Source organism: Phasianus colchicus, chromosome 8, assembly GCF_987193195.1.
Source record: "Phasianus colchicus chromosome 8, bPhaCol1.hap1.1, whole genome shotgun sequence".
NCBI classification, from domain to species: domain Eukaryota; kingdom Metazoa; phylum Chordata; class Aves; order Galliformes; family Phasianidae; genus Phasianus; species Phasianus colchicus.
In genome coordinates, this window is record NC_143443.1 from 1,286,563 (window position 1) to 1,552,560 (window position 265,998).

General features: G+C 44.7%; 6 protein-coding genes across 23 annotated transcripts; 2 read left to right on the forward strand and 4 right to left on the reverse strand.

Annotated features, from left to right (window-relative positions):
• Nucleotides 1-37,227: 37,227 nt before the first annotated feature.
• PTEN (phosphatase and tensin homolog) lies at nt 37,228-83,044 on the reverse strand. The gene is made up of 9 exons (XM_031602541.2): nt 82,890-83,044; nt 69,033-69,117; nt 66,970-67,014; nt 61,472-61,515; nt 57,830-58,068; nt 53,268-53,409; nt 51,063-51,229; nt 41,699-41,923; nt 37,228-40,732 (listed from the first exon to the last, which is right to left on the reverse strand). Exons 1-9 carry the CDS (start codon nt 82,966-82,968, stop codon nt 40,547-40,549), a joined length of 1,212 nt encoding a protein of 403 aa, XP_031458401.1. The 5' UTR covers nt 82,969-83,044; the 3' UTR covers nt 37,228-40,546.
• A 6,068-nt stretch (nt 83,045-89,112) lies between these two features.
• On the forward strand, nt 89,113-105,200 carry ATAD1 (ATPase family AAA domain containing 1). 6 transcript variants are annotated; one of them, XM_031602537.2, is made up of 11 exons: nt 89,303-89,425; nt 89,742-89,957; nt 90,382-90,557; nt 91,874-91,972; nt 92,251-92,371; nt 93,905-94,105; nt 95,100-95,206; nt 98,009-98,098; nt 99,668-99,718; nt 103,314-103,453; nt 103,995-105,200. In XM_031602537.2, exons 3-11 carry the CDS (start codon nt 90,396-90,398, stop codon nt 104,113-104,115), a joined length of 1,092 nt encoding a protein of 363 aa, XP_031458397.1. In that variant the 5' UTR covers nt 89,303-89,425; nt 89,742-89,957; nt 90,382-90,395; the 3' UTR covers nt 104,116-105,200. The 6 variants fall into 6 exon arrangements, with proteins under 6 accessions (XP_031458400.1, XP_031458398.1, XP_031458397.1 ...); XM_031602539.2 differs by having other exon boundaries at nt 89,742-89,948; XM_090144705.1 differs by having other exon boundaries at nt 89,384-89,403.
• A 1,024-nt stretch (nt 105,201-106,224) lies between these two features.
• Nucleotides 106,225-147,703, reverse strand: PAPSS2 (3'-phosphoadenosine 5'-phosphosulfate synthase 2). Of its 3 annotated transcripts, XM_090144703.1 has the most exons (14): nt 147,051-147,703; nt 133,179-133,293; nt 117,903-118,008; nt 116,505-116,740; nt 115,499-115,637; nt 115,112-115,230; nt 114,887-115,000; nt 114,325-114,436; nt 113,599-113,619; nt 112,140-112,345; nt 110,343-110,478; nt 108,838-109,106; nt 108,283-108,512; nt 106,225-108,036 (listed from the first exon to the last, which is right to left on the reverse strand). In XM_090144703.1, exons 2-14 carry the CDS (start codon nt 133,212-133,214, stop codon nt 107,895-107,897), a joined length of 1,866 nt encoding a protein of 621 aa, XP_090000829.1. In that variant the 5' UTR covers nt 133,215-133,293; nt 147,051-147,703; the 3' UTR covers nt 106,225-107,894. The 3 variants fall into 3 exon arrangements, with proteins under 3 accessions (XP_090000829.1, XP_090000828.1, XP_031458396.2); XM_090144702.1 differs by lacking the exons at nt 133,179-133,293; nt 147,051-147,703 and adding an exon at nt 128,008-128,162; XM_031602536.2 differs by lacking the exons at nt 113,599-113,619; nt 133,179-133,293; nt 147,051-147,703 and adding an exon at nt 128,008-128,161.
• Nucleotides 147,704-147,723: 20 nt separating this feature from the next.
• On the reverse strand, nt 147,724-164,422 carry MINPP1 (multiple inositol-polyphosphate phosphatase 1). The gene is made up of 5 exons (XM_031602535.2): nt 163,751-164,422; nt 163,421-163,609; nt 162,487-162,584; nt 161,329-161,462; nt 147,724-148,126 (listed from the first exon to the last, which is right to left on the reverse strand). The coding sequence occupies exons 1-5, from the start codon at nt 164,280-164,282 to the stop codon at nt 147,727-147,729; spliced, it is 1,353 nt and encodes a 450-aa protein (XP_031458395.2). The 5' UTR covers nt 164,283-164,422; the 3' UTR covers nt 147,724-147,726.
• Nucleotides 164,423-173,467: 9,045 nt separating this feature from the next.
• On the reverse strand, nt 173,468-175,742 carry LOC149916976 (uncharacterized; the record flags this gene model as incomplete). Its single annotated transcript, XM_090144640.1, has 7 exons — nt 173,468-173,896; nt 174,138-174,184; nt 174,348-174,389; nt 174,432-174,743; nt 174,849-174,908; nt 175,162-175,379; nt 175,493-175,742. Coding segments are annotated over 7 exons (1,071 nt in total), but the record flags the coding sequence as incomplete, so codon positions are not given.
• Nucleotides 175,743-187,977: 12,235 nt separating this feature from the next.
• On the forward strand, nt 187,978-263,915 carry SGMS1 (sphingomyelin synthase 1). 11 transcript variants are annotated; one of them, XM_090144709.1, is made up of 9 exons: nt 188,470-188,749; nt 204,846-204,963; nt 207,741-207,982; nt 208,500-208,723; nt 246,887-247,729; nt 255,171-255,288; nt 258,184-258,337; nt 259,464-259,630; nt 261,348-263,915. In XM_090144709.1, the coding sequence occupies exons 5-9, from the start codon at nt 247,107-247,109 to the stop codon at nt 261,525-261,527; spliced, it is 1,242 nt and encodes a 413-aa protein (XP_090000835.1). In that variant the 5' UTR covers nt 188,470-188,749; nt 204,846-204,963; nt 207,741-207,982; nt 208,500-208,723; nt 246,887-247,106; the 3' UTR covers nt 261,528-263,915. The 11 variants fall into 11 exon arrangements, with proteins under 11 accessions (XP_090000836.1, XP_031458393.1, XP_090000835.1 ...); XM_090144710.1 differs by lacking the exons at nt 188,470-188,749; nt 208,500-208,723 and adding an exon at nt 187,978-188,304; XM_090144707.1 differs by lacking the exon at nt 208,500-208,723.
• Nucleotides 263,916-265,998: the final 2,083 nt, after the last annotated feature.

The following is a 265,998-nucleotide window of genomic DNA, read 5'->3' on the forward strand; positions in this document are numbered from 1 at the left end:
ATTAGCGTTTTGGCATGTGGCAAGAAGAGGCAAAACATTTCTTGCTGTCACCTCCTCCTGCCAGTGCCAACGCTGATGATCTTTTCTGTGGGGCTGCTGGCTGGGATGGGGCTAGGCACAGGTTTAATTGGGCAATTTGGAAACTCATGCCTGCTGGTGCACCTCATGGACTCAGTTCTTGCATGCTCCTGCTGCAATGGGATCATCCATCTGGGAGCTGCTGGCTTTCCTGGGAATTTGGCCACGGAGATGCACTGGAAGGCAACTGAAAAGCAGGATGCAGCAGGACCTGACTCTTCTGCAGGCTACAGACTGGACTTCAGGACACTTCAATTTTTAAATACTATCACATACTCTGGTGCTTACGTCGTTTATAGGTGATTTTTTAAGTAAATGATAAGAATAAATTCCTTTATAGAATGATTTAGAGAAAAGAGAACATGGTCTGAAACATTGTCCTAAGTAAACAAAAGTTACATAAATGCAAAATAATAGAATAATAGAATATAATAATAATAGAATATGATAATGTTAGAGAAGTTGGATTTTTCTGTCCAGGAATTCCTGTAGATGTGGAATGAGTTGTGTGACAAGAGCTTACCGTTGCACGTACCTTCCCATCAGGTCTTCAGTGGAAGACAGACAATGCTTTGCCCACTTGCTCACCTTCTACATATCAACACAATCCAGCATGGCCATGGCCCATCTCAAGGTTTAAAAACTTCACGCAGGGACCAACACTAGACATAATAAACTTTCTAATTTTAAAATTTATTTAATCGATGTTTAAAAATGAAAAACAAAATGTATCCTTTCCATTTGCTACTGGATATTTGAAGCTGCAGGCGAGACCTGGCCCAATCCTCCTGCTGTGGGCAGAAAGAAAGATTCTGTGAGCAGGGTCCAAAGGGCAAGATCCAATTCTGTGACCTTATCAAAGAACAAACGATTTGGCTTATAAATTGCAATTAAAAAGGGGGATCTTTCCAAGATGTCAGAAGGTTTAAAGAATCAACAGGAATGCATTATTCTTATACCTTGTAAATTCTGGTCTTCTACTCTTTAAATTAAGTATGTTTTTTAAAAGAAAAGCAAGTGTATTGAAGAACAGAGGAATTTTTTTCCGCCCTGGGCCCAAACAGACATAGAGGATGTTCCTTTTGCAGTGATCAGATATCTACACCCTGGGAAGCCCATCACTCATGAGAAATGGAAACAGTGGCAGCCCTCAGGAATGAGGGCAAAACCCTCTCCAAAGTCAAAACCAGACAACACCAACGAGATGGAAAACCATGAAGGCAATACTATATTCACTCCCAGCTTTTGGTGTCCACCAGTCAGCAGGGAGGGCTTTTTGCAGTAAAATAATGGCCTGCGGTGAGACTCCACAGCGAGCCCTGCAGACTCTGGCCTTAGAGCACCAAATGTACCAAGGGAAGCTTTGAGGTGATCTCCAACGTGCAGCCACACCAGAAGTCACAAGAGCTGTTTGTTTTCTGTTCTTTCAATATGATTTTCTGTACAGCATGAAAACAGAATTGGATCCACAGTATTTAAATATCAACAGCGGGACTTCAGTCTCTACCTCCATGCAAATAAACAACTTTTAATGTTTGCTTTAATGTCAAGAATCCCCTTGGCGTGTAGATGTTTCTTCCAGGGCAGCCCTGGAGAAGGTAGTCATTTACAAATGAATATTTTTGCTTCTATCATGTTATTGTTCTGCCACTACATTCTCACATTCATTGGCTGAAGGCTCTGCATCATACCTCAGGTTGCCTGCAGGGCTTTGCATATTGTGGTTTATTTGGTTCCTGCTCTAACAAGGCTGAAAACTGGTAGCTGCCTGCTTTGCTATATGGAAACTGTTTCTTTAATCAAACAGATCATTAACATTGAGGTCATGACGTAGGTATCTTTGAGAACTATCTTGTATGATCGAGGTGGGTTAGTATTAAAATCAGGGCTTGCTAGATCAGCAAGCTGTGACCTTTCTTCCAAGGTCAGCATGTCACAGAAAGAAATCATGTGTATCACACGACACTACACAGAATACTGCTCCATTTAGGCAAGAAAATGGACTATGTAAAACTAAAACAATGAGTAATGGAAACTAAGCTTGAGATTGTTGTGTGCATTCTCACACTAATGATTGGCATGCTAATGATTGGCGAGAATGAAGAAGTTCTTTCCATTGTCTGCTACAGATGATTGAGGATTTACACTATCAGTTAAGAACACACCCTCAAGTCAGCAGACGGAAGCTGCAAACAGGATAATATTCAACATTTCACCAGCTCATCTAAGCAGTGTGAAAAAAAAGTATTCCAAGGACATCCATTTCAGGAACACTGAAATGTGCAAATGGACCACTTCTAACAACAAAGGTCACAGGATGGTCCTGTAGGCAAAACAAGGCCATTCACCTGTACACCAGACAGCCAAGGGAGTTCAGCATTAGTAAGACAGCCAGCAGAGCAGATATTGATGTTGACAACACATATCTGGCTGTTGGTCTGTTTTTATTCTTCTATCAACATCACTTTTAATAAGAAGCTGAGCCTTCTTTATCTCTTACTGAAGTTCTGAATGCCTCATATGGTCAAGAAACTGAGATTCTTCATAACCATAGACACTGCATTTCTGCTTGCTATAACTCTGTCCAGATGCTAGTACTCTGCTTACCCATAGAAATTAGGCACTCTCCTCTTTCCAGTCTCTCTAAGAAATGCAGCACTTTGACTTGCAATCTTAAAAATAAATAAATAAATGGAAGAATGTAAAAAATACATGCAGCTCATAGTATCTTATATGTCCTAAATCTAGTCAAAGGGAAGCAGAGCTCTGATACTGAAAACAATAAAGGTCTACTAATGTTGCTGGAGTGTTATTTTATCTTGAGCAATGTCAGGATTTTTCTGCTCCTCATTCTCTGAGCAAACAATAGACACTGCATTTGGTCCATACAACAGTTGTCTAGTGTGGGAGAAGTCCTAAAAGTGAAACAAGTGAAGGCAGAAATAAGGGCCAAAGACAAAGAAATCTTTCTCCAGATTTCAGATATGAAATTCCTGCAAGAGCTAAAGCTAAAGCTAAAGAGGTAGTGGATTTTAGCAAATGGGGTGACCACAAGTAGTCTGAACATACATTTTTGAAAGTATATATTCCCATCTGCATTTCTCCATTGATGTAACAAGCTAATGATCCTATCTTACACAAAGAAAAAGGCTCCCAAGGTTTAGCTCTAACAGATAGCTTGTATTCTCAGAAAATCTCTGACATCCAGCCATTTCCTGCAACCGAGAGCTAACTTCAAGTTTGACATCACAAATACATTGGAGAAGAGCTCCAGACATAATCCCACATCCCCAGGTTCATGTGTGTGATTGAACTCCAAGGGAATTGCCTGATTTATTGTGGTTACACAACCTATATGATAAATGTCAATCTTGATGATGGACAGAAGCGCTTATCTGGTCTTCCCTTGAGTTCAGTGACAGTTGACCATGGCTATATAGACCACAGGAAGGTAGGAAGTTCCAGTCTTCATGCCCCAAAGACCAAACACACATGGCAAGGAAGAGAAGGATCCCTACTGGGAAAAGGCAGTTGGAAGATGAGAGGATGTTGCCAACATCCAGAGGACAAGATGATATACAGAGGTCCCATCCAACCTCAAGAATTTTGTGAAATTTCTGTGAAATTTTCTCATTTTTCCTCAACTGAAAATGTCTTCTTGTTTCTTTCTCAAGTTGAGCATCTCCTTCCTACTAACCCCTCCACCAAATCTTCTGCAAGTTGGATGTTTGGCGGGACAAACATGCAGTAAATGTAGTTTACCAGGGAATAAGAATATGATTGATGCAAAGAGAATCAAACCTCAGCTGGCTCATTTCTGTCATGGAAAGCAAGTGGGTCAAAGACACCCCAAAGTCTGTTTCTCTTTTGAACAGGCTCTCATATAAGGTACATATTCACCAGGGAACTCTCTGAGACTAAGTCTATAGTATAACAAAAGCAACTGCCTGAACTGATAACACGGTGTCCATTGCTTCTGGAAAAAGAGAAGACAATGACTGCTTGGTTGAAGCACAATTCATCATCTCCTCTGTTCTTTACAAGAAGGAAAAAATTGTGAACTACAAACACACTGAGCATGGTGTGGAAACAAAAACGCAGCCCCAAGGGGTCATACCAGTGTCACTGTCTTGAAGGCATCTTTTGACACCATGAATTCCTAAGCTAGCAACAGGCCCTAAAAGAACTGTCAACTTTCTTGGGTGTTTGGGGTGTGTTGAGTTTTTTTTTAACTGCTTGGGCAGCAAAGAATCAGGAAGAGTTAGGAATATGGCTGCAGGTCAGCCAAGTGTGTGTATATGACTCCTTCAAAACCAGCTTAAGACTTGAGAAGAAAAATGGGTGAACACCAGGGAGCCACAAGGAAAGGAGAGCAGTCACAAGTTGGTCAGAGATAAGTGAAGCATCTATAAGTATATGCTTAAGCAGGCTACAGGGAAAATAAAGAGAAAAATTCAGAATAGAAACAGGACACTTCAACTCCAGCAGCAATCAATTGCAACTCATGAAGCACAGCAGCTAGCACTACATCTGTTAGGCAGGGCAAGGGAAGTGATCAAAAGGGATTTCTGAGAACCGCAATTGAGAAGACAAGTGAGAAAGTTTCAAAATATAGTGTCTTTCTCTGCAATGCATTTGGCTGAAACACCACCTAGACTGGTAGAAACCACAATTATCTGGAAGTACTTGAAATCTTACTTGTGATAAACGGTAAATTAGAGAGAACACTGAGCTTCTCTGCAGCTAACCACACTGAGCATGGCTGGCAAACAGCAAAGCACAACTGAGATATCACCCTGAGCTCTGATCACTGCTTGTGCACTTGCTGAAGTGGCACAGAGAGATTTGCATGACTATAACCAGAAGCAACCGGGTGCATGAGGTGAAAGCCCTGCAAACAGCAACTGGGGTGAGACAGCTCCGTTGATGGTATGGTGAATTCTCCTTTGCTTCCAAGAAAAACCAAGCAATCAGAAGCACATTTCTTGGGCAGCTCCTCGTGGATGTCCTTTTGATGTCCTTTTGCTGCCTGGAGTTCAGAAGGGGTATCACAATGAAATGAGTATCTTTGCATTAGATGAGTCCTTTATTGACCCCGTGGAGCAGAAATAGAGGTGGCAGAAAGGAATTTTTTTAATTCTCTCTGCTATTGTAAATATTAGCAGCAGGTGCTATGGTGGATACATGATCTGGATTTCCAGACTTCTTTGCCTCTAACACTAAAGGCCTGAAATGCAATTCCCTTACTCAGACCTTGCTGTATGCAGTGACAAGCTAAGCTAAATTGCATTTTAATTTTTATATTACAGCACAGTTCCTTGAAACAAAGCAGGAGAAATGCCCTTAGGTTTCAGGAAAACAGTATCATTGACACAGAGATCTCTTTGCAGAGCTTTTCTCAACAATAGAGTGTGTTTTTCAAGATTCTGATTTTCTGTAGTTTCTATGGTCTTTTATATCTGCATCATTCATACCTAGGGTCTTCCCCATTTTTCTCAGGTATTATATATGCTCATTCTTAGGTGTGCTTGCAGTGAGAAACCTGGCTTCTAAAGGGAATTTGGAGAATTACACCTGTGCATGCTGTCAGTGGCTGGATATGAACTACAAAAGAGAGCTTCTTCTCTATGTTCTACACACAGGGAAGAACTGTGCACACCAGAGGGCTAAGGGATGTTAGGATAGGGACATATGCTTTGTCTCTTGACCTAGGCTACCTTCTTTCCAGCCACTCAAAAATGACATGCACAGGTATTCAGGAAACATGCTCAAAAAAACCACACATGCCATGATTCGCAAACAACAGAATCTCTTATCGTGGTATCCTTTGGCTTCATGCAAAAGGCCATGATGCTGTGGAAATCCATAGGAAAACACGTTTATGATGGGCTGTGCCAGAAAAGAGGGATGCCAGGTTGGCAAGCTGGAAGAAGTTCATCACCAAAATTCACAGCCCATGTGATCCTTCCCAGTAGACGAGTGTTTCCTCTATTAGTACTGCTTAAATTCAAGGCAAAGGTGTGTTTTCATTCCCTGTAAAGAGTCACTTCCTTGGAAGCAAACAGATGTTGTGTGGTCTTTATTCCAGGCATTCCAAACCACAAGCTACAAAACTGTTATTACAGATGTAGCTTACATTTGGCACAGATCCCTAATGCAGGTATGCCACCAACTCATCAACACCATCAACATTCTCAAGCATCAGTACTCTGTTGATAGGCATTTTTGGATCAGAGTTTAATTCTAGAAGTAAAATAGGGGTTGAAAAAAGCTAGTGCAGAAGTTTGACCACACTGCCAAGCTACTGAACGCCTTGCATGTGGATTCATTTGTCAAGATGTGGTTGCTAATAGAAGCATGTGGATTCAGACCTTACTATCAGACTCCAAACTTCCGAATATTTGATAACACAGGCATTTGAAAGGAAGTATTTGTGGTTTGCTTCTTTCTCCCATTCCTTTGCTTTTTTTTTTTTTTTTTTTCAAAAACAAGAATTCACTAAATAAATAAGCTGGTATCTCTGAGAACTATCACTCACCACTAAAAAAAGGGTTGATGGACGTGGAAGCAACCAGTGCTCCTCCACTATGACCTCCATCCACGACCTGCAGACAGAATTCTCTGCTCCTTGTTCTTTCACCTCTGGTCACAAGATCGTCTTGCAGAGATACAGCTCACATCTCCAAAGCAAATTCTTGTATTCACACAGCTGAAAGATCTGCACAGCAAGACTGCAATAGTGGAGACTTCCCAGGAAAATCATCATGCGCTTCTCTTGCGGATTGCAGCCAATCTGAGACCTCTCCTAGAAACTTTCCTCCAACCACACTAATTCAAGGGGCATTGGTGCTCTCATGCTAAGCTTAGGAAGCAAATTTTGTAGAATAATGGATCCATTTTGGGAAAAAGAAAAATCAGCTCTATGTGTAGATCAACCCCTCCAATAGATGTACTGTATCACCACGGCCAAGTCTTGCTTGACTGTTCTCAGGACATCTGAAATGACTGTGAAAGCAAAATGAATTCACCCAGAAAAGAGCTGTGTGGTACTGCAGGGAATATCATCCCTCTAAATAAGGTTTCCCTGCTTTGCCTGCTCATGGGGCTATCATCTTGGAGCTTCACTTCCCATCTCGTTTTGCAGGACTTGCTAGGACCACTTGTCCTAGCCAAGGAAGCTGATTAGACATCTCGTCCTGTTGAAGTGGGACAAAGTGCAGAAAAGAAACACAAGACATGAGTGGGTGCTGTGCAAGAGCCTGATGGAAATGGATTTCCCAGAAAGATGTTGGTGCTCCAGGAAGGCTGCTGGGGCATTTTGCACACATGTACCTTTGTGGGAAGAGAACAAAAGGCAGTGAGTTTAACAAAGGGCTATGAGTAAGCAACAAAGCCAGCTCAAGGACACAGACAGAAGGGTGACACAGCCATAGCCACCAAGTTAGAGTCCTCTCTTTGGAGAGACTCCAAAGGGAGGGATTTTCAAAGCAACTATTTTCACAGCCCTGTCGATTGTGAAATCAGGGCACAGGGCAAAACTCTATCCTGTATTTTTCCTGTGAACTATCCAAAGCCTTCATTTCCAATTGAGTTTTCTCCAAACTTGCAGGCTTCCATACATCTTCTACCCTCATCACTCATGTTGAGCTTCCCAGGCAGATGCTGAAGAGAAAGGAAATTGTTACAGATCAAATCTGCATCCTTATCATGACTTCAGCAAGGGCTACTAATGCATGCTTATTACTGAAGAACAAACCTGTAGATCTGCCACCCCAGAAAGCTCTAACAGGCAATTTGCAGCTCAAGTCTATCACACAATTAGGGGGTGTATCAGTATAAATTTGCATGAATGTATTTTTCTGGGAATGTATTCCCAGCAGATCTGTTTTCCATGATTTCATTCCAGCTCTCTTTGAGCCCATGGAAACGGTTAGCGCCTTCAGCATCTTGTGGCAGAATGTGCCACAGATCTACGCCAAGCACCATCATGTCCTCTGTGGTGATGCACACCTACAGGTGTCCTGCCATGACCTGAGCAGAGGAGATGACAAACTCCTTTGGTCTATGCTGCTCCCAAGTAGTCCCAGATGGGATGTTCTGCACAGTGACAGCACATGTTGGCTGACAATGAACACAGCACCCACCATACCTGCATCCCTTCCATCAGGGCCAGCAGAGCTGCGCGTGAGGATTTCCTGCTCCCCATGAAGGATGTTGCACGTCTAACTGCTGAACTTCAGGAAGTTTCTGTTGGCTGAATCTCCATGTTTCTCAAGGTCCCTCTGGACTGGCATTGCTGATCAGCGTGTCAGCCACTCCTCCCAGGTTTGCACTGTGCGCAAAAATTGGGTGCATTTCGTCCAAGGGCATGTGCGGGACTAGGGGGAAAGGCTCAGAGAATGGGGCAGGGTGAGGGAACATTCAACACAAATTGTGGCAGAAAACTATGATGGCTGTCTCTGAGCTTTGCCCCAGTTTTGCCAAGTCTGCTGGGTGATGTCTGCTGTACGTCGTGTACAGGGCTGTCAGCTGCAACAATCAGACATAGTGTACTCAAGAAAACCTTCTGAATAACCGCCAAGCAGGATTTATTCCAAACTCCTTGTGCACCACTTGCAACCCTTCGATACACATTGCTGTGAGGAAAAGCAGCTCCCTCCCCCTGAATCAAAAAATGGAAATAACACGTTTTTATCCTACAAAGGAAACATGAGACTCGGAACACGGGCTGTTGTCACCAGCTTCTTCCCAAGAGTTTGCATGGTGTGCCTTGCCCAGTTTCAAGATGAAGCCAGCGCAGCAGTCCTGCACCAGCAGCTCTCAAGGCAGAGCAGACAACTTTGTGGGTTAGCAAGCCCTAAGGAAAAAGCAAAGAGTCCTCAAAGGACTGAAATAGCAAGCCTACTACAAGCAGACCTGGGTTATGCTTAGGTGCTGCTGTGCCCAGCAGCTCCCGTGGCTGTGCAAGCCAGGAGCCTGGGCCATGTCCTGCTACAGGAGTGACCTTTGCAAACAGAACTGTGGCTGTGAGTCCAGCAGCAAAAACAGGAATAGGTCTGGCAGGGGGGTATTTTCCCTTTCTTTCGCTTGCTCTCTGTCCCACAGCTTTTGTGTTTTATTTTGTTTTGTTTTGAAAACCAGTTCCAGAGCACAACGCAGAGGAATTCTCCCTCTGTTTAAAAGCTATCTCCAGTCCCACTTTGAGTTTGGAAAGTCAAAATCTGGCAGGGGAAGTGAGAGAAGTTCCTTGGATTTGCTTTCTGTGAAAGGTTCGGGACTTTAAAGTTACATACCTGGGACTCATAGCACATTTTGTACTTATTTTGTTATAATATGTCCATAACAAACCACTCAGGAGGACTTTTCAGCACATATCAGGCCAAATCAGGGGTGTGCTGGGAGACCTAGGAGCTGTGCACACAGGTGCTGCTTGGGCAGTGAGCATGGGGCTTGCCAAATCTCACTGGAAAGTATTGTGGCCATACATGAAGCACCAATTTTGCACCAATGTTCTAAGTCCCTCAGTCATTCCGTTGGGAGCAGCTATAAATTATAACTCTTTTGGCAGAAAATACTCAAACCAGAAGCTCTAGCCAACAGTCCACAGAGATCATGCAGTTGGCAACGCTGCCTGTGGTACAGGGGTTGGAGTTTGGTGATCCTCGAGGTCCCTTCCAACCCAAGCCATTCTATGATTCGACGATTCTGTGATCACAGTGCTTCTCTGCAACGTCAGCTGGAAAGAAGAGGTCTTTCCTCCCTTCAGTTTAGGAGGAGTTTCCTTTTCTGCTTCTATGTTTGCGTGTGGATCTTGCTTCATTAAATAGAGAGCTGTAGAGTTATTGGCTGCTTTGTTCTGTGCAACTAATTCACTCTTTGCAGCTCTACCTCTTCCTGCAGTTAAACTCACGTGCTCTGGTTTGTCATGCCAGCATGGTCTAATTCCACAGATCACAAAAATAATATTCCAAGTCTAATCCCAAAGAAAGGATTACTGGGGATCAAATCCATCAGTTCACAGTAAATCCCTTTTATGTCCTTTTTTTTTTAATCAGTGATCAAAGCAAGTGGATTTCAGTTCTAAAAGCACTGCTGTCACACAACAAAGGAGATTCTTGCCCTTGTGTAAGTCTCAACATTTACTTTCATTTTTTTTTTGCACAGTAGTGAAGGAGATTTATTTTTTCCCTCTTGCCAAAAATAGTCTGGTCCAGATATTCAGCTGCAGCTGAGGGCTCTGGGAGAGAAAGAACTGCCACTCGTTTTGCAGCTTCCTAGTCTTTAGGGCCGTTTCTAACTTTCTTTGTCGTCTGCAGTCCCACCTCCACTCTTCCTACACTCAGGAGTCTGAACCAAATATCCAAACTCCTTTTCAGCAAAGGGCAGTTCAGAGTCCACCCTAGCATTTTCGCTTCTGAACATGAGGCTGGATCCTGCTCACCCATTCCAATTTCATTGCTATTTCCGTCGCTTGCTGTATAAAGCTAAGCTCACAATGCTAGTGACTTGTGTTTCCTTTGCCCAGGGCTGGGACAGTGCAGGTCCAATTCCTTACATGTATGGGCACGTTGGAGAGTTACTACAACAGGGACAGGGCCATCATCTGCAATCTTGGACCCAGTGGCCTTGCTAGAGGGAGTGATAAGATGGGAATGTCCCCAAACATGGGAATTTGAGTGCTCTTCAGCACAGGACTGCCACTACCCCATGTATTGTGACTTCTGGAAGGCAGACAAGGCACCAGCCTTGACAGTGTGCTACATATAAATAGTATGAGCCTCTCTGGGTAAAACAGATTGCTTGTCATCATTACTGTGAAGTCGCGCTCTTTATGGTTCCTCCGCTAACCAGACCATATTTTTAGTCCTAATCTCAATCTGCTTGAATTAGCTCTGCTAAAATGAACAGAATGATACAGGTCAGATCAATTATTAAGAAAAATTCAATTATGATAGTGCCATATGCAGCACTATAAAAAGAACGCAGCTGTACATATGGCTGGTGAAAGCAACAGCAGTTAGTGGCACGAATGTCCATGACATTGTGATGTCCTTTAGTCCTTCATTGCTTTCCAGATTGGCCACGCTGAGAGGAGACAAAGTGCCTACACTTGTCCTTTTCAGAAGACTCACCACCTCACAAACATCCCACCTCAGCCCAAATCCCCCCAAAAAAGACAAGAGTCATCCCTTGGAGGCTGCACGAAGCACTGAGAGCTCCTTTTAGGAGGTGGAGTTGATCTTGCTTATTTCACAAGTTTTCACCAAAAAAAAAAAAAAAAAAAAAAAAAAAAGGAATTGTCCAACATTCTTTAAAGAAAAGAGTGGTTTAGTTTCCCTGCAGAAGCCTGTAACTACAAGGCTCTAATTCTTTATACCTGAGCAGTCTATTAATGGGAGCACAATGTGCATAGGCTGTCAGATGTGTAGGTTGAGCCAAAAGGGCACCAGTATCTGCAGGGATGGGACTTGAACATCTGAGAACATAAGCTCGGAGAAACGCTGTATGGACTGGGGGTGAGCCCCTTATCCCAGGACCAGGGGTGAATTTCTCCTCATCTCAGATGCAGCACTGAAGCAAAGCACATCAGGAAAAGTCCTGAACAACAAGAAAAAAACCCAACAAACACCACCACAACAACAAAACAGAGAAGTTTCTGCTCACAAGAACCAAAGAGATCCCAGGCATCCCAGAAAAACCTGCGAAGAGGAGGAAGTTCTTGTTGTGCTCTGGAAAGAGCAGATCTGGCCAAGGTCGTGCAACCAGCCCCCTGGTCCTTTTGTGTTGTGATCTCCTGCAGATCTCAAAAGTGCTTCTAGAGAGAAACACCGCTTCCCAACTTTCCTTTAAGGACAAAAGAAGTAATCAGCATTACCAAATGAAGAAAAATCTTCTGAGACGTTCCCATCAGCTCAACGCGCACACAAAAAAATGCAGTGTGCAAAAATGTGTCCAAAGGATGCTCTTCCACTACAAACAGCACTGGCATGCTCCTGCACGGGCTTCCAGATGGTCCATCTTTCCAGCCTTTCCTTTCTGTTAAGCGATAGCCTGAGGCACAACAGGACCATATCACTGCTTTATTTAGAGCACAGAAAATAAAAAGTTCTCCTTAGCGAAAAGAAATTAGTTTTCTAAAAATAAAAATCAGTTTTCTCAGATTTCCTTCTTATTCTTCTTCCCCACACAAACACACACTTTTTAAAGAGCACAGCTCTGCTGAGGTTTAAAGAGTCTCTTGGTGGTTGATAGCCCCTGTACTGCAGTCCCTGATTCACAGATTCTTTTTTTTTCAAGTCTAAACTATGGACTCCATGCTGGACAACTTCAACTGCACCAGAATGGGATAGTTTTTGAGCCCATGCACTGTAAATCTGTTTCTTAAGCAGCCTTCAAGGTTTTCAAAAAGGAGCCATTAAAATGACATCACACTCCATTTCAGCAAAACAAAAATACTTATTTGTTGGGGTCTACTATGAAACCAATTGACTTCAGGAGGAAAATCTTAAATCTTGATAACTACAAAATGCTTAAATGTGACGGGCTTACCAGAGAGGCTGTGGAGTCTCCTTCTTTGGATCTGGATGCTGTTCTATGCAACCTCCTCTATGGAGCCTGCTTTAGCAGGGGCTGAATCTCAATGATCCCCAGGGGTCCCTTCCAACTCCTACAGTTCTGTGATCTTGTAATATTAGAACAGGTCATAATATCACAGAAAATCAAGGAAAAAACCTAGCCATGCATATCCAGAGGTTTCAGGGCTGTAAACTGAGCAAGTTGTTTTCCCCAGCTCCATGTACTGAATGACCAAACAAGCACTTGGTGTTTCTGCAGGCTTTGTACAAAATGGGCCTTTGTCTCCACTGATAACACCACGCTTCATCACAAGCTGATATAGGGCAGTAGAACCCAACATTACTACACCTGTGCAGTCCAAGAATGCGAGACCTACTCATTAAATCTGCCTAGAACATGCACTGCTAAGAGTATAGTTGTGCTGTCTCACTCATGCCCAGCTTCAGACTGACTATTTGAGTGTGTTGTCCTAGCTCTAATCAGACGAGGAAGAAGAAAGGCATGAACCTCACTTTGATACTGGTTATTTCCAATGTGGTCTCTGCGTCCTACAGGAAAAATGACCAAGGAAAGAGGGGGTAATAAAGAAGAGCACACGTGAGGTAGAAATCAAAACACTTTACTGTTTCGCTATCCTTCCTTCAAATATTTGCTTTACCCACAGAATCATCTGCAGAATGGAGGGATGGATCCATCAAAGATGACCAGGGTCTGGATGGGCATATCCCAGCCATGCCACAAATCATGGCCATAGCTTCAGTGAAGTATGCTGATCTGCTGGGGCTCCAAGGCACATCTCCTCCCAAAAACATACAGCTAAAGCAGAGACCTGGGAAGACCTTCAAGAAGATGTTGGTTTAGGAAGCTTTCTCACATGCAATCATCTCTCATGCTTGGATTTCCTTGAGAGATCACTGCTGGAGGATGCTTTGACGAGCAACATGAGTCAATCAGAAATACAAAGGCACTCAGTCTCAACAAAATGCTTGGTTGTGAGTCAAACAATACAAGTTTTGAAAATTATTTCAGACTAAATTCTTCCTCGGGACATGGCCTCCAAGGGTGAAAGCTTGGCCCCACTGAGGCCAAGAGCAAAATTCCTGCAGACCTCAGCAGGACCTGGCTCCTACCCAAAGCAAACTTTTCAAGTCCCAGCCAAACTTTTCAGCTGCAGACGTTCATTTCTATTATTTTTCTAGCCTTTTTGTCTTGCAAAAGGGATCCTTCTGCACTGGCCATCCAACAGCCAATAACAAGACGGAAGAAATATAATTTGCTGTTGAAAAATGTCTATAAGTTATTTTTTTCAATTAGAAACAATATGCCCATAACATGGTCTCCAAGTGTGTCAGTGGCAATCTGGTCAGTGGAAGAGTCCTGCATAGCTCAAACCCTTCGGGTACTGGGATTATGCTCTGTTCTATTTCACCTAACTCCACAGGATTCTGCATCTGAAACAGGGGCTTTCCAGGAACTTCGTAAAAGCAATTATAAATACAAGTATTTTGATTTTAGCCCTGTTGACTTTCCTTCTGCCATTATTGTTTGTCATTCCCAGCAGACTGAAGGCATTTTGCCTCATGGGGAACTGTAACAATGATTTTAAAGCACTCCAATTTTACATTTGGAACAACATTAACAAGTAAAACATGAACTGTCAGTTTTACAAGTTTTTTAACTTCTGATGATTTGTTTTAAAGCTTGCACTCCTGAAAACAGCAGTAGTTACATCAGGAGTCTCAATTCTCCTTGATGTCAGAAGAAATGTCTAGGACATGCCTATAGGATATGGATCAAAATGCTGACCCCAAGCATGTCATCAAAACTAGAAAACAGATAGACCATGTTCTTTGAGATCACCAATGGTCTGACTGTGTCATCACATGCTGGCAGTGCTTCATGTGTTAAAATGTCAAGAAATTGTGCCACAAGATTTACCTACTGTACAGCCACAGGAATATAGTCTAGACCAGACCTGAGTTCAGATCTCAACTCTCTACCGATACCCAGACATTTTCACCATATGCTTGTAATTATGAAATCATTCTCATCAGCAAGAAACACAATACACTTTAAAGCAAAGAAAATAAACTGGGCCTTAATTTTACCTTCATCTACTCCCCACACACTCTGACATTTTTATGCAACTGGAACAGAGACTCGCCCTTCTCATTTCTATATGCCAAATTGGTTTGCTGCCACATTATTAGAGCCCACAAATCTCTGGCTTCGTCCAGGAAAGGAAGTCAGGCTCCAGCAAAAGCAAGCTGCATTGAACTTGCTCAAACATGCATATTTCAAGCACAGTCTTCTCCCACAACCCAAAGGAGGTTGCGACACCATCCAGATAAAATTTTAGTGCAACATGCCAAAGCAGTTGCTTACATTAAAGTTTGGTCCAAGCCACTAAAAGTAGATGTGAATGTAGATCTCGAGAAAGGCACGGCTATTTTACCCTCTGGGTTTTCCAAAGCTTTTGCCCTTGGACACAGGAACTTTCAGCTTTCACGTCACGGGACTGCCCATTGCCATTGACCTCAGGTCAAATGATTCCACTAGTAATTGGCTCCAGCTTTTTTCTCTTCTAATGCATTCATGAATATGGTTACAACTCTGCTTATGGTGACAAGCAGTGAGGGCTGAAAATTGTAGTGACACCAAATGTGCATAATTTTGGCACATCTTGAGTCCACTCAACCTTCCTAATTGTAGCACGGAAGGAGAATGGGCAAGCTGCATCTCTGAAACAAGCTGGAAGTACTGCTGATGACTATAAGAACCACGGCTGTTTCTTTTGAAGCCCTTCTAGTTCTCCAAAAGAGATACAAGCAACAGAGGACAGGGCAAGCTTGAAAGTAAGGCCACGATAAACCCAAACACATTCCTGTAGAAGCAGCTGCAGGATGGCCCAGATGCATGAACTTAATTCTGATTCAGATGTGCTTTCAGAGCAATTTGGCACATTAGAAAGCATTTGGTTGTGTTCTAGTTTGCCAGATACACTGGCCATCTTGTATTGCTTTCAGGCAGCCTCCCTCCTCTGGCTTTCACAATTTAACAGAATTCCTGAGAATATTTTGCTGTAAAACTAAGCTTTGCCAGAGGGAGAACTTCACATACAAATGACTTCTGCATCACCCTTGAAGAACCAGTCCACAGAGATACGTAAAATGTCTCCTTCCTCAATCCGTTCACCTCTGATCAACCTCTTGTAAGAAATTGTAAGTATTGCAGTCACCTGTGAGTCATTCATGGCATCTATGCCACGCGTGTAGCCACCTGAAGTGAGCACCACAGCCAGGCTTCATGCTCTGGAAGAACATGCTGTTCCCTCTGCCACACATCTTAGTCCACTGGTGGCTGCCACAAAGGCCCTTCCTCCTGCTAAAGAGAAAAGGATGGGAGACATTTTATATATATACTTACATTCACAGTACGTGTACATGTGTAGTTGAAAACAAATGAATGTACCAAATAAATGGGGAGTTTTTGTATAGCTGATTATCTCAAAGTTGATTTTCCCTGGGATCAAAGTCCAACATCTACCACAGCCCAACCACATTCTGACCAAATTCTGAAAATTCCTGTTCTTCACCCAAAAAGGAAATCAGGCAGCTCCCACTGCTTTCTAAGCAGTGCGTTTTCCTCTGTAGCAGAGACCCTTTGTATTTTTGACAACTTTCTCAATCTAGTGGCGTGTGAGAAGTAGATGATGTCTGTGGTATACCAAAACCCCAAAGCCCTGACGCACACTTGCCCTGGATCATGAAATGAGTTGCAAAGTGATGACACTGTGAAAATGCTAGATAGCATCAGCAAAAGCCGGGATTTCTTTGAGGGAAGCAGTCATTTTCCCCTCCCAAAACAAGCTAATGTGTGAGAACGAGGAGAGCACATGTCTTACTTATGCAACTCCCATGGTGAGCAGGTTGTAAATCTCCACTCTAAGCAGGACACCAGCTTATATGCAGGAAGAAGGGCTCAGAGTACTCGAGCAGTTGGTACGTGGCCATGGGCACACAAACTCTCGCACCTTTACAAGTCACCATATGCTTGTTTCCTCCACAGTGGAAATAATAAAGACATTTTCTTTTCTCTTTTATTTCAGGAGGGTTTTTCTCAACAAAATGTTGTTCCTGGAAAAAAAAAAAGGATTATAGTTTTCAAACCTTCAGCTTTTCATAAAAGCCTGTGGGAATAAACAGCAGCCTGAATCTCAAAGGCTGAGGAAAGGACAAACATATTTAAATTCCTAGTATAATTAATTCATCTCACACACTCAGATTTTTCACTTCTATTTAATGCCTGATCTGAGATACAACTCTCTTCTCCCTTCCCAGCCCAAAGTCTGCCTTCCTGAGGCTTGTGGTTGCATCTGGTTTATTGAGTTTGGCAAGGTAATGTGACCCAGTGGGTAAGACATTCCCTCTGAGGGATTGACATGTTATGAGAGCTCTGACCCCCCACCATGGGCCAAAGAACAGGGGTTTCTCAGCCCTTTTCCCTGATGATCCCACCTCCAGTCGCTTATTTGCAAAGTATCATCAATCCCACCAGGCTTTGAATCTTGTGCTTGGGAAACCACTTGCAGCAAGTTGTCTTCTAGCTGGCCAGCTTGCTGTTCAGAGAGGTTTTTCTTTTTTCCCCAGGGATGCAGAAGGTTTAACCACCATCTCAGTCATTTGTTCTCACCCAACCCTGACCCAACCAGCAAAATACTGAGTGTAGCTTCACCCAATATTACGTGTTATTGATTCCATTTTTCAACCTTTGTAGTGTTTCACGTTGTGGTATTTGTCTACCATGTAGCCAGTGCAGTACTGCAACCTTAACACCTCTAGGTCCAATGAGCTCGTTTCCATATATTTGGCCAGGATGAATTTTGTTTCAGCAGCTGTTTTTTGTGATTTCAGATAAAGTCTTCAGTATCTTACATATACCAACAGTGCTCAAGCTGTTCACTATGTAAAAAAAATTATCTTGACCCATCATGAAAGTATTATAGGAAATTAAGGAACACCGATTTTCACAATTTTTCATTCTAGGACGTCACAGGTTTTCTAAGTGTGAAGCAATGGCAGCATGTGGTAGGTGCAAGCCTGCTCATTGCATTGCAGGGTTTTGGTACAGGAACATTTCTTGCTGAAAAGCACATCAGATCTCTTCTTTGAGGAAAGCTTTATCCGTACCGCTATTGAACACAGAAGTCAGTAGAGCCCACATTACTCTCATCATTGCACATGTTTCAGCACCTGGCTAGACAGCAATTTAACCCATCCCACCTCATATCTTTGTATGTATCTTTTTGTTTGAGATTGCAATCAAATGAAAAGCAAAGAAACACAGGCTGTAGATAACACTTCAGACACGTATGTTTAATCGGGAAATAGCTTAGTTCTTATGCTGTACAACAGCTGTAATTGCCTCAAAATGTTAGGTCCATAGCGGAGCCTCTGTGCTCCCCCTGGATTAGAGAGGTCAGGTAGGAAGCCACGTGCTCTGTCTTGTAGCAGACACTGACAGCATCATTCAGATGCTCTCTCCGCCCCAAATAATTTATCATCAGTTATCCATATGAAGATGTGCTGATGCACCTCATGCTAACTCTGATGCTGGAGCAGGTGCTATTTTGCCTGGCACTCTCCATAGCTCCCGTGCTAGCTTCATATGGGGCATTTCTTCTTTCTCTTTTGCTTACTAATCCCACTCAGGCAGCTAACATCAGATTCCAGCCTGGGAACACTGAGATGCCCTAGTCCAACCTTCCCATCTGCAGGAGTCCTTGGCCTCACTGAAGGCCAAGAACAGCTTTGGCATTTGTCAGCCCAACACTGAAGAGGCAAGCAAAGCCCATCTTGCTCGCTGTCCCATGGCTGTGAGGTCTGTGCCACCTTGCTCCCTTCTCCACAGGCAGCCCAAAGGCTCAGCAGGGTGTTATGGCTCTGTGGTTCTTTTCCCACTTCAGCGAGAAGTGGGAGAAGAGCAGCTGTACCCTCTAGTGTACAGAGCTTGCACTAAAAATGCTCATTTGATAGCTCAAAATTAGATTTTCGCCATTTCTGCACAATTACAAGTAATTGTTGCATTAAGGCAAGATGCTCAGACAAGACCCTTCACGTCCTGGTGTCTGAATAAGCAATACTTAGGGTTCTCCCTTGGTGCTTGGTTATGATATACTCCAACAAATCCAAAATAAGAAGCAGTGCAGCAGTGTGGTCATCATCTCCCAAGCCCCAGAAGCTGGGTCTGGCTGCATGGAGGACACTGTTTCTCTTTACCCAAGGTTTCCAAAGGATCCGGATGACCATGCTAGCAGAACACAAATGCATAACTTGACCCTGTTGCAGAGCCTGGGCTTGAGATCTCACAGCATGAGAGTATGGAGCAGTGCTGGAAGCAGGGGAACAGAGGGCTGGATCCATGCTCCTGCACACGGGGGCTCTGCATCCAAGATCAAAGCCAGCAGTGCCTTTACAGGATGTGATGTTCATCTCTGCTTTACTTGTATGTGAAACCCTAAATCTGAAATTATCAGTAAACAGCAAGATTATTTCCCATGTATTAATTAAAACATAGTGTCAATCATATTTCTGTAACATGACATCCAATAAATGATCTTAAGATTAACACTTGGCTATCAGTCTGTGATACGTAGGCAATGCCAACCGCTCAAATGAAACAAGTGAATTCAAGAATCAGCATGGAGGCAGATCTGGCTCCTATCTGAGTGGCCTGGCTGCCTGCCATTGCTTCACATTTTCACCCAGTGTACTTTGTTTGCCCCCAACACACAGAAAACAGCCACTTCCCATGCTACACATAGCTGTTGTTCAGAGCTCTGATCACCTTTCAGAGGAAGAGAGCAAGTCTGTTTTACTTAGCTTAGGAATTAGCTATTGCACGCACCAGAGAGGCAGCAAAGCACAGTTTAGAAAAAACTAGAAGCTGAAGTTACCACTGAACATTCAAGTTGCAAAAGTTTCAGTTATGCAAGCAGACATTTCCTGGGTGTGAGCATCTGACACACTGTAAATTAGGTGAAGGAAGTTAATAATTGAGCACAACAAGCACAGCTGGAAAGTAAGTGGATTTGAAACTTTCTAAATAAAATCAGTCATTCAGACCTCTGTATTTTGAGTCAGTCTGTGGAATCTCAGCTGAGCAGCTGTGCATAGATGCTTGCAACCATCTCTGGAAGACTTCTTTTTGTCTTGGTTATATGGGTATATATGTTCCCTGTATTTTGTTGAAATGTGTATTGCAGGGAGGATTTCCTTACACCCATTTCAAAATATCCTCAAAAAGAAAACCCACCACTTTCAATTTCCTTGAAAAGAAGCCTGGGCTCCTGCCCTAGCTCCATGGGGCCCAGGGCCCAGTGTGATCCATTTGCAGATCTCTCTCTTGTATCCCTCCTGAGGACCCAGGTGTGACCTCCCCAGTGTCAGTACAGAGAGTTATTCCCATCCCTGAGCTGCTGCTTACACTTTGACTCTGGGTCAGCTCCAATGTCACCCATATGGATTCCATACCTCACAGACTATTCAGATCATCGTGACGTGTTTATAAAGTTGCACTGGTGTCACCTCTAAAGACAAATTGTTGGAAGCTACTCAGGTTTAGACCTTAGTTGGCCTCCTGAAGACCAAACCCAGTCTGCACTCTTGGTGGCATAGTCAATAACATGACTGAGTCACTCTTGACATTAGCAAGAAAGAGAATAATTCTGCTTCCAGATAAGCGTTCAGTATGAATTTTATGCATAGTTTTCTTTATGTTCATTGCTCTTCACTCTTTTTTGTCCCCTGTCATAACTACATTTGAAAGGCAAGCTCCTATTTCACTGAAATTTCCACTGTGAGAAAATTTTTCAGAAGTCTGTTGAATCAAGCAGCAAGTCGTGATGAGGTTTCAAGTGTCCCTCAATTTTGTCCCTGTTATCAAATCCAGAAAAGAAACCACAGATCTCCATAGCCAGAGTCACTCAAGAAAAACTGAAAACAAACCAAGTAACAGGAACTCAGCATCCAAAAATAACCGCACATCTGTCATTAGCGGTTTGGTTGCTCTTAGGGAATCACAGTTCAACAAGGTCATAATCTGTTCCTGTGTGAAAACCATTTGGTTTTCAAAGGGAGAGCAGATTTTAGTAAGAATTCAAGATGTAAGCCAAAGACTTAGGAGTTGAGAGTTGTGATGGTTTACTACCTGGGTACATTAAGCACTGCACTGGACAGCACGATGTTCCCCACAAGTGGGACATCCCTATGGTGGGAACCATCCTTGGGTTCAGACCCAACTCACCTGGCCACGGGCCCTAAGCACGTCAAGGCATCTGCCCATCTAGGACTTCCCATCACATCATGTTATATTCTGCACTTTTTCTCAGAATACATGCAGTTGTGCAAGGCTTGCACAGCTCAAAAATGCCTGCTCGGTGCCCATTTAAAGTCAGTGTAGCAGTCGGACCTTGGTCCCAACATCTGTCATTAGAAAGCTCAGTTCTGTTCCACCATACACATAATTTTTGTGTTAATTACCCATAATGAGTGCTAATTTACAGCACTCTCCTGCCATCTCCTCCCTCTGCTGGTGGCTGGATATGGTCAGACCCTGAACGTTGATGCTCGGGAGATTTCTTAGGGGGCTTCCAGCATTTGGTGGGACTTGGAGCTCCTGCTGTAATGTCAGCCTGCAGTGCAAAGGTCATGAACAGGTGTTGAGTCCTTGCATGCCTGGGTATTTTTCTTTTGACTTTAAGAATAGCATCTTGTCTTGCTCCCAGGGCCGTTATTCAGCTTTGCAGCTGGCCACAGTGGGGGCAGCAGACAAAAGAGGAGGCTTTGTATGATCTACCCGAATTCTGTACTTGGTCTTTCTGAGCTCTACCTTAATTTTATTAGTGTGACTTCTTATTTACAAGAAAGCTTCTATTTTTTTCCAGAATAACCCTTTACTCATATGTTGGGACCAGGAGCCTGAGCAGCGGACGGGACCCACTGTCATTGTGAAACACAGAGCTGGACACTATTTGGCAAGCACCAGCACCAGCACAAAATGATATCTGTGCAGTGGGATCAAGGCCAAGATCTGAGAAAGCTCATTAGCACAGAAGTTCATAAAAACACAAAAACACCACTGGGAATGAAGTGCAATGCAAATATCCACTGTATGATATGGAAGCACTTGAAGCTGGGAGGGCTTGCTCTGCTTCAGGACCTGGTCTCACGTAACTTGTTGGCTTGTGCAGGCAAGATAAAGCATGATGGTCACTTCCATGAGAGCAGTTCTCTTGGCCTCTTCTACCCGCAAACCTTTAACACAGGCTTTGTATTTTATATTAAAATGTTGAAGAAAATTTTTATTTTTGTATAAAAAATAACACATGGCCAAGGACCGATCTAAGCCAGATCCTCACTTTGGGAATCACAGCCTGGAATTTCACCTAGAGGCTTGTCCAGTCCCACCAGACTCATGCTTCATACACGTTTTTATATGCTTCCCATACAGGTTGTCCTACATGATCAAATAAAATGCTTTTACGGGCTTCATCTGCACAGAATTCCACATTTAAGTCTCACCTATCATGAGCAGAAAGAGCTGGAATAGGTGTTTTCCTGTGACTGCCCACTGAGCAGAGTTAATTACACACACACCTGGTCAACCTGCACATTTGCAACAGCTTGTGTTGTCTTCCTGCATTCTCTCTGGGTGATACGATATCTCAACAGTGGGGTTTGGTAGTTCTCAGCAGCCCTCAGAGCTCCTCAGATTTCTTCAAAGCTCTCAGGAGCTCCTTATCCAAAAGCAGAAATCTTTCTTATGGTTGTTTTTCATTGAGGTAGTGATGTGGCAGTGTTAGTGGCTGCCCATCCACCTTTCCCATCCACCTTTCCCATACCAGCTGCACTGGCAGAAGGTCTCAAATGAGATTTTTTCTGATTTTTATGAACTACTGTTGCCTTCCTGGTCTATTTATACCAATGTAATTTATTTTCTAAGGTCTAACACTCTTTGTCTGAAGACAACCTGAAGACTCAGGTTTTCAGATGGTGACAATGGAGGACTGGAAGCAACAGGGGGAACAGTGGCTTTTATCTTCACTTTTGAATGCCACTGGCCAAAAATTTCTTGTTGTTTCCTTTAGCTTCCTTGTTATTAACAACTTCTAACATCTCATTCACATCCATGGCTCTCCACTTGTTTTTTACATCTCCTGCAGACTGTTTTGCGGCTTCATCTCATTTAAGTGGTGAGTTTGACTTCCCTTCTATGTTCACTTGTCTTTTTCACCAGTGAAGCCTTCCATACTGGATTATAGAGTTAGGAGCAACTGGTAAATCATCCTTGAGCAAGTCCTGGGAAACTGAGCTAATTCCCACATCAATGCCATTTCATTTTGTTGATGTTCAATAGATTTCATCTGCTCCAGGATACTTTCCAAAGTGGAATTAGCATCTATAATATTTAGCGGTTCCAAGAATATATATATAACTATATATATATTCTATAATATTATATTCTATAATATTATATTATAATTCTATAATTATATTATATTCTATAATATTATATTATAATTCTGACAGAACTGCATCACCTTCAATCCTGCCATGGTAAACAAGCTTTACCCTTTCTCTCTATTGCAGATGGCAATTTAGACACTCAGGGAGATGTTGTGTTTGCTCTCTTGTTTGAGCCAAACACTACTATTTCCATTTTTTTTTTTCCTGGAAGGACACTGACCCACAGACATTCAAGAGCATTTTTCCCTTCCTCATCACAAGCTTTCCACAGCTTTGCGATAGATATATCTGTAACAAGGATGATCCTGGACATCACATGCCTTTCTAAGCATGTCTTCAAAATCAGCATTGTAATGTACCAGAAGAGCCATCCCACCCAACTTCAATTTGCAGGCAGAATCTAGTGGCATTGGTACCATACAGCTTCACAGGTGGCCTGGTATTGAGCAAAGGCTGGTCTAGAGGCCTCCAGACAGCTCTTCTGACCTAAATTATTTTCTGATCCTAAGCCCCATCCTCCCTCCTTTGCCTTACACTTCTTCATGTTCTCAAGTGCTTCAGTTAGCTTCCATGTCACACTGCTCTGCTAAAAGGAGGTATGGCTTCTGAGTCACCTCCTTTGGAAACACTGTGCTACATCCACACACTGTGCTAGACAAACCCAGTGTGTCCGTTCAGCACAAGAGCTGAACTTCGCATCCTACCAAGCAGCTTAGTACCGCAAATCTTGACAACCAGGGGAAGAGGAGGAAATGATACAATAGAGCCAGCTTGGGCCACCGCAGCCTCAGATGCAGTTTCACATCACTGCTCTTCATCTTGGGGCTGGATAGGAAAATTGGTTCAGTCAGATAACCTGCAAAGGAGAAATCAAGCCAGAGAAGAATTCATCCAGGATTGTCCATTTGCTTTTCTGGAAATTGTCCCAATTACCACATCTTGGCCATTCAGAGTGGGTATAGCCTTAATGGTGAAGAGGTTTGGCATTGGCTTAATGATATAGGAAATAATTAGCAATCTTCTAATTAAAAAAAAAAAAAAGTTTTTAATATGATGAGTTTTCTAGAGCTTTAAAGGATCACAGATCTAGGTCACTGGGTGAGAAAATTTTTTAAGGGTGCAAGAGATCATCTATTTAAGAAAGCATTTAAAAACCTCCCTTTCTTTCCAAGGAGACAATAAGCATTTCATAAACACAGGCATTAGCTTTCCAGTGCAGGAGAAACCAGTGATGTTTCCTGTGAAACACAAAGAGCATGATAAATAGAATTAATAATTAGTAATATTAATAAACAATAAATACAAATATTGCAGATGCAGCAGCAGTAACTTTTACCAGGTGATCAGGTACAAGTTATTTCATGTTTTTGCCCCTTCCATACCCTGTAACATGTTGGCTCGGCTCACTCACAGCAACTTAGCTTGTAGTAGTCTCTATTGACTCTTGAAAGAAAAGCTTCAATTTTCACCCCAAAATGAAACATTAGCTCTGAATATAGCCCTGTATTGGACAGCATCGAATTATAGCACACTCTTCCTCAAAGGCTCACCAAATCATCTATTTGGTTTCTAACCACGGATTTAGTTTCTAACCAAATAGATGGCTCACAAGCGCTTCATCTGCAAAATGTAATTAACAGCAGCCCCATGCCCTGGCTTCAGTTTGCAGTAATTAGGTGCAATATTTTTGGCTTTGGGAATAGCTGAGCTCTGCATCCAGCAACCAGACAGGGAGCTTTGCAAGGGGGGCTTTGCAAAATGATGGGATGGTGACAGGGGAGCAAACAGAGATGCTGAAAGGTACCTACCTGGTGCTAAGGCTGCTGAACAGGAAAACACACAAGCATGAGGACGTGGTTTAGGAGTCAAAACTGGTGAGGCATGAAATAAGTTTATACTCATGAGCTCAAAGGGAAGATATCTGAAGGCAATCCGAACTTCAGCGAGAGCAGAAGAGTTCCTGAAACGTCTAGGAGGGCAACAAGTCAGTGCTATTTATACGCCTGTGCACGCACACCCACACTGTGGCTTTGTGACGGCAGGCAGATTGCAATCCAATCTGGCGTCCGGCAAACATTCGGGTTTGGGAAGGAAATTGCTGCTAATCAATGGCAGCAAAGGCGCAGGCCGGAGGCCAGGAGAGGAGTGCAGTGCTAATGGGTGAAGCAGATGTTGCTGAGTCCATCGCTGAAGCCAGTGGGCCCCTGGCCAGGGGTTAGCGGGAGCAGCACGGCCCAGCCTCCTGCTCAGCAGGCACGGTGATGCGAGCGGGCTCCGGTAGGCCTTGGCCTCCAGCTCTGCCCCAGGACATCTCCAAAGACAAATAAGTGGAGATTGCTCATCCTCCACAGGGCTGGATGCAGGCTTCAGTCCTACCTGTCACGGATTTGGAAAGCTCGATCCTCCTGCTGCTGTTAATTGGTCCGATTCGAGCCCCTTCAGCAGAGCACCACAGATTTGCAGTCGCGGCTGACTGTGTTTACAGCTCATCCCCTGCTGGACTTTTTTCCCAAAAAGCTCACACAAAGCCAAATAAGGAGGAGCAAAGGGCAATGCAAAACCCCAGATATCTCCCCACTCCTGTGACAAAGCTAGTCGTTGCTCACAGCCCTGTTCTGTGGCCAATATAAGCACTTTTTGCCCATTTTAGGTACATGTGCATTAAGCTAAGAGATCCAAGTCGTAAGTACGTAAGTCAGACAACCTCCTACACAACCTCCCACTAGCCTTTTCGTTTTATTTTAACACAAACACAAAAATTGTGAATAGTTTAAAGATCAATCAAAACCAAACCAAACCAAAACAAAAAAAAAACAAACAAGAGAACAAAACAAAAAAAAAAAAAAAAAAAAAAAGAAAGAAAAAGAAAGGATAAAAGTTACAGGTACAAGAAGGCAAACCTTCAGTAGGTGAGTCTTTTTTTCCTACGACTGAGCACATTGCCCACATCCAACCACTGATCATCACAGTAAGGCAAACATGAGAGCTTTCCTCAAAGTGAGCAGATCAGAGGGGCAAATCTTTGCTTCTGGGCTATATAAGTGTTCTCCACCGAGAAGAGACGGCTCATGTTTCTTCACTGCCATGATTTTATTTTAAAAATATCCAGGAAAGTCATTTAACTGCAAACAAGCCATGGAAAATGTTAGCCTGTTGGAGAGCTTGAGAAAATGACAACTGAAAACAGACATGAGAAACAGGGAGATTTTCTAACATGGCTGCAGCACCACAGCATTAATTTTTTTATTATTATTATTACTTAAAAAAGACAAAAAGCAGCAGTACAGTGAGGTTTGGTTATTTTGTTTTCCCAAGTCCCCATGCACGCAAACTCTCAGAAAAGAAAACAACCAGCCTCAGCAGTGGCACACAGAGACATTTTGGTGGAGGCAGTGCAGACTTTCAGGAGCATGCACTAAACCACGTTAGCTCTTGCTGTCTGAGCGGCCTCTGAAGCAGCTGTTAAAACATGCTGTAAGATATCAAAGCAGCCCTAATTAACTTCCTGCTCTAGCACTACTTCAAAGTGTTTCAGAGAGATCTCAACCCAGAATTTTTGTAGAGCGGTTGCTAGAGGAAAGCAGTTTGAGGGTCATTCATCTCAGACTCCAAACACACTTAAGATTCCCCAGTTGATGTTCTTATTTATAAAGGAGACAAAAAGGCTATATCCATGGAACATTTCTAGCACACAGCATCACCTCTGACAGCAAAAAGTGGAGTCAATCCCATCTTCCTCAAACCATCACCTAGAACCAGATTAGACAGTTTGAGCCTTCTGACTAAAATTGTCTTGGAGTCTAACTCCAGTTCTCCCAAAAAGGTTAAAGCTGTGTAAATGCACATGCAATTTTGGGTTTGAAATACACTCACCCACAGCTGGATTTTTTGTTCACACTGCAGACAGTGCGCAACCCACTGTCCAGGGCTAGAATTTACATACATACTGCCTCACCACTCATGATGTCAGATCCGGGTTACCTTTCCAGATACATTCCCAGTTCAAGAGGGATGTGAAGACCTTGGTAAGGCTCTGTGTCAAGGCCTGGAGCAACCAGCCCAAAAGAAGATGAAAGGGAGCTGGGCTTGAGGGGGATGAGGAATAGTTCTCGGTCACAACATGGGCAGCAGTGGATGCAGTCAAGCTCTTCTTGGAAGTGAAAGGTGAGCAGCAAGGGGTCATGGCCATGGTTCGTTTGGATGTTAGGAAACAACTCATCACTCAAGGAACATCACACATGGAAGTAACCACTGCCAGCCCCTAAGAACAAATTGTTGCTCTTTGTAGAAGAAGGCAACATCCTTCTGCATCATCCTCAGAGAAGATCACCTCTTCCCACAGGCTGGGTGGGAAGGCATGAGAAGCCTCACTGCTGGCTGATTCTCCACCAGGAACCAGAGCGATGGCTGGAGCCTTGAGCTCCAAACAGCTTTTTGGGTGTTTGCCACATTGTTGGCTCTTTGCTCATCCAGGGCTTCCCAAAGCTCCTGAATGACGCTGGTTTTTTGATCCACCACCGCTCTCTCTCATTCTTGAGACATGTGCTTCTATGTTTATTTACCCATTTGTTTTGATCTTCTTTGGTCAAAGAGATATTTTCACATATACCCAAGTCTGCCTCCACTCCAACAAACCAGGGTCTCCAGATAATCCACTTAATGATGCATTTTCTTAGCCTTCAGTTGCAAGAAGAGCATTAATAGCTTCCTCATGTGTCTGTCTGAATTTTATTTGCTAAGCCTCTCTCCATTCCCATTACACATTATGAAGACCTACACACATGAACCCTTGCCATGCTTTGTTTAATATTTTTTTTTTCCCAGAAAAGTTGTCATGGCCAAAAATAGAACATTTTTCCATTCTGAAGAGCAAGCAGCATTCCTGGGAATTAAGACAAATAGTGTTGGTCAGAAAATTTCTAACAGACACCAGCACGGTCTGCGACAACCCAAATCTGCTCTGATCTCTGATGCGGGAAAGTTCAGCATCCTTCTTCCACAACTGTGTAGAATAAGATCAAAAGCAACACGTCACTTTCTATGCCTTTCTCCATGAGAAAGTCTTGCTACTCTCCAGAGAGATAGCGTGGTGTTTTATTATTTTTGTTGTTGTTGTTGTTGTTTTTTTAAAGAGGAAACGTCTCTTGAATAAATCTAATGCACAAGCCTTATCCTGCCATCACTATGCATAGTACTCAACACTGATATTTTTAGCAAGGCTTACATTTTTTAATGTATTTTTTTACACAAAACTGTGTAGATTAAAGTTATGTGTGATAGTGATTATATTTTATTTCATATATACAATAGGAAATAAAACTATGTCATAGTGAAACTGTGCACTGCTGAGGAAAGGTTTGTACAGCAAGAAAGTTCCGATGATTTTTAGTTTGTTCAGGAAAATTTTCAGTGAGTCTAATACCTAATTAATCACAAACCTCTGAATCTGAATTTCCCTGGGAGATGATCTTGGTTTAATTGAATCTGTTTAGAAACGTGGGTTTTGGTTACATCCATGCAAACAGGGAGCTCCACTTTCAAAGGCATCTTGGGTACTTTAGGAGCCTCCAGGCTCTTTTTTTAAGAGTGAAGGGCAGGGCAAATCCTGAGTTCCATTGACCTTCAGCTATGCTTTAATCCCTGATTGCCTTGAAGCAGACTTGGACACTTGGAAATTTTACTGACTTTCATTAATCAAATGCTGGCAACCAAGCCTGAGCCAGCAGCAAGTTACACACTGACAACGAAATGATTTGCATCTGAAGCTAAAAGCTCAAGTCTTCTGACAGCATTGTGAACAAATAGCAGACATAATGCAACTTCAAGAGAACAAAAGCTTTCCTGAGGATCACAAGGAGAAACGAATAAACCCTTCTAACCCAAGCTGGGCAGGGCACATCTGGGAGGTCCTTGATGCCCAGTTTTGGTCACTGTCACATCTCCAGAGAGCAAGAAGTTACTGCAAACCAGTACCTTTAACTCAATGCAAGACTCCAGCACAGCTCAAGCAGATGTGCCCTTGCAATTTCAAGCAGCATCAACTTCCGTCTGGCTGCTGCATTCATCTTAACTCCAGGCTGATCTCCTATCACATCAGCTTCCAGCTTATTGGCAGTAGAGACCTTGTTCTACCAGTTTCTGCACACGTGGGCAGAGTTGGGTGTTTGTAGACTTCCACAGTGCTTTTTCAGAGGTTAAATATCCTAACTCCACTTACACATAGTTTCCTATTCTATTAGACGAATTTGTGGCCACATTTTACAGTCTAGAAGATCACTGCTATTAAATTGAACTTGTGAGAAATATTTGTAGCTCATGATTTTATTGTTGTCAGAAAAATTCACCCATTTGGCAAAAGTTTTCATGCAAAAACATCCATCTGAATGGAGGATTCGCTGTGTAAGTTGTGGGGCCCCCAGCAGCATTTGGTGGAGGAGAGGATGAGCTCTGCCCCAGGCTACAGAGGAAAACAACATGCTTGAGTCTCAGTGGCACCTAACAGCAGGCCAATAGCTGAACCTGCATCCCAAGTGCCACTGAATGCAAGATGCTCCACTGGCAGGGTCTGTCATGGACACAGGGATGTTAAAATCTGAAAATCACTTGTTTTCTTTCTTTGTTTCAAAATAATAGAAAGAGTAGGAATCCTTAATATTCAAAGTATCCATGGGTTTGGAAAACCACCAGCATCCCAGCACAATGGACAACTCTGGTAGCCTGGAGGAGGGAGAGAAGCTGGAAAGTCCCTAGATGAGGTTGCAGATCTCTTGCTGATTTGACCCATGCCTATCACCTAATGGACTCGTGAAAAACGTATTTCTTCTGCATGGCATATACAGGTTAATATATTTGCTTAATTTATTCCAAGTTTAATCCAAACAGCCAAGAGATTCCTGTGCAAGAACTGGCAAAGTCCAAGCACACACCAGCCCCATGAAAACCTGGTGGGTTTATGCTTTGTCAGGCCTCAGAGATTTGGTGAGAATCAGAGACGTGTTGGCAGAGAGACTTGTTGGACAAAGAAAAAGAAATAAAAATCAGTTTGGGCTTCTTTTTTAGTGTCTAACTCAATAAAATATAAAATCCACGGAATTAAGTGCGGAGCTGGTCCCACATCCGAGTAATCTTTCCTTCCACTTCACTTACAAGCTTTGATGTGAAGAAACAGTTGTTGCAAAAATACAGAACAGAGACCCAGATCGAAACAGTGCATTTAACTTTGTTATATGGAGTAGAGTTAGCACATACTCGTGAAGAAGGAATGAACTGCAGGCTTCAGGTTTGGCCACATTACCAGGATTCCAGAAAAATAAAAGAAAACCAGATGGATACAAGGAAAAGCTACAAGGAGAGAGCACAGAGGGAAGTACACGATGGGCAAGGAAAGATGGACACTGCAAAATATCAGGAGATGGAACGGGCCATTATTTGGCCTCCACTGTCACGTCAAGAAGAGCAAAGCCTGTACTGATTGGCCGTGGGCAATGGAGGAGACAGCCATCTGATAGTATCTACCATGGATTTACTATTTGATGGACCAGCACACAGCTGACACCTGAGGTCCATGGGTGCTGGATATGGCCTTGTGGTTGGTTAGAGGCTTCTACAATAAAAGGTCGTAGATCAAAGCCAGATGTCTGCCACCTCCAGGCTGAAATGGTCCACCATCAGCATATTTAGGATCAGAAATCCTTAAAAGGGTGCTTTGGCTCAAGCTGATGTTGCATACAGAAGTGGCTCTGAATGAGGAAACCTGAGGAAGTTGGACTGAAGGATTACAGCTGCTTTTTACCAGCCCTGAAGAGGCAGGTACCAATTCAAAGAAAGAGAGAGCAGCAGCCAATAGAGCAGATTATTTCTGCATGGAAGAAGGGAAAAGGGCTCAAACAAACCAGATTTTTCTCAGGCCCCAGCTGTTCTGCAGCAGCCCCAAAAACCTTTGCCAGTTGCAGTGAGTCTGACGCATTGCACCAGAAATCAGAGTGGGGACCACATCAGCTCACAGTGAACAACCACAAATAAGATAAAGATCAGCTTTCGGCAGCAAGTGGAACAAAAGCCAAGCTGCAGCTACAGAGAGATCAACAAGCCTGGAGGCTGCAGATGGGCAGTGCTCCTGCATGGGGCATTCCAGACTTGAAGCAGAAGCCGATAGCCTTTAGCAAGGAATACAGGCCTGGGGTATCTCATAAACATGGTGAAGAGACAGAGCACCAACTCCAACATGAGATTAAAAAAAAGTATTATTAGGCAGAAGCACCGCTAGACTGTCTCATTATTCAAAACATTTATCCAAGAGCAAGTCTCCCAATTAATCTACTCAATGGGCTTCAATAAAAGAGAAGCAAACACGTGCTTGAGATTGAAAATGATGATTACACTCTTATGATGTGAGATTCAACACACAGTCCAAAGAGAAATAGCATTTTTACCAATAATACTGCATCATCTACATCGACAGCCTATCTGCCTATACTATGCATGCAGCATACTATATGCAGACACTGCCACAGAACTGCACTGCTGGCACGTGCAATGGCCTGTTGCACATGCTGGACTCCTGATATATAAATCCCCTGGGGAAACTCATCTACACCTCACCAAGCTGTCACTGACGTGCCACTAGCTACATCCTTCACACAGAGGATGACCCAAAACTGAACAACCTCATGGGAAATGAAAACTTTGTACAGGACCAAAAGTCACAGCTGCATGTTAAGTACCAAGGCACAGTGTAGTGGCCATGCAAGTCACTTTGGTATAAAACATCAGATTTTTTTTTTCATCTTTTGGTCCCAAAGTATTGTTTTGCCAAATGAAATTCAAACAAGAAGTCTTCAGCCTGGGGAAGAGATGCCTTTCCCAGAGAACCCCAAAATCACAAGTTGAAGAGAAGGGAAGAGCAGAGTGCTTGGCTTCCCACCGTCCCTTCCAATGCAATAACCAGAAGTGATTAACTGCATTTTGTAGTAAAGCTCATTAAGGAGATGCTGCTTCTCACCCTAGAGCTTTAGAATCTAAAGGTCCCTTACCCAAAGAGGCAGTGGTTGCAAAGAATTAATGCATGAGTTTGAAGGGACGCTGGATCTGTGCTTTGAAGAAAAATACATTGAAAATTACTAAATAGTGAAGCAGGCTCAGGAAGTCCCGAGCCACCAACTGGTTTTGGGTGCAGGTTGATCTCTTACATGTGCACCCTGCTCTTAATCATCTCTGAACAGCCACCTTCAGCCACAGAGGCAGGACACCACTTTCAGTAATCAGAAACTCAAACAGTTGTACTGCTGCACAGATGCGTACTCAAAACTGTTATTCTTACACCTTAAGGCTCTGCAGCAAGATACCAAGATGAAAAAAAAACCACCACTGTATCAGGTTGTCAAATCACTGTCAAATTTCAAGTCTGCGTTTGGATACTCAGTTATTTGGACACATGGCATTCTTTATCTCCCTTCAATCTCACTTTGCCTCACCCCCACCTTCCCAACTCTCCCTGCTGCTTTGCCAGGCTCGCTTCGTCCAAACTTCTGGAAGAGTGAAGTCAGAAGGTATTGACCAAATACACCACGGTGTAACTGCTCCCATCATCAGGTTGCATCTCATCCCTAGGGTCTCTTAACTCTTCATTAAGAAAGCAGAAAGGAACCAGGTGCTCCACACGGAAGTGAATGGACTTCTCAAGCTTTGCTGCACACGAATGCACACAATTTTAAATAAATCACTCTAGCCCAACAAGCAGATGTGCAAACATGCTGAACACCAATGGCTTTTGCCAGAAGGAAGTGACAAGCAGCAACAGGCCCACTTCTGCCATGAGTCACCATCGCGAGCAGTTTTTTGGAGAGAAATTGCCCAGAGCAGCAGGCATCAGACTGGGAGCACCAAAGAAGCAGTCGCAGTTTTGATCACCAATCTGTGGGCTTGGAATTGTGCAAGACCAAATGAGCTCACAGAACTGCTGCAGGAAGCAGGCTACTAGATAAAAAGTTCAGCTGCAGGCACATATCAGATGAACTGGGTATGTTGTTTCATCTGAAGAAAAGGCCATGAACCTGATTAGAAAAACACACTCTTCAGAAGTTCGATGAGTATCAAAGCAGGAACATCAGGTTGGTGCCACCAGCAAAATCACGCCCTGGGCATCTTACCATTAGCAGGTGAATGGATTTTGGTTTGCTCAGGCTGCTTCCTCACCCTGCTGATGTGGCCAGCATGTTTCATACCACGATTTTGAGAACCATTATGGTCAGCTCTTTTCTCTTAGTAACCACTTACGTTGCACCTTCTGTAAGCACTCCTCTTCAAACTTGTTTGACACATGGACTCCTTTTAACAAGTCACTCCTTCCTCCTGTCACAAATCCTCTTGCAGCCACAGCAGCACAACTGCCTCTCAAAGAAAGCGTAACAGCAATTGCCAGCCTGGTCCCAAGCTCTCCCTTCTTGCCTCCTCTCCACTTATAAAACAGGGCTGGCTTTGAGATCCCAAACCAATCTTCTTTCTCTGGCACACTGCTCTATACAGTCCCTCTATGGCCATCAAAGCAGCTCCAGGGCACACACACCTCCCCGTGCTGCCTCTTCCCACTTCCCTGGCAGGACTGGACTATGAGCACCAAGCAGAATAAGCAGCACAATGAATGCATCTGCACAAGACAGCATTCACCCATCCATCCCCCGGTATTGCAGTATGTGCCAAAGCTCTAACAGACAAGTCCCATCCTCCTGGAGGAGCCTGGAGTTGTGCTCCTGCATTGCTCTGAACCTAAATAATCCAAATTTCTTGCTCCAGAATTTATTTAGGGAGGAAAGAATACCCAACATATGACCCTGACCACTGTGGTTTTCACACGGATGTGCTACACTCCAGGTTTTTTCCTCCTTTGCTTGGGAGCTTGGCTTTCTCCATCCAAGCTAACCTTATAACAGATGTAACAGCTCAGAAGAGGTTCCTCAATCCTCAAATCCATTTCCATTGCAGGCAATTGTGAAAGAAGACAGGGAAGACAAGATGAGAAGGAGGAAAAGTGGGTCCCCAGAGTTATCACAACTCAACCAGACAAAGCCAGATCGAGGAAGGACACTCGTTCTGTTCCAAGCAGGAGGCTGAACTACAGACCCCGCAGAGCGTAAGCAACATTTCCATGATGCTGCAAAATAGGCATCTGCAGGAATGCAGTATTCTCCTGAGAGCACTGCTTATCCTGCTTCTAGCTGTCACTGACCTTAGTGTTTCACAAGACCAAAAATACCCTCCACAGGCTGACAGTTTAAAATGGTGGGGATTTGCTTCTACCTGCTTGATCAGTGCAGCAACTGGACACTGTGGGGCAATGCAAACTACAGGCTGGCATGAAGAAATCCATCATTCCACCAGCTTTAACAAATCTTCCAGATGTTGGTCAAGAAAAACTCTGCCAAAGTTATGATTTTTATCAAATAAGTAGGTTTTTCATCCTATTTAAACGAAAGTTGCCCAGTCCCATCTTATTGCCCTATAATATGATCTCCAAACCTTATCTCCCAGACCAAAACTTTGCCAGATAGGGACTGACTCCAGCACTGCTCATAGGATGTTTCTCTGCAAACTCAAGCAATGAGATTAAGAGCTTAAAGTCTCATTTTGTAGAAACTTTGGGAAGTGGCCTTAATTCTGTGGTGCAGAGGAGCCTCCAGGCTTATGAGACACTGAAGAGAGGACAAAACCCTCAAGAAGGGAACAGTTCAAAAGGAGGTCTTTAAGAAGGTATCAGATGCAATGAAGACTTCAGAAACGATGAAGCAAAGCACTTCCACTAGACCTGCAGAAATCAGTCTGTTTTGCAGCAGGTGTTGTAATTCACATACTGTGTGCTAATGTAGGACATCATCCTGGAGATACACCGTAAGCAGCAAATTCCCTGGTTCATTAAGCAGGGCACAGTGTACAAGCTGTGATCTCAAGTTCTCACACCAAACCTTTCATCAATTTCTACACAGAAGAGCTAAGCCGAGAGCCAGTAGAACAGACAGCCCTCTGGAGTTCACATAATCCCAGCCTGGCAGAAGCACCTCCCTTCTCTTCTACTCTTCTGTATTACTCAGTATTTTCCAACTCAGTGCTTCCCACATTTCCAGCCCATCACTCCTGCAATGACTAAAATCAATGATGTTCAAGCCAACATCTCTCCAATCTATCTCCCTTTTGAACTCAGCCCTCCAGATGTCTCTCAGATCTTTCTCAACAGCTGTTTTACACTGTTTTTGCAAAACCTCATCACATGTCTCTGAACACGCTCCATCACTCTTTTCCTTTCACGAGTTCCATGTCTCCACCCATCTATTTTCAGTATCACCTCTTCCCACCACAGAGCTATCTGTGTGACACAAGGCAAGTTACCAGGCACAAGAAGAGCCCTCAAAAAAGCAAGCAGCACAACTCACCATTCCCATTTGGCTGCATAAAGGTGTGCAGGATCCCACTGCACATCAGCAGCTGAGCCAAACATGCTTGCTGCTCTTGCACAATCCTTAAACTTTTCCAGATCTATTCCTTGAGGAAAGTAGCCTGAAAGTCTTTTCTCCTTGCCATGCCTTCAGAGTAAAGCTGAATATAAAGCTGAAAAGAAGCTTAAGAGGACAAAAAGGAATCACCTGCCCTATGCTGCAACAAAGACACCAGTGCCTAAAATGTTTGGAGTCACAAAGAAAAACAAGCAGAGAACAAGAAACGCACAAAAGAAACAAAACACCATAAAAAGCCTCAAAACACAAGGAAAAGATGCCAAGAGGGGAAAAAAATTGTGCGTTTTTATTATAGCAGTGTACATCACCACTCATTTCATCACCAAAATGCCAACCAACTGAAGAAAAAGGAGAAAAATCCTACCAACCTAACTCCTCCCAAAAGAGGTGATTTGAAACTCAGTCTGCAGTTTTTAAAAAAAGAACCAGTTAATTATTAACAACCACATTATGGCAGTCTTTTAAAAAGAGATCTGCACAAAGCACGCTGCTGTCTGCTGCCCCGTAGGGACAATGAAGGCCCAGCAAGCACCAGCAGCACAGCTGGGCAGGTGCTACCAGGAACAGCAGGTGCAGGGATGGGCTAAGCACTAGGTCACACACCTCCAGCAGCAACAGGGTGGGAATAAATGAGATGTTTTACCCACATCTCAACAGCACTTTCCACCAGTCCTCATACGAGGACGCCCTCGCAGACATTTATGTACTTCAGGAAGCCACTCAACAGACTAAACGCCATCCAGATTGCTCGCCTTAAAGCTTCCCATCCTTCCTTTCTACATCGCCCTACTCTATTTCCATTTCCTGGCTGAAAACTAAGCTCACCCGAGAAAGTAATGTGTACTTACAAACTACATACCGCAATGGTGTGAAGTCCTAAACTGTGCCACTCACAAGGAAGGGCCAGGGCACCAAACATCTCATGGATTTTGATGCTTAGCCAAACTTAAGACAGGGCTGACATTAAAACCAGTGGGAAGGAAGGAAGAATAACAAGTTTCTTCCCAGAAGCTCAAAGGGCGACCCTAAAACCAAAGGAAAAGAGCAGGTACTCCTTAATTTAAGGGCAGAGAACAAGTCTAGCTTGAAAGTAGTCAAGCAACAAGAATAGGAAAACACAAACTTGTGCTTAGTACATGTAGAACAGGGCTATTCCACTGGGGAAATGCAGCTTGTTGCCAACTTAGAGCTGGAGATGCACCAGTTAATGTTAAAAATAAGGTCACATGCATTCTGGAAAATGTTCTCTTGAAGAAGGATTTAGTTCCCCTGGAAGGCAGTCCTGCACCTCATCACAACCGTGTTGGAGGAAAGAAACAGGTTGGGGAGGTCAGTACACACCGCTTGTTCTTCCAGGACTCCTTTAAAGGTCCTGAATAGAAAATAGAAAAGAGTTCCGAGCTGCCTCAAAACCCCTGTAAGACACAGAGCTCCTTCCAGAAGCATCTGTGGCTCTAAGAAACATGCTGAAAACCATTTGCTTAGCAGCAGAACATTATCTGACCATTCTGTACTCAGAATACTTCAATAAAACACCCACACAGTGACAAGAATGAGACTTTAATCAGTTTTAAGTGGAGTTTTAACACTAAGAGATAAAGGGTTGTTAAACACAATAACAAACGGACATCTGATTTGTATGAGGCATTATCCTGTACATGTCATACTTTGTTTTGTGTATTCTCAGTGCATAGCATTACACACAGAGCCACTGTTGCACAGCACAATAGTATTTGAAGAGGCTGAATCAGAGTAAGGCTGCTTAACAGACTGATTTTTTTTTCTTTTAGTATCTATATATATATATGCTATATGAAAACAGACTGAAAATTAGAACTGGCAGAGAAAGGCAGCTCTGCCAAACGCTGCAGTCGGAGCCCCTTTTAGTGCACAGTTCCACCCCATCCATCTGCATGCATGATGCTTCTTAATGGTATCGAAAAGGTAAACGAGGCACTTCGTGGCAACCACAGGCATCGTCAGCATATTGCACACATTCGCTACGACTAAACACGGAACTTGCACGCTAGCATCCGATTTTAGTTTTGCTTTCCAAGCCGAAACATCTGATGCTGCATGTGAACTCCAGTTCCCAACGTGTGCCTCAAATCCAGATGCTATTTGTACAGCTGCCCTTAAGAGCTGCAGCAAATATTTTGAGTGGGGCTACCAATGACCAAGGATGCTTAGGGCCTAACAGTAAGCTCTTACAGAAGTGATGCCTTCAAGTAGTTTCAGACATGTAAGCTGCTGCACATCCAGAAGTTTAAGCATACAGTCCAGAAACTCAAGGAGAGATTACCTACAGAATGCGTTTCAAGCTAATTATGAATACTGTCATAAATAAAGTTTTAATAAGGACTCAAAAACCTTTCAGTCGTAGTAATTCTTGTCAACTTCTATGGGGGTGGTAACTGAAATAAACTATAGGAGAGTATGTATAATATATATTTATATATATAATATATATATAATGCCATTTTTTCCATTTCCAATGACTACACCATAAAATGTAAGCAAGGCTTCTCAGAAACATCGAAACATTCAAAATCAAAACCCTCATTCCAACCTTTCACATTCCAAAGGAAAAATAACAGTGCAAAAGCCCATCACGTCATTTCCAATCCAGCCCTCGGCGTTACGCACTGGAAGCACACCCATCATTTTGTTATCACAACTCCAAAGCAGGACACAGAACGGTGTCGATATCTCAGTACTTTTAAAGCACGAACAGGTTTGTTTATTAGCCAACACAATCTTTTTGCCAACTGTTAAAATCAGACAGGGTGAAACATGATTAAAAGGGTAAGAGTTAACGTCATGTCCCCAGGTAACCACTTCCTGCTTGTCAACACCACCGGGAGCAGCGAGCACTGGAAGCAGCCTCCTGCTCCACTGAGACACTACAGCTTGATCAGATCTCTATGCCAGAAAACATTTACCAGCTCTGTCAGAAGTCAGAATCGTGAATGCGATGAGCAAAGTTGACCAACAGATCCCAAAAAAGCACTTGATACCTTCCTTCGCCAAGAGTGAGTCCTGCCTCGTCTCCTTCAAATTCTTACCATTAATGCTGTTGTACAGGGCCCTCACGGATTCCATACACTGCTGTTATCTAGGCGAGAACACAGCTAATGAACTTCTATGTCAGCCCTATTAAGTTAATTGAGGAAGCAGAAATTTTAATGGAACAAGTGTAAGTCTGGGGACAGCAATCCTTGGTGTACTTCAGAGTGAGCCATCTTTGTCAGCTTCTTCACATGTCCATACAACAGTAGTTGTACTCTCAAGTCATCTGCAGTCTGGGCACAGCAATTATATGCTGAAAGTGAATCTCAAGCCCTACTCCTGGCTCTAGCCCTATGAACAAACACAACACTGCCAGGTGAGAAATCTAATTTGTTTTGATTTGTGGTTTTTGTTGGTGTTTTTTTTTTTTTTTTTTTAAATAGCAAGCAATACAGCTGGGACAAGTTCTGCTTTTGAAAAGTACACATCTTCATTCAGACACAGCGCTGAGAATTCAACACTGTCTCCTCTGCAGTGTCTCTTTTTAAAATATCGTAGGTACTGAGTATTCAAGTAAAATTCCCTAACAGTTAATGACATTTTTAGAAAAGTGTGCAAAACTGCAAAACTCATTGTAATACAATGTGTAAGGTCAAAGGGGTGGAATGGCTGACAGAGGTTTGATTGAATAAATGCATCATAAATCTTCAAAATAAACACTAACCTGGAGAATCTCCAATTGAAATTTCCTGTGCACCGCTACAAAATATTTTCATATTAATGAGGAAAAAAAGCTTGCAAGGCAGCACATGAAGTATTCTCAGCAGGAATATGATTGAAGACCTAATAAGAAATGTTAAGATGTTGCCTGACGTATGTACTAATAGCAACTGACTTTTAGCACTGGTCTTGATTACACAGGAGATGGAGCAGCCGTTACAATTCAGAAAAACAATTAATGAATCACCGACAATTTTTATAACAATTTGTTTCAAGCCCATGTTTTAAGATGATAGCCTCCACATTTGTATGGTTAAGTCATTGTTGCTGTGTTTCCTTTCTGTGACCCCAATAGTTTTTCTCCCTTCATTTTGTAGGTCTTTAGGATGTTGCGAAGGTTCATTCCTGTACCCCTATACAGAATCACTCCCTCTAGCTGCCTTTTCTAGCACCATTACACTTAAAAAAAATAAAATGCACAAACAACAAGCAGTGACAGCGGCGACTCTTCAATTGTCCAGGATGAATTACGGCAGCATGCTAAAGAAAGGTGCAAGTAAATAGCCGGATATGGTACACAGGCCAAGCTCCAGCAGACTATATTCCTTTCTGAGCATTACTTTCCATCCCCCATCCAAAATACATGCATTAGAATGTAGTAAAACCTTCTAGAGACATCTCTTAGCCAACTGCAGACTTTTCTGTTGCCACATAAGTGCAAAAAAAAGGGGCAGGATGTGAACCTGTATATTTGCATTTTTTCAAAACTTTGTTTGGTGACAGAACACAAAAGGAAAAATTCCTACGTATACACATTAAGTCTGTCTCCACTTTTATAAAACTGGAATAAAATGGGAAAGTGCCATATTTATAGTTCCTAATTGAAGTTTTAATGTCCTTTTGACACAAAAAGGTATATACATATCAGAACTACGTAACCATTTTTATTCAACCGGACAAGTGTCAAACCTGTAGATTTATAGGGCAAAACAAGATTGGTCAGGAAAGAATTGTTCCTATAATTGGTAATCTGACACTATGTCCTATTGCCATTTAAAAAGGTCCTTTTTTCAGTTTATTCAAGTTTGTCATTCTTCGTGGTTTTTTTTTTTTATCTCCGATAAAAAAAAATATTCAGACTTTTGTAATCTGCGTATGCTGATCTTCATCAAAAGGTTCATTCTCTGGATCAGAGTCAGTGGTGTCAGAGTATCTGTAATGATCAGGTTCATTGTCACTAACATCTGGTGTTACAGAAGTTGAACTGCTAGCCTCTGGATTTGATGGCTCTTCTACTGTTTTTGTGAAAAATAGCTTCACCTGGGGAAGGAAAAAACAACAATTTAAAAAGGGAACCTGAACTTCAGCATAGCACAGGTAACAACTGCTATCTGCAACAGCACAGCTCCTTTCACTATCCTGAATGACAGAACCGCTCCCCCCACTAGTCTGGAAAGAAAAGAAAAAACTCTTAGAGTAGCCAGACTCTCAGTACCACTCCTGAGAGAAGAGAGATCCACCAGCAAGCTCTGCTGAAGTTCTGGGCACCTGCACCAGCCATTTCTGCTCTGGAGCTACAGCAGCTGGACATAACACTGCAGCCATGTCAGCTTTTCAACCATCCTACCTCTAAATCTCTGACAACACAAAGACTGTAATAATTCAGAAAGGAACAAAGTACTTTTTCAGTACCGTAATCAGTGACTCGTGTTTGTGCATTAAGGTCTGATCCATGCAACAATCAGGTAACTATAACTGTTACATTCAAATATGTACAGTTGTGGATTACTGTCATTTATCAGCATGCTCAAAAACTTCCTTTCCATTTTGAGAACAGTGCTGACAATGGTTCACACTCCTCAAAGCTAAAACTCAGGTTATAAGCTGTTCCCATGAAGTGTGTACCTCTGCAAATCAACTCAGAAATTATGCATAAAGCTCAGCACTAACAGTAATGCAGCAGGTACCAGAAAAACTGCCATTAGAGCCTCTGGAATTCTTACAAATCATCTCTATTGGCTTTGATAAATACCTAAAAAAAAAAACCAAAAACACTTTTCTCCCCTAATCTCTCACCAGTTTTACACAGAAAAACTCTCACACCGTTTACTGACTTCCTGGAAAAGTCAATACACTTAGGAAGTTGGAACTTTTGCTAAATGGTAGGAAACACATACATGAGTTAGATTTCTACACAGTTTCAAACAGTTCCTCTGTGAAGCAAGACAAACAATCAGATAACTTCATGCAGCTTTTCAGCTTTGTTTACATGAAATGTATACTGACCTTGAAGTTTGGAGAAAAATATCTGTTGGCTTTGTCTTTATTTGCTTTGTCTAGATCATTTTTTGTTAATGTAAGGATTAAATATTCCTTGTCATTATCTGAGCGCTCTGTACTGAAAATACCATCAAGTTCCTGATCTGCAACTAGACTTCCATTTTCTACTTTGTCTGAATTTTCATCCAGTCCTATGAAGAACGTATTTACCCAAAAGTGAAACATTTTGTCCTAGGGAGGAAAAACACAAAAAACAAGCTTGCTTTAGTATTCTCTAGCAGCATATTAAACTGACTAATATCAACTCATCAAAAACAAATCAATAATATCAAATGAAACTAGTTCAGACAACAGTACATCATCGGTTATGTTGTATGCAAAGACATTTCCACCAATTTGCCCAGGCAATACACAAAACTCTGCATCAATCAAAATAAATTTTATCCAATTTAGCTTTCAGAAGTTGCTTCTTATTAAAAAGTAGTAACAAAAACAATTATCTATGGAAAAAAGTAGATGACAAGTTAAACAAGTGATAAGCCTGCAATCACAAGGCATAAAATCATTTTCTTGCCAAGGGTTAGTCAGACCTAACAACCTGTGCAAAGCATTATAGGTGACTAACATTTATCAACATAGAACTTCATCCTCTACAGCTTCCTATGCTAACAGAACATTTTTATTTTTATATAGAAATAGTTGTGACTGAGCAAACACACCCTACAAAAGAGTTCCCATCACAGTAGATTCACTACAGCTTCATAGAGATGGTTCTTAGCAGATAAATGCTTGCTGACCATTACTAAGAGAAGTTGGACTCTGAAAGTGATCCTACACAAAAGGGCAACTTAAAAGACTGTTTACGTATATTGTTCTTAAGCAGAACTTGACAGATGTCCATCACCAACTATCTGGAAAGGTACAAGTTAGATTATCCACTGTAACACCACAACAGGCATCCAGATACAAAGAGACAAAGTAAAATGTACTAGTAATTTTGAAAGAACTAGGTGATATCAGCCAGTATATTATGTCTGTCACTAGGATCAAGAGGGGTGATACAAGTGTCCATCTCCATACCGACACTCTTTAATATCTTCATCAATGACTTCAAGAGTGGAGTTGAGTGCACCCTCAGCACGTTTGCCAATGACACCAAGCTGTGGGGTGCAGTGACACACCAGAGGGATGGGATGCCATCCAGAGGAACCTAGACAGGCTGAGCAGTGGGCCCAAGTGAACCTCACAAGGTTCAACAAATCCAAATCACAGAATGGCCTGAGTTGAAAAGGACCACAATGCTCATCCAGTTCCAACCCCCTACTACGTGCAGGGTTGCCAGGCAGCAGACCAGAGACACATCCAGCCTGGCCTTGAATGCCTGCAGGGATGGGGCATCCACAGCCTCCTTAGGCATCCTGTGAACAGTACATCACCACCCTCTGTGAAAAACTTCCTCTTAATATCTAACCTAACTTCCCGTTTCAGTTTAAAACCATTCTTCCTTGTCCTATCACTGTCCACCCCCGTGAACAGCCATTCCCCCTCCTGTTTATATGCTCCCTTCAAATATTGGAAGGCCACAATGAGGTCACCCTGGAGCCTTCTCTTCTCTGAGCTGAACAAGCCCAGTTCTCTCAACCTTTCCTCATAGGAGAGGTGCTCCAGCCCTCTGACCATCTCAGTGCCCTCCTCTGGACCCACTCCAAGAGCTCCACATCCTTCCCATGCTGGGGGCCCCAGACCTGGACTGGCCTCACAAGAGCCGAGTAGAGGGGGACAATCATCTCCCTCTCCCTGCTGGCCACCCCTTTTTTCATGCAGCCCAGAACACAGTTGGCCTTCTGGGCTGCAAGCACACACTGCTGGCTCATGTCCAGCTTCTCACCCACAAGGACCCCCAAGTCCTTCTCCACAGGGCTAATGCAAGGTCTGCACCTGAGACAAGGCAATCCTCACTACCAATACAAGCTGGGGGTGAAAGGATTGAGCACAGCCCTGCCAAAAGAGACTTGAGAGTGCTGACGGATGGCAAGCTGGACATGAGGCAGCACTGTGCCCTCACAGTTCAGAAAGCCAATCATATCCTGGGCTGCATCCACAGGAGCGTGACAAGCAGAACGAGGGAGGTGATCCCGCCCCTCTGCTCTGTGCTGGAGAGGCCTCACCTGGAACGTTGCATGCAGATGTGGAGTCCTCAGTGCAGGAGAGACATAGACCTGTTGGAGTCCATCCAAAGCATCCAGAGAAGGGCCACAAAAATGCTCCAAGGGATGGAACACCTCCCCTATCAGGACAGGCTGAGAGTCTAGAGAAGAGAAGGCTACGAAGTGACCTAAGAGTGGCCTGTCAGTAGCTAAAGGGGAGCCACAGCAGAGAAGGGGACAGACTTTTTAGTAGGGTCTGTGTGACAGAACAAGGGGAAATGGTTACAAGCTCAGAGAGAGAAAATTTAGCAAAGCTATAAAGAAAAAAAATCTTTTACAGTGAAAGTGGTGAGGCACTGTAACAGGTTGCCTAGCCATGTGGTTGATGTCCTGTCCCTGGAGACTTTCAAGGCCACACTAGATAAGGCCTTGGGCAATGTGATCTAGCTGTATAGCCCTGTTCATTGTAAGGGAGTTGCAACAGATGCCTACAGATGTTCCTTGCAGTTCTAAGGATTCTATGACTCTATTCTATGACCAGCAGCAATGTTTTGCTCTGGGATAGGCAGTCTCTGAAAAAGACATGCCGAGAAAATTCACCTCTACAGTTTCAGCTAAACAGCTTGATAAAATACACTAAATGTTCCTGTACTACTTCTCCACTATTTGCTACACCTTCGCCAGTCAAGAGTAGACATTTCAAAGATTAGCTACCATTAATAAGCTGGTCTTGACTAGCACATTAAGCACTCATTTATAGGAAACTCTAAGCTGTGTTTACTTCCTTTGTAAAAAGGAAACTCTTATTTCACTCTGCTTTCAGCCCTAAGGCAAAAGATCCAAAATGCAAATGGCCAGTCTTCCCACAAGAGCAAAAGTTCTTGCATTTCTGTTAAAAGTGGGTGGTTCTACTGCACATCATGTGAGCATGCCTCCCTATGGAAGGCCACTTGGCACCAGCAAGTCATCATTGTTTTATGGGAATTGGTAATGGGACAGAGAAGATTTTGACTGCTTAGAAAATACTCTTATCTACAAATTAATATAACCATGTAAGTACAAAAACACTGAGAATTCAAAAGTATATAAAACAAGCAGCATCTGCCTTCCCTATCCAAAGCTCATTAGCCCCACTTTCAGTGTTTTAGGTAAGGCACACAGAAAAAGTTTCCAGCTTGTGTGCATTTTCTTTAAGTACCTGAGACATCAGAACTATTAAGGAAATGCAAGGGGAAAGGCAAAAGTGAAACATCTCAGCCAGAAACGCTTCTGGCACTTAAACAATTATCCGCTTCAACACATGCCTCACCAGCATCTAATCTACCAGACTAACATGCTATAATTACAGTTGTCTTGGGAGGCTGACAGATGCTTGTCACTGCTACCAAGTCCCTTCAAGTTATCTCATGGTATCTCGTTGGAGCTCATCCATTCCACTCAGCCATCAGTAGACTCCTGCAAGGCCCAGCCTATTCAGATGTTTAGCATCCTCTTCTTCACTAATGCTAACTCAAAGTCTTAGAAAATGTCCACCTCAGAATGTGGAAGTACAGGATGAACGTCCTGGAAAGGAAAGCTTTACTTTTCCATACTACTCATGGAGCCTCATATGGCAGCAGACAAAATCATCATGAAGAATTCTTCACGATAACTTGGTCCATGCTCCTCCACCATGAAGATGGAGTGCCCAAAAAAAAAAAATTCACCAAAGAAATGATCACTCCTGATCAAACCCAAAGACTAACTAGTTCAGATCAAACCAGAACCAACCAAGGGCATCAGCCCTTCAGATTCAGAATAGGAAGGTTTGGAGTGCAGCTGCTGTGATGACAGTGGGAGAGAGCAAGCCTGAGGGTATTACAGGTATTACTCTGTAAGAGATTGGAAATATCACTTGTAGGCCCACTGCTGGTATAAAGGTCAAGTGAAGGGAGATCCCATTTCTTGTAAGCACATGACAGTACCACTGACACCATTCTTCAGAATCACACTGTAAAAGCAGTCACGTACTTTGGTGCTGGTCCTCAGAGCCACACCATGGCTCCAGTGAGGTCAACAGAGGAAAGGACTAAGCTAACGAACACAAATTGCAGCAACTGAATGGAAAGAACTGGAAAATGGCTTATATCAATAGTGCTGAAGCAGCTTTGGAGGAAAACAGTGCCAAAGCAAACAAGGTCACTGAATGCAAACAAACACTGGCAGAGGCAGAAGGCATGGACTTGTGAAGTTTAAAGCTTGGTTAGGTGGAGCAAAACCAGGAAGGATTTATTTGGCACATCAGAGCCAGCCTGAACAAGCAATCATGAGATTCAGACAAGACAAATGACAAAATTCTCAGCAGACATCTCTTCATTTGCCTCCTTGGGATAAATTTGAAGAAGTCTTCAGAGGCTGAAACTAAACATTATCGCCTGGCTGAGCAGGTCATTTATCTTATCTCCCTGCAGTTTTTTTAAAGCATCAGGTTATTTTCTTTCCTTTCCTGCTACATAAATTAAATTAGTTTAATAAACTAAGTTGATGGGTAGTGAAACATGGCACACCCACTCAAACTAAGGGAAGATTTGGTCATGTTTCTGGGAACCACCTTTTGAGGCTGATAACTTTGTCACTGCTCTCAATGAGAAACAAGAACCATTACTCCAAGTGAGGACTGAGTCAGCTTCAAGTAGCAGACTCAAAAGATATTCCACAGGAGGCAATGAAAAAAGTGATGTAGTCTGGGTCAAAGAGAGAGAGAACGTAAAAAATTAAAGCATGACCAGAACTTGGGCTTTATTTATCAAATTTGAGTATCAGAGCAAGAAAAACTATTTAATGAACAGGCTTCTGAAAAAGATTAGATAGGGTTTTTCAGTGTTTTTTTTTTTTAATGTATGTTGCTTCACTTCTAATTACATCACAGGAATCCACTTAAAAAAAAAATCAGACATTTCTTGCCACAAGCAAGTCAGAATCATAAAATTTACAGTGCAGTATCTGACATTGGAGACAAAAGCTGAATTATTCAGTGTATATCAGTACCACAAGTAACTTCAGTTCTCAGGCTGACAGGAAAACACACCTCACTCTACAGCTGATATCTGCCTCTAACTGCAGAGTGATATCCAAACCTAATATCATTTAAGCCATCAGCTAGGAGTTCCCATATCCTCCAGAGTTTCAATTTGCAGAGGGACCTACAGGCACTTAATCACTTTGCAGTAACAGCTAAGGGTTATTACAGATGCTATCCAGCAATCAAAAGACGGAGGACACGTTTCAAGCTGTTCCAGGCCAGTATTATAGTCTTCCCATAAGCATGACTGATGCAACTTGCCCTATTTTCAGATTTGCAGTTGAAGTCTTCTGAGATTTGAAGAGCTTGTTCTTCAACATTTGATAAAAAGCCAAGACCCAAAGTGTTCTTTAACCATGTAGCAGAACTTTTCATCTCAACAAAGAAACACAGTGGCACAGACAACAGCTCAAAACAATCCTGTCAGCACCACCTACGCTAGATTCTGGGTATCAACCAGCAATGACTTACACAATGACCACTGCTTCATCAAACAGTGGTCCTAAAAGGTCTCCTTTACCTCCAGGCTCTGCAGGCAGGAAGACTACCAGATCCCTTGCGTTATTTTTAAGCAGGTTTTCATTTAATCAAGTGACATAAGGATACTTTGAAACCCTTTAACATTATCAGGTCAACATCAATAAGTGAAGAAAACTGTTTCAAATAGGAACACAGAAGCAAACCTAGAGAGACTACAGACTACAACTGGAGATGGTAAAAGAGCAAGCTATAGGTCAGAAGAGGGAAACAAAACAAATGTGCTCAAAGAACTCCAAAATGTTGACTTCCACTGGTCAAAAATTCTTATATAAAAACTGTACTAAAATATTGTGCCATTTTGTTCTCATATGAGCAAGCATACAGAAGGAAAGGAAGTAACCACATGACACTGAAAAAATGGCTAAGAATACAGAAAGCATCTTAATTAGACAAGAAAGAATCCAAAGTTTTGGAATCCCTAGCTGGTGCTAGATTGCACACACCGCGAAAAAAAATTGTGAAACATGGCCACTCTTCCAAGGCAGTCTTACCAGCTCCTTCTCAGAAGCACCAAATGACCCTTTGGCAGACGCTAGTTGAATTTGCTTAAATTAAAGTTTTGCCATTAAAATAAAAGGGCACAACAGATTTAAATTTTACATTAAGAACTTAGCATTGCACGCTCAAAACCACTTGCATTCGTATCATAATGAATAATTTTATCGAGGAGATTTATCAAAGTTGAGGACTCTCCACACTAGAGCACCCTGCAGATAATACTGCTGTTAGGAAGACTATGAAGTCTGAAAGCAGGTGCACATAGGCTTATCCAGAATGCTCAAGCTGAGATCAGTGGTATTGAATACCAAGACAAACTCAGCAGGAGGGCAGAGAATATTCTTTCATTTCCAGAGATGAGATGTAGTCTTTCTCCAATCCAAGCCCCAGGATGGACCAAGAACTACTGTTCAAATTATGTCATTAGTTTGTTGATTAGGATTCTTAGGGGAAGTTAAAATGCTCAGAGTGATGTGATGTCTTCAAACATGCACAAAAAACTTGTTTGGCAGCTATGAATAAGTCTGTTAACAGAAAACCTTGGGAGAAGAGGAATCAGTGCTGGGTTCCAGAAGCACACACCTAAGCTAGAATCTCTGAAGGATGATACTGTCACTCCTATTAAGCTGCACCTCATAGCTCAAGGGATCCCTCCAGAGATGTGGCAAGCTCTGTAATTTGCAAAGTTCCTGCACTGGAAGACCTTCGCTTCTTGGGTTTTGAGTAAAAAACTGTAGAGTCAAATTACCTGGAAAAAAAAGGACTCCACTAAGTGCAAATCAAAGAGGACTTCATAGATGTGAAACACCTGTACACAGAAACGTGTTCAGAGTTCTTCCAGGACAGGTTTTATGCCACCAATATTCATTCACCTTTGGCCTACTCTCATCTCAGACACTTTATGTAACTTCACAGAGACCACGTGGAAGGACCATCCTTGGTGCCAAGGCAAATATCAGAGATGGAATATTTCACTAATTCTCAAGAAGAATTGCTCAGCAGTGGTTTCATAAATCAGACTAGGGTGTTCATACCTCACATACGCCTTCAATTTGTGTTTGCATTTATGTTAGAACTAATAGAGGTGGTATTATCAGAGCTATGTAACAGCATACAATTTTCCTTTGGCCTCAATTTCTATGCTGAGGGAATTTAAGCATTAGATTCAATAGATTTTTGAAGCAGATTATCAAGGTTGTTTCTTTACAAAAGACCTCTGTCTGGAAAAGAGGGGTTCATCCTCTCAGGGAAGTTTGCAGATGAAGAAAGAACAGCTTTCACCAACTCCTCACTTCTCAACTCTAGCTGTTAAAAAAAAAAAATAAAAAGCAGTATGAAGTTGCTCTTCTGTCTTGATCTTGTGATCCACAGAACTAGAATAGTTAGGGAACTTTATGTGGGAAAAAAAAAACTGAAGAACTAGTTACTCAAACTACAAGACTCCTAAGAACTGAACTGCAGCTGACATGACACTGAAATGAAACTACAGCACAGCAACACACTTGCTACACTTCCACAGACAATCCAAAACAAACATTTCTAGCCTGAATTTATACTAGAGAAATCATATGTGACAACAAAGACGTCTAGTTCATGCTACCACTGGATCTCAGTGCTCTCTTTAGAGGTAAAATAAACAGGAAAGATCAATCTGGACACTGGAGACCCAAGATCTTTCATCAGAGCCATGTACAGATGTTATGAGAACTTGCTTGGCGAGGAGAAGAACAGCACAATGCCTCCTAGGAAGTATGTTCACAATCCATCTGTTACCCAAAACAGTAAAGAAACTCAACTCCCAGGTTGGATAGGACAAAGACTGGTTAAAACAGGACCTTGTCTCAAATGTTTGGTTGTTTTTTGTTTTGTTGTTTTTTTTTCCCCATCTCCTCCCTGCATCCCTCATGTCTAGAACACAGAACTTACCTGGCTGCTCCTATAACGCCCTTAAAATTGGCTCTTGTGTACTGAAGTTTTAAATATTGATAATACCTAAAAACCAGTCATTTCTGTTTGCCAAACGTTTTACAGTTCTCAATCAGGGCAACTGGGCAATACAAACTACACTTGATTAAACAAACAGAAGAAAGCATTCTCATTAAGCATCAGCTTAAACTTATGCAGGCACTAGCACATGCCAGACATGTGCTAGAACAGGACAGGACATTTCCAGCTACTGAAAAATTTACCATTAAACTAGCTAACAATAACTTGAACAAGGTCCATAAATAAAAAAGCATGCACATGTATACACAGCTAACAACTAGCATCTTAAAACTTACGTTCATCTCCCAGTTCACTCTTGTATTCTCATTATTATGGTTTGAGTGCAATATTTACTCAAAGAATGTTCTTAACTTTTATTCCATTGAACAGTAAACAATTATTCATTAAGACTGGAACTTTAAACAGTAAATACAAAGGTACCCTTTAAAGCAACAAGGTTTTCATCCTCATGCTTCACTTTAGTAGATGCAAACTATTGCTATAAGCACAAACACAAATTAAACATTCATCTTTAATAACTCACTCATTGGTGTCAAATTAAGTTCCAGATTAATTTTTCCCCCTACAAGTGAGACACTAATAAATTCTCAGTCTATATGCCTAAAGTCAAGGTAATGCAGATGACACTGCAATACAAACTAACGCGATGGCTGAACAGATTGCAGAGATTTTCGGACAGTGCACAGGAACTAAATTACCTTGGAATTTCAACCAGATTTGACAGATGGGTAGAAATCAACCAACAGCACACACACAAGATCATCCATGCCTGCTAAAACCTCAAGAAAATTTAGTGAAGAAAACAGCTGGAGTTAACTTGCTCAGTATGCAGGTCTATTTTTAGACTGAGAACGTTTCTTCCTCAATTAGATTCTCCACTACTACCCAAACTACTCCAATACGTATCCGTATCCAGCATAATTTTTAAACAACCTTCGTACTTAGTCTCACTGATTCAAAACATCCAGCCTTCATTTTGTGAAAGATTCTCTACTTGGGAAAACTAGACATGAAAGAATTAAACAATGTGACGGCACGTCACTGAAGAATAACCAGTGTCCCGGTTCTGCATCAGGGCTGAGTTGATAACATTTTCCAAAGAGACAAGAAAACCAACCTTTTTCAACATCTTGTTCTGTTTGTGGAAGAACTCCACTTTGATATCACCGCATACCGGCAAAGGTTGAGGGAATTCAAAGTACATATACTTGTCTTCACGTCTTGAGGGTCCTGAAGGGGAGGTGAATATCTTTACTTTTAGCTGGTACACCACAAACTGAGGATCTGCATGGCAAAAACAGAGTGTCACTTTGCAAGAAATGCCCTTTAAGTGTCAAAAAATGCAATCAGAATCACAACCATAACCTATAGCATTTTGAAAGTTCAGTATGTATCATGAGTCAAGCACTGCAAAGCAAAGAAAAAAGCTTCACAGGACATCACTTGAAATAACCTCACAGAAAATACAGACAACCTCTGTATTTTGTAGCCATTTGTTCATACAACTAAAGAATCCCTAGAAAGTTGCACGTCCTTTATAGTGGAGTACAAAACAACTATATATAGTAAATTCTTGATTTTTCCTCACACATTTCCTCTCATCTCTGTGTTAGATAGAAATTCTTTTCTGTCTTTTCTCCATGCTGCAGAGCAGGCACTAATGTCAGAACAAACTGATTTCTACTCTTACACAATCAGAGCTGTTAGACAAACAAGAACAAGGATAAAATTTAACAGTAATACATAAATCAATCTGCATTGACAGCACGCTATACAGTCAAAGCCCGTAAGTCTGTCCTGTAAACCACCAGACTGCCAGCCACAGTGTAGTTTTCTAAATTAAAGTAACAGCTGAAGCTGTGAGGGTTTTGCTGCAGCCTGAGCAGATGTAACTTTGAAACTGCCAAGGGAAGCAAGCACGAAAGCCAGAAATATTAAATGAAATTTATTCCAAGAAATCTTCCTGCGTTTACTCTTAGCATTTGCTGCATTTAATTGTTTCTCCTGGTTTCTCTGTTAGTATCAGATGTAGACTGCTCTCTAGACAACACATGGTGAACCGTATCTGCCATGCAGAAACCGCCACTGAGGAGCTGTGGGAATCTCAACTGAGATTACCCACACTATCTTGCTGAGCAGCCTGTCTTTAACATCATACTTAACTCTCTCAAATCATGTGAAATCTGGTATCCTTTCTTTTCTGCCTGACAGACACAACTCTGCTCTGTGACTTTAAAACAGAAGGAAGATGACAAAGATAAAGATCAAGAAATACCATTTGTTGCTAAAATTAATACTAATCAGAGTTACACAGATGAAGAGCAACACATCGCTTTCACTTCTGAAAAAACAGATCAATGAAAAACTGCACAGAAACATAAATGGCAGCGCTACCCAAAGATACCGAAATTGGTAGGTACTCTGCCTTCCCATGTGCTTAGCAATGACTTGTTTATCCCAACAACCTCCTGGAAAAGTAACACACTGGAAGTCTGGTAGGGCAAAACAGTTAATAATGCAATAATCTATACTTCATGTAGCTTGATTTCACAGGTTTATCCACAACACTGCACACAACCTCCACACCTCTAACTCAGAGAAAGGTTTTCTGGCAGAGGCTTCCCTCTTCATCTTCCTCCTGTAAATACAGCTGGCCTGACAAGCTGCTATGTTGTTTCTTTTGTGCATTGTGTTCAGGTACCATCTTACAACACCACCAATACTGCAATTTTAATCAAAACCACAGTAGGCACTGGAATTAATTACACATTGCAGTAATCAGCACAGCAAAACCATTAGAAAAAAAAAAATTTCCACTACAACAAAGAGAAAGAACATGCAAAACCAGGCAGTTCCTGCTCTGTAACAGCCCACAGAAGAGTAGAAGAGAATATGCAGTCACACTAGGAATTTCCAAGGAATCCGCTGTTCCTTATTAACACATTGCACACCAGCAGATCACACTACTTGGTCATTGGGACACATAATACTTTATAAGCCTTTGTCTAAAGAAAAAAATTATTCCATAGATAAAAAAAACTCACTGCGTACATACTTTCTCAAACCATCATGGGAAAAATAACCTTGCCACATTTGAAACCAACGTGCAAACAAACATTATTCAGCAATTCCCATTTCCCAAAAGTTGCTGTATTTTTAAAAACAGCTTTTTAAAAAGGTGAAGAGCAAATACCCAAATATGTTTACATTTAGTACAATCTAAGATTGTAGTAAAACAACAATACAAGTCAGTCACCCAAGAATTCACATAACCAGCTCCAAGCCAGAGCTAATGAAGAACAAGGGAGTGCTGAGTACTTACTGCAAGTTCCGCCACTGAACATGGGAATTGTTTCAAACATCATCTTGTGAAACAGCAGTGCCACTGGTCTGTAATCAAGGTGATTCTTTAACAGGTAGCTATAGTAGTACACGTAGCGTCTCTGACTGGGAATTGTGACTCCCTAAACAAAAGGAAACAAATGTCAAAAGCACCCAGAGCATTTCCCGGCAATCACTGATGGACTCCTGCCCAATATCTGAGAATCTAACTAAAGGTGAATAAATCAAGTACGAAAAGACATCTAAAGTACCCCGGTGCTCTCTGCAGCACCCTTTCACCTGTCCTGCAGTGCTTAAGAAGATGTCACACATGTTAACCGCCGTGCAGGGGGTATGTGGAACCCTGGTTCTCCAGGCACTTCTGTGGGCATTTCTTACATCCAGCTCAAACAGAGAAGCAAAGAACGCAGGCTTCTCTGTATCACAAAGAGAAAGACCTCGGAGACAGACTTTTCCAGCAGCACTTTGAGCAGGAGGCCCCTGTAATTTTTAAGCACTGATACTGGAATTTCTATGGAAATGCAAGTCAAAGGAGTCTACTTTTGTTTGCTAATATCACTGTACTGACACTACCTGCTGTTACAAAACGTGTTTCTGAAATGTCTTCACAAAAACCCAGAGTGGAAAGTTTCATTAATATGAGCTTGATGGCCCAACTGTTGAACGAAGGACTTCAAGTGAATTACAGCTCTGAAAGTAAACGCTTGCTTTGAGAACATATAACCAAAGAACATTTTTATTATCAATTTTGTAATTATTTTAAACTTCGATAATTAGTTTTAGAGCTCTTATAGCTGGTACTTTCAAGAGAAAGTGATAAAAGATAAATGTAATTCCTTACAAAATAGGTTGTATGTTTTATATCAACCCACACAATGTATTTGTGGCAGCATAATTGAGTATACTTTCATACTAAAGCTAAATGTGAAATTGCAATAATCTGAAGATAACAGAAGTTTCTCATACATGAATCTTTTGTCACAAAGCCTAGACACAATATCCTTATGTTACCTCCATAAGCATTTAGTTCTAATATCTGCATTCCCTTGTACCAGACAGAAGTGAAGGATGGCTGGAATACTTAGGCATCTTTCTGCCTTTATTTAGAAAATGTTGAGTAATGTCTCCTTACCACCTCAGCTACTTAAAAATTAGAATTAAGCAAAACACTTCTCCAGGTATCACTTGTACAATGGAATTCTTAAGTAGCCTTATATGTGGACAATATTTGTGGTTCAGATGTCATCTCGGTAGCACATAAGAGATTCATGTCTTAAGGGAGCTTCAAAGTTTTCTTTATTGGAATCTGAGCCTTGTGCCAAAGCAAGAGCACAGGAAAGCAGTTTAAGTACTTTCTCTTGAGAAGCTTATATTTCACATCTACACTCACTGACATTTTCTGAATGGGTATCCAATGAGTTCTTCTAGTCCCTGTGCCAGAGTTTCACAATACGTTGCTGTGTGGACATCACAAAAATTGCCAGCTGCTGCTCCTGGTGCTCCTCTTATTATAGCAAGGGCAGTAGTATGAAGAACAAGCACTTTTGGAAGTAGTTCTCCCTGCTAAATCTGGAGCTTCATACTAAGCAATTGGCACTGGGTTTAGCAGAGGTTGTCACCTGGGTCTGTTGAACAAACAGCCATTGTAACGGATCAGCTCTGACACATCTGACACTGGTTATCTACCCCGCTGAAAGAGTCATTCTGAGACTTCCTTGCAGAAAATAATTGGTTTCTGTTTCCTGTTCAGTTACATGTAACTGCTGCTACAGTCACTACTGGGAGCCATTCCTAAAATGCAACAACGTGGAGGTCAAAGAACACTCTTGAATGAATCATCTCCAGCTTCAGCACTTGAATAAGTTCTTCCTACCTGATAACTACTCATGGAGTAGCCAGTCCTTTCTTCTGGGACTACACTTCACCACAGAGCCCTCCACAGAAGCGGGAAGAAATAAAAACCTCATCCAGCTGCAGGAAGGCAAACTGTCAGCCTTCATCATTACAGCAGGATTTTGGTGTCCATCTTAGGGAATACGCTAACCAGTTCAAAATGCGGATGCAGTAGCAGCTGTTTTAGAAAACTTATTTGGGGGCTTACTTCTTCCCCAGTTCTGAAAACAGGAAGGACAACCACAATTCTTAATCAAGTTTCAGAAAATCATGTCTTCATACCGTTCAAAGGAGAAATGAAAATTAGTGCTATTCTGCTACAGTGGTGGGGACTGATAGATAAAAATCTTTTAGACAATGCTTTTAATCTTTCCCATTCCCTCTGTCTGAAAAAGAAACCCTTCCCTGAGGAGCTGCAGAAGTTGAAAGAGGCAGCTTAGAGGAAAAAAAATCACTTTTTATTTGGAGACAGCTTTTTAGGCTCAGTTCTGCAACATCCACCACCCTCCCCAGGATGAGGCTGCATTAGTAGACTATCTACTATCTAGGAATTGTCCATTTGTTCTGCATGTCCTCCAGATGTCACAAAGGCTTCTGGTGGAGCTCTTTATCCCACCAGACACCAGGGAAAAGCTTGCTACAGAAGTACTCACGGTTGTTCTCTTGATTAATCAGTCATACTTCCTCTTGTAATTAGTAGCCAGCATAGGTTACAAACCCTCTCAAAAATCTATCTGCCATGCACATTAATGGCAACAGTGATTGGAGCTGTGATCTTTTCAGTTGCTATACAAAAGCTTTGTGCTTGCTTTTAAAGAAAGAATATCTAGTACCTGATTAAAGCCAATTTTCTTTCATCATGTTTTGGCCCAGCAAAAATAAGAAAAAATAGTATTTTCTTGCACCTGGGCACAAGCAGCTCTTTTGATGGTCCAACTACTTTGAGTTCAGGAAGTCAGTTTATAGAGGTGTGGCAAAGCATCAAATCAGAGAGCAACACTTTGTATGCAATACCAAAACACAGCCCAAAAGGGAAGAAAAAGCTCTCAGAATCTACATCGGAATACCTGTTTATAAACACAACTTTTACAGTCATGTGAATCACATACTGCCCATTTGCCAAATGAAGTTAACCAAGCTCAAGAGCTGGGGAAAAAAAAAAAAAAGCTCTTCCAGAAGAGACATCAAAACCAAAACAAAGTTGCTTGTTACAGATAATGTTTACAGCAAAGCTAAACAAGGCTCTCATAATTCCTGTTTAATAAATCCTCTGCTACCTCAAACATGCTGGAAGTACCACTGAGGTACTAATGAACAACTGACTCCTTATCCTCAAGACACCAATGCACAGAAATATTACACTCTTTATAGAAAGGTAAACTGAGGTACAGCATGCTTCACCATGTACTTGTTGCATTTTGAGCTGAATGATTTCCACAGCACTTTTATCTTCAGATAACCTTTAAGAGCAGCCTACACTGTTCACTGTCACTCACTCCTATCAAAACCTGCAAGTTTTGATGGGAAATCTTAACACTGTCTCCTTCCAAATATGACACCACAATCATATTCTAAGCTGGAATACCAGCTCCATCTCATAAAAACAGCAAACTAACTATTCACTTGCTCCTTCTAATGAATCAGCATCCAAATCCTGAAATTCCTTATCCAATACTTCCACTCTCAAATGTCTTCAAACACGAAACTCAACTTGTTAAAAGGCCCACACGCTATGAAATGAATACCTAATGCAAACATTGCAGGAACACAGAGAGCTCTGTACTTGAACAGGCTAAAACTGCCTCACAGAGATGATTCCCCAGGGCTCTTACCAACATTTAGAAGGAAACAAGGAAGATGAGCAGAGAGGCTTGCTGAAATTACCCTGCAAGGCACACCTTACTATAGCTGGGGAAGATTTCACAAAAAAAAAAAAAGGTGCAAGTTTCCATTAATGATACATAACCATGCCAAAAAGGTCCAATCTACAGTTACCCCTAAGTCAGCCTGCACAGCACTGACAAGGTCATAAAGCTCTTGCAGCCACAAACATCATTTCTCTTAGATTCTCCCACACCCCACAAACACAAGAAATTAAATATCATGAAGAAGACTGAGGTGGCCAGTGCCTAGCCTCCCTTCTAATAAAAAGGGGTATTCTGCCACAGATATGCTCTTCCAGTAGGGACATTCAGCTGTAAAAAGCACTTTAATGACTATGCATCTCAAAACATCACAGAAGTTGAGAGAACCTGAGGATCTGAATAGCTCATCTATTCAGACAAAACAAGCTAGAATAATCCTCTTATTTGGACTGAAAATGCTGAATGAGAAAGTTCACTCATCAACCACCCATTTGATGCAACACAGAGCAGAATGCTATTTAAAAGGGTATTTAAAATAAACTGTCCAGATCATCTTGAACAGGAGATGGAAAAAACAGACCATTTCAGTGTTGTGAATAATTGCTTTTACTACTTAAGAAAGCTTTTTCATTGAGAAGGACTGCACTGACCCAGTAATATTACAGCTAAACCAAACCAGATATCACAGTTGACAGAGAACATTTCTCAAAGGATTTGACTATTCAGACCGACTAGGAAAAGCTTAAAGATGCATGCAGCAAAAGAGAAGAACAAACTAACTCACCTTCTTGTCTCTGGTCCTTACTTCCCCATAGAAATCTAGGGCTTCTTGAGCCTTTAAAAACTTGCCTCGATGCAACAAATATGCACATATCATTACACCAGTTCGTCCCTTTCCAGCTTTACAGTGGATTGCTGCAACATGATTGTCATCTTCACTTAGCCATTGGTCAAGATCTTCACAAAAAGGTTTGATAAGCTCTAACTGTGGTGGGTTATGGTCTTCAAAAGGGTACTGTGCAACTGCAATGAGAAGGAGTAACTTATCAAAATCTAAAAAGGAAATCACCAAAAGCTCAACTAGACAGGTCAAATTTGTGACAAGCATGAAAAAACTAACATTCTAAATAAAAAACAGTCTTGCATACAGATTTGTATACACACATAGCTTTGATTCTGCTGTTATTCAGCAACATATTGCACAATAAATGCATCACATACATTTCTCTAGTAATATGTAAGCATCTTGAAGCATGAAGAGACTATTCTGTAGTGCTTCTGAGGTTAGTACTACAGACTCTGCACCTCACATCATGATTTTACTGGAATTTGAGAGAGCACCGGCACAAAAAATAACATTGTGAAAACCCATTAGACAACAATTACACTGCCTGCTGAAAGAAAACAAGGCCAGACCTCACTCACTGATCAGGTGAGGAATTCTGCAGCAAAGATTCAGAGCATGGTGTGGTCTACATTGGGAACAAATAGTCAATTTGCTTAAAGGGATTTGGGAAAAAAAAAAAAAAAAAAGGAATGGTTATTTCCATACTAAAAATGGTAATCAAAAAGATATCTCACACAAGGCACCTGCAATGTGTTTTAAGGTCAACCCATCAAATGCAGTTGTCTATTTGTTTTTTTATTTTTTTTAGTTTTTATTTTATATCCAGAGACACTCACACACAGTTTTTCCATCTAGAGATGGAAAGAATTTCAAGAAAGCATTCGGAGGAGAAAAAAAAAATCTCAGAAGAGAACAAAAATAAGCAACTGGGAGAAGGACCCAAAACCAAACCTCTGTATGACCTGCCAAATCAGATGATAGACAGTGCCAGGCTGGCTGGCAGAATTACATGGAATTGTACTACTTTGGCCAGGAGGATTATAGTTCACAAAGCACACTCCAATTCTTAATCAACAGACTTGGGATCTTAAAAATATAAGCCTGGTTCATTTAAAAATTCTCAGCTAGAAACACAATTTTCTTTTCTGGTGTAAAAAAAAAAAAATACATTCCACATTTTGGCATGTGTTTGTAATTGTTTTGTAAAGGCTACTCTTTTGCCACAGACACAAGGCTCCTTTGATGAATCCACAAGGACTTCAAGTGCAGAAGTACAGGATAAAGCTATGGAACTGCTAAATCACCATGGCCTAAGTTTGAAGTCTTTCAGAGGGATCTACAAGAACAGTTTATTCTTTCGCAGTACAGACTGTCCACTTAATCTCTCCTAGGAGAACAGAAGCCTGATAAAGTGAATAATCTGTTAAAAAAGCTTAATGAACATGAACATCTACTAATAAATTCTTGCACACTAAAGATCTAAATACTCTGCAAATGATCACTGCATGCAAAGTTACTTAGATGTTACTTTCTGCTGCAAATATAAGTGAATGATATTAAGAAACCCCTAAAAGAGGAAATCACTCAGGAGATAGAGTCAAAGATCTGCAGTATCTAAACTACATCCAATAATGTTCCTCTGAAGAGGAGAGACAACATAATGCTAAAAGAGCTGCATGAAAAATCAAAAACAGTAACAGCTTGTTGAGAGACCTGAAATAACAGACAAACCTTGCAGGATTTTCTGCAAAGGCTGAATGAAAAAGTGCTGAAATGGGTATATTGAAATGGTTTAAAAAGCAACCTTAGAAAAAATCAAATTGCAGAGCCTTGATCTGTTTTGAGGAGGGTGCAGGTGCTCCATGGATGAAGGCTGCTAGTACTGAAAAGAAGAGAGGGTGGAAAACAGCTAGCTCCTCTCTTCAAGTTCCCAGACATTGCACATAAGGAGGGAAAACCAAACCACAAAACATGGCAAAGCCAAAGGCCACTTCAAGCACTGGGGTACTTCAGAAACTACACAAGCTCTAGACAGAAAGTTAGCGTCCATGGATGAAGTGCTTTCAACATTTGTTTCTACACCTGATGCAAGAACATTCCAGCTGAAAATTACTCTGCTGTTCCACATTCAGTATAGGAATGACAACTTCCTTTTGAAATTACTTCACTCCCAAAGATTTTAAAATACAACCATACTTCTGCTGCTGCTAAAAGTAAGCCCTGAGTCACAAATTTGATCACTTACGTTAAATAATTTGGCAATGAAAGTAATAAAAAATATGAAGCTCTCTAAAACAGTGTTGTCTTATACAGAGAAATGTAAGAAGTGGTCACACAAACATTGCAGGTCACAATTGACTGCAAAGGGATCTAAGCACCTCCACCCTTAGTAGAAAGCATAAGTTAATGCAAGCACATGTACCAGACATGACATTAGAAGCATGTCCTTTCCATTTACATCCTTTCTCGTCTTACCCAAAGAAGTGCTGCTCAAGCAGATATCATAAGATACCCTTTTTTTCTCCCTTTTATTTCCCATTTATTTATGTTTATTTAGCAAGGTTTCAGAACATTGCTATTCAACATAATTAGAGGAAAGCAAGAGTGACGATTACTTCAAAAAGGAAGGTTTCAATCTTTCTGTATATTCAGACATTAAAGCAGCCAACTGGTCATGTATTAAACAACCTGTTCACAACTAGAAGGATGTATAAATTCAATAATAAAGTCAAGCCCTTGCTAAGGACTTAGTATCAGCCAGTTGGAGTAAAACTCATTCATCCCCAGTTTCATATGCACAAATAGCCTTTTCTCTACCCAGCCATTCTGAAGCACAACATGAAGAGGAATTACAAGTCTCATCACAGTGCACAGAGATGTTTCTCCACAGAAGAACAAAGGTAGATCTGTATTTATTTATTACCTGGGGCATTAATAGTGACAAGACAAGAACATCGGTTTCCACTTATTACAAAGGGCCTGATCAAAAGGAGTCTCTGAAAGCTTCCCCACAGGCTCTGCAAAGTGTCCAAGAGCCATCTTATCTCAAACAGGCATCTCATGGAAATTTAATTTTGTTTTTATTAAAGAAACAGAAGGTATGTTTGAGATCTTCAAAAAGCTGTTGCATATGAACACTGACAATAGCTTGGTAGTGTCCTCCATTTTTATTGTACTTGACGCTTCTACATAAAATAATAGATCTCCTTAAGCTTCACAGCTAAATTTTACAGTAAGTTTGCTGACAGAATTGAATAGAAATCTCTATACAACTCATTCTGCAACAGTTTTTCAAACAGTAGATTTCTGATTGCCCCATTAGGTCTTGTTTTAGTTAGGAACGCTGGTTTTTGAAAACATAAGGAATACACCAGGTTTCTCCAACGATTCAAACGCTATTTGACATGATTCTTTGCTACCAAATCTCCTACATTACTATACATTTAGAATAGTACTAAAAATAGTACTAAAGAATAGTAATGTTCTATATTACTATACATTACTATCAGCTCTACTTTACACCATCATCCAGAAAAAGTGAAATATAAAAAGAACATATACTAGAATGTGAATACATACCTCTGCAGTTAAATTTGGCGGTGTCATAATGTCTTTCAGCACATCTAAAAAGAAAAATAAGACATAAGTTCAAGACATTCTCTAAGGTACTCCTAACATCTGCCACACCTCAGAGCATACAGATCAGCATATCTGAAAATCATGTAGACACATAATCATTACAATCTAAAACCATAGCTAGGGACTACATACAAAAAATATATATTTTATTGCAGATATACAAGTTGGCCAATAAAGAATCAGCTATTTTAGTGAAAAGCAATTACTTACCCTAAAGTAACCGGTCCATCAGTGATTTAGTCACTGTGACTCTCAATGGAGACACTCATGCAAGTAATGTAAGATATGCTTATTTTTAACGCAGTAGGTTTAACTATTCCAGCCACTCAACCAGCTTTAAAGCTCCCAAATGAGCAAACAGAGGATGGCTATAACCTTCATCCAATTTTCTCTGAACTCAAAATACACGTCAAGAAACCTTCGCAGCAACAAGCAAGCTAGAGCTTATGGTAGTCACAAGGACATTCAGAAGACACTCAGCTAGAGCAACCTACATAAGGACTCTTCCATCAATTACAGAATCATGATACAACCACCAATAGTATCGGAAGCACCACTGAACGGTAATACACATTAATTATACTAAATAGATTGCAATACAGCTCTCCAACGTGTTATTTTTTCTTGGATTTGCACTAACATCTGCTTTACTATGCCATATGAGATCCAGGCTAGCTAGCTACCAGCAAAGCAAACCACATAATCTCAGTTGTGCATGATGACACATCTGGGGATGAGCATCACCAATTGGATATAAAGGAACTAGCCAAAATGGAAATGAGCTAGAGCTGATGTTGGGGGTAAGGGGAAAGAAAGTAAGAACAGCATGCCCTCCGCAATCTTCCTTAGAGATAGCTTTCTGCAGGAAAAGTGTTGTGTCCCTACACAATGCAAGTGAAAATGAACTTCAGGAGGAAAGGCAAGAACAACTCTTTCACAAAACAACAGGACTCTAGCTTGAAACAATGACTGGAAGTCATTTCAGTAGAGAAAACACATCTAGGTCTTCCATTCTGATTATAACCTGTATTTTTCATAGGGTTCAAACATCCCCCGCAGCTTCAGGACTAGTATGACCTTATCTTTCCTTTGGTAACTACATTATGAGTGCAGCCTTTGAAGCTGTATAGAGCTTGACACTTTCAGACATGAAAATGCAGACTTTTAGGCTCTTGCTGTAGGACTATTTCACTTAGCCTGAGTCTTACAGGCACTGAAATGAGCTTGGTCCACAAAACTCAGACAACCAGGCATAGAGACACATCTGCTGGGATTGCACTCAGCGAATTGCAGCATCACCCTCAGTGGAAGGGACCCACAAGGATCATTGAGACTAACTCCCAGCTCTACCACAGCATCACCCAAATCCAAACCCTGCCTCTGAGAGCAGTGCTCAAACACTCCCTGAGCTCCAGCACTCAGGCTGTGCCCACTGCCCTGCACAGCCCATTCCATGCCCACCGCCCTCTGGGGCAGAGCCTTTCCCTCACCCCCAGCTGCCCTCCCCTGACACAGCTCCATGCCGTTCCTTCGGCCATCGCTGTCACACAGAGCAGAGCTCAGCGCTGCCCCTGCGCTCCCTGTGAGGAGCTGCAGCTGCCACAAGGCCTCCCTTCAGCTCCTCTGCTCTGGGCCAGACAGACCTCAGCTGCCTCTCACACCTCCAGATCCTTCCCCATCTCTGTAGCTCTCCTCTCGATGCTTTCCAATAGCCTTACGTCCATCTGATATTGTGAAGCCCAAACCCGCGCCCAGTGCTCAAGGTGCAGCTGCACCAGCACAAGGCAGAGCAGGACAAGCCCTCCCCTCACCCGCTGGCAGTGCTGGGCCCGATGCACCCCAGGTATGGCCGCCAGGGCACACTGCTGGCTCAGATCCAACTTGCCTCAGCCACAACCCCCAGATTCCTTTCCACGAGACTGCTCTTCAGCCTCTCATCCCCCAGTCCATACATACAGCCAGGGTCATCGTGCCCCAGGGACAGTGATTTCCTTTTTCTGCACTGCTGAGCCTTCCTGGGTCCAGCCTTTGCTAGGCAAAAAGCCAGGTGGTTTCTACAGTTCTGATCATATTGCTGACACTTTCCCTGGGTCAGAAGTGACATGAAGCAGACTGAGTGGCAGGTGTGTCTCAAAGAACTATTATCTGCAGTCGAGCCTTCAAGAAAGGTCAGACCCTGGATGTATGCCCAAGATGTAGTCAGCATGCCTGGAGCAGCCATCAGCCACGCTGGGCAAAGGACTGGTACAAGTTAGTCAGTATTTGAACTTTGGAAGCAGAGCCCGCTAGGAAGCAAAGCAGTTAACACAAAGCATCTCATCCAACTGTGCTCTTCATTAATCTTCCTTTTAAAGAAGCACCCAGTTCAAAGGAATAGTATGAGAGGAAAGTTCAAAACATAAAAAGAATCCACATATGGGCAAAAAAGCCTTCAAACTGCAAAGTTTGAAAGACTAGCAAGTAGAATACCATAAGGGATAAAAAAGTTTTGTTGATACCAAGGATAGAAACTGAGCACAGAACATAGCCATGTTACTCTCTATGCCCTCATATGGGAGCTGTACACAACACAGGAGAAATGCAGAGCTCCAGGCACAGCCCTATAAAACATACTCCCCTTTCCTCACACGAAACACATGCTATCCATGTTTGAGATCCCACTGGCACGTGTTTTTGAGATGTTTCCATTACTTAGCACTTTAAAAGCATCCATCTTCTAAATATGATGAGACCTGTGATACAGTCAGATCTCCATCTGAAACCTGCTGAGAGGGCTACAGACTACAGAAAAGACAGCAGCCTATGCCAGCGTCTAACTCTCTGTACATGGAGACACAGAAATAAGCACAAAAATGTACCCTGTTCCTTCAAGTATCTGCGTCTATTAAAGAAATACAATGGAGAAGGTGAAGAAGCATAGAACAATTTGGCGAGATGCAAAGCATGAAAGCAAAAGTAAATGAACATGTTAAGGTAAAGAAAAATAAAGGAAAAAATAGCAGAACGTTAAAAGCTTACATGAGAAAACACAAGGAACAAAATGAAACAAACTGCTCAAATATTCACTAGAAGTCAAAAGGTAGAATGTGAGCATAAGGAATAAATTACGTCAGTTAAGCATCCATTCAGAAAAGTTTTAAATAAAACTGCTCAATATACGCAGCATTTTCAACTCCATGAAACAGCTACCATAAGAGATCTCAAATGTCATGAAGTCACTCTGAATAACTTCCACGTAACTTCTTAAAATCCTACTTCCTTATTGAAAAAAAAAAGTCTATTATTTACAAAAGATAGGACAAATCTACAGAGATGCTTTCCGAAATACCTGAAGGCTGTAATTTCTTCTCATTTCATGACCAAACATTCCAACACCTGATAGCATTTATTTACTTGATGTGCACAGATTTTGTGTGCACACAGATAACCTGTCTCTGTAGCCACAGAAATTTTAAAAGTTGAGTTTTCCAAACAGCATTAAAAACTTTGATCTTGCAAGAAATTGGTGTTTCCAGGACAAAGAGAATCCATACATTTTAAAAAGATTTTTTCCTCTGTGAAAATTTTGATCTCATGGGAAATATTTCTATTTTTGGAAGGTTCATTAGAGATTATTTTGAATTTAGCAGCAAGGGAAATTGATCACAGCTTGGAGGATTCTTGCAATTGAAAAGAATAAGAAGTTTTTATACAAAAAATTTGAAGACAAAACCTTCTGACACACCTGGACAAGCTCTCTGTACAGCTGAAAATATCAGCAATGTAAATATCAGAAGTATCTGTCTCATCAGTTAACTCCAAAGCATGCAAAAGATGGAATTTTTTGTCCCCTTTTCCCCTTTTAAAGTAAAATGAGGTTGCTAGCACACAGTTAAATGGAAACACCTCAAGCACTATCCTTGCCCAGAATTTTTTAATGAACTCCTAGCCTAGAAGCCAACACACAACCTACTGTTTTAACCTGTCCCCTCTTGAGCCAGTCTGAAGCAACAAGTTCAGCACTATGTGGTTCAGCAAACCCTGGTCCTCTAGGAGACCCCAGAAACTTACCTACAGAACTCCAGCCCTTGGAAGCTGGAGGGAGTTAAGTCACACCCAGGGTAGGGTGCTGTAGCAAAACCACTGCAGGTACATTTTACACATAGATATTCAACACAGATCAGCAAAGAAAGATACTCAGAAAGTCATCTCCCGAAACAGCTGCACCAACTCACAGCAGAAGCTGTCAACTATCCTGGAAGCAGGGTCCTTTCTATCCATGAATGTCACTAAGACATTTATTAAAAGATTAACAAAAACTTTCTGGATAGCTATGATGGAGAAAATAATTTTGTCACCGAATTGCATGAATGGTGTCCAATTAATTTATTTGAATGCATATTCTAGTTAAAAATCTGTCCCATTCTACCCTGGGCTTCACAGAGAACTTCAAACATCATTATTCCACATCTCAGGTTCCAGTATTGCTTCATTCCAACATCAGAAGTCAGAAATCATGCTTGATGCATGAATGATCCTTCAACTAATACACAGACATATTTAAATACTTATTTTAATGATTTTCAGATTGCAGTGGAATGTATTGCCTGTGTTTACATACAACTACCCTGAGCTGTTAGGAATTGTTTTTTTTTCTTTTTAAATAAATATTTCTAAATAACTGTGATTAGTGGAAAAATTACAGACATTTAGAAAGATTTATTTAGAAAAAAGAAGCAGCAGCAGCTCTAGAAGTTCAGAGAATCAATAAATCTAAACTCAGATTTTTGGGAAAAAAATACAGGGTAAGAAAACCACGACCTGTTCTTCAACATCCGCTGACATTACAAAATCACTTATACAAACAAAATTAGGCTAAATTAGCATATAAAATGATCAGGGAACAACAACAGCAGCAGCATTTGTTATGTAACAAGAACAGCTTTCAGAATAACTGACTTTCCTGAGGAAAATATTCTTCCCTCTAAAGCAATCATCGCGCCCTGATTGTGAAATAGTTGAATCAAAACAATGAGCAGGAACTGCGAGGAATACATGCAGAACCTGGGTACCAATACAGCTCAGTACCCCTCAGAAACACAAAACAAAAAAGACAGTATTCATCTGGCAACTCCTTCACTCAGACATACGTACGTACACAAACGGAAAGCCTGCAGTGAATTACTTTTCACTTTTTAATCATGCAGTACAAGCTCTAGATGGGCTGGGTGCCAAGTCATTTAAAAGTGTTCAAGTAATATGAATACACACCAGCATTTCATTTAACCTCACTCAGCTTCACTAAATGAAGTAACAGTGCTCTCAATCAGGCTTAATTGTTTTAAGAAATGTGCAAAACATCTCTAGCTCTGCTTCAGTACAGCAGCAAGACACTCTCACTTTCAAGCTATTTTTAGAATTCATCGTTTCGGAAAACAAATCTTTATGAACATACTTACAGATTGTATATCTTGTAATGGTTTTTATGCTTTGAATCCAAAAACCTTGAACAGGGAAAAAGAAAAAGGCATGCATTAATACACAGCGCAGTCATGGTGATCTCAGCTTACAGTATCATCAGGATACCAGCAGCACGCGCAGTGCTGTGCTCCCAATCCAGCTGGCCTTGCACCATCCCAAGGCAGGCAGGCAGCATGCTGCAGACCTCTCCCCTCCAAATAATCCATCAGCCTGAGTAAGGCTACTCATGCAACCAATGGGCCTAGATCTGACCTGCAGCCCAACGATTACTGTACACACCCATCCATGGTGATTTCCACCTACACATCAACAGATTATGTGGGTGAAGGGCTGATTCTTATTAAAGCAGAAAGTATACTGCCCAGTAACATTACGGGTACAGAAAGCAGAAAGACCACCCTACTTCTTTGTTTTGCATTCATTTCATTTTCGTGCTAATTTTGTATTGAAAACTTCCCCTTCAAGACTCAGAGAGTCAAACTGCAAACATGATTCATCAAAATTGCCATGATTATATATGATGTGTCACCCAGTAATGTTCAAGAAGAAATAACATACAAATGTTTACACTTAACATCGTCAACAGTGTGTATCTGCACATCAGCCAGAAGGAATTTAATTAGCCATGACAGAACATGCTGTTCAAATTGAAAGAAACACTAACTGCTAAAATCCTGGAAAGCTCAAGCAAAAATGAGCTCTGGTTATCACTTGTAATATTCCAGAAGAGCCTAGAACTCTGTGGTTAAACTGATGCGTTTAAGTAAGAACAGATGTGAGAGTGCTCCTTGGGCAGCACTGAATATGGGACTTTAACTTCACTGGCAGAAATCCTTCACAGTGCCCATGCTGGCAGACTTTGGGAGATTAAGGACACAGCAATTTATTCCAGGAGATGTTCCCGCAGGTCTGAAACAGCTGGAGGGAGAAGAGAGCTGGCTCCACTTCTGCCAGTAACATCTGCAGGACTAAGGGTAAATGTCCACACAAGTGTTTTTCTAAGGACAAAATTCCATCCAACGTGGAAGCCTCAGAAGACAGCCAGCAGCCCAGTCATGCTCCTCATACAGTATCACTGTTAAATTGGTCAGGATACCAGCCATACAGAAAAAGTCCACTGGCATATCCCCTCGTGGCTCAAAGCCCATTTCCATGGAGCTCAAGCAGTGAATTTTGACATACAAAGCTCTTGAAAAAAAATATTCCAAGTATAATGCTACTTCAGCATCCAGTTCCCTACAGACATTTCATTTGCATCTCTCCATATCTTAATTTGGCTCATCACACTTGGAGGTCATCATTAGTCCTTTTGAACAGTGTTTATATGGACAACTTAGATGTCAGTAAATCCCTTATTTGTTCTGTGATCAGCATTAATAGAATCCTTCCTATTAAGAAATGTTGACTTCACGCATCTCAACAAATTGAGCAGAGACATGGGATTTAAAGGAAATAAGTTACAGTGATGCTCCCAAATTGCTAAGAAGATCTCTTACAGTTGTATCCAGCAGCTGAGAACGTATAAATTTCATGTTAAAAACAAAACTTTCACAAAACATACTATCAGTGTGACCAGGAGTAATGAATTTTGCCTGTTTTTTCTTCTTCAGAAGTTAAAACACAGCCATTACCTAGAGCCATTTGTTACTTACTGCTATCAATCAGAATTCACTTATCAAGCACTTCATTTATCAAGTAGAGAAAGGCTACATGCAAACACTCTGAAATGCCATCAGCTATCTGAGGAAATTCTCAATACCACATGGATGCACATCTTTCTAAAAGCAAAGAATCTCATTTTACTGCAACACAATTTGCCAAGTTCATTTTTTCACATGAAAAGCAAATCTGGGCTCAGCACAAAACAGCAGCCTGGAGAACACTGTTCTCAGTGTTTCCAACATTTGCTCAGAAATACTAATAAAAGCAACTGCCATTTTTACAAGTCAGGTCATACATCCTTTCCTAAGCAGAACATAAGTGCCCTTTTCTGCACCCATTTAAGACGAGAATAACTTAAAGAAGAAAAACAAAGCCTTACCTTACTACATCATCAATATTGTTCCGGTATACTCCTTCAAGCCTCTCCGCAGGAAACCCCATAGCAATTATGTTTGGATAAATATCTGAATATCTGAGTTACGGAAACACTTGTAAAATATGTAAAACATGTATAACAATATTAAATGGACATTGTGAAATATTTCTTTGCTCCTGTAGCAGCTGGAGAAACAGTCCAGAGCAACTTCCATATTCAAAGAATTCAACATTGTATATACAGTAATAGGGGGTTCCTTCCAGAAAAAAAAAAAAAGGAAGATCAGGGGAAGAAGAATCAGTACAGAATTTTTTCCATAAACAGTATTGTGCCACATCCAATATAACAGAAGTCTGCTTAAAGTTCACAGATAACTTGACAGAAATTTGTACTACTGAATAGCTGATGTTAACATCAAGTAGAAAAGCCGAACCGTGTTACCTGCACCCACCATGCCTCACCTCACTAAATCTGCATGTACACTACACAGTGGTCTCCCTCCACAGTTTGAGTGGTGTATTAAATCCAGCAGGAAATTATTTTACAGTCTTGGATGACTAAATTGCAAGATGCTCCAAGTCAGTGCCATGGTAAAGTCCCCAGTGATCCCCAAATCCTTCCATCATGCAACACAAACACCAAAAAGCAGTCATGCAAACCTTGCCATGGAACATTTTATTGCTTTCCATGATTTCCATAGAACGGACCAACAGAATAGCTACTAAAGGTGAGATACTGCAAAAGACTGGAATACAGAATCAAAGAGAAGTTATAGAACTTGTTTAATTAAAAAACCCACTAATAACAACAATCCTCACTTCTGGTAAAAAAATATCTGATTTCGTATACTGTACTACCTACAATTCACTTATCAAAAATCAATACAATCCCAGATAAAGATCTCCAGAAAAGAAGAAAACCAAACTGCTAAGAAAAAAAAGTAAAAAAAAAAAAGTAAACTTACATCCAGAGCAGATGTGTAAAGAATTCACAATAGTTTGCCAGAAAATGACCAGCACTTAGTATCCTGGTGGTGCAGTGACATATGTTGTCATTGTTTTTTTAAATGCAACACAAGAAAACACTCCTTAGTTCTAAACATCAGAAAAGTTAAGGCAGTGAAGAAGTTTCACTGAAAAGCAAAACAGAAATGAAACCAGCAGCTCAAAAGCAGCCCGTACCTTGCCACATTAACATACTCCTCCTCAGACTAATTTTAGAAGGAATAAGAACAATATGTTTGCAGTTGGCCCCACTTTAAACAAGGGAGCTGGAGCAGGTGATTTCCAGAGGTGCCCTTCAACTTATATTATTCTAAAACTACAAGAATGATTGTCCTTGTTAAAACACCAACAATACAACAAAACTGCCAAGAGCAGGCAGCAGGATGAAGGCACTGCAGCCCCTTCCAAGGTATTCATGTTCCAGTTACCTGCACACAACAAAAAGCCTGAAATATGCTGCAAGCCATCTCACCCTGCCCTAATGGAGATCCCACCAGTACTTGCAGTAAAGCAGCAAGGACTGAGTTCTGCAGTTTGCTAAACAGTTGGCCAGCTGGAGAGCAAATTTTTATAACAGTACACAGAAGTTATGTATTCTCCGAAAAAGAAAAAAAAAGAATTTAGCATTTACTGTGTGGTATCCAAATATAAATAAGCATCAGTCTGCCTAGACTGTTCTAAATGAGTTATGCAGACAACAATCAAAAAAAAAAAAAAAAGAAAGCTTCTGAGGGATCCAAACAAGTATCTGTAGCCACCTCCTCAAACACTGACACACAAAAGAGATTTATGCCTGGTTTCCAATTCACTCTGCACTTCCCCAAACCTCAAAAAAAGCTTATCTTGGAGAAATTAAATTGCTCAGCATTCAGATCCCATGATAATTTCTGATACTATCATATCACATCAATCTTCAACTTTGAACTTTGCTCTGAATGGATTTTACTCTGCAAGCAGACCACACCTCTTAGCTCAAGTAGCAAAAGTGCAATAAATTCGCGATGCATTTACTATTTTATCAGTTGTTACTTGCTGTAAGATTAAGAAAGCAGCTGTAAGCCATGTGCACCTGCTCCATGCCTATCACACCCTAGTGCATTACCTGACATCCAGCTATCACATTCCATTGCTTCCTCCTTGCTACTGATTTGCAGAACAGAGCACACATCTATTTGCTGCAGCTCTACCATTTTTGCTCAAAGCACCTCCACCTATACACTGCTCTGAGCAGGAGGGCCCTATAAATTACTGTAACAAAATAATCCAGTGTATTAGTCTGGTTTTCACAGCACTTCTGCATGGAAGACAAGACTTACGCTTGCAGTGGGGTTAAAATCAATTCATTTTGACACACCACGTGAAAACCATTTGAAGTTCTGCATAAAAAACAACCTGTTTCAACTACAATATCACCCAGGACACAGACGTTAGGGCTTGCCAGAATTACTGTACAACTTACTCAAATGTCTATTTACAACCACAAGACTTACTACGCAGCTTTGTCACATATTCAGTTCAGTAGCTTTTCTTCTTGCTGTCTCTGGGACGCTAAAGGAGGAGATACGTTCCAGTATTCCCAGATGGTAGAAGATGGAAAGGAGGCAGAGAGCAGAACATCTTAGCAGTGTTTCCACTTCACAGGCTCACAGGTATCCAGGCAGATGGAAATAAAAGGTTCTAAATTAACCAGGCAGTCTCACACTCTGGATATTACAATCCCTCTTGGCCCTGGACTCTCAGGTGGCTCCTCAAGGGTGCTACACATGCAGCATGTGCACAGATCATTTGCACTTCCTCTTTCTAAATCACAGCAAACCAGCAAGAATTGAGGATACTCAAGCTTAATCACGTATCAGAACTACAGGTGAAAATTTAGCAATACTAGCTCTGGGATTAAAGATGTTCCAGAAAATGCCAGCTAATGGAAAAAGGGGAGGAAGGGGGAAAAAAGTGCCAATCAGGTTACTGATGCCAATTCAATAAAAGTGTTGCGTGCTGTAAGGTTTTGGAACAGGACAAGACAAACACTGAAGCACTAGTGAAAAACAAATATCCAACAGTGAGCTCAGCAGGTGTTCTGATTTTAGGCAAGCATGACTGTCATTAAACAGGCACGCAAGCCTCTCCTTCCTAAATATAAGTGTCCTGAACTACCTTCCATATTATCTCCACACATCAGGCTGGAATGCAATTCCCACACCACTGCTGACTCACTGCTGTCTGTGAGGGATCAGGCGGCGCAGAACAGCGGGTGCAGCAAGCCAGCATCGCGATTCCATGGCATTCATTGAGCCACAGGATTCCTCTGCACCGAACAAAAGGAAGCGACAACTCTAGCAAGTGTATTCATATTGCTGGGGAAGAACATTTGGTGGGGTCTACACAGGCTTCTGACAAGCACGCTGAAGAAGAGCACTGCTCTAAAAACCTCCTGTTGGTTCCAATGGCCAAAAAACATCCTTTGTCTTGCAAAAAGAAAGAGTGAAGAAGGAACACTACTGCTTTTACTGCCTGCACTGATGTCCTAAAAAACTGCTATGTTAACTGAGTTGTTCTACCCTTTCCTGATAAATCTGCACTGAGAGGGCGATTATCCCTACTGCACCAGTACCAGCATGCTGTTTTCCTGATGCTGGGCTCCTCCCCAGACACAGCTATGGATTTACCATCCCAAAGCGTGCAGAGCTGAAATCATTAAGATACCACACAGAGCATCATCTTCAAGGAATCGCTTTCACCATCACCATGCTGCAAAGCACAGGGACACTGCTTTCCATACGTGAGTAAATTAACAGAGATTTCTGAAGACCAAATTATAAGAGTCACTAGCAAGATGACGTTTCTCATGGGAGCTTGGAAGCCGGGCTTCCATTCAAAGCAAGAATTCCAAGCCATAGTGAAATTAATAACGATACCAATCATTTTAGAAAGCTGGATGATCTAGCACATACAAGAAGTTCGTCATCAATTCCAGCCTCACTTTAAAGAGACAAATGGAAACGGTTAAAACCTCAGCCAGTTACTGAGGCAGTTCTACAACGCTTCCAGTTTGCATGCAGAAGCAAAGTTAACCTAAACAACATAAACTACCACAAAACTGAAGCAGGCTTACTGAAAAGAAAAAAAATCTGCTGCCTTTTGCCACAGCAACTCATTCCTAAGGAACTCATTTCTGAAAATGGTTTCAATACCTTTTAAAGAACTTCTTTCTTTCTTTCTCAACTTGGGAATCATATAAGTTGATATTTTACGGTTAAAAAAAGATAATAAAACAACAATCAAGACAGACTGAATGCATTGACACGATGCAGAACAGCAAAACATTAGAACGCAGCTCCCTACTCAAGATTTATACTTCTTACTAATCACAAAACTTAGTTTTACCCAAGACTTAAAACTGAAGTACCCAGCAGTTTGCTAAATGCCCAACACCACCAAGCAATGCCATTTCAGTACAAGACAAACCAGAGGAAAAATTCCATATGCTACTTCAAAAACATTTTTGCTCTAATGCAAAATATTGCTTAAAGCCTGAAATAATTCCCACGTGCTAAAGATGACAGTCCCCCAGGTGCTATGAGAAAACCTCTGTGTCGTTATGCAAATCAGTAGTTATAATTGTTTCAAAAATAGTTGCCCATGTATCCACATTCTGCAGAGATCAAATTAAAGAACATGCAGTACACACTTATATCTTAACTTTTATGTATATGCATAGGCAAATGACTCACGTTGGTCTTTTAATTAAAAAAAATGCAATTTTTCTCACAGATTGAGTTTTTCCTAATCATGGAAGCAGACAAAAAAAAGCACACTGAAATATTTCCCAGCTCTTAAACAGACACAAAAAGTAGCAAAAATACACAGCCACAGCCCCTCCTGCAATGATCAATCTTCTCCATTAACATCCAGAACTTTATGCATTAGCATTTCTAAGCAATGTATGAAGTTCTATTTCAAACAAAGTAAGCATTTAATCCCTTGTCCTTGCCCTCCTCTAGGAGAAAACCAGAAAGCTAACGACCTAATCTTCCTATTTTGTAAGCATGCTCGAGCATGCAGTGCAGAATTTACATACGGCTTTACTTTCTAAACCAACACTGACAGGCTTTAAATCAAAGCCCAAATAAAAGACAACTTTAAAACTATTAGCCCAATGCAACCAAAGGTTGCAGGAGGATCTACTAGTCATTAGACTTCACTGTTCTTTAAAAAGGAAATTTAAAGTAAGTTGAAGATTCCCGAAAGCTGGGAATAATGCTCAGTGTTCAAGCCAAGCTTTGGAGCTAAAAGCTGCGAAGTTCCATTTGATAACACTCCGAAGAGCAGAGGAACAACATGACTTTGAAGTCTCCCAAAACTGCTTTGTTGCGTCAATTTTTCTGCAATTTTCAGGAACTCAGCCTTTAGCAGCCACACAAAGTAGTCTAGCAGCACATCTGTCTTCACCAGCTTTGCAACATTAGTGTACTAACCTCAACTCTTTTAACTCCAGCTTAAACCCATCCATGTAGCAACAGAGAAATTAAATCAAAAGAACTGAACTGCTCTGTAGCTGTTCAACAGCTTGGCAGCCTGAAGCTACAGAGGGAGTGTTACAAGAAGTGTCCACGCTCCATCCTCTAACAGATTTAAGTGTCCTGACAAATGGCCAAACTCTTTATTAGCATGAGTTTCTTGACAGCATCCCTACAAAAAAAAGACACAGGAAAATATGCCCAGCCAAATCGAGAAGAGTTTCCCAGCATATATGCTGTTTAGCCCATATGCATGCATACCCTCATTGTAAAAAGGCTGCCAGCCCTAAACACAAAATAAGTTTACTGTTTTTCTCCTAGGCTGGGTAATCAGGAAGTAGAGAGGAAATGAACAGGAAGAATGTTCTTGAGAGCAAAGGAGGATTCCTTGTAGCCAGCCAGCTGCACTTGCCAACTCTACCATCTGTGCCTTAAAGAACAAGAGAAGAGACCAACTCAGATGTTGCTGAGAGAAACATTTTATGATTTCGGAGAAAGGCATTTAACCCCTTAACTCTCAACATTTCAATGACAACTCTTTGTTCCTCTCTCTAAACCTCAAGCTTGTAATTCAAATGTAGTGATCTACACAAGAAATAACAAACTGTGGCTCCTTCATTCCCAGATTCCAATAGTGGGAAGGAGTAGATCAGAAGCAGCTCTGAAGATGCTACCACCAGTTGCATCGCCACCTCTACCCATCGTGGGGCTTTCTGGACCCACACATGCTCATGATGCTGCATTTCCAGAACCATTCTCAGAGCAAGAACCTTCTCACAGGCTCTGTGAGTTGTATGAAATACAACCTGGAGCTCCCAACCCCAATGGGGCTTTGCTGAACAGTTAAGAGGAACAAGATGACTGAAAAAGTACTGAATTTACAGAATAACCAGGCACTTTTTTTTTTTCCAAAACAGTCTCAACCTCATAAACCTCACAACAAAAATACAAAAAAAACCACTAAGAGAAGCATGAAAAAGGATGTTTACTCTGCAGAACTTGTTCTGACAAGAAGCAAGAAGAATTCCTGCTCAACTCCCATTTCAACACGGCCTGGGATTGCAGACCAAGTAAGCCATGCAGATGGTGGCAGAGGACAACGCCAGCTGTATGACTTTCTCAGCAAAGGAAACCTGTAAAGGAAGCTTGGCTCTCACACTGCGCTTTAAGATTTACCTGGTTTACCTACGTATCAAATTCAACACAAACTCCACCAAGGCAGAACATGGTATGTCCCTAGCAATGCTCTCAGAACACGGCTGTGCCTTGCACAGTGTCCTCTGGAAGAAGCACCACTGCATGCTTAAGCATATCCTAGCCTCAAACACCCACAGAAAAATACAAGAATTTTATTCAGAAGAACGCAGCAAAGAGTCACTACTTTGATATTTACTGACAGGAAGTGAAAAATGGCTCAGACTCAACTTTTTGCAAGGCTGAAAGAACATCCAAAACTTTCAGAGACAAGGGAATTCAAAATAGAATTCGAGCTGGAGAACAAATACGTCGCTTTACAAAACCTAAGCTACAAAAATTAGGATTTAGCCTAACTTCAGGGGGTGGCTACAAGAGAATATAAAGACAAGCAGAAAACAAGGCTTCGGGCCAGCCTAATAAACCATTTCTCAGTCATTCAGCTCCAAGTAGATACTACTGAATTCTAACGGGATGCAGTGTTTGCCTCCTCCTTGTGTTAGTAAAAAAAAAAAAAAAAAAAAAAAGGGAGTTACTTCTCTCACAAAAAAAAAAAAAAACAGAACAGAAAATAGACAACCACTTCAAATCTAGTCCAATACGTACCCAGCGAAAGCAAGGAATTAAGCACAGGCCTCTAAAAAAAATTAACTATGTGATTAAAAGCTATTATACCACACACCCACAAAAGCAGAATTAAGTTTATGAAGACATCTCGTAAGCACTTTGCTGCAAAGAACTGGATATGGAGCAGTTTTTATGCACTGCCGCATGCCGGGGCTGCAGAGCTGGGGCTTCATCTTTGCAGAGAACAATGCCAACTTTTGCTGCAGTCATCATCCCAAACACAGAGCAGGCAAGTTTCATTTTTTAGCTGCACAATCAATTACCACCTGAAATCACAGAGCACACTACTTCAGCTACAGTGCTGAAAAATCATTATTAAGATAACTCAGATTTATGCAATATGATACAGGGCCTAATTGCACAATTATTATACTTATGCTCTACAAAACTCCCTTTTCATGGCTTCACAGGCAAGATGACAAGGCAGAAGACTACTGGAGAGATGAAGATGCTAGCCTGAAATGGGAGCTGGAACAAGGCTTTGTTTACATCTGGACTAAGACCTATTTAAAAACCAAGAGCAAGCTGAACCCAAAGCACAGTCAACTGCCTAGAATGCATTCTGATTTCGCAAGAGAACACGCTCTACTGGGCCATGTATGCACATTCCCAAATTTTAAGATAAATTCCATTCTTACAACCTAGAAGGCATCATCCCAGCAGCTCACAGGAATGCACCAACTTGCACAGCTAATGCCCAAAACCATGTCAGAAGTGCCAAATCACAGGGACCCACAACTCTCCTAGGACTTATGAGGTGACACACATAGCTCCATCCTACATTCAATTTACTCCCTTGAAAAAGTTTGAAAACATCAAATAAAACCCAATACACATATCAAACGGGCACAAATCATGAATAGCTCTGAGATCCACATTGCTAGCTGCGTGTTCAAATAAGAAAGGAGGTGGGCTTTAAAGTGCTGTTACTTATGACTAACGACAGCAAGTTGGGCCTCCTAGTAAAGGGGCCTGAAGACTCAACCGTCTATTCTTTCCCTTTTCTTTGGGTTTTGAACACAACTGCTGTCCCATAAATCATTTTCTTGGTTAAATACATTTTAACAGAGCATTCTAGGCCAAGGTACCATAGATATAATTTGGCAGCTTATGCAGCATTCATATGGCAACAACAAATTCTCTAAAAATATTTTTTCCTTTAAGAAACTACAAGAAGCTACTCAAATCCACAATTGGCAGAAGCAACTTGGTAGACAGAGACTTAATACATAAAATATCAATTTCACAGTCGCTAAATTCTTTAGTCTAGCTTCTGCACAGCCATTTTTTTTTTTTAGCATGGGGATTTTTCACATAATTTGATAATAAAACATAATTTCAGTGAGGTTATTATAGCACAAGTTAAACCAACTGCTTCTGCTACAACAACAAAAGATCTAGCGACCACATAATCCTGCGAAGAGTTAAACAGAAAATACAATCACTTCTCTTCTGTAAGAAAACTAGGAAATTCTATACTCCTCCTCACGTTGCTTTAACGCAACATTTAGCACATACCAGCTTTCCGCACAGCGCTCACTGTACTTCACAGCCTTTTGGTAGTTGAAGAAAAAAAAGAACGAGATGTAATAAGCGTAGCACTGGACAGCACAGGAAAAACTCTTTTCTGTCCCAAAGAAACGTGCTCACTGTCAGTCTAGCAGCCGCCAAGAGCTAATGCTTCCACATGTATCAGACTGTGGAAATCACAGGGCTGCACAAGCACCACTCTGGGGACTGTATCCTTTCCCTAAAAATACTGTAACCACCTCAAGAAGTCAGTGGAAATCCTGTAATATCTTGAGGACAGAAGAGCCTTCCTGGTTAGCACAAGATCTCCAAAAAGTCATTCTCAGAATTCAACAACCTTCTTCACAAGTGAAGTTTTACCCAGTGCTAATGGGGGACCAACGAATTACTTGAAGAGCTTAACAAATGATCTTCAGAAGCACAATGCCAACCAACACACCCTTGCCGAAACCTCTGAGCTCTGACATGATTACTTCTCCACAGCCCAAAGTGGCAGCATCTCATCATCAGTGGGTGTCAGATGGTGAAAATCCACCTGGATTTCTACTTTAAAAAAATCACAGTGCTTAAACCACATCCATTTCCAGTAAAGTTTGCACTTCATTCAGCATGACCCAAACAAGGTTTTAAGGGAAAGCTTCGGTTGTTCTGAAAATGATACACATTTCATGAAGTTTGAAAACAGATTTCAGTGGTACTGTTGTTTTTTTTTTTTCCCTCCTGTATCAAATTTTCTTAGTGATCCTTAATGTGTTCTCATCATCCACACTCATTTCTTTCCCCAACTTGAAAAGCACATTTAGTCATCGCTCCAACAGCAGCGCTACGTGAAGCAGAGAATTAGTTTGCAGCTCTTGTTGGTTTAAAAACGTGCACAAGCAGTTATTTTTTAACTTCATATTTAGCTTGTGCAAACAGTCTCCAGCAACGCTGCACAACGATTAAAGTTTCTGATGATGCAAGACCAAGTAGTGTATTGGGAAGCCTGCACAATGTTTAAGAAGCACAATGAGATGAGCTTTAAATTTGCCAAGCACCTTAAATTCCTGTCCTGGGCAACCACAGCAGAAAAGCTGCTCCGCAGTGATGCAGTGAGGGATGCACAACCCAGCACTTGCTGGAATGGGGTTTTTTGTGCGTAGGCTTCAGCTGTCAAACAACGCTATCAACAAAGATGCAAATACTAGAGCAAGCTGTTACAGTTTTTTCTTAGGTTGTAGGGAAAACTACAGGATCACCTGGGAAGCAAATCTAACCTCAGAAGAGAAAATGATGGTAACACTTGCACCTATTGACACGTTGCTTTCTCAGCCTGGACAACTCAAAAATCTTTCATAAGCACAGAAAGACTGGTTCAGTATCAAATACCCTTCCCACAAGCAGCTAACAAGTGAATCAAGCTCTGAGAAGCCTCCAGCTAGTCCCATTTTACCACTCTCTGCTCAGACAGACTTTTTAGATGAATTCAAAGCAAAACTGACACTAATCTCCCTTGTTTAAAACCTAAACCTATCCAGGTTCCACAAGCAAAATGAGTCTGTCAAGCTCTTAACACTACTAAGTAACACGGTTTACTCCTGAACAAAGAAATACTTTTCCACCAGTAAAAGCTTTGCCACTCTGTTTCTTCCAAGCCCTCACCAAATCTTACTACAAAAACAACTTGTTACAAAGCATCTAACCAACTTCAGTTTTAAACAGAAAGCCAATATTTTGAAGGAGTAGCATTTCCAACTGCAGTTCTATTTTAAACTCAGCATGCACCTCATGCCACCAACTCACCTCTTTTCTGGGAGGTTGAGCCATTTTGACTCAAGTCACATAATTTAAAATTTCATTAAAAATGCAAAAAGCCTTTGGGCTGCAGATAGCATAAAGCAGCTTCCCCACTCAATTTTAGCATTCTCTACCTTTCATCACGAGACAAATGCAATACTTGGAAATTAACAGCATCCAATGTCTAATCTTTACTGAATATTACTGCAGTTTATACAACTATGTGGGTCATGAAATGCACACGCCTCAGTTAAGCGCTGTTCTGTGCTAAGACTGCCATGCTCCATGCATAGCAGAAGGCCTATAAACCTGAAGCAAGTTCACCCAATTCCATTGGTGAACCTTTAAACTTGTCCACAGGTACAAGTAGCTGATTTTTCACTTGTGTCTCGTGTAGTTAAGCCTCCTGTCAAACTTGGTTACACACACACACGATAAATGCAAGCACTGCAATGTAGAAGTCTTACATACAAGTGTCCTCCACTCTTCCTGGCTGTAAAGTGGTCAACAACTGAGCTGCATCACTACAGAAATCCTAAAGATTATAATACTTCAGAAAATATAACTGCTGCTGCATCATAAAGAAATGCAGCCATCTTAGAAGAAAGCTATTAATCCTTTCCTTCTCACTCATTTGCAACAAAAGGTATCTGGCATTACAGAAATGGAGTAGAAACCCAAATTAATCAGAATTGAAGTATGAAAAAAAACCATTTCCTCTTCCAATTTCAGAAATATTTTTTTTCAAAAACAGTACCTAAAAAGGCTATTCAGGGAAAAGCAAGTTTGATCAGATGAAAAGTTGTGTCACTATGTTCTTAAAACACATTTCATGACCAGCACATAGGACTATTTTCATCTGGTATAAACAAAGCTACTGATTTTGAGAAGTCATCATTTTCTTTTCCTTAAATCCTGTACTACCAGTATAGAAACAACTGCTAACTGAACTGCCCGGACCCACAAGTCCCAAGCACAGTGGATGGACATCTGTGCTCATTTCACAAGGATGTAACGCAGCCCATAAGAAGAAACACCAGTGATGTTCCAGCCCAGTTCCTCAAAAGGTATGTAAACAGTCCAGCAACAAAATCTGCCTGTTTTGGCACTTGGGTATTCCCTGCAACTCCTTGGAGAATCAGCGTGTCAGAAATATAAAAACTGCAGGCCATTGTCCACCTGGGATGCTGAGACGTGATGAGAAAAGCAAAAAAGAGCAAAAAATGGACACCTCACCTGGGTTCCAGTCCACGCTCCGGCTGGCTCACTGGCGAATTTCACACAGCATCTCCCTTGGCCTGTGCTGCAGCACCCAGCTGTTGCATGTTTTGGAACTTCCACTGAACATCTGCAGAAGGGGTTCACACCTCAGTTCCCCTCATCCCATTCAGTGCCCAAATCACAGGACTATGTACGCCCTCTCAGTCCTTTAGGCTGGGGGAAACAGCTCCCCCAAGATGACTGTTAGCCACAGGATGCTCCTACAGACATGGGAAGGCTGGGAAGCACAGCCAAATGCAGGTGGTCGCCTGTTTCAGCCTCAACATTTTGAGCTCTGCCATACAGTGAGAAGTGCCTTTGAGATCCCAGTCCTCCTATCACACACCACATGCCTACCGAATACCTCACTGAGGTTTCAGGTTTTCTTCAATACCAATTCCCAGCCCAGTCCTCTGCCTCGGCACATAAGTAATAAGCAGGTTGCTTTCCAAGTGTCACAACCAACAATTTCACCAAAACTCAGCGAAAAGAACATCTCCAGAAAGCCTGGACAGCGATAAAATAGTCAACTTTCACCTCTGCAGTGTCAGCCTTCAAGCAAAGCCATTATATTGCACACACAGCAGTCATTATTCATTAATTATCTATTAAATGTGAAGCTATGAAAAACGAGGACCGCATATAAGCTTATTTCAAAGACACCTTCACAACTGTTAAAAAAAATGAACACTTTTTCATGCATTCTATTACAGAATTGCAGCCAGCTACTGCTTTTGAAAACACTAGTTTAAAGTCTAGTCTTTAGAGGCCTAGCTGTAATTCTAAAAAATAATAATAAATAGAAAAAAATAATCAATAAACTCAAATTGGCACATCCTAAGCAACCTTGAGAAAGAAAATCCCGATTCAAAATTCGCTCATTTTCTTGCTTAGAGCACATTACTCATTGAAAATATGTGTTTGGGTCAAAAAACCCCACCTACCAGCAGCACATTTGGTGTGTACACAGTGGTACCTTAAACACCAAACCTGCAAGGACAAAGCCAAGAGATCACACCACTTCGCCACCACTTACCTGTTTCCCAGAAGTTCCCATCCGACACATTACTCCCAGAATCACAAACCTCGCTGAGACTCCTTAAGTGAGCACCAAACACTGCTGTGTCAGCCCAGCAGCAGGCCAACAAAACCACGGCCAAACATCACAAACGCCAGTCTAACACCGGGCTTTATCAACACCACAGACAGAGCGTGGAAACCACACAGCACAGAAGGATTTGGGCTCCTTAACTGAAAGCTCAGCGTCCCTGCTGAAGTCAAGCACCTTTCAGGCCATCACCGCTTTAGGCCAAGCGTCAAAGTAACATCACGAGCACCGTACTGCTCCCGCCCAGAACCAGGCTGCCTCTGGAGCATCTGCTACAACGCGAGCTCTCAAAACCGCAATTTTTGCCCTGACCCCGTTGTAAAGCAGCGAGCTCTCTTTCTACGCAAATAAGGCTGGAACCGAGCATCAGTACGAGACCGGAACCACAGCAACACAGAACGCGCCCGGCCGGCAGGGCGCACAGGGATCACCGAGCGCAACTCCTGCCGCCGTGCGGGGCCCTTCCAGGACGGCTGAAACGTTCGGGCCCGCTCCGCACTTTCCCCACACCGCAGCACGGACCAGGCCAGCCCGCACCGCAGCCCCGCGGCACTCGGCACGCAGCCCCGCGGGCCGCCACAGTCGCGGCCCGGCAGCCGCGCTCGCCACGCTCCGGCTCGTTATCCAGAACCGCGCACCGACCTCAGGCGATCCCCAAGCGCCACGCTCCCCCCGGCTCGCCGCGCTCCCGTTCGCCGGTCTTCACACGGGAAAAGCCGCGGCGCCGCTCCGTGCCGGGCCCGCTCCGTTAGCCGCCCGGCGGCGCTTAGGTAACGCGGCGCGGGTCTGATGCAATCGCCGGGCGCGCAGCGCTGCGCCGGGCTCGGCGGCGCCGGGAGGATACAGGTCAGGTCCAGGTCGAAGCCATCCTCCTGGTAGCGCCTTTTGTTCCTGCTGACGATCTCTTTGATGATGGCGGTCATGTCTGGCAGGCGGGGGCCGCTCCGGGGCGGGCCGCGGGGCCGGGCGGCGGGCGGCGGGGCCCGCTGCTCCCGGGGCTCAGCCCCGGCCGGGCCCGGCTCCCGCTCCTCCCGCGGCGGCGGCGGCGGCTCCCGGCGGCCGCCCCCCCCTCCTCCTCCGCCTCCTCCTCCTCCGCCTCCTCCTCCTCCTCCTGCCGCTGCCGGGGCGGCCGAGCGGGGGGGCTCCGCAGCCGGGCCGAGTCCCTGAGGGAGCCGCCGCCGCCGCCGTCTTTGAGGCGAGCGAGGCGGAGAGAGCGGCTCTCCGGCGCTCCGGGCCCCGGCAATGGTGACAGCGGCGCGGGCCCCCCCCCGGCCCGGCCCCGCTCCCCGCCCCGCTCCCCGCCCGGGGCGGCGGCGGCGGCGGCGGGCCCGGAGCCGCGCGGTGGGGCCGCGCTGCTACCGGGCGGGCGCTGGGCGGCGGCGGGGCGGCGGCTCCTCAGGGCGTGCGGGCGGGCGGCGCGGCCTGGCTCATACCCCCGCTCCCCGCGCCCAGCAGCGCCGCGCGAGCGCTACGCTCCCATCATGGCTGCAGCTTCCGAGAGGGGAGGCCGCGCCGCTCCGCCCCCTCCGCCACCCCGGAAAAGTAGTCCCCGCCACATCGCCGCCCCGCCGCCTCCCGCCGCCGCGCCGCCCGGCCCGAGCGCCCCCCGCCCCGCCACGCGCCGCTCCCCCGCCGCGCCGCTCCCCGGCCGCCGGCGCCGTTCCTCCCGCCGGCGGGGGCGAGGCGGAGGGCGGGCGGAGGGATACGGACGGAGAGCGGCTCGGCGCGGCGGTGCTGCGACCGTCACGTGGGCGGCCCGCTGCGCTCGCGGCGGCCCCTCCCCCGCGGCGGAAGTGGCCGGGCCGGCCTGGGCGCCGAGCCGCGCCGAGGGGCGGGCGGAGGTGCCGGGCGCTCCGCTGTCCGTCCGGGCCGGCCCTGCCCTGCCGCGCCGCTCGGCCCGAGCCCTCCGCGCGCCGCCTTTTCGTCTTCGGTAGTTTCCCGCGGGGCGGCGAGAAGCGGCTCCGAGGCGCCCTCCCCGCCTCCGGGCAGCGCTCGCGCAGCCGGGCCGGCCCCGGCTCGTTCCGGGCCGAGCGGCGCTGAGCGGGCGCCTGCTGCCCCCTGCTGCCCCCTGCAGCCGCCCCGGGGCCCGGATGTCGGCGGTAGCGTTGCGTCGGAGGAAGCCTGTCGAGAAGGCAGGTCTTTATTAAGAGAGGGGTGAGGGATATCTGCCGGAATCCGAGCGGTAACAGAGCGGAGCGCTGCTGCGTGGGGAAGGGATCCGTCTTCTATGCAGACAGAAGAAACGCATCGTAGCGAGGAGCGGCCTGGTGGGAGGGGAGAACCCGTGAGCCCCTTTCCCTTCAGGAATGACAGGATGTGCCAAGGCAGATGGCCTCGGTCGGGCAGGTGTCTCCCTAGGGATTAGATCCCAGCTCTAACGCATACACCTACCGCCAGTGTTTCTGAGGCACCCTTACCGAGAAACTGTGTTTTTGGCTAGACCTGTTGGCACGGGGAATGCAGCCCTCACAGAAACGCCAGCAGAGAATGTCTGGTTTGCTCAGTAATTGCATTACCTGGGGAATGGCTGTCAGTCTGAGCAACGAAATGCTGGCTTACACGTTGGAATTTTCTTGATAAGCAGCACTTTGGCAAGGTGGAATAAAACATAGTATCCCAGAAAAGACATACTAAATAGCAATTTTTACGTATGCACGCTAGGCAGTACTTTACAAAATCTCCCTAAGGAACAGCAAGATCCAATTCAAATGTATAAGATAAATTCGGTGTCTTGTTCAGTCTTAAAAGAGCTTTTAAGAGAGGTCCAGCTGCAGCTGGTTGGAGCAGCGGAGGAAAGGAAGGATGAAATGTTATGCTTTGCCTTTAAGGACTCAAAATAAACTGGAACATAAGGTGGAGGGATTTCCTGGGTTGCTGTAGCTTTCAGCCTTTGCAAATGCTATATTATATAATTCTGTCATAAATGTATCAAGTTAAGATCTTTTGCCACCATTATTCCCACTGGGAAGCTGTTCCCAGAACCTCCTTCAGATTTTCATGCTAAATATATTTGTGACTGGTTTGTATCCACATGTTCTTGCACCAGCCTTGGCCTTAAATAGCTCCTACTCCATAGCATTTACCCTTTTTACCCTTTGTGTGTTTACAGTTCCTCCTGGCCTTCATCTGACTGGTCTCAGAAGTGACCTTCTGCTCCTGCTTCAGTATTCTTTCTTTTCCATACACACTACCGGAACAGAGCATGTTGTTCTTGACAGTATCTTGCCCGGACACAAGGACAGTGGTATTCATCCCATCTAAACTCTGTTAGGAATGTCGCTCCCAAGACCTTGTTTTCTCTGTCATGTTGGCAGCTATTTTGGGGCTAGCTACTGTGTGCAGTGAGACCATAATTTTCCTTTCCCAAACTTCAGAGAGGTTGGTCAGGGTCTACCTTTCTTTGCCGTCTCTTCTGTATAAAATGTAGGGACTGCAGACGAAACTAGCTGGTGATAAATTCAGAAAAACAAAGAGAGGTAATTAGTGTCATGACGTAGAAATACGGAATGGCTTGGGTTGGAAGGGACCTTAAAGATTACCAGGCTCCAACCCCGCTGCTGTGGGTTCGTTGCTTCCAATTAGATCAGGCTACCCAGAGCCTCATTCAGCCTGACCTTGAATATCTCCAGGGATGGGGCATCCACAACTTCTCTGGGCAGTCTGTTCCAGGGCCTCACCACTGAGTACGTAATTTCCTCCTAATGTTTTACATAAATCTCCCCTCTCTTAGTTTGAAACCATCCCATCTTGTCCTATCCCTACATCCCCTGACAAAGAATCTGTCCTCAGCTTTCCGCTAGCCCATTTTCTAGGTACTAGAAGGCTGCCATGAGGTCTCCCTGAAGCCTCCTCAAGGCTGAACAACCCCAACTCTCTCAGCCTGTCTTCAAAGAAGAGGTGCGCCAGCGCTCTGGGCATCTTCACTGATGCTCCTCTGGACCTGCTCTAACAAATCCATGAAGTTAAATTGGAGAACTTTGGCACAAAATGTTATGGGTGCCAAAAGTTTACATGGGTTTAAGGGGAAAGAGGAGAAATTCTTGAAAGAACTCGCTGCAAATGTAATCTCTGACGCCTGAAGTCTTTGGTACACAAGTTGCTGAAGCCCAGCAGAGCTTTTCATGGAAAAAAACTTTGTAGTTATCAAAACTGTTTCCAAGCATCCCCTTTTTGCCAGTTTTTGTTTTGTTTTGTTTTGTTTCCACATCACTCACTTTGGTCTTTCCGTGTACTTTGCCTTGCTTTCCACTGATCTCCTTTCATACCTACACCATTTTGATGTTTTGTTGTTCACAACCAACAATAACCCCTTCCTACTTCTAGCCACCACAGACCCTTTTGCTTTTAGCACACCAGTCCTTTCCCATCTTGCTCCTGTTCACATCACTGAAGGACACCTGATTGCCTGCAGCTACCGGACACTGAAGTTCACAAAAAATAATATTTATTGGCAAAACACTCAGCAGTCAAAGGAAAACAACCACTATGTGGCCTTTATCATAACCCCTCTGAGTTTTCAAACCATGCTAGGTCCCCGTAGGTCCCACTAGGACCTTCTACTGCCATATTGAGGAGCCACAATCTTCTGGAGACGAACCACGTCATCCATGCTTTGGATATGAAATGTTAGAATTTGAGCTCACATGTCCTCAGAGATGGCAAAGCAACACTTGCAGCGATCAGTTCTGTGTAAACAGGGAAAAGTCCAGTGATGTAAGAGGTACAGAGGCATTTGTCAGGTTAGGTTTGAGAGCAAGTCCTAGTGTTGAGCCTTCAGCTCAAAACATAAAGGCTTTGAAAGTGTATTTAGTAGAGCAGAATGAATTCAGTATATCCCACTGCTTTTAAGAAATATTTGTTCAAGAAATAGTAATCTCTCCCTACTGTGAGAAATTAGGGCCCAATGGATTCCATACAATATAAACCAGAAGCACCAACCTCACTTTCAACCTGACCCTGCTTGACTTCTGTAAAAAAAAATTGCATCTCTCATTAAAAAAATTTAATGTGCTTTTCAGCAGAGGATTTCCTTCAAGGGTGCATGCTACAGCTGTCGAATAGCAGTGAGAAATGTAGGTTTCAAGTTTTTATTACTTGTGTGTGTGTTTGCGTTTCTCCTTAATTGCAACAAAACAGATGTCATTTTTTAAGAGTGGGAGAAAAAACAGAAGGGTCCTAAATATTTTCCTACAGCACCAGTGACTCAAACACAACAGCATTTTCCTAGTACATGAAATGCAGACAGTGAAACAATTGTTCTTTTCCTATTCAAGAGGGGCAATTACAAGAACCTCTGTAAGCCTCAAGTTAATAATAACAGCTGTCATCATCACTGATTATATCTAGCTCACTTTTAAACAATCAAAGGGAAATTGCTCTCACATTCTACATAGAATTAAGTATATATATATGTGTATATATAATTTATATAATATATATATAAATGGTAAATAAGATGATTATATAAGTAAATCAAATTATATATATATATATATATATACCCATCATCTTATTTACCATCTATATATATAATATATATACATCTTATTTACCATTAAAGACTGGAGAAGCAGCAGAAGAAAGAGGGCTTTCTGTAAATCAATTTATATATGAACACATTTGTTTTCTGATTAGATACATTTCTTATTTGGGAGAGGTATTGCACACAGGACAACAGAACCTCCTCTGCAACTCCTGAAGAACCTAAAGTTATTTCAAAACTTTTTTTTTTTTTTTTTTCAGTGTAAACTATACTAAGCCCAGTAAGTGGAACCAAGCAAAAACTGCTGGTCCAGTACTCTGGTAAAATCACAATCATTTTGAGAACTGGAGTATTTTTTTTTTTGTGCATTGATTTAATGAGGAAAGTACTGTGCATCACCGATATGATGATGGATGGTTTCTATGGGGAAGGTCTGTCCCACCTGGCTCACTGCAGTGTGCCCAGGTATCAGCACTAAACGGATCCACTGCAGGAAGGAAATTTTCTATCACATTCTTTATCTGAGAGGAGTTAAATGAGTAGCTGCAGTGGCCATAAGAAAGCTCAGTAGAGTTGTTTGTTGCGTGCAAGTGAAGGAACTCCTGCATTTTTGTACAAGGGATGATGATTAAAAATGCCCTGTAGTGAAGTTAATGTCGTATGAAATGCTAACTGCTCTTGAAAACCCAAGCAGGTTCCAGGTGCGCTGGTGAAGTTTTGTTAGTGAGCCCTTGAACAATTCATGAATCACAGGTAAGAATAAAAGTCATCAGGCTCTATCTCAGAAAAAGCCAGACTAGAAGGCTTTACACATTCAGTAGCATTGCTGCAAGAGCAGAAGGGTTGAAGACAACAAAAGGCAAGTTGCTGAAACATCCAAGCGATTGTGTTCATTAGAAAGATCAATTGTTTTGACCTTTGTATGGACATTTTCCCAAAACATATTGTTCTAAGTTATTATTTCAATACATTGCAAGTCGAAAGTGGGAGTACTTTCTTGCTCTTAATAAAAGTACTGGTTAATTCTTAAATGTAGATCATTTTTGTCCTGGTGAGTCCCAGCAGCACCCACAGTCAGCCAGCTACAGCAAGCTTTGGGCTGCTGGGCTCGTGTGCCACCTCTGAGCGAAAGCACAGCTGTAGTCGGGCTCTGCACTCCCTAACTGCACCCTGGATGCGGGACCTCCCCCGGTCCCCTCCGAACATCTCTCCAACATACAAAGACGTATCTTTGCTGTGGAAATGTTAGGAGTTCCACAGGGACCGCTCCGGACTCTGAGTGCCCGAGAACAGTCTGGAAGCTGAACCACTCGTTAAACACGCGTTCTTCGTTAAATATCTTTTGGGCATTTCTTGCTCTTTTACACGCCCGCATCCATCTGTGGAGATTTACGTGTGGAGATTTCAGCACAGCAGGGCCACAGACGGCCTCGCTGCGCTGCCTCGGGGACGCGCCACCCGCCAGGCCCCGCGGCGCGGGACAGAGCAATGAACAGCTATCGGGAGTTGTGAACGGCTGTAAAAAGCTAAGAGCGCGGGGAGGACGGGGGCCGGGAAGAGCAGGAAGAGCGGCCAATTCTCCGACGTGCGGCTGCGGTGCGCTTCCGCCTCAGGGCCCGGAGAGCAGAGCCGCCCGCCTCAGCCGGCACCGCTACGTACCGCCGTCCGCCCGCGGCAGCCGGCCGTCCCAGCGTGCGGCACGAGGCCCGCCCCGCCAGGAGAAGCCGGGCGGCCGGAACCTTGGTGCGCGGCGGCGGCAGCCGGCCGGAGCGGGAAGCGGGCTCTCAGCGCGCCGGGCCGGGCCGCGCCGCCGCCTCCTTCCGAGCCGCTCCCAGCGTGCTGCGGCTGCGCGGCGCTCGGAGCGGCTCCGGGCCGGGTGAGCGAGCCGTCGGTACTCGGTACGCTCGGCGCTGCGGGAAGCCGGCGCTTCGGGAACCCTGAAGGCCGGGCCCAGCGCGCTGCCTCGGGGCGGGAGCAGCCGGGCTGCGGGGAAGGGAAGCCGGGCGTGGTGCTGCGCGCGTCCCTGTGCGAGAGCGGGCCGGCAGCCCGGAGCGGGGATGGACGGGTGTGCGGGGTGAGCCGTGCCCTGCGGGTCAGCCGGGGCGGCCTCGCAGCGAGCTTCGGGGTAGGAAACCCACGGCTGGGTGGAAAGTAGATGAAGGACGGGGGACCCCGATTTTCAAGGTTGTTTTTTTTTTCCTTCTGTGTTTTAAGGGGAATTTTCCCTCTCCGTTGCCCTCGCTTGAAGGCGCTGTACTTTCTGGCTTCGGCTCTGGCAGAAGCCGGCCCTTCCCCTGCGAGCTGTGTGCCAGCCCAGCCTGTTCCCTTGCCCAGGGGTATTAATGCAAGCTGTGGATCTCTGGAGCGTGGCGTTTGGGTGACTTTCCCCGCAGCTTCCTCTTAGGAAACGGAGCTGTCCGTGTAAGTGAGGTAATCACCACGTCTCCGTGACATAGCATTCTTAGGTCAACACGACATAACGTTCCAGTCTTAGAGGGAATGTGCACCTGGCTGAGGTAGTCTTTCTTCGGAGGTATTGTACAGCCAAAAGGAAGACAGATGTCTTAAGACTGAAGCCGGGACCATTTTGCTTGCCATCAGTCCAGCTAGGCCTCAGCTCACGGTTGCCCTTTGTTCTCTCCTTACCGAAAGTGGAAGTGAAACCATGCTGTCACTGCCTGCAGCCCCGCGTGGCTCAGCTTCTCCATTACCTTTTTTGTGCTGCTGTCGAGTTACTTCCTGGTAACTCCATGAACTTTGCGCTCAACGTCTGCATGGAAACAAAAAGGTGTTTAAAGTAGGTGTTTTCTTAGCTTTAACTTTTTTCCTCTCCCTCTCTTTTGTTTGCATTTAGCATTGAGAGGCAGGATGGTCCACGCTGAAACGTTTTCACGCCCCCTGAGCCGGAATGAAGTGGTCGGATTGATCTTCCGTTTGACAATATTTGGTGCTGTAACATACTTCACCATTAAGTGGATGGTTGATGCCATCGACCCCACCAGAAAGCAAAAAGTAGAAGCTCAGAAACAGGTAGGATTTTATTCACAAATATTTTTGCAGAACACTGTTTCATTCATTACTGTTCAGGCAGAGAAATCTGAAAACTGGGCTAGGAATAGCCAATGAAGTAATTAAAGAGAGCTTTGGGAGTGGAATAATAAAAAAACAAGTGTATTTTAGTACAGGGTCCGAGCTGTTAGGATTCTCAGTACTTACGTCTTGTAACACGTTAAAATCTCTAGCTCATAGTGGTGAAAGAACTATTTGAACTGTGGTGTGATGTTGTCTTTAATTATCTGCAAGTGTGTGGTCCCAGTATCTCTTCTGCTTCTGGCAGCTTTGCTAAGCAGCAGTCACATTAAATAATGCTCTCGGTTGCTTGTTAAAAACCTTGACCAAAAATAACTTAGTTCTCTACTGCTTTTTGGCAACTTGATTGCAGAGGCAGGGCTGGAGTAGCTCATGGCAGAGAGGAATGCTGCTGTCCAAGTGCTTTTTCAAGAACAACTGCAGCTTGTCTCTTCCCCTGGTTGCAGTCAAAATGCCCTGGAAAGGGGAGGAAAAAGGAGAAACCTTGTTCCTTATGATGGAAGTGTCAATGCTTTTAGAAAAGGCGTAGGAGCTTTGTGTACCAGATGTTAACGGTTTCCTTTGGAAAGTATTGAAGCAAATATTGCAATATTTATTTATCTATTTATTTATCTGTCTATTTATTTATTTATTTATTTATTAGGCCTGACTCCAATTCATGAATTCAAACTATTCAAATTCAAATCAGGTTTTGAGCAACCTAATTCTGTTTTGGTTTTTTTTTTTTTTCCCCTCTTTCTTTTTTTAAATGAAATCTTCAGTAAAAAAAAAAATTGGTCCACTTTAAAAATCAGCTTTCACAATCTGTGCTGGTGCCAACTGTTATATAAGAGGTTGCAGTATCCCAAAAGCATGTCAGATCTAACCACAAGTTTGAGCGTAAAGAGAAAACGAATTGCGAAAGTATGTTGCCACAACACATGACTTTTCTTTTTAAAGTGGGAAAAAGAAAACAGTGAATGCTTAGAAAAAATATCTGGCTTTGGTGCATTGTTTGTTTGTTTGTTTGTTTTCCCCTTTTCCTTGAAAATACATTGATTCCTCATTGATGCAGTAGTATTGTTTCACTGAAGTGACAGCATGTAATTTGGAAACAACATCCCTTTGGAAGAAGGATTTGGGCTCTTTTCAGATATGAATTACTGAGAAGCTTGTATTTCTAACTTTCAGACTCCAAGTAGCAGTCCTTTAAAAATTAATTTTTGAATTAAGTTATCTACTTCCCTCTCTAATTTTCTTGGTGTTTTATTCCTTAGGCTGAAAAGCTAATGAAACAAATTGGAGTGAAAAATGTCAAGCTTTCTGAATATGAAATGAGTATTGCTGCACATCTTGTCGACCCACTAAGCATGCATGTAAGAAATAGTTTTCCATTTTATTCCTAGTAAAGCACTTCAGACTTGGAAGATATTAATTTTTTTCTTTGGATGGCATTATTTTGCATAGATATGTGTCTATGGAAATACACAGAAGGCGATGCTGCAATTTGAAACTATGGTGACATCATTAGGAATAGAACTTTTAATCTCTTGTTGGTTTTTTGTTTTTTGGAAGGCCCAACAGTACTTAAGTTTGTGGGTATGTTTTGTTGGTGGGGACTAAAATCACTTCTAATACTGTTTTTCCACACCAGGTAACTTGGAATGATATTGCAGGCTTAGATGATGTCATTACAGATTTGAAAGACACTGTCATCTTGCCCATCAAGAAGAAATACTTGTTTGAGAACTCCAGGCTCTTACAGCCACCAAAAGGTAGGAAGGATATGTTATGAATTTCTGTATTGGTATTAAAAAACAAAAACCACAAAAAAACCCACATTAGAATTAAAAAGGAAGGAGGAATTGGGCTGATAATTATCCAAACTATAACTATGCCAGGGAAAATGCTTCAGTTTTCCCTCTTCTATTGCCATGAAAGTAAATTCTAGTGAATGGTTCGTATTAATTATGAAGTGATAATTCTTAGATATTGATGTTGCATCTTAATGCATTAATCTATACAATTTGCATTTTTAACCATCTAAATTATGGAAGCTTTGTCCTTTTTAGACCTCATCTTGTCCTTTGCTGTACAACTTTGTACACTTTATTAGTTTTTTTATAGTATCATGAAAACACAAGTCACAAATGTGAATACTGCTTTAAGCTGTATTGTATATCTTGTAGACAGCTCTGTTCTAATCCTAGAAATTGCAGTCATTAAAGACATCATTTTTATTTTGGAGATTCCTCAGTTCTCTCTCAAGTTGAACTGGACAATATTGAGGCAGTTGGGTAGACCAGAACTATCTGTGCTAGAATTTGCTGTATGCTTCTTGAAAACGCACAGAATTTGAACATGTAGCATTGGACAAAATACCAAATTTTGTTGTTAATACTCTGATCCCCAGGATTTTGTCTTCCCATAATTCTCTGGAAACCAATTGCTTCCTGTATCTGTGGCCATCTCTTCTCAGTGTTATATACCAAGAGATAGAAAATGAAACAGTTTTGTAACTAGTTCAGTTTTTTCAAGGCAACACTCTCTTAAATCACAAATTGAAACTGTCTGGAAAATTGTCCTAATGATCTAGTAAGCAGAAGGAGAATTATTTTTCTTTCTTAAGCATACTTTCTGTATAGGGCAAGCTCCCTGTTTTCTTAGTGGCTTGTAGCAAGTGTTAATAGGAAGTCATTTTTTCAGAGTAGTTATTTTTCTGATCATCAATTGCATAAACAGAAAAAAAATAAATAGTATTTCTCTGTTTCAGCCTATAGTGATTTTTTTTCTTATTTTCTTTACAACTGTGTTAGGAAAACATTGCTGTGATTTCTGTCAACACAGCGAGTTTAAAAATAATGAGAGGCATCACACTTCATTTGTGCATGATATGTTTAAAATGTTTGTGGGTTCCTTTTTGTTTTTAACCCCTCTGTACTAAGCTTTCTTAGTGAACTTGAATCTACTAATAAGGCCTACCATAATGCTTATAAGAAATAGATTTTTAATCTTGTAACAGTCTATGTATTTGCTAGCCTATGTAACATTTGCAGTCACGATAATAAAACACTCATCTTTCAGACTAATGTCTTCTTTCAGTTTCACTGTATATTTTTGTGTGTGTTCTTGGTTTTAATCTTATAATAAGGATATCTTAAATGTGTTTGATTTGATGGAACACTGTGCAACTTGGCTTCCTCTCTTAAAAGTTGGATGAAATACAAGCCCAGGCATTCTCATGTCTGTTGTGCCAAGCGTGTTTTCTGCATTGCAACCAGGGAACATTAGCACCATGACTTTTTCAGGAGTACTTCTCTATGGCCCTCCGGGTTGTGGCAAAACCTTGATTGCCAAAGCTACAGCAAAGGAAGCAGGTTGTCGATTTATTAACCTCCAGCCTTCAACACTGACTGACAAATGGTACGGAGAGTCTCAGAAACTGGCTGCTGCTGTGTTCTCCCTTGCTATAAAGCTCCAACCGTCCATCATTTTTATCGACGAAATAGGTAAAAATCTGTGCTCTTTGTAAGTAGCAGTAGCAGCGTGCCGTTGAACTGTAGGTTCAAGTTGAAGGTTATATTGATCTACTGTCAGCCTTTCCTTAAGAAGAATGGTAATGATGTAAGATTTAGCAATACAAATGGTATTGAAAAGTAATCCTGGCAAAGCAGGAAAAATCGCGTTTCTGTTTGTGTTAGTGCAGGAAATTAGAACAAGTTGCTGCTTATTTTTTGCTGGGCTAATTAGGAAAGCCTTATGGGCAATAAAACATGGGATTAGAAAGGTTTGGGAATAATAATTGAATAAGACTGTGAAATAGGAGGGGAACACCGGATAGGAAAGCAGAAAAAGTGCAGTTGTTCCATGCAGCTGGGCTTGCCACTATTGTGCTTAAGTTACTGTGAGCGGCTTTGATGAAACTGCTTTTTGTCATAGCACCGGCACTTCACAGAGTGAATTGTGCAGTTTGTAGAAACTGCATGACAAAGCTTTGTCCAGTTCATGTTTATGAAGGGACTGCTTTCTTCGGATTTGTTTATTTCCTTCCTGTAAGTAGGAAAAATGTGCCTTTTCCTACCTGGTGGAAGTTCTTTAGGCGGCTCCTAAAAAAATTAGAGCTCTGCATAGCCTGCTTCACACCAGTCCTGCAACTTGCTGTTCTCATGTGCTTTGTGCTTTTCCTAATTATTCCATTTCTACATAAGAAATTAAGGTGAAATTTAAATTTCCATGAACTGGGGAGAGTGAAAACCAGGAGCTAAGATCTGGGACAGTCTGATGTGATAGTTACGTACTTGGGTGATGTAACATAAAAGATACGCTTAAAAATGTGCTAGGACTCCTCTGCTGTATTCTTCATTGTAAGAAATATTCTTCATTTGTTGACAGCATTTATTTTAGAAATAGGATAGAGTATACCATCCGCACACAAGAAATCAAACAATGTAGTTTCAACAGCAGGATTGTAAGTCTACTACTTTACTGAATCCTTTAATACAGATTCCTTCTTGCGAAGTCGTTCAAGCTCTGACCACGAAGCAACAGCTATGATGAAAGCTCAATTCATGAGTCTGTGGGATGGCCTGGACACAGATTACAATTGCCAGGTAAGCAGAGAGAAAAGCAGTGGGATTCTGTCATCCCAGCTGTGGTGTGCTGGATCATTTGGGAAGGGGTAACAGATTGCGTGTATTAACTGCAACAAGAATTTCACTATCTGTTCGTGAACGCCCACGTATTATGGGAATGAGATGAATTATATTAAGGAATTACTTTTTCAGAATACTGTTTTTGTAGGTGCTTTGTTTTTAATTTAGAGCTGCTACTTTCAGAAGTGTCGTAAGTTTCAATAATGCAACTTTAAAACTCAGGCTGCCAAAATTTGGAATTTTGAACTGTTTGGAAAAACAGGTTGTCAACAGAATTTTCATCAGGCAAACAGAATCTTTGATTTCAGGAAAGATAATAAAAATGTGAGTATTCACCTCAGTTGCAGGTAGGTTATTTTGTTTCCAGAAGAGCATCAGACTAGCTTTAGGTAAGTACTAGACTGAAATTCTTGATCTTTGAGACATCAATTTCTCTAAATTTTTTGCGGTGAAAATAAATTCTGCTAAATGGAGCCGTGCTTCCACCCCATATTCCTGTGTGCTTTCCCCCCTTCCCATAACCTTTATAAAAACATTCTGCTTTAGAGGGGGGGAAAAAGTATAAAGCATCAGCAGGTTTTGTAAAGAACATGACTTGGATGCCACATAGAGGAAAGCCTGCTCCCAAGGTGTCACCTGAAGCAATGATTTTAAGGTTTTAGAAAAGGATGGTTATTCTTTAAATAGCTGATTTTCAGCCTCTTAAATTTGTTTTTTTTTACTTTGTTTTCATTTTACTGTGAATGAATTCTGATTCTCTGCTCCCCATCAGTTTTTTCTTTATAAAATTGGCTCTTCCTGCTCTGGCTTGTGCATACTGAAACCTGCTTTTCAGTGGATTTTTAAAACAGATTCAGAGATGGTGAATGTAGGTGTGCAGAGGCTTTAAGCAGTGTTTGTTTATCGCTAGTGGTACGATCACCTAAGTGTAAGCTATGATCTTGCAAGCACTTTCTGTGGAGTGTGTGAATGTTACCTGGTTTCTAATCTAGTGGCAACTTCCTGTAGCAAGTCAGGTTGTTCTGTGCAGTAAGACAATGTGTGGCCTTATGCATCTCAAGTTCAGCATGCTGAATCTGAGCAAGTTACTGTTGTCCCTTACTTGCTATGCCTCTGCATGGCAGAGAGCCATAGGGATAAAAATGCAGTGCAAACAGTTGATTGGTGACACTGGGATTGATTCAGGTTTCTGGGGAGTTTTTTAGCAGGAGTGTTTTCTTTTGGTACAGTATTTCAGGCTCCTCCCTTTGACATTCCTGGAGCAGTAGTTTTGACATGTGGATCATCTCTTTTCTGACAGCCAGCTCATGGGGCTCTTTTGTTCCATACCAGTGTTTACTTGGGAGGTTTGGGTTGCTTGTCTGATTCTTGTCAAACAAATTTCCTTTAAACAAGGATGAAATTTGGCTTTTATTACCATACAAAAAATTTCCAGTATTAGGAGGAAATTGTAAAATCACTATAATGAGCATTACTTGTTCCTTTGCTGATTGCAGCTGAAAAGTATCTTCGGCTTTGGCCTGAACCTGCTGTCATCTTGAGTCTGGCAGGGACTGAAGGCTCAGTGCCTGGGAAACGGGGCTGCTCTGCTCAAAGCTGTAAGCCCTGGCTGCTGCATTCATGCTTGGAGAAGCTTGTGTTTGACAAAGCCAGTTCTGGGAAGGCTCCTAGCCCTGGTGCAGAGAGAAAACCACCTTGAGAGTTATGCTGGGCCCTGATAGACCCTCGGGAAGCACAGCAGGGATGCAGTGATGCCTCTTGCATCAGCAAGCATTGGACATGCAAACAAGACCGCGGAATTTGCATGCACAACCCTTTGTAGACAGACTTGTGGTTAAGACTGCCTGAGCCCCAGCTAAAAATGAGCCTTTTGGCTTTTTCTGTGAAGCAGTTTGCCACAGTATTGTTAAGCCTCTAGGTGGCAGGGTGGCTCTGATGCAGAAGATGCAAGCAGGAGGTGCCAGGGCTCGTTTCAGAACAGTGACCCCAGACAAAGGAGCAGGAGGGTATCAGGAAGTATCTATTGATAGGAAATTTATATTCTGGACATTTTTCACTGTTGTGACTGGGCGTTTACAATGTACATAACTTAAAATAATGAATGAGAATACAAGATTGATGTCAATGGGAAGTAAATTTGTCCTTAAGCTAACAACTGAAGTCCAGTTAAATGAGGTAATGCTTTCCTTGTGTGGAACTTGGCTTATACACATCTACTGCACTGCTCCTTTAGTATGCTATAGGTATACCACAGGTATACCTAAAGGTATATAGGTTCTGCTTGATTTTTAATGCTTTCTAAATGTAAAAAAAAGGAAACAACATTTTAGCAATTTGTAAAAACTGCCCATTTGGTCTTTCTAGGGAACTCTTTTTTTTTTTTTTTTTAAACATTGCATAAGAATGAAAAGATTTTTCATACCTGATCAACGTATCTTCTTTCAAGTCCCTTCCAGACCACTTCCTATAGTCAAAAGCTCTGAGTTACTGCTCGGTGTTTGAACTTTCAATTCAGGATCAAAGGGTGTCAGACTCGCATAAAAATCTCCGTCCAGGTGGTGCTGTGTGGTACCAATGCTCTCGTGAGCTGCATGGTTAAATCCTGTTGCTTAAATCAGTACCAAGAAGCCTTATGTAATTTATTTAAATGTTGATGCTCTTAATAAAGAGTGGAAGAGTCACATTTTTTGTTCTGAAATTGCAGTGTGATAATGTTTTTAAAATAGGGTATCAGGCTGAGTTGTTGTTTTGTGTATGCAGGTCATTGTGATGGGAGCCACCAACCGTCCTCAGGACCTTGACTCTGCAATCATGAGAAGGATGCCGACCCGCTTTCATATCAACCAACCTGTAAGTCCTGCCAGCTTTGCTGAAACAGTGCCTGGGGACTAGCAACAGGCAGGTGCTTTATCAGCCACAAAAGACACGTATCTGGTTGATTTTTTTTCAAAGAGATAGAGATGGAGTACTGTTTTGGTCCACTTTTAGTGTTTTTAGAAGCATATAGAACTCTGCTTTTGGGGCAGAGTTTGCCAGAAAAACTAGTTCCTTGGTTCTTTTACCTGAAAGAACTCCATCTGTCTGTCCTGAGAGCTTCCAACCCATTTTTTCATCTAGATGCTATACTCAGTCGTTCTTTCCTTGCTGTGGGATAAATAAATACAAAATAAACTGATTTTGTGCATTTTTATGTAGCTTGAGGAAGTCCTTGGCGTAAGACCTGAGCACATCCCATCTCTGCTCACAGCAGTTGGCACTGGACACTCTTCATGCTAGTAGTACTGTGCTGTTTTCCGGTGCAGCTTTGCTATTGATGCTTTGCCTTCTTTCTGAGTACATTAGCTGTCTTCTCTGCAGTGCAAGGTAACACAGCTACTGAATTCCGTGAGGCAGTATCAGGCAGCTGCAGGCAGGGCAGGATGAGCTAGAAGGCCTGTACCAGGAGCAGCATCTTTGAAGTTCTTTGTTTAATAAGTTGTTTTCTAAGCAGTGGCGCTGAGGTGAGAGGCAGCTCACTTCACAGGCTGCCTTTTGGGGAGAGCTTAGTTCTAACTTGTAAACAACCACAAAAGGTACAACATTGTCTGCACGCACTGCTTTATGGGACAGAGTGACAACCAGACTGGGGGTACATCAGTTTCTGGATACGTGATGCTTAGACTTCAAGGAGAGAAGAGGGTATCAAAACCTACATTCTGCTTAAGCATTTCCGTATTTGAGCACAGCAAGCAATGTTGAAAACTTTTACTTTTTATTCTCCACAATTTACTCCAAGTGGGCAGTAAATTAAGGTCTGTATCAAGAAGGCCAGCAGTCACAATGTTACCCTCACTGTATGTTTTGCTATTGTCATCCCTTCCAAGGTATTTCAGTAGCCTTTGAGCACTTCATGATGTCAATACAAAAATGTCTTGTGTTATTGTAAAAAGCTAGTTGCGGTTGTCAGCATTCCTTTCTAACTATGGTAATGTGCTTAATTTTCATTTTGTGCAGAAACTAAGAGACTGAAGGATTAAAACTGTCGTCGACTGTGCAATTGAACAGTCCTATTCCCAGACCTATCTTATTTGAACTGGCCTTCTGTTAAAGATGATAGGAAATCCTTGGGGACAGCTGATTGTACTTAGGGCAAAGTAAGACTAAACAGCAGTGCATTTCTCTTTCTCTATACTTAGTGTAAATGTGTTCTCAAGTGTTCAGCTGCATGTGCTCCTGGAGTCAGAGCGCCCTAGATTTTGCTGAGCGATTTCCCTAATTGCTGTCAGATAGGTTTCCTTACTGTGTTTCATGTCTCCCATTTGAGGGATCAGATTTTGTCACTGAAATTGACCCAAAAGCCCACTTAGTGCAAGATTGATGTGGATGTTGCTTATGTTTATTTTTGTTTTCCAAAACTTTAACAAATCTCTTCTGTTTAAGGCTCTGAAACAAAGAGAAGCAATCTTGAAGCTAATTCTGAAAAATGAAAATGTAAGTAGACTCCTCTTAATGGTTAATTTACTATAATACTGTTGCCATGAGCACATGCTCTGGAGTTGTTGCAAATGTTTTGTAATTGATTTTCTTGAGAGAAGGTAGCAATGAGCTACCAGAGTATTCCTGATTATAACTTAGGAATCTTTTGTGCTCTTAAGTGTGGTGTCAGTTTGAAGCAGTAGAGTTCCCTCTACTGCTTAAGTGCGAGCCATTGAGGAAAATAACTTTTCTTGTCCCCATTTTCTTTTCTTAAAACAAGATATGTTCATCTCACTAAAGATGCAGCTAAAGGTGAACCTTGATTGGAAATAGCTTTGATCAGTGAAAGAAATATTGTGAAGAATCATTCACTGAGGAAGAAGACATTCCGATTTTCTTTAACTCAGTGGTTTGTTGGCTCACATTCAGAATGGAGGAATGACTTTTTCTGACTTTCCGTTCTGCTTTTCCACTTTGATTCATAGTTCATACTTCCTTTTGGGAAAACTACAATGGATGTTTTTAGAAATTATACTATATATATTTAATATATTATTACTGTCACATCTGGGTTGCAAGATGAAAAGAAAAGTAGCAGTGAGTGCATCTAGAAATCTTACAGAATTTAGGCTGCAGCACTAATTCTCATCAAGTTAATGTTGCAAGGAGTCTGTTGATGCATATTCTAAAAAAAAAATCAGTTGGTTTTACTAACAAATGATATTTTTAAGAGGCTTCAGAGTTGCAGCTCATCATCATGAATGGCAGATATTGAAGAGGCTGTTTTTCAGGTGGTCATTTGGGATCATTTGTGTTGGATTGGAATGCAGGTTGACAATAAATGCAAAAACTGAACTGATGCTAAAAGCCAAGGGAGTTGTGGAAGAAAATCTGACCTATTTGCAGCAAGCATCAGACAAAATAAACCTCTTGCAAACTGTGGTTCCAAATCATTACTCCTTTCAAGAGTTGTTAGGAAGGTGTGCCAAATAACAGACCTTCTAGCAGGCTTCCCCAGTAACTGCAGCCAGCCTTTGCATGCAATCAGACTTGTGCAGATCCTTTGCCTGGGCTGCTGGGCCTGTGAGTTCAAGCACCTTGCTCTTATGTCATTGAAGGGAAACCTCAATCAGCTTCTGAATGTGGCCTTGAAAGAGCGTAAGGTATATCAAGCACCTGGCAGGGAATCCCAGCTATGCAAATGACGCTTGCTGGGGGCAGGGGGTGAAAATCAGCCTGTGCTGGAGGAGGGGGATCTCTCAAGCCTAGTTTCTTTCCATCTAGGGAACAAGCTTTGGACAGCCCCTTCAAATGGCGGCTGTAGGCATGCCTGCTATTTTCCCTTCCTGTCCCAAAGTACTGCTTCATCTTCCTGACTTGAAGGGATATCCTTGTCAGTAACTGCAGCACAGCATCCCCATTTTCAGTTTCTTCTTAGCCAGCTACACTGCTGCATCCAGTTGTTGATGGCCAAACTGGGTGGCTCCACAGCTGACCCATGTGGGCTTCCATATTTGTTTGCAGGACCATGCTTAAAGCAAAGCGCTGAGAGACAGCTAGGCTTTGCCTTTACTACCATCCAGCCAGTTCTGTGGAATTATCTCCCTCTTACAAATCACTCCTTAATCTCAGCCTTTCGGTTAGATTGCTTTGGCCTTAACACCTTAGAATCATAGAATGGCTTGGGTTGGAAGGGACCTCAAAGATCATCCAGTTCCAATCTCCCTGCCATAGACACCAGATCAGGTGCTGGTTCAGGTTGCCTAGGGCCCCATCCAATCTGGCCTTAAACACCTCCAGGTACAGGGCACCTGCAGCCTCTCTGGGCAGCCTGTTCCAGCACCTCACCACTGTGTCTGTGAAGAACTTCCCCCTGACATCTAATGTGAATCTCCTTTTCTTTAAAACCATTCCCCCTCATCCTATCACTATATACCTGTGTAAAAACCTTTCCCTCATGTTTCTAAATTCCTTCTAAATTTTGAGAGTCTGCAATAAAGTCTCTCTGCAGTCTTTTCCATGCTGAACAAGCCATTTCTTATAGCCTGTCTTCATAGGAGAGATGCTCCAGCCCTCTGATCATCTTCGTGGCCCTCCTTTAGACCCTCTCCAAAAGCTCCATCTCTCCTGTATTGGGGGTCCCACACCTGGATGCAGTACTCCAGGTGGGACCTTATGAGGGCAGAGTAGAGAGGGACAATCACCTCCCTGTCCCTGCTGGCCCCCCCTCTTCTGATGGAGCCCAGGATATCATTGGCCTTCTGAGCTGTAAGGGCACACTGCTGGCTCATGGTCAGTTTGTCATCAACCGGAACCCCTAAGTCCTTGTTCCCAGGAGTTCTTTTCCCAATCTGTGTACATATCTGGGATTGTCTTGAAACCAAGTGCAAAACGTTGCACTTTGTTCTATTGAACCTCATTAGTTTCACAAGGGTCCACCTTTTGAGTTGATCGGAGTGCCTCTGGATGGCATTCATTCCTTCTGCTGTATCAACAGCACCACTCATCTCAATGTTATCAGCAACCTTGCTGAGGCTTCACTCAATCCCATCATCTATGTCACTGATAAAGATGTTAAAGAATACTGATCCCAAGCCAGATCCCTGGAGGGTCACTACTTGTTACCAGCCTCCACCTGGACATAGAACCATTGATCACAGCCCTCTGGCTGCAACCTTCCAACTAATTCCTTATCTACAGAATAGTGCACCCTTCAAAGCCATACCTCTCCAATTTAGAGATAAGGATGGGTGGGAGACCAAGTCAAAGGCCTTGCACAGGTCCAGGTAGATGACATCAGTTGCCCTTCCTTTGTCCACTGATGCCATCAGTCCATCACTCCAGCTTCTTGAAAGGAAAATGTGGGTACGTGGAAAATCTGCTGGAAGGAGCTGTAAACTGGATGAATAAATACGAGGACTCAACCAGAATGAGCCCAGACTGATCCAGTGCATGGGATTGGAGATGTTCTTTTGCCTCTAAGTTCTCTCTTTCATGGTTGTGTAAAATAGGATTAGTTGTTCAGTAACTCAACCAACAGCTTTTGAAGTTCTTACTCTGCACTGAGAGGTGGCAACAACAAAAGGTAAACTTTTTCCTGCCTTGCTGTATTACTGGTCAAAGCAAGTGTTTATGCAAATAAAATGCTGTCTCTCAAATAATGTTAAAAACAAACTAAAAAAGGCTGTGGCTAAGAAGGGGGATCCATTGGGTGGTGTTCGTTGTGAGTTGCAAGGAACTTGTGAGGGTGTTGGGGAAACTGAGTTGTTATTTCTGCTATCCTGTTTTCCAGCCATTAGGCTTCCGAAACTGCTGCCCAGGAACTTTGTCAGAAACAGGTGGCACCTGTGTGATGATTCACATGTGGTTGCTTGTTCATGCTTAAGAGATTTATCGGATGAAACATCACTTTCATTTAATGAAATTGGTTACCTGGGAGAGTTCAGAGCATAACTTTATCAAATAATTTTCTTTTTAGCTCTCAAAAAGGCAAGATGGAAAAAACCCCACCTTAGGGCAGGTAAAAATACTTGGAGGTGACCATTATTGTACTTGTAAACAAAGTGACGACTTCAGGGTTTCCATGCTCTTTTCTCTTGTTTTTGGACAGGTGGACAGGCATGTAGATCTTCTCCAAGTTGCCAAAGAGACTGATGGATTCTCAGGAAGTGATCTGAAAGAAATGTGCCGGGACGCAGCGCTCCTCTGTGTCAGGGAATATGTTAATAATTCTGCCTGTGAAGAAGAGAAGTACGTGCCTTTATTCTGTTACAATAGCTAAGCAGCAGGTGGGAAGGCTCTTGGTGCTACGTATTGTGCAGTTATTAGGTTTTGTTTTCTGATATGAGTGGCAAATTTTAGCAATTTTGTCAAACCTCTCTCTGATTAACAGAAAACAGAAGGTGCTCTCCTTGACAAACTGCCACTATACAACCAAGAAAACCCAATAAGTTATCTTATTCATTTTGATAATCAAAATAAGACTATTTGTTCCAAGGCCTCAAGCTTGAGCTGGCAAAAACCAGCAAGAGTAACGTTACTGCACTGTGCTACCAGCTTAAAACTCTGGTAACACAATGCTCTTGTACACATGGAACTGTACTCTGTTATGTTCCTCTGATTATCTCCCATGCTTGCAGGTAGACAGCATGCAGGGATAGAAGCACAGTCTAAGGGTAATGCTGGGTCAGAGTCAGAGCTGCTGTTCTCAGAGGTTACTTCTCTTTGTTTGAATTGGTGCCACGCGTCACCCAAATGACTCTCGATTTTCTTTTCTTTCTTTATCCTGAAGCCGTGATGAAGATGAAATTCGGCCTGTGCAGCAGCAGGATCTCCACAGGGCAATTGAGAAGATGAGGAAGTCAAAGAATGCCACGCTGCACGATGACCTGATGCATGTCATTATAGATTAAGGCTAAGGAGTGCGCTTGCTGTTTCTGATGTGACGTGATTTGTATTCTGTAATCAGTGAAAGCAGCGTGAGGGGCTGGGAGTGGGGACACTCCTTGAATGAGGGAGTTCTGTTTCTGGAATTGTTTTTATACAGCAAATGCTAAGTTATTGAAATTTTTGTCATGCACAACTAGAAATGTAACAGTAGATCACGAAGTGGAACAATTACAGCTCAGACCAAGAGCAACTGCCTGTGTCTTGTCCCTTATGGATGCACTGTGTAGCCTTAAAGCAGGTTCTGGTGTGGTGTGAGGGCAGCAGCCGCCTGCTGCCGGGCTGTGTGCATACATACAAGTGTGTGTGTATGTATTACATGTATATATCCACGCATTGTTTTTATATGTAGACATAAGATGTAGATAACTTGAGTATGGGAAATCTTTTCTACTTCTTGAATGAAACCAAATCAGAAGATGTATAGATTCATCGATACTCAGCTCACATTTACTTCTTCCTTCGAGCAGCAAGTAGAAATTCTGCTTCTAGAATAACTTTGAGGAAAAGTTGGAAATGTTACTGATATTTTTTTTTTTTCACATCACCACTTGAAATCTGGTGCCATTGAGTAAAGATAGTAACTACTGTAAAAATGTTTGAATGCCTTTTCTTTTGTATGAATTCTGCATTTGGAGGCATTTTAATGCTGTTCTTATTTTTATTTTTCCCCTCCACTGTGATGTAGTTAAGGGTAGAGTCTACTTAACTGCTTTTTCCTTAAGCCCCACCTTTTAGAGGTTTTTGAAGCTGTGCTTTCTGATGTGTTATGTGTCACAATGGGGGCCTACTGCTGTTTCATCTCCTCTGGAAGAGGCGCTGCTGCACTGCACCACTGTGCCATGGCAAGGGGAGGTGTTGTATGGTGCTTTGCTGCGTCACCTGCTCTGCCACGCAAAACTGAAGGCAATGAGGAGGCAACTTCAGGTTTATAAATATGATTTAGCACTGTTCTGCTGTACTTGTTGGTAACAGTTTGGTAAATTCATGTAATGCTATGTAGTGATAAAGGCAAAGGGTTAAAATGTAAGTTGCAAAGTCTTTTGGTAAAGTTATTGTCAGTAGTTTAATTTTTCCTAATAATTGTGAATTGTGCACTGATTTGACACAGAAACATCATCACAGTTGTGCGACCCAAGGGGCAGTGCACTGTCACAGCTCTGCTGGCCGCAGAGAGGTAAGCAGCAAAAGCAGGGTGACAGTGGAAAACGAAACAACCTGCAATGAGAGAGCCAGGGTGAGGTGTTGTCTGGTGCCAGGCACTGCTGACAGTGTGAGTTCAGCTTGTGGGCTGAAAAAGCAGTGTGAGCACCTGGAAGCCCCTGGAGGACAGGGAGCCACCCTCCACACTGCAGGGGGGTGAGCTGCAAAATCTGACTTTTGTAATCAATCCTGGTGGTTTCTCTGGGGGCTGGGATTATGCATGCACCAGCAGCAGAGCTCGAGCTGCTCCGTCCGCGTTCAGCTGCATTCCTTCCTTCTTCAGAGCGTGTGCTACTTGGGGGGAGCGGTTTAATCCTGGTTTATAAACAGACCGAGTGCGAGGTTAAACATCAAACCTGCACACAGGAATGCCTGCAGGAGCACCCCGGACCCCAGCTGAACGCTGCGGTCCTGTCCGTGTGTCCCCAGCAATGGGGCTGTTGGCATGCTGCCTCATCTTGCCTTCACCATGCGCCCATAATGCATCCTGCAGGTCTACGAGAAGGGAGGGTGGGGGGCACATGGGGTGATCTGCAGTTGCCCAAGGGATAGTTCCTGCAGCTGAGCTGTTCCCACTTCTCCAAGGACTCCTCCACACCTTGGAGGCCCTTCCCAGCAGTTTGCCAGGGAGTCTGGGGATACTGCAGGATTTATGCAAGAATATAATCTTTACAAGTGTATCTGAATGCTGCAAATGCTGCTTCTTTACAGCCTTATTTGAGCGAGGTTTGGAGATGGGAAACCCCCTCTGATGTGTGGGAAGCTCATCTTGAGGGGTGCTTGGGGTCTGGGAGCAGCAGGCAGCACAGCGCTCAGTGCTGCTGAATGCGCCTCGTCCGACTCGAAATAAGCCAACAACCACAATGTAAGCATTGGTTTACACGTATAAATATTTATTTGTACTAAAAGTGAGTGTCTCAGAGTATCAAGGTCAGAATATATTAAATCAGGAGATGCATCAGTTGAGGTACAAATTCCAGTCTCATGTCTTTAATAAATACACACAAAAAAAACCTAGTCCACATTATTTTAATCAGAGGTAATCTGTATACTAAGCTATTTTAAAAGAACAATTCAACAATTGCGTTTTGCTGTGACCGTCTGGATTAAGTACATTGTCTTGCACTGCTTGATTCTTTTGGGATGAGAGGCGACAGCTAACTGCTGCTTCAAAATGGCCAATATTGCAATTAAAAATCAGCATCTTGCTTTTGTCTTCCAGGTCCCTGCCAGAGGGCCTGCGTGTGGAAGGCACTGGTGCTAGCATGCTCTCGGCTACAGCCGGGGTGGTTGCAGCACGACGTGAGGTATAACACGGCTTTTTGTTCTTCCCTTTGAATACATAAAAAGATTACAAAAAGGAAACCAGCATCAGGTGACAAATGAAAAATAGAACGCTTCTTACAAAAATAATCCCAATTGCATACGTAGTCTTGGATACCGCACCGTGGCCACAGCAAAACAGGTCTGAGCTTGTGGCGTTGCTTGATGTGCAGTCCCCAGCAGAACCAGGGCTGTTCTTGTTGAGCCTGGACCCATTTGTAATTAAAAGGCGGCACGGTTCCTGTGAAACCCGTGCTGAACAGCCCTGGGGAACTGACTGAAGTGGATGTGTGCAAAGGCCACAAAACCTGGTGGTAATGCGCTGCCTTCCCTCTGCTGTCCCATAAAACTTCCCATCTGAGCACAGCTGTCAGGGAAGGTGCTGCTCACCTCTCCTAATGCCACGGCAGCACAAATCAGAGGGAAGGCACGAGGTGTGATGGCAAAGTCCATGGTGGGGAAAAACCAGAGTAGTGCTGCAAGAGCTCTCCACCAGGTAAAGGCAGCCCCAGTTCGGCCCTTCGCGCTGTCCTGTGTGACCAGCATCTTCTCAGTGATCTCCCAGGCTGCGTGATGCCCCACACGGCCGCCATGGTGCCCACTGGGATATGAGCACAGGGAGTCCCAGTGTCCCCATGGGAAGCGAGCTTAGAGCACCAGGATCACAGCCAGTTATTTTTTTTTTACCAGAGGGGGCAAGCAGGAGGAAGAACAGAACGGTGAGGCACTGACTCGGCAATGAGGCTGTTTATAAAAAGGCACTAAAAAGTCTCACTGTTAGCAAACGTCTAAGGCACAACCTCGAGAGCAGCAACTGGATCCAAGCACTGAGGGCCAGCAGCAACCACTCCTTGCTCCCTCTCTTGGGGCAGCGCTGGGCAAGGGGTAAAGGAAGGACACTTCATTGCTTCCGTTCCATGCAGGCGCACAGATTTGCCCAGCAGCACCAAATGAGCCAGCTGGCCCCATCCAACGCTGCACCAGACATCCTGGAGCTGCACCAGGCTGGAAGCAAAGGGCTGACTGCCCTCCTCCTCCAGCTCCGAGGGGAGGAGGACTCGGTTCAAAGTATTTCTGATTATTAAAAACTACTCTGATCCAGGCAGGAAAGTTCCACTAGTCAGAATAGTGAAAATGCCATGTAGCTGATCTCTATCATAGGGAATCAATCAATCATCGCTCACTCTTAATACAAGTATTGCTAGGAGGAGAAGTAGCGTTAATTCTTTTTTTCCAGCGATTGGTAGTACTCAGTTAGCACTTTCCAAGCTTTGGGGGCCATGAAGCCATCCGGTGGGTTTTCCCCTTCGCGAGCGAGCTTTCTCATGCGTGTTCCTGAGATGAAGTCAAAGTCATCGTGCCTAAAGCAAAACAGAGAAGGGGTGAGGTCAGCCAAGTGGCCCAAGCTGTCCCAGTGCAGCTGTTCAGCCCTGCCAGGAATGCAGCTGCAAACCCCTGGTACCACCTCCCCGCCAGTGGCGTCCCATGCCGAGGTTCCTATCAGCAGCAGCACAGTCTCCTGAGGGAGATGCTTTCTCCAAACGAGCTGCAGTTGTGGTGAAACGCCTCCCCGGCAGCTGTGTAGGCTAAAGAAAAGAAGACGTTACCTTTCTGGTTCATAAAAATCCATAGCTCGCTTCACTTTGTTGTAAGCCGCTACACGGAACGGGATGATCTCCACTGACGTCAGGCCCGGCGCCATGCTGAGCACCTTCCCTCCCTGTGTGGGCTCATACAGGTCCTTCTTGGTCTCGGGGTGAGGCATGCCTGCAGGATCGCGCCCCACAATGTAGAAATTGGCGCCAGCGATCATGCGAGCCCGGCAGTGCCACTGCACCTGGGAAGGAGAGACGGGGAGCGCTGAGCCCAACAGCCCTGACTGCAAGGAGCTCCTGGCCAGCCAGAGCTTGCGTGCAGCAGGGAAGGACTGGAGTGGAGATGTGAGCAGCCACACCACTTCTCATGTCAGCACACACACAGATTCATCTCTGACTGGGGGGACCTGGGGCAACATCTCAGCTTTTCTGTGGACACGTATGGCAGTGGAAAACACCAGGACTGGAACCAATTTTGTTCCAGTGTGGCGGTGAACAGAGGAAGCTATTTGCTATTTGAATGCATAAGGACAGGGCCTATCAGCAAGCATCCAGCAGCTACCTTACCTCTGTGGGGCCAGCATAGAGCATGGGAGAGGGGAAGATGGCAACAACAGTGGATTTGGGGTCCAGGACGTGCTCCTCAAGCACTGCTGCATGCTGCTTCATCCGCCACTCCAGTGGAACGTCGTCATCCTTGGTCCACCCACCCAGGGGGTGCAGGAGAAGCACGGGGTTTTTGTAGCCCCTCTGCAGGAGCTGGCGCCGCGTGTCCTGCATGAGCAGGGCATGCCCGTTGTGCACAGGGTTGCGCAGCTGGAATGCAAAGACAGCATCTGAAACAGAAAAGTGAGAGGGTCATGGGCCTGTGCTGATCTTCACTCTGCTCTGCCTCGTTTAAATGCTCTGTACAGTCTGACACAGTCAGGAGACAGGCACAGATCTGCTGTCCTATCTTCACATGAAACAGACCTTAAATACGCACGTACAGCACCTCTGGATTGCTCTGTCAAATTTATTTTCATTGCACATCCTTCCTTTGGGGCTGATATTAGTCTGATCAGCAAATCTGCCTTGTTTCTGGTTGGCACTGGACACAAATCCAAATCCCTGAGGAGATTCCTGGCTCTTTAAGCAATCTGTCATCTCCACAACTTCACAATGTCATCTTCACAAAGGCCAATACACTCTTCCCCTCTGAACACAGCAGTGAAACAAGTGTCTAGGGGATTAGCATCTGCTGCTCGGATGCCACTGCTGTGGCAAGAGAGGGTAGAAAGAGTCAACATCATATTCAACCTAATTAGCCCTAATGTGTTGATACTGCAGGAATACTACAAAAGCCATTTTGGGGTGGCAGAGATGAGAAAGAGCCTGAGCTGTCAGGTATAACAGAAGATTTAACTGGTGATAGGACTAGAGGGAATGGTTTTAAGCTGCACCAGGGAAGATTCAGGCTGGATATTAGGAAATACTACTCTGAAAGGGTGGTCAGGCACTGGAATGGGCTGCCCAGGGAGGTGGTGGAGTCCCATTCCCTGGAGGTGTTCAAGGAACGTTTGGATGTTGTGTTGAGGGATATGGTTTAACAAGAACCATTGGTGATAGGTGGATGGTTGGACTGGATGATCTTATAGGTCTTTTCCAACCTTAGTGATTCTGTGATTCTGTGATTTATGGCTCTAATTACAATGCCAGAGCTACAGAATGGAGCTCCCAGACTTGGCTGCTCCACGTACAACTGCAGAAGCGCTCCTTAGCCAGGGCTGTTCACACAAACACCTCTGGTGCTCAGAAACAGGAATTCACAAGGAAGCAGCTGACCTTAGGGTGTACAACACTTCCTACCTCTCAGCCTGCTGCCTTAGGCAGAACCCCCTTAGAAACACTTCCCTGAAATATTCCAGTCTGAAATGACACAGCTGCAGGCCATAAAACGTCTGTGCTCTATTGTGGGGTTCTGATGACACAGTGTGAAGTATGACCCAGTGGCACATGCAAAATAACAGAACTGATGGGGAGAATCCCTGGCAAGAGAAGTGGTGTCACTGGCACTAACCCAAGGTGCTCACCAGCGTTCATTTCTCTGAACTTCTGCTTGAGTTCGAGCGGTGTCAGGCGGTATTGGTCCAGGCCATCATTCCAACAGATCTTTTCCAGCACAACGAGGTCTCCCCCCACCAGCCAGTCTCCACTCTCCATCACCATCTGTGAATTACACGTGTATTTTCAGGATGGCAAAAAGCCCCCTCTCTCATTTCCCAGTCTCCTCCAAAACACGTTATGCACGGTTCTGCTTGTGGAGTGATCCTCCTTTCTCTCTCTGTGTACTGTAGGTCAAAAATGGCAAGGCACCAGTGACTGCACCACCACACTCAGCTGTGCGCTCTGCTCCCCCCTGCAGCCCAGGGCCAAGAAGTTACAGCACAGCCCTTCTTCCACCCCAACTTTTGCTCCTGCAAAGCCCTCCCTCTGCGAGCAGCACTCTGGTAATGGCAACACCATTCTATCGTCCACCCTCCATTCCATCCAGCACTGGAAATGCTATTTCCCAGCTGGGGCACTGCTTTGGGAGTGCATAGCCCCACGACCTTAAGGAAATCTCCCTCAGCTGCAATAATGAAGCTACTGACCTCATTACCCTGTGCTGACCCACTTAGGATTGCACAAGGCTTTGTATGAAATCCTCAAATTTGCCTTAATGTACTGTCACAGCTGTTTTTCTCACCATCAATGGCATCATTAAACTTTCACAACTAAGATAAAAAGATGCCTGTTTCAAGAGAGCAACTGCTGCTAAATAATTAACGGAGGTATTTTAAGTTAGAGGAACAGAATTAGCATTGCTTTGACCTTTGAAGTTCAAGTCACTTGGCGTAACCCGGAACAGTCCCTCGCTATGTGACAGTGGGAAAGAACTCATGAACTATAAGAACAACTCCTTTGCTGACTGCCAGTACGACACAGGCAAATTGAGGAGTAGCCTGTAGATAAAAAGAGCACAGCCAGGGGTCTGCAGTGTCAGTGTTTGAGAGCATCCATCCCTGGAGGCTCTCAAAGCAAGAGCAGATGTGGCACTGAGTGACACGGCTTCTTTAGTGGTATATGGGGACTTTGAATCATGGCCTGAACCTCTGATTGACCACCTGAGGCAAGCACTGAGTCAGCCACAGGAACACAGGTGAAGGCAATTCAGCTGCATGACCAGAAGGGCTGGAGCCTGGCTGCACCTCTCCCAGACCCCATTTAAGGGCTGACTAACACTGAGGAAGGATCTCTTCCTGGAGATTGCTCCCTTGGGAGTTTTTCTTTGAGCCTAGGACACAGGTGAGGATTTTTATTTATTTTTAATGATCCCTTTCCACCCTGATAATCCTTCTAGTTATAAGACCTGTAGATAGCAGCCTAACCACACTGCTCTGCTGATTGTATATTTGTTGATCGTACAAGAGTGGTGTGGGTGGTGGCGATGGGCTGTTGGTGGACTAGATGATCTTTTCCAACCTTACTGATCCTATGATTCTAGGAAACTTTCACACCCCCAGGTTCAGGAAGTCTTTGAGCTGCTGGCTGTGCTAAAAACATTTGGATGTTGGTATACTGGTAAAGAGGAGGAAATGAAAGTAGCAACTCCTTAGCAGTGTGATCACAGTCCCTCTGAATCACTTATTACCTGACTGATGCTCTTGTTAAGCAGTATGTAAGCCTAAATATTCAGTCCTCCTGCACGCTTAAGATGCATTGGCCCTCCAAGAGGAGCTAGGCCAGGTGGGCTAACAGCGTGGAAACCCTGGAAAGGTTTTGCTCTCCTGTGCACAACTCGGACCCTGCCCAGGTTTCCAGCAGCAGGAGGGATGGCACCGACCCACCTTGATGTGTGGGTGCTTGGCACAGGTGGTGCCCCAGATGCGGGCACAGCGCTCCTCCTTCCTGTGCTCAAAGTACTCGGGGTCCCTGAGGATGGCCACCCTGCGCCCCGCGTAGCTGAGCGCCAGCGCCCTGCAGCCCTCCAGCCGCTGCTTGTCCTGTGCTGAGACTGGCAGCACAATGGGGATGCTCAGGTTGACGACACCGTCTGCAAAGAGAAGGGTGGATGTCAGCGTCCTCTAAAGACCTAAAGCAGCATCCTCTTGGCATTAGGGATGGACTACAGGGGGTTGGTGGGAGAGGCTGGAGTGCACTGAGATATTCACAGTTTAGTGGCTTGTGGTAGCAATGGTAATGGTTGGACTAGATGATCTTGTAGGTCCTTTCCAACCTCCTGATTCTATAATTCAGAGGCACAAATTCTCTTGTTGAAGAGGAAGGCCAAGTTTTCTACTGATATCTCAGGCACTCACCATCAGTGACATGAACTTATTCACTGCCCAATTTTTGTTTTGTGCTGTAAACAAATGCTCACATTAGTGGGCAAAGAAAGCTCTTTATCTCGGTGTCAGAGATGTCCTAAGGGCACCTGGAGTATCTCATTGTTCTCTTTCTCTCCCAGAAAGATTTGTTCTTTTCCAGTTAGTTGTTTTAAAGTTTCTGGAGAGTTTAAGAGTTCTTGGTGATCGCAGCCCTGGCTATAGCCCATGTATCCTCTTTCAGAACAACAACCTCCGCTCACACCTCTTCTACTTGGCCACACCAGCATTAACACACTGAGATCATGGGTTTTTTTCATGGGTTGCCATTCATGAACAAGAACAAACAGATCACAAATCACCGATTGACTTTGCTTGGATCTGACAGAAATCACGTTGGATGCCTGAGACTCTTAATTGGAAGATTTTGGTTATTTTGTTTAATTTTTTTAAAAAGCTTTCATTTGCTTCAATTCATGACCAGACATCATTCATTTGACAGGCAGCAATTTTCAAGCACCTCGATGAGTAATTGGGTACCCATAACTATTGTCACATATGAACCAATCAACCAATTAAATATACGAAGTCATCTGAGTAATCTTTCTAAATATGTTAATATTTAAATATTAATTAAATATAATCATTATATCTATTTTATGCATAACTAACCAGTTGTCAGTCAATAAAGTCAGCGTGGAAAAAGCTGGATTATGAAACCCACAAACAATGCTGAAGCTGAGGATCTCTATACTCCACTTCCAAATGCAAGATGGTAATAAAAATCACTCCAGTGGAGGTGAATAATTACAAAATTACTGGGATTTTTGTGAGGACTGGTCAGTAGGATGCAGGGTAAACAGCTGAATCATAAACAAGCTGTGCTTGTGTCCAGTCTTAATAATTTAAATAGCAAAAAAGTAATAGCAGAAACCCTAATTGTCGTGATTTCCATATAACCTAAGGATAGTTACATACATACCAGTTACAGAGAAATTCTTTCCTGGGAGAACACAAACATAATTAAGATAATTAACACTCACAGGCACCTGTTACAGTTTGCGGAATCAAAGCAACTCAATGAAAACTTCAGTGTAGGTTTGCTCCTCCAAGTGTGAAAAAAGCTACAAAAACATGTGAGAACTGTTCCAGCTGCCCACCTGCAGACCCTGCTCTGTCAGACTGTCCTGAGTTAAGCACTGCCTTTGTTGAACCCAGCACCAAGCTGCTGCCCTGCATGACTGTGGCAATATCAGGGTCCTTGAGGAGGAGGGCAAGATTCCCCACAGGGCATCCTGCACCAAGATCCTGAACCCCTGAGACTGGAGATCTCTGCTGGGTCCAAAACCCACTGTGTGCATGGCAATCACATCTATACCTGAGACCTGGGACACAAAAATCTACCACTGAGGAACTGACCTGCACTGCCTGAATTTATTTGCCTCTTCCAGAAACAAAAAGGCCCCTGGCTAATTAACAGCTAAATCTGATTTATTTTAGGGTAAGGTAATAGGGAAATATGAAAATAAGAACTAGAAAAGCAAAATCAGACTCTGGCCTTGTTTCCAATGAGCAGCTGCTCCCACTTGAAATTCAGCCTGACATCCTCCCCTGGTCTGTCTTTACCCCAGCAGAACTAAGCACGGTGTGAGTCACACAGCTGTGTTATGTCCATACATACAGAGTGAACACGAAGGCGGGCCCGTACCGTTCAGCAGCGTGCCGAAATGGATGACCTGCAGGTACTCTGCCTCACGCATGAAGCCCTTCAGTGGCGTGGCCCAGCCTTCACTCAGCACTTGCACCCACTGCAGATCCAGCTACAAAACAAACCCAGACGGCTCGCTGTCACCAAGTCGTGCTGCTTTTCCCTCCCTTCTGCTGCGAAAGCAGTCTCAGTGTGTTAAATAAAGGATGTTCCTAAAGGGGAAAAAGTGGTGCTGCGTGTCGGTGTGATGGTTTAGATCAGATGTTAGGAGGAAAGTCTGTACTCAGACAGTGGTGAGGCACTGGGACAGGTGGTGATGCCCAGAGAAGCTGTGGATGCCTTATCCGTGGAGGTGCTCAAGGCCAGGCTGGAAGGGGCCCTGAGCAGCCTGATGTAGTGGAAGGTGTCCTTGCTCACGGCAGCAGTTGGATCTAGATGAGATTTAAGGTCCTTTCCAACCCTAACCATGCCATGATTCTATGAACAAGGCACTGAACAAAGCTTCTGCCCTTCAAACAGCAAAAGGACTGAGTTACAGCACAGCATTCAGATGAGACGATACCTTTGTGATCTCCACGGATGGCAGTGCATTTGCTTCAGCTCGGGCAGCATCAAGTTTATTTTTGGGTACAAAGAGCTCAAAAACGTCCTTAATTGAGGCACAGGGCACAATGTTCTGAAAGAGAGAGAGCAATGGTAATGCTGGTTTTAAGCGCACACCAAGAACCCAGAATGTGAGGTCAGATTTACAAGCTGACAGTGGTGGTGGTAAAAATAAGTGACCTACTTGTGTCTGCAGGAGCTCCACGACCTGCTGGATGCATTCAGACACCGACGCAATGTTCGTCTTCAGCACCAGTTCAGGAGATTCGGGCTTCTCGTAGTCTGAGTCAATCCCTGTGAATCCTGTTGACAATTAAACCCAAACCAAACACGTTTAATGTAATACTCCGTGCCCTAGAGTCCACACCACACAAACAACCAACGAGCATTCAGCCATAGTCAGTACTACAAGTACACTTGTGACAGTAAGATTAGGGAAACAGGATACCCTTGTGTGCCACAAAGAGCCTTTATTAACCCACCTCGAGATTTTCCACGTGCAGAGCTGCAAAGATTAGCTATCTGAAGCTTTGGAAAGCAAAAGGCAAATTAAGAGCTCATTCTTCCATACCTTTGATCTCTCCAGCTCTTGCCTTTTTGTACAAGCCCTTCACATCTCTGCTTTCACAAATATTTAGTGGAGCATCAACAAAGATTTCAAAGAAAGGCAACCCAGCAGCCTCATGAATTTTCCGTGCATTCTGACGATCCTGTGAGAAGAAAGGTGGGAAAATGGTACGTGCTGCATTGCAATAAGCACCCTCCTACTCTCTGACGTTTCCTGAAATTTGACAGAGGTAAATGACTTTCTGGTATAGATTTATTAAATTTAAACCAATTTTAATAAGGGCTTTTATTCCCGTTACCCCCTTTTCTTTGAAGCGACTTTAGAAGACCACTTCATTAAGTAGGACAGCCAAAATTGGGATGTGAATAATTATCTGCTCTGTGTTAAAAAGGCAACTGTTTGTGTTGGCTTGATGCCGTCAGACATTCGGTATTCTCAGGAAGCACAAAAATACAATAACTCCTTCAAATAGAATATTGATGGCACTGTGACAGGCTATTGATTTTATGCTTATTCTCCTTCAAAGTAATAGTAGGAGCCTACACAATGAGATTTCAAATGTCACTGAGCCTTTAACCAATTCTGAGTACAATTGAAAGCAAAAACATTGTCAAACTATTATGAGAGTGGTGAGGTGCTGGAACAGCTGCCCAGAGAGGCTGTGGATGCCCCATCCTTAGAGGTGTTCAAGGCCAGGTTGGATGGGGCCCTGGGCAGCCTGGTCTGGTATTAAATGAGGAGGTTGGTGGCCCTGCATGTGGCATGGGGTTGGAGATTCGTGATCCTTGAGGTCCCTTCCAACCCTGGCCATTCTGTGATTCTGTGAAATGGCACTCCACAAAACTCTACTGATGGTGTTTAATTCTGTACACCTGTTGCACTGCACAGAATAGAGAAGAAGATCTGGTGGCACATATAGAAGGTCCTCTACACGAGCTCATCTTTCCCAGGAGCATTCATGAGATCAAAGCAGCTCAGGAAAGAGCAGAATATGACGCAGGCAGTTTACCTTTGAAAAAGGAGAGATGAAGCTAGTTATGCAGACAAGCCCAGCGTCAGCAAACAGCCTGGCCACCTCTGCGATGCGGCGGATATTCTCCTCGCGGTCCCCGGCTGAGAAGCCCAGGTTTTTATTCAAGCCGTGCCGAACATTATCGCCATCCAGGGAATAGCAGGGGATGCCATGAGAGACCAAGTACTCTTCCAGAGCAAAGCCAATGGTTGTCTTACCAGCTCCAGAAAGGCCTGTTGGAGACAGCAAAGTGCGGTTCCGGTTTGAAAGTGAGGCTAAGGGAACAGGATGGCGGGGGGTCACCAGCAGAAGGTCATCAATCCTAAGTGAGGTGGATGCATCCCAACCCAGCTCTGTCCACTCGCACACTTAATCTATAGCAGTGTCCTCCCACGTGGTCTCTTAAAAGCCAGTGGACAGGAAGATTGCAGACCACCGTACACTTCAAAGAATAATCATCAGTCAAAGAAGTTCAAATTTTTCACATACAGGGTCCTTAATTGATACTAGAAAGAAGGGGATTGCCTTGGATAGGATACTTTGGCTTCAGAAATGGTGTTAAAACAGATCAGATGCGGGCCTTCTTTCCAAGATGAAAGAGAGAACAAAACAGAGATGTGCTTTATTCCAGCATTCAGCACACACAGTGATGTGGTGAATCAGAATGGCTTCACAAATCCTTCCATTCATGTCTTGCAACATCTTCTGTCAGTCAAAGAGAATGGCAATACTTAACAAGTAAAGAAACATCTGGACAAGTGTCAAAAAAGAGAGTTGTGTAAACGTCAGCAGAGAAAAATAAATGCTCCCTGCACCCCAGATCTTGAGTTTGTTTTTCAAAGCAAAAGAGAAAGGCAACGCATCAGAAAGCACATGAAATGCTGTGCAAGAAATCACTTTTGGCACTGTCTCTGTATTTCCTTTTCAGACAAGAAGACCAACTTGTTCTGCTGCTCACAAGGTTTCTGAAACACAGGAAACCTGGGTGCCCCCATGAACTTTCCTCTGACCCAGGATGAAAATCTCTGAATGCTGTTCTGGACAATCTTGAGCGCATTTTGCTGCCAGGGACTGGGTGAGTTTGAGCCGAGGGTTCCTCAGCGTGGAACACCAAGAGCAACCTGCAGGGCTTTCCATGTGTTCAGTCAAGGGAGCCAGCACATGGAAACCCCAAGAGCAGCTGCAAAATTTCTAAAAGCCTCACTTAGGGGCAGGCACTGCAGGGAGATCATCTTACTTTGCCAACACCTCGTTTCTGTACAAATCACTTTGCAAATTCACACCAGCTCACAAGGAGTGCTGGCGTTGCCTGCAGATCCCAAATCACCGCCTCCAAGCCATCCTCCTCATCTGTCCACGCAGCTCTCATGTGCACAGTGATGCGGATGAAAATACCTGTTAGCCAAACCGTGCAGCCACGGAATCCGCCCCTGGTCCCAACAACTTGTCCTCGCTTACTCCTGCTGACGTGATGGGCTTGGTAAACCACATTGGTGGATCCCTAAAGAAAACAGAATGAAACAAAACGCTTTTGTTACCCTGCTGCACTCCACACACCACAAAATCTCAGCCAGGACAGAAGAGACACGTACGTTCATTGAAAATCAGCACAAGCCGTTGCAGCAAACGCTGAGAACATTGTTGTACAGGAAAATGCTACGACCAACATGTAAAATGTAAAAAGGGAAGCAAACTGGCAAAACAGTGATAAAATATTTGTTTTTGGTGTCAGTTACGGGAAAGGAAAAGTCCCAGCAGGAGCAAATACAGACATATTTTCTCTCCAAGCCACGTTCTGCTTGATGCAGTTTCATCCTTCTCAAATCAATGATGCAGGGCGGGGGGGAGGCTGGGCTGGGCTTTCCCACAGTTTGTGTCATGCTAGGTAAATATTTCTCCATCTGAAGTCACAGCAGGGAAGTGATCGTATTTTATGTGTCACAGAAGGCTTTTTGTGACAAAATACCAAAAAAAAAAAAAAAAAAAGGAATGGGAGACAAGTTCACTTTTAAATGTGTTTGCAGAATAGCCTTTTTTTTCCTCTGCTTTCTGAGCCATTACCATTTTACCCTGATTTAGCAGAAGGACTCACTGGAGAGTTGGTGATTTGCAGGCAACAGAGGGCTCTGTCTGCTTAAAAATCTAAGTGAAAACCATTCCATAATAGAAGTAACACCCTTCTTTCCTCTTCTCTCTCTCAGAGGCCAGCATCCCAGCTGAGATCAAACTCCCACCACAGAGATATCAATCAGCTAGACTCAGAACCTCTCACCCAATTTATATTCCACTTTAGCTAAAACCATCAGAATCAGCCTCTTTTTATGCTTGCAAACCAGAGGTGAAATTTTCCACTTGCAATTGCTTGTGGGCACACAAGACCAATACACAGACCTTCCACAGGCACTGCAGCACACTGCCAGTTCTTCAAAGGCTCCACTTCCCAAACCAGGTGGGATTGTTTTGGGTTTTGTTTTTGTGTGTGTGCGTGCTAGTTTTTAGTTTGTTTTGCAGGGGGGATGTCTTTTTGGACATTTGGAGCTTGCAAGCTGAGACATCACCATTATGGTTTAATTTGTGCTTGTCCCAGCAGTCTGGGCTCCTGAAGCAGGACTAAATGAACACATGTAGAAGGTAACAGCCACCAAGATAACCCCTGCTCACAAAACACGAAAGCAAATTTTGCAGCTTTACCCCTCACAGAAGTCTGGCACCATAGTGTGAGTGCCCAAACCGGCCCCTGTGCCAGCCCACCATGGCTCAGCCCTGCAGAGAAGCTGCTCAGTGCAGCATGATGCCTGAGCAGTAACTGTACAGCCCTCCAGTGCTCCAGCAGATGGAACAGCAGTTTTGCAATTTATCTGCAAGTGACAACAGAAGAGGCAGGTACTTCAGCACAGAGAAATGAAAGCCACACACTCAAAATATCCTTTCTACATCCCTTTGCTGCCTGTGTCAGCAGGAACTCTGGCAGCACGCTGATTTCCTTGCAATGTGGTTCTGCAAGGCATTGATCTACTCCGACGGGGACTACGATAACGTCTGTGCTAACACGTTCCTGCCTGGCTGACATCATGAGGTTATTATCTTTAAAGCAGACGCTGCTGCAAATCCACACCATGCACATCTTGGAGCAGGTTTTTTTGTTCACACTAGCATCTTCTGGAGCTTGGGAAAGCAACCCAGCAGCAATTCCAGATGTGGGTGGCATTCCTGCTCACGGCAGGGGTTGGAACTGAGTGGGCTTCAAGGTCCCTTCCATCCCGAGCCAGTCTGTGACTCTAACTCCAGACCCCTCCTACCTGCTGGGTACCAGATCCCTCCTATTTTGCTCCTATGTTATGGGCAGTTTCGCTGCCAAAGAGGCGAGACATCCCCAGCACCACACGCCTGAAACAGTGGGACTCACACCAACCCCAGTCCTTGCCATCCATCAGCTGCACGGGACACCATCTGAAATCAAACACTTTTAAGCCTCCAGAGACAGACCTTAGTTTTAAAACCCTCTCCTACATCTTGCCATCTTAATAAAAAAATGATTTTGTGTTAGCTGAACTTGGTGCATAAAAATTGTGTTTCTGAGTCTCTTACTTAAGTAGAAAAATTCTTCTCCCAGGGCAATTCCCATGGCTGCCCTTGAGAATGGGTGCATTGACATCAAGAGTCCATCACCATCACAGGGGGAAATCTTTCTGTATGAGAGTCATTTGCTGCAGAAGAGAAAACCTATCATATGCAAAAGGAGGAAGAACATGCAGAGGGGGGTTTTGCTTGTCAATGGCTCACCTTTACAATCAGAATCAAGGAAGATGGAGAAACCTCAGAGTTTCCAAAGTCCTGATTTAATTCCCACAACCCAAAACCTACTGACTTTTCCCAAATATCAGTGTAACTTGCTGAAAAGCGTTATGATGGTAAGTGTTTCAAAATTAGCTCTATCCTTCCCCAGGAAAAGCCCCCCAAGAGCCAGCATTACCTTGGAAATTTCTGCCTGCTACAGGTCCCAGGATCCCACTGCCACGGCTGGACTTGGAGGATGGAGCATTAGCTTCAGGCAGTGATAAAGATATTACAAAATAATAAGATTTAGTTGAGGAACACAGCACTGGGTCACTAAATGTCCTGCTGGGGGTGCCAGCGTTTGCTCACACCAGGCAGGCTGCTGAACTGGGTTTCCCTCCTCCTTCACAGGATCACAGAATGGCCTGGGTTGAAAAGGACCTCAAAGATCACCTTGTTTCAACCCCCTGCCAAGATAGCAGGGTCGCCAACCACCAGACCAGGATCTTCAGCGCTCTCACAGACCCAAGCAGTCCAGGCGTGGTCCTTGGCAAGCTCTCCTGCTGCTGCTTGCTTGTCCTGGCACTGCTGAGACAGCACTTTGTCCCTGCCAGGAACGTCAGGGGCCCAGCTGAGAGCTCCCAGCTACCTGAAACAAGCAGGCTTTCAGCTTGCAGACAGACGCTTTGCAATGCCAAACTTTGCTAACAAACATAGTTTTCAAGGTGAGGCTAGCCAAAGTACTCTTTTCTTAACACATAGGAATTCCTGAGCTCTTAGCAAGACTCTAATTTTGAATGCTGCTATAACACTCTTCTTCTAGTATGTCTGTGCATTTGAGGTGGACACAGTCAGGTTTTGTACCATCTTCCAAAAAATCAGGCTCGATACACAAGCTCACATGCCCGTCACCTCGCAATCATGCTCTGATTTCATGACAATACGACTTCAAAGCAATGGGTTGGGCATTACAGCTATCTCTCTGAAGCCACCCAGATCAGATCTTTGGTTTTTAATATCTCTGGACAGGTGATGTCACTAATCTAATTTCCTCGACCCACTAAAACCAGTGAGTCACTCTGTGCTCACACATTTCCATGATTAATTTGGAAGGCCAGGACCGACGTTATAAAATAAAAATGATTCCCAACTTCTTTCCAAAAATTACAAGGGACATCTGCATGGCGAGCAAGTATTTCACAGCCAGAGCAGCCTGACATCTGCTGGCAAAAATAACATGTTGAACAGGAAACCCTTCCACGAATTCCCTATTTTTTATACATATGTGTTCTGCTAAATTACCTCTATAAACAAACCCATTTCAGCAGTTTGGCTCATGTGCATGTTGCAAATACTACGTTTTACAAAGCAAGAGGAGACCTGCTTTCTTTTTACGCCTAAGTGTGCTACGAGGCTGCTCTGGGTGATGCTGAGGTCTCTGACAGACCCGTGGGATCACAGCCAATACAAAACACAGTCCTCTTGCAAAACAAGGGAACATAAGTCATGTTCATGCTGTTGTTTTGGGGCTGGACACCCGCAGATATTGAGTGAGCATGTCCATTCAGTTGTAGAGAAAACTGAAAAGAAAGGAATTGTGCAGTCACAGGGTAGGTGACAGTCAGGATTCCCACATCGAATAATGATAATTCCTACAAGCAAAGAACCCACAGTACAGCATCAGGCAATCATCCCTTGAGCTCTATTGGGCTACAAGCTGCAAGATCAAAAATACGGCTCTGCTGCTCAGAGCTGAGGCTTGTGACCAGCTTGCACTGGGCAGAGCAATGTGCCTCTTCATCAAGCTCATTTCTGTTCGAGAGCTCAAGAAATAACTCTGACACGTCACTGTTTAAAAGCTCAACTTGTGGCACTGCTCTGAAACAAAACTGCAGCTCTGTGCCCCTGCTCACTCAGTTTGCAATGGGGTTTTACTCCAGAGGCCAAGAGCACACAGGTAAGACACCAACACCATCCTCCTTGAGGAAAGCAGGATCTCCTCCAGCCCCAACCAGCACAGCCTGAACTGAGCCATCAGAGTTCAGCCACACTGCCACAGACAGCAGCTGTATTCCTGCAGGAAAGGAGCCCTGTGACTTTTGAGAAGCTTTAGTTATTTTGTAAGCACTGGGAGCTGCAGAACATCTGCAGGCATGTCAAGCTTCACCAGGCTTTAAAATACTTACTGTCATAAAGGAACCAAACCTCTTGCACCATTTCTCTACAGGATCCCGAGGCAGTGGGCTGAAAATATAAAACCTGGGGACCCAAGGCCACTTGTCCCCAGAGCAGTGGCACTGGGCTGCATCTGAAAGAGGCCTGAGCATTCCCACCATTTTAGCAGCACCTGCCACCAGTCCCGGATGTGCAAAATGACATAAAACACATCAGGCTTATGATTTTCTCCACAAAGGCTCCGTTCCCAGACACGAGTTGGGGGCACTGGGGCTCGGTGTCACCTCGAACGCTACCTCTCCCCACCTCATTTGGGGCCCGGTCCCCAACCTGCTGTCGCACAGTCTGCACGTCCTTGACTTCAGAGTGGCATTTTCTATTTCAAAACTGAACATTTGCAAAGTGCAAACAGTTAGAGACGCTCAGACAGAACTGCAACATAGGACACGGTTCAATGGAACTTAATGCCAGACAGGCCAAGAGTTCACTTGGCTCAAAAAATAAAATCATTAGATAAACTCAAGGAAAGAATCGAGGATTATTAGGTCTACAAAGCACTGTTAGGCTGCAAGTTACCAACTGGTACCTCAGGTCACAGGTGGGAGCTGTGATGACACACCAGGACATGGATCTCAGCTGTAAACTCTCCCATGGGCCCCACACCTGGCTGCTGTTGGAGATGTGTCCAAACCAGTCTTTCCCTTGCTCAGCATCTCTAAATCCCCGCCGCACTGCTGCCAGCCAGGTGACAGCTTGTGTTCACTGGGACACCGTTTACCACGCCACCTACACCACCAGCTGCATGAACCAGGCTCAAAAACTGTATTCTCCAGTTTGGAGATTCTGGGATCGAGGCTTCCTGCCCTGCCTGCATACCCAGTCCATACAGCTGCTACAGAAAGCATGGGATCACAGAACACCCCGAGCTGGGAGGGATCCGCAAGGATCACCGAGTCGCACCCCTGGCTCTACCACTCCAAATCCAAACCCTGTGTGTCTGAGAGCAGTGTCCCAGTGCACTCTGAGCTCCGGCACTCAGGCTGTGCCCACGGCCCTGCACAGCCCATTCCATGCCCACCGCCCTCTGGGGCAGAGCCTTTCCCTCACCCCCAGCTGCCCTCCCCTGACACAGCTCCATGCTGTTCCCTCGGGTGCAATACTGACCCCCCAAGCCACATTCACCTCCTTTAAAATCAAGTTTGTGTCTCTTTCCACCCCCTGGGATGATCTGCCCATCAGTAGGGCTGGATAGGACTGAAAAATGACCTCCTACCCACAACACGTTTTTGCGCTATGTTGGAAAGTTGAAAAATGGAAACACTGTTTTGCCAGAGATTCTGTGAAGACCTCGAAGTCAGAAATGCAAGTTCAAATGGTCATTTTCCATAGGTGAGCAATCTAGCAAGCGGGTGGCAAAATAACCTCAACAAACTCCAAAGCACTGTGTCTAAAGAAAAGCCACACTAAGAAAAAGAGAGTGCTTGTGCTGCCTTCCCTCCCAAGCTCTGCTCTCCAAACAGGCCGGTACGCTTTGGCACTCGCTCAGCAGATAAAACTCTTGACACCAACAGCTGTAGCCCTGCCAAGGTGTAAGCAAACAAAACCGGGCCGTGCCACGAGGATGGGAGGCTGCACAACTGGCAGCGAGACTAGCCTGATGGGCAAACCCTAATTTTCTAGCATCCTGTTTCATGACACACATCCAAACAGAGTTTCTTTGGCCCTCCTTTTTGCCTCCCTCCTTTTGCTAATGATACACTCCGAGTAAATTTTCACTTAAAAATGACTAAGCTGCGAGGCCATTAAGGAGCTATTTCTCACTTCCCACAGCTGTGATTCAGAGCTAAATCTGAGATTAACTGTTAGTCACCACACTCACGCTAACAGTCAAGTAATAACTAATAACCCAAATCACATGACATTGCTCTGAAAGGCCTTTTAAAGTACCAAAGCCTACAAGCACTGCAATCAAAGTACAAGTTCAAGGCAGAGGATATCTCTAGAGAAGTATTAACACAGGCCCTAAACCCCTTATCTTTCGTGGGCATGTACAGCTGCAAGTTTATCTAAAATACCTGATTTCAGATAGAAAAGGTCTTTTCATTTTTAAAGACTACTTAAAAACACCCTCCAGGATCAACATCAGCCCAGTAAAAAATGCAAGTATGCCAATATTCTCCTGAAAATCCTGAGGAAAAACAAAATCCTTGTGACCTAAATCTAACTCGCAGCTGCAATGCACATGTCTGGATAGCTTGGGGTCTCCAAAATTGTTCCCTGTATGGCCTGAAATCTCTTGCAGGAGCTGCCCAAGATGCATACAGCTGAAAACCTGTGCCTGAGTGATGGATTTTGGCACAGGCTGTAACTGGCTGGCAGCTTCTCTATGACTTCACTGGTGTTGCCCAAAGAACAGATGAGGCCGGATGCTATTGATCCAGGGGTCAGGCAGCAGGAGAACAAATGAGCCACTTGTCCTACGAGAAGGAAAACGACGAAGCTCGTAGGGCCGTCCAGGCAGGGACCACTTGCCCTGCAGAAAAGCACAGCCGCCCTTTCCAGCACACAGCTCCTGGGGCCGGACCACACTGATCACTTTGTTCCCCATCCCCTGGGTGACTCAACCTCCCATGGAAAGAAAGAGCCATTCATATTTGGGAGCCTGCAACTTTTTCTGTCCTTTCTTGAATGAAATTCCCCCAAATGAACAGTGCTGCTTTCACAGGACAGAGAGTGGTTCACAGCCAGTGGCTGCTGGTATGCTGGCAGCCCTGCAAAACACACAAGTTAGTGAAACGGCAGAGAGAAACAGACCAAGGAGGGAGCATTCAACAGCAAAGGACTTAGAAAAGAAACAGAGAGAGAGCTAGAAGAAACAATAACAGTTGAAACAAGAGTGTATTGTGATAGTCTCATGACATCTCCTTGATCTTCAAAGACAAAGGAAATCAAAAAAGTAAAAACATAAAATAATACAAGGGATATCAGACAACCTAAGCAGGTGACAAGCAATTAGGAAATGGTCACCGTTTACCACGACGGTGCAACGAGTGTGTTTCAGTGTGTTTCAGAAAGCACACTGCAGCTGTAAGCCCAGTCCTGATGGGTGCACCAAGGCCACGCTGTGCCACTTCACCAGCCTCAGCATCTGCTCAACGAGCTCTGCAGAGCTGCTCTGAATATAAACACCCTTAGAGATGTCTGAAGATCTCCCAGTCGATTTCTTTATATTTAAAACAGGAGTAAAAAATAAGGAGACAAACAAGCTTTTATGACCTCTTTTTGCTTATTTCACATTGGTTCACAATCAGAACGATAAAGCTGTACAAACATTACTGAACAGCTTGTGATACCACAGTCCATCTGAACTCTGCCCCGTGGATGCACTTTTTTCAACAGTTTTTAGGCAAAGAAATGAACCTTTTTTCATATTTCCTCAGTGCTGTTCATCTGATCTTGCAGGTTTTTCCTTTTTTTTTTTTTTTTTTTTTTTAAGTAAACTGAAGAAAAGATCACAATCTTTTTTACGTGTTAATTTACCTTTAAACAAGAGCCCATAACTTGTACACGTAAGCAAAACTGAACCTTCAGAAGTTACAGCTTCGGGATCTGCTGGGCTACTGGAAGAGCTCCTCCATGAAGCCTAAAGAGGATGCTGTGTGCCACACCGCTCAGGCTCCCTCACAGAGCCTGCAGATGACAAGGCTGCAGCATTTACCCCAAAGCAGGCGGTTTCACGAGGGGCTTTCATTCCGCCCACAGCATCTTTAAAGATATCCAAGGAGAAAGCTGGACGCCTGCCCGCTGCCCAGCGCTGCCTCGTCCCATGTGTGTCGCTCCCAGCTGGGCTCAGACAGATCTCCCTCATGCTTACCAAACACCTCGATTCCACGCGGAATTCTGAGCTGCACCTCCCACACACTGGTTTTTTGTGGAAGGAGCGAGCTGTGCAGCCGGTTGCCCTGGCAAAGGGACGGTCCCTAAGGACACAGCCGTGCCTGTGGGCTGGGGCTGCCTCTCGGGGCACACTGCACCGCCTGTGTCCTTCTGCTTGCCGTAAGAACACTGCTCATGCAGAGAGGAACCAAGCAGAGGAAATGCCAGCGGTGCCACAGGTGTAGGGAGAACAAGCTGCTCTTTCGTCGGAACTGAAAGAACTACTGAGCCATGAATGCTGCACTGTGCAATAAACAAGGGCTGCTCCACCGCTCCACGTTACTCACTGCAATTACTTTAAGGTACGCTTACTCCCGAGAGTAAGATTTCACCATACGGGCACACGGGAGGCTTATATAAGGCGTGTTAAGGTCGCCATTAAAGATTGTTCTTTCTCTCCAAAAGTCACCTCCGAGAGGGGTCAGGAATAAGCACTGCCCGCTGTCAATGAGGTCTTTGAACTGAAGGAAACTCAGGCACGGGGAGAACTTCATGCCTCTCACAGTGTCACAGGCAGAAGCAAAGGGAGCTGCCACCATGTTAGCAGCAAAAGAAAGAATCCCCATATCGAGTGCTGGGTCATATCCAGAGCCAAGGGGCCTTAGTGATTTTTAAAGGTAACACATCAGAGATCAAAAATCCTAAGCTTTCTTCTTTGCATCTTACCATAAGCTCACATTAATAAATGGCTGCTGGGTGAAAATAACCTCAAACTCCACGCAGCACGCAGGGTGAATGTGTTTTAAGTGGAGGGCTTTCGGGCGCTCAGTGTGCAGAATGGGGAGCAGTCGTGTCACCTCAGCTCACCTTAGAGCTGCACCGCTGCACCTTTCCACAGCGGGCAGCCAAGCAGTGCCGCCCACCAAACCCATTTCTGACACATCAGCGGGCAGCGAACCAAGCTGGAAGAACCCACTCTCACCCAGGAGCGTACCTGAAAAGCCGCACCTCCCGCAGGACGAAGAAGAATGCATCACCCACACCACGAAGAATTGGTGGAATTTTAAGAGGAGAGGAGGACGGAAAGAAGCAGGCTAAGGAAGAGGAAAAAGAAGGACTATGCCGGCAGGGTCTCGGCCAGGTGGGTGACGCTCCCTTTGCCACTCTCGGATTCAGCACCGCGCTCCGAGCTGCGACAGCCGGGCGCCCGGCCGCAGGCGCGCACTGCGCTCCTTTTCTCAGCAAAAGCTGGGGTGCAGCGCAGCGCTCCGCGTTGCAAGGCGTGACCGACACCGCCCCCGGCCGGGCACCGCATCGCTGACGGGACCCGTCGCAAAGCCCTGCGGTCGGCGAGCCCCTTTCTGCGCTCCTCGGGCAGCCCGCGCGCAGCTGTCAGGCGCTCAGCATCCCTGTGACGGCAGGGTGCAAAGATCGGCCGCAGCCAGCCCGGCTGATAAAGGTCGTCCCGCCGCCCGGGGCGGGGGCGAACGGAGGGGCCGCTCGGAGCCCGTCTCCAGCCACGAGAACGCCGCGCCCCGCACCCTGGGCTGCCGCCCCCGAAACGAAGCCCTCTCCCGCTCCCCGCTCCCCGCACCCCGGGACGCCGAAAGCCGTCGCCTCAGCGGCTCCGGGAGCCCCGAGGGAGCGGCCCCGCGGCGGAGCGCGGCCCTACCGTCTGCTGGCTGCTCAACATGGTGCCGGGGCACGGCACGGCACGGCACGGCACGGCACGGCACGGCACGGCACGGCAGGCAGGGCCCGGCGGGCGGCAGCGGGCTATAAGGGCTCCCGCGACACGTCGCTCTGCCCCGGGCCGGCCCCTCTCGACCTCAGCCCTCCTCCGTCTCCTCCTCCCGCCGCAGCCACCGACGTGGCGAGGGACGGAGGAGGAGCGGCTCCGTGGCCCGGCGCTGAGGCGTTCCCTCGCGGCCGCCTGCGGGGATGCGGAGCGGCCGGCAGCGTGCGCTTCGCTCGGCACCGCTGCTGTGCGTGCTGCGGGTCGGCCGTCCCGGCGAGCGCGGCACGGAACCGCGGCACGGAACCGCGGCACGGAACCGCGGCACGGAACCGCGGCACGGAACCGCGGCACGGAACCGCGGCACGGAACCGCGGCACGGAACCGCGGCACGGAACCGCGGCACGGAACCGCGGCACGGAACCGCGGCACGGAGCGGCCCTTCGCGCCAAGCCGGGATGGAAATGTGTCATTCCCTGAAGCCTGGTTGTTTATAAACGCGGGGTGACTATTTGGGATGCGCCCTTTTGGTTTTGGCTCGGCTTGGTGCGGAGGTGCGGGTGAAAACGGCCTCTGAAAGCTTGCCTCTGCCCAAAAGGTGGGACTTGTCCTCCTACCGCCATGGTGGGAAGGTCTCCTGCTCAGCACAGTAACCGTGGGTGCGTTCGGGGAGGATTGGGCCCGAGGGAAGGATTGGGACTGCAAACAAAAAGTAGTAATGGTTGCTGTTTTGCTTCACGACTCATGAAGTTCGAGTCAGCAGCCTCAGGATCACCCCTGAGGGATAACGGTACTGCCGAAAGCCAATCCGCCGTTCGGGCCCTCAGTGCTGGGCAGTTCACTCTGCAAACACTAGGAAGATTGGGAAGAAATACGCAGGAGTCCTCTGCCGTGTAAAACCCATCGGGTGAATACCACGCCTGAGGGCTTTTCAGAAAATCCACAACTAACCTGTGGAACTTTCCACTGCTGAAAAAAGCCCAGAGCCCAGGACTTTGCCAGACCAGAGGACAGGCACGGTCCCTGTGGAAAGAAACCACACAGTACCCTCCTTGGGATGACCTGCAAGCCAGTGGTAAAGGAAGAAACACTCACAGTGGGTGTGTAATTCCACACGTGATGGCTTGGATTCTTCCTGGGGATGCACAGCCCCATCCAGCATTGCTCTTGTTCTCTGACCACTTCCTCCGTTCCCCAGTCCCTACCCATGAACCCAGCCCACAGCTGTGAGGACAACTATGCAAACAGGGCTGTTTCCCCACTAAGCAGGAGATAAGTGACTTCTAATATCTCCAAAAGAACAAGCGCTCTCCCTAGTTCCAATATGTGGATGAGCATGGGAACCATGGGCATCTGCTGGTACCTGTTCCTCACGCTACTGCCAGTGTGTCCATCACCGTAAAAATACTCCTGTTTCATCTCTGCCCTTCTTCCCAGAAGAGCTTAAGATGGCAGAGTCTTAGGATGGCTTGAGTTGGAAAGGGCCTTAAAGATGCTGGTGCCGTGAAAGATGCCCCTAAAGGAAAAAGATGGTGAGCATTTGCCAAGCTTCTGAGATGTGTGGGAGAAAGATCGAGAAAACAGGAAACCCCAGAAGAGGGATGAAAGATAGTGGTGTAAATGTAGTTCCTCAGATGGAGAAGGAGTGGGGTCAACTGTGGGGACGGAGGAGCAGGGATGACTTGGAGGTGAAGGAATGAAGCTGGAAAGATGTAAGGAGGCAAGGAACAACCAAGTCCTGAAGCCACACAGCTATTACAGTGTGATAGCTGCACTAATCCATGGTGTAATTCCAATTAAACTCATCGCATTACATGTGAGATTAATTTGACTTAATAATACCAAGGTGATATTTTAGCCTCTCTCATTTCATACCTTTCCTCAGATTGCTTTTTTTTTTTCCTTCTCCCTGGTTGTCCAGCTGCAGATTAAGTTCCTGCCATAAAAACAATACGGCACAGCTGGAAGAGCAGACAACCAAGCACAAACACATTATCCATGGGAAAATTATGGCCTGGTACAAGGGCAGGGTTGAAGGAACCCTCCCACGACCATTGCCCAACCAGAACACAGGCTATGCCTTGTCCTGTTGAGGACATCTGCAGAAGGACATGCTAGATGACAAAGCCTGGGAGTGCACAGCAAATGGGTGTTGCTAAGCTCTCCCTCAAGCACAGTGGCAGCCAAACTTGACTAAAGCTGCTTGGTCTGTTTAGCTGGTGCTCAGAAGTGACTTGTTGCCATTTCCGAATCAGAGTACCAGAGTGGGCATCTCATCTCTTCTTTATGTGTGGATTTGAATAAATTTGTCAACACGAGAGCTTCAGAAGTGGTCAAATGTTGAGCTGGCAGGCAAAATGTGAAATCTTGGGGAAAGCACGAGTGATTCCAAATTAACCACAGCTGTCATTGTATTTGTGGCTCTGCTCTACAGGAACACAGCAGCATGTGTAATTATCTCCGATGAGCTAATTACACATCTTAATTTCCTGTAAAGGTTTATTTTTAGGGGATTTTCTGTTTGCTTTGTTGGATAAAAATACACAGTATTGCCCTCATGTGGGATTAATTTTAAATACATGTCTTTACACCCCTACCACGTCACCTTTCCTTTGTGTATCTTCAGTCATAAAAAACATTTAAAACTGTCTGGCAGACAACAGGAAGAAAAAGAAACTGTAAGAAGGGCTCTGTGAAATTAAAGGCACCCCTCCTCACAGGGCAACTGGAGCCAGCATTCCAGGTGCAGCCTCACCGGCGCTGAGCAGAGGGGGAGGACCAGCTCCTTCAGCCTGCTTTGTCTGGGGCAGCACAGGGTACCATTAGCCTTCTTTGTGGCAAGGACACTGTAGGCTCACGTTCAGCTTGGTGACCTCCAGCCAGGGCCTTTTCTACAAAACTGCTTCCCTGCTGGGTTGCCACCAGCATGTCCTGGTGCCTGGGGTTGTTTCTCTGCAGCTGTGGCTCTCCCTGAACTTCATGATGTTCTGGTCAGTCCAGCAGGACTAGTTTTAGTGAGGACATTTTTTGAAGAAAAAAGAAGTTCTTTCCTGTTAAAAATTAACAGAAGAAAGGTAAATGGGAAAAGACAGAAAAAGTTGTGCCGCTACGTAACAGGAAAAAGTAGCATGAAGTGCAGTGTAACACCTCCATGTCTTCCTCAGATATCAATCAGTGAGACAGTGAACAAGTCAATGTTATCTGTTTGTTGCATCACTCCTCATTTCACATTTCATCAAAGATACCTCCTTTCTAGGAATTAAACTGACTATGCATGACCTTCCCGAGAATCTGAGCAAGTTAGAAATATTTTGCATTAAGATGAAGATTTTTTCCTCCTCTTTTTCCCCAAGTACGTGCAGAAAGGGGTAGGAAATTCTTTCAACATCTAGTAACAAAAAAACTGCATAGCTGTTGCCTCCAGATTTAAGTTGCATGTTCTTTTTGAGAAGATAATAGATGATACAGAAATTAAGGAAAAATAAAAGGAAAAATCTAGGTGATTCTCTCAAGAGACACGTGAATTAGCAGCACTCAATTAATTTTCATTAAAGAGCCTCTCAAGCTATTCAATGAGCTACAAGAGCTCCAGCCTACCGCAGTCAACAAAAGAAGCAGCACCAGAGCAAGGCAGACAGAGGGTCAAAAATCTCTCCAAATGGAGAAAAGGGCACTCGAGCATCCTCCCTGCTCAGTGAAAAACAGCCTTGTGAATGATTAGGCAACTTCTGGGCCCTGTTACGTATGCTGGAGCGTTAAAGGGAATGTTATTATTTGCGAGTGTTCTCATTCTGCTCGCAGGATCGGAGACTTTTGTTCCTCTCCTTACTGGGAGGGGGCAGATGCAGGTTGTTCACTGGATATCTGCCCTTGTGCACAGAGAATAGGGATTATTCAGCACTCCTTCGGAAAGTTTATAATGCCCTGATACTCTGATCTCAGAGAGGCAATAAATCTCTAGACAAACAGCTCTCTTAAGAGCCCATTGTGCAACCTACTGTTTCACTAACAGGACCCACAGAGAGGAAAATCTATATATAACTCCACCAAACAGGCCCTGTGAGCCACTGCCTGCAAGGTGTTCGCTACAGATGTACAGAGCTTCCTGCTCACAAACTCACCACAACACCTTCACAACCAAAAATCTCACACAGCATAAACCAAGAAATTGCTTAAAAGCATCAGTACACGCTTAGAATCTTAGGATCATAGAATCACAAATGTTGGAATAGACCTCCAAGATCATCTTGTCCAATTGGCCACCTCCCACCAATATTTTCCCACAAAACCATGTCCCTTGGTACCACAACTAAATGTTTCATGAACACCTCTAAGGGATGGTGACTCCACCATCTCCGCTTGCTCACAGAAGGAGATGAGGTTGGTCAAGCAGGGCCTGCCTTTCATGAACCCATGCTTGCTGAGCCTGATCCCCTGGCTGTCCTGCATCTGCCATATGATCTCCCTCAGGATGATCTGTTCCATAACCTTCCCTGGCACCGAGGTGTGGCTGACAGACCTTTAGTTCCCCAGATCCTCCTCGTGACCCTTTTTGTAGATGGGAGTCACACTGGAAAGCCTCCCAGGCTTCTCTCCAGGATTCTCTGGGACCATGCTGGTTGACAGAAACTCTGGCAGATGGTGGAAATGGCTTGACAGTCACCTGAGCATCCTTGGGTGGATCCCATCCAGCCCCATGGACTTGTGACAGTCCATGTGGAGTAGTACTTCTCCAGCTGTTTGTTTCCACCTATATTGTGGGTGGTTTATCCTGCTCCCCATTCCAAAATTCCAGGTCAGGAGACTGAGTAACCCGAGGATAATTGGTCTGACTTTTAAAGACAGATGTAAAGAAGGCATTGAGAGCATCAGACTTTTCCTTACCCTCAGTGGCCACATTCCCTGCTGCCTCCAGTAAAGGAAAGAGATTCTCCTTAGACCTCCTCTTATTATTAATATATCTGTAAAAAAAGGGTTTTTTTGTTCTTTTTTACTTGAATGCTTGCAAGCCCAGCATGACTGCTGGTCTCCTCGACACTCAGTTCAACATGCCTGGCATAACTGTTTACCAGCAACCAAATATTTTGCCACTCACAGCCCTTACCCACCTGCAGGGAGGCAGTAGTGGAAACAGGACATAACATTGCTCATAGGAGTGGATCCTCCCTAAAGGCATTGCAGCCTTCAGGAAGTAGGGAGGTATCCTCTGCAGCACTCTCCCACCTGAAAGACATAAAGTGGGTGACTGTCCCTCATTTTGCATGACCACATACTCTTAAATTGTTGCATGACTTCCCTCACCGTGCTGATATCTAGCAGCAGAAGCATTGCCCACATTAACACTGCAGCCTCAGAAGGAGCCCACAAATCAGTTGCAGTGTTACCAGTCATGCCATTCCCATGGTGGCTCCCATCCGCTCCGTGCTGTACATTTGGGAAAGTAGAAGCAGAGGGTGGAGGAGACCGGAATGATGGCCAAGCTCAAATCTGTGTGCCATGGAGGCTGCATACCAGACTACGTGAACCCTATGAGCAGTTCTCAAACTACTCTACCACGTGATGTCTTCTCTCTTTCATTTGCTTTCCTAAAACTGCGGAACTCACAGATGATGGCTTCAGCTTGATTGGCTTGCTTAAACATGAGCGTCTTGCTCTGATAATGGAGACAAAGATGTTCAGCATAGTTTCTTCGTGTCTTTTCTTAATTCACTTCATGTTTTCTGCTTTGTGCTTCCTGCACTTCCACGTTTCTCCAGTCCAGAGCTGCTGCAGCACTCGTATAGAGCCAGTATGGTGGCCAGGCCCAGGCAGAGCACAAGAACAGTGCTTCTTCTGCAAACAGTGAGGAAAAGACTTTGCAGAACACAAACAGCGCCAAGAAGCTCTAAGGCGGGAGCCCACAGGGGAAATCAGTGCAGAAACACCTAAGAACAGCAGACTCAGGCTTATCAGCAGGTGATCTGAGAATCAATGCAGACAGCAAAGTCCCAGGAGAGGCTTGTCACCCCAGCTATGGGGTATTGCTCAGTCACTGGGAGGTTAACGAATCCTGCTCACCAAATACAGAGTGTAACATTGGCACCTTTCAAAATTAAGAGTTCCACAGATGAACAAGTGTAAGCCCTTTGGCATCATCCCTGTAATCTGTCATGCCCACAAAGATACCAGCTCCGATACTGAACTGCCCCAACAAGCAGTTGCTGCTTGTGTACATCTCCACATGGCTTTTCATAAACAGTTTTTTAATCCTGAATAAAATACAAGTTTGTATCTGCAGCCCTAAAACTTTGCTTGCAAGACATTAAATCAGAAAGTTTTATGAAGTACTAAAGCAAAGCACAGCACAGTGTGTTGGAAGCTTGACCACAGACATGGGCTGGAAGGGCACTGGCTGCTGGCATGAGCAAGTTGGCCTCTTAGTAAGAGCAGGAAACATTATTTTTCCTCTTGTTCTGTAACTCAAAAATGCAGGATTATCCCCAGCACTGGGAAAGCTGCTCAAGAAAAACAAAAGCTCCAGAAGTTACGAAAAATCAGCCACAGAAACTTCCAGTCTCAGCAACACCCGCTGCTGCTGGGGACTGCTGCAGCCAGCCAGAAATCTTACGTTCAGAACCAGTTTGCCAAAGATTTCACAATGCCAGAAAGGAATCCGAGCCAGAAGCATGATTTGTACTAACATACTTTTTTGTATCTTTAGAATGCTATACAAAAGTCGGGAAAACAAAAAAGCACCTCTCTTACTTTGGAAGAAAGGGCAATCAACATTCTCCTGTCACCCGGGCAGAATATATATTAAACTTCAGCTTAAGTTCACCAACGTGTTTTCATCCTTCTGTACAGGACGACATCACAGAACAAGGGTGAGGAGAGAGCGTTTTAACTCGCTGCCATCTTTATACCCACCTCCCCCTCTAATGGAGGAGGCTTCCCAGCCACCGTCATGCAGCTCTGACCGACTGGCACACGCTGCCTGCTCTCCACCCACACCTCAGAACTCATGCCAAACAACTCAGATCTGCGATTTCCAGGACATTTTTTAGTCACTGCTCCTTGGTGATGCAACCGCTAATTTTCATCATCGCGATTTTCCTACACACCCTCTGCTCTACAGCTGACAGCTCCAGCGGATCCCAGCTGGTCTGGCTGTTGGGATGACGGCCCCACACAGCAAGTCCACGTGCAGCAAGTCCCATAATCGTTAGACAAAGGGTGGCAGTGCACATCCTGCAATTACACAGCAGGTTCTTTTGTCCTGTTCTTGAGCAGGTACCAATGTTACTCTCACCCTTCCAGCACCACTCAATACCTGCACTCCTGAACTGTTGTGGCAGGGGTCCTTCCTTTTTCTCATCAGACTCTTTATTTTTATTTCTCTTTTTTTTTTTTTTGTCTTGTCTGCCTTCAAAAACCAACACAACTTTTCAGATTTCTCTACCTGCTCTGTAGAGCTGTGTTTTGCAGGCAGGCTGCAGACTCTCCTTGCATCTATATGGCATGGCTGCAATAGCAACCAGGAGGTTGATTTTACCAGGAGGAGGATTTTACTCCAAAGAGCTGACAGTTTAATCAGGTTAAAAACCCAAATCATCATCCAGGCAGGTGTGAGGCTCCAAACCACAACTGGAGCACCTCCACATCCCAGAGTGGGCACCAGGCTTTGTGTGCAGCTCTGCCTGGTGAACTAGCATGGAGACATCTGGGAAAAGACAACTTGCATAGCAGAGGAGCTGGTGCTCATCACACCCTAGGAGTATGACACAAGGGAAGGGGTATTTATCAGCAAAACACCAGCAGAAATAGCCAGCAATTTCTGTCTGACTGATTTCCCACAGTTGTAGATCTCACCATGGAGGAATTCAGCTAAGGCAAGGCTTTGACACTGCAGATTGTTTTGCCCATAGAAGTTCAGGTTTCTTTGCAGTCACCTTGAATTATCATTTAGTAACAATCGATTTTACAAAGCAAATGGACTTTTTGAAACAAAAGGCAAGGGTTCTTATCATTTTGTGATGCCATATTGCAGTAAAGATATTTATTTATTGAGTGTAATTTTCTGCTATAGATATATCACCTTTGCCCTGTGTGATTTCTTGTCCCTTTCATAGACTTTGGCCCCTACCTTTTCACCTTTACAGTCCTGGAATAAAGAGCTCAGTTCCTGGAGTTCATTTGCACAGACTCCTTTGCCCTACAGACTGCTGCATTCTGGGGGCTCAGGTGAGGAGGTTTAAAGCCATGGGTGTCTTCTTCCAAAAGCAGCAGAAAAATGCATGAAATAGACAGCCTGGTATCTTTGTGGATAAAACTGTCAACAAAGCAGTCACAGCAGAAGAGTCAGAGAGAGATTAAGGAAAAGCCAAGGAAAAGCAACTTTTCTAGGGGCAGCTAGTGTTAGAGATAGACAAGCACAGGCAGGTAGCAGTCAACTCCCATCACAACATTTTGAGGTTTAAGTTCATCCTAATCCTCTTGCAAAGGAAGGAGTATTGCAAGAGAGCAGCTTCTACCTGTCCCTTCCCTTCTTCAAACTCCAGGCAGTTATGAACATGAGTGCCAAGAATTTTTTCCTAAATACACAGTGAATTTATACACAATCCTATGGTCTTTGGCTTTGTCATTCACCCAGTTTTGTCTGCCTTTCCTTTTGTGCAAGGGCAGATGGTTTGGGACCTGCACCATTCTTTTTTAAACTCATTTTAGTTGTGATTTTTCCACTGTAGGCCGTCACGTCTGTTGTCAGGCAGCATCTTCCAGCCAAGACAGACAGAGCCACCAATGAAGAAGATAAATGACCTTCCTGCAGAAAACCATCTGAAGGAAAACCCTTAATTTATTCCTTAAAAGACTTCAGGTTTGGCAAACTTTATTTCAAGTTTGTAATTTTTAGAATTACTTTGAGAAGTCTTTTTTGCCACTCTCCTAGAAAAGCCATTGTTAATAACACGAGATGAGCTTCACAAAATTAGGCTGTCATTATTTACTGTCTTATTTACTATTTTATTTACTGTATTATTTACTATTTATTTACTATTATTTTCTAGTTGTGAAACACTTTAGGTGCTTTATCCAAGCATTTTTAAACCTCCGCAGTGTCTTTGAAAATATATATTGCATACAAGGAAATACTAGAAAAGAAGGTCTCTTTCTTAACTGTTTCTTTTCATTTCAAGTCCCCAAGAGGACACCCAAGCCCACCTTGCCAATTGCTCTCTAGGAGTCTCTCAGCAAAGGAACAGGGAGTGATATCTCTTCCCACGAACCTTAAACATCGGTTGAATCCATGGAACAAAAGGGAAACAGGAAAAAAGCAATGAGAACAAGCACATCTTCAGCAACCCAGCAGAGCTGATCAAACAACCGTGTTGTTCCTGACAGCTGTGTCCTGGCAGCAAAAGCACACTGAGTGCTTTGTTTTGTAGTGGTTTTGCCCAACAGATGAGGACATTTCATAACAGGCTGCAGGTATGTCTCAAACACACCGCTGCCAATACACTCAATGGCATCCAGCCAGAAGTGGGTTGAGACAGCAGTTCAGTGGTTCACATCAGCTCACTTCCCTAAAAAGAGCATCCAGGGGTGGTGGAGTTTGTACACCTTGTCCTGGATGGCACTACATTGAGCACACATCTCGTGAAGGGGTGCTCCAGCAATCCACTCTCCCTTACTCTCAGTTCACCTTTAGAAAATCATTGGGAAACAAACAAACAAACAAACAAACAACCACCAAGGCACTAAGCAGAAATGATGAGGCACATTCTGCCTGCTGAAGAGAGACCCAGAGACTTGGCTAAACAGCACCTTTCCTGCTCTTACATTGTGTACCCTGGCTTCAGCAGAGCACCTTGCCCAGTCACAGTGCCGGACCAGCCGCTCTGTCCCTGTTGTCGCTGGGAGATGGAGAGAGAAGAGAATATTCTGTTTGCTCTGCTTTGTTGCATGACTTTGGCTTTCCCTCTGGGTTTCAGCAGGCACGTAAGCAGACATCCAAGACAAAAGGAAACAATTCAGCTGCAGTGGGCAGACACGTCTGTTCTCTACCTACACAGCAGTCACCTTCTGCTCAGCCTTTCTGAAGCAATTCTGTGCAAGTAGCTACCTACCTGTGCATTTTCCAGCCTAGAAAGAGAACCTTCTTTTTCTCCCCATGTCCAGGTCCAACATCGTGCACAGCTGCTGGACTGCCACAGTGAGTTTGCTGGGGTCTGACAACACTGTCAGGGAAAAGAGCTGGGTTTCTCAAAATGAGTTAAAACTGCAGTGATATTCATGCTACAGCAAAGAGATGCAGTTAAAAAGAACCTACTGACATACAGGATGGAAGCAATTTCTCTTTTACCATGAAAGCTGTCTCCTGTCTAGCTTCCTGATCTGAAGGCTACCCAGGAGAGCTTATGAAGAAGGTCACATGGACCTCTGCAGTTAGCTTTGTCTTTGGATGCCTGCAGCTCAAAGAACCACCTCCAGATTTGGGTTTTACTTCTTCCTCAAGCCCCACACCAAAAGCTGGTTTGAAATCAGCAGATACAACACCTCAAGGAAAAATAACCAACAACCAGGGGAAAAGGACTTGAACTTATACAGAATTAATTTGATTTACCATCTCTTCCTTGACTGACCAGGGACACAGGGTACACGGGCACACTGGAAGGGATGTTCATCACTGCTTTGGCAGGGGCATGTTTCATAAGCAGAAAGCACAAAGGCTAGCTGGACATACAGGAAGGGAGAAGCAGACATCTACTGCAAGGTGACACGTGAGCATCTCACCTGTCTCAGCTCTAGAAGAAGAAGTGTGCAGAGCGAAAGGGAGCACCTTCTAGTATTAACTATTCAGGCACTGAAAAATCCCTGGGGAACTTTCAGGCTGATGGATTTCCACTGGCTCCAGAGGAAAGACTTGCCGCTCTGCACCACACCAAGGCCTCCGAGGGATGGAGAAGAGCCCAGTAATTCTGGGTTATGCAAAAGAAGTCTGAACCCCAAAGGCATTACCACAAAGCCAACCCTTGGCAGGACTGCATATGCTTCATGTTGGAGAGGGCTGGAGGCACATGGCCCCAGGCACTAATTTATGCAGCAGCACTGGATCATCAAAGCAGGGAGTGTGCTGGCAACTCGGAACATTCCCATGTGTGTAACTGACAACACTCTAAATGTTGTACACAGATCTGTTACGCACAAACCCACACACAAAATGTGATCTGCGACCTGGTGAGAATTCTCCAGCTGCAGATGGGAGCAAAAGCACATAACCTCTGCAGTGCCACAGAAAGCAGCCCTCAGCCACACCAGTAAGTACAAAAACCTCACTTGCATAATGATTAACCTCTCCAGGAGGGAAACAAAAGGAAATCACATGGAGTTGGACCCTGTCTGAAAAAACAGAGCACAACTGTGATCATTTATGTTCATAAGAATTGAAGTGAAACCAGAGCCAGTACACAGGAGAAATGTTTCAGGTGAGGAGGAAAGCCAACAGGAGAGATTAAGAGAGATCAGCCCATCAGATCTGGCAAAGCAAGGGCTGAAATGAGATGCAAGTGTGGCCTGCAAAGATACCAGGCAGGTAGGTGACAATGTTGGAGGATGTACATAGGCTGGAAATCAGGAGAAAAAGGTTAACAGATCTTTTGGCAGATATACCAGGAAGCAGCAACTTGGAAATTTTTTGAAAATCAATAGGTGGACAAAGTTGTGAAAGACATTCAGGGAAACAGGGGTTGTGGAAGACCTATCTCAGCCCATGCTATTTTCTCCTCTGTAGTGTTAGGAGGACCATGGCATCCATGTGCTGAGAACAGCATACTGTTCATCTGTCAAACAGCCACTACGTGTCCATAAGCTGAACAGTAATGCTTCACAGCATGAAATGAAACACATCTAATTAAAAGCAGGAAAGTAACAGAGTGCAGCTGACTGGTTAGAGAGCCAACCAGTTACCTGTGCACTGACCAGAGATTTCTAGCACTAGAGGAGACAGGGATTACTGGTATGGCTGCTTGGATTTAAATTGCCAGGAAAAAAAAGCTGAACAATTGATTAAACTCTTCTTAGGCATGGAGGAGCCAACACTCAGAGGAGTAACAGTTTGCAAGGACTGCCCAAGGCAAACTGCAGTGCAAATGAGCCAGTTTTGTTCTACAGAGGGGATGAAACCTGTGGGTGCACAACCAGCTAGAAAAGCATTGTGATGCTCTCCTAGACAACATGGGGAGTGATGCCCACACCAAGGCAAAGGAAGCAGAAGCACTGATAAAGAACTTGTTGGGAAACTAGACATCACCCTCAAAGTGGAAGGAGTCCTACCAGAGTTAGATCTGAGGGCGGTGCTGCTCAGTCCTTTTCTAGAACAAAAATACAAGTTAATGTAACTTCCAGTACTTGAAGGAAGCTTACAAGCAGGAGGGGGGAGATTTCTTACACAGTCTCATAATGATAGGACAAGGGAGAATGGCTTTAAATTAAAAAAAGGGGAAATTGAGATTAGATGTTGGGAAAAAAATTCTTTACTCAGAGGGTGGTGAAGCCCTGGCAGAGCTCCCAGAGAAGCTGTGGGTGCTCCATCCTTGGAGGCTTTCAGTGCCAGGCTGGATGGGGCCATAGGCAGCCGGATCTGGTGGGGGCAACCAGCCCATGGCAGGGAATTGGGGCTGGATGATCTTTAGGGTCCCTTCCAACCCTTGCCATACTATGATTCTACAATAATGTAACTCCACCAATGTTAGAATACAAAGCTTTTCCTATTTTTACACGTTTTTACATAACCAAAGAGATAACATTAAAATGCCTCTAATAAGAGGAAGGAATATATTATACAGAGGATACTGTTTCTTTGAAAACCAACCATAGAACATCGATTGCTAATATTTTCTAATGCCATTAAGACTAACTCAAAAGGAAATACTTCTGACACTTTGGAAGGTAGAAAAAAAATCACTTAAGCTCTGCTTTTCCTGTTGGTAAAAGCCAAGGACAGCTGTCCCCTCAGGCTGTCATTAAACTCATGAAAACAATGGGCTGTTTGCCATTTGGATTCAGTCACTAGTGAATGGTCATCAGGGGACTCAACCTTCCCTGAAGAAGCTGGGGATATCAGCCCAGAGTCAGGGGGAATACAACAGCTGCTCAGACACTCAGCATCAAAGCAATTTCTCAGGTGAGTCAGGAGGAACATGCTTTTTTTCCATCAGGTTAGTCTGAGAGAAGCTTGTCTCATTCATTTAAAGTTAGAGACATGGAGATCCAGTTGGTGCTGATACTGGAGGCTTTCAGCAAGTTCCTCACCAAAGTGAGCATTACTTGCTCACCAAACTGAGCACACGTGATGAGATAGAAGCTCCTGGCAAAGCTGAACGATGGGCTGAACAGGAGGCTGAAGCAATCACTTTGTGAAACGAGTCCTGCAGGACTCCAATTCTGTGCCTGTCAACAGTGTGGAAAAGGGAAAACGTGACAATATGTGCTGAGGATCCAATGTCATCCCAGAAGAGAAGGAACTGCAAAAGTGCTTTAAAAGACACAGCAAGCATTTAAACTTAGGAGATTTGGGTTGCTCCTGGAAACAGCAAACTGAAGCATGGCAGGTAGAGGAAACTGGCAAAAAAACCCAACCTGAGCTGATCACCACATCCCAGGAGTGAGATAGAGGACACAGGAAGGACACACAGACGCTATGGCCCACTGCTCGCTACCCATGAAGGACAGCAGAAAATACATGAGATGCTCTTGGGAGTAGAAAACTAAGAAGAAAACAGCATTTTGCCCCCCTGAAGCCTGTGGTGCACCCTCACCTTGAATACAGGCAGCAAGTCCAGTTCAGTAAATATGAAGGTTACTCAGAAAGTAATGCCTCCTGCGTTATTCTGTTGGCCCCCGTGTCAGAGGATGTTGGTGGTACAGCAGTAGAGGCTGAACCTTCCCACCAATATCCCATTCCATGTTGCCATGTGACAGATGGCAGCAGAGGGGCAGTCTGACAGAACGGTGTCTGTCACGGAAGAGCAGATGAAGCAAAGCTGTGTCACTGAATTCCTCCATGTGGAAGACATGGCACCCACTGACATTTATCAATGCTTGCTGAATGTTTATGGAAACCAGCCAGTGGACGTGAGCATAGAGAGGCAGTGGCTGGTGAAACACTGTGAAACAGTGGGTCACCTCTGCTGGTCCAGATTTTTATGAGCACAGCATGCAGGCTGCCGGTGAAAATATAGAGCTGATGGTAGTGATTACGTTGAAAAACGCATGTATTGTAACTGAGAATTTGATCTATCAAATAGCGTTATTGTACTCTCTGTATCTGTTGTACTTTCCATGGAAATAAATTTTGATTTTGGAGTGACCTACATACCTGTGAGTGCGTGTATATCTATATAAAGGCACAAGATAAAACCAAGCCAAAAGTCCAAATAGCAATGACAACAACAAAGAGAACATAATGATTCCAGTACAAGGAACAAATAAGCAAGAGGTGCCTCCAATCAGAAAGAAAGTAGAAGTCATAAGAAGCACAGCTGGATGCAAGGAGATGAAATGTTGTCACTTCTTTCCCCATACGGATGCTCCAAGGACTCTGACGAACTGCTGCTACTTAGGACAAGACTGGAACAAGATCTGAATCACACAAAATGATTCAAGAACTGCAAGAATACATGCCAAACATAAACATTTGCATAATTTCTGACAATCAACTTTTAGCTCTGTTAATTGACACTGTCAGAAAGCTGTTACGTATTTAAATCTAGGCTGCTGTAGATGCAGCTGAATTTCCAGTCTAGCAGGTGGCAGGTTCAAATGAAAAGACAAAGCCACATCCCATTACAAGCCAACCTAAGGCTTTGGGTTTGGAAAGCAACAGGAGAGCCTTGTAGAAGAGAAATTCACTAAGAGCTATACAAAAAGCTAGCCATAGATCTGCTCTCCTTACTCTTACATCTCCCTTTCTGATTTGCTGCAGGATGAAAATTTTCCACTTCCCATCCACCAAAGCAGCACTGAAACCAGACAGGACTTTTGGCAACAACAAAACCCACTTCCACACCATGCACATAAGCAAAGCATGACCTCACCAGCACATGGCAACAGGGGTGATAAAGCTCTGGCATCAGGTCAACAAACTCACAAGAGAAGGAAAGGCTGGGGGAAATAATCTCCCCAGAAATCACCAAGTTAGAAGCTCTTGCTGGCTTGCCTGCTCCTGGCCAATTGCTGGCACTGAACTAGAGTGGTCTTACCAGTACAGACCATTTGCATTTGTACAGAGTTCTCTCTTTTTTGTGGACCATAACTGACTAACCTTCACTGAGGATAGAGGACAACAGTGCAGCATGGTCTGTGACTGAGCATCAGGAGCACTGCCTGTAATTTCATGTCCAAAAAAGCAAGAAGAGAAACGATTATTTCTTATACCAGCAACTACAAACTAAGTTTGTAAATTAACCTCCCTTTGCAAATGTATGCATTTGATAAAGTAACTGTTTAATAATACTTGTATTTAAAGTAATTTTTAAGAAGTGTGTGTATGGCAGGGTTGCTCTTCTTTTCCATTCCCAAGAAGTCCTGCTTAGTTAAAAAAAATTTACCATTTTTCCTATTCCTGTACAGGTATTTTAAACAAAGCAGTATCAATTGTTTTCTACCTCAATATTACAGACTTTGGAGAAATGAGGAAAGAGCCTTTGATCAAAGATATGAGTTCACTCAGGAAAGTGCTGCAGGCAAAGCTTTTATGTAGAGAATTAGAGAACTAATGAACTTACAGAAGACCCTCATGACTGAGTATCTGTTAGTATCTATAAAAGGACAGGTTAGAATGCATTGCATGAGGTTTGTTTCTAATTCTTCTTTATGAAATGAGCTTTGATTTCACATGAGAGAGTGATAACGTTTAAGAAAATAGCACTGCATCAGATCCTGGACCGCAGAGAAGGACGCGCATTGCTCACTTCAGAACGCAGGACACCTCCAGGCATTTGGTAATACCTGTGAAAAGCTTGCCAGGAGGCTATCATCGGTTTCAAATCAGTGCTCCTGGAAAAAAGAGTAAGTTTTCAACCCAAGTCAAAATAAGAAAGTGAAATGTCAATTAATGTACTTTAATATTAAGCATGCAGCAGTGCGAAGAATCAAAACACCAGGACACACTGCAAGGAACAGCAGTCTGCCAAATGTGTTTGAAGCAGAATACAGGCATGATGCTACATATTGCATTATTGTTGCTCATAAAACAGGCGAAGAAGGTGTGCAGTTTTATTTCACAGCACTGAAAATCTAAAACCAGTTATCCAAATTCATCCAGTCAGTCCCATAGTATCACAAAGTCATGTTGCATGCAGCGATCAGAGAGCTCCATGCCAGCCAGAATTACAGCAACAATACTTACTAGAAGGAAAAAATAAGTTTTCCAGAAACATTAGTAAAGCTGTAGACATCCAAAATTAAATTTATTTCAAGTGTGTTTAATGCCAGCATCCAAGAACACACTCTGTGTCTTCCATCAATGAAAGGTTCCAGTTTGGGTGAAGTTACACACGGAGTTGTCACTGGAGGCCTGAGGTGAGGGGTTCTGTTTGGAGCTCCGTGCAGAAGGCGAAGGCATCATTTTCCTTGCAGGGCTTTTCCAGGATGGGCCAACTTGCAGTGCTGTGAGAGGTGGCAGCCTGTTTGCATTGCCTTGCTGAGCCAGTGCCCAACTTCATGGAAATACATCGATCCTGCTTGGTTTTCCTTTTTAGTCTACGTACAAATTTATTTTTGGTTGCTTGCAGATGCGTGTTTTTTGTTCTTTTTAAATAACAGAGTCATCAGAAGTCATATCCCTAGCAGTCAGAATTAGTCACATGAACAAGTGCCCAGCACACGTAAACATCCCAACACAGCTGCTGCAGCAGTTGTGCAAGATTTCCGTGCTCAGTCTCTAATTATGCCAGCTGAGTGAGTGGGGGCAGCCTTTACATACAGATCACAAACCAAATTGCACATTTTCCCTCTCAGTTAACTGGTGATATCCACTGCAGGTACACCCGTTACACTAAAGACCCCTAAGGGTCAGACCCCTAAGCCAAGGCAAAACAGAAAACAGACTCTGAAGAGTCTGTTCCCTTGCACAGAGTTGTTCTACCAAGCTACCACCTTTAATGCAGAAACAAATGATGCCTCACCACAAAAATAATTGTTTGGTTCTTCCAACATATCTGGTTCACGATCTAAGAAAAAACAGGGCAATGCATTCTTCCTCTGCAAAGAACACAGTATCTTTAACACAGTGGGTAACAGAACAGACAAACGGAAACCTTCCACTTATCTCCAGCAGTAAAGCTTGCATTTCTTCTGTTCATATCGTGAATGATCATAGGATGACTCAACCAGAAAAAAAAAATGTTCAAAGGTGAATTTTCTCAACCTTACATCTGCTATTTACCAGATTTCACCACCTATACACAGAAGTTTCTTTCTTCATAGCTTTGTCTCAAACACTGCCTTACAATAAAGTTCGTAACAGGCACCTGTCACAGTAACTACATTCAACTGACTCAGTCTCAAAGCAGGATCACACTAAAAAGGAGACAAAGCTGATATAAAATGGCTGTAAAAGTCATATGCTGGAGCTGGCAATCATCCTGACCTATATTCCTGTAGGTGTTTCAGTACAGCTGTCCTCCCTAGCCACCTCTTCTGCTTCAGAAAAAGACCTGCAGAGCTAAAACATGCAAGAGTTCTACCAGGACATCAGTGCTAAAATATTCACTAGCTTTAATCAGTACTTCTGCTGAGCAGAACCACAGCCTCCATAGAAGTCAGTGCACTAAGGAAACAGAACCTACGTCCTACTCCGGGAAGAGTACTTAAGTTACAACAACAAAAACAGACAAACAAATCCTCATGGTGATTTCACTCATAAAATGATATCCTAAAAAACAGTTTTTCAGTTGCTCCTTAACTTACAAATATGTAAACTCAGAAGTGTTTTTATATAAGGTGTATTTGAAAAAAATAAAGTGACAGAAGTCCAAGTCCTCTAGGAAAAAAGATGAACTAAGCCTGCAATTACTTCTAAACTTTAAACTAGTTCAGGTTTCTCTCCCTTTTTCTTTCCTTTCCCTCCATCAGTTAAGTTTTCAGTTTTGCTGGTGAGGCTACCCAAGTAAATGAGGGTATAAATGTTTATAGTGCCTATGGCACTCCTGTGGTAACAGGTTATACCACCCTTTCACCCTCTCCCCAGTCAACACAGCAAAATACCCCTCACTTTATGGGCTGAGCTCTGGAGCACTTGTAATAGGGCACACATATGTCAGGAGCTACCAGCACCATAAAACCACACCTGCATTTGCTTTGGGACAGCCTGTTCAACCACCGTTCCCTTCTGGCCAACGAAGGGATTTTTATTTGACTTGCTGTATTTTGGACATTTCTGGACAGTTATCTTGATTTCTCTTTTTTCTGCTCTACTGTTGAACTCTGAAATACTTTCTCAGCAGCAAGTAAATCTGCTCTAAGTGCAGATACACTCAGAGATAGCCAGTACCTTTATGCAGTTAATTTCTTTAAAATCAGCTCAATTTCAAGAACAAGCTGGTGTATCGAGTGGACAAGGCCTATCTAAGCGATACCAGGTTCTGTGCCTTTAAGCTTGCAGAAGTCAAGTCCCAGCCAGATACTTATCACAGTCTGAAGCCTGCCCAGATTTAGGGTAAGCACCTATCCTGTTCTAAGCAGCAGGATGCACTGGAGACCTCCAGAAGTTCTAAGAGAAGTTTCAGCATTTGAGGAGGACCAAGACGTTCAAATTGCTTGCAGAGCCTCACCTGAATGCCCCAGCCCAAACATTAACACGAGTAATTGATGGTGTCAAGTGAAAGGAAACACCAGACTGCTTAGAGAACAACTGCTGCATGGCCACTTTTCCTCTCAAGAGCTCTGAAATATCTCCCACTCCCTCATTCTTCCTCCCTTCTCTTTCAGGAGAATTTACTTACCGTGATGGCTCACTTGCAGTGCTGGATGAGTCAATGAGAATTCAAGAAACATAAATCCTTATCCCTTTACAGGTAGACAATGCACACAGCCAACTCCTTCTGCTGTCAGTGCCAGAGTGAGATGCTTATGTGGTGCTGTCCAGGCAAAAGTTGGGCAGCTATAGAGAAGTAGCATATATTCTCTCCCTGCTAGGGGCTCAGGAAAAGGAGTTAAAAAAGCTCACAGGTTTCTGTTATTTCATGCCTGCCATAGGAAAACAAGAGCTAGCAAGAAGGCAGCACAAAGCAATACTGAATTAGTTCAAGCACCTTCAGCTCAGATAAAATAAACAGTTATCCCAGCTCTAAATTCTATCTACAGCACATTGATAAGAGGAATGACGTAGGAAATTACTTCTCTGTACACATAAATACACGGGAACACTTTGTCTTCCACCACATTTGTTACCAATGCTCAGGGACATCCCTGTTACATAATCTGGTCTTGTCATTCATCTTATGTAATAAATAAACAGTGTACTAAGCTGACCAAGACAACCCAGGTAAATAACGGCCACCAAATCTGCAGGCTTCGAGAGTCAACACAGCAGCAGCATTTCATCCAAAGTGCTTGTTCACAACGTCTGTTGAAGAAAACTGAGATCGGTTTCCAAATCAGCCACTCCATTTCATTCCCTCAAAGTTCGTCAGTAACAGTACCATTGAATTTGGACAATTCACACTCTTCTTCGAAGTGACAGTTTTGAAGGATGTCCTTGTAATAGTTCTTGAGGTCTGCGTACGTAGAGATGGTTTCATTTGAGTGATGAAAGAGCATTAGCTTTTCATTCAGCAACATCTGCACTTGGTACTCCTCCTTCGAGGTCTTCGCTTGGTCACAGTGGTAGAGCACAAACACCAGGTTGGCTGCATAAGGCACAATCCGGCCACTGCGGAATTTCCGATGCTCCTGGCGCACGTAATTGTTTGCCCGGAGAGGCTCAGCATCTTTGAAGAAGCCCATAAGAGCAAGAAGTGGCTGAAGTGTTTCTGCATGTCCAACTTGTACAATCAAAGGTGACGAAATGGGTTTTGAACTAAAGAAAAGAAAAAAAGGAAAGGATCAGCAAGGGCCTGTGTTTCAAAGCAAACATACCAGCACCACAGCTGTCAGCAGTGAAGGCTTAAAGAAGTAGACTTTGAACTTGCTGTACTTCAATTTGTGATAAGAGCCTGTTTCAGAATTTCAGTACATCACAGGGTTTTATTTAAAAGAAAGAAAGAAAAATCAGCACCTGAGCTTTCTAACCTATGCTTTGTCTCACCTGAAGCTATTGGCTCTTAGGAAGAACATAAGAATTTGTAGTGAACGTCATTAGGCTAGAGCTAGAGCGTAATATAAATCAGTGGAACGCAAGCAAAACCCTGACTTAAGGTGTATATTCATACACTTGGGGCAGCTCTCAGGCTTCCTCTGTGAGTGCAGCTGCTTGTGCTCTTCCCAGCTACGGACAGATCCCGTGAGCATGCTACAGTTCATCACAGAATCACCAAGGTTGGATAATATCTACAAGATCATTCAGTCCAAGGTTTGTAAACAGCATTGCCTTCTCCCATTAAGGATTTTAGACAGGGGCAGCAAATCTGTAAGGCTTTGTTAATGGACAAACCAAATCAAGCCCTCAGCTGTCAGCACGTGGAGGCCCCAGGACATCCCAGCAAATCAGAAAAGGTTGAAAAGGACCACAATGCCCACCTAGTTTCAACCTCCCTGCTATGTGCAGGGTTGCCAACCATCAGACCAGGCAGCCCAGAGCTACATCCAGGCTGGCCTTGATCCATTGTGAAGAGGTGCAACCACTCTCCCATCACAGACCATTTGGAAAACCTCCCTGAGATTTTATTCTATTGTAATTCCATAAGCACTACAGGTTTCACAGATCTGCTGTAGCACAAACCTGTCTCCAACATCTAACAGTTTTTCCCAGGATATTGTGGGGTGGTTAACAGGAATAACTTCAGTTATTGTTGGTGGTTGCTGTTCCCTAACAGCACTGAAGTAACCAAATAATAAAACACAATGAACCACGGAGAAGCTCATCCACAAAGACAAATGATTTACTATTGAAACACAATCTAACAGTTCTGAATACTTAAAAAAAATCTCAATTTTTAAATGTCTTTCTAATAAGCTTTTTTATAAATTAATCCTTGGTGTGGTGAAGAGAAGTTCAGAGACTGTCATCGCTTTAGACCTGGAAAGTTTCAAGGTTTTCACATTACTTTTGCTAGGTTTGGGAGTAAAAGCTTTGCCCAGCTGCTGTAATAAAGGACAAGTGACAGTCTGGTTTCAATATGAAAACTACACCTAACCACAGACTTATCCACACGTTAACTATAGCGAAACCCCACTTCCCTCTGACCTAACCACTACCACCTAATTGCCCACGTGGCAAACATTACTGATTTAACGCACAACCTGCTTTTCCTTCTCCACCATTTATCAGTGCCTGTTACCAGCAGGAGTGCTGCTACTGCTGATCCTGCACCCGCCTGCTCGCCAACAAGATCACGCTCCCTCCACACACAGCCAGCAGAAGCAGTTGGTGATCAAAGCCTAACAGCCTAACCTGGCCTGTCAGATGAGGTGCCACGCTTTGTTCAGCCTAAGGACAGACAGACAGACAGCGGCTCGCAGCAGTTCTGAAGCAGCAGCCCAAGGAACGGCTGCCCCTTGCTTTTTGGAACCACCTCCAAGGGGTGCTCAGAAGCCCGGGTCACACGCTGTCAGACAAAGGGCGACATTTGGCCGCGCTCCTGCTTGCCCTCCACCACTGAAGTCCACCCACAGATGGGGCACATCTTGATTGGCCTGGAAAGGAGGTGTTTCCTCTGCTCTGAAGCAACTGAAAAATGGTTAACTGGGGGACTTGCTTGCAAACACAAACTCTGACCAACTTGGCAGGACAGGCTCTGTATCGCCCACCTGCTACAACCAGTCTTTGTGCAGTGTGAAACGTGCCTCGCACAGCTCCGCTCAGCCTTCTGCCTGTCCTCCCTGGACATGCACATACAGTTATGCACACTTGTCCCTCAGACACATCATGTTAAAAAAAAAAAAAATCAGAAGCTTGCCTGTTTCCTGCTCCAATGAAGCGTTACAGCCACAGAGAGGTTCTGTGTGCTTCCTCCAACCCACACACACCTTTTCTGCATCAAGGTCCACTCACTGCAGATTGCTGCTAGCTCCTCCAGAACCACAGGTTCTGCCTGCATATCCCCCCATTTTATTCATGGCCCTTCTTCCTGGCTACTTCATTTTAAACTCGTAAAGCTTCTGCATCCTTTCTCCTTCCACACCATTCTTCATTCCCCCCCCTTTTACTTGAGTGACCAGCTCACTTTCAGCCTCCTCCACACACCTCACTAGGGTGCACTACACTCCTCTTGTCAGACAACAAATAGGAACAGCAATAAAAATGCTTGCCTAGAGAAGACAGACGGACATTTCTTTTGGCCTCAATTTCCAGCTCAAATGACTAGGTCAGATCTGCAGATTTCAAAGCCCATGAAGTTCCTTCCACAATCCTTCCTGGTTGGAACAATTTCTCTTAGCTTGAAGAAATGTACTGCATTTGCAGCAGCACTTTTTAGCTTCCCATCTTTTCCCCAGCCATGTACAACATGCCTAGATCCAAACAGATCCATCTCCACCAGTGACCTGCCTGTGCCAGTAAAATCAAACATCTATCCCTACCATCCCTTTTCTTACATTTTCGTTCATTTTTACCCAAGAAAGGGATCTTCCCCTCCAGACGCCTCCTTTTCTTTGCTAAGGAAACCAACTGAAGATTTCTTGGAAATCTTCTTTCTCCATGACAGAAATCCAGACTGTATCTCCCAGCTCACTGCATTTACATGCCTGCTGATTTTCCCCTAGAGTTCCAAAAACACTTTGCTTTCAAAGAACCAAGTTGATACTCTTCTGGTATATCATACTTACCAAGATGCTCAGCAATGCTAGTCTCAATTGTTATTTCCACTGACCTGGTCTGCATTTTTATTCTCTCCTGGAGATGCTTTTCCATTTATCCTTGTGCTTTTAAATCATCACACTTGCCAGTCCACAGGAACTCTATGTTTGAAGCCACCACCCACTGGTTGTCACTTCAGACATTTCACTCAAGTCCTTTAAGCACTATTAGGAGAGAAGCACCCAGCTGTAGCAACCCGAAACATTTTAATTTTGCTCCAGCAGCATGCTCGTTTATACCTACCTGCTTGTTTCTAAGTGTGGAAGTTTGTGTCTTTTAGTTTACTGTGCAAGGAAGCCAACAATATCATTTGGAGCCAGAGTCTCCAAAAGGCATTATTCACTGCACTGGATTTTACCACCAACAACCATCCTCTTTTCCTCTCTCTGCCCTCCTAAGCGATGCTAAGATAAAAACGTATTTAACATTGTGGACACCTGTACTGGCATTACAGCAAGGTTTGGCCTTGCTTTTCAGCTGATGCCAGCAGGAATTCTAGAATGGAAGTAAACCTTAAAAACATGGCTAACTTTTTAAAATCAAAACAGCAAAAACAGGAATAAAGTTATAGCACGTACACATACTCACCAAGAGAAGTGTTACAGAACAATCACAAACCTCGTGAAGATAAACATGGAACAAACAAGGAGGTTGTTCTCACTCTAACTACAGTTAGTATTTTGTCTCCTGAAATCCTCATGCTGACAGATCAAACCACTCAGGAGACAAAACAAACCTCTGCCATTCACAGCAGTGCCAGCATATTATTTTAATAAGGATTAAAAATGTTTCACTGGATGATACAACCCCACCTTCTCAACAGCCTCTTTACGACTGTATAATTGAAAGTCTTCCTGGACTCTCAGCAGCACCGGATGTTTGATTTCTTGTCTAGAACTACCCAAGCACTCCCTGTTTAATCCTCATGGTCATGACTATGGTTCAGAGTCTTATTATCTAAGGACAATAAAAATCACCAGTAAGGTTAAAAGAGCAATGGTAAAGTAATACTTTTAATTACAGTGAAATCAATAAGAATTGCCTATTTGCAGCACGTGCACAGGTTACTGCTGTCCAGATGTTTCTGATAAAGTCAAAACAGAAGCACACAGTGCAATCAGTGGAGCACTAAACAGTAGCACAAGCTAATCAAATTCTGAAGGGTCGAGATAGCCACACTCAATCTTCTCTGGGATCAAATAATGACTCAGCATTGCCTATCAGCAGCAAAGTTCTCAATATCGTACTAAAACTACTGATAATCCAAGTTTCCTCCCTCCCCCTTACATTAATAAATGACTTGAGAAAGCACAAAAACCATCTAATTTCCAACTTTTAAGCAAGCTAAAGAAATTGCACGTAAATAAAATCTTGCCATAAAATACTAGGAGTTTGTCTGCAAGTTATTACCAGTGATTGCTATGATGTACAGTTTACAAAGTGCCTCCAATGGAGCAGAAGCAGCTCTCACTGGGCAGAAAGAGCAGCTGAGCTCATTCATGAGACAAGAGGACATCAGCTTCTGCACTGCCCTTGCTGTAACCTTGGAAGTACATCTGACCATAGCTGAAAATGAAGAATGTTCACCAGCACAATCTACCCCCCAGAAGGCCTGTATAGAAGCATGCGATTTATCATTCAGACAATTTTCAGTTCTCCTTGATCTCTGTGGGTTTAACACTGATTCTTCTGCATCAGCACACCCATCTTCAACAGCAGCTTGTTCCTACTCCTCTAGGTCTTCCCATGTACCATCTTGGACACGGAAGAAGTAAGCTTACTTTCAAAAAAAGTTCATTTCCTAAGCACTAATGTGACTTTTGGCTAGCAATAACCCCAAACCCAAGAGATAGTGGGATAAGAAGAAATATTTCCTGCAGCAGCATTTAACTGGCTGACCTTCAAATGTTATGTAAAAATTCCCCCAACAACCTCAGAAGAGAAGTTTTAACAACTGTTAAACAAGAAAGCTTAGACCACATCTTATCCCAGACTGACACACACACACACACACACACAAAAAAAAAAAAAAACAGGACAAAGGACTCAAACCCCTCTATTTTCAGCTATAGCATGAATTCCCCATCAATCCCACGTCCCTCTGTGATTTCTTTCAGGAAAAAAAAGAAAAAAGAAAACAACCAGAAGAACCCTAGATTTGCAAGAGAGCAGCAGAGAGCAGGGAATGCAGGGGTAGTGGTGGACCTCAGAGGTAGCAGAAACCTTAGAGGTATTGTTCTAATGCTGTTAACAGATAGGAAAAGAAAAAAAATCTTTGAAATGATATTAAGTCCTCGTGCATGAAAGTTTCACTCATCCTAGCAGAACAGGGTGCTGTGCTGGTTATTCTCAGAAGTAGTACCAACACAACAGGCCACCACAAACACTGTTGAGATGAACATTTCCTTCTGGCCTAGCAAGGCTGTCCATGAGCTCCTTCATGGAAAAAGCAAGCTTGAAAAGCTGAGAAAGAGCACTCAAAGCTCACCTGTAATTCCAATTAAACAGCAATAACTTTTATCTAGTCTCACGGAAGCTAATGACCCAAAACTAGCTAGGCTTCGTAACACTTAACTTCTGAGATTCTGCAGTTTCAAATGCTCTTTTCCTAATGAACCTACCTCTCACGTTCCCCAGGAACTCTGAGATCAATTGCATCATGGCAGCAGCAGCATGCTGATGCTAAATATTTGTATGCTAGCTGCCAAGTACTGGTTGGTTTTTTTCCTTGTTTTTGAATTCCTTCAATAAAAGGCTATGACCCTAAAAAATGCTGAGATATCTTTCCAGAGGAATTCTGAGAAAGGAAACATTAGGCAATTAATCTGAAGTTAAGTACATTCTGGGAAGTTTCAAAGTCATAAACAGTACTTCAAATGCCTAGGTCCAGGAATAGTCACACTTTCCCAGAGCAGGTCCCCTGTCCTGTCCAGAGAAAAGTCAGTGACCACACACACGCTTCAGAAGCACAGGCACAGGGATGCTGCTGTATGCATTGCAAGCACCCCCAGAGACTCCTGTCTCCACCTAGTTTCTCCAAAAACACCCCTTAAGCCCCACCTTGGAATGATGAAGCTATCAAACTCAAACATACCATACAGTACAAAGTGCCAGGGCCAAGCTGTTTGAGCTGTTTACAGTAGTAGTGGAAGTCACCAATTCCTCTCGTTTCCTGAAATCAAAGCAAGACTTGAATATTTTTCAGGTGTCTCACTGTAAGCAGTACAGCCTATTCACCTGTAGAGCTGACATGCTGTTGTGTGAAACAAACATCTTATTAAAGAAATTTCACCTAGCACTATTCTCTCTGAATGGATCAAGCAACTCTTTGGTACATGATGTATTCACCATGTAATTAGCAGATGAGATTAATCCTGAAGCTCATCACAAGCTCTCCTGGACCGCCCCAAAAAACAGTCCCATACAAAGAGGACACCCCCGAAGCAGTCTTGTAAGAAGCAACAGTATTTACTACTAAATGATTACATAAGGTTATCGATTGTGTTGGGAATGGACCTGTAGAGAGGGAGGGAATTTATAGAGAATAATAAAAGCTATCAATAAATTGGCAAACTAATCTGTTTACATTAAGGCTCAGCCTTGTAAGATTACAAAAATCAATCTCAATCTTGAACAAAGTTCAAATATGTCTTTTTTATTTTTATTTAATAAAAAAAAAAAAACAACTTAAAATCTCTGTACTGGAGGAAACTATCAAATTCTGTTCTAACCTAACTGCATATACAAAGTATTCTGAACCACCAGCCACGCAAACTCTGCGAGCCTTCTAGCAATCCATCTGGACAGTACAGACAGGTATGTTATGTTCTCTTTCAGGAACAAGAAAGGTAGATTTGATAAGCATCTGAAGCTAGAAGAAAAAGGGTAAAATAGCTTTAGTTTTTAGAATAGTTGATATCCTTGAATGGTGTCAAAACCTTTTTTTTTTAAAAAAAAAAAAAAACAAAACTCACCTTTACTCATGGAGCTGTTACTGTTGCTGCATTTCTGAAAGATTAGCAGCTGCATATAGCATTAACTACCAAAACACAGGGATCTCTCATTGACACTCACAGCTCCTGTCTGGTGGTTCCAAGGTTTGCAGGTCCTCCCTCCCATACTTTCTAGCCTATCACAAAGCTTGGCCAACAGATTCAGAAGTTGCTTGTGCAGTTCAGAAGGGCAGATTCAGCTTTGGTTATTCAGCAATATGTTAGAAGGAAAAGAAATTGTAGTAGGTTTCACCCACTAACTGTGTACAATATACACAACTCATACTGAATTGAAAACACATCAAACCAAAAACTCAAAGCTTCTTCCAAGGCAGAGAGCCGCTCATCCATCGCTTCTCTCTCTACCACTGTTAGAAGTCCAAATATCGTAGCTGTGCAAAATTGGACACTAATTCTTCAGTCAAATGCACAGCAGCCTTTTGAGATTCTTCCATAGCAGCACAATGCCGAGTGCAGCAGTACAAGCACATCACTGCCTGTCGGTTTTGCCCACGTAAAGAAGAGTAGGGACATTTTCTGTAAGGTTCCAGTATGGAAAAACAAAGCAACAGTTCAGAGTATTACCACGTTGGCTTCTTTGCCATATAGTTGCATGGTCTGACTGTTTGCTATCCATAACAGATGTGAGAAGAATTTAATCCTTTCCTTTTCACAAAAATAAAGCTCCCAAGTATGCCATTTTAGCACAATTCACCTGGTTTAACTTTACTCCACCCCTATCATATTTTTTTTTTCTTTATAAATAAGAAGCTTTTTATGGGAGAGTTGTGGCACTCAAACTCTACCTAGACATGTAATCACTGTATTGCCTTACAGACAGGCAAGAAGGCCTAGAGGAATGTGGTCTTGGAAGAACCTATTTGACAGTGGTAAGGTCTCAAGGAAAAGGAATTAACCTTTACTGGACATTAGCATTTTATTGCTACTGAAGGTGCTGAAGAATTGAGATGCTAAACATTCATGTCCTAGACATTGAAGTTGTAACTCCAATACCAACTCTCTAATGGTCTTATAGTTAAAATCTTGAGAATTTGAGGAATTTTCATCATTTTCTTAAAGGCCAACTAATCACCAGAAGATAGTTTTCCCAGAAGAAAGAAGAGTGAGCTTTAATAAGGCAACTAATTAGGCAAATAATCAGAAATCTGATGAGCAATCAGATTGCTGGGTCAATAAGTCTTCACGGAAGGAACAGGGTTACAAGTAAAAGCTCTCATTTTATTTGAGCTGTAACAAGGAATGAAAACGAGACAAACTGCTAAATATAAATAATTGAAATATGCTGTAAAATGCAGAGCTGTCAACGCCATTCTCTACCAACAAGCCTAGAACAGAAACGCAAATCCAGACACTGTACCTCCTTGCTGGAGCAGAAATACTCCAACTGCTGCTACTAGATAGCCCAAACTAAGCTTTTCTTTATTAAAAAAAAAAAAAAAAAAGGTATTTGGAGCAACAGTAAGATTCTAGAAATAAAATCATTCTTCCTGTAGTATCAGAATAAATCAGAGATATATCAGTGTTAAACACAGCTAAAGAAAACAACACTTTGCTACCGCAGAGGTTCATTTTCTGAGCAATGAACAGCTGCAGATGTATTTAATCTGTTGCCCCACAGTTGTACCATATCATTAAAGACTATATAACACTATATAGTAATAACAACACATGCATACACAACCAAATATTCTCTGTAGCTAAAAAATGTGCATATTTTCCTTTCGTCTGGTTTGTTGTTCTCACTTGTACTCTCAAATTGCTACAGCTCCCCAGATAAGTCTCCCTCTCCTACACTGGTGGTGGCAGATCTCCACCTACTTTCAAGTTCCCCAGGTTGCCTAACAGAGGCTGTAGTCGAGCCTTCAGTGCTTTAATACTGCCACCTGACGTCGTGGGATGGGGTTACACGCTCCTTTTGCAGAAGGCAATGAGCTCGAGATGCCTTCAGCCCCCGCTTTGGAAGACACAGGGTAAGCAGACTGCTCACCCAGCTTGGAATTTTGCGACATCTCCTTTTTTGCCAGGGTCTCCATTCTTCACATGCGTGCACAAACTCACTACCTGCTTCCATCTAGGGTAACAACAACACAACGAACTGAATAGGGATTCTTCCCAATTACATTTTTACACTGTCTTTAAATATCACAGATCTGTGCAAATATTTTTACTTTTATAATATATTCCAGAAATCACTGAAAATTTTGAAGTCGTCTGCTATTATTTTAAACTTCTGTCAACTTCTTAATATAGGTTTCATTGAATACATCACATCATTCTTCAGACAATGTGCTTTGGATAAATTTTGCTTGATTCATTTCCTTGGCCTTTAGCAGATATAAATCTGTACTTACATTTGTCTATCAGAAACTGGACTACTAGAGATGATCCCCTGGGTTAGGATGTAAGTTCATGTTTTCCAGTTGGTTACCTCCCGCACAATTCAGTGCTTCCATAGAATGGGAGATGTTCTCCTGTGCTTGGGAAGGACTCCTCCCTCTCAGCTACATGTCCTGCAGTATATGCCATGGAATAGCTTTCCCAAATAAAACAACTTTCCTGAAGTTATCCCTGGGAGATCAGCAATCCCTAGGAAGGGGACTGGCAGCAGGCTGGCTAGTTGTTTAGTTGGCTCTTTGCAGACTGCCAGCATACGTATATTGGACTGACTGAAAATGTTCCTCTCTTCCATGCTCTGACAGGGCTCTCCTGGCTGGGAGGAGGCAAGCTTCCTCCCACAAAATCATGACAGTCGTGACTCTCTGTTTATGGTAATGAACAGAGATGAGGGCGTAGCAGCTCCAAGGGCAGCCACAGGAGCCTAAGGGTGAGCTGGTTGGGCTCAATGATCTTAGTGGTGTCTTCCAACCTCAGTGATGATTCCATCAGCTGTGCTCTGTCATTTGGAGGTCCAGCCTCGTGGAGCACGTGCTTGATTCACAAGGGATTAAAACAGCAGCCATGGTGAGCAACAGGGTGATGTAGGATAGGGTGCCTCTCAGCACCTCAGTTTAGGTAGAAAACCCAGTTGTATACCTGCATTTTGGCCTCTCTGGGTCATTTCCTTCCAGGCATCCCTAGAACTGTTTCACTTGCGATTATGTTTGATCACAATTGATTTTCCAGCTTATCAGCAGAAGCTCAGGACTATTCTAGATGGGTTCTAGTGACAAGTTTTAACCAGTGGAGTTTTTAGGTGTTTCTTTTCAAACAAGAAGGGACTAGCAGTGACCATTCTTATGAGGAGGGACCATCCTGATGGACGTCCATCTGCTGGCCTTCATTGCTTCTCCTCAACATCTCACTGCTAAATGACATGTTTTAAATATTACAGTTGAACTTGATGATCCTTATAGATCCCTCCAAACCTGGGATATTCTGTGATTCTGATTCTGTGGCCTAAGCTCTAAGATGGATGAGATTATCTCAATCCTTTACTACTTTGCCTCCCACACCTGCTCTTCCCAAGAAATTTAGGGGCTGCTGAATGAGCTGTCAATAAACCAGAAGTGCAGATGTGAAATTTGTCAATTTTGAAACTTACAGAGTTGATACACAGTTAAGAATTAAAGCTACTTTCTAAGTAGCACTTAAAGATTTTAAAGGCTTTCACTGCTCATAGAATAAATACACTAAAAGCAAGTAGAACTGATCACTCTCCTTATACGAGACAAGCTACATTAAGTTATTCTTTTATGTTTCAGAAGGGCAGGGGGGGTTTGCTCTCCTTGTCTGCTCACTTTTAACCTGCTCTTTATCTCCTCACTGTTTTTATTTTCTATCTTCACAGAAGCAGACACAGCATATATGGAAGCAATCACAGCAGTGTGCTTGTCAATCTGTTCACAGTTGGATGTTAATGACCTGTGGTCTCATGCATTTTTTACTTAGCTTCCCAGGCTGAAGGATACAGGAGTGGTTTATTTAAAGGGCAATCTAGCATAACCACAGCTTTGACTCCACCGCTCTCAACATGAGAGGGATCAGCAGCTCTGACAGCCTGAGATTTCCAAAAACCAGGATGATTTGACAGCACAATGTCCAGGCTGGCTGCAGAGGTTGCTATCAACAGCCACTTCCTTCTGCCCACCTTTCTTTCACAATTATTCCTCAGTGCTATGCTGGTTTCATGCTTATTACTGCCAAGTTCTAGCCTGTTCACAGCAAAATGAAGAGGGCTTAACGCAAAGCGTCTCTGCATCCAGCAGTGAAGCACAACAAAAAGGCCACTGACTGTTCGAGAATTCTGCTTCAACTGACTTGTCAGTCACTTCTATTACTGTTGATGTCTAACTTAGACCTTGATGGGCAAAAATCTAAATGAACAACTTTGCAGTTCTCTTTGCTAAGAAATGATTGGCGTTGCAAAATGCAAGAGGTGGGAAGGGATCTCTGGAGGCTGTATCGCAGGGCACTGTCAAGGCAGCTTTTGGAGATCTCCAAGGAGGAAGACTTTACAATTTCTTTTTTCCTCCAACCCTCTATTTTCAATCTGTCAACTGACTGGGGAAAACAAAGTGCTTTCTTACATGTTATCAAGTAAAAAAATACACACGTATAGCTTCAAGTATCAGTGACTTAAGCTTTTGTTCCTGAAATACAAAATAATTTACATATTTTTGACCTATTTTAGTATTCTAAATTTAGAACTAAAGGCCCAAGGATGCTAGGAATGCAAGTACATCCACCACATACAGCTACTGTTTCTGTATCAGTATCAAATCTGAATTTGGTCACCTCAAGCTACTCATACATCGATTCCAATAAAGGATTTAAATGTACAACCTTTATACAATCTTGATATCACCTCCTTGATTTTGTGTACTTTTGTAAACATTTGTACACTTACCTGCTCAGGTATTGACTCACATGGTTGATCACTAATTCATGAATTTGTAATTCCTCTGTTTGAGCAACAGCATTCATGCAGGTTGTAAATTATTTTCATATGCATGCACTGTTTTTAAGCCTAACACAGCTCTAAAAAATTTTATTACTGGCATTCGAAAGCAAATACAGGTAATTTTGTGACATAAACACCCAAACCTGTAACTAAAGCTTTTGTTTTCTATGCTGTTTTCTCTACGTTACAACAGATCGCTGCTGCTGACTGAAACCAGCTGACAGGAGTAAACAATACACACAATAACGCAGGCATCCTATCTGTAACTTTAAACCTCCAAGGCACGTTGTTAAAGGCAATTTTGAGGGCTGTAAGAGCTCCTGGAAGCAGTACCACTGCTGTTCTTCCTTCTCTGACAAAATGACTTGTCAAACCATGGAACTAACTGAACACAAACCACTTCATCAGACCACCCTCCTCTGAAGACTCTTGCTTGTGCTATCTTTGAGTTTGTTAACAGATACTTGTGGGGTCTAACAACTTCCTACACCTACAGCTCCCAATGGGCAGTTTTGCTGCAGATGAGTAAGGATGTGAAGCTAAATATCCAAGAGAGAGCTCTTGAGCTGGTGGCTAAATTACTGGCCTCATGTTCGTACAACAAACCAAGGCTTTTAGAACAGCTTCAGGGCTCAAATGCCTGTACAGGACACTGAGTATACTGCCTAAGTTTGCCTTTCTGCACTTACAAAGAAGCAGGCATGACAAGGCTGGTTTGCTGCTGCATTTCAGGCTTGGTGGATTCTGCAACAGACAGTTCTCATCTAGGGTTACTGAGTGTTTGGATTCACTTGGAATAATTACTCTTTCGTAATTGCATTTCAGCACCCTCAGCCTGAACAGAAAGGTTTAATAGCACAAGAGATATCAAACACATGAGGAAAAAAACCAAGACTTTCATGCTGAAGTGTTCAAATAACCAGAAAGCAGAATATATCATAATGCTTTTTTTAACCCACAGCCTTTCCACTTTCACCACAAATGCTTTTTAACAAAGACATTTTAAACAAAAAGTTCATTGTTCAGCAAGAAAAAAAACAACCACTGTCAGACACAGTAACTGGCTGTCCCTTGAAGGCCTGTGCAGATCAATAAGTTAAAAGATGGAAATAAATCCACTGGGCACAAGAGCATCAATGAGGAAAAAAAAACACAAAAAACCTATTAACACTCTATGGTAACAATGCTCTGTTAAGGGTTCTATTCTATTACAAATTCTCCTAACCAAACTCTTCCCAGCATTCTTGTGTCTGAAGTGTTTAACTCCTGTTCATATTAAATCCAACTCAGGATTAACCACAGAAAGGCTTGCAGTCAACGCAAAAGCTTTTTTTTTTTTTTTTTAAATTTACCTTCTGCTCTCATCCACTGCTTTGTCCAACTGCTGGAAGATATCCTGGAATAAAATGCAGCTGGAGCGACTATTGATGTCATAGCCATATCCTCTCTTCCAATATTGCTTCAGGTCATTCAGGTACTCCAGTACCTAAAATTACACAGTTTACAAGTTTTTACTATTGCATACAGTGAGGAAAAAAAAAAAACAAAAAAAAAACAATCTGAAAGCCCACCACCTCATTAATGGAGCTTTAACTTCTTACTCCATGCGCATAATTCCACACTGAACACCAACTGCCACTGCATCACTGGGCAATTCAGCTTTGTAGGTCTTCCTGCAGAGCTGCTCAAACACCCCATATTCTACACGTGCCAAATAACCACTTAACCAGCAAGCTTTCCCACCCTCACTAAGTTATTAGAAGGGAACAGCACAAATTCCTGCTGACCTCCTCTTCTTTGAGAGGAGACCACTTCCTCCTGACTCCATTGTCCACCCTTTGGCCAACCACGTCCCTGTGTAGGGGTTTCCTGTCTTAGGCAGGGCTGCTCAGCTTCCTTTAGGAGCCTCTGCAGGGGCCTTGCTGACCATATTTTGCAGTGCAAAATAAATGGCATCATCCTTAATCCCCAAATCTCTCAATCTCTCCAAACGGTAATCAGGTGCTTTTTGAATAAAGGAGAATCCAAAGCAAGGCATATTTATCCAGGTTCTACTACTTTTATTAACAGGAATTAGATTTAGAGATCTGACGGGCTTCAAAAAAAGAAGTCACAGAGGACCTAAAAGACCTTATTAGCTGTCTTCTAGTCAAGACATTTTATCATATAAAAATAATATACGCTAAACAAAGTTGTCCAGAGCATTTCAGGTGTTACAGAAAGAAAAAGCATTTCACAAATTAAGTGTGCAATAGGAAAAGATTATTTTAACCAGGACAAATTAAGGCTCTGCCAGTATTTAAGTCTGAATGAAGAAGGTATTTCAATCCTACTGTTTGATTAACCCACAGCTCTTTGGAGACCAATGCAGCACTAATGAAGCACTGAACCTAATGAAGTTGAAGAACGAGGGGCACAGAACTTCTGTCTGCCCACAAAACAACATGCAAACACTGAAGCATCTTCTGAAGGCTTCTCAAATCTCTCTGCCCTCTCCATTTAGCACCTACCTTAGCATCCTCTTCACTGAAGAGCGAACACCATGGGGAGGTCACATTTTTTATAGCCAACTCGTATGAGCAAGTGAGGAAAGCCACTTGTACAAGATCTGCAATAAATCCAAGAAACCAGCAGAAGATAAAACCACCACCACAGAACTAGCAACTTTCTCCCAACTCTCCCCTAAAACAAGTAACTACAATTCAGTGCTGAGAACAATCATCAGTCCAAACGCCAAGCAACAAAGTTTCCAATAGAGTTATTGTGCAGAATGCAAATTCCAGACTGTGGGCTCTTCACATTCCAGTCAGTATGATGGAGAAACAAACCACCACATTCCACACTGATGCACATGTGATGGGTGCCCACTGCTGGGATATCCTTACTACCACAGAAGGCAGAAGAGGGGCAGGTGGAGGTGTGCCTGCTCACTGCGGAGCAGCCTCTGGCTGCTGCTCTCAACCTGCACGCTGCTGGCTGGGTTTGAGCTGCAGCGTGCTGTGGTTTTAGGACTGCATCTTTGGGGGAATGCTGGAAATGACAACAGTGCCTATGGCCAGGGGCTTCCTGAGCGCAGGAAGCGTGCTCCTTCTGGACCAGCGAAGGTATAACACAGACACATCCACCTTCCCCTTCAACTCTCTGTGCGCCTGAACGGCAACATTTCACAAATGAAGAATTAAAAGATAATGCACTCGTAACTCAAAGCAAAGGTAAAGTTGAGCCCCCAAAACAAAGGCAAAGCTGCTGCCTTCCGCTCGTCTCTAAGGAAGATACCTCCAAAGGTGTTTCCTTTCTGCTGGCTAACAAGCACGCACTACTGCAGCCCCACACGCCGAGAGCCGCACGGCTGCACCTGGTTCAGCCTGTGCTTTAAGCACGAACTCTGCATAACGCAGCGCGTTCCGCGTCACGCCGAGCACAGCGCACCCGCGGCTCCCATACCTGCGTTCAGCTCCGCGGCCGGCAGACACAGCGCACTCGCCACCTTCTCCAACACCTTCCTCATCTCCGGGCCCTCCTTGAAGGCGTTCACTTGGTACATGGCCGTGTCGTTGTCCTCCACCAAGGCCACGAACTTGTCGCAGTGATCAAAAAACCTCATCAGGGCGTCGTTGACTTCGATCTCGGTCTCTGCAAGGGAAAGCGGCGCTCAGCGCGGGGCTCGTTCCCCGCGGGAGGCGGAGGACGGGACGGAGGAGAACGGGAACGGCTCGGCGGCGGAGGGCCGGCCGGGCACAGCGGACCGAGGGCGGCCGCGCATCCCGCGCTCACCGTCGGCGCCGAGGCTGAGCGAGGGCCCGAGGCCGCGCCGGAAGGCCGCGCCGCTCTGCAGGCAGCGGTGCTTGGAGCTGCTGGCCAGCGCCAGGCGGCGGCGGGCGGCGAAGAGCGCGGGGAAGCGGGCGGCCAGGCGGCGCGCCAGGTGCTCCATGTCGCGGCGGCCCCGCGGCGCCAGCCGCCCGTCGAGGCTCTCCTCGTACCACATCGGCCAGGCGGCCAGCGCGGCGGCGGCGGGGCAGGACGGGGCGGCGGCGCGGCGGAGACGGCCGTGCAGCTCGGCCAGGCGGCGGATCTGCCCGGCCGTGGGGTAGCGGGTGCCGTGGCGGAGCACGGCGCGGAGCTGCAGCGGGGCGCAGGCGGCGGGCAGCCGGGCGGCGGCGGCGTGGGGCCCGAGGGACAGCGGGTCCTCCGCCAGGTGCGGGTTCACCTCCTCGTAGCGGGACTTGGTGCCGAAGTAGCCGCCCAGCCCCGCGCTCGCCACCGCTACCAGAAGCGGCAGCAGGCAGGCGGCGCGGCGCGGCGCCATGGCGGCGGACGCAGGAAGAGGAGGAGCGGCGCGGCCGTGCGGCCCCGGGCTCCCCTCGTCTCTCGTCTCCCTTCGCCGCGGCAGCCGCGCCCCAGCGCCTCGCCGCCCGCTCGAGAGCTGGAGGGCAGACTGGGGCGGGGCGGGGCGGAGCCGCGGCCTCAGGGGATTTGGGCGGGCGGGGCGGTGCCGAGGGGCTGGTGCCGTCACGGTGTGCCCGGAAAAGTGCAAAGGGGCGAAAAGAGGCGTCCCGTGGGAAAGGCTGCCCGACTGATGCAGCGGGGGTGAAGCAGCTCGAGCAAAGGGAACACCGCATGAGCAGAGCTCCCCTGAGCCTCTTCTGCTCCGGGCTGTACCACCTCAGCTGCTTCCCATAAGACTTGTGCTCCGCACCCCTCTCAGCTCTGCCGCCCTTCTCGGGACGTGCTCCACTCCTTCTTACAGTGAGGGCCCAGCGCTGAACGCAGCACTGAGGTGCGGCCTCACCAGGGCTGAGTACGGAGGGATGGATCACCTCCTGTTGGCTGCGCTGCTTCTGCTGCTAGCCAGGATAGAATCACAGAATCACTAAGGTTGGAAAAGACCTATAAGATCAGCCATCCACCCATCACCAATGGTTCTCGCTAAACCATATCCCTCAACACAACATCCAAACCTTCCTTGAACACCTCCAGGGAAGGGGACTCCACCACCTCCCTGGGCAGCCCATTCCAGTGCCTGACCACTCTTCCAGAGAAGTAGTATTTCCTAATATCCAGCCTGAATCTTCCCTGGCACAGCTTGAAACCATTCCCTCTAGTCCTATCACCAGTTACACGAGAGAAGAGGCCGACCCCCAGCTCGCTACAACCTCCCTTCAGGTAGTTATAGAGAGCAATAAGGTCTCCCCTGAGCCTCCTCTTCTCCAGACTGAACAATCCCAGCTCCCTCAGCCGCTCCTCATAAGGCCTGTGCTCCAGACCCCTCACCAGCTTTGTTGCCCTTCTTTGAACACGCTCCAGGGCCTCAATGTCTTTCTTGCAGTGAGGGGCCCAGAACTGGACACAGTACTTGAGGTGTAGATAGAGAGAGATAGACAGAGGCTCGAACAGTGCAGGCAAGCCTTTAAAGCTGATAGAGAAAGGGGGAAGAGAAGTGTGGGGATAAGGAGGTGTTCCAGAGCTCTGGAGGCTCTGTTAAACCACAGCGCGGTGCCGCGGCCATCTTGCCGTGATGCTGCATGCACTGTTTCTCGGTGGCTTGGGAAAGGAAACACAGTAGTATTGCAAGGTCAGTTATCTTGTTGATGGAGGCTTTGGTTTGAGCCTCTTTGTTGTGAAAGGTTAGTCCTCACCAAGTGTAATGGAAACCTTCAGGGTATGTTGTAGAATTTGTTAACAGCGAGGATTTCATTCTGTGTGTCTCACAGGGACCTGGCTAATAAGGGATCGGATTTGTCATCTCTTAAAACCTAGCAGCAAGTGTGTCACCTGTCAGCAAATTAGCCTCACTTGAGAAGTAACACACCTGGTTATTCTGGTTGCAGCTACATCTCAGTTGCAGGGCTTGGTACTTACCTGGGTTTCTTGCTGTTCACAGCCTGCTCATCTGGGCTTTGCCTTCTATGATTCCTGAAGCTATACTGAGGATCTGAAGAAGGGCAAACAGTCCTATGTTGACTCAGAAAATGATCTCCCCAGTAGCACATTAAGCAGATAAACAAACTTAGCAATTGCACAGACATTTTGGTGGTTACGGAGGTATTTTGCAAAGGGCTTGAATTAAGCACAGAAAACATGAATGTTTGTCTGAGAAAGTGTGGTGAATAGCTAGCTATTAAAAAGAAATGCAGTCTACTGTGTAACACGGTGGTAATCAAAGTCAGTGGGACAAATACAAGTGTGTTGTCTAGTACAGCTCATTTAGATGCAAACAATCCCTCAGGAATGATTCCAGGGAGCTTTCCAACAAAGCTGGGTTAAATTGGTAAGTAGGCATTTCAAGACCGGTGCAGAGAACTGATTTAGATTTCAGTTTAAAAAGAGGTCCAGAGGGAGAAAAACACAAATGCTTCCTCACGTTTTCGAGTGATTTGTTCAGTTTACATTTGGCATATCTAAGCACCAGTCATTTCCTGCATGTTGTCTTTTCTGACAAAATCAACATGACACCACCGACAGTGCAATTTTCAGAAAACACTGCTGTAGGTTATTTTGACGCCTATTGTAGATATTTTGCAAAACACCAGGAAAAAAAATAGACAAATTCTGTCTTCTACATAGTTACTCACTCTAACGATCTGTAATTGATTTTAGTAGGCAAATGACTTTGCATATTATGGCGGCGTGCTCATGAGCTTAACTGTGTAAGAAAAAGAATACTCACGGAGTTTTTCATTGGAGATGGGAAATCTTCAGATGTACAAAGTTCAAAAATACCAAGTGTTAGTTCTGAGAGTGCTTAGAGACTGATATATGATGGCAGTTTCCATTCTGCAAAGGGAATGCTATGTCACGAATTCATAGTGCAGACAGTTACCCCCTACAGCAATTCCTGACATGCTCCTGTCACTCCTATCCCTCTGGAAACACTGCATTAAATCAATCAGTTGTGTAGCTTTGACGTGTTTCAAAGGATTTTTTCCTATGCACCTGTTAAGACAGGGAAAAATCTTATCCATACCAAACTGTTCTATGAGAGGCCTTCCCTTTCTTTGTTTCTGAGATATTAAGGGACATAAAGGCTCACTTGTGTCCCTGGACTGATCTGTGCTGCTTATTTGAAAATCTGCTCACAGAATCACAGAGGAGATTTCCAAATGCTGAAAACATTATTTATATGATTGTACATGAAGCTGAGCTTCTTTCAGAACCTCTGTGCAAAGCATTTACCGCCTTCAGAAATAAAGCAAGACCAGATGACTCGGATGCTTAACGCCTATGCAGCCAAGTCAAGGTATGTGAACATCATTGCTCGGATGGTTTTACGGTGAGTCAGAGACCAACTGGCCAAGGGAGTTAGAATCTGTGGTTAGTTAAGTGCAAACCCATTCTGGGTGCTGAAAATAGCATTTTTTCTCCTTCAAAGATTTTCCTCAGATTTCCTTCCCTGAGAACAGCTCCACTTCATACTCCACAACTCTGGACTAAGAGTTTCCACAGCAACAAAGGCACCATTTTCACCCTTCATAAATGTTGTGATGCCCCTTGTCTTTTTTTATGTTTAAATGGGGAGCATAAATAAATAAATAAAATTGCAACTATGCCCACCCCAAATCCTTTTATAACAACATCGAATTGTTACCTCTTTTGTTGTCCTTCATCTTTCTTGCATTGTTTCTCTGTAGGTTCAAGTATGATGATGCTGTGGCTGGTTAATTCATGTTATGTTTCCATTCACTAGCTTTTTTTTTTTGTCAGTTTCACTATAGTCAAACCAGTGCCAAGGAACTGACCTGCATTATTTCCTTTTTCTTAATGTCCTGTGGATTTTCTGTGTAAGCACATCAAATTTCTAACCAAGCTATATCTGCAGTGCAACTGGGAAAGTTAATGCACTAAGCTCTTCTGAAAACACCTTTTCTTATGAAGCTGCCTTGTGCTTCAGTGCTGCTGGGTGAGATGGTGGCATCTAGAAGCCCTCTGCCAGTTGGCATCACATTCCTGCCGTGTCATCAGTGCTGCTCAATTTGGGTGCATGTTTTTGTATTCTAAGTGCAAGATTGCTTTCAGTTGGTGACACTCACAGATCCTCTGTGCTTTTTTTTTTTTTTTTTGGAATTTAAGCTCTTCAGAGGCACCTTCTCTTATCTTAGGGAGTCCTTTGTCTTCCATGTATATGAAGATGATGTATATATGATGATGATATGGAAAGGGATGGGATTTTCCTTAGCTGATGCCACATTTTGGTTGGCGATCTGAGAACTGGAAAAGGAACAACGCATACACTGCTAATTATTGCTTTCCACAGAAAGTGTGGAGTTCAGATCTCATCCATTCTACCCTAATGGAGAGAGAGCACCCATTTCCTCATACATCTGGCTGCACTGCAGTTTTCGTGCCATGCTGGTCTAGAGCTCGCAGGACTGCAGCCTGTCAATAGTTACCATGACTGGGCTGCTGCTTCTGGAGATCTCCTTTCCAGTTCCTTGCTCCCATTGCCAAAGGTCATTGGCTACTTTAGAGCTGCTCACAGCATGATCTCTTTGAGGCTGAGATCAGAGGCTTTTCCCAGAGCAACCTGAGGTCTGCTTCTCCATCGGGCTGCTTCATTTAATGGTTTATAACTAGGGTGGACTCATCCAGCCTTGACCTTGATTAACCTTCAGTTTGCCTACATTCCTAACTGTGTTTATATCTCTGTTCTCTTGGCCTTTTCCCACCCTGCTGTTTCAGTTAGCTGCTCAGCAGTTGGGGTATCAGTCCGGTTTGGTCACAAATGGAGAGGACAGTGCTCTTGGAACCCCTGGGTGTTGTAATATGCATAGGATCATGGCTCGGGTCTCTCACTTCTGGCATTACATATTTAAAGTGCTCAATTGATGTGACATAGCTGCATGGGACTCAACGTCACATGGTTTGTTTGCCCAGAAAATATAGAAGCCTTAGGGCTCCTAACTGCTTTGACCTCTTTTCAAGCAGATTTTCTGGTCTTCCATTATAGCTTCACCCTGTGTGGGCAACTATATCAGGACGGCAACCCCATAATTAAGTGGCTTGTCTTCCCGGAGCACGTCAAGCCCTTCCAGTTCCCATACAGCAAACACACTGAGGTCATGGAGTGGCTTGGAAATGTAGGGATAAATTCAGAAACCCTCAGAACCCAGCCAAGCTGAGTTTTCCAAAAGAGTCAAGATACATAATAAGTTTCTTCTTCCACACTGAGAAAACTCACAATGTAGATGTGTGTCAAATATATGGAAAAGGTAAATTGCTGGATTTTATTTTCCCCAAATAGCAAGCAAACAAACAAACAAGCAAACAAACAAAACCAACAAAAACTGAAAAAAAAAAAATCAAAACCAAAACCAAAAAAACACAAACAAACAAACAAACAAAAAAACCCTACCCCAAACCTCAAAGATTTTAATGCACTCCAGGCAAGGGACTAGTTAGAATAGTGAATACTGGAAGAACTGGCAAGTGTAATCCAGTGGGAACTTTTTATAGTAGTTTCTCAGACTGGATTTAGCCTCGGATAACTGAGGAATCATAAAAAGTATATTCCAAGCAAAAGTCAGCAGAGCTTGAGGAGATTTGTTCCTCTGCCCTCTGCAGTCTGTTCTTCAGCAGATTTTGAAGAATAATTAAGATACATTCAAAATGGAATAACATTTTAGTTTTCATATAGCACAATACAGGGTAAATATTAAAGAAGAGAAATGGGGATGGAGCATACATAACAGTTTGTGCTAAGGCACAAAGCTTAGCACTGAGCCAGCAACAGAGAAAACCTGTTGGAGGTGGGCTGAAATTTACCTCTTGTAACAAACAATAGGAATTTCCGCTGCAAACCATCAACTCAAACTAATGAAAGAGGAGGAAAGCAAAAACAGGCCAGATAATTTCCAGGCAACTGTGAGACATCCAAGTGGCATCGCTATGTAACGGCAAGCACACATTTAAGGTAGGTCAGAGGAAACAGCAGTAGTACAGATGGGAAAAGATTAATGCTACCCACAGCAGGTATCGCTGTGATTGCATCTGGAAAGCTGCACGATGAGTGCTGGCCATCCACAGTCACCTCTGGCATGGTGCAAATCATGGGAGAGGATGCTGTGGTGGATGTAAACAGGACATGAGTAAATGAGGGCTGGGTGTCAGGAGGTTTCTTATTGGGAAGGGCTGGCTTTGGGAACAGTGTTCCACACACAGAAGACCTGGCTAAGCTCAGGATAAAGTTATCAAGCTCGGTGAGATGAATGAGGCTCTCTGCCTCATACCGCTCTGCTTCTTGCCAGAGAGCAGCAGCAGCTTCAAGCCTGCAAGCATGCTTTTACAATGAGGCTTCTTGCCCCAGGCAGCAGGATGTTACAGTGGGAGCGTGACTTTCCCTGACCAGTGCCATTCATCCCTGCATGAAAAGAGGGACAGAAGAGCTTTGAAAGAGCTTTAGAAAAATTCAGTGTCAGGAGTTGATGTGAAACAAATCCAACTGTCCTATGCTGCATTCAAAGCCACACTGCATTAAATCAGTCAGGATGAACAGAAGATGGGCAGTTTGCCAACATACTCAGCAGAAGTACAGTCATGGTTGGTCAGCAGATTTCTAAAATTACAGCCATCACCTAAGAGAGATTTTCTTCACTTTCAATCCACCTTTTTGACAGATTCAGTAAATAAAACATAGTCCAGTAGCACTTCTCCCAATCCAGAAGTATCAAATTGTCCTTACGATTATGCATGTTAAATTCCTTCTGTCTTTTCCATTCTTTCTCATAGGCCCTCTTTTCTTTAAAAAAAACATTGATCATCAATGCTATCATAAGAAAAACCTGAAGAAGGCTGCTGTTTTACAGATATTTCTCACGGCTTCTAATCCTCCTTCTTGGAAGCAATTAAAATTCCATTCAAAATCTCTTTCTTACGTAGAGTAGTAAACTTTGCCCATTTTTTTCCCACAGGAGATAACAACTCACTGCTGGCTCACTTTTCATTTTTCTCAGAGTGTTCTTTGCTGCCCTATTTTGTTCAGATTTCTTCACTTTTACACTTGAGGGATGACAAGGCAGAGAGATTATTACACTTGCCAGTGCCCCCATGCAAGAGGAGAAGCAAATTAATTCCTGTACCATTTCAGAGCTAGAAAAAAGTCAGATACTCACTCTGCCCTCCCTGAATCTGTAGCACTGCTAGAAGTACATCAGAGTACTGGTAGTAAGGGTGGCTGTGTCAGCTGCTGATATACCTGATGGATGGCATACAGCACATTTCCAAAATATTTTGGGTTGGGCGCTTTGGGGAAGCTATCAAGCAAGCTCTTTTGGAAAGTCTGCAAATTAATTGGGTGCAGCAGAATTGCCAGGTCACAGCAACCAAGGCTGAGCACAAGGTGAGAAGGCATGGCTAACTCAGGTACGAGCAATGCACCTGAGTGACCAGAAGGGCTGCAGCCTGGATCCACCCCTCCTCACCTCATTTAAGGGTTAGCAGCTGTGGGAGCAGCATCTCTCTGGATAGAGGTTGTACTTCTGTTGAGCTGTCACTGGTTGTTGGAAGGATGAGCCAATTTTCCTTCTTTACTACTTGCTATTGCTCCATAGTGCCTGTATCCCATTTGAAGTCACTGTCTTTGCCTTCTTTTTGCCATACAGTGGGTCTCATATTCAATCAAGAGATGAAGATGAAACAGGCCTTAATGTGACGATAAAGGGAGAGGACGGGGTGGTCCAGAGAGTTGAATGTGTTACTTAGGAGAAAGACAAAGGCAGATTCCATGTTCATACCATCTCTGCTATAGTAATACAATATAAATAAAGCCCCTTCTGGCCCTGTGAAGCCCTGATTACTTCAGAGGGCCGAGCATCCAAAGAAAGGTCGTTCTTACAGCTGCCTTTGCTGGGTTTCCCTGGTTGCTGCTGGCATTTGGACAGCCTTACTGGCCTTCCGAGAGACTTCAGAACAGTTTTGGGTAACGTGGCATTTCCCTTGGCAATCAGCATGGCTGGGTCTTCCGTCTGCATTAGGACTAACACCTGCATAAGCTCACACGTTGCTTTTTGTGGCTTCTGTCTTCCTAATTATTGCTCTGTTTTTCTTAGATGGAAAAACAGGTGTTCTGTTTGGCGTTTGCTCTTCATTAAATGCATTAATAGGGCATCTATATATAGACAGATGCAATCAACAATTATTTTTTTGGTGTGCTATTTTTTAGCACAGGTTTCAGAACCTGTTTGCTCAACTTCTATTTTACTTATAAAGAGGAAGCTGTGGGAATTGCTTGGTCTCTTTTGTAAGTCATTTTTCTACCTTTGTAGCTTATTGCCCTTGAAGAGGGACAGATAGGCTTTCTCCATTATTTTTAGACAGAGGTGGTTTAGAGCTTATTACGATTTTTAAGGAGTCGATGATATTAGTCACAGTGGTAACCTCTAGGGGCCTTCTTCATAAACTGTGACTCTTTTCTGTGTGAAGCATTGCAGAAACCAATAATGCTGTAGCATAAAGTGCTCCTGGAAACTCAGCAGGTTTTACTGCTTTCTTTTTTGTTTGTTTTCTAATAAAACACACTGTGTATTTGGACTTAATGAAGCGTGAAGAAGAGGAAAAATCAAGTAATATCAAAAAATCATTGTTAATTTTGGTGCTATTTCTTCAGAGAACAATTGAAAAAATCCGTGATTAAGAAATTCAGTGGGTTTTTTTTCTAATATATAGTGCTTTGACCTTAACATTCTGTGGGTTTGTTTCGTGAGGAAAGGAAGAGAAGGGGACCATTTGTCACAATTAAAAGAAAGGGAGCTCATTACTAATTTTAGGATTTCATAACTGTTTTTTCAAGTAATTTTCCAGTGCTCAGTATTTGCTTTCACCCTCTTCCAGACAAGACTGATCATAATAAGTGAAGGTAAAGGAAATTATCGAAGAAAAGCCCTTCTGGCTCTGTGGATAGTTCCCACATAGCCCAGTGCTTCCTAACTGAGATTTGGTGTCTTTCAGTAACAGGCTTTGTTTTATAAATAAAAACTCACGTATCTGTAAGTAGGGTTTTCATAGTAAAATTAAGTAAATATTTAGTTAGGTTTTAAAGCATGAAAAATTGATCTAATTTAATCAAATATCAGATTTCTATTTCCTATCTGTTGTTGACGAAACTCATCAATAAGGTTACGTGCAGGGTGCTGCATTTGGCTCGGGGCACTCCCAGGTATTTATACAAACTGGAGAAGGATATCATTGAGAGCAGCCCTGAAGAGAGAGACTTGGGGCTCCTGGTTGATGAGAAGCTCGATATGAACCAGCAGTGGAAAACCAAGTATGTTCTGGGCTGCATTAAAAAAGGGGTGGTGAGCAAGGACTGGGGTCTGTATAATCAACAAACATAGAGTGGTGTGGCTAGGCGGGTATCTACAGATAATAGAGCTAGAAAGATTATCACTGTGGAAAGGGATAATCGAAAATAAATGAAAATGCTCACCCATGTACTAGGCTTGCAAAAAAAAAACTCCCAAGGGAGCAATCTCCAGGAAGAAATCCTTCCTCAGGGTCAGTCAGCCCTTAAATGGGGTCTAGGAGAGGTGCAGCCAGGCTCCAGCCCTTCTGGTCACGCAGCTGAATTGCCTTCACCTGTCTCCATGGCTGACTCAGTGCTTGCCTCAGGTGGTCAATGAGAAGTTCAGGCCGTGATTCAGCAGTTCCCATATACTGTCTAACACCTCTCATGCACAAATGAAACATTTTGGAATTGGGATGGATTTTATTGATGTTATTGGTGACAAGGTAGGCACCCCTAATGCCTGTGCAGACCCAATGATGAAGGGCTGCAGTGTGTTCTGGGGTCAGAAAACAGCAGGTTTTGGTGGATGGCTGCCAAGGGCAGTCACCTGCTCTGCAGGCAGGACCCCGTGGAGGATGTCCCTCTTCAGCAGGACCAGGATGAAGAAGACAAGCTGCAGCAGGCCCAGGAACAGCAGAAACCTCCTGAGCAACAGAGGAAGGTTCATTCAGAACCAGGGGCACATTTGTCTCAGCACTTTCCAACCAGCCCCAGCAAACAGCCCATGGACCTGTGCCATACAGGGAGCGACCCAATCTGTTGTACAGAGCTGCAGGGCCCCACCCCACCTGCTCTTCCCACCCAGGACACTGAGAAATACTGAATCTTTTCATCCCCAACAAGTCAAAAGCTGCCATATTGTCTCTGGACCCCAGGGCAACTCACCGCAGCCAGGCTGTGTGTGGATGGCTCTGTGCTGCCATCTGCTCACCCTAGAGGACAAGGCAAAGCAGGGACACGTGTTGGGGTATGTGAAGGTTTGGGCACTCAGAACCCCTCCTTTGTCCCCACACACAGAAGTGGGTCCATACCCTCTGCCATGGCCCTGAGGTGACCCTTCCCTCCCCAAGGCCACAGCGGGGCTCTCTGTCTTACCAGCCGCACAGCCACTGTCTTGTGCATCAGGGAACTGATGTGCTCTTCCCTGCATCACCTTCCTGCTGTTACAGACACCGGGACTTTGGTGTGTGAGAAAAGGCCTCGGCCGGCACCAGGACCTCTTCCCCCCCAGTGTGGCCACAGGGATCCGAGGCAGCTGCCTGGCCTCTGCTGGAGTGGGACGGGCACCTCTTGGTGCCAGCCCTGTACAGGTCTGGCCTTCCCGAGCTCCAGCTGGTGGCACAGATGCCTGGGGGCTGCTGGCATCCCAGCTCCCCTCTGCCTCCGGTCTGGACTGTGCTGGGGCCTCAAACACAGGGCAGTGCACCTTTTGGTGTTCTCTCTTGCCTTTTGGAGGTTCTTCATCTCTACCTTCACCTCCTTCCTCAGTGCCTGGACAAGGAAAGAGTCTGGTCAAGAGCCTGCCCTGTGCCTGCTTGCAGGGGGCTTCCCCCATAAACGCGCTGCTCTCCATTCTCTCCCTCCCGCCCTCCGTACCTTGCGGATTTTTGCCTTTTCTCTGACAGCATCTGCCAGCTCCACAGAACTCTTCTTACACTGCAAGGCAGTTGGGACGAGTTACGTGGATGCAGGGTGGCTAAGGGCATTCCCAGCCTGTCCCCAGAGCACAGCAAGGCCAGGCCAGAGCAGGGCAGCGAGCCCTGCGGCACCCCGGCTCCGTGCCCAGCAGCTCTGCCCTGCGGGATTTCTGCAGGCGGCTCACACACCTCCATCAGCTCCTGCACAGCACGGCTGACTGATGTTGTCTTCCACCAGGGATTCCCAGGTGTGCTCCTCCGCCATGGCTCACCTGCACGCACATCAGCAGGCAGAGCAGCGTGAGGCACGGCTGTGGGCACGGCAAGGCACGGCACTCCTGTGGACACTGCCCTGCCCCAACGCGCCATCGCGCACGGGAGCTCACGCGTGCTCCTTTCCGGCTGTGCTTCGGCACACCGGGCGTCCCACGTGCAGCCATGGCCGCTGCCATCAGTGCCACACGGGTACGGCTGCCGGCCCACGGGCACGCTGCCTCAGACCCGACACGGCCATGCTCAGGCACAGCGAGAAGGGAAGGTGAGGCCCGGCACCAGGCTAACCTCAGGACTTCTGCCTACCGCTCGGTGCTCGCAGTCACAGACGGGTTCCAAATGGCCGTCGACCACGCTGTGGGCTGGGAGGGCGCTGGGGGCAACCTCTGCCTTCGGTCTGCTCTCCCAATCTCTCCCACCTCCTCGCAGTGCCGTTGCTCAGCACCAACTGCTCTCTCTGCCCAGGGAGCAGCGCTTCTGCTACTCTGCAGGGGGATGTGCCACAACACAGGGTTGCTGTGCTCACTGTGACACGTGCCACACTGCCCACGGGGAAGTGGCTGCTGGGCTGGTGGGCAGAGCATCAGGAGGAGATGGGCACCAGAAAAGAGGAGAATGAGATAGGTATGTGAATTGGGGTTTTCAGTGGAGAGGAACACTATGAGCTTAACAGGTGATTTGAGACAGCCAGCGTGGCTTCATTAAGGGGTGGCCAGCAGGGAGAGGGAGGTGATTGTCCCCCTCTACTCGGCTCTTGTGAGGCCCCATCTGCAGCACTGCGTCCAGGCCTGGGGCCCACAGCACAGGAAGGACGTGGAGCTCTTGGAGTGGATCTAGAGGAGGGCACTGAGATGGTCAGAGGGCTGGAGCACCTCTCCTGTGAGGAAAGGATGAGGGAACTGGGCTTGTTTAGCCTGGAGAAGAGAAGGCTCCAGGGAGACCTTATTTTGGCCTTCCAGTACTTGAAGGGAGTGTATAAACAGGAAGGGGAACGGCTGATCACGAGGGTGGATAGTGATAGGACAAGGAGGAATGATTTTAAACTGAGCCAGGGGAGGTTTAGGTTGGATATTAGGAGGAAGTTTTTCACCCAGAGGGTGGTGAGGCACTGGAACAGGTTGCCCAAGGAGGTTGTGGATGCCCCATCCCTGCAGGCATTCAAGGCCAGGCTGGATGTGGCTCTGGGCAGCCTGGTCTGATGGTTGGTGACCCTGCACATAGCAGGGGGTTGGAAACTGGATGAACATAATGATCCTTTTCAACCCAGGACATTCCATGATATGATTCTATAAATCTGTTTCCTAACTCTCATTCAAACTGCAGATCTGTTTTCTGCACACATTGTTTGCTTAGTTCTAGTACACATGTATTTAGATGTTTTGATGTTTTCCAGGAAGCATGGGTTGCAAACAAACGATGTAATCCATGCTTATTTTTGGAAACGTTCAGCTCCACCCAAAAGCAGGCTGAGACTGATGGCAAGCAGAGCTCTGCAGAGGAAAAATGCTGATTTGGCTGGCAGCTTTGCCCACAGCTCAGTTGTTCCTCGCTGCATTTCAAAGTGTGTATTTCAGTAACACAAATGAGCCGGCACATTGGTCATCAGGGCCTTTCTTTTAACACCCTTAGCAGTGCAACAAAAGGAATAATGAATAGAAAGAGGTATTCAGCTGTGGTTAGCTGAGTCCCGGCCTTTTGTCTAGAAAATCCTCAACTTCCCAGCTGAAGTCCATCATAACAAATTAGAAACTTTTGTCTGCTTTTCTCTCAAAATCAGATCATGCCAGTAACACTTTTATAAAGGATAAAGGAGAAGGGAGCTGAAAATTGGATTTACTGTTCATTAAGGTTAATCATTTACTTCTCTTTATTCAGGGTTGAAAAGTGCTGTGTAGTACAATAACTGTGCCCAGGACGTGGGGCTTATGAGAAGGGCAGTGAAACAGTGCTAACATGTCCCATGTCAGGAATGCTTTTTGAGTTCAGTGATGAAAGCCATGGAAATCATCCTATTCTATTTGTATAAGAAGAATCCATTCAAATTCAAAAAAAAAAAAAAAAAAAAGAAGAAAAATGAGTCTAAAATGCCAGGGCTGAAACACTGGTGGCCTTAAAAATATTTAATTTTTTCAACACAAATGAATAAAAAGCGAAACAGGAGAAGACATTGAAATTCCATTCTTTCTCACTCTGCATGCAGGGCAAAATAATGTTCCAGAAAAGTTTTTCTTTGCTGTTATTGATGTGGTTGAGGAAAGAAAGCTTTGCGAATCTCTACACGGTGAACAGATACTTGATAACACAGAATCATTTTTCTTCTTGGCTTCTTTTAGGGATTACATGTATGATTACATTTCAACTGAAATCCATGAAGTTTGGCCATATTTTGTGTTAGGCTCAGAGTCAGGCTTCAGTTGCACAACCAGTAAGGTCCCACTTTTAGGTTATTGCTCTTATGACTGGCGATCTGATTCTCTGCAGAACAGGAGTTCCTATCTCTTTTGCCTTTGTCCACATTTTTCCAATTGAACATCTGTGTTTCCTTCACTCATGCTGGGGTAAAATCTTTTTCTAATGCAGACTTTCCTCATTGGAATTCACTTTCATGTTGGATACATCAAAAGCTCATGGCTGCATATTGAGTTTGTATAAACCTATTTAAAACGCCAAGATAGTAATTTACTTAATCTAGACAGGCTGAGCAGCGGGCCTGGGAGAACCCCATGAGGTTCAACTAATCCATCTTGCACGAGGATGGTGGCAACACCTTCTATCAGTAAAAGCTGGGGGAGAAAAGGATGGAGTACAGCCCTGCCAAAAAGGGCTTGGAGGTTCTGGTGGATGACAGCTGAATGTGAGCCAGCAGAGTGCCCTCACAGCCCAGAAAGCCAACCATATCCTGGGCTGCATCCAAAGCAGCATGGCCAGCAGGTGAGGGAGGTGATCCTGCCCCTCTGCTCTGTGCTGGTGAGGCTTCACCTGGAGCACTGTGTCCAGATGTGGAGTCCTCAGTGCAGGAGAGACACGGACCTGTTGGAGTCCATCCAAAGCATCCAGAGGAGGGCCAGAAAATGATCCAAGGGATGGAACACCTCCCCTGTCAGGACAGGCTGAGAGAGCTGGGGCTGTGCAGTCTGGAGAAGAGAAGGCTCTGGGATCCCTGAGAGTGGCCTGTCAGTATCTAAAAGGGAGCTACAGGAAAGAAGAGGACAGACTCTTTAGCAGGGCCTGTGTGATAGCACAGTGGGAAATAGTTTCAAACTAAAAGAAGGGAAATGTAGTTTAGATATGAGGAAAAGGCTTTTTACAGTGAGGGTTGTGAGGCACTGGCACAGGTTGTGCAGAGATGTGGTGGATATCCCATTTCTGGAGATGTTCGAGGTCAGAGCCCTGTCCAACCTGAGAACCTGATGGAGCTGTCTCTATTCATTGCAGGGCAGTTGGACTAGGTGACCTTTAAAGATCTCTTCTGACTCAAACAATTTCATTATTCGATGAAGTATTTGTCACTGCATCTCCTTTTGCTAAGGCACTGACTGCACTTTTTCATATGCAGATGTGAAATGAGACCTATTGAATTCTGGCTAGATCAGATACATAGCGTTAGATATACCTAGAATACATATTAGTATAGACGTATTGCTAAGTATATATTAGTGTCCTTATTATATTACCTCATATTAGTTATAAGGTACTGAAAACCATAATCTGGCAAGTTTCAATACCTCTTCTCTATAATATGATGTCACATGGTTTCACACCATTAATACATATGCCTTGAGATTGCCCTTCAAAAGACCCACAACCTGTGGCTATAGAATACATTCACTTGCAAAGTAATTTAGTATAAAAAGGAGTCTGGTAACCATTTATCATATTAAAAAGAATTCCTCAATTTACGTGAGTCATGTCCCCTTCTGACACACAAAGTATATGTCTATGTGCACAGGAAAGATATTTAATAATTACATACTGCATTAACTGGATAGGAAAATTAATCCTATCCAATATGAAAGTACAAATATCACTTGCAGAATGAAGATGAACATAGCATTCCCACTGAGTGAGTCTATTCTGGGGAAATCATGAAGCAGAAATAAGATTAAAATAAAACGTGACAGCTGGATCTTGTTTCTAGCTCTAAAAGAGTCCCTCTTCCATGACAAGGTTGCACCCGGTTCCTTTTATAGCAACTCTGGTTTATCTCCCCTGTAATTTTGGCCTGAGAAATTCCAGCTAAGCTTTGACGTCAAAGGCAACTGTCTCTACAAGCAGAGATTGTCTTTTTATGCAGAGCAAATTTACAAAACGAGTTTCATTGGTAAGGGTGACTTCTGCCTTACATCACCCCTGAGCTCCCAAATTACCTTTAAACTTTCTGTAAGGTAAAATTCCATTGCAACATCATGCTTGTGTTATATCTGAAAAAGAGGTGGACAGACAAAGCTGTTGGTTATCTCGTGGACAGTTTTTAAGCCAGCCTGCTCCCTCTGTTGTTGGCGTGCTTTCACTCTCCTCGAATCACAGAATCACAGAATCACAGAATGACCTGGGTTGGAGGGGACCTCAAGGATCATGTAGTTCCAACCCCCCTGCCTAGCAGGGCCACCAAACATACACCTTTACTAGATCAGGTTGCCCAGAGCCTCGTCCAACCTGGTCTTGAACACCTCCAAGGACGGGGCATCCACAACATCCCTGGGCAGCCTGTTCCAGGACCTAACCACCCTCCTAGTAAAAAACTTCCCCCTAACATCCAACCTAAATCTTCCCTCTTTTAACTTAAAACCATTTCCCCGTGTCCTGCTATTATCAGCCCTTATGAAGAGTTTACTCCCCTCCTGGGAGTAAGTTCCCTTCAGATATTGAAAGGCTGCAATGAGGTCGCCCCGCAACCTTCTCTTCTCCAGGCTGAACAAACCCAACTCCCTCAGCCTGTCCTCATAGGGGAGGTGCTCCAGCCCCCTGATCGAAGCATATACAGAAGAAAACTCTTGTAGCCTGTGCGATTACATGTCCTGCTAGGGCTCTTCTGCTCACAACAAAGCTGCTGGCAGCAGCCTCAGTATGCTTCTGTAGTGTCTGAGGCCATCAGAAATCTCCCTGCTGATGCACAAACGTTCTCACAAGTTGTTTATTTAACTTGAACTGATGATTGCATTTGAAACTATCACCCTGCCAGAAGATCGATTTTAAGCCCTTTGTATTCTGCATACAAAAGACACTCTGCAACAGCTTTGATGTCAGCTAGCATTGGAGACCTCCTTCCAGTTAAGTCTGCAGCATCGGTAGACTTCATTTCCCAGAAGAAACACTGTGCTGCAGTGCTCGACTCCTGTGTGCATATTGGCACTTGGTCCTGAGGCTGCTGTGAGCGAGGCAGGCAGTCAAGGAGCCCATTACAGTACGTGTGGTCTGAACAAGGACTAATTCATTACCAGGAATAACTTTGAACTGACACAGAAAGTCAGCACTCCTTCTTGGCATAGAATGATGGTTTATTCTTCCTGGACCTCAGAGCACTTTATTTTTAGCCAAAAATAATCATGGGCTGTTAAGCACAAAGCAAACCTGAGGTGCAGAGAAGCCTCACGGCACCGTGCACAGCACAGCGGAACTCACTGCAGCAGTCTCGCGCTGGTGGAGACATATGGGACTTCACACCTAGCCCATACAGCCATTCCTGCATCAACTGCATGTGCTTGTGTCACCCAGACAAGACAAACTCTCCCTTTTTAAATGATTCAGAATCAAAAAACCACAAGGTATTTTTGGAGACAGAAAGGAGACATTAAGAGTCAGCAAAATTGCTTTGGTTTGTTCTCTGCTCTCCATGGAAGTGGCCACAATATCCATACACAGCTCTATTTTACAACGAAGGAGGAAAGGATCTGGTCTAAGCTGTTTTCTAAAGGTTATATAGGGAGTTTCTGGGAGAACCTAGAAATAGACAAGGGCAGCCACGATGGCAGAGCTGCTACTGATGTCCTTGTACTTGAATGCAGGCATCAGCAAAGCAGGCCAACCCTAAGAAATGTGTGGTCATTCATAATTCCATATTCATATTTCAGTACAATTCTGTGTACAGTGTAATAATTCTGAGCCACGCTTCCCAAAGAGACGAATGGGGTGAGTCAGCTGAGAAGGAGCATTATGACATGGAGACCTTGCAGGAGTGCCTGCTCAGAACCCACAAGCTTCTCAAACCAACAGATTCAGGAAAGGGGAAGGTTTCAGCTTTTTCCAAAGGAAAGGATGTGTCTTCTGCTTTGTTTGCTGATACCAAACAGGCCAGGGCCAGAGCACTGACACTGACACCTGGAAGCAGGAGGTAGACTGGGACTCCATGAGGTCCAGCACTGCAGTGACACTTTGATCCTGAGAAAAACACTGTTTCATGCATGACACTTGTCCAAATCTTAAATGATCTATGCGGAATGAACTGTTTGATCAATGGATATTTTACAGAGATACAAGCAATACTGCCCTGACTGCAGCACATGGCCTGCAGCAACATTTCTTTGCAAAGGACAAACACAAATGATACTTTTGTAGATGCATATAAAAATATTCTGTGGTAACAGCACTGGAGCAGAGCTTGTAGTAAATTTAAGCTTGTGACATTGTGGGTTTGGGGTGGAGAAGGCAAGGAGGAACAGCGGTGTCCCTGCTCTCAGTTACAGCTCTGTGGCTGCTCCTTGCCTTGCTCTCACAGCTGACTGCTGCTGCCATAATAGATGTCACTGTTTCTACAGCTCAGTAAAGGAAGAAGTGTATGAGAGGCCCCTGGGTCTGAGCACATCTCTGTAACAGCAGGTCTGAGCCCTTGTGATTCTTCCAGCTGGGGTCCTGTCACATTGGCCAGAAGAGCTGTGCATTTTCACCCATGGCTTTAGCCTCTGCCCTCCTAGCCCTGCAGCAAAAGAAAAGAAACACAGCAAAGACTGCATCTGGATTTTTGCTGCAGGTGGTCAAATCCTACCCCAACAAGCTTTCAATGCCAGGTCCATGCAGTGAGGATGCACTGCGCTCTGCTCCAGCACATGGTAGAGCCATGCCTACTGAAAACCCAGACAGGTACCTTCCATAAAGCTTCTTATCTAGCTGCTTATTTCATTATTGCAATGATTGCTACTTACACACGTAAAGGCTTGGTCCAGGTGTATGTAGCCATGTGCACACAAAGGGCAGTCTGTGCTCCTTGCTCTGCGAAGCACTGCCACAGGGCCAGTCTTGCAGGAGGCAAAACCTTTTCTCTCTTTAACTATGTGAGAAGGTGAAGGGTTCCACAAATTAGAGGCTACTGGTGTTGCTGCATATCAAAGTTAGCAGAGAAAAGTATTCATTAATCAGCATCTTTACTGAAATTAACTCTGTTATGCTAATATAGTCTTACTTATTAAAGCTTTGCTCTAATAGTCCTGAATTACTGCTAGGATAATGACATTTCTGCTTCTAAATGCCCTGTGCATTCCAACCAAATTACATCTGTGTGTTTGTGCACAGATAAATATGAATTATTCTCACAAAACTTACATAAAACATCCTTCCTCTTCAAAAATACCATGGGATATAAGGTGACCATGTCACCTGGCAATCATCCTTTGCCTTCAGAAAGACCTGTTGGGAGAACAGACACAGCTCCTGGCTTTTAAAAAGGAAAGAAATCTGTAGGATATATCCTCTTACATGCATAGAGTGAGTCAGGCTCCTGTACAGCAAGAATCTGTGCTGTAAGGTGCAAGGAGAAAATCTAGTTTGTCATTGTACAGTAATGGAGAAGGAAGCAAACAAGGAAGAAACAACTATACTTGATTTATGATTAGCAATGTCTAACGTATTGCTATTGCACCAAGGGTGCACATATGGGAGAGACACCACACCTGGTGAAGCTCTGAAATCAAACAACTGCTGTAGAAATAACTGCTCCTAGCCTGTGACTGTGGTGCAAGTGGGACGTGCCATGAGAGCAGCACTGCAGCAAGGCGAGCGCAGCAGAGAAAATGACTGTTGGTGAAGCCAATGTACTTGCAGCAGCACTTGGTACCGCCACGTAACTGCCCCCATCCCTGCTCCCTAGCTGATCGTGCAGGGCTCCCCAGCTGATTCATGCAACCCACCCGCATGTAAGCCTCCCACTGATTATTTTAGGACGGGGCTGATCAGTTGACCTGAGCTTTAGGTGATCTCTCACAGCCATCTCTGTGATTTGCTTTTTTGTCCACAGCCTCGGTTCAGCCTCGTGCTTTGCTGGCTGACAGGTTGCCTGGAGGAGCAAGTCTCTGCCTTGGTCGACCTGAGGGAATTCAGCTTTAGTTGTTCCTACCATCTCATTTCCAATGAAAAGAAGTAGTTTTACAACTTACTATATCAAATCTTAAAAGGAAGGTGGCCATTATTAATGAAACTGAAACCTTTCCTTGCTGTAAGTTACCACAAAATTTGATCTGAGCTAATGTAATTTCAGGCAAATGTAATACACTGCAATCTTGGCTACCAGCAAGAGGCCAAACATGATACATACCCCCTTTTATGGTCTTCACAACATTAGCCCAATTTGCAGAACAAACACATTCAGCGTTCAGCCCTTGTGCTATGACTCGTGCATCCTGCAGCTAATAAGATTGATGTGTCCAGTGATGCTCCAGGACAAAACTACTCCTGCACTGGTGAGAGCTGCTCTAGTGCCTGCATTCTCCCAGCAAAACTGTCTGCTTAACAGCCCCAGGAGAAGGTCAGAGCCACAGTAACAGCAGCTCACAGAGGTTAGGCTCTCTCCTATGCTTGACAATAGTGAGGGGGTTGAAGGGATCTCTGGAAGTCTCCAGTCCAGAATAAAACCATTGTTCACAATACCTGCAAAGGGAGGTCGGATTTGTGGATCTTACTGTAGTTTAAGGAGTAGAGCTTGCATAGTGGTACAGGACGCAAATCACTAATCAGCTTTAGGCCATGAGTTAAACATTAAAAGGACATGGTAACTGTTAAACCCACTTAGTACAGACTTGTGCTGACATTATTCCTGCTACCCAAGCTGCATTCACTAGGAACAAGAATTATTTTCTTTTAACTACAGATATCTTTTTCTCTAGACTGGCCTGAAAGGCCCCAACAAGTAAAATAGAAAATCCAGCCTGAGCAAGCAATTGATGCCATCCCTGGGCGCCAGGGCCACAGGAGGACAGAAAACACAAAGTGCTTTGAAATGGATATTCCCAAAATTCATGTGGAGGGGATGAATAAATACTGGGTGAAACCATGGAAGCCTCCAGGATCAGATCCTGTAACTGAGCAGTAAGGAGAGCTGTCATTACATGACCGCAGAATTTCTGGGCTCACAGAAAAACACAGATGAGCATGACTTGGAGCCTCCTGGAAATGGTCATGCTCCTGTTCCTCCCACACCAGACAAGTGGTTCTTGAGCTCAGCAGCACAGAGCACCCCTTGGCCCAGCACAGGTGGGCAGCCCTGCACCTGTGTGAGCTTCAAGAGGCACGAGAAGAGCATCCACCATCTCATTTCCTACGCTGTTGAAAGCAGGGAGCTGACTGGGAAGAAACTGCCACAGCTGTCCTTGCAGCTCCCTGAGCTGCTCCAAAGCTGGAGCTGTGTGACTTCTGTGAAATCCCATCCTGCTGGAGCCAGTTTTGTACCGTGTGGTTTTCCTCCCCATCCAGCTCCTGCTCACAGTCCAGCTGAGGTAATTTAGCTTTAATCATTCTGTAGTACTGGCTCTGGGGCTGCTACAGAGCCCTTTGCTGCTGGACCTGCCCAAACATGCTGACAATTGCTGCAGAAGGATGTGGTGGAATGGCTGTGATACCAGCTGCAGCCCAGGCCCAGCTGACCCATGCCAGGCCATGTATGTGGATGGTAAAATACCATCTTCCCTTTTGGAAACCAATCTGCTCCATGAATTGATGTCAGGGACCAAGCCACAGCACCATTCTGATGAGAAGTGACATGTGTTGTTGTGGGAATGCATGGCTGGTTTCCACAGACCTTATCACGAGGCAAATCTTCTAACTGTCTTTCATGCCCATTTTTTATTTTTCCTTCTTTTTTACCTTTAAATGGGGAAATGGTTGCTACTGTCCTGTTTCTGTTAAGCATTTCTTGTTTTATTCAAAGTTTTGAGCCATTTTCACATACGTACCGAAAATCAGGATGAAGAGAGCTTTTGCCCTTCTGCTCCACGGGAGTTCTCCGCCCTCCCCGAGCTCACCTTCGGACCCCACGCCAGGCTTTGGCAGGCGTACCGCCCCAGGCAAACTCTTCCACGTGGCAGCGGCTCCAACGCGGCGGGACCTGGAGTAGCGGAGTGACCCCCTGCAATTCCAAGAGCGGCCTCTGTGGGGCGCAGCGAGCGGCGCGGGCAGACGGCGCGGCAGTGCGCGCAAGTGGGAGTAGCGCTCACCTCCAGGCAGGGCGGGTCACCGGTCCGCTGCCTCCCAGCCTACAGAGCCAGCCGTGGTCTCCGCTAGCCAGAAAGCTCTTGCTAAAAGGAACGTGGCTACCCAGAAACGCGGCTGTTCAGGTCTCTAGATGCGGGGGTGCTGCCCTCACACGATGGCAGAAATACCATCTGCGTAAGGTGGATGACCTGCTCAGCCTGCTGGCAGAGCTGGAGAGAATAAGGAACATCAGGGAGCGTGAGCAGGAGATGGAGTGGTGAAACAGCTCCCTGCCATAGCTGCGAGAAAGGAGCGGTGTGGTAACAATTCACATAAGCGGTGGACCCCTTGCCCTGCTGCAATGGGCAGGAAGAGGGGAACCTAAGAGACAGAAAGGAATGGAAACAGGAGAACCGCCCTCCCTACCCACGGTGCCTTCTCAGATGCCTTTACACCATAGGTTTGAGGCTCTGGAACTCCAAAGACAGGTGCAGATGCTGTGGAAGGTCCGCCCAGGAGGTTGCCTATGGAGAGGTGCTTGACTCCACACCTCAAGACTCCTCTACCAAGAAGGAAAGAAGGGTAATCACCACGGGAGACTCCCTTCTGAGAGGAATGGAGGGCCCTGTATGTCAGCCAGACCCCACCTGTAGGGAACTGTGCTGCCTCCCTGGGGCTCAGGTCAGGGACATTAATGGGAGACCCCTCAGCCTGCTTTACAGAAGCTCTTTTACTTTAAAACCATTTCCCTTTGTCCTATCACTATCAGACTGTAAAATGTTTTCCCCCCTCCTGCTAAGAGGCTCCCTTCAAGTACTGGAAGGCCACAATGAGGTCTCCCTGGAGCCTTCTCTTTCCAGCACGAACAAACCCACCTCCCTCAACCTTTCTTCACAGAAGAGGTGCTCCAGCCCTTTAATCATCTTGTGGCCCTCCTCTGGATCTGTTCCACTCAAGAGGCAGAAATAACCCAGAAGTATGTGAGCAAGGTCCTGCCCTGTCAGCAAAAGGCTCTGGCTGCTTCCTATGCTGCACAATAGCAAAAATGGGGAACAGTGAATTAATACCCCCGATGCTAACTCGAGGCCTCCCACCCCACAGCCTGCTGCGGTCTGGCTGCAAACTTGTGCTGAAAAACATCAGTTTGGGTTTTAAATGCAGGAGACAGGAATAAGCCATCTTCAGAATTAGCTTAGCAACTGATGCCAATGCCATTATTTTAGTATTATAGAAATGTAAATGTACTTTCATATTATTTCATTAGTATTATGTGCTATTAATAAACATATTCCACATGAAAACGTGGATATTCCATTCTTAGAATATCATTAATTTCTTACTAATTGATCTCTGATTAACTTATTAATGATTGCGATCTATTAGTATATTAGTCTCTATCCATTAATGCAAACACTGATTTTCAATTAGATTCCTATTTATGCACTGTAAACTTATTGCCACCATTCAGCATATTTCCTCCCAACAGAAACACGACTTAGACTTTCCTGTGAATGATCTGCTTTGGGACTGGTAACCTCCTTCTCATCCTGAAGGTGGATGAGAAGACTTGAGACTAAGAGAGAATGCCTTAACCATGTGATTATATGATTTAAATAGCTTCGCTTCTTTGCTCTTATCATCGCTTAATGAGGCACTACCTATCTCAGCTGAGCCGATGGGTGAGTCAGAGCCATCACTCTCATCGTTCCTCTCCCTTTTGGTGCTTGGGGAAGGAAAGGCAGAGCCGATGCGGGCTCCACGTGCCTGGAGGAGAAACTTGTGCTGAGCAGAGCTGTGGGCCACCTCCTGGAACAGCTGCCCAGAGAGGCTGTGGGTGCCCCGTCCATCCCTGGAGGTGTTCAAGGCCAGGTTGGTATGCTGGTCTGGTATGAAATGCGGAGGTTGGTGGCCCTGCATGTGGCGGGGGGTTGGAGATTCGTGATCCTTGAGGTCCCTTCCAACCCTGTGATTCTGTGATTCCTCCTGCTCCCACTGGGCATCCCGGCCCCAGGGAGCCCCGTCACGGTGTGACCAGGCGTCCGTGCCACACGTGGGCACCTCGCTGCCTCCTGGTGCCTCGCGAGCGGTGGCAGAGAGAGGAGAGGGAGAGGAGCCGCCGGGATCACAGCGCGATCGGCGGGATTGGGGCCAGGCGGGGCGGCTGCGTAAGCCTCTCGGTCGGCTCTGCGTCGTTCCCAACAGGGAGGTCGGGCTCCCTGGGGATCGATCTGCACAGTCTTCAGGTTCATAAAGTGCAAAAACGACCGTGCCCGGGAGCAACCCGGGAGGGGGGTTCATTATGACCGCCCCGGGGCCGCCAGGCGCGGCGGTCGGCAGGCAGACGGCACCCCGCCAGAAAGCGGGAGCTCCGCTCACAGCGCGCCCGCCCCGGGCGGCACACCAGCGTCGCTTCTGCGTTTCTCCGCTTCCATTCCCCGGGAGCACGGTGAGGCGGAGCCTGGCGCCGGACTCGCCCACCGTGAGGCGGCGGGGCTGCCCGTGCCGGCCGCGCGGCCTCGACCGCCGTTCCGAACGCTCCGCCGTCAGCTCAGCGGAGCCGCGCCCCGCGCACGAGATGGCGGCGGGGAGATGACACGCAGCTCACGTGACGCGCCGCCCCGCCCCGCCTGCCGCCGCCGCTCGGGACGCGGAGCCGCCGCCGCCGCCGCCACCGTCCAGGGGAGCCGCCCGGCAGGCGGCCGCCGCCACGAGCCCGCCGAGCCCCGGGGCTCCGCGCCGCCCTCCCGGTGAGCAGCCGCCGCGAGCGGCGGGCCGGCCGCGCCTCCCTCCGCGTCGGGCCGGGCGCAGGCCGGGGGCGGCGGGGACGGGCGAGCGGCCGCCCGAGGAGGGGCCGAGCGGCGCGGCGGGGCCGGGACCGGTGCGCGCCGACCCTCGGCGCCGGGGGGCCGTTCGATCCCCCGCGGCCCTGCGGGGCGCGATCGCTCTGCGGCCCTGCGGGGTCCGGTCTCCTCGCCCTTGGAGGTGCGACCCCCCTCGGCCCTGCGGGCCGCCCTCCCCTCCGTGCCGCGGGCTGCCGCCGCGCCGAGCCCCGCCGGGGGACGCGGGGAGCCGGGGGCTGCGGGGAGCTGCCCGTCCGAGCTCGGCGGCACCGGGAGGGCGGAGGCCGAGAGCGGGCAGCGGCGGTGCTGCGGCCGGAGCTGTGGGCGCCTCGCCCCGCCGGCGCTGTGACAGGTGGGTGTGCGGCCGGTGCTGGACGCGGCCCGGCGCTGGGTGGGCTGCCGTCTGTGTGTCCGTCTGTGCGTGTGTGTGTCCGCCTGTCCTCCCACGGTCTGCCGCGTGCCTGCCGGTGGCCCCGCGCCCATCGCGGTTTGTTCTGTCCTGTGTGGCGGCCTCAGGAAGGAAGGCCTCGGGGCCTCCCGCTGCCGGTGTGAGGTGCGGCGGCGGCTGGGGAGCAGGGCTCTGGGTGGTGGCAGGTGAGAGATAAATGCTCGTTTTAAGTACTGATAAGAAAACCACTCCTACCCGGGGAGATCACCTTGATATTTTCCAGGTTCCTGCACGTAGAATAGAATTAAATTCTGCTGGGGAGTCTTTAAACTGTGCTGTGACCTGTGTAATAACCGTGGTTCCCAAAGCGCTTGTCGCTGCTCTTTTGGCTTCCACGTGTCAGCCTGGAGACAGCATGTCTCTGTGTGTTACTGGCCTCTAAGAGAGCTTTGATACCTAGAAATGTAACAAACCAAAGTGCCCAGGTAACTTTGAGGCAGGTGTCTGTGAATAGCACCTGACTGCTCAAGGCAGCAGGGCCCATAGAAGCAGCGAGCTCTCAGTAGTGCTTCCTGTACGCCTGTGCTCCCTGTGTCGTCGCTTCCCTCACCTCTCCTCAAACTGCAGCAGGTGCTGCTTTCAGTTACAGGACTCATGTGGTACAATGAAACTGACTGTGTACAGTAGAGCTGAAGCCAGAGAAGCTCGGACCCTGAGGATTTTTGGAGCATCAGCGTCCCGTGACCAGTGCTCCCACATTACTGGCAGTGTTGTCCGAAGAATTTGGCATCGTTGGAGGCATTCTGCATCCAGGAAAGCAGCACACAGGTGTTGGCATGGGCTGTGTTCCGTGCTGTGGGCTGGAAGCTGTGCAGCTCTATAAGTGAAGTCTCTATCCCCCACCAGACAGCTGGGAGGAATGCAGGAGAGAGGAAAAGCACAAAACCTTGGGTTCTTGTGTGTTTCATCCCAAATTTGCTTTATAGTTCTCACAAACCAGGTTGCTGGAAGTTTGATTTTGGTTGTTAAAGTTAATATCCGTGCTAAGGAACTCCCAGGTGTAACTAGTTTCCCTGTGTTGTGTGTAGTCCGTTACAGTGTAAGTGAATAATCAAATACCTGAAAAGCATCTCTCCTGACAGTAAGGCTTTACTTGTGCCTGCGCGTGTGGTCAGAAAGCTGCAGGATTGCACAGCACCTTGCAGCAGGGAAGCGGGGAGCCCTGGTGTGTGGTGTGTGCGCTCCTTGCTCTGGAGCTGTCTGCAGAGCATGCTAGGCAGTAGGTCTGCAGGACACAGCTCTGGCTGCTGGAGTTTGAGGCACATTTTTAAGCTGCTGGTATCTCTTCCTGCCCAGCGTAGCCCACACCATCATTTCCTCGAGTTAAAAAGAGCACTGCATCATGGAGCCATAGAGGTTTCCTCGCTGGTCCATTAATGGCTTAGCTCAGCTTTGCCTGCACTTTATGCCATTAAACGTCACTTGCAAATTTAATGCTGGGAGTGCTGAGATTTGTTCTAGTGGAATTTAATGCCTCGTGCTTGGATTTGTTAAAATGGCAGGTTGAGACAATGAACTGCTTGGGTGGGAGAGTATTGAAACGTTTGCAATTGGTATTTGGGCAAATCAGAGGGAGCCCTGAGCGGACAGCTCAGGTTTCGAGGGACTGTGTCCTCACCCAACAGCGTTTGTTAATCATGGTGTGGTGACAGCTGGCAGGATCCAGCACGATGGAAGTCCTCGTGCTCAGTGTCTTTGCAGGGTCGCTGCTGACCCTGACCTAACCGTATATACTTCCTTGAAAATGGCGCAGGACGCAGCACCTTTCTGTCGTTCCAGGTTAAATTCACCACTCCTTCCTCTGTTATTCCAGGTGGTGGTGCAGAAGGGTCAGCTCCAGGGCTGGTGGGCTTTAAACTCTGCTGCGCTGTCTTCAGTTGTCTGATGTATGGTTTTATTTAATGTGTGACTGCCTCTTGCTTGACAGCTATGTGCAAAGTGTTTTTGTAGGGGACAGTGCACAGAATTTAACATTTTTTTTTTATTCTTAACCTTAGCAAAACAACCAAGGATTACAGGGAGAAACAGCTCGCACCACCTACAGGAGGCCCCACCCCTGCACCTTTCCTAAGGCAGAATGTTAAAGTACTACTCTTGGTTGGAAAGGAGTCACAACAGTGGTGTTTACTGGCTTCTCATAGCAGCATAAACCTGTGCCTCTGTAGATAGAACAGTGCTTTTCAGAAGTTTTGCTCTGGACTGATTCCATACAATCTCTCACTTCCACACACTGACCTCCTGCAACGGAGATGGCATTTCATGTACTCTGCTGGTGTGAGCTGTCCTGCTGCTGTCAAGTGAAAATGTACCATGCAAGCTGTGCTCAGCAGCTGAGCACCATGCCAGGCTGCTGAAGCCCTGCCTGTATGCCTGGGACAGGGTGCTGTGTGTGCTAGGAGGCTTGGGTAGCTGCATGGGGCTGGCTCTGGGTCTGTATGCAGGTGGGGCAGTGCTGTCCAAGCTGAGCTGCAGTTTCTTGAAATCGCACGGGTTGCTGAAGTTGGATGGTTGCAGCTGGAGTGCTGAGCAAAGGTAGTGTGGGGATAGCTGTGTGCCAGGGAGAAGGGAATACAAAGAAACTACAGTAGAGTGAGGATGGGGAGGAAGGGGTGGATGCGAGCGTGTGGAGGCCCCTGGTGGGAAGGCTTCTGTGAAACACCTGGGCAGAATGGTGGTCTGTGTCCTGCAGTACCTGAGGGATGCCCGGGTGGATGCTTGGTCAAAATGTGGTTATACAGCAACGCAGCCATTGGGTGGGAGAGATTTTTGTTTGCCCTAAGCAATATTTAGTAATAGCTTAGGGTTTCTTATCTACTTGCTTTGAAACAGTACAAAAGCTGTATTTTGCAGTGATGAGCAGTTATCTGCAAATTAAAAACAAATACTTGTCAGATACTGCTTTTGTTTTTATGCACGTATAATCTCCTGTTTCAGTTTTCTCCCTTTTGAAATATAAATAGATGGTTTATCAAAGGAGACTTCAGAAAGAGCCCAGAGGACATTCATCAGATGTGGATGATTTGCATTCTGATAATTCGTTCAGCATTTGTTGGGGAACACTTGCACGAAAACATGTGTCTGCACTGAGAAGGCAGAGATCCGTCCATCCTGATGTCCACAGGCACATGTAGTGTTGCTGGGAGGGGATGCCATGGCGGCTGGTGTTTCCAGGTGGGGCTTTGGAGGGCTCTGAGGCTGAGGGTCTTGCTGTTACAACCCCAAGTGCTCCATTCATCCTTGCACACCGCGTTGCCTGGCATTGCTGTGGCTGCCTGCAGGGAACTTCCTTTGCTGTTTTGTTGAGTGCATGCCAGTCTTTAAAACCCTTCTGTGATTCTTCCCATTAGACCTGAGCTAATATCACAGAGCGTTCAGCATGTTAAGTGTGGGCTGTTTGCAGTAACTTTGTAATCCCTTAAGTGCTGTAATTGCTTTAACGCTGTCTGTTTGTAGCTGGACAAAAATACAAAATAATTGTATGCGAAAACATCTTTTGGCTTCGTTGGTTGAGATTTCATTTGTTGGCAGTCAGGGAATCTTGTTTCTGTGTTCAGAACAGTTTTTGGTCTTTTCATGTTCACGGCCTAAACACAGAGTGCATCCTAAGAACTGTAGGATGTTTCTATGGTCCTCCAGGCAGTTCCACGTAACAGCTCCATGCTGACATTCAGCCTGTAAGATGCGCTGCTGTGCTACTGAACTAATTACCTCTGCTTGCAGACTGGATAATAACCCTTCAGCCAGAAACTATGCAAGATGCGCAGTAGGGAAAGCACTTGTCCTGTCATCACTGAGCTGGGACTGTAGGGATGCGTCCATAAACTCACCTCACTCCATTCTGGATGTCAGAAATAGCATCCCACAGGGGTGCTGTGGCACCTCGGCTGTCTGTCTTCTAGGAAGGGTTTGACACCACTAAAGCCAGGTCTGGTAGCTCACATAGTGTTTTTATATTTTTTAAGTGAGGATGTCACACTGACTGTTAGCAGACAAAATGGATCATCCTGCACCTGTTGGGTGGCTCTGAACCAGCCCTCTTCCGACTGGGATCAGTGTTCCATTGCTGTGAATGAGGTGTGCTGGATGAGGGCAGCACTGCTCCTCCAGTGGCAGGCTGCAGGGAGCCCTCTGCAGAGCAGCACCCAGCTCACTGCAGAGACCTGCTGGGTGCTTGCACCCTGGGTGTGTGGTTCGTTCCCACAGCTTGAGCATGGATGTGCAAGAAGAAGGGGGAGAGGAACTCCATGATCAAATAACAGCCACCTTTGCTGAGTCAACGTATCTGTCCTTAACCACAGGCACAAAGACCTACTGATGAGACCTCAGATGGCAGCAGAACCTGCTGCTACTTTGGGACCTTTTGCAGCCACGATGCTGCTCAGCCTCTTTGCATACCTCGCTGTGCTGTTGCTCAGCTGTTGGGCTGTTAGCAAGCACCCTGCAGGGCTGTGAACTGCCCTGCCTGTGGATGTGGTTGTCTGGTTTCCAGGGAATGTGGGAGGATGCTCAAAGCCTTCTTCCTTTAGCAGCCAAAAGACAACAGCATGTGGAGCTGCGAGAGAGGACCTTGCTAGCATGCAGGCACAGCTTTCCACCCCTGGGGCAGGAGAGGAGAGCTGGTGTGGCTGCTGGCTGGAAAAAGAGCATCCCCTCCCTGCAAAGGAGGTGGTCCAGTGGAATTTGCAGTTCCTTGGCAGGTCAGAGGGCTTGTAGATGGAGGGGTGGAGCAGATTCCTGCTGCTGACCCTGAGGTGGGGTTGCTTTAGAGGCCTATAGCTGGGAATGGTGCTGCCAAAAAGCAGGCTGTTGCTAGATGCAAGGCCATCTGAGTTGTAAGGCCTGTGGTAAAGGTGGCTTCTGTGGGAAGGTTGTTGTACTGCTGGTATTTCTGAGGAGCTGGTTTCTGCTGGTGCATATATTTGTTTCTTATGTTGGGGTGACCAACTCCTAAAGTACTTCCTTCACTGCAGGTATCAATGATAGGACTGGAGGCAGTCACTGGACTGCTATACAGAAAAGGGCAGAAACAGACATTTTCAAACATGTTTGTTTAGTGTGATTTTGCTACTTTGTGGCACCAGGGCTCTTTTTGGAATTAAGTTGGAGTTACTCCTCGGGAACAAGGCGTTATGGAGGGAACTCAGGGTCTGTGGTGTGTGGGAGGTGCTTGCTGCTGGCGGTCCTTGTCCTAAACATGAGGTTTCCCTGTAGCCCCAGCAGCTTTTGGTCCCTTTATAGAGTTTCATTGTTCCTTTAAGGGATACAATGCTTTGTTCTGGTCAAATTTGCAAATACATTCTGGAGCTCATTTTCCTTTCTCCTGCCAATTTAGTGCTTTTGCAGCTTTCCTCAGTCAGTTGGGAAAATCATTCCTAAATCATTAGAACTGGAAGAGGCCATTTGGCATTTATTGACTAAATGGAAAACTTGAGTAACAGTTGCATGACAGGAGATGTCCTCTGAGTAATGGCAATGGTGTAAATGCCAGAGTGATGTTTTCATTGTTGACAAACTCGTTTGGAAAGCGCAGTGAATCCCTCAGGTCTGTGCAGCAGCAGCGCAGCCCTGCAGCACTGTGTGTTACGGAGGGGACCACGGCAGGGAGGTCCCTCTTCCTCCTGCTCCACACCTCACTTCCCTCAGGGAACTACTGTCATAAACCACAGCTTGGCAGCTGGGTACGGCATCAGAGTTCTCCACAGCAGCTGTCAGAAAGAAGAAGGAGCACAGGCCTTGTCACAATATGAGAAGCATGGCAAAACTCTCCAGAGTGCAAAAGCATTGAGGTTGCATAGGAAACCCAGAGTGAGTCTAGGCACTAGCAGGCTCAGTAAAGTATCTTGTGCCTCAGCACCAGCCCTTCTCTCCAGCAGCTTCCTGTACTCTGGAGATCAAGTACTCATTGATTTACAGTGTTACCAGCACCTTTGCTAACTTCTGTATTCTCTTACCGCAGATTTCCTTGCAGAGCACCACTCGGAAGTCACCTGCTCCAGCTACCTTCTCCAACCCCAGCTTGTTTAATCCTCCAGTTTCCATATTAAGCAAGAGGCAGCAGAGCGGTGCCTGATCTAGTTGGTGAGGCTTGTGACAGGTCCTTTGTGAACACCTTGTGACAGCAGGAAGCCATGTGGGAAGGTGACATCAGAGTGAGAGCATAAATCTTGTGGCTGTAACTCTGGAATTGCTGAATGCAAGCAGAAGGTGAAGCTAATGTGACTACATGTGACATGGAAACATCTTGTTCTTGGGATTTTTCAATCCTTTTGGCAGCTGCTGTGCCCGTGCCATCCTTTCTTTACCTTCTGCTTCAGATTCGGAAAGTAAGATCGGTTGTGCAAAAGAATGGGTAACATGATAGCATGCCCTCAGCATTCCTTCCCCTCACACCAGCATCACAAGGTGGGGAGAGGTTTCTGGTCAGCAAAATCTGGGAAGGTGGAACTGTTCACAAACTCAACTGTGCTTCTCTGTGCTTGTAATTAATTCAGCTTCCATGTCTTTGAAGAAGACATAAGTGCTGTATGGTTTCTCTGTGGGGAGTATAACCTTTGTAAATCTTTGCAACTGAAGGGAATACATTTTTCTCTTCCTCCATCTGCAGTGGTGTGAAAAGCTAATGAACTGGTATACCACTGATTTAAATCAGGGCCTGATAGGTGCCTGGCAGTGGTTGTTTGGTCTGTGGTGGATGGGTGATTTCACTGGAGGAAGCCAATACGTGTGTGTTGTGGGCCATTGTCATTGTGCAGGTTTTGGAGCCTGAGCAGAAGAATGTGAAGGGACAGGGAGCCTGAAGGTCGCATCTGAGCTGCATCCTCTGTCTGCTTGAAGATTGACGTGCAGATTCAGCAGTACCGGGCTGCTTTGCATATTGCTCTTTGCACTGGCTCCAAAGCCTGAGGCCTCTATGGTTTTTACCTTGTCCCACTTTCAAAGTGTGCTGCAGCCCTGGTGCTATTCGCGTGCCTGTCTCACTTTGGTTAAGAGCAAGGCTTTTCTCCCAGTATGCTATAAGGCAAGTCTCTAGAGATGAAAAAAAACCAATCTCTACTTTTTCTAAGATAGCAGGGCTGTGGTGAAACCTGGAGGTCCTGTTGGTAGAGGAAGCCTGCTTTCCTGACCCCAGCCGCTGGAGGTGGGGTCAGCCCTTCCTTTCTATTTTTGGTTTTACTGACACTGTGCAAAATCTTGTATGATTTACTGCTTTTGGTTTTGTGCCTCAGGAAATACTGCAGATGGCTTTCTATGTTGCTTTTAAGCTGATTTGGTACTTAGTGTGCCTTGTGCTAACCAATTTTGTCCCTGCTGTAAGAAAAATAGCCAAGTCTGGTTTTACTGTCATGTAGCAGTTGTGATTTACACTTGATATTGTGTCTTGTTAAATGCTGAAGTGGTAGCACATTCTTTGGTATTCTAGAGAATGAAATTATTCTGAGCTTTGGCCTAAGCTGAGTTTTCACATAAAATCTGTGGTTAATTCTGCTTGTTAGTGCCAGAGGTCTCATCATGAGCCCTCATGGAGGGGACTCACTCAACTGACCAAAGTTTATTCCAACCTACTTTGTTTGTTGCTTTCATTTTTATGCATACTTAATTGTCTTGGTGTTACTTCTTGCAGTTCTGTGTGCCTGAGGTCTCTGACCACAGAATGAACTCCAGCTTGTGGGTGAGACCCAAACTGTGAGGATCTGTGCCTCGGTTAGTACCTCGCAACAAAGGAAATAGCTTACCAAACTGCACAGCTTTCTGCACATAACGTTTTTGACAGCGTCAAAACTTGCTGTTTTATTATTGTCATGCTTCAGAGGACTTGCTAGTGTTTTGTAACATAAACATATTAAAGTTTATGGTGTTGTCTTGCTGCAAACTTATATCTAGTGAACTTAGCAGAAAAGCATTTCCAGAACTTCCATATCACTTTCTTAAGAGATGGTCTTCTTATTTTTACATATAGCCACTTCTACATTTGCAGCGCAGTTTGAGATAAGCCCCTTGATGAATGAAGCCACCAGTAGAAGCGATGGGCTTGTGCAAGTCAGCCTGTGGTTGGGTATTTCCTGGCAGAGGCCAACAGCAAAACCACAGCCCAAGGAAACGTGCAACTGGAGCTATGGGACAGAGAGCCTGTGGAGCTCAGTAAGGACTGGGTACTGAAAAGTGCCTTAATCACAGAATCACAGAATGGCCAGGGTTGGAAGGGACCTCAAGGATCATGAATCTCCAATCCCCCTGCCACATGCAGGGCCACCAACCTCCCCATTTAATACCAGCTCAGGCTGCCCAGGGCCCCATCCAGTCTGGCCTTGAACACCTCCAGGGGCAGGGCATTTGCAACCTCTCTGGGCAGCTGTTCCAGCACCTCACCACTCTCACAGCAAACAGCTTCCCCCTGACATCCAACCTAAATCTTCCCTCCCTCAGCTCCAAACCATTTCCCCTCATCCTGCTCTTATCTACCCTTTCAAAGAGTTGATTCCCCTCCTGTTTATAGGCTCCCTTTAGGTACTGAAAAGCTGCAGTGAGGTCACCCCGCAGCCTTCTTTTCTCCAGGCTGAACAAGCTGCTGCTGAGACAGTGTGGTGGGACTACCGCCGTTGTCGAGATCAGGAGCTAAGTATGTGGAAGGCATGCCATCTTTAAGTGAAAAGGGCTTTCAGCTGGAAAAGGAGGTACTTGCAGCTTTTGAGCCGTAACATTTTAAATAGTCCTGTCTTCCAGTTCTGTAACTGAGGGTGATTGAGTTGTGTTGAATTGAGTGTTCTGTTTGAAAGTCCTGCCCTGTTAACTGTCACGATTTTGTCTCTGATGACTGATGTGCTTAATTCCTCATCTTAAGCAATCACTGAAATAACAAGCTAGGGACAGATGTCTATTTTTAAGATAGTATGAACATTGTAAAACTTCAGTGCTAACAGATGATCTGCTGGTAGCTAGATTTCACTTTTGCAGTGAAACTGGGGGTCAGGCTGCAGGGAAGCTCCTTATGTTTTGTGCTGTTCTGGTTTTGCAGAGCCACTTAGTGGGGAGGATCCCATAAGTTTTGTTTTACTCTCAGCAGCAGAAGGGTTTTCCTATCTTGATCTGCTCCTAACAAAGGGAGCAAGAATGCAGTGGCACCCTTTGAATGTCTTGTGCTTCTCTCTTCTTGCTATAACAATTTATAAAGAAATGATTATTATTATTCTGCATTATTATTGCTTCAACTTTTGGTTTACTGTAATTCTGTTTTTACAAAATATATTTTACAGCTAGGAAGGCTCAAGGAAGAAACTTTCTGGCAGTATCTGTAGGAGTTGCATCTCTTTACTGTGCAGATGCTGAAATCTAAATCTTTCTTTCATATCTCTTGGAGCTAAAATATTTTTGGATAAACAAAGCATTTCACATACTGTATGAAGCACTTGCAGGCTGCCCCCTCCTGGAATGCAGCCACCGGGAATGCTGCAGGGAACAAGGAACCCTGGCATAGCTGAGGGCTGGGAGTGGGCTGCTTGGGGCAACGTGTCAGATGCAAATGTTCATTTTGATCAGAGTGCTACAACCCAAACCATTTTTTAATGTGAAAAACTTCTGTATCCTGCAACCAGCTTTATTTTTGTATGAAATGGCTGACAGCAATATTTTCTCCCCCAAATTGTCACCAAATATTGCTGCGCAGCAACTACGTGCAGCTAAGCCACGTGATGTATTCCTGCAGCGTGTCAAGAATGCCATCTTGACAGCCTGATCAGGTTCTGCTCTAGAAAAACAGACCAGGAGTGGTGGCAGCAGTGTGGTTGGGAAGGGGTCTGGTGAGTACAGTTCAGCATTGGGTACTTGGAGACATGGGTGTGCACTCATCAGGATCAGTGGTGCTGCTGCTTGTGGTGCTTGAGGATCTTAGTGCTGCCTCTTAGGAATGGTGGAGGAACCTGTCTCTGTATAATTTTTCTTGTAGAGGAAACTCACATTTCTGGTATTTGCTGTTTTGTGGGAAGAAAGGTGTTCTCAGACTTCTCCCATGTGTTACTGCAGTGTGTTCTCAACCTGTGGATTGTAACCTGGCTTCTGTTTGTGAGAGATCTGAGGGGGAAAACCAACACCTTGTGACAACTTAAAAAATAGGTAGTGGTGTGAACATACCTGCTTGAATCTGTGAGTAGCCTGGAAACCAGAAGTGGGGATTCCTTTCCACCCATCTGCTTGGGAGATGGGAAGCAGCAGTGAGTGGAGTCCCAAGCTGTGCACAGTTGCACGTGGGCTCCCCATCAGCACCACAGCAGGCGTGTTGGACCCTTTGCCAGATGATGTTGTGGACAGAGTTTTAATGGAATCAAGGGGAGCTGAGCAATATTTGGATAAGATAGTCCTGAAGGGTTCTAAATACAGACTCAGGAAACTCCCCTGACTGAAAGTAGTCAAAGGCTCAGATGGAGTCAGAGTGCATGGCTCAGCTGCTCTTACGCCTTGGTTGGGCTGGCGCAGTGGAACAGCTATGAACTTGTTATACAGGGATGGCAGGAAAATTAAAAAAAAAAATGAAGCTTGTGGTGACTGGTGATAGGGCTCATAATAGTAGAGATGAATGCCAAACTTAGTGCCTCATAGCAGCACCAAAAGGAATCTCTGCAAAAAGTACTCCCAGATATCACATGCATTCGCTTCAGCCTGGAGGAACTGTGAGAGCAATACTCTGTGATTTTTCTAAGCCAAAGATGGGAAAAGCTCAGGAGGAAGAGCCATAGATCTACCTGGATATTGGCAGCTTCCAGTTTTCTGTTTTACAGCCTTTGATGGTGAAGCTTCCTTGGGCGGCGAGGTGAAATCAAAAAGGAGGCAGAAATGGGGTGGTTGCTCAAGCACTGTGTATGTGGCACTATTAGCTGTTCTGTACTATCACGATTGTCTGGTAAATCTGCTCTGTAGAAGAGGCCCATGTACAAAATATTGAACAATATTTTAAAAGTTAATGCATTCATCTTTAAGCCAAGAAGTCTCCTTTATGAATTTTATGTAAAGGTTGCTAACAGCACATTTTTGAATATTCAGAAGAACTTTAACTGCTGCAATAACAGGGAAGGCTGCTTGAAGCATTCTTGGTATGGGTAAGTGGAAATGCTGATGGCTTTTTTGTTTTGTTTATTTCCAAAAAAACTCCCCTGCACATCTGCTATCCTGTTAAGTACGCCCCGGCCTCTCTGCTAGAGAAAACTATTGGCATCCAGTAGCACTTCTGGAATTGAATGCACTGAGTGCGGTGCACCCTGTGTCCTTGCCGGGTAGCTGACAAAGCAGGCATTCAGTCACTGCTGGAGGATCATGTTCCCAAAAGTGAATCTGAACCAGCATTTTTAACCCCGCTAGAGCTGAAAACCAGCACAACAGGTCTGGTTTTGTGCCGCGCTTGTTTCTTTTAACCTCTCCAAGTTGCAGTCTGTAACTGAGCTCACCACAAACCAACCCCAAGTACTAATAAGTGGTGTCACAAAGTCCAGTAGAAACATTGAGGCCTTTTGTTTAAAAGGGAAAGTGATGCCTTGCTGTTTTGTATCAGTTCTTCATTGTAAGGATGCAAAGATGAGACTGGTTCATGGGTCTGTTGTTTTCAAACATGTGGGAAATGGAAAGAGCAAAGTTTAAAGTGACGTAGTTTGTTTTTGAGTCAGCTTTATCTCCCACCCAAAAGCATTCCTGTCATGAACTTCATAGAAATTCTAATGCACAATATTGCTTTTCAGTGGAGGTGAACCATTTCTGTCTCCATCCCCTTAGCCCCATGTGGCCCATGCTTGCAGCTCAGCTTGCAACCAGTCTTCCTTCAGTTTCTATCAAGCCAAAGTAAGTACAGACAGATGGAAAATGATCCAGATGAGCAGTCAGTCACAGGTTTGGTGAGTAGAAATAAGCAGCATTGTTCAAAGTGGTTGTCACTACTGACAGAAGATGGGGAAACTACAGTGTTGTTACTGCATGTTCCAAGAGCAGCAGCTTTGCCTTCTGAACACACTGCATGTTATGCAGAAGGTCATGGAATGAAAAAAAGGCCTGTAATTTCCTGGTTGTTTCTGGGGAAGAGGCATGTTATCTTTTTACGTAGGTTTCCTGATTGCAAGTTGAGGGAACCCTTGATGGGTTTGCCAGTATTCAAGGCGTGTGCATTTTGGAAGCTTGTATAGCAACAGACAGTGCATCTGAAAGCTGTTATCATAGAATCATAGAATGGTTTGGGTTGGAAGGGACCTTTAAGATCACCTAGTTCCAACTCTCTGCTATAGGCAGGGACACCTCCCCCTAGACCAGGTTGCTCAGAGCCCCATCCAGCCTGGCCTGGAGTGCTTCCAGGGATGGGGCATCCACAACTTCTCTGGGCAACCTGTTCCAGTGTCTCACCACCCTCACATTTCTTACTAATACCTACTCTAAATCAACCCTCTTTCTGTTTAAAACCATTTCCCTTCATCCTCTCACTACCTGCCCATATAGAAAGTCCCTCCCCAGCTTTCCTGCAGGCCCCTTTCAGGTGCTGAAAGGCTGCTATGAGGTCCCCGTGGAGCCTTCTCTTCTCCAGGCTGAAGAGCCCCAGCTCTCTCAGCCTGTCAGCAGGGTCTCGCTCTGTTACAGCAGGGTACCTTGCGATGAGCATCAAAGCTGAGACTTTTCCAAATATTGATTCAGAAAGTATGGTCTGTCTAAATATTGAGACCTCGTGTTTCTGTAACATGTGGTAATTATCTAGGCAGGTCCACTCTGTATAAAACACTGAATATGCTGAAAATTACCAGGCTGAATTAGTTCATATGTTCTCTTTTTTTTTTTTTTTTTTTTTTAATGTTTTCCAATGTAGTAATAACGTGTTTTATTGTAATTAATTACTGTTAGTTTCACTGAGAGAGGAATGGTGATGCTGGAAACAGTGGAAGAGACCAACCACTGCTGTAGTTCAGTAAGGGACTTAAGCATTTTGGCCTCTTAACTGGTGTTGACACTTCTAAAAGCTGTGCTTTGTTAATCAACATAATCAAGATGTGGTGGTGTGTTATTTTTGCTGGCACTATGCAGACTGGGTGTGCGGATGTCTGAGCTGTGAGAGTGAGCGCAGTTGTGTCCTTCCACAGAAGTGCAGAACCATTTAATAGTGATAGAAGTGCTTGCTGCAAGCATCATCTTCTGTTTTGTCAGATCTCTTCAGGGACTCAGGTGCTCAGGTAATCCTGTGAATAAATCTTGCTGCTTCACAGCACTCTGTTGCCATCGGTTATAACACCAACAGCTTTCTTTGGGTTTTGGGGAATTAGGGCTGGTTTTTGCAGCATGTCAACTGCTGTGCTACTTTCTTCCCATGCAAAAAAAGCTGAAGAGGATGTAACACTTTGTTGAGCAGTGATTAAAAATCCAGTGTGTGGCAGTAGGCAGTTGCTTCTAAAGCTTCCTAAAATGGAAACAGGAACCAAAATACTTTACCTTTTACAAACAAAGAAGAGTAAATTGGATGTAAGCCTAAAATATAGCAGCAAGATGGCTTTCCCAAGGAGCAGTTGGCAGCTAATCCAACCTCTGCCAGTTAATCCAACCTCTGCAGACGTTCCCGATCTTGCTGTTTGTGCTGGAGAAGGGTGTAGGAACAGCCCACTCGCACTGCATTTGTAGTGCTGCTGCTTGCGTGTACTTGTTGGGTGGGAGGAGGAGAATCCCCGTCTCCACATCTTCATATCTGTGCTTTGCAGACAGAGCTGACGTACAGGACAAGGAGGAATTCTGTGGCTTTGATAGTGGCCCGTAGTTACAGCTTTCTGAAGTTGTTTCGGCTGTTGGTTCACTTACAGTTCTGCATGGATGATCGTGGTGGTAGCATTCACCTGTAAAACATTTGAATGTTAATGGAAGGGATTGCATGTTCTTTCTGGAAGTCCTGCAGCATCTGCAAGCAGCTGTCTATTTAAATGCAATAGTTAGAAGTGTGGGTTCAGCCCTGAGCCTGCCTGGAGCCAGAGGTGGGTGTGCATGCACATACCTGCTGCTGCAGTGCATTGGGTCAGACGATGTGAAATGGTGCATATAAAGTAAGTGAGCTTCACGGGGTGTTTGAGTACCACGAAAACAACAGTATCTCTTCTTCATCTTCAGAAATCAGTAGCGCCAAAACCATCAAGAATGCCCCCTAGCTGATGCTTCTGGGTTGCTGCAGATATTAAAACCAAGCGGTACCACAGAGCTGAATGCTGTCATCCCACATGCTGAAATGGAGGTGGGCTTCTCTCATGCCATCGCAGTTTGCTATTGCTTAGCAACTCCAGAAGTTGTGGAGCTACTTCCACAGAGGGGCTGGAGCATGCCTGTGGGGAGCCAGGTGCAGGGCTTGGCACCTGTGGCCCCACGGCACAGAAGCTGTTTCTGCTCTGGGAGGAGCAGGAGATGGAGGAGCTTGGTGTGCCAGCCTGGCGAGTTAGGTAAGGGAGACCTTAATTTCTGGAAAGCACAAAGCGTGTCATACATCAAATCACAGAATCACCAAGGTTGGGAAAGACCTCCGAGATCAAGGATCAGTTTGCACAAAAAGTACTGCGTGGCTGTGTGTGTGCCACAAGCAGGCAGTTTGAGCTTTATCAAAGCTTACTACAGCTCTGTCCCCACTGCGATGTCAGAGTGAATGGATTTCAGCGTTGCTGTGAATCACTCCTGCTTTCCTGTATGTAGCTGGCTCTCAAATAATTGGGTTTATGCTCTGTTGTAAGGATCAGTCCTTTCTGGAGGAGCAGGCAGACTGTGCTGGGAGCCTTGTGCCTGAATGCAGACAGTGTTACAGCAGCTGGTGAGTGGTTTCCAAGCTTTGTGAAGGTTGGCAGGTGAGCGTGCAGTCAGGGAATACAGTGTGCTTGGGAGGGTCCCTGCAGCCGGGAGATAAGGCTTGGTGACCTGCAGAAATGGGGCTGTCCTTACTGGATGTGTGTGGGTGGTGCTCGGGTTAGGGGCTGTGTGCTGGGTCAGCAGGTACCCGATGGCATGCTGCCATTGTCTCCAAAGTGCTTCCATGAAACAATCTTGAAAATGAGCCAGGAACATCATGTGAAATCTAAATACAGATTTCCAAGCAATCCTAGAGTCAAACTGGGCAGGAATCACTGCTTGCTTTCTGCTACGGGTAGCTTGTATTCAGTTCTGCTTCAGCAGGTGGGATGGAATTTTTCCCCACTAGTGTTTGGATGGAAGTGTCTGAGCAGCAGCTCTCTAACAAATATGAGGGGAGCAGGGCCATCTGTTTCTCTTATCTGCACGCTGTGCTGAGCCTGCCCTGCCTTTCTGCTTCTTGACAAGTGGCAGAGCTGCAGTCTCCCCATTCTGGTCTCCCTCAGAAAATGCAGGGCTGGATGACATTCCTTCCAGTCCTGTCTGCTGCTGCCATCCCTACCGTTGGGCCTGTGCACAAACCTGATGAGAGCTGAGCGACTAAGGGACTGGGAAAAAGCCTGTTGCCATTGTGCCACCCCTGGAGGATGCTGGTCGAGCACATTTTGGTTTTACATTTTGTCTTTGTTTTGGTGTGAGCACTTGCTTTCTTGTAAGTGAACTCGGTTAGCTTGAAGACCACCACAGAAAGCTTTCAGCCCTCCTCCTGCACTTCCTTTGTGCCAGCTCAGCAGTTACTTCATTTGTCATGCCTGGTTCACAGCCTAGGTGACTTTACCAGCTCCCCTCAGAGAGTATTTGGGGATATATATATTCCAGCCTTTCCTCCCTCCACAGTGCTGTGCCCCACTGGATGTTGGGCAGGAAGTGCTCCAGACCCCTCTGGATGTGACAAATGCTGCTATGGACCTCGTATGACATGGGAATCTGGTTTCCATGTCTGTGGGGAAATACTCTTTAAAATAGCTGCCTATGTCAGGGCAGTGCTTTACTGTATATCCCATCTATGGGTAGATCTTGAAAGAATCTTCATGTTACAATCCCCCTAATATTTTTAATAGGAGGCTGGTCAGAAGCCCTGCTTTCTTAACGTGCAATGACTTCTTTTTTACAGTGACCCACTGAGGACGTGAGCAGCAGCCAGCCGCAAGTCTTCTGGGCTGTCATGGTCACAGCGAGCGTCTATTTCTAACCTGATGAGCCAAGCACCCTGCACAGGAAAGCAATTCCAAGTAAGCAAGTGAATTTTGCATTTTGAAGGGTTTGTGTTTTGGGGCAGTATACTTTTCAATATGTTGTTTACTGTAAACTGATATTAAATGTGACCTGGATTTGGATGCATTCTCATTTTGGACTTAAATGGATGAATATCCATTTTGCTTTGGATTAATCATTTTTTGCACGTGTGCCAGTGGCGGCCTTTGGTGCTGGCAGCAGCCTGTGGTCCTCACTTGGGTGGCTGTAACGACTGACTTCATGTCCTGCAGCTGCATGGCACTGTTTCTTTTGGCACTTGTACCAGCTGTTTTTTCTGAGTGAGCCTTCCATTCAAAATCATTGCTTGCTAGCAAATGTAGAACAATTCAGTCCAATTTCTGTTAGCTTAGATATTGTGTGTGCCAGCCTGGCAATCTCCATTCAAGAGAACAGTCCAACTCCAATACTGAATTGTAAAATCATAGAAGTCAACTGAAAGATGGATTTGGTCGGTCCCTTTTCTTTTCAGTTGAGGTAAACTAGGAACAAAACTTCAGAGGATGTAGTTTATGTATAAGTACCACAAAAAAAAGACTACTTATAAGGCAATCTTTGCCCCCGTGGTTGATGAAATCAGAGTGATCTGTAGAGTGGATGAGACGGACAGGTGGAATGCCTGATTTCTGTTCCCATTTCTGACTTCAACATAAATAAATTGACCTGCACTAAGAAAAATAAACTGGGCATCTTCCCTTTCTTGTTGCTTGTTGTTATGGGTTTTTTTGTTGTTGTTTTTTCCCTTTTCAGTAATGCTTTGAAGCTGCCCAAGGATTTGTTGAGGGGCATCTTTTAAGGTTCTTTTATTGTTGTGTTGGGTTTGATCTGTGCTGAAAAGCTCCATGTCTAATGTAAGAACTGGAAAATGAAAGCAAGAGCTATTGAACTGTAGAGGTGTTTGAGAAAGAATGTGATTTTTAAAGCAGTTATTTGTTCATGTGTAACATGAGCAGCTAGCACACTGAATGAAACAAGGCATTGGTGCCCACAGCCTTTGGCGAGGAAAGTGCCTTTTCTCTAGAAGTGCTTGAAAATGGGTGAGACTAAACTGGCTGGTCATGAGCAGTTGCTGTGAAGGATAGAGCAGAAGATCAGCTCTCCGTTGTGGTTCTTCCTAATCCAGTTGTAATTCTCCCTATGAGTGCCCCGAGCAAACCTGGTTTTAGGAAAGCTGGGTTTATCCCCTCTCCTACCACAATCTCAGGACTGCATGCCTGTAAATCTCAAGTGCTGTACAATAACACGCTGCGTAGTGCCTCCACACATACCATCAACAATACTGTCAGTAAACAGAAATAATGAGGAAAATACTGTCACCTAAAATCAAAGCTGCTAAAAAGGAGGAATCTCTGTGTGTGTTGCATGTAAAGTTAATTGTTCTGGGCAGGAGTTAATTCTGTCATTGCTGCTTTCTGAAAGCTGGCAGCTGTGCGGTGGCTGTTCTAGACATGAAACCCGAGATTGTTTTCATCGGTACTGAAAAATTCTTACCTTTGCTTCCCCAGCTGTACAAACACTGAGAGAGCTGAAGGTACTTGTGCCAGACAGCAGAAGCTCCTGTTGCTGTATTGATTCAACCTTTTTTTTTCTCTGGGCTCAGTACACAGACCCGATGAATAACGGAGTAATCTATTACTTAAGTTCACTGCAGGCTTAATAGGGGTTGAACATATGTAGGTGTAGTGCAAGGCTGCTTTATTCCCACCATCTGAGAAAAATTCAATCTGAACACTGTTGGAGATGCAGCATGCTTATAATTCATGCTGAGAAGTTCCTTGCAGACACCTGGATACTTCCGAGGTCAGATTTGTGTGCTTGTCTCACTGTATAGCAGTGTACTTTCCAGTGCTGCAGGGTCACAAAATACATAGGTGGCTCTTTGCTGAAATCCAGGGGTCAAATATCATGGAAATGAAGGTACTGCTGGCTCTCAGTGGTATTTCCTCTGTGAATCAGTCCCAAAAACATCCCTTTCCTCAACTGTTAACTGTGTACAACTTGAGCCTCAAAATAATCCAGGGAACCTCTTGTAGAAACAGAACTCATCCTTCAGCTTGCTGTTGAACTTGCTTGCTGAATTTCTTTTAAATTGAAACTTGCTCTCCATGCAAGCAAATGATTGCTGGATGTGAGTGTAACAGTGACTAATGCAAGTAGATATTACGGTGTGCAAAGCAGTATTTTAGGGTTGGAACTTAATTTTTCAGAACGAATTTTGTTGAAATTTACTAATGCCAGATATGCTGGTACCGACTGCATGTAGCTCCACAGAACAGAGCCTCAAGGTATTTGTGTCACTATGCGTGATGGTGGGGGGAGCACCATCTTGCTGATCTCTCATTTTATATTCGTCTGTCTGTAAAGATTTCTGCTGAGGTTGCCTGTTTAAAACCAGAAAAAATGTGTATGCATATAGCTGGGACTTGAAATGGTTGAAATTAAATTCCAGCACAGGCTACTTGGTAGTTAACAGCCACGGAGGTTTTCAGCTTTCAGACCGACGTTTAAAAAACCCACTGAAATGTCAGATGCATGGGAGATGATCTCTATGAAAAGCGCTGTCGGCAGTTTCTGGGTGTTGGCCTGCACACGTGAGAGCGCCTTGGGGATAGTGATTAGTCATGTAACTGCCTGCAGATAGGTTTTCTGGTGCAAGTGGGGTTTTGTGGTGCTGACGTTTAGGCGATTACTTTGCTGCCAGGAATGTCTGAGCTCGGAGCTGCTGCGTAATGCTGTCCTTGCTCGCTCCCTGCAGTGCCACCGGACCAACCTCCAGGAAGATTCTTCTCAGCTCTGCTTTGCTCCCCTGCAGTCCTGCCCCTGCTTCTCCCAGTTGCACAAAGCCGCGTGCATCTGAACTCCTGTACGAGTGGAAGCAGCGAGTTGGTGCAGCAGGATTTGCAGGTGGCTCTGCTTCTAAGTGGTGCACAGTACCCAGCAATACTGGGATCTGATCTGTGCGACTGCTGCCTCTGCCACACTGTGCACCCGGAGGGGGTAAGTCCCAGAGAGGAGTGATGGTTCATTATCGTGGCAGTAATTGGAAAACAAAGGTTTAACTTGAGTTTGGAGTGGGTATTTTGTGTATCCTTTGCTCGGATGGATCTTATTTGACCCTGGTAGTTTCCCTGGCCTTTGCTGCTTTGCTGGCCATAGCTGCCTCCTGGCAAAGGAGCACCAGAAAGCAGGGTGCTGTCAGCAGTTTCAGCCTTGTTTCCTCATTCAAATCCTTAAAACGTGGGGCTTGGGAGAGACGCAGGGTGCGACAGCAGGAAGTGGCTGCAGTTTATGGAAATAAGCCACACCTGCCTGTACTTAGTCCCTAATTTGTAGAGTGCATCTTCCTGCTCTACACTGTATGTTGCTGTGTTAGCGTAGCACTGGCCCTCTGTGCTGGCTCTGAGTTGCTCTGTGGCTGGTTCACAGCTTAGAGGAGGTAGTGAACAGGCTTTCTGTCCTGCTTTGTGCCCCGTTTCCTCATGTTCCTTTTGGTTTTCCCTGAATTTCTCTCAAGGTTCCCAGTTTTCTGTTGGGATTTGACATCCCATCATGGGCAAGCATCAAAACTTCTGGTAGCTGCACTCGTGTCCTGCTTGTGGAGTTGATGTACAGATGTGTGTGCTGCATCTGAAAGGCACACAGTGACAGCTGTATGGGAACTTTTTTCACTTCCTTTGGAAGGAAAGGCTGAGCACGAACCTGGGGCTGCTGCCTGTTCCCCCAGCTCTTAGCATGCAGGTAAAATTTCAACTATTATGTTACTAACAGCAAATATTATTTGGTGTTGAAGTCATGCTGGAAGTGGTTCAAAATGGGTGTATTTGATTTCATGGGGAGAGCACCATCTTGCTGATCTCTAATTTTATATTTTTGCTGCCTGGCTGTGAGTTAGAATTGCAAAGATAAAGCAAGCTGGGCTTGCAATTGTGGGAAACTTGTGTTCATTCAGAGCCTGTCAGTTCATTAGCAAATGTTTTTCTGTGTTCTCATGGATTTGTAATTGGAAGAAGTTTTTAACAAAAAGGCTTTTCCTAGCCTCTGCTGTTCCTGTTTGCAGTGAATAGTTGAAAAGCTGTCAGCAACTGATCTGACAGGAGATTTGCACGTAGTTCTTAGGAAGCCAGAATACTGTATCTGATGGGTTTTGTTCCATGGTGATAACTATGTAGGAAAGGATGGGTAGAGTATTTGGTATTAAAATGCTGCCTGTCCCAACTGTTTAAGAATGTGTGTGTCCAGGCTACAGCCAGGCAGGTTGAAATACCGTATAGTGTGGAGCATTTTCCTGCCTCTAGGTTTCTCCCTGCTGTTTTCTGGGCTGCAGAGCACTTCGTTTCAGCCACCAGACTTTGATGTATGGTTAAATTCCCCAAGCTTTGCTAATTATTTCTTGGAAAGCTCCTGTAAATACAGCCTTGGGGACGCCCTGACCTGTACAGCATGTCTGGAAGGGCAGCCGGCAGCAGAGGTGAAGAACAAACTTTGCTTTGCACAAACACTTTTTATTACTCAGATACATTCACTCCTCCTACAGTCGCTTCAGCTGCTTGGTAGAAGTTGTCACTGATCCAAATAAAGTCAATGCCCTCTTTAGCCTAAAATCTGGACAATCTGCATCTGACAGCATTGTGCTGGTTTGTCTGGCTCCCTGTTCTGAAACTGGTTGTCATGCACGAGGAGAGTTTAGGAAGCCAGAAGCAGCTGTGAAATGGAGTGCATAGGCAGGGTGGATGCAGACTGACAGGTCTGGGCACAGCAAGGAAAGCACGCCCCTTATCAGTTGTGGTACCTCACTTGCTCTTCCTCCTGATGTGTTTTATTTTCTGTCTTTTAGTCTTCTGTGGAGTTTCTGTGGGCAGGCAGCTGAAAATTGGGAATGCAAAAGCACTGACTCTAGTTTTGCATTGTTCTACAATTTTTGCTAATGCTGTCCAAGCCCCCAGACAGTTTATCTGGCAAACCGACTGCTAAATGGATGATCTACTTCCCAGCCAATGCTATGATCTTAAATATCACTGTGCATCACAGGAATTACTTGAAAACTGTTGTGTACTCCTCAAGCTGTCAGTTGTCTTTCGGCATCCTCTTTGTGCTCTTTCATCTTTAAACACATGTTCTGAAGCTCAGATAACTTACCTGTTAGCAGCTATGAGGATGTCTTTTCTCATCTGCTCCTGAACCATAGCTGTACTGGCAGCTTGAAAGCTGTTTACAAAGGAGATAAAGCAAGGAGCTGTGTTGTAGTTGCTGTAGCTGCTGTTTCTCTAAATATTTTTTTAATACTCCAGCAATATTCAGCACAAGGCTGTGTGTGTGCTCGGTGGGGATGTCAGCTTGCTTTCAGCTTGCAAAGCTGGCATGTGATCTCTCTGTAACCCTGAAGGACAAATTAATGCTATGGGCAGATCGGCCAAAGGTGAGGTCCTTGAACCTCTCCTAGGTGTGAAGCAGTGCTTACGAGGCAGGTTTGGGGGCTGTTGGTGAGGGGGTGACTGCTCCAAACTGAGTTCAGATTCTGTGCTCTATTGTTAGAGCAATGATGGCATAGGTAAATTGCATAAGGCATCTTAAGATAATTGCAAAATTGCAGTTTGTTTATAAAAATACAATTTCTGCCCCAGCTTTCCCCAAAGTGTTCTGTTGAGAGACACGTGATATAATGAAGAGACAGCTCATCAGGTTATTAATAGTGTTGTCCGTTTCATTCTGAATGCTATGTTAAAATAACGAAATAAAGGAGTATAGTACAAGGATAATGAACTTAACGCTTTTGTGTCTGTTAGTTGACTAAGTTCTGTAGGTTTCAGTTTTACAGACTACATCAGCAGCCAGTGAGAAAGGCAGCTTGTCTCTGCGTGGGGGGAAGTATGTGATGTGCTCAGCTTCTTAACTCAAATGCACCACTGTGTGCACACAAGTGCCTCGTAAAAAGGCAAGGGGCAAGAGCAGATGAGAGTCATTGTTTGCATTTCTTCACTGTAAAGAAGTGGTTTAATTAGTTTTAATCAGTCTCTTTCCTCTGCTCTGGGCATTGTTAACTGCAGTCCAAACTCACGCAAAACCTGCAGCTCTTAAACTTCTTAAATGCAGAATGCAGGTCATTTGGGTCGCTGTTACAACTTAACTCAAGAGCTCTGGTGTTGGTTGCCTTGTGAAAGTAGGATACTGCTGGAAAACCAGGTATGAAGCTAAAAGACAGTGGCTGCTTTGAGAGCTCTCTGTCTGGGTTTTATTCTTCCTGTGCATGCCCTGCTGGTGCTTTGCTCCTTGCTGCTGCAGGAGGAGGGCTGCTGGGGCAGGGGGTTTCACTTTGCTGTTCATAGCAGGGTCTGCCAGACACAGTACTGTGAAACAGGAGGCACTGGTGCTAGCTGGAGGGTTTCGTAGAGGCTGTTGAATTGTTACACATTCAAGAAAGTGGACAGAAAGTCTCTTTTCACAGATGTTTCTCTTACATAGATCAGCTCCATCTGCTTCCCTTACCTTGATGGAGTAGTTGGTGGGGAGGGGTTGAGTTGAGTTGAGCTTGCAACAGAGAGAGGATGCACAGTAATTCAGGTTAGGGGAAACTCAAGGGGGAGTTCACAGCTTGGCAAAGTGTCACCCTGCTCCTTCCCGGCACGCTGCTCAGGAGAGACAGGCCAAGGAGAGGGTCCTGAGTCAGGCTTCCCATATCTCTCACATCCCTGACTGCTGCTGGAGGGTCAGGTGAGCAAAATTCCTCCCACTGTAAGAGCAGAGCAAGTACGAGACAGCCTCAGGATGCTGAATGTGTCCACGTCTACGGGGCCCAGTGACATGCATCCCGGGGATCTGAAGGAACTGGCTGCTGTGGCTGCCAAGCTATTCTCCGCTATGTTTGAAAAGTCCTGGCTGTCAGATGAAGTTCCTGGGGAAACATCACTCCCATTTTTAAGAAAGGGAGACCCAGGGAACTACAGACTGCTGGGCCTCATGTCTGTGCTTGGGAAGGTCATGGAGGGGATCCTCTTGGAAGAGATGTTTAGGCACACATGAGATGTGGAGGTGATCCGAGGCAGCCAGCACAGCTTCACCAAGGGAACATCCTGACCAAAAGAGGAGAGATTTAGGTTAGAAATCAGAAGAAAATTCCTTATGCAGAGGACCCTGAGGCCCTGGCACAGTCTCCCAGAGAAGCTGCGAATGCTGCTATTCAGCCAGTATTTGCTTCTGCCTGCTAATTTGGGGTTGAGTGAAAATAGATGCTTCAAAGCAAATCTGTATCGAATCCCATGTTGGGAGAAATTTGCAGTTTGAGGTGCAGAAATCTTGGGAAAAAAAATAGATACACAGTTTGCACCTGAGAAAAGGAAGCTTGTATCCACTCCACATCAAGTGAAAAATGTGTGCTAAGAGATTAATGAAGGTGAACAGGTAATCAATAAAAAAGCTGAGTCTTTTCCTGTTTACCCTGGTAGGGGTCGTTTTGCTGGTGCTGTTTCAGGAAATAACACATGCGGGTGACCAGGGCTGTCTTTTTCCAGAAGCACAAGCAGCTCAAGGTATAGGCTTGACTTATTTCATAGGCAGCCTGAAGTTACGCTTCCAGCTGAGTGTGGGGTCCGTGCTTCTACCTGCCCACAGCCACTTCCTCCCTGTGTCCTTGGCTTGGGCAGCTGCAGGGCTACTGTTCAAACCAAAAAAAATTAAAAATAAATAAATATATATATTTACATTAAACACATTTTTGTATCTGTCATTCCTTGTGTCTTCAATGTCATTTGCACCTCTGTCCCCAGAAGAAGAACAGGTTCAGTGAAGGACAGTGGGGGAAATCAAAGGCATGGAGCAGCTTTTGTGTAAGAGGAGCTGAATAAACTTCAGCTTGGAGGAGAAATGGTTAGAGTGGGGGAAGTGAGAAGAGGAATGTTACGGAAAGTGTGAGCAGAGCATGACTGTACCCAGGCCCTCCCTATTCAGGGAAAAACTAAGAAATGAGGAAGCAACAAGCTTAAAATGGGAAAGCTTTACGTTTGGTAAGGCTTCCCTTTCAGTGCTGCACAGGTTGCTGCATGTGCTGTGATGAGGGGTTAAGCGAAGACTGGATAAACCCTCACCTTGGCTGTTTGAAACCTCTTCTGGCTCAGAGAAACGTTACCAAAGCAATGTTTTAGAGGGAGCTAATGGCAGCTGTATTAAACTTGCTGCAGAAACTTGAAGTTTAATTTTGTATGGCTGTAATTAACCACTTTGCTCTTTTCAGATACTGCATTGTATCTGTGCTATCTAGTATGCATCTGGGGCTGCAAGTTGGAGGAACAGATTAAATGTCAGATTTCTTGGCTTCTGCATGATTTGAGATTGTTGGTTATTTATGAAGAACAGACGTGCATTGGCAGAAAATTCAAGTACTCAAAGATTGGTGTTTAAGAGCAGATGATAGCTGAAGTTGTCTTGGATAACTTGTTGCCTTGCTTCACCAAAGCTTTGCAGTCTGTGAGCCTGGGTGCCTGGGGTGAGTCAGGTAGGAGGGGAAACCTTGCACCACATGCTGCACGGTGCTGCAAAGTTTGTTTGCTTGGTTACCATGTGAAACAGCCATACTTCCTGGAGACTTTGGGGCTTTTGCAGGAGCATGAAGCTGAAGCTCCTGAATATACCCAAAAATGCCCTGGAACTGGAAGAGGCAGTGGTCTGCACACTGGGAAATCTTGGATGGTGATAGGCTCCATCCCAAGGCACGGATTTGGTGACCTGCATGGGAACCATGAGAGCTGGTTGGAGTGATTTACCACTTGTCTGATGCTCCTTTCTTGTGATTGCTCATGTCTATTGCAGCGAAGTGTGTTTCCATGAAAGCTAGAAAACTATTGGCCTGCTTTCCTTCCTCCAAAAGCCAAGTGGTACTTTATAACACAATAAGGACAGTATTTCTGAATGTGCTTGGACTAAATTTGCTGGAAGAAACTGGGAAAACACAAAAAAACATGACTTGGGAAAGCATGTATTTAATGTACAGTGGCAACAGATTTCTAGACAGTTTGATTTATAGGTAAATACTGTTTCTTTGTATTTTCATAGCCATAAGCAGTTAGCAATTTGGATTTGAAAGGCCTAGCTGTAATCTAGAGGTCTTTCTGCACTTTTTTCAGTCCCACCTGCCAAGTTCCTCCCTGGCAGCCGAGATGTCCCATGATGCCAGGAGAAGTGACATACTATGATATCCCGAGGTAACTCTCCCATCCTTCATTTTTGGCTCCTTGCTTTGCCTCCAGACGGAATAACCCACCTGTTGGATTAGAGCTGTTTTGCTCACACAAGGTGAAGATTAGGATGAAGTATTCTCACTTGCTAAGGATGAAGTATTCTCACTTGCTAAAACTTTTGCAGTGTAACCCGATTTAAAAATAAAATCCCCCCATGCCCAGCTTGGGCTCCCCAGCATAACTTGTCAACATATATGAGGCATCGGCTGGGTTTTTGGCTGTGCATTTGCTGTTCAGAATATTGAAGCTCATCTGAGAAACTTTGCAAACCACAAATGTATCTCCTGCACGCATCTGTCAGGCTCTGGAAACTTATTAGGTGATGCTTTTTTCTTCCTTTTTAATTTTAACTCTGTCGTCTCTTATCCTCTGATTGTTTTATGTGATTTCTGACTTGATCTTCAGTTAGAAATGTCTGACACATCTCACAAAAGCCCTTGATATTACATTTGTATGTGCTGATACTAGTTAGGATTCTGCTTCTTTTGGTATTCTTTTTCTAGTGTGTCACTTAAGCCCACCACGTGCACCATTACCAAACCTGTCAGTTCCTATTGTGCCCGCTTCCCTGTTATGAGCCCTTCTAAGCCCAAATATACCTGGCTGAGGGCTGGCCTGCAAACTCCATTTTTGCTTTGGGTGCATCAAGAGCGTTGAGAAACTCGATTAGATGTCACAGAGGTGATTTTGCACGGATCACATGTGCTGGAGGAGGCTGTGGTGGAGCTTTGCTGCGTGGCAGGCGTCGTGTTTTGCTGTTGCCACTGTTAGACCAGAGCATCAGTGAGCTGATGATGTTTCAGTTCTGTAGGGACTGAGTGTGGGGAGGGATGGTGCCGGTGAGTCCAGCTGACTCACTGTGCTGTATGCTACGTGTTGGTTATGCTGTGTGAGGGTGAGTGCGACTGGATCCCCAGCACGGGGGGCCTGGAGAAGTAGTTCTGTGTGTTCTGGCTTCCTGGCTGCAGGTTGATCAGCGCAGTCACCTTAGCAGGCAGCTGAGCTGCCATCTGTTGCACTTCTTGTGTTGTCTCATTCGGGTGATAGTGCTGGTCTTTCTAACATTGGTTACAGAGGGAAATGGCTGAGGATCCCTTCCCAAACTGGCCAGACTTTTTTGAAAGTAGGGAGGAGAGAATTGTGCTAAAGGAAAAGATCAGAAAATCTGGTGAAGTAACAGCAGTGTAATGGGATATGATACAGAAAGGTGATGTAATGCAAATAAAGTGAAGTGTGTGCAGTGAGTGAATGTATTGGAAACAAAAACATCGTAAGAGAGGTGTGGAGTTTAAAGTCTGCTGCTAAAGATTACTGAAACAAACTACAGGAAGTTTGTTTTTGAGGACAAAATCATCTGTGCATTCAGAGAGAGGAGGGTGGCATCTTTGTGTGAGTGCAGGCTCTGTGCCAGAGGACTGCTGCTCTATAACCAGAGGTTTATGATTTTGGTTATTTAAATAAATGCAGTCAGTAGATAGAAAAGGTGACACCTTCACCTAGATAAGACTGAATGCTGTATGAGCTACCTTGCAGTTCTCTGTCCCAGCAAAAACCTGTGCTTTTATCTTCAACTTTCCCTGCTGCTTGTATTTATCACCCAGGCTTTGCCATGACCTGTACTTGTGGGCTGCTGGCTTGGGTCTGTCTCGAGACAGGTAACAAGGAGGTGCTTCCTTCCTCTCTGATTCATTATGCTAGAGGAGGCAGCACATGGCATGGCAGTGAGCTTCCCATTCAGGGAGGCTGGAGGTGGCATCTCAGGAGCTGGAGCTGGAATGAGGAGGACAGCTGGTATGCAGCAAAATGAATTAATGTGGGGATCATACATTTAAGTGAAGAACTACATTTGAAACGGCACAAGCAAGCAGCGCTTGTTTTTTTCCCAAGAAATATCTGCAGCTTGCCATGTCCATACCTTTTAGCTGGTATTGTCTCTAATGACCTACAGTCCTTCTAAAATGTTATTATTGCACTTCATTTTGTGCAGTGTCGAAGTTTTGAATGGGCAGGTGCTGTTAAATGGATATACTTAAGATTTTGCTGCGTTGTGAAGATCTTTGTCTGGGGTAGCTTTTATATTTTTATTTTTGGAGGCAAGGACATGTAGGTTTATGGTTTAAAAGAATTAAGTGCTTAGTGGTTTAAAAGACACAAGCAGGGAGGAAGGGCAATACCCTCAAAACAAGCCAAACAATTCAAGCAGAACTGGAGCTGTGACAAGGCACAGCTTCCTAACAGCAGCACAGACCAGAAATGACTGGGGAAGCGGAGCCCTGATGCTGTGCTAACAGCCGTTCTCCAAGGAGAATTGCCATGGTCTCCTCCTTTGTTTGCAAAATAGTGCAACAGAGGGAAAACCATAGAACAGAGAGTCGACTGCCAGCTGCTGCCATTAGTGAAGTTTTCCTCTGGTGACTGTGGTGGGTGCACGTGAAATGGGGAATACTGGCTGGTGCCTTCAGGTTTCTGTCTGAGTCACGGTACGGCCGTGTTGTTAGCTGGTCCCATAGGTGTGCATACAAGTACGTTTGCATTGTAGTGTGCTTGAACCCAGCTACAAAATGAATGTTGAGAGAGCCTGTCAGGATCTCTAGGCTCCCATATAGCTCTTACACTGTCCCCACAGCCTTTGCAAAAGGACCTTGGAGGTGGCTGGGGAAGAGATGTTGCATAGCATCTGGATTAGAAAGGCAGAAGGTCACCTTCTGGGGAAGTGAGATTAGGAGAGGACTCAGTTGGACCCAGACAGGTAGGGATGATTCCCCAGAGATCACCCAGGCACTTGCATGGACATCATTTGCCATTTCTTTGTCTTCATGCACACACTGCTGACTTGCAATATGGGAATTGAACATTGATTTTATAAGGAATGTGCTTTCAGGTAGAGGGTAGAACAAAGCAAGATGCAGCTGTTGACTGACAGCTCCTCTGGCTCAAGTGGAAGAGTCCATTGGCTTCTGAAAGCACAGGAAGATGTCACCAAGCTTGTGGGATTCCATTGGTCTGTATGTGGTGAGCTTGTAGGTGTGGAGGGGAAAGCTGAAGCAAGGAGGAGTTGTTTGAACAGGTGATAATTTGGAAGAAGTGAATACTGTAGGCTACAGTATAGCTAGTTGTGCCAGAATTCTGAGACTCAGGAATCTTGCTTCTCACTGTTTTTTTCTGGACACAGTTGATCGGGGAATAAATGTAGATGCTGACATGGTGAAAATTACTGGGGGAAGCCTTTTGGCCATGGCACAGTGCTAACAGCAAGTGAGTCATATCCTTGTAGGCAGCTGCTTTGTGCAGGAGCTGGCCAGTTTTCTTTCTTTTGTTTGGTTTCCTGTTGGCCTCAAAAATCTTCTAAATGCAACAATGAGCTGGCTAGGTTGCACCTAAAGAATTACCTCTGTGGGAATGAGAATGAAGAACAAAGCCACTGTGTCCAGTGGATCTACTTCTTGCTTTTCAGCAAATGTGCTTTCACTCAGAGATCTTGGACTTGTTGTAGTCCATGGAAAAAGCTTGTGTACCTATTTTGGTCTTTTAAAAAAAAATATATATATATATAAACCCTAAAAATGCCCAGACGTTAAAATTAGAATGGAAGTCCCTAATAAACCTTTAATAAACCTTTACCAGGGAGCCTTTACAATCAGCATTCGTTTAGAATCACAGAATTGCTCAGGCTGGAAAAGACTGTTGTTGTTTAAGAGATGCATGATGGCTGCAGAAACTTGACTTTTTATTTGCTTAGTTGTATAGCAGCTGTGTTCTTCAGCTGTGTTCTGAGCACCAGGAGAAACTAGGCAGCGCAGTGACTTACAAAGAGCTGTGGTGAATATGTTGGTATTGACAGCAATTCATAAATAACGTCGGTCTTTTCTACTGAAATCTTCTTGAGTTCATAAAATCATTGATTACGGGAAGGCCTGTAGCCTTGTCCAGGAGGAAAAGCCACTGCGTCCATCTGAGTCATGCTGTCCGGTCACACAGTGTACTTTAGGAAGTAATGCAGTTATTTTTGGCACTAGGTGAATGATCCAAATTTATGGTGAGGTTCTATTGTGAGAGCTGTCATGAGAAGACTGGCTTGTCCTGCTAGTGGTCTTTTGGCAGGAATTACACTTCTCTGATTTGGGACCACTCAGAAAATACCCGTAGGGGCTGGTTGTAACTGCCTGCTGCTTTGAGGCAGATTTTCTCTGCTGGCTATATTTTCTTCCTGTAGCTTCTGATCCCAAATACTTTTATATCTGTGTGTCTGTGCATCGGTTCCTTTTTTTTCTAATACCCACTCTAGCCCTGTGGCTTCAGCAAAATGTTCATTACATTGACACAAGCTGCTCTGCAGGGTCGATCCAGTGCAGCAGTGATGTGCTGGATGTCCCAGTGTCCCTGTCTGTTTTGTGGAGCAGTGGTTGAGTCTGAACATCGGGTAGTTCTGTTGGCATCTCATGGCTGGAATGCTGCTCTTGTAGCAGAGCTCTCATTTCTGGGGGAGGCTGCTGGCTTTGCAGGCAGGTTGGTATGTACAGACCACACAACTTTGCAGGCTGTCCGCTCTAATCAGTAAGCAGCCCTGAAACCCATTGCACAGAACTCCTAAGGAACAATCTTACCTACTTTTCACCTAAACAGACTGCTGAATATGTCAAAAAGATGAAACAGATGTAGAGGCTCAGTGTTATCAGCCTATGGGGGTAGGATGCTTTTGTTCATGAAAGCAGGTCATGGCAGTGTTACATACTGAGAATTCTCCCTGTTGCCTGAAGCCTAAATTGGATGGTGTCTGAGTGGTGGTGGCCACTAATGGTGGTGTTAAGCAGCATGTTAATTGACCGAGAATCACCGGGAGCAGTTTGGTGCTGGAGGACAACCTGTGTTCACCTTTACAGTAGAGCTGGAGGCAGCTGGGAGGTGAAGGTCAGAGACTTTCCTGCTTGCCATCACTTGACACGGCTCTCCCGATCCCAAGGGTGCTCTGCATAAGAAGCAAAATCCCTGCTTTGATGAAACCACGGTGACAATATTCATTATTGTCATTGACAGCATTGCTGATGCTTTTATGGCATTGAGGAGATGAGTTGATCTGTAATTAACATTCTCTCTTTTTCTTTGCAAGTCTGGGGAGTTCTGTGGTCATCTGTGTGTTAGGATTTCTGTTATCTTGCACAAGCAAGATGTAGATGCCTGGTCAGTGAGGGGTGTCCGTGTCTCATTCTTCTTACTTTCTTAGAAAAGTTTCATCCTTCAGCTTGTAGACACAATTCAGAGCACTTGTGGATCAGAGGGGTTTTTAAACTGTTGGTGAGGAAGTGTGTTCATTGAAAAGGTGATGTTCAAAATAATAATAAAAAACACACAAAACAAAAAAACTGAACCAAACCAAACCAGACAAAAACAAAAACAAAAACACAACAAAAAAACAGCACCAAAACACACAAAACAGGCTAGAGAGGTGGAAGCTGTAAGAGAGATAAAAGGAATCTGATGATACCGGGCAGTCAGATGAAACTTTGGACTAGTGTTTTAATGTTTCCTCTATGTCACTGTGGGAAGAAAAGACCCATTATGAAAGCAGAGTTTGAGCTGAAGCGTAGCAAAGATGAGTTACTGAGTACTGGAAACTGAATCTCAACCTCAAGACTGAGACAGCTTGTTAGTTTTTTCTGGCTCTCCCCCAAGCCTTCTCATCTGAAGGTGGAACACTCTCAGCTTTCCCCCCCACTCCCCATAGCAGAGAGAGTGCAGTTCTTTAATCATGGTTGTTTTGCTCACTCATGGAAGTTTGATGTCAACCAGAACCATGGCTCCTTCTTAGCAAAGCTGCATGCTGATGCCTAGGGTTATCCTTCCCCAAGTGAAGGACTTCCCTTTACATTTATTTGAACTTCATGAGGTTCCTGTCTGCCCTTTGCTCCAGTCTGTCAAGGTTCAGGGTCAAGGTCTGTTGTATCAGGCACTTGTCCCATTGTGTCATCTGCAAACTTGCTGTGGGTACATGTTGCCCACCATCCAGGTCACTCACTGATGAAGAGGTGCAACAGAGCTAGCTCTCATTTCAATGCCTTGGTAGGCCTCTAGTAACTGACTTCCAACTGCACTTCGTGCTTTTGATCACCACCTTCTGAGCTGTTTTCAGTTCACTTATCTAGTCTGTATTTTATTTTGTCTGAGGTTGTCACAGGAGATGGTGTTGCTAGTATTATAACGTCACAACAAACAATGTTCTGCTGCCCTCCCTTCTCCCACCAGGCCAGTTGCTTCATCATACAAGGCAGTCAGGTTGGTGAAGTGTGATTACTATATTTTTTTCCCCTCATACATCCGTACTGACTATTTCTGATTATCCTCTTGCCCTTTGTGTGACTGGAAATGTTTTCCAGGATTAGCCACTCCCAGTGATCAAGGTGAGGCTGACTGGTCAGTAGACCCTTGGATCCACCTTCTTGAAGACAGGATGACATTTGCTTTCCTCCAGGCATTGCATTGGAAACCTCTCCCGGTTGCCCTGACTATTCAGACATAATTGAGAGGAACACCACACCATTAGCCAGCTCCCTCAGCGCTTGTGAGTGCATCTGGATGAGTCCAATAGGCTTGTTTATGTAGTTTAAGTGTTCCCCAACCTCATCTTCATCCATCAATGGTATGTCATCCTTGTGCTGAATTTCCCCCGTTGTGTATGGAGCATGAGATTGTTAAGAATCAGTATTACCAGTCACCCTTCACATCACTCCCCAGATTCATTCCAGATGGTCTTTGGCTTACTTCACCCCAACCCTGCATGATCAGACAGCATTCCTCAATTCCATGTGTGTCTCCTGCCCCTGTTGCCATCTTTCTTTTGCACTTGAGTTTGCTTGGGAGCTCCTTGCTCTTCTTTGCATGCTTCCTTCCACCTTCTGTTTGTTTGGTTGGACCATTCTTCAGCTTGGAGGAGGTAATTCCATAACATCAACCAGCTCTTTTGCCACCCAACTGTGCTGAGCTTTCAGCAGGGGTGTGAGAGCTTTCCCCTTAATGGCCTGCAGGTACTTCCATCTGCTTACGCACCTTGTTCAAGTTTTGCAGGTGGGGTTGGCTTTCCTGATGTTTAATTTGGACGCGCAGAAATGTAGTTTGTAAGCTACCAAGACGGAGTCTGTCTTAAGCAGAAATAACACTTCTTTTGGCAAAAGCCAGGAATCGAGTCTGTATTTTTGGATAGGTGCAGTATTTTCCTTGGAGCATTCAATCTGGCTTTAGTGGCTGAGTCAACATGGTGCACACAGCTGTAGAAAAAATAAAGATTTTATTTCTATTTTGTGTTCTTCTCCCCTTATGTCTTCCTAATGTAACAAGGTGTCCCTGTCATTGGATGGATTTGATATTTACCTTGGAGCAGTCAGCCTGGTTTTAGTGTCTGAGTCAATGTCTTGCATGTAGCTATAGAAAAATAAAGACTTTCTTTCTCTTTCATATTCTCTCTTTATGTCTTTCCTAATGTAACTCAGTATCTACAACAGGGCGGTTTTTCTTTCTTCTTCTCCCCTGGTATGTGTGTATATATATACACACCCTGTTACATTGCAGGAGTATTTGCTTTGAAAGAAATCTCTCCATCTGAGGCAAACCCAAACCAAATGTGCAAGATAAAGCGTTTGTTTTTTCTTCTCTTAACAAGAAGAGAGTCTGAGTGGCAGAAAATTATCACCTGGGAAGGACAGTAAGCCTGTGAAGGGGAAGAATCTTTCTCTGTTCAACTATTCCAGTAACAGAACTGTGAACTTGAATTAAGGTTTTTTGGAGCCTTATTGTTAAATATGGAGGCAGTGTTTTACAAAAGACCTGTGATTCCACCTGATTAAAGCCTTTAGTTGTGGGTACAATCTTTAATAATCCAGCAACATTTTCTCATCTAATGTTTGGATGTGAAGCATCAGCATTCAGGGATTGCCAGTCCCTCCTCCCATCCATGTAAGAGCTGCTGCAGCAAACCTAAAATTGCTGCAATTTGCCTAGGGAGGACAGGGAAAAAGAAAATAAAAACCGTTACTGCACCATGGAAGATCTCATTGTAATAAGACGGAATTTGAACTCTTTGTTGGCATTCTAAGCGATCTCCAGGTTCTGCAAAACTTCCCAGTACTATCCCATTTTTTGTGTTCAGTCTAAACAACTGATTTGGATGAAAACTCCATAAGCACATAGACTAAATAATCTTCACTAGTGCTTATAGGATAGTTTGAAAAAGCAAACAAAAGCAAACCTTGCTTTTCATTTAAGAATCTGTTATCTGAGGTCTTAAGATGTGTTTGCTGCCTTTTGCTTGAGCTGTAGAAGATGAAGTAGCACTTTAAGTTCTGAGATTCTAACTCAGCTGGAGCAGTGCATGTTTAAGCACCGTGTTTTTGCAAAAACACAGACAACTTATAATTGGTACATAAATAAATGGGGCAAGAGAGCAAGTTCACCTCTTCAGAAAACTCGGATATTTATCTTTACTCTTTTGTGTTCTTTTAGACTCATTGTAGAGTTACGTTTTTGTGAGCTGTAATTGTAGAGCTAAAACCTCTCTCGGTGATTCTTCTAAGCACGGTGTTTAACTGTCAAGGGAAGCTCTGCTGAATATTCTTCTGAATTAGGCCTCTCTGGTGTGGGTGGGGAAAAAATAATTTCTTCTTAGTCTAGGAAATGGTAGCGTGCAGTGTGATAATATCCAAGTAGTGTCATCCTTTGGGAGCAGTGAGGAACTTTAAAAAGAAACAGACGCTTCCTGCGGCTTGGATTTCTAAGAGCACGGGAAGGGTGGTGGAGTCCAGTGTATTTACACATCTGCCTCACCCAGCGTGGACCAGATTAGCTCGAGTATTTCTGGATTTGGATGATCCACTGGGAATAACTGAGTGCTATAGGATATCAAGGAGAATGATTCTCCTTGTCTCTGTTTTGATTATCCAGGGACTTGCAAGATAATACTGAGATCAGAATGGCATGGTGGTTTGCTCTCAGGCACAGAGGCATAGAAATGATCTGGTAAATGTTTGGAAGGTATGAATGTAGAAAGGAAACCTTTCTGACTGGTGTCACATTAAAGAAAAAAAAGTCAACACAAGTGCCACCATGCAAAGAGAAAAAGATTTAAGATATTTGACCATAACTTAATTTAGCGATCATTGTTCCGTGTATACAGTGTAGTATATTTGTTTTGTTAATATTGAGAGAACTAGCAGTTTCTTTAGTAGGGCTGCACACAGGCTGTCAGCATATTCTTGGTCGTTAAAGCTAACTATATTAAGGATGAGAAGTTGAACTGAAACCTGATACTTGCAAATGAAATCTGTGCACGTTCATCCTTCTTGAATTCCCAGCTCCCTAACATTTAGAAATTGATGCAGCACTTAGTAAAACTCAAAATGTGCCAAAAAATACAGTTTTCTCTTTCTGTCTGTGGTGTATTTTCCTCTTTGGGGTCGAAGCTGCTGAGCCTTGGCCTTGGTAGGAGCAGGATGACTAACCCTGCTCAGCTTAGTGCCCAGCATTGTAGTTAGACACAAAGTCTGGTGCTTGTAGTAACGCATATAAGAAATAGAATGATTTGGAATCCTGGTAAATGCTGAATTTTTTGTGGGATATATCAGTGGTGGTGGTGGAAGGACTAGGTAGTGATGTTTCTGCAGAATTGATACTTGTATGTTCCATGGAGGAAATGGGACTAGAGCAAATGGCAGCCTGATCTGTAAGTACCTTCCCCAGAGGGAAAACCTGTCAAGAGCTAGAGGTCCCATTTGGAGGTCTCAGAGGAGACTGTGGTGAATGCTTCCCTGTGAAGCAGCCATGGGTGATGGGGCTAGTTAGTTTGGGAATCTGTGTGGTAATAGTGTCTCCCAGTAGTTTTAGCCAGCTTTAAGCAGTCAGATTGAAATAAAGCATGGCTGACATTTCATAACTTTTGCTGTGTTAGAATCTCCACTGTTTTCCATGCTTGCCTGTACCCTGTGCTTCACAGCAGTGCTTCCCACAGGAAGCATTACATGCTCTCCCGGTAGGGTCGTGTCCTGCTGACGTCCCTGGTGCTGGGAGCACAGAGGCCGCGCTAAGCACCCAGCACTTTGATCTTTGTCCTTCTGCATTTCTTGTCTGCATCACAGCAGTCAGGGCTATAAAAACAAGATAGAGCAGGCCAACGTACAGAAATAGGAAGCAGGAATGCTTTTATCTCACTCTAGCAATTGGCAGAGCCGCCAGTACGGCCACGTTTTGAGCTGTTCCAGAAGTAGCCTGCGCTGCTGCACTGCCGTGTGTTTGCCCTTCCTGGGGAGGAGCAGGAAGGGCTGTGTACACACAGGACCTTCTCATCCTTCTGCAGTGAGTGCCTCAGGATCGCCGAGCTCCATTCCATCTGCTTATCGATGCTCGTTCACCGGATCAGCCCAAAAGGACACGTGTTAGGTGATGATGTTGCACAGCTCCCTCCTGTGAGGCACTGATAGTGCCCACTGCGCTGCCTCGGGATGCGTAACGCCCGGCCGTGCTGCAGATGGCTCCTTATCGCTTCTCTGCTGGTGTTCCCCCTGCCCTTAGGATGGCGGAAGCGGATAATTGAAGCTGTCTGTCTTCAGAGTCTTTGAAGGAGGTGCACAGCCCTAGGATCTGCCGCCTGGGCCTGATGGAGAGGACAGGGTGCTCACTGTGGGAGCAGCAGTTGTGTGCTTAGGGGCGTTTAACCCACCTAACCACCCTGCTGACACACCGCACAAATGTTTTGCAGGCTAAGGAACTGGATTTCTCTCCGATTTGCATTCAGTGCAATTCTCATGGTATGCAAACAGTGCTCAGGATGTGAGGTTGAGCTGGTTTATCATTGATGGGGTAAAGCTTTTTCCACAGGCAGAAATCCTGTTGCTGACCTCTGGCACAAAACAGGCACATATTAACTCTTGCTTTTTTAAAAAAAGTTGTTAATTTCACTTCTACTGGGAAGTGCTTTCAGGTGTTCTAGGTTAATAAGAAACTCCTCTGGATGGTAAGAGAGTGTCTGCAAAGCCTGCAGTTGGCATTTGCAGGAAGGCGTGCTGCTGCTGAAGGATAGAGGAAATCTGAGGAAACAAAATGTTTGTCTCACTTCTCTGCCCCTTCTTTGCATAGAAACCAGCATTAACAATTTCAGATCTCACTGTTTTAAAACAGGGATTGCTGGGCAGGCCTGTGAGCCAGCAGTGCTGTGCATTAGTGAGATGTGTGTTCAGTATGAACTGCAGCATTTTCTAAAAGGAAGAATGTTTGCTTTGCAGTGCCGTGCGTAAGCTCCAAGTATGGCCATTTTGGCTCTGTTTATGCATAATAAATCAGTGATTTGCTATATTCAGCCAGCCTTGCCTCAGATCAGTGAGGCCGCTTTTTGGAAAGGTTCTTTATTGCTCCTGGATGGCAGCACTGCCTTCCATCCTTACGTGCCGTGTTTCTGATTAAGGCAAACACAGCTTGTTCTGTCAAAGGCTTTACAGAAGCCAGAGCACCTGCTATGTCCTAAACTGCTGGTATACAGAACCTGCAGGGTCGTAGTGAGATGTGGGGCAGATAACAAAGGAATTAACTCTTTAATGGAAAGATCAGTGTGTCCCATTACGGTATTTTGAAGAAATGAACTGTTAGGTGCCTATAACAGAGACATTTGGGTTGAGGTTTTGGTTTTGGAACAACTAAACCAAACTGACATTCCCCTGTGGTGACTTCTTCAGTCGGGTCATTTGGACACACCTGCATAATGGGGTTTCTCAGAAGTCAAATAAGTGGCTCGAGAATAGGAGTGGCACTTGGCAGGCTGGGAGCTGTAGGTGTGGATGTGGGATGGAGTCACACGTGGAAAGCTCCCTGCCATGTGACAAGTGTCCCACTGGCTGAGTTTGAAAAGAGCAGCTTGTTCTTTGTTGCTGTTATTGAAAGCTTCCTTCTTCTAGGTTAATGTGTGATCACAGTGGCGTTAAACGCTTGCTTTGATCTGGCTGTCTCACTGCACATGTCCTGTGTGAATGGATGGCAGTAACACGCTGTGCCACCCTGGTATTTTCTGAGGAGTTACACTCCCCTGTGCCATCCCAGAGTCCCTGTTGAGGCAATGCAGGTGTTTTGCTGGTGATCCCAAGGACAACAGCTGTGGCGTTTCACAGGAATGGCAGCAGGACGTACTCAGCCCACAACACGTGGGACGAGCACGTTCACAAAGACGCTTCCAGTGAGATGAGGCTGCAGTGAAATTCAGGCTGCTTGCACTGCTGGCAGCGCTCTCATTTATCTGCAGCAAAAGGTCTTGTGGCCTGGAAAACCTTCAGGTTTGTGGGGACTGCCCTGGTGTTTCCGCTGAGCTTTTTACAGCTCTGTCACAGCGAGAACCCAGGGAGCATGGGTGCTTGCAATCCCTCTGAGCCATTGCAGCTCAGTAGAGTCCCATGACCGTGTGCAGGGTCAGACAGGAGGGAGAGGCTGGGGAGCTGCCCTGGGACGGCCAGAGTGTTAGGGATTGCAAAACTGGTGTGGGGTCAGAGTACAGCCACGTGTTGAAATACAGCAGCACAGCGTATTTCCCTAGTGCCCCCCTGGAGGAGGAGCAGCAGGGGAAGCTTTCAGCTGATCTTGCCGGTGACTCTGGTTTGGTGGCAGGCTGTGTCACCGTCATTTTCGCTGTGATTTTAAAGTACACCGTCGGTCTTGCACACGTGTTCCAGCAAGCTGAAATTAGCTTTTCTGTTGGCAGAAAGATTTCTGTTCAGGTAATGTGGTTCAACTTAAAAGCAAGTTGAGTTTTTTATAGAGAGAGAAACAAGAGTGTGGTTTCCTCCAGACATTGCTCTGTGAGTCACACGTTGTATGACACAGCATTCCTCTCTGGAAGCGCAGTTGCTGGAGCTGATGAGTGTTTCATGGACCTCCGGAGTCACCCTTTGTGTTGGATACAGCTAAATGCTTAACCAGGCACTTATGGACGTTTGTTTGAAAAATGGACTGGCAATTCTACAAGGTATTCATTAATGCTTCCAGTGTATGTCAGAACCCAATTAGGGTATATTTGATGAGCTTTGTTCTGTTTCAAAAGTAAATGTCCTCTCTTAACTGTTTTGCTCATAGAAGTGGTAATGGCTGTTAATGCTGTAATACAGATGAAGCAGTTTTGGATTTTCCTCTTTAAACTGGTTAGGAAAAATGATAGGATTTTTTTTTTTTCTTCTGGTGGTCCACTGCACTTGTCTTTTTACCTACTAGCCTGTTTAAGATCATGTTATATACAGGAGGAATATACACATCTGCTGGCTGAAACCCCTCAGAAGGGTAGAACAGTGGTGGCCAGAACAGCTTTGTTTTAGAGATGTGGGTTTTTACCTCATTAATAAGAAGAGTTTCACTTCTGGGTCACAGAGCTGAGAGCACTGAACAATCGTTCAGAGCTGTTTGAAACTTACCAATATTCTCAGCTTCGTGTTTGCTTTAAAAAGGCATTTCAGCTTAGGAAAAGTGATTTAAAAACCCACCTTGGAGCTAGAAGTAATAAGCTTGAGGAGATGGGGTTTGTTGCATTCACAGCATCTCTGGAGAGATCTGTGCTACAGATTGCACAGAGGGTTTACTATAAACTAGGTCACTAGATTTGGGGATGAAATGTTGAAGCAGAGTAATAGGCAGCAGTGTCCCACTGGTATTGGCTTGTTTGGCATATGATGGCACTGAATGCTAAGAGAAGGAGTAGTTTGCTCATAGCAAACAGTAATCAATACAGTAAAAGATGTTTCCTTTCAAATGATCGGGCAGTTGTATTATGGTTTAAGACCAAAAATCTTCACGCTAAAGAAAATGGGCTATATATTTCAAAGTGTTTAAAAATATGTCCTGAAACTTGTTGTTGAATGCAGTGTTTTAAAGCAAACGGTGATTAATTTCTTTATGGTCTTGTGGCATATTTTTGCTGGTTTGTTGCAAATCAGTGACCAGAATCAGATAACTTAAAGCAAAAAAAACAATGCTTAAAAGGTTTTTAGGATACTTTCTCTGTGAGATACGAGCGGTGAATGTGGGGATTTATGTTGCTCATGTGTAGCAGTCTGAATGGGACCTCTCTGGTAGATGATGATCCTAGAAATACAGAACCAGCCTGAGCTCATACCTGCTTTTGCATTGTGCTGGTGGTGATCCTTGGTATCCAGCAAGAAGCGTGCCTTTGTGTTGGCCCCGTAAAATGCGTCCTGAAAAGGCAGGAGTGTAGCTGCTTCATTAAAGCCTGCTTTGCAAGGAGTGCTGCTTAGTAATTTAAGGGGAAGCCCTTTAAAAACTGACTTCTCTCACCTCTAAGCTACTTCTTCTTTACCAGCTGCTTTTAAATTTTGTTTTTGTTGACCTCTTCACTGAGTTCGGCTTCATGGGCATTCTTCCCTCTTTTTATAGAGAACCACTTTTACAGCTCTCTGCTTTTGGTTTCCTGGCCAAGCCAATGGCTCAGCTGGAGACAGTGTTGTCACCTGCAAGTGCCATGCCTGCAGAAAAGCTTAAAGTTCCTGGTATATCAAGTTGAGGAGTGATCATCAAAGCCATGCCACTGTTTTCCTTTGTCTGTGTTGTTGTGCCTGGGACTTGGGTTGGGTCACCTTGCTGTAAGTGGTATGACCTGTTACTTCCACTAGACTTTACTTCCCACCTTCCTTCCTGATAAGCATGAGGAAGGAGGTGACCCAATATAATCTACTTGCTGTGACCTTTTGCTTTTAGTACTTAGGCAGATTTAAGATGCCAGGGCAAGTAAGGCCCTTCCCCAGCCAGGCTTCAGGAAAGATGCTCTCCAGCCAGTGTCACTGCTGCTGGAGCTATAAAGAAACATTCGTGCTGAAGCTCGGTACTAGCTATTTCTTTGAAGTGCAATCATCCTCAGATCTAGCATTCTGTCACATAGCTCATCTCCTGATTAGGGACAAACAGGCACACACTCTGTGGCTGACTTCAGGCATATTTGTGGTGATCATCATCCACAGCAGTGCTTGGGAAGGTAGATGTGAAGCAAAGCAACTGCCACTTAACAGGAAGCACAACTCCAAGATGTTCCATCCTTTGGAAGGAAAATGATGTAACCACTTCAGGCTGTCCTCCCTGGTAGCCCTTTGTCTGAGTATGTCCTGGCCAAAGTCTGTAGGAAAGGGAAAAATGACAACTAAACAACAACAAAAAAGCTTTGCAGGTACTTTGGAAAAGTTCATTAAGCATATTTCTTTTAATTTGTTTAGGGCTGTATCTACCTGGACACATGCAATATTTAAATGCATAATGATTAAACGTGTTTAGAAGGTGTTCCAAAAGCTCACTCCTAATTACCTGCCATCGTCAAGCTGCCCTCCTCTTAGCCCCACCTCAGCCATGGAGAACAAGGCTGGCTGCGCTCCGTGCCTTCCAGTCTCTGAACCCACACAGCCAGAGGTGGCTGGGAAAATACAGCATAAAGATAAGACCTATGGGAGCAAGCAGGAACGTTTTGATCAAATCTGAATGCATTTCTTGTCAGAAGTGACTTATTAAGTTGGCTGATGTCCTCTGCCCTGTTGTTATGTATTGACCCAGGTAGACATGGTGTCATTTGTGCAACAAGGAATCCGTGGCCTGTAGTGTGCCATGTAATTAGTCCTGAAATTTTTCATCTATGTGCTCAGTGGGAAGAGTTCACAGGATTAATGCTGAGTGACACTGAAGACATCTGCAGGTAATTCTGCTCCGGAATCTCTCTGTGGAAGTGGGATGAGGTTGGGCAGATCTATCAGTGAGATGCTGGTTTGCATACACAGACATATGTTTACCCACACTGAGGAGACCTCCAGGCATTGATTTTTTTGTGTGTATGTGTGTATATGTACACACACACACATACACACATAAATGGAATGTATTTTTAAACTAGGATGGGATAAGTGAGTTCTGAGGCATTCACCTCTGTTTAAAGTCCCTTCTTCATGTGCCTGTTGATTTGGTTATGCAGATTGAGGCAGGAAGGCAGATAACAATAAACCACGTATCCAGCACAACTGGGTAAATCATTAACACGAGTGCCTGCAAACACCGCTAGAGAGGTTCTCTCCCCTAAAACTCCCCTCTTCCAGGAGGTAAGAAGCAAAGTGATCTGCAGGTCTTTGTTTAGCATGGGTTTTGTTGCTGGTGTGCATTCTGTTCTGGTTGGGAAAGCAACAGAGTCCAGTGGGTTGGGAACAGGAGGGAACCTCCTTCCCTGTGCCAAGGCACACAGGCCTTACTTCAAACTGGATCAGGAAGGTAAGGCAGAGGGGGAAAGCCAAGCTTTCAGTGGAGTTCACTTACGTTTTGCTGTTGTGATGGAAGAACTATAGGTAAGTAACATTTGTATGTTGTATGAAAAACCAAGAAATGTTCTGCAGCAGCTTGGGCGGATGGGGAAATCAGTGTCCTACCTCTGTTTGTTGAAGCAACTGGAGGCCAGGAAGGGTTTTTGCAGCAAACAGCGATAAAGATGCGTAGCTGTCACACAGCAGTGAGTGCAGTGCATCCTTGTGGGCTGCTGCTGTCTGGGTAGCAGGGAGCAGTTCTCAGATCTCCCGGCCGGGCTGCTCACCACCAGGCTTCGCTCCTCGGGCAGCAGCAGCCACGGAGCACCCGCTGTGTCCCATCACCTTTTGCCACAGCAGCATTACTCAGCTGCCCACAAGTACTGTGACTCAGTAGAAAAGCTTAATTTTAAATGAGTTAATGGCTGATGGGCTGATTTGATTGGTGGCTTTGTTTCCTAGAATCCAGGTGGATTGAATCTGCTGGTTTGAGCTGTCTGGGTGCTGCGCCTTGCCATGCTTAAATCCACACCAGGGTTTGCAGGCATTTAAGGAAGGGCTTTCTCCAGTGTTTTGATACTTCTTATCTGTTTGTCCTGTCTGAATGTGCGTTAAATTCTATCAGTGACATTTCCAATAAGCTTCTTTTGTTCAAATAATTTGTACTGTAGGTAACACAAAAACATGTTATAGGAAGAAGAATAAAAGTAGCTTCATTTTCCGTGTTTGTGGCTGTTAGGATGAAAGAAAAAGGTCTTAGTTCAGAAAGGACTTAAACTGTTCCAGCTACCCATGTCCAAAAGCATACAAGGCTGAAGCTGTGCAGCCCTGAGCCAGAATCAGTGTTTTAGCTTGCCCTCATCAAGTTGTGCCCTTTGAGATGCTGAGCTCTCAGCCAGGCCTCCTTAGGTGACTGACCTGCCTGCTTTCCACTTCTCTCCTGGAAGCGTGTGCTACTAAGACTCTGAGAGCCCAGCTTCGTGGCTGGGTGCCCTGCACAGTCTGTGCTCTGCATCCCCGCAGAGGTTCAGAACAACTCTGGCCATGTAGGAAAGTGCCCTCCTTGCTTGGCTGACTTTACAGTGGCTGTGCGCTGTCCTGTAAAGCCTCGCATTTTAAAGCTGCTCTGCTGTGTGAAGAGAGAATTCAGGGTTTGTTATGTACACCTAATACTGGGGCACGTGGAGGAGATGAGCTCAAACCTTCGAGTGGTCAGTGGGACCTGGAGCCCTGCATCCCGCTTCTGTCAGATTCTCCTGCAGCTGAGTGAGGGGCTGGCTGTCCTGCGAGCTGCTTCTCCAGTACCTCTGTGCCTTTCTCCTTGGACGTTATAGGGATAAGAGGTGCTGTCTGGGACTTCAGCTGCTTTACATGAGCTGTGGCAGGAGAGCAGCAGTCCTCTGGATAGCTGGAAGCGGTGCTCAGCTGTCCTGGACACAAGACCTGAAGGACAAAGAGAGGGAAGAGAGCCCAGTTTCAGCTATCGAGTTGTATGTACAGGGGAGCACTGGGGAGCAGATCAGCTGCTCCTCGTGCACTTGCTGTAGGGCTGTAGATGGCATTTTCCAGGAAAACTGGCCTGATGGAGTGCTCCGTTGTCACCAGCTGCTCTCTGCAGCTGCCTGCATGGCAGGGAAGGGGGGGAATGACTCCAGTTAAAAATAGAAAGGGAGATTAGGAAACTCAAGGTACGGTTTCGACACGCAGCTGAGCTGCTCTGATGACTCGCTGCCGCCACCGAAAGGGGAAGGACTTGCTTGTGCTTGTGTGACTGCGCAGCTGGTTTGGCTGCCTCACCCAGCAGAAAGCCCAGCCAGGAAAATAGGAGTTTTCCACCATGCGGTCACACCGGAGAGAAGGGTGGGGATGTAGGGCCGGAGGGGAGGGGATCTGAGTGCCGGCAAGTAGATAGTTGAACTCCTCTGGAGCAGGTAATCTGAGGTGTGCAGAGCTGCATTCAGGTGAGCATCTCAAACGCTTGGTGTTGGTGTTGTTGGCTCTCAGCATGCTCAGGTTGGGGTGAGAGCAGCTGCAGCGTGCGTGTGGCTGTTTCTAGCTGTGGCTCCTTTAGCTTTCATGTTGGTCTGTGTAATTTGAGTACAAAGTTATAAGGAGATTGACTTTGCTGTTTGTAGTGCTCATATTCTCATAGTCGATGGGGAGGGTTTATTGGAGGAGTTTGGAAAACATCTGAAAAGTACTGGAGCCTTACTTTCACTTACTGAATGTGTTCTGCCTGAATATGGTAGTATACATTTGTAAGAGACTTCAGCATGCAATAGGCATGTGAAATGTTAGGAGGAAGCTGGCAACAGGCTTCCAATGGTGAATATATTGTGTGCATTGTGGGCTGCGTACTTCTTAAGAACTGGTTTTAGAAAGCTTCCATTATATGGTGTCCTGTCAGCAGCTCTTCACTCTCTTTCTGTCTAGTCTTTGTACTTACCACTAGTCCTTGTAACTTAGCGTATATTTTCTGTAGCCTTTCTAAAATACGGACAAAAGCCAGTTGAAGAAATCCACAGTTTTCTTTGCTAGAAAGTTTGTGAAGTTTGTTTTCTGATTCTTTTTTTTTTTTTTTTTTTTCTTTGTGGGTTGGTGTTTCGGTGGTGGTGGTTGGTTGGGGTTTTTTTTAGCCTGTGTTGGTCAGCCTCAAGAACAGTGGGATTTCTCAAGCTGCTTTTTGGTTCAGCAGAGTTCCCAATGTTATAGCTCTCCCAATAACCAGTGAAACGTCCTATTAGGCACTAAAATAAGAGGGAATACACACGGGCATTCCAGATGCTTGGTACAGCAAGTGTGCTGCACCAGGTGCTGTCTTTCTGTGTGGGGCATGGAGGAAAAACAGCATTTAGTTCAGCACATCTTGGTAATGTTAATGATATAATTCTTAGTCCGGAAATCCTGCAATGTAACACTTTGCCTGGACGAACAGCTTGGAGACAAACAGCATTTATTCTTTTTAGGAGGTTGTGTGCGTATGGCTGTAGGGAAAAACCTGTCTAGAACTCAGTGAAATTCTGTACCAAGTAAAATTCTGTGATCTCAAGTGAATTCTAACAACTGAAGTTCCTCTTTCCAACGTTTGGATGAGAGCTCTTCATTCAAGAAGCTAGTTTTACTCAGTTTCAGCCTCAAATTGCTTCAGGATGCTTTATTCCTTGGTAGTGGGCAGCTTCTTGTAACCAGCACTACAAAGGATCTGTTAAAAAGATCTCTTTAGCAGGGCAAGTAGATTTTTCATCAGTAAAGATGGCAGTGTTGTTAGATTTAATTTTTAGAAACTGTGAGGTTTAACTTGGTTCAACACAGTTTATTTATACTGGAGAATCTAATGCTTTGTGGCTAGTGAGTGCTAAGGAGCTACGATGAAGACTTCCTAGGAAGACCACTTGTTTTGATGCATCTTTGATTTTGATTTCCTAGTCTTTTTTTTTTTTTTTTTCCCCATATCATTTCTAACTCCATTTGTATCTTAATTATTTTTTCCTTTTAATTTGAGAAGTTTTTTGGGGCCTTTTGTTTGTCTGTTCTAAGCTTGTCACACCCTACCTGAATCCGCGGTAAGGCCCTGGCATTGTTCAGCCTTCTGCATGTGGGTCCCTTGCAGTACTTTGGGTAGAATAACAAAGATCTGATTTGAGCAAGCCTCAAGGAACTGTATTTTGTGTTAGTACAGCTGCAGAGAGAGAGTGGGGAGTTGCTTCAGAAAAGGAGGGCATCTGCTTCTGGGAAGCACTGAAGCTAGGAGGTGCAAATACTCTACTGCAAATTCAAAATGAGAACTCAAAGCAACTTTCAGCTGCATTAAGATTTCTTTGTTTTCAGGGATCTCCTTGCACAGCTTATGTGTTCTGAAGCTACAGCTGTTTGCATGGGGCTGCGTATTGGAGGAACAAAAGCTGTTCCAGGAGGCTGGAGTAATCCCTCAGCCAGCAGAAAACTTTGTGCCTGTTTTGATCTCTGAGTTACTAAAGTTACATAAACAACCCTCTCCTAAACCATAAATATTTTTCAATGGTAGGATTATCTTCCCCATCTAATCAACTTACAGCTATTTAGCAAAGGGGCTATTTGCAAGTTTTTGTCACGCTGTGCGGCGGCCTGGTTTTTGCAGCTTGTGAGAGAAGGGTGGCAAAAGAATGGATCCAATAATTCAGTTAGACTGAAAGCCCTGTTACCAAATGAGATTTATATGGGGAAAAAGTTTTGTTAATGCTTAATGTTCTGTAACAGTCTGCAGAGGCATAACCGGGCGGTCAGCACAGGAGCTGCTGTCAGAGGAGTTTATTTTGAGTGATTACAGAGCCTGCTGTGCCTTTCATTTCAGCGGCCAGAGATCACTGCTGAACACGGCCATCGTTTGTTTACAGTCCTCCTGATCCTCTCAGGTTGGGTCTCCTTCCTTTGAAGGAGGGAAAGGAAGAAGAGGTAGGCAGGGCTTACAGAGAACTGCGGGAGAGTGGGAAAAGGAGGGGAGAGAGAGAGGGTGCTGCTGCTCGTTAGAGGAAAAATTAGGAAATAAGAAGCTCCAGAGAGCATGAGCACCCGCTGTTTTCGTCTAGGTCTTGGTTTGGGATGAATACTGCCTTTCTTTCTATTTTTGTTAGATTCTGGTGTAATGCAGTTCAGCTTACTCTTCTGATGAATCACAGAATTGTTGAGGTTGGAAAAGACCTCTAAGATCATCTAGTCCAGCCGTCAAACATGCATCATGAGTCTGTATCAATAAATGTGGCTTTACGTAGAGCTGTGAAAAGTGTTTTGAAATAAGAAGGTACTCCTGTCTACAAGTCCCTTTTAACTCAGGTAAACAGAAGGATTATTTTTTTCCACTCCATCTGAAAGCTTATACTCAGAAGTCACTCAGGGTATGAAGACGACTTTGGTTCTGTTGAGCCTCTGAGTAATTAGGGAGGAGGCAGCTGCAAGCTGACGCGTGGCTCAGGGCAGAGCTGCTAGTTCTGGAGCTGCAGCAGGAACCTGTTATGCTTTGTAGTCCTGTATGGAAGAAAGGAGTAGTGTGGGGTCCCCTAAAGACCTACACACTGCTGTCTTGGACCTTTGGATGTCTTGCTGCAGAAAAGCTGCTGGGACAGTATAGCACAGCCTTCATTCAAATATGGGGGGGGAGTAAGAGGATAATGTGAAAATACTTTACCCCATGTTACAATTTTGTAGGTGAAAGGTTGTTTGCAAGTAGGAATGCAGTTAATTTTCATGACTGAACTTGGAGGTATCAGCAAAATTGGAATCAGATTTTGGAAGAGCAAGAAGGGAAAGAAAATGTGCACTGTAAACATGAGCACTGTATTATTTGTCAGTCTTCTGCTTTAAAAAAAAAAAAAGTAATGAAAGTAACATCAGTGATCTAGGACAAATCCTCCATCACTTGACATTTGTCTTGAGGCTTGGTTCTGCCTTTAAGCAGTTTGGCCTGACTGGGTAATACACAGAGCAGAGAGATTTCTGTTAATTGTAGTGTCCGTTTCAATGTGGATCACCAAGATGAATCAGGATGTACCAGTTGCTGGTATGAAACTTCCTTGCTTGCTGACTGACCCTGAGGTTTGTGCCCTCCATCAGGGGACATGCATCCCATTGTCATCAACAATTTGTGCAGCACCTACAACAACAGGGCCTACTGCTTATGTAAGTGCACGCATGTATATTTTACGTCCCTGCCTGCCCTTCATATTTTATTTAACAAAGAGTGCAAGGAAATTGGTTACTTAGCAAAAAATGGCTTTCAGTGAAGTTGTGAAATAAGTTTCCTGATTTTGTCCTGGTACTGTTTATATATGCTGTCCTTCCTGCTGCTCATGCTGCTCTTTCCCAGGATCTCCTGACACTCTGTAAACATTCATCCCTGATTGTTACTCATCCAGAAAATGAAGAGAGCCTCCGGTGCTGCTCTGCTCTGCCCTTCTCCCATGGATCCATTGTGCCCTCTGGGCAGGGTGAGAAATCCCAGCGAGGCAGATGAGAATGCAAAATCCTCTTGGTTTCCCTGTACTTGATGGAAGATGCTGTTTTACTATTGGGCCATGCTGAAAGGTGCCTGCAGTGAGCAGTGTGATGAACAGTGAGCCCAGGGATGCTGTCTTCCTGCTGTGGTCAGGGTTTTCCTGAATGCTGCCCCTCGGATGCTGCCAGGCATTGGTAATTCAGCTGATCAAGGATGAGTCAGACAGCACCGGTTTGTTCTCAGAATCAAATCATGTCCCTGCATTATCTCACTGATGACATGAAGTAAAACCTATAATAGGTTGGGGTTGGTTTTTTTTGTGCTTTTGTGGTACTGCAACTTGGGGTGAGCTGCATATTTCATTGGGATTTACACTGCGGTACTTTCATCCCCTTGCCCACATGAAATATTTGTGAACGTAGGTATATTCAGAACCTGTGGAGGCTTTGGAGTGCCTGAGGACAGATAACAGCACACTTGCTTTTAAAAGCAACTTTCATATGCGTTTCTGTTCCTTGCAGTCTTTGCATGTGCAACCCCACCCTCACTGCCACAGAAACCACCAAAACAGAAAAAAGCCCGAGTAAACCCCAGATGCACATTACAGTGACTGTTTAATATCTTTTGGTTTGAAGATTTGATGGTACCTGATCTTATCTGTTCTAAAGTAGTGCAGTTTTTTCCTTAGCAGTCCAAGCGGCACCTTGAAAGGTCTGCATGGCTTGCATGAGAAGCACTGCCGGTGCCAGGGGACCGCCTGTCAATTTTCACAATCTTTCTACACGGAAGATTATTTTTTATGACCTCCTTTTAAAATGTCATATTTTATCAGCTTTGCAGGATCTTAAAAATGTTCTTTTCACTTGCTAGATCTAGCTATGGGATGCTTGCCAGAGCACAGATCAAGGAGCAGTCCTGCAGAGCAGGACTGACTGAATGTTGGTCAGAAAGAGCAACAGCAGTGTCAGGTTGGCCCCTGTTCGGTCTGTGCTCTTAAAATAGTCTGTTCCAGAGGCTAAAATACTTGTGTGCGTGTGTTCCTTGGGTCCATGGGGATTAGGGAGCGTGTTTTGCAGTGAGGAGGGCACTGTGGGAGGTGTCCCTGCCAGCAGCACAGAGCTGGAGGGCACATGGAGTCTTGAGACATGACTGGGTCAGTGTCTGCTCTACTGGTAACCACTCCCTCCTGGTGGTGCTTTCAGTTCTGTCTTGCCAGAGATTCCCTACAAGAGATGATCCCCCCACGTAAGTGTTCCCACTGCTGGATCCTGTGTGTCAGGAACACCAGCATAATCAGTATGCCCTTGTATTGCTTGCTTATTTGGGCATGCAGCAGAGATATTCCACCCTGGTCATTAACCTAAGGGGAGGGCATATTCCCACCGAGCCTTCTGCGTCTCGCTGCTGGAGGAGCAGTGCTCTCTCTGACATGGCTGCTGCTTCCTTATCTGCTCTGCTGTTCATTTTTTGGCTTGAACTGCTGTTTCCAACTGTGCTCTGCTTTCCTTGCCAGCTCCCTTCCTTTCCCACAAACCAGAGTAGCTGAGGCTTTGTGGTCAGCAGCAATGTGGCTGGGACAGGTAGGTCAGAGTTTGGCTATTTTTGAGTAGCACCTCACTGGTGTTAATGCCTTGCTTTTCTTAATACCTTGCTAATCTCAGTGTCACCCATCTGCTTGAGGAAAGCTCTGCCGTCCGCATGACTGCAGATTTAAATTCTTCCTCATCTCCTTTGCTGCAGTTTATTTGGGTTTGTATTCCTGGGGTTTCTGCACTTCTCATGCTGCTGTGGATATGCAGGTCTCGTTACGTGCTTCCTGCTAATTTGTGACCGGGGTCCCTTGTGGGCTGTGAGAGCGAGATTTATTTGTGCAGACCAGCAGCTCAGCGATCCTCTTGGAGTGACAGCATCCCATAATTAAATGGTTAATCCACGTGCCTACTTTCACACACCCGACAAGGAATGCTTTTCAATTTCTAAACCAGCTGAAATTATCCGAGCAATTAGATTTGTTCGCAGCACACAGAGCACAGACGAGGAGCCCCGTGCGGCTCAGCCTCTGGAGCTGCTGCTGCCGGCCGGGCGCAGCACGTGCACAGTGACACAGCCCTTACGTGGCCGCTCATGGCGGCCCTGCAGTGAGCCGTCAGCTCTGCCCTCTGCACGTGTTGTTCAAGGAGGGGATGGATTGTGAAGGGTTTTATCGTACGCTCCGTGTGCCTTCTGTTAGTGGAAATGTTTGGAGCGGTTAGCAAGGTTTGCTGGAGGCCGCACGCCCGCTCTCGTGGCTGTGGAATCGTGCCCTGATCTGGGCAGTCTGGGCCCGCCTTTCCAACCCCCGTGTGCAGGATGTGCAGGACAGAGGCACTGTGCCACCGACCATCTCCAGAGAGGTACCTGCCTTACAATTGGCAATTAGTGCTGCTTGAGAAGTGCGGAGTGCCACTGAGCGTGCTTTGCGTTTGTTTTGAGGCATTCTGTGAGGGCTCTATGGGCTGCGGGTGGGTCGTGGGTGTTAATGTGCTTGGGGACAGCAGGTGTGAGCTGAAAGATTATTGTCATTAAACAGTGTTTTTTTAGCGTAGCTTAATTCCCATGAAATGAATACATGGCTAGCTCTTAGCCAGTGCTTGTAGCTGAAGTTCTTGTGTTGGGCTGGAGTTACAAACTGACGGAAGGGGAATGCTGAGAACCACCCTGCCTGGGAGCTCCGTGGGATGGCAGTGGGAACTGCTGAGCAGCTCATGGGCATCGCCATGGAGCTGTTAGCAAAAGGCAACACAGCCGTTTCCTATACCCTTCGTGTACAGGAAATTAGAGGGTGGAAAAAAGGAGAAGTAGTAGGATGTCTGCAGGAGAAACTTCTGAGGCTTTCAGTCTGTTACTGAAATATTCATAATTTCCAGAGCAGTCAGATAACAAGATGCATGCTTGTTATCTTATCTCTCATCTGTTTCTTGTCGGTGAGCAGAGTTGGTCATAACTTTAAAATAAGCTGAGATGAATATTGGAAAGATGGAGTACTTTGCAGACTTTGAACTCACCTCGGAGCTTTCAGGTAACCGTGCCAATGGTCTCAGCACTCACACCTGATAACACAGTTACTGTCATGCTTGTGTGGAAGCAGGTGTGTCTGTAAGTGCTGTTTGTGCTCTGCTAATATCTGGCAATGAGAAGTGTTAGGAATGCATGGCGTTTTGGGGAGGAAGGTTGTGTGCATCTGTTCTTTGGGTTCCGTGCTGAATTGTTATTGGAAGGAAGGTTGGAGTTGCCCATGTCTCAGTATTATAATCAGTGTGAGGGATTACAACAGTTCTGAAATCATCTGTACAAAGGCAAAGGGAAAGAATAAAAATAGGGACCCATAGGGTGGGAGACACAGGTGCTATGAACTGCTCTCCTGCTCTGGCACTCCTCCTTGCTTTTGAAGAAGGAGATGGTGCATGGCCCAGCTGGGGTGGAGAAAGGATGCATTTCCAGCAGTGCTGGATGCTGCTGAATGGACGTGAATGTGTTTTTGCCATTAAGCTGAAGGCAGATAGTAGCAGATCTCCACTGCAGACAGGAGATTTGGCATCAGCGTGGCTGGCGGTGAGGAGAGAAGGAATGTAGCTGAAGTTTGGCAGGCGAGCGAGCTGCAAGCTAGTTTTCTTGTCTCTGGCGTTAGCCACAAAAGAAGGATGCTAGGGCAGTTTGTCTGAATTTTCAGTAGATCTGGCTCTGGTAAAGGCAAGTTCCCATCATTAGGATTGTATATCATTAACTTGTTGGCAGTTTAAAATACCATTTTCTTTTCCTAGGCTTTCCAGGTTTCTGGTTGATCCGGGCCAGCTACACAAGAGCAATCTTAATCTCCTTCTGCCTGCAGATATGTTTTCCATATCTGAGTGTTTGATGTATACAACCCTGAACAGTTTACTACTGGATGAAAAAGGAACGTGGGCTCAGAAATCAGGCTAAGGATAGCTATACCAGAAATGATGCTGAATATTTTTGTTCTCTTTTTCTTGAATTTCGACTCTTGGGGCTTGGAGGCTTTTTGATCTGGTTCTGCTGGGCTGGACTTCAAAAGTAGTGTATTTGAAATAAAGTATTTACATCTCTAATGAGATACGAAAACATATTTTAGGTTGAGTTTCTAAGCACACAAACCCAGTTTTCTTTTGCATAGGCTGGAGCTCAAGGGAAGGCAGTCAGGAGGAATCAGCTGCTGTGGTCTGGATGCTGTCTAGTACGTGTCCAGGACCAAGACCAAATATTAAAAAATATGACAATTAACTGATGTAAGCTTTCAGTGTGAGCTTTAGTTTTGCAGTACTTTCTCCTGGTTTTCATTTTCCCAGTCTGCATGACTGTTTTTACAAGTGTGCTGGTGTAGGCATTTTAGAGCTCCGTTACCATTGGTCACAAGACTGCTCTCAGCTTCCCTAGGCAAAACTTCCCTTTCTGTTTTGATAAATATGTGGTGTTTTTTGTTTTGTTTCTTCTTTTTCTTTTTGCTGTTTTTAATTCTTGCCACTACGCTACTTGGATTCCCAGAGCCTCACCACAGATCTGGCTCCCTAACAATTACTGACTTCTAGGTATTCAAAGCAGGCAAAAAAGAGGCAGCCCAAATCACCCTCAGCTTGGTTAACCAAGCCAAACCATGGAACACTTGACAAGCATTTTGTCTCTCTCCCTTCTTACCTTCTTATTTCCATCCTTTTGCTCTATGCCGTGCTCTCCCCATTTCTGTGCCTTGGTGTAAAATGATGCTTTTTCTGCCTTTTTCGATGTTTCATCTGCTTTCCCTTTGAGGTTTCCCGTTGTCTCCATCCAGGCATGAGGAGGTTGGTACGGTTTCAGGAGGCAGGGAAGTATCACTGTGTGCATTTTAGTGCTGACATTAGCTCCAAGGTTACGCGAGGACATGGACTCTATTTCTAGCTCTGCCCTACCTCTGCCTGACCCAGATCCCAGCGTGCAGCACGGACGTGGTTCAGCTGTGGTGGAGACAACGGCCAGCTTGGAGCTGCCCGAGTGCAGCTGCTTCTGTCCAGAGAGCACACGTGCCAGGTTTGAGTGGGGTCCGTGGGGGCTTTCTGCTGAGGTAGTGCAGAAGTGACGGGTGCTGTGGACGGCTTTGGTACTGCTAAAGAGGTTTTTGCTGAAGAATTAAAGATCCCAGTGTCAAAGTAGATTTACCCATGTGTGAGGTAAGCTATTAGAATTGCAAAACAGAGTTCTTAGAAGTTGAATTTAGATATTTTTTTTTTTTACCCATGAAAATGAGCTCTGGGGGAAGGTGGGTTGTTGTTTGCATCTTTTCTGTACAGAATTAAAAGCATATGTGTGGGGGGATTAGAAGAATGGTTTCCAATTGCAACCATTCAGAAAAAGCTAATATCTATCCCATAACAGGTGTTACAGTACTTAACAACTTGAATGTCTGGGCTGTGGCATGCAGTACAAATGAGATATGCACTTGGACCATCCTTGCTCTAGGTGGAGAGCTCTTAGCTGTTTCTACAGGTGCTGGCTGCTTTTCTGGTCCTATGTTTCATGATGAGACTTCTGGGGCTGAAATAATTCTTCAAAACTTCAAGCAAAGCCAGCAGCTATTCTCCCCACCCCATCCTGTCCACCCTGGATCACTAGAAGCAGGATTTCCGTAGCGTCAGAACAAAAGCCCTGCTTAGCAACTGGCCAGATAATGAGCTTGCTGGTCAGCTGAAGCTTTCTCAAAGTGTTTGCTGGTTTCCATAACTACTTCAGAGCTGCAGAAAGAAGGGTGAGGAATAAAGTTGAGCAGTGAGATTTAGGCCTACAAAGAAGCCAAGAGCGAGGCTTTCCTCCTCTTGGAGGAAAAAGTTGTCTCAGTGAATTAGTACAGGGTGTGTGTGTGCGTGTGTGTGTAATACACATATACCATATAGGTATACCATATAGGTTATTTGTGTAACAGATTTAAAGATACCTGCTAGCAGTGTTTCCTCTCTGAAACTTGTTTGTTGGTTCAGGCTCAGTGCAAGTACTTTCATTTTGAAATCCTTGCTGCTGAACTCTGGCATTCAGTCAGAGCTGTTCTGCTGAGATCCTTGTCTGCGAGTGGATTTTGCTTTGCTCCTATAAACTAGGGTAGGCTTATTTCCTTCCTGTAGAATAATTTAGGCAAAAATGGGCTGCTTGGGGATTTATGTAGCATGCAGGCAATTTTTTCTCTCTGAAACTGTGTGAGCAGCTATTGAGGATACGTGGGAGTTGCTTTGCGGATCGATTGCAGCCTGTCTTGTCTTAGTAGTAATTCTGCTTGCTTCATCTTCACATCTGTGGGACAACATTTTCTGTCTGGGGCTGACCTTGGAAACCTATCTCAGAGCTCTGTGAAACTTGTACACTCATCCGTGCCTCTATTTTATATTTACAGATAGCTCCTATTTGCAAATAGCTGTTCTTTACAGCACAAAGCCAATATCGCTTATTGTTTTAAAATGCCAGAAGTCTCTTGCTGGCATTTTTAAACATTAAACAATGTTGCCCCTTGCAGTGCAGTATTGTGCAAGAGGCAATTTCTGGTTTAGAGGCAACAGTGCCCTGCAGACAGGGAGATGGTTCAGTGCATTGCTGGAGAGCTCATGTTGGTGAGATTGGCGTGCAGAGGTGCTTTGTAGGTGCAGGCCATCCAGCTGGGGAGATGTGGGAGCATTATTGTGAGTGATGGCAAAATTTCTGTAGAGGAGGGGACTACTACTGTGACTCACATGCTTGTGTTACAAGCAGTTTGTTTTGTGCCATAAAACTGCAGGACAGGAGCTTCCTCCAGAGTATATGTAGTGTCCGCGTAACTTGTGCTTGCTGGTGAGTTTTTGGAATTGGCTGGGGGGTTGCTTGCTAAAGCATTAAAACTTCAGTCATTACAGCACTCGCTTTTCTCCTGCTTGTGTGTGCAGTTATCATCAGTGTGTATGGCAGCGTATGTTAATTTTCAAGAGAGAAAGTCTTGTCATTTTTATCTTTAAACTATGCTTACCTATCTGCGGGCATTGCTTGTTTTAGCAATACTTTTGCTAATGGCTTTATCATCTCAGCTTTTTGGGGGTGCTGACGAATGACACGCAGTTTGCAAATAAAATGCACCTACTTCATGGGAAAGGATTTGCAAATCTCCTTGGCTGTGTGGAGCTGGTTGAAGTTTCTGAGATGGCTGGTTATTTAGCTGATTTCTATAGTGACTGTTGCCTTGGCAGCAAAGGTCCTTGCTTAGAGAATAAAAGCACTGTGCAAGCATGAGGAAGATATTAGGGATCACTGGTCTAGATATTACTTTCACAACAGTATCCCTTCCCTTCTGTAAATACTAATGTTCCCTTTTCCCCACCTACTTCTACTTAGGCCTTTCCTCATTCAGATGCCAAACAGACACCAAAGGGTCTTTTTGAAGATGCTGTTTCTATCTTGTCAGTGTTAATGATGAGAAGCATTGCTTTTTGCTGCAAGTTTAGAAGTAATAAGGAGTGGTGTATTAAATTGCAAGCCGGCTTTGGGAGGAAGATGACAGCTCTGTGGCCCACACAGCCATCCCAGTGCTGTACTTCTGGTCCATCACTTGCTCAGCAGGTGGACTTTGAAATGAAAAACCAAGATCATGACACGAAGCGTGGGTCCTTGGTTATCCTCCAAGCAGACCTGTGGGTGGAAAATTGCAGGCTCCTGCACCTTGGCCAGCAGGCTGAGAGCAGGGTTGTAGGCAGCGGTGGTGTTATTGCAGGCAGATGTTGTCCTTTAATCAAAGAACTAGTTGCTCTCTGATTTGCTTGTTGTGCTCAACTGCATCTCCCAAAAATGATGCAAAAGAGATCTTGTTCTGTGAGGTTTCCTAGTGCTTGTAGAACCTCCTGGTGTGATTTTGGTATTCCAGCTTCTCTGTGGTCAGATTGAAGTGGTAAAGGGAGGAGCTTTGCTTACCAGCACTCCCTGTTTTGAAACTGGAAGAGGATCTGTAAGTTCCTTTAATATTTGCAGGGAATATAGAGAAAAGGTTGTGTAAACACAAGGAGGTGGGAGCTGGGAGACTTGCCGAAGTTGCTTCATCTCTCAGTCTCGTGACGGGTGTTTTGAGATACTGGTTTGGGTCCTGTGTTGTCATTGTGATGGTGCAATTGGTATCATTATACTACTCACATTCGTATTTATCATTCATTACCAGATACCGGCTCCTTAATGAAGGAGATCTGATGCAGATGGAGGGAGCATTTTTGTTGCCTGCCTGAGCTCCCAGCCCAGTGCACAGAGCCCCAGTGCACATCAGCAGTGCTTGACGTCTTTGGCTTCTGTGGACAAGAGCAAACCTTACTTAGGGCAGTGGGAGCACTGTGAGGCACCCAGATTGCTTCTGCAGACCTTACCTGGTTGAGCTTTTAGCAGTGCACGTTGAAAAAAGGAGATATTTTCAGGGCAACAAGCTGGCAGTAGTTGAAAGAAACTAAAGAAACTTGTTTTGCCTATTTGCCCTCTGTTTCAGACAAGCTATGAAATGGATGTTTGCATTAGAAATCTTAGATGTTATTCTTCATTTTAACTTTCAAGCTGAGTCTTTTGGCCTTCTGTCTGTGCATATCAGTTACTCTGCCTTTACAAAAGGTGCTCCAAGGGATTTATGTGCTGGTGGCATGGTGGCAGCAGGCTGGGATTTCACCCAGCAGGCTCTGAGCTCACACTGCCAGAGCAGCAAAGACTGGGACTTTGTGCTCTTTAGCTCCTCTTTGGTCCCAGTGCTGCCATTTGCAGTTCCTCTGCAGAGGGTGAGACCTGGATTTCTAACAGGGATGAAGGTGTGTGCCCATGTATACGTTAGATAGGATTCCTCATTTTTTAAAACCAATACAGTTTCTTGGAAAAAATGCTTTTATACTCTAAAAGGACAAAAACGCAGGACTTGAGCCATCTATTTTTCTGCAGGATATCTCTTAAAGGCATTATTGATGGTGAGTTTAAAGAAAGAACACATGCATGTTTCAGAATTGACTGCATTTTCTTTAAGCAATGTTGCAGGCTCCCACAGTTTTGCTGCCAGAAGCACACATTTGCTACTTCTCATAGAGCTGCCAGGCCTGGTCTCAGGGTTACGGAGTGTACTATGACTTTTGTGCTGGTATGAGAATAGCATTTTTTGTTCTTTCGCACTGCATGTAGAATTCCTCTTAAAATTTACTAGCTTAGCCCAGGCAAGAGAAGGTGTATATGTAGTAAGCATTGAGATATAATGTTGGGATTGGCTGCAGTTTCTTCCACAGTGATAAATGCAGTTCTTTGTCTTGGGGATCCTGACTCTGTAAGCAAGCAGGAGGTTGCAGTGCGTTGTCAGTTGCTGGACAGAAAAACTGATGTGCTAGGAAGATATTGGTTAAAGATGTTCTCTCCTCCTTTCCAACTTTCTGAGTATTTGGGAAACTGGCATTTGCTCTCCAGCTTATAAAAGTGAAAAGCTTTAATACTACCCCACCTCGTGGTGTTGCCAAGTACTCTGACAGCCCCACATCCCTGCTGAATTTGTAAAGCAAAGCTTGCAGAGGAGCTCTTTGGTGGCACATCAGCTGGGATGGGAATATTGTGGGCATTGAAATGGGTGGTGGCATGGCGTGGATCACGTCCAGACTTTGTGCTGCAGCCACTATGGGACCCAGGAGCTCAGGTGCCCTGTGGTGATGCAGCACACTGTGGTCTCAGCACAGCATGGTGTGATATCAAGCCAAGCTGTCCTCCGGTGAGAGTCTGCTCGGGGTGTGTAATGTGGGTTAACATGCATAATTCAATCAGTCCTGTTTTTCCATGTTCGGAGCTCTGTAACTAAACACCGATTTGCTAAACACCACTTGAATAATGAAGTGATCTGTGTCTAAAAGCTTTTCTTAGTACATGTGATCCCACTGCAAAAAGGGAGAAAGAAAATAGAGCTGTATCCTTTCTTCCCGTGAATTTAAATAGCGAGGGTAGTTGCAAGGGAGGGCATTTATTGTTATCTCTGTTAGCTTCGTGTATTTTAGTGCATGCACATGCTTGGCACGCACAGCAAGTTAGAGGTGGTGTACCTGGAGTGCTGTGAGCCCTTCATCCAAAGCTTCATCTTTTATCGAGCATCAGACCTAGCTGATTCCGCAGAGAAAGAGATTAAAAGCTGTATCTCACGTGTCTAGTTCAGAGCAAAACAAGTCTTCAACTCAGCTAGGAAGCATTGTTTTTAATAAAAATTGTTAAGGCTCTGGAGTAATTGGCAACAAGCTCAGAGGGGACAGGGCTTGTGCATGCAAGGCTGGCACTAAAATCAATCTTTCCGAGCCAGAGTCTGGCTATTCTTTGGCAGTTGTTTTGTCTTTGAACCTGAATTGCAAACTTTCAGTCAATGCTAAGTGCCTGGTTTTTTTTCCCTCCCCAGGAAGAAGAATGCCAACATGAATATGAAGTGAACCGTTTGCTGCGCTTGCCACAGCACCTGGGTGCTCACATCAAATGGTTAGAGACAGGGACTTGTCTCTTGCCAAACTGCTTCCTCGGACAAGATGAAGCCAAGGAGGAGCCTTCTGGTGTGCTGGAGCCACAGTGACTGCTGCCCACTTTAAAATCGATGTAAGACTGTGCCCCGGCTGCCTGGCAGGATGAAAGAAGTGGTATCGTGGTCGCCTGAGGAGGTGACAAATTGGCTAATGGAAAATGCTGTGCCGGAGTACTGTGAGCCATTGAAAAGCTTCACCGGGCAGGATTTGATCAACCTGACGGAGGAGGATTTCAAGAAGACGCCTCTCTCCCGAGTGTCGTCCGACAGCGGCCAGCAGCTATTGCACATGATCGAGACTTTAAAAATGGCTCATCACATAGAGGCTCACAAAAATGGGCATGTCAACGGGCACATCCGTGTCAGCGTTAACAACACCGCACATGAAAATGGCTTTAGCAGTAAAACAAAGCTGAACGGAGTGCCAAATGGTTACAAGAAGGAGATGATAAAGATCCCCATGCCAGAGCCAGAGCGCTTGCAGTATCCCATGGAATGGGGCAAAACTTTCCTGGCTTTTATTTATGCACTTTTTTGTTTCATCTTTACCACAGTGACTATCTCAGTTGTTCACGAACGAGTGCCTCCCAAGGAGGTGCAGCCTCCCCTACCAGATGCATTTTTTGATCGCTTTGATCGGGTGCAATGGGCCTTTTCTATTTGTGAAATTAACGGCATGATCCTTGTAGGACTGTGGTTTGTTCAGTGGCTGCTGTTAAAATACAAGTAAGTAAAACCTTTTGGAAACTTGGTGTTCCAGGGCATACTTGTGATGGATTTGGAGGTCGGGTACAGTCCAAGTAAAGTGATGTTTCTTGTGGTCTTTCTGGTTTTGGTATCCCAAACTGAAATACATGCCGCATCACGGGTTCTGCAGTTTGTGTGGGCTGCTTGTACAAAAGCAGGGAGTTCAGTCTACTGCTACATAAGAAACTATGATCTTAATGCCTGCAGAGTTAATGTTAATCCTTTTAGCACGTGAAAAGCCTTGATTTGAGTGTAACTATGTTCTTAACTCATTTGACTGTCCTATCTGTGTAAGAGTGAACGTGTAAGTCATCATCTGTGAACTGATTTGGGAATTCTCACTGTAGTTTACTTGATGTTAAGGTCCTACCCTAAGACCACAGTATTTTTCTTAGAATCCATAGAGTTGGAAGGAACCTTTAAAGGTCAGCAAGTCCAACTCCCCTGCAGCAAACAGGAACGTGCACAGCTCTAGATCAGGTTATGCAGGACCTGATCCTGCTTTACCTTGGAAGTCTCCAAGGATAAGACATCAACCACAGCGCTAGGTAACCTTTTCCAGTGCCTCACCACCCTTACTGCAGAAGACTTTTTCCTTATATCCAGCCTAAATCTCCTTAAGCTTGAAGCCATTTCTCTCTGTTCTATTACCACAGACCCTGTTAAAGAGTCTTTGCTGTAGCTCCTCTTTAGATACTGAAAGGCCTTCTTCAGTATCTCTTTAGATACTGAAAGGAGCCTTCTCTTCTCCAGCACAGCCCCAGCTCTCTCAGCCTGTCCTGACTGGGGAGGTTTTCCATTCTGTGGATCATTTTTGTGGCTCTTGTCTGGTTACATTCCAACAGGTCCATGTCTTCCTGCACTGAGGACTCCACATGTGGACGCAGTGCTCCAGATCAGGCCTCACCAGCACAGAGCAGAGGGGCAGGATCACCTCCCTTGCCCTGCTTATCACGCTTCTTTGGATGCAGCCCAGGTTGGCTTTCTGGGCTGTGAGGGCACATTGCTGGCTCATGTCCAGCTTCTCATCCACCAGCACCCTCCGGTCTTTTTTGGCAGGGCTGCCCTCAATCCTTTCATCCCCCAGCTTGTATTGGTAGTGAGGGTTGCCTTGACCCAGGTGCATTTGGATTTGTTGAACCTTCTGAGGTTCACTTGGGCCCACTGCTCAGCCTGTCTAGGTCCCTCTGGATGGCATCCCATCCCTCTGGTGTGTCAACCACACCCCACAGCTTGGTGTCATTGGCAAACTTGCTGAGGGTGCACTCGACCCCACTATCAATGTAATTGGTGAAGATATTAAAGGGTATTGGTCCCAGCACTGGCCCTTGTGGTACACCACTTGTCACTGATCTCCATCCAGATGTTGAGCCATTGACCACCACTCTTTGCATCCAGTTCTTCATCCATTGAGCAATCTACCCATAAAATCCTTTCCAATTTGGAGAGAAGGATGCTGTGGGCTACTGTGTCAAAGGCCTTACTGAAGTCCAGATAGATTACATCAGTGGTTCTTCCCTTGTACACTGACACAGTGACACCATCATAAAAAGCCACTAGGTTGGCCAGGCAGGATTTGCCCTTGATGAAGCCATGCTGGTTCTCCTGTATCAGCTTCCTGCCTTCAGTTTGCCTTACATAGCCTCCAGGATGATCTGCATCATGATCTTTCCCAGTACAGAGATGGGACTGACAGGATGGTAGTTCCCTAAGTCATCTTTTTACCCTTCTTGAAAATGGGCATGATGTTGCCTTTTTTCCAGTCAGCAGGGACTTCACCTGATTGCCTCAACTTTTCAAATATCATTGAGTGTAGCTTGGCGACTACATCAGCTAATTCCCTCAGGACTCTGGGATGCATCTCATCGGGACTCATAGACTTGTGGACTTTCAGCTTCCTCAGGTGGTCATTGACCTGATCTTCACTTCCAGTGGAAGGGACATTGCTTTCCCAGTGCACTCCTACCAAATCAAACATACGAGGTTTGTGTGGTGAGCAGTTGTCAGAGAAGACTGAGGCAAAAAAAGTTGTGAAGTACTTCAGCTTTCTCCTTGTCTGTTGTTACCAGCCTGTCTGTGTCACTCACTAGGGGGAGTGCACCCTCCTGGACTATTCTTCTCTGGTTGAGGTACCTGTAGAAGCCTTTTGTATTCTTCTTGGCATCCCTAGCCAAGTTCAGTTCAAGCTGGGCCTTGGCTTTCCTGACCCTATCCCTACACATCCCAGCAGCTTCCTTATATTCCTCCCATGATACCTGTCCCTGCTTCCACTGCCTGTGCATTTTCTTCTTGCTCTTCATTTTTGCCAGCAAGCTCCTTGCCTCCTTTCCTGACTTGCTACTCCTGGGGATGGAGAGCTCCTGTGCATTGAGAAAAGCTTCCTTAAAAATCTGCCAGCTCTGCTCCATACCCTTGCCCATACCCATAGGACAGTTTCTGAGGGTGTTTTCTTAACTAACGTTCTGAAGAGCTACAAGTTAACTTTCATGAAATTTAGTGTCCTGATTTTACTCTTTACCTGTCTCATATCCTTCAGGACCATGAACTCCACCTTAGCACAGTCACTACAGCCCAGGCAGCCTCCAATCCTGATGTCACCACTCAGGTCATTTGGATTGGTGAGCATCAAGTCCAGTATTGCATCCCCCCCTGGTGGGGCCACGCATTACTTGACTCAGAAAGTTATCCTTGGTGCATTTCAGGAGCCTTCTGGATTGCCTGCAGCTTGCTGTGCTGCTTTTCCAGCAGATGTCTGAGAGGTTGAAGTCCCCCAGCAGGACGAGCACTTGCTGGAGGGAGCAGACCTCATCAGCAGGCTGCATCGACAGGCATAAACAGCAGGCAGTGCTGTGAACCGAAGCAATACTGCATTAAAACTTCTAAAGGACATTTTCTGCTTGACATTAGGTAGTACAGGTAATGTCAGGAACAGAGTATGTTGAAAGCTTATCATAAAATATGCAAAAGTACAGATGCATGGTGAATTTGCAAGGCTATCTGGGTACTTGCTCATACCTGCTCAGAATTGCAACAGTGAATTTGCTTGCCAGTGCAAGTCACCTACCTCTTATCCTCTACACAGTGACTGTGCAAGTGGATGTTTAATTCAGTTTCTTTAAAATGCCATAAATCCATACCTTGGGCTGCCTTGGAGTGTTCAAAGTCAGGTGGCTGTAAGCAATATCAAGTGGCATGTTGCCTTTCCTCTCTAAAACCAGGCAAAAGCATACCCTACAACTGTCTCACCCAAAGGGGTTTACCTCCTCTAACACAAGTTCTCTTTTTTTTTTTTAATGTGGTTCCTATATTAAAAAAAAAACAAACAAAACAAACAAAAAAAAACCAGAAAACAGAAAACAAAACCAACAAACAACAGCTGGAAGGCATCTAGTTTGTGCAGCACCATGTTAAATACAAGATCTTTTGGTTTGCAGGACTTTGTAATGACCTTAAAGTTTCCAGTTTCCCTTTTTCAAAACAGCAAAACCTGAGGTGGCAGCTCACTCACCCTTAAAATGGAGAAAATTATTAAAACTTAAATGTATTCAGGTTGTTCACCAGCTTACTAAGGTACAGGCAGATTGAGAGAACTGCTGTGCTGGGGCAGGATATCTTTACGTAACAGGGCTGTAGATTTCCACAGCTATCTGACAAATGTTTAAGCAATCCACAAGATGCTATCAGTTTCTCATCCTGAGGACCTATCCCAGACATCCCAGAGACACAGCTTTTGCTGTGTGTCTTTTCACTAATTAATTGTGGACAAGCACCTCTTATCAAAAAAAAAAAATAATCACACCTTACTTGATGAAATACAAAGGTCACTAATGAATATTGGAAAAATTGCTGCTGTTTATTTATCGTTATTGTTGCTTTATACAAGTTATTGGGTTTTCTCTGCTGAAATTTTAAGACCATTGTGCATTTCCACAGAGTTCCTTAAAGAAAAGTTTCTAGAATAGTTAATTTAGTCCATTCTTATTGTACAATGCTTAGAAACTGTGAAATTGCTTTTTTGTGTGTGTGTTCATGTATGTACAGGAAGAAGAATCTAACCTGACGTGGTCTCTTGCTGTATAAGTTTCTGTATCAGCTCCCCTGGGGTAGCTGCAATACTGAGCTCTCCTTGCTGCTGTGGTCCTACGATGAAAAGGGGAACCATAAACGTGGTGTCCCAGAACAGAAATGTTGTTCAAAACCAAGGGAAGCACCCAGAGAAGACCATGGGGAATTGCTTTCAAAAGCGTGTTGGGCAGTACAAGGGTTCAAGCACGCTGTGATGGATTAAGAACAGCAGAGTCTGTGAGGTGTTTGGAGATTTCAAAGCAGTGAGAATGGGTTGAAATAATAGCACAGTATTTTGGCATCCTTGATACATGTGGAGAGTTTTCCTTGTATTTGCTTGAGTGTTCTTCTGCTTTGGCTATAAGGTGACAACGTCATAGAGTCACAGGGCTTTCCATTTCCAGTATCAGTACTGGAACAGCTATTCTGTGCCAGTCAGTATGAGTACTGGTCGTGTAACGTGTTAGAGACCTTTCTTCTTGTGAGTATAGAAGCAGAGCTGTTGAGATCTGAGCGGCCTGGGCCATCAGTAAGGAGCAGAAGGGAACAGGGACTGGTGACACGGCTTTGTCTAGAAGACTTCATTCTCATGGCTTTGGTTGGTGAACCACCAAGTGCTACAGAAGAACTGAATCACTTGGTGGAGAGCATTATCACCTCTTTTTGAAACTTAATTCGAGAATGAAGGGAGGAAATGAAGCCAGATGGACTTTTCTCACTTCCTCGAGCATCAGCAGCGTCAGGGATAGCTGTTGTCACAGATGAGAAGGTGAGCTGTGAAGCCTGATCATTGCTGGGCAGGAGACCCATTTCTTCTCCTACTTGGTTGGGGCTACCACCCATGGATGTCTCTGAGGGAAAGTCTGGGATCGCTGATGAGCCAGAAGCACGAGGTTGTCATTGTCAAGCAGGGAAACTCTTATTGCTTCTCACACCGTATCCGTTATTTACCAATAGCCTGATTTCATCCCATGTTTTTCTCCCAAGCGATGGAGGCTGATAGAGAAGTGATACTCGCGATACCGATCTCTTCCTCGTTTTGCCCAGGCATTGCACGATGAAGGTGAATAGGACCTCCGTGTCTTTTGATGTGCTACAAAACCAGACATGAAGTGGAATTGGATGCTGGTCGTATCCATCCAGCTAACCATGGTGCAGACTTTCCATTGGCTCCTGCCAGTTCTTTCTTACCTGAAAAATAATTTTAAAGTCAGGTAGATAGTGGAGTTTTCTGCCTGCTCAGTGGGCTTGCTCAGCAGGGAGGGCTTTGTTGCCGGGCACTAGGTGTGTTACAGGGAGATAAGCGCCTTCTTTCTTAGCATACCCTCACAGAACCCTGCCCCTGGTATTTTTGGCAAGGGGATTAGGTTGGTTTCACCAGAGAACAGGAGTGGGGAGGATGCATGGGGCTTGGCTGCTTACCCTGAGTGTTTTTCTGTGGAGTGTGAGGAGCCCACGCACGCAGCCCGTATGTGATTAGTTAGTGTACTTGCTGCCCGTGTTAAGTAAGGGCTGGATAGTTGTAATAGTCTTTGCCAGTAATAAGCTTACAGTGTACTTGTTAGCTGGCTCGCACACACATAGGCCAAACCTTGCTGAAAGGGGAAAATATGAGGCCTTTTGGATTTTTTTTTTCTTTACTGCTACGTAGCAGAGCACTTCGATGCAGACTTTCCTAAGCTAAAGCACACTAAATCTACTTGAAACTAAGTAGATTCATGGGTAACGTTAACAAAAACATTCATTGCTCAGTAAAACGCTGCCACTTCCTTGGTCTTTCAAACATGCTGCTGCTTTTAATCCCCAACCCTACTCTTTGTCTTTATAAAAGGGTATAAAGACAAGCTTGAGTGTGGCTATAAAAGCCAGGCATGTGTGAGAATGGATCACCTTTCCAAGGGAGAATCTCATCATAGGAGCCACAGAGGAAAACCACTGCCCTGGTGGTGTGGTGCCTTCAGCACAAGGACTTTCCCCACTTTGGTGAATCTGATTCTACGATTCAGACCACACAGCTGCACTAATACAGTGCTGCTTAGCTCCCTGCTGCGTCCTTGGCTGCGCTGGGAGGGGGAGAAATCCTGAAGTACAGTGTTTAAATAGCTGAGAGCACTCAATGAGCACTCAAGTGCAAAATGCACTTGCACTGGAGTATTTGAAGCTTTTCTGATAAATTAAGATGCTCAAGTTCTTATTGATCTGGCACTGCAAAGTTGAACTCCTCTGAGAGCAGAGCACTTCAGTTTAGTAACTCTGCCAAAAGCCATTTAAAAGGAAAATATGACCAATGCTGAGCTATGAAACAACTTCAACTTCGTAGAAAAATTATTATTGCATCTTTCATAGTGAAAGCTTCAGAATAGGAATGAATGAATGTGAGGGCTTGCACCTTGTATTCCCCAAACAACTTTATCTCTACATAGCAATGGTTCAGAATCAACCAACACCCAAAGAGTCTGCAGCCAGCAGGATACAGCACTGGTTAAAGTTTTGACCTGCTCTAGCTGGGTCTGGCCTCTGTTATATAAAGCCATTGGTGATTTTTTTTCAAGAAAGGCTGTGCAAGCTATGGACGTGCTGGAAGCTTTTTTCCTGTGGTGGTGTTGCCCGGTATGTAGCAGTAAAACCCAGTAGGCCTGAGCAACAGCTTCTGAGTCAGACTTACAGCTCTCTGCACCCTGCTCTCACTGTGTTTACAGAACTTCCCTACGTTACCCCAAAATTGAGCAATTTACTGGCAGACCTCAATGAATGAATCTTGTTGCAATTGTGACTGCTTGCCTGGACAGTGCCCTCCTATGAAAACACCCCGTTCTGCAGCTGATGCAGCTCTCAGTTGGTATTTTGGATGTTCTGTTGCTGATGTGAGCTGCTTTAGAAATAAATGTTCTCATTCATTTGGGTCATACAAGCTATTCCTTCTACAGCATTCCTTTCTAATTACTAAGAGGTGTATGTCAGCAGAAATTAACTTAGTCCTTTTCATCTTTTAATGAAAATATTGTAGGTTTATCCCCCGCCTTGAATAGAAAATTAGTGACCATTCTAAGCTAATGGAAGGGTGTGGGCATGAAATCCCTTGGAATGTTTTCAGCACTAAATCTGCTCAGGCATTTGTATTCTAATCCTTAAATTTCCTGTAATCAACTTCCTGGGTAATGTTAGTTTATTTCTGACCTGCAAAGCGTGGGAATATTTGTAAAGGAAGTCAGTATTCCTAGGTGGAAGCTGACATAGATGAACAAAGTCCCGAGTTTCAAAAGCATCAAGAAGACCAAAGTTACGGCTTGTGTGTTTTGTTTACCTTTGCTTATTGTATTTTCTTCTTCTTTTTTTTTTTTTTTTCCTTCTTTAGGTCTATAATTAGCAGAAGATTTTTCTGTATAGTTGGCACACTATACCTGTATCGGTGTATTACAATGTATGTAACTACACTCCCAGTACCTGGCATGCATTTCAAGTGTTCTCCAAAGGTAAACTTTTCACTAACTTTCTGTATTTTAATGATTCCCCTTCTGCCACTGTTGACAGAACTGTGAGCAGTGGTTTGGCAGTGATTGTTACTAATTTGGAAACAGTTTGGCATGAGGGGGTGCTGCGAAGGTGGGGGTGGGAGGGCAGCTTCCTTCTGCACGTCTACATGGTTTCTGTAGCAGTTGTAACTGATTCATACATCCAGCATTTTTCCTCCTTGCTAAAGCAGTTCAGGGTTGCAACCTGTTGTTAAATCCATTTTATGATTTCTAGTTGAAAACGACCCAAAGAGACTTTTTAAAGTCAGTTTCACATGAAACTCTTTTAGTTACTATTAGTCCCTGGATATATTGCAGTTGTGTTAGTGCAAGGGCTTGACCCTTCCTGAGCTATCACTGGCTCTTGTTTATTGTGCCACATGGGCTTACAAAAGCCATGGTGAGGCCAAGTTACTGAAGTGTTGGTGTTCAGTCCATCTCTGCCACATAAGCACAGGAAACAAGCTTCATGTGTTACGTACACTTGATCTTTCTTCATAGCATTCATCTCCTCGCCTCTGCTGTTTGTGCTATAACTTCAGTAGGAGAAAGGACAGAAACATCATTTCTGTGAAACGTCTGTGGCATGCAGAGTTCAACAGGTTGTGTGCACAGCCATGGGGCAGAAGACAGGCAGTAAAAACATAAATTGAACCCGTGATTCAACTCGAGGCACGTGCTGTCACTGTTTTTATGAGGTTTGCTGAGACATACAAACCTGTGGTGCAAACAGAGCCAAAGCACTTGGGTTCCTCGGGGAGGTAAAGCCAACAAACGTGCTTTATTGTTTGTTTGGCAACACAGAGCTTTGCCAAGCCACGTGTGGCTGCTTGAGGGACCTCAGTCTTTTGTAAAGAGAAGCAGAGGGTATAGAGTCAACAACGTATTTGATCAGTCAGCCATTATGAAATAAAAAAAAAACCACAGAGATATTTATGGGCTAACCTGAGTAAATCTGTCATCTCCAGAAATTTACAGCAAGTAGGGCTCATTACTCAAGTAAAGACAAGCCTACGTTGTGTTCTTTCATTGCTCTGCTTAAAAGATTAGCTGAGCTTTCCTGAAAGCTTTCAATACCCTGGTGGGAAAAAAAATATCAGCTCATTACCTTACTCTTAACAATCACAGGGTGGGCTTTGGGAACATTTTAATGTTTTATAAGGAATTGCTAGCAGGAAATATTTAACTGCTACAAAGACTCCGTGTAGCTCTTCAAAAAGTTAAAGCAAGAAGGAAATTTAAAGCAAAGGAACAAGTTGCCTGTGCTGGCTAACCAGGGCATTCTGTGTTCCCTTCTGACAGCTGAATGGATTGTAAAACTTAGTGAAATGAGGTAAGGATCCAGCAGATGAGTAGTTGAGTGTGCTGACCCATTTGGCCTCCTCCAAACTCTGTTGGTTCCTGTGTTCCATTGGGTCCTGGTGGTGCTCAGTACCTCCAAGTTGTGCTTTCCCCACGTTATCTTTGAGAATTTCTTTAATGGCAGGATTGATGTTAGGGCTGTGAGCAGCAAATGCAAGGTCTCGGGACAGTGCCAGCAATCTGTTGGGCAGCAAATCCAAGAGAAGGACTTGATTTGCTTTGGCTTTCCAAAGGCAAATGGAAGATTTTCAGGAATGTCTTCTGAGCCAACAGTATGAGTTGGAGGTCATGCAGAGCAGATCATTCAGGTGTGGAGGACCATCCCTATTGGTAGTGTGGATGTTGTGAACTGGAGCCCATGCAGAGGTTTAGCACTATGGCTTGTGCTATGATAAATCCCATTTATGTTTCTTTTCTGATGTGAGTTGGAAAGAAATTATTTTAGAACTTCTCAAGGCAGGGCACGGGGATCCTTTAGTGTTTGTAATGAGAAACTCAAAATGTGTGTTAAATCTGGCTTTAGGCAGCTTGGATGTACAGCTTAGGCAGTTGGTCTCATTTTCAGTTGGATTATCATCTGCAGGGCTTGCACTGTTACGAACAAGATGAATTAAATTAAGCTTGATTTATTTAAATTGTGTTGCCTCTTGAACAGAAGGGGAAACAGATGTTCAGCAATCATGAGAAATTTCTAACTACAACTGGAAATATTTTTATCTCCTTTTCTTTTTTGTGAAGCTGGATTTTTTGAGACTATTACAGAATTCACAGGTTCTCCAGTAGTCCTTATTCTGCTGCTGACTGTACACATGGGGCTTTTAAAAGGATATAATAAATGAAAAATCTGAACCCCTTATGTGCTCTTGGAGATTCCTGCACAGCCTCAAACATTGACAATACTGCCAGCAAGGCCTCGGAGAAAGATAATGCCTTTTCATGGTAGCAGCAATAAGTATTTATAAATAGCAGCAGTTTCTGTTCACCTACCTGTTTTACCCTAAGTTCCTTAATCAGTGTGGACACTGGTAGGAGGTTAACACTTCTTGGACCGTTCTTTGATTTGGTATCACACTGAAAAGGTGCCACGTTTCTCATTGCAACCAGATGTGACGTGGTATAGGGCTTTTTTGCATGTATACATATGTTTAGGAGTACCTGTATGGATAAATAATACTGCTTCTTCTCCTCCTGTCTGTCTTGTGAGTGCAGGAGAAAAAACGTAATCCTTTGGGATATTGTATTTGTATGGAAGTTATAATAATTTTCTTGATTCCCTCTCTTGAGAACACTTCAAATAACAAACAGATGCAGGCGCGTGCAGCCTGTGCTCACATGCAGACTTCCCTAATGCACACATTACTGAACAAATTCTTTTACATCAAGGCAAAAAGAGAGAACAGGTGAAAGACAAATGGCTGACTGATGGCGTGCTTTAAATTTGGAAAGGTTAGCAGTGATATGACGTCGTTCACGTGCGGTTTGCTCTTCCACCAGCTTTTTGGAGACTGGGAATCTCACCTGCGAAGGATAATGAAGCTGATAGCTGGCGGAGGATTGTCCATCACAGGATCCCACAACATGTGCGGCGACTATCTGTACAGCGGGCACACCGTCATACTAACTCTCACATACTTATTTATCAAAGAGTGTAAGTATGTTCATCAGGAATCTCCTGTTGTATAAATTCCCAGCTCATCAAAGAATCATCAGTGTGCTGATTGGTAAATACCACTTCAGTGAAAGGGCACCCATTCCCATTAAAGAAAAGTAATACAACTTCAGGGACATAGATTTTACTGAAAAAGAAAACTTTGGAGACAAAATACAACACCTTCCCAACACCTTCCCATACGTGTCTGAAGTATATATTTTAATTTCAGTGTTTTGACTAGAATATAGTTTATACCTTCATTGAACCATGTCCCATAGATGGTATTTTAACTGCATCTCCTTGTCTAGAGAGATGGATGCCAGGGTCACTCATTTTGCCTTCTATGAAAAGCAAGAGGAATGGATTGTCAGCTGTGTAGAATTAATATTGAAGTACACAACAGTTAATTTTACAGACCAGCATATGTTAGATTTTTATGTATCCAGCATGTTTCTCTAAGGTTTCATAACCTTTCTATTTTTCAAGTGTCTAATTACCTCTGAGTACAATAGAAAGCTGCACCCTGACAGAATGGTGATGCTTTTGTCATCTCAGCATTCCTGCTCTTAATCTTAACTCTTCTACCCACGCAGGATTGCAGTCTGCATCCTCTTCTAATTACAGCAATAGTCCTGAGTGCTGATAATGTTTTGAAATCATGGAATCATTTGAGTTGGAAAAAACCCTTAAAGGTCACTTAGTTCAATCTCTCTGCAGTGAACAGAGATGAACAGAGATGCCTATAACTCAGATCCCATCCAGCCTGACCCTTCATGTCCCCAGGGATGGGGCAGCCACTGCCTCTCCAGACAACCTGTGCCAGTTCCTCATCACCCTTACTGTGAAAAAAAACTTATTCTGTATATCTAAATCTCCCCTCTGTTAGTTTGAAACCCTTTCTCCTTGTCCTATCACACGGATCCTGCTAAAGAGTCTGTCCCCTTCTTTCTTACACCTCCCCTTTAGATACTGACAGGCTGCTCTCAGGTCCCCCCGGAGCCTCTCTTATCCAGACTGAACAGCCCCATCTCTCTCAGCCTGTCCTGGTAGGAGAGGTGTTCCATCCCTTGGGTAATTTTGATGGCCCTCTGCATGCTCACAGCCTGCTTGTGCTTCTTTGCAGATTCCCCACGGCGACTCTGGTGGTATCACTGGCTTTGCTGGACACTCAGCATGGCTGGGATGTTCTGCATCCTCCTTGCTCATGACCACTACACTGTGGACGTGGTGGTGGCTTACTACATCACTACAAGACTTTTCTGGTGGTATCACACAATGGCCAACCAGCAAGTAAGTTTCTCCCAGTCTTTGGATCCTTATAACTCTCTTTGTTATATTGTGGCGGGGGGGTGAATATCCACATGTTGCCCTGAGCCTTTCTGCAGGAGCCTGTCCCTCTGGAGCATCTTGCTCTTCCCTTTCATGCTGGGCTTACAGGAGAAGAGGCGTTGTTTGGTTTCATCTTGTGTCTCAACTGCAAAAAAGTATTTGAAGGCTTGCCATAGGCTTTGTAACCTCAGGTTTTGAAATCTGAATTTGGGCCAACTGGCAGTTTTTGTTGTGTTCTAACATAGCTTATAGAGGTAACTTTTTTTGCACACAGTGAGTTAAGAGAAGTTATCCCAGACTTCTCTTAGGCCTGTACTAACCAGTGTCCAGATATTTTCTGTGCGACATGGAGAAGGTATTTTACATAACTGTTGCATTCAGTTCCAGTTAATTATGTTTGACAAAGAGACAGTATGATAGTAGGAAATGAGTTAATACTACAGTGGTGCTGATTTTCAGTTCATACCAAGGTCTATATAGCTACTGTGTCCTATGCTGTTCATCTTTTCTTGTGCTACTTGCAGCAGCACCCCCAACCTTGTTGCATATTTCTGCTTCCAAATGCCTCATTGCAGATCATGCAGCTTCGTGTTCATTCAGTTAGGGAGCCACTGTGTTCATTAAAGTCTGTGCCTGAACTTCCTGTTGTCACACAGCACTCGGTTGGCTTCCACACCTCAGATTTCCCAAAGTCTATCAAAACACTGTGCTGAGTGGCCATGTTTCCAGCTGGGAAACTACTGAAGCTTTGAGTTCTGATGAGAACATGCTTCAGAAGAGCTCTTTGCATTACTGTATGGACATGTATCTCTTTTGCAGTGTGCTGAGGCTCAGAGGAGATGGCTCACCACTGTTTCCCTCATCTGCTAAGATGCTGGGAAATATTGATTGCTGGATCCTTTCCTGAGCATGTCCTATTGTCTGTCCCTGGTGCTGCTCCCTGTGCCGTGGCTTTTTTCTGACCTTAAAAGGCTCCTCCCAGAAAGTGGATTTTTTTACATGTGAGTTTATGGCATAGAAAGAAAGCTTGGTGTGCAGACCCTGTGCTTGCACTTCCCAGTGGGCTGATGCCTGGCTTTCCTGCTGTGGCACAGTGAATGTGCAGCAAGGTGCTCGTGTGACTCCCTCAGCACCTGCCCACTCCTTTTATTTCAGCTGTGCTTGCTCATAGCCGAGAGGAGTAAGAAGGGTGGTGGCTGTGGAGTGAGAGCACACCAAGGCCAGGGCAGGTTTTTTGCCTCTTCTGGATGGGCCGGGGCATGCACACAGCTGGGCTCAAAAATAGTTCTGGAGCCACAGAGTTACAAAAGTAGTTTTGGAGACAGACACACTTTGGGATGTTTTTTCATTCCCGGTAGAAAGGAGAGATTCACCTTTTTTGACACGCAGTTTTTCTGCTTGGGGCTGTTGTTGAGCAGCTGAGGGCTTGCAAACGATGGCGAGCGTCACTGAGGTGCAGCAGGTCTGTGTGCAGGGAGGCTGTGGAAAAGCAGCTTGGCTGTTTGGCAGATCCTTATCTGTACAGATTTGTTCAGCAGATACCTCAAGATGCCGAGAGGTTTTTGGAAACAGCTGTAAGCAAAGACCGCCGCTGATAGATGGGAGTAATTGTCAAACAGTGAAGTCGTGCAAGAGGTTCTCTCTCTTACAACTCTGTTTTCTGATTGTCTTTCTGCAGGTGCTAAAAGAAGCTTCCCAAACCAACCTCCTCGCAAGGGTCTGGTGGTACAAGCCTTTCCAGTACTTTGAAAAGAATGTCCAAGGAATCGTACCTCGCTCCTACCACTGGCCCTTCCCCTGGCCGGTGCTGCACCGGGGCAGGCAGGTGAAATACAGCCGGCTGGTGAATGACACATAACAGCGTGTTGGTGGACAGAGGGGGAAAGGGCCTGTCCCAAGTGCTAAGAACTCCATGCAAGAAGATGCCATAAAAAAACAACAAAACAACCCCAACCCCTCCCTAACCCTTTCTTTTAACAGCTCCCTTGACTTAACCTATTCAGTTACCTGGTAAGCACTGTGATCTTTTTTTTCTCTCCAAAGGATCTGCGTTGGACAACAATAAAGAGAATTTAACTTATCACGCACTGTTATACATTTCTTGTTAATAGATTTGGGATTTACATTACCCATCACCATGTTCCTTTGTATATGATGCGACAGCATAAATGAAAGCTTTTATACCATAAGTTCTGGTCTTTCCAGTCACGTCTGGGAATAATGCGTATTATTTTCTTGGGAAAACATACTTTTCATATCTCTTGCCCCAAAGATTGGGCTGTAAGCCATTTTCTAGCTAATGACTCTATGAAGGTTTCTGAATACCTGCCTCGGGTAAATCGAGAAATCTTTCTACCTGTTGCACCGCGATACAAACGAGATGATAGACACAGGAAGGTTTGGTAATCTTGATTTTGTAGAATCTGCAGTGACTGTGTCAAAAAGTGCAAAAAAAAAAAAAAAAGAAAAAAACGTTGTAAAGTGATTTTCTAAGTATTTCCTAACTTTATTTTTCAAAATGTGTATGAAAATTAAATTTAAAAAGATTTTTACATGTCAGAGAATAGAGAGTTAAAATTTAAAGAAAATGCTTCTTGGGAGAGAGAGATTTGTCTATGTTTCTAGTGCCTTTCTTGTCTTGATTGTATGGTCAGTAGGCAGTCTTAAATGTTTTTATTTAAAATAAAGTATTCCATGAAAGCAGAATTATATATACTGTATAATTACTAATTTTTGCATTTATAACTAAATTAAACTGGAAATTTGCTTATAATGTTGAAATTGCCATGGGTAGGGACAAACCAAATAAGAAGGGTCAGATCTTGTTCACACATTGTGAGCAGATCATACTAAAAGAAATCACTTTATTGTCTACTTGGTAGCTGTGTTTTAATAAGAAAAAACAGCCATGAATTCCTGTTTTTTAAGAATTTTACAAATGATCACTGAGTGAACTACAAATGGTTTCTCCATCCCATATTGAGCTGTTGTTGGAAAAACAACAAAGATAATCTATTTCTTTAAAATATTTGTGCAGAAACTGCATGTAACTATAAGTTTCACTCCTACCATACATACTGTATGTCTGGGGAAGTATTCTATCCTAAACTTGCCAATGTGCAGAACAAAATAGTTTTTTTAAAGAATGAAGAAGAGAAAAAAAAATATATGAATATATATATATATATACATTCTGTATTTTACGTGAAGCAGAGTTATCTTCTGTAGGGTTTTTGTGTATTCACAAGGTGATATTTGTATTGTAAAACAACAATGGTGAAGGAAAATAAAAAGGCTTTTGAAAAATGTAGTTTCCTTTATGTTTTTAGTATTAATCTTAAATTTTAAGCTAGGTTTAATCTTCCCGACCTTGCCTTTGATTTTACTTGTAATTGCACTGTAGGCCATCAAATTGTATGGAAACTGCATTGCTGTTGAATTGCTGTTCACCTTTGGCAAACCAGTGCCTTAAATGAAATAAATACTATGCAATACATGCTGACCATGTGGGAGCTGGGGGCGGATCTGAGAAGCCCTCCTTGGAACCATCCCCAGGCCTTGAAAAATCTACCCCAAAAGTGCTGTGGCGGAGCGCGTGGCAGGGCAGGCAGCCCTGGCAGCCCCAGGAGCTGCCCCAAATGTCCCACTGTTGTGAGTACTTGATGGTGACAGTATCGCTTTTTGTTTCTTCTGTTTTAGCGTAGGGTTTTTGGTGGTGGTGGTGATGGTAGTGTTTTAGCTTTACTTCTCCGCCCTCTTTCTCAACCTCCTTGAGGAATCATTCCTGTGTTACTTCTGCTGCTTTGCCTCGCCGTTGCCTGGGATGCTGAGCAAGATGAGCCCGTTCCTTAACAGCTCTCCCTGGAAGGGAGAGGATTTCTTCCTACTCCACGTTTCTTGGCAAAAGCCCTTTGGAGCAGTATTTGCAGAGCCATCTGCAAGTTTTAGGGATCAGCTCTGCGTGCTTTGCCTTGAGTTCACAGTAATTGTCTTTGCAAGTGTGCGGTTGAAAGCTGATTTTAAAACAGCAAATCCATCCCGAGGCGATTGCTTGAGAGAATTCACGCTCCCAGATGTAAAAGAATAAGTAGATTTTTCAAGACCTGGCATCACGCACATCAAAACCATTGACATAAGTAATGTATGGATATATGCACATGACATTAAATGGAATCTGCTGAATTCTGCATTGTAGTGTCTGACTTACTGCATGGGTCTTGCTGAACGTGGTTTCGTTTTGTTTGTTCACGGCAGAGCTGTGCTTTGGTAAAGCATGCTGTGCTGTCCTGAGAAATAGTGGGGCAGGCAGGGAGGCCGAGCCCAGCAATGGCACACTGAGTTCTGCATTTCCCCCAGGATACTCAGGTATGGTATGTGCACCCACTTCTTCTGCATTTGTTTCCTGTGAGGGGCATCTGTAAGGGCACTTAAAATAATGAGAAGTTTTGAGGCACAACTGTTTTTCCGGGGTAAAACATAGCATGTCCAGGGCAGGCCGGAATTCGAAGGAGGCATCTCCAGGAGTACAAGTTGGAAAAAAAGGGGCTCAGAACTGAGATGGACCCTGCAGGTGTTGGTGTCTGGGAGAAGAACTGAGGTCTTTCCCTGGGAGTGGATGTGGATGAATCCCTGTGTTGCTGCACACCACTGTGGCTTTGTTTTTAGCCCTTTCAGGTGGGGAAGGTTTCAGGACTCTTAAAGTACAAGGAGGGGAGGTTCTTGAGCACAAGCCAAGCAAAGGCAACAGAAGCTTTGCTTTTTGATACTCTCTGCAAAGAGCACAGAGGTGGTGAAGCCTTTGCATGGTGCCTCCTGGTGTTGCCAGGAACACACGCTGCAGAAAATGGATTCTTGCACCAGCCCAGTGTTTTGGCTGCACCTTTGTTTTTCTCCAAACCATACTTCATCTGTGCTCTGAGTGTCTTGCTGACATCACGATGTTCTGCAGCAGGAGGTGCTTTTTGCTGCCACTTTGTGAAATTTGCTTGCAGGGGGTTTCCAGCAGCATCCCCAGCCCTGCTGGTTGCCATCATGGCAGGCAGCTGGAGCGTAGGCATGGATGCGAGTAGAGCAGCCCATCTTAGTCACTTTCTTCTCAATTATTGTCCAGAAAATGTCAGCTGGCGTTAGCTTGGGAAAGCCCTCCCCATTTCTGTTTTGTCATTTTCCCATCTCTGGGCCCAGTGAGCAGGAAGAGATTCCCAAGAAGCGTTTCCTGGTCTTGTACATCCAAATGTGACCAGACGCCAAGTTGGTGAAGGCCTCCAGGGGGAGGGGATCAGCCTGGGGCAGTGCGCTTCATCCAGGAGAGCGTGGGCTGAAGCCTAAATTTGCTGCATGGTTTCTTCTGATGTCTCCTAAGCACAGAAAGCATTGCTGGCTGGCCTGAGGCCCCAGCCTCCACTTCTGCCAACCTCCACCAGTCCTGCAGCTGCAGGGGTGCATCTCCATTCCCAAACATTGCAAACAGTCCTGAGGCCCAAGGGTGTCTCCCTTGCAGCAATTTGTGATGCTTTGGGTTACTTCTGCGGACCTTTGAGGTGCTGTTTCAAAGCTTTGTGTGCGTTACCATCATTGCCCATCTGACACGGTCAGATGGTTTAAGTTAATTTTGGCTTATCTCAGCTTCTTGCGTGTGGGTCCAGCAGCCAGAGCTGTAAATCTGGGCACGGACAGATCTGTTTGCCTGCCCATGTAGTTGAGGTGGTTGAGCCTCTGCTATCACTTATTTTTTCATTTCCACCTACTGTTTTATAGGCTTTGAGGAAAACGGAACGAGAAGGAGCTCAGAGGCAGTCACTGAGATGGCATTTGATTCTACATACCACCATTTCCATCGTTTCCTCCGCAGCCCAGCCCTTCACCTGATGGAGTTACCTGCTGCTGTCGGGATGCTTTGGCTGGGAAATCAGGAGGGGAGATCTGCGTGGTGCTGCCTGATTCGCCCTGCCTGTCTCTGCCAGAGCCCCAAAGGATTTTGCTGATAGGTTTGCTCGGAAACCTTATCTCCTGTTATCAGGATCCATATAAAAGGGACTTTGGACATTCTGTATTAAATAAGCAGCATTATGCAAAAGGCTTCAGACTGCATTCCCTCCTCACAGCTGGGATCCCAGGCTTTGGTGCACATCTTGAGCCTGGACAAACAGCAAACCCCTACTGAGAGCTGATCCTTGTTCCAGGCCCCTGCTATAGACACCAGCTGTGCAAAATACAGCACAAACAGATTTGAAAGAAAGTTTCCATTCTCTGAATGCCGAGATCTGTGGTGTGTCACCACTTTGGGGTACCTGCTGTGGCTTCCCCAACCCCCAAATAATGCGGTGTTG

Coding starts and splice junctions, on each gene's coding strand:
- PTEN (XM_031602541.2), bottom strand. CDS start 82,968: ATGACCGCCATCATCAAAGAGATCGTCAGCAGGAACAAAAGGCGCTAC. Junction 61,516..66,969: donor CATTACAAGATATACAATCT/GTAAGTATGTTC, acceptor TTTTCTTTTTAG/ATGTGCTGAAAGACATTATG. Junction 41,924..51,062: donor AGAACAAGATGTTGAAAAAG/GTTGGTTTTCTT, acceptor TTTCCTCCCTAG/GACAAAATGTTTCACTTTTG.
- SGMS1 (XM_090144710.1), top strand. CDS start 247,107: ATGAAAGAAGTGGTATCGTGGTCGCCTGAGGAGGTGACAAATTGGCTA. Junction 255,289..258,183: donor ATTTCAAGTGTTCTCCAAAG/GTAAACTTTTCA, acceptor CTCTTCCACCAG/CTTTTTGGAGACTGGGAATC. Junction 259,631..261,347: donor ACACAATGGCCAACCAGCAA/GTAAGTTTCTCC, acceptor GTCTTTCTGCAG/GTGCTAAAAGAAGCTTCCCA.
- PAPSS2 (XM_090144703.1), bottom strand. CDS start 133,214: ATGTTATGTCCTGTTTCCACTACTGCCTCCCTGCAG. Junction 115,638..116,504: donor TCATCTCTCCTTTTTCAAAG/GTAAACTGCCTG, acceptor TTCTTCTCACAG/GATCGTCAGAATGCACGGAA. Junction 115,001..115,111: donor TGGAGCTCCTGCAGACACAA/GTAGGTCACTTA, acceptor TCTCTCTTTCAG/AACATTGTGCCCTGTGCCTC.
- ATAD1 (XM_031602540.2), top strand. CDS start 90,396: ATGGTCCACGCTGAAACGTTTTCACGCCCCCTGAGCCGGAATGAAGTG. Junction 90,558..91,873: donor AAGTAGAAGCTCAGAAACAG/GTAGGATTTTAT, acceptor TTTATTCCTTAG/GCTGAAAAGCTAATGAAACA. Junction 99,719..103,313: donor TAATTCTGAAAAATGAAAAT/GTAAGTAGACTC, acceptor GTTTTTGGACAG/GTGGACAGGCATGTAGATCT.
- MINPP1 (XM_031602535.2), bottom strand. CDS start 164,282: ATGGCGCCGCGCCGCGCCGCCTGCCTGCTGCCGCTTCTGGTAGCGGTG. Junction 163,610..163,750: donor GCTCAGCCTCGGCGCCGACG/GTGAGCGCGGGA, acceptor TTTCCCTTGCAG/AGACCGAGATCGAAGTCAAC. Junction 162,585..163,420: donor GGCCGCGGAGCTGAACGCAG/GTATGGGAGCCG, acceptor GATTTATTGCAG/ATCTTGTACAAGTGGCTTTC.